This window comes from Bufo gargarizans, chromosome 9 (genome assembly GCF_014858855.1).
Source record: "Bufo gargarizans isolate SCDJY-AF-19 chromosome 9, ASM1485885v1, whole genome shotgun sequence".
In the NCBI taxonomy this organism is placed as follows: Eukaryota; Metazoa; Chordata; class Amphibia; order Anura; family Bufonidae; genus Bufo; species Bufo gargarizans.
The window spans coordinates 138,595,837-138,884,194 of NC_058088.1; the positions used below are offsets into that span (position 1 = coordinate 138,595,837).

At 43.7% G+C, this 288,358-nt stretch overlaps 1 protein-coding gene across 1 annotated transcript; it reads right to left on the reverse strand.

Annotated features, from left to right (window-relative positions):
- Positions 1 to 12,924: 12,924 nt before the first annotated feature.
- LOC122919817 (BTB/POZ domain-containing protein KCTD12-like) lies at positions 12,925 to 220,873 on the reverse strand. The gene is made up of 2 exons (XM_044269006.1): positions 220,810 to 220,873; positions 12,925 to 14,146 (listed from the first exon to the last, which is right to left on the reverse strand). The coding sequence occupies exon 2, from the start codon at positions 14,128 to 14,130 to the stop codon at positions 12,925 to 12,927; it is 1,206 nt and encodes a 401-aa protein (XP_044124941.1). The 5' UTR covers positions 14,131 to 14,146; positions 220,810 to 220,873.
- Positions 220,874 to 288,358: the final 67,485 nt, after the last annotated feature.

The following is a 288,358-nucleotide window of genomic DNA, read 5'->3' on the forward strand; positions in this document are numbered from 1 at the left end:
TGTTTATTTTTTGGCCATATACTACATCAGGGGCAAGCTGCGCCTGTCACCAAGTGCATTTAACCCTCAATGGTGTGGTTGTTTTTTGGCTAAAGCCTACATCAGGGTGAAGCTGTCACACCAAGTGCATTTAACCAGCAATAGTCTGTTTATTTTTTGGCCATATACTACATCAGGGGCAAGCTGCGCCTGTCACCAAGTGCATTTAACCCTCAATGGTGTGGTTGTTTTTTGGCTAAAGCCTACATCAGGGTGAAGCTGTCACACCAAGTGCATTTAACCAGCAATAGTCTGTTTATTTTTTGGCCATATACTACATCAGGGGCAAGCTGCGCCTGTCACCAAGTGCATTTAACCCTCAGTGGTGTGGTTGTTTTTTGGCTAAAGCCTACATCAGGGTGAAGCTATCACACCAAGTGCATTTAACCAGCAATAGTCTGTTTATTTTTTGTCCATATACTACATCAGGGGCAAGCTGCGCCTGTCACCAAGTGCATTTAACCCTCAATGGTGTGGTTGTTTTTTGGCTAAAGCCTACATCAGGGTGAAGCTGTCACACCAAGTGCATTTAACCAGCAATAGTCTGTTTATTTTTTGGCCATATACTACATCAGGGGCAAGCTGCGCCCGTCACCAAGTGCATTTAACCCTCAGTAGTGTGGTTGGTCAAGCTGTCACACCAAGTGCATTAAACCAGCAATAGTCTGTTCATTTTTTGGCCATATACTATATCAGGGGCAAGCTGCGCCTGTCACCAAGTACAATAACCCTCAGTAGTGGGTAGCTATTTTAAATCTATCCCTAAAAGGGTATATAATATTCAAGGTGCACATAGGGTCATTCAGAATAACTTCACACACACGCTACTGTGCATTTCCAAGTCTATTTTCGTCAGTAAATCTATACCTGTTACCCAGCGCCTAAATACTAGGCCTCAAATTTATATCCCGCTAAATCTGTCGTTACTGCTGTACTGTTCTGGCTGGGCAATTTATTTAGTGTTCGTCAAAGCACATTTTTTGTTCTGGGTTGAAATACAATTCCCAATTTAGCAATTTCCTAATTTAGTGGTTTCTGCTGTATCAGAGCTATTTTAAATCTATCCCTAAAAGGGTATATAATATTCAAGGTGCACATAGGGTCATTCAGAATAACTTCACACACACGCTACTGTGCATTTCCAAGTCTAATTTTGTCAGTAAATCTATACCTGTCACCCAGCGCCTAAATACTAGGCCTCAAATTTATATCCCGCTAAATCTGTCGTTACTGGTGTACTGTTCTGGCTGGGCAAGTTATTTAGTGTCCGTCAAAGCACATTTTTTGTTCTGGGTTGAAATACAATTCCCAATTTAGCAATTTCCTAATTTAGTGGTTTCTGCTGTATCAGGCCTACTTTAAATACATCCCTAAAAGGGTATATAATATTCAAAGTGCACATAGGGTCATTCAGAATAACTTCACACACACGCTACTGTGCATTTCCAAGTCTAATTCTGTCCATACCTGTCACCCAGCGCCTAAATACTAGGCCTCAAATTTATATTCAGCTGAATTTGAATACAATACATTGGGCCAAATAATATTTTTGTTGTTGTGGTGAACGATAACAATGAGGAAAACATCTAGTAAGGGACGCGGACGTGGACATGGTCGTGGTGGTGTTAGCGGTCCCTCTGGTGCTGGGAGAGGACGTGGCCATTCTGCCACATCCACACGTCCTAGTGTACCAACTACCTCAGGTCCCAGTAGCCGCCAGAATTTACAGCGATATATGGAGGGGCCCAATGCCGTTCTAAGGATGGTAAGGCCTGAGCAGGTACAGGCATTAGCCAATTGGGTGGCCGACAGTGGATCCAGCACGTTCACATTATCTCCCACCCAGTCTTCTGAGGAACACGCACAGATGGCGCCTGAAAACCAACCCCATCAGTCTGTCACATCACCCCCATGCATATCAGGGAAACTGTCTGAGCCTCAAGTTATGCAGCAGTCTCTTATGCTGTTTGAAGACTCTGCTGGCAGGGTTTCCCAAGGGCATCCACCTAGCCCTTCCCCAGCGGTGGAAGACATAGACTGCACTGACGCACAACCACTTACAAACCGGATTCCAAAAAATTTGGGACACTAAACAAATTGTGAATAAAAACTGAATGCAATGATGTGGAGATGGCAAATGTCAATATTTTATTTGTAATAGAATGTAGATGACAGATCAAACGTTTAATCCGAGTAAATGTATCATTTTAAAGGAAAAATACATTGATTCAAATTTTCACGGTGTCAACAAATCCCCAAAAAGTTGGGACAAGTAGCAATAAGAGGCTGGAAAAAGTAAATTTGAGCATAACGAAGAGCTGGAAGACCAATTAACACTAATTAGGTCAATTGGCAACAGGATTGGGTATAAAAAGAGCTTCTCAGAGTGGCAGTGTCTCTCAGAAGCCAAGATGGGTAGAGGATCACCAATTCCCACAATGTTGCTCAGAAAGATAGTGGAGCAATATCAGAAAGGTGTTACCCAGCGAAAAATTGCAAAGACTTTGCATCTATCATCATCAATTGTGCATAACATCATCCGAAGATTCAAAGAATCTGGAACAATCTCTGTGCGTAAGGGTCAAGGCCGTAAAACCATACTGGATGACTGTGATCTCCGGGCCCTTAAACGACACTGCACCACAAACAGGAATTCTACTGTAAAGAAAATCACAGAATGTGCTCAGGAATACTTCCAGAAACCATTGTCAGTGAACACAATCCACCGTGCCATCCGCCGTTGCCAGCTGAAACTCTACAGTGCAAAGAAGAAGCCCTTTCTAAGCAAGATCCACAAGCTCAGGCGTTTTCACTGGGCCAGGGATCATTTAAAATGGAGTGTGGCAAAATGGAAGACTGTTCTGTGGTCAGATGAGTCACGATTCAAAGTTCTTTTTGGAAATCTGGGACGCCATGTCATCCGGACCAAAGAGGACAAGGACAACTCAAGTTGTTATCAACGCTCAGTTCAGAAGCCTGCATCTCTGATGGTATGGGGTTGCATGAGTGCGTGTGGAATGGGCAGCTTGCATGTCTGGAAAGGCACCATCAATGCAGAAAAATATATTCAGGTTCTAGAACAACATATTCTCCCATCCAGACGTCATCTCTTTCAGGGAAGACCCTGCATTTTTCAACAAGATAATGCCAGACCACATTCCGCATCAATCACAACATCATGGCTGCGTAGGAGAAGGATCCGGGTACTGAAATGGCCAGTCTGCAGTCCAGATCTTTCACTTATAGAGAACATTTGGCGCTTCATAAAGAGGAAGGTGCAACAAAGAAGGCCCAAGACGATTGAACAGTTAGAGGCCTGTATTAGACAAGAATGGGAGAGCATTCCTATTTCTAAACTTGAGAAACTGGTCTCCTCGGTCCCCAGACGTCTGTTGAGTGTTGTAAGAAGAAGGGGAGATGCCACACAGTGGTGAAAATGGCCTTGTCCCAACTTTTTTGGGATTTGTTGACACCATGAAATTCTGATTCAGCATATTTTTCCCTTAAAATTGTACATTTTCTCAGTTTAAACTTTTGTTCCGTGATTTATGTTCTATTCTGTATAAAATATTAGAAGTTGGCACCTCCACATCATTGCATTCAGTTTTTATTGACGATTTGTATAGTGTCCCAACTTTTTGGGAATCCGGTTTGTATGTTTCCTGATGATGAGGACATGGGAATACCACCTCAGCATGTCTCTGATGATGACGAAACACAGGTGCCAACTGCTGCGTCTTTCTGCAGTGTGCAGACTGAACAAGAGGTCAGGGATCAAGACTGGGTGGAAGACGATGCAGGGGACGATGAGGTCCTAGACCCCACATGGAATGAAGGTCGTGCCACTGACTTTTCGGAGGAAGAAGCAGTGGTGAGACCGAGCCAACAGCGTAGCAAAAGAGGGAGCAGTGGGCAAAAGCAGAACACCCTCCGCCAAGAGACTCCGCCTGCTACTGACCGCCGCCATCTTGGACCGGGCACCCCAAAGGCAGCTTCAATGAGTTCCCTGGCATGGCACTTCTTCAAACAATGTGCTGACGACAAGACCCGAGTTTGCACGCTGTGCCTGAAGCAAGGCATTAACGTTCTGAACCTTAGCACAACCTGCATGACCAGGCACCTGAATGCAAAGCATGAACTGCAGTGGAGTAAACACCTTAAAAACAAGGAAGTCACTCAGGCTCCCCCCTGCTACCTCTTCTGCTGCTGCCGCCTCGGCCTCTTCTGCTGCTGCCGCCTCGGCCTCTTCTGCAGCTGCCACCTCGGCCTCTTCCTCCGCCTCTGGAGGAGCGTTGACGAGTGGTTGCTGCCGGTGAGCCTCAAGCCCGGCCTGGTGGTGTGCGATAATGGGCGAAATCTCGTTGCAGCTCTGGGACTAGCCGGTTTGACGCACATCCCTTGCCTGGCGCATGTGCTGAATTTGGTGGTGCAGAAGTTCATTCACAACTACCCCGACATGTCAGAGCTGCTGCATAAAGTGTGGGCCGTCTGTTCGCGCTTCCGGCGTTCACATCCTGCTGCTGCTCGCCTGTCTGCGCTACAGCGTAACTTCGGCCTTCCCGCTCACCGCCTCATATGCGACGTGCCCACCAGGTGGAACTCCACCTTGCACATGCTGGACAGACTGTGCGAGCAGCAGCAGGCCATAGTGGAGTTTCAGCTGCAGCACGCACGGATCAGTCGCACTGCGGAACAGCACCACTTCACAACCAATGACTGGGCCTCCATGCGAGACCTTTGTGCCCTGTTGCGCTGTTTCGAGTACTCCACCAACATGGCCAGTGGCGATGACGCCGTTATCAGCGTTACAATACCACTTCAATGTCTCCTTGAGAAAACACTTAGGGCGATGATGGAAGAGGAGGTGGCCCAGGAGGAGGAGGAGGAGGAAGAGGGGTCATTTTTAGCACTTTCAGGCCAGTCTCTTCGAAGTGACTCAGAGAGAGGTTTTTTGCAACAGCAGAGGCCAGGTACAAATGTGGCCAGCCAGGGCCCACTACTGGAGGACGAGGAGGACGAGGATGAGGAGGAGGTGGAGGAGGATGAGGATGAAGCATGGTCATAGCGGGGTGGCACCCAACGCAGCTCGGGCCCATCACTGGTGCGTGGCTGGGGGGAAAGGCAGGACGATGACGATACGCCTCCCAATGAGGACAGCTTGTCCTTACCCCTGGGCAGCCTGGCACACATGAGCGACTACATGCTGCAGTGCCTGCGCAACGACAGCAGAGTTGCCCACATTTTAACGTGTGCGGACTACTGGGTTGCCACCCTGCTGGATCCACGCTACAAAGACAATGTGCCCACCTTACTTCCTGCACTGGAGCGTGATAGGAAGATGCGCGAGAACAAGCGCACGTTGGTAGACCCGCTACTTAGAGCATTCCCAAATGTCACAGGGGAACAAGTGGAAGCCCAAGGCCAAGGCAGAGGAGGAGCAAGAGGTCGCCAAGGCAGCTGTGTCACGGCCAGCTCCTCTGAGGGCAGGATTAGCATGGCAGAGATGTGGAAAAGTTTTGTCAACACGCCACAGCTAACTGCACCACCACCTGATACGCAACGTGTTAGCAGGAGGCAACATTTCACTAACATGGTGGAACAGTACGTGTGCACACCCCTCCACGTACTGACTAAAGGTTCGGCCCCATTCAACTTCTGGGTCTCTAAATTGTCCACGTGGCCAGAGCTAGCCTTTTATGCCTTGGAGGTGCTGGCCTGCCCGGCGGCCAGCGTTTTCTCTGAACGTGTATTCAGCACGGCAGGGGGCGTCATTACAGACAAACGCAGCCGCCTGGCTACAGCCAACGTGGACAAGCTGACGTTCATAAAAATGAACCAGGCATGGATCCCAGAGGACCTGTCCGTCCCTTGTTAAGATTACCCCTTGTCCCTTGTCCCTTGTCCCTTGTCCAGATTGTACCTCCCCTTAACCATATATTATTGTACTCCAGGGCACTTCCTCATTCAATCCTCTTTTTATTTTCATTTTAACATTATATTGCGAGGCTACCCAAAGTTGAATGAACCTCTCCTCTGTCTGGGTGCCAATGGACTGTTCCAATGTTGGGTGACGTGAAGCCTGATTCTGTGCTATGACATGCAGACTAATTCTCTGCTGACATAAATCCAGATCCTCTGTTACCGGACCTCTCTCCTCTGCCTGGGTGCTGGGCCTAAATATCTGACAATGGACTGTTGCAGTGGTGGCTGATGTGAAGCCTGATTTTCTGCTATGACATGCAGACTAATTCTCTGCTGACATAAATCCAGATCCTCTGTTACGGGACCTCTCTCCTCTGCCTGGGTGCTGGGCCTAAATTTATGAAAATGGACTGTTGTAGTGGCGGTTGACGTAAAGACTGATTCTCTGCTTTGACATGAAGACTGATTCTCTGCTGACATGAAGCCAGATTGTCTGTTACGGGACCTCTCTCCTCTGCATGGGGGCTGGGCCTAAAATTATGAAAATGGACTGTTACAGTGGTGGGTGACGTGAAGCCTGATTCTCTTCTATGACATGAAGACTGATAGTCTGCTGACATGAAGCCAGATTGTCTGTTACGGGACCTCTCTCCTCTGCCTGGGTGCTGGGCCTAAATATCTGACAATGGACTGTTGCATTGGTGGCTGACGTGAAGCCTGACTCTCTGCTATGACATGAAGACTGATTCTCTGCTGAAATGAAGCCAGATTGTCTGTTACGGGACCTCTCTCCTCTGCCTGGGTGCTGGGCCTAAATTTATGAAAATGGACTGTTGCAGTGGTGGGTGACGTGAAGCCTGATTCTCTGCTATGACATGAAGACTGATTCTCTGCTGACATGAAGCCAGATTGGCTGTTACGGGACCTCTCTCCTCTGCCTGGGTGCTGGGCCTAAATTTATGAAAATGGACTGTTGCACTGGTGGGTGACGTGAAGCCTGATTCTCTGCTATGACATGAAGACTGATTCTCTGATGACATGAAGCCAGATTGTCTGTTACGGGACCTCTCTCCTCTGCCTGGGTGCTGGGCCTAAATTTATGAAAATGGACTGTTGCAGTGGTGGGTGACGTGAAGCCTGATTCTCTGCTATGACATGAAGACTGATTCTCTGCTGACATGAAGCCAGATTGTCTGTTACGGGACCTCTCTCCTCTGCCTGGGTGCTGGGCCTAATTTTATGAAAATGGACTGTTGCAGTGGTGGGTGACGTGAAGCCTGATTCTCTGCTATGACATGAAGACTGATTCTCTGCTGACATGAAGCCAGATTGTCTGTTACGGGACCTCTCTCCTCTGCCTGGGTGCTGGGCCTAAATTTATGAAAGTGGACTGTTACAGTGGTGGGTGACGTGAAGCCTGATTCTCTGCTATGACATGAAGGCTGATTCTCTGCTGACATAAAGCCATATTGTCTGTTACGGGACCTCTCTCCTCTGCCTGGGTGCTGGGCCTAAATATCTGAGAATGGACTGTTGCATTGATGGGTGACGTGAAGCCTGATTCTCTGCTATGACATGAAGACTGATTCTCTGCTGACATGAAGCCAGATTGTCTGTTACGGGACCTCTCTCCTCTGCCTGGGTGCTGGGCCTAAATTTATGAAAATGGACTGTTGCAGTGGTGGGTGACGTGAAGCCTGATTCTCTGCTATGACATGAAGACTGATTCTCTGCTGACATGAAGCCAGATTGTCTGTTACGGGACCTCTCTCCTCTGCCTGGGTGCTGGGCCTAAATTTATGAAAATGGACTGTTACAGTGGTGGGTGACGTGAAGCCTGATTATCTGCTATGACATGAAGACTGATTCTCTGCTGACATAAATCCGGATTCTCTGTTACGGGACCTCTCTCCTCTGCCTGGGTGCTGGGCCTAAATATCTGACAATGGACTGTTGCATTGGTGGCTGACGTGAAGCCTGATTCTCTGCTATGATATGAAGACTGATTCTCTGCTGACATGAAGCCAGATTGTCTGTTACGGGATCTCTCTCCTCTGCCTGGGTGCTGGGCCTAAATTTATGAAAATGGACTGTTGCAGTGGTGGGTGACGTGAAGCCTGATTCTCTGCTATGACATGAAGACTGATTCTCTGCTGACATGAAGCCAGATTGTCTGTTACGGGACCTCTCTCCTCTGCCTGGGTGCTGGGCCTAAATTTATGAAAATGGACTGTTGCAGTGGTGGGTGACGTGAAGCCTGATTCTCTGCTATGACATGAAAACTGATTCTCTGCTGACATGAAGCCAGATTGTCTGTTACGGGACCTCTCTCCTCTGCCTGGGTGCTGGGCCTAAATTTATGAAAATGGACTGTTACAGTGGTGGGTGACGTGAAGCCTGATTCTCTGCTATGACATGAAGGCTGATTCTCTGCTGACATAAAGCCATATTGTCTGTTACGGGACCTCTCTCCTCTGCCTGGGTGCTGGGCCTAAATATCTGAGAATGGACTGTTGCATTGGTGGCTGACGTGAAGCCTGATTCTCTGCTATGACATGAAGACTGATTCTCTGCTGACATGAAGCCAGATTGTCTGTTACGGGACCTCTCTCCTCTGCCTGGGTGCTGGGCCTAAATTTATGAAAATAGACTGTTGCAGTGGTGGGTGACGTGAAGCCTGATTCTCTGCTATGACCTGAAGACTGATTCTCTGCTGACATGAAGCCAGATTGTCTGTTACGGGACCTCTCTCCTCTGCCTGGGTGCTGGGCCTAAATTTATGAAAATGGACTGTTACAGTGGTGGGTGACGTGAAGCCTGATTCTCCACTATGACATGAAGACTGATTCTCTGCTGACATAAATCCAGATTCTCTGTTACGGGACCTTTCTCCTCTGCCTGGGTGCTGGGCCTAAATATCTGACAATGGACTGTTGCATTGGTGGCTGACGTGAAGCCTGATTCTCTGCTATGATATGAAGACTGATTCTCTGCTGACATGAAGCCAGATTGTCTGTTACGGGATCTCTCTCCTCTGCCTGGGTGCTGGGCCTAAATTTATGAAAATGGACTGTTGCAGTGGTGGGTGACGTGAAGCTTGATTCTCTGCTATAACATGAGGACTGATTCTCTGCTGACATGAAGCCAGATTCTCTGTTACGGGACCTCTCTCCTCTGCCTGGGTGCTGGGCTTAAATATCTGACAATGGACTGTTTCATTAGTGGCTGACGTGAAGACTGATTCTCTGCTATGACATGAAGACTGATTCTCTGCTGACATGAAGCCAGATTCTCTGTTACGGGACCTCTCTCCTCTGCCTGGGTGCCCGGGCCTAAATATCTGAGAATGGACTTTTCCAGTGGTGGGTGACGTGAAGCCAGATTCTCTGCTATGGGACCTCTCTCCAATTGATTTTGGTTAATTTTTATTTATTTAATTTTTATTTTAATTCATTTCCCTATCCACATTTGTTTGCGGGGGATTTACCTACATGTTGCTGCCTTTTGCAGCCCTCTAGCCCTTTCCTGGGCTTTTTTACAGCCTTTTTAGCGCCGAAAAGTTCGGGTCCCCATTGACTTCAATGGGGTTCGGGTTCGGGACGAAGTTCGGATCGGGTTCGGATCCCGAACCCGAACATTTTCTGGAAGTTCGGCCGAACTTCTCGAACCCGAACATCCAGGTGTCCGCTCAACTCTAGTGTTGATGTCATTAGACCACACCCCTTCTCATTACAGAGATGCACATCACCTAATATGCTTAATTGGTAGTAAGCTTTCGAGCCTATACAGCTTGGAGTAAGACAACATGCATAAAGAGGATGATGTGGTCAAAATACTCATTTGCCTAATAATTCTGCACTCCCTGTATTTTGGTTTTGCCACTTATACACTGCAAAAAGGGCTTTAGAACATATAACTGCACCTCTGAACGGCCAATATATTTTTCTTTTCCAACTAATACACGCCATAAATTGCTTTAGAACATATAACTGCAGCGCTGAACGGCAAATTTAATCTTTCTTTTGTCACTAATATACACCACAAGTGGCTTTAGAACATATAACTGCACCGCTGAACGGCAAATACCTCTTTTTTTGCCACTTATACACGCCACAAAAAGCTTTAGAACATATAAGTGCACCGCTGAACGGCAGATATATTTTACTTTTGCCACTTATACACTGCAAAAAAGGCTTTAAAAAGATAACTGCACCTGTGAATGGCAAATATATTTTTCTTTTCCAACTAATACACCCCACAAAAGGCTTTAGGACATATAACTGCACCTCTGAATGGAAAATATATTTATCTTTTTCCACTTATACACGCCACAAAAGGCTTTAGATCATATAAATACACCTCTGAATGGGAAATATATTTTACTTTTGCAAGTAATGCACCACAAAAAGAGCTTTAGAACATATAACTTCACAGCTGCAAATACATATTTTTTTGCCACTTATACATTGCAAATAGGGCTTTAAAACGTATAACTGCACTGCTGAACGGCAAATATATTTTTCTTTTGCCACTAATGCACGACAAAAATGACTTTAGAACATATTACTGCACCGCTGAACGGCAAATATATTTTTCTTTTGCCTCTAATACGCAACAAAGAGGTGTGTAGTTTTAGCACTTCACCACACAACGGTTAATATGACCTTTTTTTTACTACTAATACAAGACAAAAAATGCTTTAGAATATATAACTGCACCACACAAGGGCAAATAAGACGTAGAAATATTTCCTTGTAATAATCCCTCGCACCAAAAAACACACTGGCTCCTAATTTGTCATTTGCTGTGAGTAACATATATAAGTCATAGCCCCAATGTAAGAATACACAGCTAGATATATTTATTGTTCAATTATGCAATATTTAAAATGCAAATTTTGCAGCTAAGATACACAGAAAAAGGAAGAAATACTAGGACTCACACATTCTGTGTCATTAATCAGTACACGCAACTCATAGATAAACCCAATATACAGCAAATTGAATTCCTCGTATAAGACTTGAGACACTGGAGGAGAAAGGCATCACAGAGACCCCAAACAGTGAAGTATTTACTTCTTCCTAGAGTCAATGTGAGTCTAAGGAAGTATGCCAATATGCCAAAACATTAGTAAAGTGCAAAGTGCATACAAATAAATAATACATCTAAGAGTACTGCATTCAGGTAATACTGACCAGTGTAGTCCTGACCCCGACGAGCGTTTCACTGTTGCTTCCTTAGGGGATCACAATGACTCTAGGAAGGAGTAAGTACTTCACTGTTTGTGGCGCCTTCCTCCGCCAGAGTCTCTGGCGTTATAAAAGGAATGCTGTATATTGGGTTTATCTTTGAGTTGCGTGTACTGATTAATAACACAGAATGTGAGAGTCCTAGTTTTTCTTCCCTTTTCTGTGTATCTTAGCTGCTAAATTTGCATTTTAAATATTGTTGTATATTTGAACAATAAACTTATTTATTTTGTACGACATATCTAGCTTTGTGTTCTTATATTGGGGCTATGATTGTAATAAACCCTGTTAATGACTATAACACCACAATAACAAGAACGGTTTGCTGGAATTACAGAGCTGTATAATGGCAATGTGGATGCCCAGTCAGTGCAGCAAGATGCAAGAGGATTGTTCCCATTACCCTGGCTGTAACCTCCCCTACTGAACCCTGTTTAACATAAATGCTGTGGAATTATTCCTCCCTATTCTTTCCCTACACTTTGAATAATAAGTACACTAGTAAATATCAGAATCCAAAATGGCTGAGTCTATTTATAGTACTGTGACATGGGCTGGCTGCTGATTGGCTGCATGCATGGCATTATGGGTGATCCCGCCTTTCCAGAGTTCCTTGCTCCATGTCCTCAGACATGCAGCAGCTATTTTAGGAAAAAATTTGATTCGTTAGCACGAAGCGTGAGGAAATTCTGTTTTGGCGCGTATCAAATTTTTCCTGTAATTCGGATCGAATTCCACTTCCTGAGCTTCGATTCGCTAATCTCTATATATAATATATTTTTTTCACTATTTTTTTTCCAGTAATGAACACAAGAAAAACAATATATATGTGGCATCATTGTAAATGTACTGACCCAGAGAATGAAGGTAACAGGTCAGTTTTACTGCATAGTTAATGTTGTAGAGAAAAAAAAAAATCGTAAAACTGTGGCAGAATTGCAAGCAATATTAAGTGGTGCTATTAGAAAGTACAACTTGTCTGGCAAAGGACAAACCCTTTACGGCTATGTTAATGGAAAACTCTTAAGGGTTTCTGTCATCAGAAAAATTGTTATGTAGCTGGCTGACATTAGCGATGTGCTAACTGTATGACTTATATCTCCCGGCTGCCGCTCGCCTGCTGCCGTCCTTAACTCACTGTGCCTGCGCCTAATACTAAAATAGACGATGCCGGTGCGGTATTTGCGGGGTACAGAGGAGACCAAGGAGACCAATCACCTTTTCAAGGGTGCGCCAAACGGTGAGAGGACGGAGCCTCTAGGTGCTGCAGCAATGCCCCACTAGCACCTAGATGCTCATTTGCATATTATGAAAGTCATTATTTAGTGCGAACGGCGGCAGGCAGGGAGATATAAGTTATACAGTTATGTTCTGCTGACATTAGCACATTCTGATGACAGAAACCCTTTAAAATGGTTTGGCTCTGGGAAGGCAGGGAAGAAAAATTTTTATGCAAAAACAAAAAATGCTCTGGGACTCTAGTGGTTAAAACAAACATTTTAAATAAAATTAATTTTATTAATTGCTGTTTCTCATTAAAAGATAACATTTGAAATACATGTATGCAATTTGTACAGAACAAAAGGAGGTGATCAATAGGAATGACAGGATTGGCAATACATTCTATCTTCCAATAATATCTTTTAATCAAAGGGCTAGATTCTTCAGCAAAAATTATCTACAGCTAAACACAAAAAATGCAAAAAGTGTGCATCTACATGGCAACGGTAGAGGTTAAGGTGGTTATCCAAAGTCTAACACATGCCCCCCAATGCCCAAGCCTGTCATATAAATTTGACATACCCCACTCCCCGGCACCTGCGTCACTCCTGATCCCCACACAGCCACCGCTGCATCTTCCCGTTGCACAGATCAAAACATCTGGTGATGTGGGGAGCAGCCAATAGCAGGCCCCGATGGGGATCAGCCTCCCTAGCATCACCCAGCAAACTGTATGACAGGCCCGGCCACTGGGGGGGACATGTGTTAGATTTTGGATAACCCCTTTAATAAAGTCTACTTCTACTACAGTATAAGCAAGAAAGTAGAAGGTAAGATTTTTAATTTGGTTGGAACACTTACGGTAGAAAATGTATTCAGTGTAAGATGTCCAGATCTTGTCATCAGTATGATCAAAGGCCGATGTTCCAGCAGAGTTACAGGCCACCATATGAAACCCAGCATCTGCCAGCTTATCAAATGCTTGTTCCAAAAAATTATATTTGAGGTAGTACCTTGAGGTGTATGTTTCAGGAGGTCGATATGGATCTTTACTCTCATTGAGTGTTTCACCGAAAACTTCTTTAGCTAATGAGGTCCTACCACATACCATAATTCTTGACACCCTTCTGAATTTGGCATCTGTTTGACTTTCTCTGACCAATGTGTAAGAGCCATGATAGCCAATGGAGATGAAACCATAGCACTGCTGGTCTGGTAGTGTTGACTGATTCCCAGCAGTTGTTGCAAATGCATTAACAAATGCCTGATTCCTGTCAATTCCAATATTAGTATCAGCATAACTTTGAAATGTCTCATCGCCAATACAGTTTTGTTTACTGACTTTTGCCACTAGAATTTTCACTAACTCTGGAAGTTTAAAGTATTCAGCTTCTCTCTGAAGTCGCCTTCTTTCAGGAAAATGATCAGGGAGAAACAGTTGTTGGTCTCTCAAATAGTCTAATACGTATCGAAAAAGAAATCCATCACGATCTAAGAAAAAACGACCTTTGTTATCCCTGGCCAAAGTCTGGACAGTCTTCTGTGAGAACATCTCCCATAGCAGTGATCCAGGAATGGTAACCAAAGTAAGGTAACGTGTTATATAGACTTGCCCACCAACATTTAATTCTATTATGTCAGGAAAAAGGAGATTTTCATCTGTTTGCTTCAAACAACTTGTATTGTCTGGAAAAGCCATGTGCCTTTTATGCAATCTGTGTTGGGAAACATTTTGAAAAAACGAGTGTTACTGATTTTTATGCATTTGAGAAAACATTCAGTCAACTACATTGAAATAATGAACTTATTTTAAACACTTTCTTCCATAATTAAAAAGAACCAATATACACTTTGACAAAATTGTTGTCACCCTTCCGTTAAAGAAAGAAAAACCCACAATGGTCACTGAAATAACTTGAAACTGACAAAAGTTATAATAAATAAAATTTTACTGAAATCAACTAATAAAAATGAGACATCGCTTTGAATTGTGGTTCAACAGAACCATTAATCAATCAAACTAATGAAACTGATCTGGACAAAAACAAATGACCCTTTACTTAATATTTCATTGCACAACATTTTGAGGCAATCACCGCAATCGTGATTTTTGTAACTCTCGATGAGACTCCTGCACCTGTCCACAGGTATTTTGGCCTACTCCTCCATGAGCAAACTGCATGTTTCAGCTCCTTCCATAGATGTTCAATAGGATTTAGATCAGTGTTTATAGAAAGCCAGTTCAGAAAAGTCAAATGCTTTGCTCTTAGCTATTCTTAGATGTTTTTAGCTGTGTGTTTTGAGTAATTTCCCTGTTGGAGGACCCATGAACTACAACTGAGACCAAGCTTTCTGACACTGGGCAACATATTTTGCTCTAAAATGCCTTGATAGTCTTGAGATTTTATTGTACCTTGCATAGATTCAAGATACCTTGTGCCAGCCTTGTGCAACAAAGCAGCCTCAAAGCATAATTGAGCCTACTCCATGTTTCACAGTAGGTACAATGTTCTTTTCTTTGTACGTTTAATTTTTGTGTCTGTGAACATAGAGCTGATCTTACTTGCCAAAAAGATCCAGTTTTGTCTCATCTGTCCATATAGCTTGTCAATATTTATTTTGGCAAATTTCAGTCTTGCTTTTTTTATGATATGCTTTCAGTAGTGGTTTCCTCCTTGGTCGTCTTCCGTTAAGTCCACTTTGGCTAAGAAAGTAATGGATGGTGCGATCTAACACTGATTTACTTTGACCTTGCAGTTCACTTCAAATCTCTTTGGAAATTATTCTGAGTTCTTTGGTTACCATTTGTATTATCTGTCTTTTCAATTTCTCATCAATTTTCCTCTTGCGGCCACATTCAGGAAGGTTGGCTATAGTCCCATAGACCTTAAACTTCTGAATAATATGTGCAACTGTAGTAACAGGAGAACTGTTTGGAGATGATCTGTAGCAGTGTCCCGCTCCATGTCAGTAGTGGGGCCCTGAAGAATTCTAGATATTTGCAGTACGTCATGTGATAATATCTGTGTATTCCAGTAATTCCTTACAACAGGCTGTTTACATCCTGCACATTCATTACATCCATTCACCCCTAGGTGGTGCTGGCACTATATATATATATATATATATATATATATATGTATATATATATAGGCGATGAAAAATCAGAGCAGCACTCTGATTTTTCATCGCCTCAAAATACCACAGGAGCTGGCACCCGCCATATTTCTCCAAGAGCAAGTATCATTACTTTATCTACATTCATGGATCCGCTGTTACATCAGCCTTCACCAGCTATTTTTTCATACACTGAAGCCGACAGGGACAGAATCGTGGGAGCATGTGAAGGTAATGTGGACTTCCTTTCGGTTCCTTCATTGCTTGATATCAAAAAAAGATATGAACGTGACACTAAAAAATGTCTTACCGTGGAACTACATTCTACCACGTTAGTGGAATATGTTAAAACTAATCGCATACCCAGGGGGATGCGTGTGCAACCAAGATCTTCAATGTACTCCAACGACCCACAATTCCGGTCTAAATATGAGCAAATTTCTAATAAATATTCTTTGGACTTAATGCTTTTGAATATTGAATTCATGCGTAAAGATTTACTTTCTATAACAGCAAGCAAGACCGAGGAAGAGGCTTCATTGAGGGCTATTATGTCCCCACAGGACTTTGATGATTACCACAGCAAGTTCCAATTTCACCTCAATAAACTTAAAAGTGAGATCCAGGAAACCAAGCGAGGTAAATGGCAGAGAGACACAATGGACTATATCACGGGCCATGTCTACAATTGGAATGATAATAACCGACCGAATCCCAATTCAAGTCAAAGAAGTTTAAAAAGAACACAAAGACGCGATGATCCTACTGTCAATAATTCAGCCGCTTTTTTAGAGCCACCACCTGTGCACGCAAAAAAGCCACAAGAAGGGGCGGTCGCAACAGGAATCGATACCGTAAAAACGCGCAGCCAAAAGACACTGACCAAGACCAATGCCTGACGGTGGTAAATATATCTTCCCACGTATTAACAACATCACAATTACAATTACTTGAAAAAGGTTTAAGCTTCTGTCCAGCTAGTATCACTAACTGGTATGAGTTAGAAGCAGATTTGATGTATTTCTTTAGATTGATTAAACTTAAGATCTATTTTCAAGATTCATATGGTTCTACTACACAACCTATGCATGAGTTACGTTTATCTGATTGGGGGTTGAGGGTGAAAAAAGATTTTTCCCCTCAAATATCTTCAAAGGCTTTTGATGTATTTTCTGATGCTGTGCTGGGTGATATACAGGAGTTAAAACACTCAGGACTCTTGGATCACATCCAGCACCCCAATGTATCTAAGCAAGAGCTGCAGGCACTTGAACAGTTAATCCATGACCACTCTCTCACCATCAAGTCTGCGGACAAGGGTGGTGCGATAGTGGTCATGGATACTGCTATGTATTTGACAGAGGCATCTCGCCAGTTATCAGACCCTGCGGTTTATGTTAAACTACAGAGAGATCCTAGATTCGATATACAGCGTGAATTAAAGTTATTGGTTAATACTTACATACAAACAGGTCTCATTGACGAACAATTGAGCGAGTTCCTCCAGATAGAACACCCAGTTACTCCTTTATTTTATTTGTTGCCAAAGATCCACAAAAATCTACAGTGTCCTCCCGGCCGACCCATTGTTTCTGGCCGTGGTTCTGTACTTAGTAATGCTTCAATCTTTTTGGATAAAATCTTGCAATCACATGTTATTACTTCTAAATCTTATCTAAAGGACACTACAGATTTTCTGTCCAAGCTGACAGACGTGACTATGCCGGAGGACGCTATTTTAGCCTCCTTCGACATAGTCAGTCTGTATACTTCGATACAGCATGACTTGGGTTTGTCTGTTGTGGAATTTGCTCTCGCTCAATCTGACTTTACTATTGAGGCACAAACTTTTCTCTTGGCTCTATTACGGTTGATATTGCATAGTAATTATTTCCTTTTTGGCGATGATTACTTTATGCAAGTCCGTGGGACGGCCATGGGGACGAATGTGGCTCCCACGTACGCCAACATGGTCGTCGCCTACTTGGAGGAACAGTACGTCTATGTATCCCACCACTTCAGCCGAGTGCTGAGGTGGTGGAGATACATAGACGATATTTTTGTTATATGGACAGGCACTGTCTCGGATCTACATTTATTTCACAATTTTTTAAATAGTCTGATTCCTGACATACAATTTACCTTAGAATATTCTACCGATACTTTACATTTTTTAGATGTTAATGTTCGATGCATTGGAGGTGCACTAAGCACTGAAATTTATGTTAAACCGACTGACCGCAACACTGCCCTGAGGTTTGACAGTGCTCATCCACGGGCAATGATGCGGTCACTACCATATAGTCAGTTCATCAGAGCCAAACGTATAGTCAGTGATACCTCAATATTAGATAAGACCTTGAAAACTATGACACAGAGTTTCAGACGAAGACAGTACCCAGCTTCTGTACTACAGCAACAATTAACACGTATTGAACACAAAGAAAGGAGAGAATTATTTCAGGGTACCAAAAAAGACCAACAACAGCGAATACCTTTCGTTTCTACATATGGTGAAGTAAGCTCACATGTTAGCAAAATCTTAAATAAACATTGGTCAATTCTTAAAACTGAATATAAAAATATTCCTGAATTTTGCAATAGACCATTGATATCCTATAAAAGAGGCCGTAATTTAAAAGATAAATTAGTCAAGAATGACATAGGTTCACAAAAAACTGTACGTCAGTCCTTTTTGGCCCCTAAAAATAGTGGCAGTTTCCCGTGCCTTCACTGTGTTAATTGCAAATACATGGTGAAGGGACGGGAATTTATACATCCAAATACAGGGGCTAGTTACCCTCTTAAGTTCTATTTGACCTGCGATTCGTGTTTTATAATTTATGTTCTTTGGTGCCCATGCAAATTATTATATGTGGGTGAAACCACCTGTGATTTTAAGTCCCGCTTTAACCAACATCGTTTCTCCATACGAAAAAAGCGCAAGGATTTACCTGTCTCGAACCATTTCGCGGCCCTGGACCATGTTGAGGGAGACCTCAGGTTCATGATCCTTGACCATGTTCCGATGCCGCGAACTGGGGGTGATCGTATCAAGATGCTTAAAAAACGAGAGTCAGAATGGATTTTCAGGCTACAATCTATTAAACCTATGGGCCTGAATGTCGAATATAGACCATGGCTGTTCATTTGACTCTCCTCGGGTCTGTCCCTTATGGTGTATGTGTTGAAAAATTTGTTTTTCTTGTTTTTAATATATTTGGATAATATATTTTTTATTCTCACCTACAGGACCTGCAATTGGAATGGCCTTGCTCAACTGGGAACGGGATGCCTTCTTTTGAATACGCGCATTCTACCTTTCGCTTACTATATATTCATCTATTACTCATGTACATTTATACAATCATAGTGATGAATGTTTTTTTACCTATTAAGGGGTAATTTGCGACGAGCTGAGTGGCAGGGTGTTGGCTGACTCTGCCGCCTCCCCTTTTGTCAGCCGCATACGCCGAATGACAGTGCACTATATATGTGCACGTCATTCGCCGCTTTACCTATAGGTATGCATTCCCGCTAATTATTTCTTTACCTATAACATCTTCTTGATGAATGTATCATTAACTTTGTTTTGCATAATGACGTGTGATGTTGCGTGTCACGTGATGCCGCACGGAGCGATCATGTGAGTCGGCTAGTGTGACATCACGGACATGCGCATTAACACTTCCGGGACGCCGGATCCATGCGCTGTATCTCGTAACTTTGTATCCTCCCACCATTGAGCTCGTCCGCCTCCACGCACGGTCCTGTGAGGTTCACATATTTACAGGTGATGATAATTCACGATTGATTATTACTTTAGCCTTACACTGTAATTTTATGGAATTCCTATACCTGGAAACATTGAATATATCATTTTATGATGTGGACTTTGGTTACCTTCCAGGCTTGTAACTTTGATATATTTATGTAATGCACTTATATCTGTATTTTGTAAATTTTTGTTAATGATCACTTTTGTATGCTGATTTGTTGTGACTGCATAAATACTCACAGTCCTCACAATGCTGTATTGCTTGAGAATGGTCCCAGTGAGTGGACCGAAACGTCGCACAGGTGAATAAAGGGTCCCACTTTTTTCACCAAATGGAGTGCTGCGGTGTCTTTCATTTATTGTATATATATATATATATATATATATATATATATATGTATATATATATATGTGTGTGTGTGTGTGTGTACAGTGCTGCCAGAAATTATTCATACCCCAAGCAAATTTTGACTTAAAGTTACTTTGATTCAACCAGCAAGTAATTTTTTTACGGGAAATTACATAGGTGTCTCCCAAAAGACAATGTACTAGAGGCATTATTGTGGAAAAAAACATTTCTCAGCTTTTATTTACATTTGAGCAAAAAATACAAGATGTTCCGCACTGAGGTGAAAAAGAGTCCAAGAATCACCACCAAGGCCATCCTGGTGAATCTGGGCTCTGCTGGTGGCAATGTCTCAAGGCAGACAATCCAACGGACACTGCACACTGCTGGGTTCCACGGATGCAGACCAAGGAGGACGCCACTTTTCCAGATAAGGCACACAAAAGTTTGCTTGGCCTTTGCAAAAGCTCATCTGGACAAAGAAGAAGACTTCTGGTCTTCTGTGTTGTGGTCAGGTGAAACAAAAATGTAATTGTTTGGTCACAATGATGTTTCCTTCATTTGGCATAAAAAAGAAGAAGCCTTCAACCCAAAGAACACCATCCCCACTGTCAAACATGGTGGTGGGAACCTAATGCTTTGGGGGTGTTTTTCAGCCAATGGACCAGGGAATCTAATCACAGTAAACGAAACCATGAAAAAAGAGAAATACATGAGGATTCTCAACAACAACATCAGTCAGTCCGCAGAGAAACTTGGCCTTGGACATTTCAGCATGACAATGACCCAAAACACATTATCTTTTGTGAGACACCTATGTCATTTCCCGTAAAAAAATTACTTTCTGGTTGAATAAAAGTAACTTTAAGACAAAATTTGCCTGGGGTATGAATAATTATGGGCAGCACTGTATATATACAGTCAGGTCTATAAATATTGGGACATCAACACAATTCTAACATTTTTGGCTCTATACACCACCGCAATGGATTTGACATGAAACGAACAAGATGTGCTTTAACTGCAGACTGTCAGCTTTAATTTGAGGGTATTTACATCCAAATCAGGTGAACGGTGTAGGAATTACAACAGTTTGCATATGTGCCTGCCACTTGTTAAAGGACCAACAGTAATAGGACAATTGGCTTCTCAGCTGTTCCTTGGGCAGGTGTGTGTTATTCCCTCATTATCCCAATTACAATGAGCAGATTAAAGGTCCAGAGTTAATTTCAAGTGTGCTATTTGCATTTGTAATCTGTTGCTGTCAACTCTCAAGTTGAGATCCAAAGAGCTGCCACTATCAGTGAAGCAAGCCATCATTAGGCTGAAAAAACAAAACAAAGCCATCAGAGAGATAGCAAAAACATTAGGCATGGCCAAAACAACTGTTTGGAACATTCTTAAAAGGAAGGAACGCACTGGTGAGCTCAGCAACACCAAAAGACCTGGAAGACAACGGAAAACAACTGTGGTGGATGACCGAAGAATTATTTCCCTGGTAAAGAAAACACCCTTCACCACAGTTGGCCAGATCAAGAACACTCTCCAGGAGGTAGGTGTATGTGTGTCAAAGTCAACAATCAAGGGAAGACTTCACCAGAGTGAATACAGAGGGTTCACCACAAGATGTAAACCATTGGTGAGCCTCAAAAACAGGAAGGCCAGATTAGAGTTTGCCAAACAACATCTAAAAAAGCCTTCACAGTTCTGGAACAACATCCTATAGACAGATGAGACCAAGATCAACTTGTACCAGAGTGATGGGAAGAGTATGGAGAAGGAAAGGAACTGCTCATGATCCTAAGCATACCACCTCATCAGTGAAGCATGGTGGCGGTAGAGTGTCATGGCGGGAGGATGTATGGCTGCCAATGGAACTGGTTCTCTTGTATTTATTGATGATGTGACTGCTGACAAAAGTAGCAGGATAAATTCTGAAGTGTTTCGGGCAAACTTATCTGCTCATATTCAGCCAAATGCTTCAGAACTCATTGGACGGCGCTTCACGGTGCAGATGGACAATGACCCAAAGCATACTGCAAAATCAACCAAAGAGTTTTTTAAGGGAAAGAAGTGGAATGTTATGCAATGGCAATCACCTGACCTAAATCCAATTGAGCATGCATTTCACTTGCTGAAGACAAAACTGAAGGGAAAATGCCCCAAGAACAAGCAGGAACTGAAGACAGTTGCAGTAGAGGCCTGGCAGAGCATCACCAGGGATGAAACCCAGCGTCTGGTGATGTCTATGCATTCCAGATTTCAGGCTGTAATTGACTGCAAAGGATTTGCAACCAAGTATTAAAAAGTGAAAGTTTGACTTATGATTATTATCATGTACCATTACTTTTGGTCCCTTAGCAAGTGGGAGTCATATATGCAAACTGTTGTAATTGACGGTCTGCAGTTAAAGCACGTCTTGTTCGGTTCATTTCAAATCCATTGTGGTGGTGTTTGTAGCCAAAAATTTTAGAATTGTGTTGATGTCCCAATATTTATGGACCTGACTGTATGCGAGTATATGTAAATATATATATATATATATATATATATATATATATATATATATATTAGGGTGTGGTAGTTCAGAGTAGAAGGAGAAGCTGAGTCATAGAGAGCAGAGTTTTGAACAGTGCTGTGTGAAGTGCAGCAAGGGTAGTACATATTTAGCCTGCAGCTAAGAGAGGCTGCCTTCAGATGATGACCCACAAAAGTCAGACGCCATAGCCAGACTGAAGCGGGACAGATAAAAGAAGTGGAAGGCCAAGGCTAGGGCTGTACCTGCTGTACCTGGAAGAGTTGACAATTAACTACCCTTCTGAGTTGTACGCAGACCAATCTTAGGCCTTAATAGAAGGATCCTATTGTGTTATGAGAGAGTATAAAGTGAGCCCAGTGGAGATGAGAGTGTTTTCCTCAGCCTATGGACCCACTAGCAACCTACAGTATGTGAGACAGAGGTTAGCCTTCAGTACCTGTTCACAGTCTACAGTGAATTGCAAGCTATATTTGGAGCCCCATTCTTCTATGGACAGTGTGAAATGTACTGTACACCTGGAAGATAGACAGCCTAAGTGTAAACAGAGTCTATACCTCACAAAGAGCCTGTTACTAGGATTACAGCCAAAGCTAACTGTACGTACATTATATGGATTATAACTTTACCTCTGCCATGTAAATAAATTGCTAAATCTACCTCAAGGCAATTGATTTAGTAGCAAAAGTTCCAGTTATTTAACAGAATGTCTCTTCTTCATTCTACACTTCCTTTGCACCCAAGGGTGCTGGTGTCAGGAACACCAGGGACCCTGCTGTCCTTGCACCTAAAACCATACCACCAAGGGCACCTCAACCACCATCTGGCAGGGGATACTTTATCACCAGAGTGTGCCCCGAAGGAACCCAGTGCTGTGCCTCCTATCACTGCATGCCAGCCCAGGGAGCTGCTAACCATAAGTAACAACTACTACAACCATCGGCCACCACCACACTCACACTCATCGCACCCCTGCAGTCTCGGGCACTGCACTTATAGCTTTTACTTTTAACACGTTTGTCTATCATTTTCTTTCTAATTTCCTGAGGCAACTCTCCTTACATTTACTTGGTCCATGTTCAGTATGTGGTACCCACCATAAAATCAAACAGCACATTAACTACTTTTCATCTTTTAAATAGGCAGACCGGCTGATTATAAGATCGAACACACCTGTGATGCTAATTACAGGACACACATTAGTTTAACATGTTCCTATGGTCAAAATCTTTTCAATCTTTTCTAGGGGCTTTTGTCCAGCTCAGTTTCATTAGTTTGTTTCTTAAAACGATTCTATTAAACCACAATTCAAAAGCAATGTCTGATTTTCAGGATTTTTGTTATTTTAGTTGGTTTTAAGTTATGTCAGTGACCAGTGTGGGTTTTTCTTTATTTAACGGAAAGGTACCAACAATTTTGTCGATGTGCATAAATATCCAAATGGGAATAATACACATCTTCTTAATAACACATGATGAATGTCTTTTTGGCGGGTATTTAAACCATATGGAATAGCAACTACTACCAACATAAGACCTCTGCCTAAAAGATTTTTCCAGGGTTCACTTCTTGATGCCACATCTATTGATGGCACACTGTCAGCACCCCAACTGCCAATAGCTCCCCTAAGTTGCATCCAGGGCACCTCTCTCAGCCAGCAACAATCCTACTCTATATTGATGAGGAGCGAGTATTCCAAAGAAGCTGTTTGCAAATGGATATATGGCTTGGCTATTTAAACTTGCCTTTGCTATTTAGCCTTGTCAAGTTCCAGGACTTATTGAAAACTTTATTTTATCAGTAAAAATCAGTGGCACTTATGAGACAATTCTCTTTCTCTTGGAGATATATCTTTGCATATCAGAAAATACAAAATAGCTGCAGAAGATTGCCTGTACTCTGTAAATAAGTGAATTGTTATAGATGGAAATCCATTTCATATAACTTAAAGGCTTAAAGACTACTGTTGTTACCAAGAACATAGCCATACATTTTGTAACAGTCAGTTTTCTTCACTTAAATTATAGCTCTTATCCTTGCTTGAATGGTCCAAAATGGAATATATATACAGTTGCAAGAAAAAGTATGTGAATCCTTTGGAATGATATGGATTTCTGCACAAATTGGTCATAAAATGTGATCTGATCTTCATCTAAGTCACAACAATAGACAATCACAGTCTGCTTAAACTAATAACACACAAATAATTAAATGTTGTCATGTGTTTATTGAACACACCACGCAAACATTTACAGTGCAGGTGGAAAAAAGTATGTGAACCCTTGGATTTAATAGCAGTAATGAGCAGTTTTGAAAAATTTGATTCTGCAACTTCGCTGAAGTTAGTCAAGAAATTTCATCCGTTCCAAAATTATTTTGTCACAAATCATATATACCCAGGCCACTCTGCCTTAGGGCATGGCCACACGGAGCAGGTGGGATGCGATCATGATGCGGTGAAGAACCGCATGGCCAATTAGACCACAACTGCCTTTCATTTAATAATGGAGACTGCACTGTATAGTCTTCATTGTTAATGGCCACATGGCACTTTTAATGCACCTCTAAATGGGAGATGTTCCTGGTATGGGGTTTGGCTGGTTAGGTGGGGGCACAACATGCACATTATTGCTGTTCTACCCTGCAGGATATTTGACAGTAAACACAGAATATCAATCAACTTTTGCATAACCATTTCTCCAATTTAATTACATATGTTAGTTTATGGCTGATGTATGAATAAGTAAATTATCAGTTGGAAGGAGTAAAGCCAGCAAAAGATGAGGATCGTCATCATTAAGACCTGGTCCCCCTAAAGGGTGCAGACTGGATGGTACTGATTGGCACGCTGGCAGTGGAATCTTATTTGTATTAAATTACATATGTTAGTTTATGGCTGATGTAGTAATAAGTAAATGTAGGAATAAAAAATAAAACTGATGCAGAATAAATCTCCCTGCGCTCTCCCTCTCCAATATTCTTCTATTGATCATTTTTAGCAACACTGTCTCTAACACATGAGTGCTTCTCACATCTCTCACTGTGCTCAGCTCACAGGACAATGGCTAGAACCATGAATGATGAGGGTTTTATAGGGCCGTGACATCACAGGTGATGGTTATCTGCAGATTTGCTGGCTGCACAGCATTATGGGTTCTTACTTTCACTTGTAACACACAGCTTAAATTTTAAGAAAAACTGATTTGTTACCACAAAGCGCAAGGAAATTTGGATTAGTTGCAAATCAAAGTTTTCCTAAACTTTGGACCAAATTCTGCTTTGAATGCTTCGCTTCGCTCAACACTAATTTTTATCTAGCTTAGTTCAGACCAAATTTTTGGACCAACTTTTTAGCACAATGAGGTATTTTTAAACCACACCCGCTTGTCTACTGAGATATAAAAACTGTCTAAAACACTTAATAAATGTGACGCACAGCAAGTGTACCACTATTCTGGTGTATTCTGATTAGTGAATCTGACCCAATGTAACAATCAGTACATAAATGCAGGGTTGGATTAACAATGGTGTACGTGAAGCAAGTTATCCAGTCCCCACAGTAAACCTTAAAACAGTAAGTTACTGGGGTTGGTCCCACCAGGGAATTCATCTGGTTTCTGGGGCATAGTGTTGAGCGCGAATATTTGAATAACAAATATTTTTAGTGAATATCGCAACTTCGAGAATTTGCGAATATTTCGACTATAGTGCTATATCGAGCGCTATATCGAATATTCGTGAATTTTAAACATCTCAAAACATGATCCCTCACTGCCTCTTGATTGTGGGCCAATGACTCATTGGCCCACAAACAAATTAAGCTGGAAGGAATCATTTTTTCATATAAAAAAAATGACGAACATTCAAAATAACGAATATATTCGCTATATTGCTATAACATCGTTTTTTAGAATATTTGTCATATTCTAAAACATGAATATATAGCAATTTAGCGAATATTCGTAAAAAACTAACATTGAGCAATTTAGCTAATATAGTGCCATAAACTTTTTTTAAGAGTCAAATTTTTTTTTAAATCTGACGTTCAGAAGATAATTTTTTTTACAATTATTAGACAAAGAAGATTATACCACTATATTAGCTAAATCGATCAATTCTACATTATTTTTTCAAATATTCGCTATATTGCAAGAAGCAGGGTGGAATCAATCTTGTTATTTCAATTCACGATTTTTACCCGAAAATTGGAAATGTTATGAATGATTGCGTGAGGACACGATCTTATGAGTGACGTAATCGTGTCACGTGACATGTGCCCTGGTTTCGGTTTTGCATTGCTACCAGTGGAGTTTGGTGTTCTTTCAGTATTAAAATCGGCGATCGAAAATGGGGTGAATTCGATTTAAAAAAGAAGTTATTCTCACTTGTAAGTAATATTGTATTTATTACAACACTGTATTTTTATTTCATATTGCATGCATGGCAGAATATTTTCTGTAAATGTATATATGCACAGTTTTTCTGTTTTAACTTTTATAAAAAAAAAAAAATTAAAATCTTATTTGCTAAGTCTTCCGTGTCCTAAGCAAAGGAATTGACGAATACTGTCTCTGAAGAGAGTAACGTTACCATTTTGGGTGAGAAAGGTCATTTTGATTTTGGCTTGGCTTAGTACGCCTGATGAAGAGACTGGTGATGTCTTGAAAGCTCGCTATGTAACATCATTACTTCTATTTTTGTTAGCCATTAAAAGGTATAAAACCTGCAATACTCTTATTTTGTTTCTGTTAATGAGAGCATAGAACAATATTTAGCAACACTCGATCTACGTCTAAATTATTTATATGTAGATTTAGTATTGCTAAATATTCTTGTATGCGAATAAGAACATTGATAAAAAAATTGATTACATTTTTTTCCTCGCCCCCCCCCCCCCCAATAGTAGATACTACTAATTGGTGCACTGAGTATTCTTGTTACTTCGCAGCACTATGTCAGTAGCATGTATGTATGGACAACAGATAAATATCTATCACATGCACATAGCACGTCCGTTTTCCTGCCATGCAATATATACCACACACTATATACCATACACACAATATATATAGATAAAATTTTATCTCCATGAGCTTTTTTTGTCGGACCAAAAGTATTTGCTGGTTCATTTAGTGTTACCCAGGGTGCAATACTGTACTGTACACCCAATACCGTACCGTCATTTAACTAGACAGGTACATCACAGCTTAGCTGGCCAATATCTGATTACTCAGACCTCACATACATATAATCGCAATACAATCCGATCATATATCAGTAACTTTAAATCTAATATTTAGATGGACCCGGAAAAGGCTAAAGAAAGAGGCAATAGTACGGTCTGTCCGGGCCAAATTAAAACTAAAATGCGGGATATGGCACGACCCTAAGGCCATTCAAAAAAAGTACTGCGACCTGAAACGCCTACACCCAGATCGGGTTGAAGATTATAGTAGGCGATTATGCCCAGGTACAATGCTTACATGATTTTTGTATCTCTCTCTACACTGCTTGAGAAAGATCCCAGGAGGTGGATTGAAACGTCGCTGGTCTGGTGAATAAATAGTAGAAAAGTTACAGCCAGCTCACCTTCTTATCCTGTATGGCGGTGCACGGGGCGGACTCAAGCCAGTCCTCGAAGGTAATGCACAAAGTGAAACGAATGCTCCAGCACCAGAACGGACGTAATGAAAATTCCCGATCTTCATTCATCACCGAAATACAGGTGGACACAGCAAACAGTGATACTAACTCCCACTCGATCCCCAAGATCTACGCGTTTCGAACAGTGGTGTTCTTAGTCATGATCTAAGGCATCTGACATGTTGTGGGCTGAAATAAGGTTCACCTCCAGTGTTCCCCCCCTCAAGGAGGGGTCACAAGAGGCAAGGTGAACAGAAAATCAGACCAGTCCATGTGAGACACCTGTATAAACATATTCACCTGTGGCACATATACAAAACATACTTCACAGTGCTACAAAATGTTAATACAAAATATATATAAAAAAATACAAAGTATAAAACCATGTAGTTATTCTCTTCCCAAGTCTTGCATAGTATACAATGTATGGATGATGCCCATAGGAGTTCAACCAAGTTAGAAAATAATTATAGAGATAAAACTAGAAAACATAAAACCAAGAGACCAAAAGGACCGAATTGAATTAACATTTTCATATAGTTCCATTTCGACGATACCCGGGTGCATCTTACTCCACATTTCATTTTCTTATTTTATTTGCATTCATCTTTATTTCAGTTGTAATTTACTATTAGATGATAATATAGTTTGAATATGAATCAAGGATAAACCGGCTGTTCCATCTGCGTCATGTTCATGAATTAATACGAGCCGCAGATAGACGCCAGAACTCCTGTATGAAAAGTAACATGTAGAGCTACGATGCACTCAGGGATCGCCGATCATGCTGTTTGTTCCAGCTGGACCGTATCAGCCCCCTGTTCTGATTCACACCACACCTCCAAAAAATCACTCCATATGAACTGCGGTGTGAACCCAGGAATAAAAACCGGCCCATCGGGGAAGGTAATAAGTTATTTCATTATGATATCGATCCCATAACTCAGCATCAATGAGGTCATATTATATAAGTTGAGACTGACATCTGTAGGTGTCAAACATTTTAAAACATTTTGATGACAGGTGAATACTATATATTCTACCATGATACCCTGTGGCAACTATCTCAGAGTGACAATATCGTTGTATTCTACTTAGTGGTTTTGGCTTTGGCATCTGTCTGAGATGTTATTTCCATATATATCAAAAAATTATTATAAAGGAACCTTGTACAATGCATACCTGTTCTAATACTGGCCCATTATTATATTGTTCAAAAATCCAAGCCCTGACTGGGTCAACTACATTATAAAATAGCTCCGCTGGGTGGATAAATATGATACCTATGTGGATGTCCTAATGATGTTAGTAGTCTAATCTTAAGTTGTAAAAAGAGAGAAGAAAAAGAAAAATACTGCAAAGAATTAAAAATAGCCATATATATGTATCATTTATATAGGGTTATGTATAAAAACCAAATCAATGGTAATGCTGCATGTTAGTATTAATATAGGTACATTAATTCATTTTTGAGATTTAGACCAAGTGGGAATCTGGTATTTAGTCTCCAGATCCAGAATGCTTCTCTAAGAAGGATTTTTTGTTTAATATTCCCACCTCTTTGTGACAGTGTGACACGTTCAAAAGCAAAAGTACTGAAGGTGTCCAAATTGCGATTATGAACATCTATAAAATGATGTGCTGCATTCGAGATACCTGTAGTTGATGGATTCAGGATGTAATTAAGATGTTCACGCAATCTGTCTTTAAATTTTCTACTGGTACATCCCTTGTATATCAGATCACATGACATGCAAGTAATAATATAGATCACTCCTGATGTATTACAGTTAATATAACTTTTAATGGGGAAGGTCTCAGTATGCATGGAGTTATAGAATTATTTTGTATTTTTGGTGACTTTACATGTTTTACATCTTGTACCACCACACTTTGAAAACCCAGTATATTTTAACCAAGTGGGTGGATTTTTGGGATGTGTTGAAGTATACATAGTAACATAGTAACATAGTACATAAGGCCGAAAAAAGACATTTGTCCATCCAGTTCGACCTGTCATCCTGCAAGGTGATCCAGAGGAAGGCAAAAAATACCTGTGAGGTAGAAGCCAATTTTCCTCACTTTAGGGGAATGAAAATTCCTTCCCGACTCCAATCAGGCCGGGGGGATAGTGTTTTTCCCAAGGTGTTAGGCCTCCTAGATACTACCCGACAACCCTCTCTCAAAATTTCCCTCAAAGTGTCATCCTCATACAAAATGGGAAGATGCTTTTGTATAATCTTTTTGATTTCCGAAAATTGTCTACTATACGTAAGTACTATTGTGGGTATAGTATTACTATTTCGGGTGGTGTCGGATATTCATTTATTCTCCCATTAGTAGGGAAATCGTTATCCCCAATGGATAATTCCGTTTTCGTATTTGGTTTGAGGCCTAATAAATTGGCTCTAGATTTATGTTTGGCAATTTTGAGGCCCCTATGGAGCATTCATTGGGGATACCCTCGCATTTTGAGATGTCCCCAGATATTTATACTCTCTTTGTTGAAAGCTCCTTCTGTACTGTAATTTCTTTTAGCTCTTATGAATTCACCAACGGGAATACTTTTTATTGTGTGTAATAGATGATGGCTATTCGCCTTCAGAATAGTATTTCCAGAAACCACCTTGCGGTATGTGTCTGTCAGCACTATCTGACCAGCAACACTAGTCAGTGTCAGATCCAAGAATTGGATAGTTTTAGGATGTTGTACACAGGTGAATCGTAAATTATATGTATTCAAATTTAAATAATAAGTAAAGTCAGGTATGGCAGATACATCGCCTCCCCATATAAGGAGCAAATCATCGATGTATCTGCCATACCAGACAAGACACTCAGAAAATGGGTTGTCAACTCAAAAGACATATTTTTCTTCCCAGAAAGCCATGGCTATGTTGGCCAAAGACGGGGAGAATTTGGCCCCCATAGAAACACCTGAGACCTGAACATAAAAGACTTCATCAAATATAAAGTAATTATGTGTTAAAAGATAAGCAGTAACTTCCAGCACATAATCAATAAATATATCAGAATAACCACTGTATTTGTGTAAATTATATTCCAGTGCTAGGAGGGCATACGAATGGGGGATGGAAGGATACAGTGCTACAACGTCCAGTGTAATCCATGTATATTCATTTGACCATGTACAATTGTACATATATTTTAATACACTTGTGGTATCCCTGATATACCCGGGCGATCTTTTAACTAGAGGCTGCAGCACTGAATCTAACCATTCACTCAGTTTTTCTGTCAGGGATCCAATGCCAGATACTATGGGGCGTAATGGTGGTGGGTTAATCCCCTTATGCATTTTGGGAAGGGCATGAATTATGGGGGTAACAGGATATTCCACATTTAAGAAATAGAATTGTTTTTGAGTTATATGTCCCCTCTCTAAATCCTTGCTCCGAATGAGTACTAATTCTTTTTTGTATGTTACAAGGGGATTATATTTCAGAATATGGTAGGTGGCGGTGTCAGACAAGACCCCCAACATTTGTGAGTGATAGCATGTCTTGTCCAGCACCACCACGGACCCTCCCTTGTCCGCCATTTTATTTAAAAGATCTATGTTATCTTCAAGTTGTTTTAATGCAATTTTCTGTGCTCTATTCAAATTAGAATTTATAGCAGTAGGGACCAAATTCTGTACCTTAAGCAATTCTTTTTCCACTACCTCCTGAAATATATCCATACTCATTGTACGGGATTTAATAGGATAATAATTTTTATTAGGAGTAGCAAAATTGTGATGTATATTTTGGTCATATAATTCCTCATTTTCCACATGTAGGTCCATAAGACAGAGCAAGGATTGTTGTTCTTTGAAAGATAAATTTGTATAAAGGTTGTCCTCTATATGTTTCTCATTATCTGTCATTGTATCTCCATGTGGAAGAGGGAACTCAGAGAAGTATCTTCTCAATGTGAGATTCCTGATGAATCTATTCACTTGCATAATGGTGGAAAACGGGTCAAAATTAGTATTAGGCACAAAGTTTAAACCCAAAGAAAGAACATTTTTTTGATCAGTAGTTAATTCCTGGCTGGACAAGTTGATAACATCCAAAGTCATAGTATTGGCAGAGTGTCCCGCATTCATTTGTTCTGTAAACGAGTCGACATCGGGTGGGGTCTTTTTGTGTTTGCGGCCCCCCCTTCTGTGTCATTTTTGACTGCTTAGACTTGTCCCTGTTGTTTCTATTTTTGTGATAATAAGATGGTTTAGGCTGCTGCAAGTCTCGGGCTCGTGGGTCATTCAGAATCTCCTCCCCCAGTGATTTACAGGATTCAGAGGTTTCAAGTTCCGAATTACTGAAGCTGACTCTGTGTGTTAGATCCTGTTTGATAGATTTTTTGTTTTTTGTAGATTTTTTTGTTGGTATAATTCTTTTTTAGGATCGATTTTGGCGTGCTGTGTGGATTTTCTCTCCTCCCCCATTCATAGACCTGGTTGTTATTATAGTCATAAAGATCCCTTTGGAAATTGCGATGTTTCATCTCCATGATATTATCTTCCATTTCCTTAATGGATGTCATAATTTCTTCTTCTTTTTTGGAGAAGTTTTCACATGTTTTATATTTCTCCAGAGCAATTTTACATGTATCTATTTCCGTGTGTATTTTGGTGAGTTTCTCACCCTCATGCTCTATAATCAAAGACATCAGTTGTAAGGAACAGTCACTTAATAATTTGTTCCAGCTGGAAACAAATGAGTCCGAAAAAATCGTGGTTAGGACCTTTTTTAATCTGAGACCTCGTGGTATCATTTCTTTTTCCACGTATTTTATCAAGGTTGTGTGGTCCCACCATATTTTGGTCTCGTGTGTTAAAAGTTTCTCCAGTTCCTGTAATTGGAATTTCATGCCACTCTCATCGGTTAATATTAATTCATGTATCGAAAAGACTTTCTCCGCTTTAGATTTGCGGTCAGTACATGCAGCAAAAGCCATGTTTGGCTTGTGATATTGTGGGTCGGTATTCACAATGTGCTGTTTGTTTACGGGATAAAAATCAATCCAATTGGATAAATGTCATTCTTATTCAGGATCGTGTGAGCACGAGCGCTTGTTGCAATATGTAGTAGAAAAGTTACAGCCAGCTCACCTTCTTATCCTGATTTTATTTTACACCTTGGAGGTGCCGTGGAATTTTTCCTGCAAATTATTTGAAGGGGGGTCGCCTTCACAGCCGCTGGCACTCCACCCATACTTTATATACAGCTGTGCTGCTCAATCTCTATTTATCTTCTCTACAACACAATGTATATATTCAGTTATGCTGCTAATCGGTACAGATGTAGTAGGGTTAACACAACAACCCCTTAACTCAAATTTCTTAACTCATCACGTAATCTTGAAACAAAAGACATTTTATAAAATATCTTAACACATTTCATTGCATTAAGTTTACATAACACGTCTCATAAAGCATGTGTGTTAACTGTACTACATACGTATTTCATCCCTTTTCAAATGATTACTTAATACCTGGTGTGACATGTACAAAATCTTCCGGTTACATCATACATCTCTACCTCGCTGAGATTGTATATGTATTGTTATTCACACAGCGCTGTACTGATGTATGATGTCACCGGATGATTTCATGCATTTCCCACACACATAAATATATTTATACATGGATTGCAGGTTAAAACTTACCAGGAAAGATTAAAGGACCTTAACATGTATAGCTTGGAAGAAAGACGAGACAGAGGGGATATGATAGAAACTTTTAAATACATAAAGGGAATCAACAAGGTAAAAGAGGAGAGAATATTTAAAAGGAGAAAAACTGCTACAAGAGGACATAGTTTTAAATTAGAGGGGCAAAGGTTTAAAAGTAATAAAAGTATTACTATACTGAGAGAGTAGTGGATGCATGGAACAGCCTTCCTGCAGAAGTGGTAGCTGCAAATACAGGCATAAGGCCATCCTTCATATAAGATAGGGCCAGGGGCTATCCATAGTATTCAGTATATTGGGCAGACTAGATGAGCCAAATGGTTCTTGTGGCGAAACCAACCTCGCCACTGGGTTTTGGAGCGGCCTGTTTAAATCCTCCTGCCTCAGGATCATGGCCCATACTAACTTTTAAACCCCTGAACCTATTCAAGTGAATTTTGGAAAGGTTTGTCCCCAAGTTAAACTGTTTAAATTGATGTAAGTTATATGTATGGACAATGTAAACTCACAAAGTTGTAACAATTTGTAATAAGTGTAACTTGTCAGCTTGGGAGGAATATGCTGGGTGTGTTTCTATTGTCCCATTGTGCCATTGTGTGTTTAAAATGGTGATGTCTGTCCTGTTGTCTCCACATGTGTATTGGCGATTTCCCTTTGTCCTGAGAGATAATTGGATTGCTCCTCGGTTGTCTCCAGGACAGAGAGGAGGAACAGATACAACATATCCCCCATGCATTGTGGGGATATGTTGTATCTGTCCTGTGTCGCAGTCTCCCTTCTGGTCCTCTGGGGGCGTGAACGATTGGTTGCTGTACTTACATTTTATGTGTTGTAATATACTGATTGGTTGTATTTCAAAACCCTGTGGGCAGTACTATGTTTGTTTTTTGTGAATAAAAGAGGCTGTACTTGAAGTAAAGTCAAACAACTGCTTGACCCTCAACACGGAGCCTTGTCTCGTTATTGGGGGGATTCCCTGTATGCTGTTAGAGACTGATTGCCAGGAGTGTAAGCTGATTGTATGCTTTGCCTGTTCGTCTGCTAGCAGCTATTCGCGAGGTTCCAGTATTTTGTATCCACTTCGGGAGTTTGGTGTTCTGCAGTAGCTGAGCCTGTCTCTCAGAAAGGGGCATATCGCCTAAACGGATTTTAACCCCTTGTCTGCTGAAACGGTCCGTTACAGTTCTTATCTGCCAACACATTCTATGTTTCTATTTTTGTTTATATCCACATAAACTGAAAACATGATTCAGTATTCCGGTCAAAGTCCCCGACCATTACATACATCCCCCACATAATTTGCATGGGATTCAAGATACTGTGAAACAACTAAAAATATGCCATATTCTAGGTTCTTCAAAGTAGCCACCTTTTGCTTTTATTACTACTTTGCACACTCTTGCCATTCTCTTGATGAGCTTAAAGAGGTAGTCACCTGAAATGGTTTTCACTTCATAGGTGTGCCCTGTCAGGTTTAATAAGTGGGATTTCTTGCCTTATAAATGGGGTTGGGACCATTAGTTGGGTTGTGGAGAAGTCAGGTGGATACACAGCTGATTGTAACAGTCCTACAGGCTCACCTGAGTCAGAGGACAGCTGGCTGGAGGTAGGAGCGGAGCCCAGTGGCAAGGACCGCAGGCAGGTAGTAGGTGCAGGAAGTCTGGCAGAGGCGTAGTCGGTAGGCAGGCGGTGGGTCAGGGCAGGCGACAGTAAGCGTGGTCAGACAATCCGGATGGCAACGGTCGTAGCAGTTCAGTAGGTAGGGACAAAGCAGAAGAGTAGTCGGTAGGCAGGTGGTGGGTCAGGGCAGGCGGCAGTAAGCGTGGTCAGACAATCCGGATGGCAACGGTGGTAGCAGTTCAGTAGGTAGAGGCAAAGCAGAAGAGTAGTCAGTAGGCAATTCCTGGTCAGCAGTGGACTTCCAGTAGTAGCAAGAGCAGCAGATGAGGAGAAGATTGATCAAGGCTCAGGAGCTCAATGATCAGCAAGCTAGAGTGCAAGGGGCTGGAATTATATAGGGAAGTTCCAGGTGTGGGGAATCAAGGGTGATGAGCAAGGTTTGGCAAGACTGAGGTTACATAACAGGTTTCAGGGAGGAATGTCCAGAGAGGATGGTAGCCTAGTAAGCAGGGCAACTGCCTGGGATGTGGCTGGTCACAGGTTTGAATCCCGACAGTACTCCCCCCCCCTTCCAAGGTGACCTCTGGGCACCGCAGGGGCAGGCTTACCGGGGTGCTGTTGGTGGAACTCTTTTACCAGTCTGGGGGCGTGGACATTTTCTTATGGCTCCCATGAGTTATCCTCGGGAGGGTAACCCTCCCACCCAATTAGGTATTGTAGTCTTCCCCGGTGGATCCTGGAGTCGAGGATCTTTGCGACAACGTATTCTTCTTCACCCTGTACCCTCACGGAGTGGTGGATGGGGCAAGTGGCGGCCTGTGAAGGTGTTCTCCATGTATGGCTTGAGGAGTGAGCAGTGGAAGACAGGGTGCACCCTAATGGATTAGAGAAAAAATGGAGCTCAAAAAGCCAAAGTACTAAATATTGTAAATACTTTATTATATCATAAAAAAGACATCAATAATTAAATACACATAGATGCAGTAGGACAGGGAAACAAAAGAGACAGGGAAAGAAACATCAGCGCCACCCTGGATGGAAAACTCTGATCATAAATCGTAAGCAGTGTAATCAGCAGAAAAATACATAATAATAAACAGAAATACTGTAACATAATAATGCTGCCGATACAAAGTAAGAGAGGTAACAAGGGTGAGTCCCAGAATGTAAGAAAAGGGAAGTGAAGGACCCATACACGGGACCCTAAAAATCCGACTTGCAAGTAGAAACCCTAACAACAGAAATGATCCGTGTGGAACAAGACCGGACGTAGGAGGGAACGGATGGAACTCACCAGTAAATCAGACCAAGAGATGACCTAACCAGGATGGCGCTACCCCAACGCGCGTTTCGACGTGCCTTCGTCAGGGGGTAGCGCCATCATTGCGAATCAAACATTTTAAAATATGTACGAACCAATCGCACTTGCTTGTCCCCAGGTGTGGTGTCTCCAGGCGCGCAATCATTCCGGAAGCAAACCACATCCGGACACCCTGTGGCCGGCGTCAGACCAAAGAACCCGCCCCCCACGTGACCAAGCACATGATCGGGCGGGGATGGTACGTAGACGCACAGGCCAAGGGCACCGGAGGCGGCGCCAGATGATGCGCGCACGCATCACACTAGGGGAAGAGCAACAGACAACCGTCTATTTAGAGTCGACGCCAAAGAACTCAGAGCGCCCCTATCACAGAAAGGGGAAGGGGAGGGGAGGACAATTGAGAAGGGACTATAAACCATTGTGACTGAAGTACTAATATAGGGCAACAAAAAGAATCTGGTGGCTGCAATATATGAGGTGCCATATAATAGCATACCCAAAATAATAGTTAAGATTCAATTAATATACGCATGTATATACAGACATATACAATATACAAACATATACACACATATACAATAATTAATGGGTACAGATAACAACAATTGTAGTACATAAAGTGCAAATGCATGTGTATACATGTCAATTAAGACTAATAAATACATATCCGATAAGCATGATAATATAATCCCATATATATAATGTGCATCAAAAATGCACGTGGATTATAGATATACCAAGATGAAAAAAATAATATATAATGAATAATAATAAAAAAATAAAAAGTGCAAGAACTAAAGAGTGAAAAAGACCTGAATGGACAGAATAAATATTGACATAATGATGGTGCAAAAAAGTAATGAAGGTGAAATAGGACTGTGACATAAGTGCACAGATATAAATTCATAAGAAAAAGAAGAAAAATTAGGAATGGTGAGAAGTAATGCCAAGTGAAGTGCTAGCAATCAATAAGTGAATAGAAAAACCTCAAGATGAGGGGATCAAGGTGGGAATTGCAGAAAAAGCCTGCAGCTATATAAAGTGCTGAGTGCAAGTGAACTTGAATGTGTAGAAATAAAAAGAACCACCGGAAAAAAGAGATCAAAGGGAAAAATGGAGAGGAAAGGGAAAAGGAGGAAGCAAAGAAGGGAGTAGGGAGAAGGAGGGAAGCCTTCATGCGTCGATATATTAATACAAGTATAGCTGTACATTCTTCTGGGCCCAAGGTGTTTTACAGCTATTTCAAGCCCATGAGAGGGACCATTTATAGGAAGGATAATGCATAATAGTACAAGAGAAGAAGTACTAATGAAAACAGTATCTTGCAGATAACTGGCACAAATACAGCTGCATATCCTTGTGGATCCAGGATGTTGCAGATATTCAAGCCCATGGAAGAGGGCCGATGATAGGGGGTCAAAGAATGAGTCAAGCATTGGCATTGATAAAGGAGGTATCCTGTAAATAACTTAAAAAGTGCTGGAGAAAAAACACAAATAAAAAATAGTGAGTCAATAACATATGTTCATAAAAATTACATACAAGCTGTTAAAACAAGATGGAATCCACAATCGTGGACCCAGCGACTACAAGAAAGCGGAGAAGCCCAGATTTTCATTAAGGCCCCTGAGGCGTAACGTCCCCAGGGTCCAAATCCAGCGGCTTTCCCGTTGGGCTAGCCGTTTGGAAGTATTGCCAGCGCGCAAGTCTACTTGGATACAATCAATTCCCCTCACTTTAAGGAGCCTGGGATTACAGGAATGGTATGCCTTGAAGTGTCTAGCGATGGGTTTAGAAACCTCAATTTCCTCCAACTCCTGCGCCTTCAGGATATCCCTCACGTGTTCCCTCACACGGACCCGCAGCTCCCGTGTGGTAAGCCCCACATAAATCATGGGACATGGGCATTGGGCGTAATACACCACGTGAGTGCTGGAACACGTGAGGGAGTGTTTAATCCTGAAGGTCCTAGTGCCCGAGGAATTGGCGAAATCAAGGGAGCGCTCCATGTTTGGACACGCAGCACATCTACCGCATGGTCTAAAACCCATCCTAGGGCCATCCTGTCCGGCAAAGAGTGGGAGAGGGATTGGCTGTAAGTAGCCTCTTACCAAATTATCTCGCAGGGTGTTAGCCCTGCGTGCCGTGACAAGAGGACGTAGGGGCAGTATTTTTTCCAAAATTGGATCAGTGCACAAAATAGGCCAATGCGTGGTCAAACAGGACCTCATGTCATCCCAATGCGAGTGGAAAGTACTAATGAATCGTATTTTGCCGTCCGGTATTCTTTCTTTCTTAGTAGATAGCAATTGGGACTGGCACTGTTTTTTTGCCCTTCGGTAGGCCTTCTTAATGGACCGATGACTGTATCCTCTTCTGCGGAACCGATCCTTAAGGTCACCAGCCTGTTTCTCAAATGTCGTATCATCGGAGCATATCCTACGGATACGCAAGAACTGGCCTACCAGGATTGCCGAGATTGTACTTTTGGGATGGAGAGAGGTAGCATGTAGATATGAGTTTACAGCCGTCTCTTTCCGGAAAACATCCGTCCTGAGTTGGCCACCACTGCCTCTAAACACCGATACATCGAGGAAATCAACCCTTTGTTTGTGGTATGTATACGTCAACCTGATGTTTTTAGAGTTGGTATTTAAGAATTTGAAGAAATCATGAAGCTGTAACTCCGTTCCCTGCCAGATCAAGAAGACGTCCCCTGGAGCTGCAGGAAAAAGGACCTTGATCCCCTCATCTTGAGGTTTTTCTATTCACTTATTGATTGCTAGCACTTCGCTTGGCATTACTTCTCACCATTCCTAATTTTTCTTCTTTTTCTTATGAATTTATATCTGTGCACTTATGTCACAGTCCTATTTCACCTTCATTACTTTTTTGCACCATCATTATGTCAATATTTATTCTGTCCATTCAGGTCTTTTTCACTCTTTAGTTCTTGCACTTTTTATTTTTTTATTATTATTCATTATATATTATTTTTTTCATCTTGGTATATCTATAATCCACGTGCATTTTTGATGCACATTATATATATGGGATTATATTATCATGCTTATCGGATATGTATTTATTAGTCTTAATTGACATGTATACACATGCATTTGCACTTTATGTACTACAATTGTTGTTATCTGTACCCATTAATTTTTGTATATGTGTGTATATGTTTGTATATTGTATATGTCTGTATATACATGCATATATTAATTGAATCTTAACTATTATGAATCTTAACATGGTTTTCCCATTACTAAATATTATTATTGGCACCTCATATATTGCAGCCACCAGATTCTTTTTGTTGCTCTATATTAGTACTTCAGTCACAATGGTTTATAATCCCTTCTCAATTTTCCTCCCCTCCCCTTCCCCTTTCTGTGATAGGGGCGCTCTGAGTCCTTTGGCATCGACTCTAAACAGACGGTTGTCTGTTGCTCCTCCCCTAGTGTGATGCGTGCGCGCATCATCTGGCGCCGCCTCCGGTGCCCTTGGCCTGTGCGTCTACGTACCATCCCCGCCCGATCATGTGCTTGGTCACGTGGGGGGCGGGTTTTTTGGTCTGACGCCGGGCACAGGTTGTCCGGATGTGGTTTGCTTCCGGAATGATTGCGCGCCTGGAGACACCACACCTGGGGACAAGCAAGTGCTGGAATACGATTGGTTCGTACATATTTTAAAATGTTTGACCCGCAGTGATGGCGCTACCCCCTGACGAAGGCACGCCGAAACGCGCGTTGGGGTAGCGCCATCCTGGTTAGGTCATCTCTTGGTCTGATTTACTGGTGAGTTCCATCCGTTCCCTCCTACGTCCGGTCTTGTTCCACACGGATCATTTCTGTTGTTAGGGTTTCTACTTGCAAGTCGGATTTTTAGGGTCCCGTGTATGGGTCCTTCACTTCCCTTTTCTTACATTCTGGGACTCACCCTTGTTACCTCTCTTACTTTGTATCGGCAGCATTATTATGTTACAGTATTTCTGTTTATTATTATGTATTTTTCTGCTGATTACACTGCTTACGATTTATGATCAGAGTTTTCCATCCAGGGTGGCGCTGATGTTTCTTTCCCTGTCTCTTTTGTTTCCCTGTCCTACTGCATCTATGTGTATTTAATTATTGATGTTTTTTTATGATATAATAAAGTATTTACAATATTTAGTACTTTGGCTTTTTGAGCTCCATTCTTTCTCTAATCTGATTTATGCTCGGGAGCTTTGGCCGAGTTATTCCTTTGGGGGTAGCATCTTGGGTAAAACTTTTGGGGGAGCACAGGCCCCCGGACTTTTCTGTCCCCCCTGCTGTTTGATGCCCCTAGGGTCACCCTCTTTTCTTCTGCACCCTAATGGAGTCCGGAAGGTCGAGCCGGAACGTGACCTCGTTGATTTGTGCAGTGATTGGGAACGGACCCATGTATCTTTGGGCCAACTTTTTGGAGGGGACCATCTGAGGTTCCTGGTGGACAGCCACACCTTGTCTTCCACATGGAAGCCCGGGGTGGGTTTGCGACGTCTGTCTGCTCCCTGTTTAAAACGCCTCTGGGCGAGCTGGAGGTTGTCTATAATGTTCTTTTGTGCCTCCTGTAGGGTTGTTAGGCGTTCGGCCACTGCTGGGAGGGTGGAGGCGATGGGCAGGTGGGGAATGAACACCGGGTGCGAGCCTGTGTTAGCAAAGAAGGGGCTGTGCTTGGTTGAGCTGTGCTCAGCATTGTTGTAGGCGAACTCGGCCGCGGGGAGATGGTCAAGCCAGTCATCCTGCAGGTGGGAGCTGAAACAGCGTAGGTACTGCTCTAGGGTCTGATTAGTTCTCTCAGTCTGCCTGTTTGACTGAGGGTGGAAAGCAGAGGACAGGTTCACTTTAACCCCGAGCGCCAGGCAGAAGTTCTTCCAGAACTTTGAGGCAAATTGCACGCCTCGGTCGGAGACCACGTCGTCCGGGATCCCATGCAGCCTGAAGACCTCTCTGAGAATTAGATCGGCCATCTGTTTGGCGGTGGGTATGCCTTTGTAGGGGATGAAATGGGCCATCTTGGTGAGACGGTCGACCACGACCAGGATGGTGTTCATCCCTTTTGAAGGAGGAAGGTCTACCACAAAGTCCATGGAGATCGAGCCCCATGGGCGGGAGGGAATAGGGAGGGGTTGTAACAGACCCACGGGAGAGGAACGAGGAGTCTTATTGCGGGCAGACCGCGCACGAGGAGATGTACCTCTTGATGTCCTCCTTATATGTTGGCCACCAGAAGGAGCGGGAGAGAAGCTCCTGGGTCTTTCTTGTGCCAAAATGGCCGGCCAGCTTGGAGTCATGGTTGAGTTTGAGCACCTTGAGCCGTGCGATTTCTGGTACATATAGTTGTAGGTCCTGATGAAATCAATGACCGTTCTTAAACGTAAGGCTGATATTCCCTGTGGGGTGGGCGAGGAAGGGGTCATTTTCATATCCTTCTTTGATTGTGCCCAGGAGTTCTTTAGAGTAGGTGGCCCCTACGACCCTTGCTACTCTGTGAGGGCTCGGAAAACATTCTGGAGAGGGCGTCAGCCTTGCCGTTTTTTGATCCCGGGCGATAGGTGATGAGAAAGTTGAAGCGGGAAAAGAATAGGCTCCATCTGGCCTGTCTGGATGAGAGTCTCTTAGCGCTGCGGATGAACTCGAGGTTCTTGTGGTCAGTTAGTACGATTATGGGGTTGGTGTCTCCCTCCAGCAGGTGTCTCCACTCAGAGAAGGCATCCTTGATCGCCAGTAGTTCTTTGTTCCCGATGTCATAGTTCTTCTCGGAGGGGGACATCTGGCGGGAGAAATATGCGCACGGGTGTAATAGCATCTTCTCCCCTGTCCGTTGTGACAAAACTGCCCCCACCGCGGAGTCTGATGCATCCACTTCGACTGTAAATGGGAGCTCAGGGTTCGGGTGGATTAGGATTGGGGCAGAAGTGAAGAGGAGTTTCAACTTGGTGAAGGCCTCCTGGGCCTCGGGTGTCCAGGAGAAGGGGACTGCCTTCTTGGTGAGTTGGGTGATTGGTGCTATGACCTTGGAGAAGTTCCTGATAAACTTCCAATAGAAGTTGGCGAAGCCAATGAATCTTTGTATCTCCTTCTCGTTTTTCGGAACGGGCCAGTTCATCACAGCTTGGACCTTCCCCGGGTCCATACTTAGGCCCTCTGGGGAGATGATGTATCCGAGGAACTGAGTGGTGGTTCGCTCAAACTCGCATTTCTCTAGCTTGATATAGAGAGAGTTCTGTCAGAGTCTCTGCAGTACCCTGCGGACGTGTTCGCGGTGCTGCTCGAGGTCTTCAGAGAAGATTAAGATGTCGTCCAGGTAAACGACTACAAACAGATCCAGCATGTCCCTGAGGACGTCGTTAATGAAGTACTGGAAGGTGGCGGGAGCATTGCAGAGTCCGAAAGGCATGACCAGGTACTCGAAATGTCCATAACGTGTCCGGAAGGCGGTCTTCCATTCGTCCCCAGGGCGGATTCGGACGAGGTTGTAGGCCCCTCGAAGGTCGAGTTTAGTGAAGATCTTCGCTGCCCGGAGTCTCTCAAGGAGTTCTGAAATCAGTGGGAGCAGGTACCGTTTTTTTACCGTTATGTTGTTAAGCTTTCTGTAGTCTATGCAGGCACGCAGGGAGGAGTCTTTTTTCTCTACGAAGAAAAAGGGGGCTCCCGCGGGGGAGGTGGAGGGCCGGATGAACCCCTTCCTCAGGTCCTCGTCCAGGTACTCTTTCAGAGCCTTGAGTTCAAACTCTGAGAGGGAGTAGATACTGCCAAAGGGTATTTCGGCCCCGGGCAACAGTTCTATAGGGCAGTCGTAGGGTCGGTGTGGTGGCAGCTTGTCTGTGTTTTTCTTGTCGCAGACATCCTGGAACTTGCGGTATTGAGAGGGTAGCAGATCCTTGACGGATAGTTTTGAGATGGTGGTGTCTTCGGGTGGAAGGACGGGTTTGTGGGAGCAATTTAGCGAGCAGAACTCGGACGGGAATCGTATGCAGCGGGTTTCCCAGTCCACCGAGGGGTTGTGGGTGGCCAACCATGGGATGCCCAAGATCACTGGGAACTTCGGGGAGGCGATCAGAGAGAAGTGGATCTTTTCACGGTGATCTGGTTCTATGAGGAGTTGTAGTTCGGTGGTCTCGTGAGTGGCCGGCCCCGAGGAGAGTGGGGATCCGTCGACGGTTTCCAGGTCAACGGGGGCTGCCTTGATTGTCAGTGGAATATTCTTTTCACGGGTGAAGGTTAGGTCCATGAAGTTGCCTCCCGCCCCGGAGTCTAACATCGCTGAACAGAGGAGTTGTCGCCCCTCAATCTCGATGAAGTGGGATCCATGAGCCGCCGTGTTGTTATTTTCAGGGGCTGCTGGTGGGGTTGGAGTCTGTGGTTGCTCCTTTAGTTTCGTGACGGCAATAGTCTTTCGGATCTTATGAGGACATTTGATGGCAAAATGACCCGGCTCCCCACAGTAGAGGCAGAGGTTTTCGGCCAGCCGTCTCTCCTTCTCAGCTGTGGATAGAGACCTACGTAGAGCGTCGACCTGCATAGGTTCAGTTGCTGACTGGGGGTCGCGCTGGGCGGTGGAAGAGAAGGAGAAAGTGGGTCTGTGGTCCAAGGACCAGAGTCTTCCTTTCTTCCTCTCGGAGAGTCTTTGATCTATCCGGATGCATAACTGAATGAAGTCATCCAGATCGTCCGGGGCCTCAACTCTGGCGAGTTCGTCCTTTATTAATTCGGACAGGCCTCGCCGGAAATGGCTCCTCTGTGCCGCTGGGTTCCAGGTGGTGTCCGTGACCCAACGACGAAACTCAGCGGTGTATTCGGCGACGGAGCGTCTCTCCCTTGCCGCAGACTATGTAGTCGCGCCTCGGCTGTCGTACAGCGGTTGGGGTCGTCGAAGACTTGGCTCATGGCGGTGATGAAGTTGTTTAGGTTGTTCAGGAGCTGACTGTTAGTCTCCACGTATGTTGATGCCCATGCTAATGCTTCATCCGTCAGGAGATTGACCATGAATAGCACCTTCTTTTTCTCGGTGGTGAAGGGGGCCGGGTACATCTGAAAATAGATGCGGCATTGGTTTAGAAACCCCCGATACTGGCGTCTGTCGCCGCCAAATCTTGATGGGAGTGGCATGCGGGTGTCTGCAGCCGTGCCCCGGACGTCCAGGAGTTGCCTCTGTAGTTCAATAATCTCGCTCTGTTGGCTTTGGACTACGACTTGGAGCTTGAAGTTCAGAGACCTGCTTACGCAGAGTGGCCATTGCGGACTCCATAATGAGGCTGATTATTCTGTAACAGTCCTACAGGCTCACCTGAGTCAGAGGACAGCTGGCTGGAGGTAGGAGTGGAGCCCAGTGGCAAGGACCGCAGGCAGGTAGTAGGTGCAGGAAGTCTGGCAGAGGCGTAGTCGGTAGGCAGGCGGTGGGTCAGGGCAGGCGGCAGTAAGCGTGGTCAGACAATTCGGATGGCAATGGTCGTAGCAGTTCAGTAGGTAGGGGCAAAGCAGAAGAGTAGTCGGTAGGCAATTCCTGGTCAGCAGTGGACTTCCAGTAGTAGCAAGAGCAGCAGATGAGGAGAAGCTTGATCAAGGCTCAGGAGCTCAATAATCAGCAAGCTAGAGTGCAAGGGGCTGGACTTATATAGGGAAGTACCAGGTGTGGGGAATCAAGGGTGATGAGCAAAGCTTGGCAAGACTGAGGTTACATAACAGGTTTCAGGGAGGAATGTCCAGAGAGGATGGTAGCCTAGTAAGCAGGGCTACTGCCTGGGATGTGGCTGGTCACGGGTTTGAATCCCGACACTGATAGTCTTACTGAATAGACTGTTAGAATTTGTATTATGGCAAGAAAAAAGCAGCTAAGTAAAGCAAAACGAGTGGCCACCATTACTTTAAGAAATAAAGGTCAGTCAGTCTGAAAAAATTGGGAAAACTTTGAAAGTGTCCCCAAGTGCAGTCACAAAAACCATCAAGCGCTACAAAGAAACTGCCTCACATGCGGACCGCCCCAGGAAAGGAAGACCAAGAGTCACCTCTGCTGCGGAGGATAAATTCATCTGAGTCACCAGCCTTAAGAAATCGCAGGTTAACAGCAGCTCAGATTAGAGACCAGGTCAATGCAGCAGACACATCTCTAGAACAACTGTTAAGAGGAGACTGTGAATCAGGCCTTCATGGTAGAATATCTGCTAGGAAACCACTGCTAAGGACAGGCAATAAGCAGAAGAGACTTGTTTGGGCTAAAGAACACAAGGAATGGACATTAGACCAGTGGAAATCTGTGCTTTGGTCTGATCAATCCAAATTTGAGATCTTTGGTTCCAACCACTGTGTCTTTGTGCGATGCAGAAAAGGTGAACGGATGGACTCTACATGCCTGGTTCCCACCGTGAAGCATGGAGGAGAAGGTGTGATGGTGTGGGGGTGCTTTGCTGGTGATACTGTTGGGGATTTATTCCAAATTGAAAGAAAAGGGAAAAAGTCTGGTACCGTGTTAGCCAATAGAAAAATAGTTTAGTGCTCTCATTAAGAGAAACAAAATAAGAGTATTGCAGGTTTGATACCTTTTAATGGCTAACAAATATAGAAATAATGATGTTACATAACGAGCTTTCGAGACATCACCAGATGCAATTAAAAGGTATCAAACCTGCAATACTCTTATTTTGTTTCTCTTAATGAGAGCACTAAACTATATTTCAAAATTGAAGGCATACTGAACCAGCATGGCTACCACAGCATCTTGCAGCGGCATGCAATTCCATCCGGTTTGCGTTTAGTTGGACCATCATTTATTTTTCAACAGGACAATGACCCCAAACACACCTCCAGGCTGTGTAAGGGCTATTTGACCATGAAGGAGAGTGATGGGGTGCTGCGCCAGATGACCTGGCCTCCACAGTCACCGGACCTGAACCCAATCAAGGTGGTTTGGGGTTCAAGTTCTAAGCATCTCTGGGAACTCCTTCAAGACTGTTGGAAGACCATTTCAAGTGAGTACGTCTTGAAGCTCATCAAGAGAATGCCAAGAGGGTGCAAAGCAGTAATCAAAGCAAAAGGTGGCTACTTGAATGAGAAGGTGTGTCCAAACGTTTGGTCTGTACTGTATATATATATATATATATATATATATATAAAAGGATGTATGTGTGTATGTTCCACAAAAATTAAAAAACGCAGCCATCGATTTCAACAAAACTTGGTATACACATCCCTTGCTACCTGGAAATAAATCTTGCGGGGTTCTCGGCTCTCTACGACATACTGTTCCCGAGATATTCCCAAAAAATGACCTGTATTATCCAATACAAGCCTGCCAGCCTTTCACTTAAATCTTAACTGACTGTTAAAGGGCCAGTCACCATGAAAGTCACTGTTAAAGGAGCAGTCACTTTAAGCCTCCTTCTAATTATAAAGTTACCGTGACAACAAAATCAACAGGGAGGGAGGACGGGTTGGCAGCAGATCTTCAAAATGCGGCTTGGCAGACAGTCTAACGCTGGCAGCCACAAAAAAGTATATATCCAACATAACACCATCCTATAACACTTTATCTAATTTTCAAACTGTTGTTTGGTTTCCCTAAATGTCCATTACCCAGTCACAATACCCTATAGGGCACCTTCCTAACAAATCCCATGTTACCTCTTCCTACCGTGTAACTTAGACTAGTTTTACCCATCTATAAATGACCCTTCAAAATTAAAAAAGGTAAATCCGCTATTGGTATAATTCATAATCCCATGCAGATTCCTCCATAGAGGAATTTCTTGATCTTTACCTTTGTTATGATTTATGAGTTGTTTGTGTAAATTCTTAATATTGGGTCATTATTACAGGTCAACCCATTCCCTTGGTCCGCCACCAAAAAAAAACAAAGGAGGCGCCCATGGAGAAGGATGGAGAAAATGTGGAGGTGCCCATGGAGGCGGAGGGCTAAAATGTGGAGGCGCCCATGGAGGAGGAAGGAGAAAATGTGGAGGCGACTTCCCCCCAAGATGTTAGCGAGACAGAGGCGACTGAGGAGGAGGCCACCTGATTCCGGCCCCGCTCCCAGCTCCAGAAGAGGAGGAAGAGGTGGTCTAAACCCCCCTCCGTGAGGGTAAATATGTGCACACATTACTATAATTTGGTATACATAACATATTCACAAGCATCCCACGATCCCCCCACCACCCTGCATCTCTGGAGCTGTAATGCACATGTGTAATGAATCTTAAAATAGCAGCCCTTAGTTAAATGGCTGCCTGTTTAGCTGAGGTACGTTTATGCCTGGGGGGCAGGGTGTCTGTTGGTCCGTAATAGACTGTCCCTCTGCATCAAGTCATGTCCCGCTGAGGCCTACTCTTAATGGCTGGCCGTGAAGTGGTTGAAAGTGGCAACAATGAGGGGACAACAGAAACTAGTTTAATAGGAAAAAAAAATGTGACATACTCTGTAAACTACCTAAAAACTATTAACTAAGCAAATAAATAACATTATACTCTATCCTAACTATCACTAAGAAAACCAAAATATAATTAACGTAAATATCTATAGTTATCGTATTTAGATATAAATAGTCAGTGTTTAAACGCATACTACAAACAATTCATTAATTGTCTTATACTTAACATAATTGTAATTGTAACCATCATTGAAATTCTTTTTTTTTTTTTTCAGTAGTGAACAAGTGCAAAAAGCACTTTGAAGTGTCACGAGGGTGTCAAGAACAACGCCTGACTCCGTTATACCCGGGGTCAGGAAGTCGCAGCGGTTGGCTGCGCGCTCTAGGTAGAAAGATAGGGCTGTTTCTTTATGGTAGCTTTCTGGGCTTGCTTTGCAACCCTTTTTGGCTCACTCAGGGATCCGTAGCTCCTTCTCCTCAGCTGTTCCTTGTCCAGCACTCCCAACCTCCTTATATTCCCCTCTCCTACTTCTCTGGTTGCCAGATATAGAGCTTCCTGCCTGGACTTCTATACTGACCCACTGGAGCTGTGTTGCTGCGTTCCCTGGTTGTTGTTCCAGAACGTTACCCTCCGGATCCCTGTTGGGCTTTGTGGTCTGCTGTTGTCGCCCACCTGGGATTATATGTTTGTCTGTATTGTCTGTCCTCTCCTTGGTGGTTTCCTCTTAGTATAAGTGGTGCGCACTAGTGATCCCACCGCCCCGTTCACTACCTAGGGCTCATCTTAGGGAAAGCCAGGGTTTAGGCACGTGATCGGCGTACGGGTGAGGAACCCGTCTAGGGACGTCAGGGCAGTCAGGTGCCAGCCGCAAGGTGAGTCAGGGGTCACCACCTTTCCCTCTCCCTTGGGCAGGGCCTTCCCTTTTCCCTCCCTTTCCGTGACGTCGGTCATTACATGAAGATCTGAAAACAGAATACAGTAAAGATATGCTTGAATTGAAAATAACATGTAGCTTGGGAAAGACCTGTGTGTCGAAACGTTGCTGTATTTTTCGGTGTGATTAAACACTAAATTTCGATTGAAGTTCGAGAGTGCCGTGACTTTGAAAATGATGCTTCAGCACGTCAAGAAGAGAGAGAGTGAAATTGAGACAAAGTACCTTCTCAGATTTTAAGAAATGGACGAGCTATTATCGGAGCTTCAAAACATCTGTCAGAGCTTCTCAGATGTCAGGTGGTGACACTAACTCAGCACGACAGTCAGCAGCATGTTCGAAGTGTGCAGCAGGAATTTGTTCCCAAAAATGGGCCCCTACCCGACCAGGACAACACCAAAAAAAAAAAAAAAACACCTCTGACAGCATCATGCTGTAAGTGTGCAGCAGGAATGGGCTAAAAAATTACAGTATTTGACTTTCAACATTTTTGTTTAAATAAATAATTATTTTTTTAAACAACAAGAAAAAGAAGTACACAATTAACTACACGCGACTAGTACTTTCAAGATCGGGCACATCAAGTCTGTGGCAGATAAATATTTTTTATAACATTTTAACAAAAACAATTTCAAGCATTTTAACAATAACAGTCCTTTCTGGCTTATTTTTAATTTTTTTCATGGAATATCTTTCATTATTTGACGGTTCCTCTTATCCATCCTCTGAACCTTCTTTGAAACCCGCCACAGCAGCTTATGAAGAGCCAATTGATCCTTGTCATGCTCCTTCTGGTACTTGGCCATTCATTGATTACTGTATGTTTAAAATAAAAGAAAATATTAATGTAATTTAGTTTAGCAGACAATTAGTGCATTGTGTGGAGTAGGTGTATAAACACTTAAGATTTACATCAAAATCCAGAAGTTACACATGTTTATGGTCATTATAGTGTTTTTTGGATTAGAGATAGTTCGGATACAGTTTAATCTAATTTTTTGGGGTAGTTTATATTTAGTAGCTACTTTAGACACTTACGCCACTTGCACACAACCGTATCCCCTTCGAGACATACGGTCCATGAGCATGCCATATGTGGCATACTACATTCTCCACATGGTTAATATACATTATTGGCATAGTAACCGATGATGCTGCGCGCTCCCGTGTGCACGTTATATGACGTTCCGGGACATATGGCATGCTCATGGACCGTATGTCTCGGAGGGCATACAATCGTGTGCAAGGGGCCTTAGGCTACATGCACACGACTGTTGTGTGTTTTGCATTGCACGTTAGTGGTGTATCTGAAAAACCGTAAGGCTGTCCTGTGCGTTATGCAATTAGAGTAACTGCCCAGACAGTCATTTCAATAACTGCTTATTCTTGTCCGCAAAACGAACAACAATAGGACAGGTAATATTTTTTTCTAGGCACCACATAACGGAGCTATGGATGGGGACATCACACGGATTTCAGACACCATTTTTCGGCACCATGAAATTGAATGGGTCCATATCAAAGCTGTAAAAACTGCGGTTCGGATGCGGACCTAAACAACGGTCGTACGCCTAATGGACAGGTGCATTTCTGTTTCTTTATAGTAAGGTAGTTTATGTTGACCCCCTCATTGTAGGGACATAAACAATTACTAACCGGCCAATTTACTAGTAAGCCACAGCGGGAAGTGACTGGACGCACAGGGACGTACTATTATGTAACAACAAACCCCCGGGCCCCAGGCGAAGTTGCTTGCTAACTGGGGTGCAAAGGCTGCTCAGGTAAACAGTCAGCCATATTAACTAAGGTTGGCTATAGTTTAGATTTCTTACACATGTGCATTTTTGCTTTAGAGTTGAAAGGGGGAATGGGGGGATCATGTGATGCATGTGAGCATCTTATGTATACAGAATTATTTTGATGTGTGCACATATTTACCCTCCTGGAGGGGTTGTAGACCAACTCTCCCTCTTCTTCTTGACCTGGGTCGTTCGATTCTGGTGAATGAGGTCCGGCCTCCTCCGCCTCGACTTCCACCATTGCGCATATATCAGAGGGAGAAGTGCAGACATCAGGGAATAAAGTGCAGACATCGGGGGGAGTGAAGACATTGAGGGGGAACTGCAGACATCAGGAGGGAAGTGGCCCAGACATTTGCAGAGGGTCCAGCCCTGCTCCTCAGACTCAACAGGGTGGGGACGTGCAGACATCAGAGGGGGAAGTGCAGACATCGGGGGGGGGGAACTACAGACATCAGAGGGGGAAGTGCAGACATCAGGGGTGGAACTGCAGACATCAGGGGGAAAAGTGGCCAAGACAGTTACAGAGGGTCCGGTCTGCTCTCCCTCCAAATGCTCCTCCGACACTTCGTCCATCAACACCTGCACCATGTTCAGAACAGGCCTTTTGCGTCTTCTTCGTTTTGTCGATGGCCCTGTAAATAATCACACAATGTTAAGAATTTAGACCAAAAACTCAGAATTCGTAACAAAGTAATAGATCAAGATATTCTGATATGTATTGATCTGGTTGGGATTATGGGGAATTTTCCTCAATTTGGTGTATTGGTGACATGGTGTATTTTCCTCAATTTGTGGTTTTATAATATGACAAAACAAGTGTTATAGATGGATAGAACTAGTCGAAGTTACAAGGTACGATGAGCTAACACAGGGATTTGTTAGGAGGATGTGCTATAGACTGGGCCCTGGAAGATGGTTTCCTGGGCCGCGGCAATCAGGGCCGTCTTTAACGCGGTACTAATGAAGCGCTTCCATTATGGAAGTGCTTCATTAGTACAGGAGGACCAGGAAGCGGTTAAGGATCTGTACTCATCGCTTCCTGGTCCTTGGCTCGGCTATCGACTGTGCAGGGCTGTGCACAGCGTGAGGTCGCTCTGTGACCTCACACTGTGTGCCGCGATACACAGCCGACAGCAGAATGAAGAGGATCCTGATGGTGACCAGGAGCAGGAGAGGTAAGTGTTTTATTTTATTTTATTTGCACTGGGGGCTGACATAAGGGTTGATGGCTGACCTGGGGGCTGACATGGGGGGCTTATGGCTGACATAAGGGCTTATGGCTGACATAGGGGGCTGATGGCTGAAATAAGGGCTTATGGCTGACATGGGGGTCTGATGGCTGACATGGGGGGCTGATGGCTGATATAAGGGCTAATGGCTGACATGGGGGGCTAATAGCTGACATGAGGGGTTGATGGCTGACATGGGGGTCTGATGGCTGATATGGGGGGCTAGTGGCTGACATGGGGCACGGTACCGTATGTATATCTGGTTCATCTCGCCGCGGTTCACCCTGTGTAACGCAAAATGAACCGGTAAAACCTTACATTCAGACTAAGAAAGCTCTTGGTCATAAAATAGAATCTCGATACTGTATATATAATCGCATCTACAAATATTTCAGAATTCGGGATTTACAGAACAATCATTGTGCTGCATGCAATATGTACAAAAACAACATATATGCTTTAAGAGAATATTACTTACAGTTAATATGATGTCTTCATCTTTCTCAAATATGTGTCTGAACTTTGACGTACTTCCAGTAGCCATTGTATTCATTTACTTGTAAAGTTCAACTAGTGATGATGAATGTTTGATGAAGGGTAGTTCACACTGGTCACAGTCACTGGGCGGTTCTAATACTTTAAATTACGTCAGATGCTTTTTTACGCAAGTTTACGTTACCCGCTTTATTTAAATTAGGGAGAGCGATAGTGAATATAATAAATCGAATATTATTCAAAAAAACCATATAAAAATCGAATCACGATTACGATTATTGCACCCGACCGTTGTCGTACTGGTGCTTCTTCCTGCTTGGCCTGCCCGACCGAGGTAATCGTCTAAGCCCGTCTAGCCAAATTTTCGTTTATCAAACTATTAGAGATCGGCTGAATATTGCAATATATTCTTTTTATTGGAATATCCACGAATATTCGAAAAAATGAATATATAGCAATATAGCGAATATATTCGTTATTTAATCAACTTCGGCATACTCCTCTCCGACAAGCGTCCCCGTCAAATGCCTGTGAGTTAGAAAATACCATCAGATCAGAGTTTTCCCTGAGATCGTGAAAACTCAGATCCAATGGTATTTTCTAACCCACAGGCGTTCCCATGGCGACGAATATAAGACGAATATTCAATCGAATATTTGTGAAATAAAGCAAAATCTAATATGGCACCCTCCGCTCATCACTATTAGCAAACCAATAGGAAAGTTGCCTTATACGGTTAAAAAAAATCGCAATACGCAAATAATTAAATCGCATATTAATCTTGATAAATAGAATAATGACGAATATTCGATTTCGACGAATATAAGATGAATATTCAATCGAATATTCATGAAATATCGCAAAATCGAATATGGCACCTCCCGCTCATCACTACTGGGGCATACAACCTGCATTGAGACCGCTTCATACGCGGTGGGTGCAGGTTGTATCATACAGCAGACACCCAGCCTCATTGGCAAGGAATACATATAAAGGAAAGTTGTTTACTGTGTAAACAAAAGAGAGAGGGCGCACCATAGGGTAAAAACGTTCGGAAATTCGGATTAAATCCCAATTTGGGAGGCTCACCTTGCAGGGTTGCGCAATTATAGGCACAACGCTATTGTAGGCATGTGGGAGATGATTTAATCCCCAATATAAAGGTTGGTATGCAGCTACGGATGTAGATGTCCTCGGATAAGCGTGCCTAGGCCCACACGGAGGATTAAAATGGCAGGGAGAAAAGGAACATCCCTTGGCGCAAGGAACCAACCAGAGGAAGACGGTGAATCTTCAAGAGTTTTATTGCAATCACACAACGCGTTTCGGGGAAAGGGTCCCCTTCATCAGGTGAAGAATATTGCATCATGCAATATTCTTCACCTGATGAAGGGGACCCTTTCCCCGAAACGCGTTGTGTGATTGCAATAAAACTCTTGAAGATTCACCGTCTACCTCAGGTTGGTTCCTTGAGCTGAGGGATGTTCCTTTTCTTCCTGTCATTGACAACGAATGGCGATTAAGGTAAATAGGACAAGGGATCAAAGATCTCAGGTTCTAGACCTTTAAGGGGGTAAAAGGTGTCACTGTAAAAATAAAAAATAAAAATTTTAAATTACACCCTTTCCCAATTTTACATATAAAAATATGTAAACAAAAAACATATCTGAACTATTAAAATATTAATAAAAATTTCATGTACGCTGACTGCTGTAATGGAAAAATAATAAAAACACACAATTTGCCATTTTTTGGTCAATTTTTACAACAAAAGAACAGTGAACAAAAAGTCATATGTACCACAAAAAAGGTACCAGTAAAATTAGTCCTCATATAGCTCTGTAGACTGAAATATAAAACGTTATGGCTTTCAGAAAATGGTAATGGAAAAAAAAATGTTGATTTTTTTTCACGTTTTTTTTTAAATAGTAATAAATATTTGAAAATATTCAAGATTTGGTATCACTGTATTTGCATTGAGCTGCAGAATGGAGTAACACAAGAAGAAAGCCCCCCTACCTACCCCTAGTTTTAAACCCAATTCTCCAACCCCAACCGCTCTCCTTCCCTACAGGTCAAAGAGCCTTTCTTTTGCCATCTGCTTTTCCATATTTTTCCAAATCATCTAATACCGATGATATGTCATCAGAAATATCCAGCTCCACCTTTCTCTACATTTTTCTGACTTTTCTCAGATATGGAGACTTTAACAGATGATTTGGAAGTAGTAAAGCCAGCAATAGATGAAGATGGTCATCACTGAGACCTGGGTCCCCTAATGGGAGCATAAAAAAAGAATGATTTCCATATTCTGCTACATACTACTTACATTGTCGAATACATGGAAAAGGAGGGTGTGTAGTACCAGTAACTTTACCAGGGCACATTCAGCTTCTGTGCCATTGGATGTGTACACACTTACAGTTGTCTTTTTGCAATAACCTCTGTCATTGATTGCTGTTAAAACAAGTAATGAGGAGAAGGAGGAGGAGGAGGATCATGAGGAGCAATAGACGACATTGAAGTCCATGGGAAGGAATGACAGCTTCCTTTTGCTGACATTGACGAGCCCTGACTGCTGGAGAGGTGGTGTGGTCAATTGGGAGATACAGTGGTTCCTTTGGAGGACCCAGGCAACTGTCTGTTGGCTATAGTTTACAGTAACTGTACCAGTAACTGATTAACAGAAACTGGTATTGTGTCAGCAGGTGAAGAAGGTGCACATGGTGATTACACTCAACCTGCACTGTCCCTGCAGTCTCCCTATGTGCTCCCTATGTTTTCCCTGCAGTGTCTAAAAACTCTTCCTACAATCTCTCTATACTGTCCCTGCACTTATCCAATACTTTACAATTAAAAGCTTTCTGCAACACTGTCCCTAAGCTCAGCTCACAGTGAAATGGTGGAGAGTGCACGCTATGAGGCTTTTTAAAGGGATGTGACACATCAGAGGGGATGGCTATCTGCTGATCGGTTAGCTGCTTGGCATTATTCGTCATATCACGTTCCAGAGCTTCTTACTTTCTATTTGTAACAAGTGCAGCAGCCATGTTAGAAAAAAAATCTGATTTGTTACCAAGAAGGAAATAAAGCTTCTCTACATATGACATTTTTCCTAAACCTCAGATCAAATTCAACTTAAGTTGCTTTGATTCCCTCAACACTAACACTGAATGTAACCCTATTACCGACCCTAATCCTATTACCGACTCTAACCCTAATACTAGGCCTAAGCCTTATACTGACCCTAGCCCTAATACAGACCACATACAGTTGCAAGAAAAAGTATGTGAACCCTTTGGAATGATATGGATTTCTGCACAAATTGGTCATAAAATGTGATCTGATCTTCATCTAAGTCACAACAATAGACAATCACAGTCTGCTTAAACTAATAACACACAAAGAATTAAATGTTACCATGTTTTTATTGAACACACCACGTAAACATTTACAGTGCAGGTGGAAAAAGTATGTAAACCCCTAGACTAATGACATCTCCAAGAGCTAATTGGAGTGAGGTGTCAGCCAACTGGAGTCCAATCAATGAGATGAGATTGGAGGTGTTGGTTACAGCTGCCCTGCCCTATAAAAAACACTCACCAGTTCTGGGTTTGCTTTTCACAAGAAGCATTGCCTGATGTGAATGATGCCTCACACAAAAGACCTACGATTAAGAATTGTTCACTTGCATAAAGCTGGAAAGGGTTATAAAATATCTCCAAAAGCCTTGCTGTTCATGAGTCCACGGTAAGACAAATTATCTATAAATCGAGAAAGTTCAGCACTGCTACTACTAAAAATCCTATAGTGTCAGATAAAGACTTACAAAAGTCTCTTGCATATGCTAACATCCATGTTAGCGAATATACGATACTTAAAACACTAAACAAGAATGGATTTCACAGGATACCACAGAGGATGCCACTGCTGTCCAAAACATTGCTGCATGTTTACAGTTTGCACAAGAGCACCTGGATGTTCCACAGCAGTACTGGCAAAATATTCTGTGGACAGATGAAACCAAAGTTGAGTTGTTTGGAAGAAACACACAACACTATGTGTGGAGAAAAAGAGGCACAGCACACCAACATCAAAACCTCATCCCAACTGTGAAGTATGGTGGTGGGGGCATCATGGTTTGGGGCTACTTTGCTGCGTCAGGCCCTGGACGGATTGCTATCATCAAAGGAGAAATGAATTCCCAAGTTTATCAAGACATTTTGCAGGAGAACTTAAGGCCATCTGTCCACCAGCTGAAGCTCAACAGAAGATGGGTGTTGCAACAGGACAATGACCCAAAGCATAGAAGTTAATAAACAACAGAATGGCTTAAACAGAAGAAATTCCTGACCTCAACCCGATTGAGATGTTGTGGCATGACCTCAAGAAAGCGAGTCACACCAGACATTCCAAGAATATTGCTGAACTGAAACAGTTCTGTAAAGAAGAATGGTCAAGAATTACAACTCACCATTGTGCACGTCTGATCTGCAACTACAGGAAACGTTTGGTTGTAGTTATTGGTGCCAAAGGAGGTTCAACCAGTTATTAAATCCAAGGGTTCACATACTTTTTCCACCTGCACTGTGAATGTTTACATGGTGTGTTCAATAAAAACATGGTAACATTTAATTCTTTGTGTGTTATTAGTTTAAGCAGACTGTGATTGTCTATTGTTGTGACTAAGATGAATACTAGATCACATTTTATGACCAATTTGTGCAGAAATCCATATCATTCCAAAGGGTTCACATACTTTCTCTTGCAACTGTATATCTATACCCACTGCATCTATTATACCTTGAATCTGACATATTGCATATATAGCAGTGTACTGATACATCAGGTACAAGATATAATACATTCAGTGTGTACAGATATATAGTATCTGTACCCACTGCATCAATCATACCTGACATGTACAGTAGCATTTACAGCAATGTATTGATATGTCAGGTACGAGGTCTAATAGATGAAGTGTGTACAGGTATATAGTATATAGAGTACCTTACTGATATATCTGTACTCACTGCATCTATTATACCGCATACCTTACATATCAGTACACTGTATGTATTATATAATATAATAGATACAGTGGATATGGATATATGGTGTGTACTGATATGTGAGGTACAAGATATCATTTATACCTCATACCTCACATCTCAGAACACTGCTGTATATACTATACATCCTTACATGGGTTGCGCAGAACTTCCATACTCTCGTGTTACTAGCGGCCTTTCTCATTTGGCCGCAGTGGGGAAAATATATTCACTTCATGTATTATACAGTTTAATAGATGTGCTGTCCATAAAAGTAGGATGCCATCTAGTGGCAATTGTTTGTAATTGTCTAATGTTTAATTCCTTTATTTCTCTACCCAAAAGGAAGTGAAAAGCACTCTGGGAAGAAGGAGGACAGTCTCCTCCATATCTGCACAGAAAGAAGTACTTTCTAGTCCCTCCTTTTGGAGGTGTATAGGCGCTAAGCTGCTGGATATGTTTTATTTGTTTTATTACGTGTGAAATTCCACGTGTAATTCAAGAGAAGATCCCGGCAGCCGTCAATTGCTATTCGAAATATTCTTTTATTTTGTCATAATAATATGTCTTATGACACGTTTCTAGCTGCTGCTGCTGGCAGGTTGTTTCTTCACTAGGCGGGTGAAGAAAAGTGCTCATCAGAGACTCTAGACTTAAGTTGCTGCTAATGAAGCTGGTACTTCATCCCACCCACCAGCCATGGCAGTAGAACATGGGTTTAGAGGACCCCCCGTTCAGACCTTCGTGAGGATGGGCAATGGCGCATATAGGCCGCGGCCAACTGACTACATAGATTGTCTTGCTAGTACTTTAGTTTGTCTTCCCTCTCATCTGGAAAAAGGCCTCCATTTTGTAGCGAGGGTCTAACACGGTGAAGAGGCAGTAGTCATCCCTCTGCCGAATGGTGGTAATTCGGCTGTCACTACATAAGAAACTGAGCATGCATCGTACGATTTACGAAAGTGACTTGGAGGGACTCCCTGCCTCTATCTCCACTGCATACTGCCATACTGCATACTCCACTGAGTGGTGTAGGGTGGCCTAAAATATCTTCCTTATCACCCTGTAGCTCCTCCGGCTGCTCCTCCTGCTTCTCTTCTCCTGTCCCCTGTGCAGAACAACCACACATTTCTCTGGATATTGCTTGTGCGTGAATATCCTCCTCCTCCAGTTTAGCCTCCACAGGACTCATGTGGCCGTGAGATGTAGGCTCCGCATCTCCTGTCCCCTGGGTGGCCACATTTAGCAGCATCTGTTCCAGGACATGAAGCAGTGGAATGACATTGTTCATTCTGTAGTACTGGTGACTGACAAATAAAGTGGCCTCTTCAAAGGGCCCGAGCAAACAGCAGGTGTCATGCATGAGCTGCCACTGGCTAACATCGAAGTTACACAGGGGATTACCTCTGTCCACCTGTATCATCAAGAAATCGTTTATGGCCTTTCTATACTCATACAGTCGGTCCAACATATGGAGGGTATACTTCCAACGGGTGGAAACGACGTATATCAGCCGATGTTGGGGAATGCCATTCTGCTACTGCAGCTCAAGGACGGTGTGCTTGGTGGTGTACGAGTGGCTGAAGTGCATGCACAGTTTCCTGGTCATTTTCAGGATGTCTTGCAGTTAAGGATAGGGAAAAATAAGTCCACGATTAGAACAAAGAATTTACCATTTTGAAAAATGCGGACACAATTAAGGTTCCAAGTATTAGAACAAATCAAGAGACCTGGTGACATAAAAAAAACTCCTTTGACTTCCGATTTTGAGTTGGCGAGAGGTGAAAGCAAGGATTTGATTTATTGATGGAGGACGTGGAGCAGTTCCTCCCCTGTGTGACTCCATCAGCCCAGGCAAACTAGGTGCAGAACAGCATGGCATCGCTGTGCCCTGCACATGCTGGAGGAGCACTCTGAATTGTCCCTGAAGACGAGGCTGAGGACACTGTGGAGGATGAGGAGGTGCAACGGGCAGCCCACTGGGGCCCTAAAGGATGCAACGGTTCTGAGTACCCAGGTGTAGGAATGGCGTGGTGTAGGGTGGCCTAAAATATCTCTTAATGTTTTGTATCATGGTGCTCCTACCTGGATACGACTGGAGCCCAGGTGTTGAATCTGAAGCAGCAAATGGTGGGTATAGTTGACGAGATGGAAGGAATAATTGAGTCCAGACCTTGTGATGAAGTTGAATAGCAGCTTTACTTTGGTAAACGTTCATTAGAAAAAAAAAATCTAACTCTGTCTTGGTCCCAGCAGGCTTTAGCATTAAAACTCTGGCAGGCAAACTCAACTCTGCTACATCTGGTGCTCTCTGGCTCTTCTGTATTGACAGGCTGACTGTATGATCCATTCATACGGCTTTTCCTGTATGCTGCAACTTCTCTCTGTAGTCTGTCTCTTAAGTTATACCAGGGTATATTTCCACTGGACCGGGGGTCGAGTGGAGGGGTGGACCATAGGCGCAAAAACGCAACCAGAGTATTTTTAGAAACCAATGTTTTTTTTTTTAATTATTGTTATAGTGACGCTATAGTGGTCACTATAACAATAATAAAAAAAACATTGGTTTCTAAAAATACTCTGGTTGCGTTTTTGCGCCTACGGTCCACCCCTCCACTCGACCCCCGGTCCAGTGGAAATATACCCTATTAATCGACCCAGACGGCGGCTTGGCCCCCGCCAAAGGGGAACGCGGATGGAATCGGCAGCATCAACCAGTGAGACGTAATCACTCCTATCCACCTCCAGTCCAGTTGCGCCAAACAATAGGTGCATCAACAACAGGTGAGCAGTACCACTCTTCCTGTTGCTCTGGAGGCTCAGCTCTTAACTTATGTACCCTATGAGCGCCTTTTTCTCTCCTTGGCCATCTACTTTAAGTTATACTAGGGAACTTTCTTCCTGGCTTCTAAGGCTCTAAGCTTTGGCCTCCATGTCTATCAGAGCCGAGGGTGCTCTGGCTGGCTTGGACACAGCTTGTCTCCAAGCAGGGGATAAGCTAGACTAACTCTCACTAGTCCCCACCCTTCCTGCAGGAAGTGGGACTCGCACACTCCTCAACAGAGGGGGTTAGAATGAAATGGAAAGCTCCATTCTACCTAACTTTAGCTCTGTCGTGTTTGCTAACACCTGCTGGTAAACCAGGCATATTACTAGAGATGAGCGAATCAAAGCTGATGAAGTGGAATTCGATCCGTATTTCAGGAATTATTCGATTTACACCGAATTCGAATTTACTCACTCTTCGTGGTAACGAATCACATTTTTTCCTAAAATGACTGCTGCACATGTGAGGACATGGAGAAAGAAACTCTGGGAAGGCGGGAGCACCCATAATGCCATGCATGCAGTCAATCAGCAGCCAGCACTGTGATGTCACAGCTCTATAAATAGCCTCACTCGTCTTGGATTCTGCCATTTTCCAGTGTACGTAGTGCAGGGAGAGACATCAGCAGACACTAGTGACAGTGCTAGAAAAAGCTTAATTGTGCTAAAAAATAACTATTTACAAGTTCAGGGAAATATTATTGAAGGTGTAGGGAAAGGGTAGGGAGGAATCATTCCACAGCATTTATGTAGAACAGGGTTCAGTAGGGGAGGTTACAGCCTTGGTAATAGGACCAATCCTATTACACCTTGCTGCATTGACAGGGGATCCAAATTGCCATTATGCAGCTATGTAATTCTTGTTATTAGGGTGCAAGTCCTGTTTGATACAGCCATTAACAGGGTTTATTACAAGGAAATATTTCTACGTCTTTTTTGCCCTTATGCGGTGCATTTACAGACTTTTTTGTCGTGTATTAGTAGCAAGTAGTATTTGCTGTTCAGCGGTGCAGTTATCTGTTTTAAAGCCTTTTGAGGCTTGTATAAGTGGAAAAATAATATATTTGCAATTCAGCGGTGCAGTTATATGTTCTAAAGCCATTTGAGGCGTGTATAAGTGGAAAAATAATAAAATATTTGCCATTCAGTAGTGCAGTTAAATGTTCTAAAGCCTTTTGTGGCATGTATTAGTGGCAAAAAGAAAAATATACTTGCCGCACAGCATTGCAGTATTATGTTCTAAAGTCTTTTGTGGTGTGTACAAGTGGAAAAAGAAAAATATATTTGTCGTTCAGCGGTGAAGTTTTATGTTCTAAAGCCTTTTGTGGAGTGTATAAAAGGAAAAATAAAAATATATTTGCCGTTCAGCGGTGCAGTTATATGTTCTAAAGCCTTTTGAGGCATGTATAAGTTGAAAAAGAAAAAATATATTTGCCGTTCAGTAGTGAAGTTATATGCGCTAAAGCCTTTTGTGGTGTATTTGTGGCAAAAAGGTAAACATATTTGCCGTTTAGCGGTGCAGTTACATGTTCTAAAGCCTTTTGTGGCTTGTATAAGTGGAAAAAGAAAAATATATTTGCCGCTCAGCGGTGCAGTTATATGTTCTAAAGCCTTTTGTGGCATGTATAAGTGGAAAAAGAAAAATATATTTGCCGTTTAGTAGTGCAGTTTTATGGTTCTAAAGCCTTTTGTGGCGTGTATTAGTGGCAAATAGAAAAATATAGTTGCCGTTCAGCGGTGCAGTAATTTGTTCCAAAGCCTTTTGTGGTGTGTACAAGTGGAAAAAGAAAAATATATTTGCCGTTCAGCATTGCAGTTATATGTTCTAAAGCCTTTTGTAGAGTATACAAGAGGAAAAAGAAAAATATATTTGCCGTTCAGCAGTGCAGTTATATGTTCTAAAGCCTTTTGCTGTGTATTTGTGGCAAAAAGAAAAACATTTGCTGTTCAGCGGTGCAGTTATATGTTCTAAAGCCTTTTGTGGAATGTATAAGTGGAAAAAGAAAAATATAAAAGATATCAGGGAGGTGATAAATGAGTATCCGCAGATCACATTTAGGAGGGGCAATAGCTTGAGAGACGTTCTTGTCCAGAGCCATTTTACCCTCAGCAGGGAACTCAGAGCCCCTCAGCAGGGAACATGGTTGGATCGCAGACCAGTTGGCAGCTTTATATGCAGTGGCTGTATAGCCTGCACTTTGGTACAGACAGACAAAGCATTTTACAGTTCTAATCTAAAACTAATGTTCCCCATTAGGGACTTTATTAGCTGCAGGACTCAAGGAGTAATGTACAAAATCACCTGCAAGTGTGGTACTGAATACATATGGAAGACCAGGTGGGAACTTCGCAGACGACTGGGCGAGCACCTTGGTGACATTGAGAACAGAAGAGACACCGTGGTGTCCAGACATATTCACAATTGTCACCAGGGTAACCCAAGGTGCATAAAAGCCATGGGAATTGAAAAAGTTGGATGCCCACTGCGTGGTGGGGACTGGGATCACATTTTACTCCAGCACGAAGCTCGCTGGATTTTTACATTACTCACTGTCTCACCCATGGGTCTAAATGAGCAGCTTAACTTCAGCTGCTTTATCTTGATGGACCTCTTGCTCCATTTTTCCCCTCTCCCTGCAGTGCCATTTGATGCCATTCCCTGCTTGGCACACTTATTTTGATGTAGCATGGCTGCCTTGCAGTGTGGGACACATAAGGTGGATTATATTCCTGCCTCGTATCCTCCTCCATCTGGCTCTTTTGGGCCAACATATTCAACTTACTTTAATTATATTTATTTTGCCATAAATTCCATTTACATATAGGGGAGCACGACCGCATATCAGCGGCCACGCATATGACAGAGGCCGGGGATAGCGTCCCGGTCGCCCGGCAACCAAGTAATTCGGATCTCGTGCGAATCAACGAGATCAGACGTGGTGACGTAATTTTACTCACCATTGTCCGCCTAGCGCTCTGCCCTTCAGTCCTGCTAAAACATCCAACTGCGCATGCATGACAAGCAGCGTGATGTAGTAGGGGCGCAACACTAGCCAAGCCTCGTTATGAGACTGGCATTTAAATGGTGGCGAGATTCACCGCCGCCGTGGACTATATCAGGTCTATGCGCCATTGCTCTTTAAGGAGGAAGGGTACTGTTATCTATTGCCCTCTCCCTGTTACTTTGCTACTATGTCCAATTGAAACCCCATCTTGGCTCTGGACAATCTTTTGGTATCAGGGCGGCACGGATTGTATCTACATCCGTGCACCCTAGCTACCAAACAGCCTGCAGCTCCCCTGTGTTTCCCCTGATGAGCTTTTTACTCATCATAAAGTGAAACGTGCATGTAGGGATAAGGCCGGAGAGGGCTTATTAGGGTGCACCAATTCCAAGGTTAGGTTCCTGTAGCACCTGGTCGCGGGGGTCCGTGACTAGATGATCAGGGTTAGTTTAGGACCTTGCAGGGAATTTCAGGGCAAGGTAGCTGGCTTCCCTAACCATTCCTTGTCATCCTTTTTAGCCTCGGATGACTGCTACTATCTACCAACGGCGAGGCCACTGCTGAACAAGAAACGTATCTACTGGAGCAGTAGGACCAATGGTTACACTTTGAGGTGCCACCGAGCACTGTATTATTGCATTTTGAGTACTCTTTCCCACCGAGTGTTATTATCTATCAAGGGCCTTCCTACTGACGATCCATAGATGTATTTTGATTTAGTATCTTAGTATCTTTAATATTGGGACCTATTTTTCTCATTGCATATCAATAAAGGTTAGGATTTAGATTGGCCATCTTCCAATTTTGCTATATAATTTAGGTGGTCTGAATTAGTTCTCTAGTTATCACTTTATTTATATGTTCTAAAGCCCTTTTTGCTGTGTATTAGTGGCAAAAATATATTTGCCATTCAGCGGTGCAGTTATATGTTCTAAAGCCTTTTGTGGCGTGCATTAGTGAAAAAAAAATAAGGGACTATTTGCCATTCAGTGTTGTAGTTATATGTTATAAAGCCTTTTTGTTGTATAACAATGGCAAAAGTAAAATATATTTGCCATTCAGTGGTGCAGTTATATGTTCTAATTTTGTTGTGTATTAGTGGCAAAAGTAAAATATATTTGGCATTTAGCAATGCAGTTATATGTCCTAAAGCCCTTTTTGCCGTGTATTAGTGGCAAAAGTAAAATATATTTGCCATTCACTGGTGCAGTTATATGTTCTAAAGCTCTTTTTGCCGTGTATAAGTAAAAAGAAGAAAAATATATTTGCCATTTTGCTGGCAGTTATACGTTCTAAAGCCCCTTTTTTGTGTATATTAGTAGGGGGAAAAAGGGCTTATTGGCCATTGTGTGGAGAAGTGAGAAAATTACAGACTTTTTTCGGGTGTTTTAAATTATCTTTTTATTTATTTATTTGATCTAACCGTATGTCAGACAAAGAAGTGCCAGGCCCTGCACAGGGGAGTGGCAGAGGCCTAAATGTTTCTTGCAGAGGCACAGGTCGCAGCAGAGTAAAGGGCCATGGCAGCATGGGTCACTTCAAGAAGCATGAGCTCCCAATGTCAGCTAGCGGTCATGTCTTGACCAGCAACCCAGCGGTTCTTGAATGGTTGACTCGATCTTTGACTTCGTCGCAAGTGTCATTAGACACCCCCACCAAAGAGTCGGTGGGTTCGTCAGACACAACCCTTAGTTGGTATGGCCCGGGAGCAGGCCCTGTGCCCTAACCTGTCCTCAACCTGCCTCTGTCCTTTTCTGTTCTCTCAGCCAGGGAAGTATTGTATGCTGTTGGCTCAGCTCCACTATACAGTATGGACGAGCTACTAGAAGACAGTCAGCAGCTACTGGCAAACCAAGATGTGGAGAAGACATCTGCCGCTTCCTCCACTAGGCGGTGTGCATTTTCATACGTATGAAATATTATGTAATGACATTATAACCAAAATGAATGCTCATTGCCTTTAAGAATAAAATCAGCCGGAACCAAAGTTCTAATATGTGGCTGAGAACGCCAAGATGAGTTCATGGCAAGTTCAGTTTGAACGGACATTATATTTTTAAAGTTATTACTAAAGATATGGGTTTGTCTATGGGGAGTACACCAGCTTCCTGAGACATGTCTGTCTGAAGGGAACAAGGTTGTTTTATGGATAAGCCATGACGGGATAAAAATTTATATCCTTGAGGCACACCTGTTGTATGAGGTTTAATTCTTATATTCATAATTATATTATATATATCTCTGTATGGTGTATTTAGTTTACAACATAATCCTTATAATGTGTTATTTATGTGTAACAATGTATTGATTTATATATATGTTATACCATGTATATATAATTTAGAATATATTCTATAGGAAATACAGAGACATTGAAGTAAGTTTCTGTTAATTAGATTTCTGAGAAGAGTTAACATATATTTCAAAAAGATCGGAGAAGACAGTGACTCCAACATGTCCAGGATATCGGTCATTAAAAGTGTCAGGAAAAGACCTTCCTTAATGATGTATATAAAAAAAGGTTAAGAAGGTCCCTTTTTAATACAGCTTTCTATGATCAGGAATAATACTAGACTAAAACCCCCATTTAGACTGAACCCCCACTGGATATGAATAATTGACAACCATAACCAGATAGAAAATAAGATGATTTCCTTTTGAGAAAAAAACTTTCTGCCAAATCTCGATATGTTTGGGACGCATTTAAAGCGGTTATGAGAGGGATTTTTATTAGTAAAATTGCTAATCTAACCAAATGCTTTGTGAGGAAGGAGAAAAAACTAGAGGAAGCAGCTACAGCTGGAATGGCTGGATATGTTGGGTCGAGAACAGAGGATGCCAGAGAGATTATGCAGAGGACAAGTCAGGTCTTCTCTGACTTTCTTCTGGATAAAGCCCAACAAGGGTTATTCTATAGAGGGTGCAAATCTTTCTCAAAGTCAGGATGTCCTGGGAAGATGCTGGCCAGGGTAATAGCTAGCTAAGACCCAAAGAAAGAGATTCGTAGTATTCGTGCTTCGGATGGGACCATTGTTAAAGATCAGGAGGGAATAATTGAAAAATAGATAGAATAGACGGCTCTACCGCTTCGGTAAATGTTAGAGGTGCAAACTGCTTGATCTGACTCACCCAGTCAGGAGCATATAATGACAAAAAGAAAGGGTAAGCAGGCACACTCTATTTGGGTTCTAATAGATACAAACCGGATTCCAAAAAAGTTGGGACACTAAACAAATTGTGAATAAAAACTGAATGCAATGATGTGGAGATGGCAAATGTCAATATTTAATTTGTAATAGAACGTAGATAACAGATCAAATGTTTAATCCGAGTAAATGTATCATTTTAAAGGAAAAATAAGTTGATTCAAATTTTCACGGTGTCAACAAATCCCCAAAAAGTTGGGACAAGTAGCAATAAGAGGCTGGAAAAAATTAATTTGAGCATAACGAAGAGCTGGAAGACCAATTAACACTAATTAGGTCAATTGGCAACATGATTGGGTATAAAAAGAGCTTCTCAGAGTGGCAGTGTCTCTCAGAAGCCAAGATGGGTAGAGGATCACCAATTCCCACAATGTTGCGCAGAAAGATAGTGGAGCAATATCAGAAAGGTGTTACCCAGCGAAAAATTGCAAAGACTTTGCATCTATCATCATCAACTGTGCATAACATCATCCGAAGATTCAGAGAATCTGGAACAATCTCTGTGCGTAAGGGTCAAGGCCGTAAAACCATACTGGATGCCCATGATCTCCGGGCCCTTACACGACACTGCACCACAAACAGGAATGCTACTGTAAAGGAAATCACAGAATGGGCTCAGGAATACTTCCAGAAACCATTGTCAGTGAACACAATCCACCGTGCCATCCGCCGTTGCCAGCTGAAACTCTACAGTGCAAAGAAGAAGCCATTTCTAAGCAATATCCACAAGCTCAGGCGCTTTCATTGGGCCAGGGATCATTTAAAATAGAGTGTGGCAAAATGGAAGACTGTTCTGTGGTCAGACGAGTCCCGAAGTTTTTTTAGGAAATCTGGGACGACATGTCATCCGGACCAAAGAGGACAAGGACAACCCATGTTGTTATCAACGCTCAGTTCAAAAGCCTGCATCTCTGATGGTATGGGGTTGCATGAGTGCGTGTGGCATGGGCAGCTTGCATGTCTGGAAAGGCACCATCAATGCAGAAAAATATATTCAGGTTCTAGAACAACATATGCTCCCATCCAGACGTTATCTCTTTCAGGGAAGACCCTGCATTTTTCAACAAGATAATGCCAGGCCACATTCTGCATCAATCACAACATCATGGCTGCGTAGGAGAAGGATCCGGGTACTGAAATGGCCAGTCTGCAGTCCAGATCTTTCACCTATAGAGAACATTTGGTGCATCATAAAGAGGAAGGTGCAACAAAGAAGGCCCAAGACGATTGAACAGTTAGAGGCCTGTATTAGACAAGAATGGGAGAGCATTCCTATTTCTAAACTTGAGAAACTGGTCTCCTCGGTCCCCAGACGTCTGTTGAGTGTTGTAAGAAGAAGGGGAGATGCCACACAGTGGTGAAAATGGCCTTGTCCCAACTTTTTTGAGATTTGTTGACACCATTAAATTCTGATTCAACATATTTTTCCCTTAAAATGGTACATCTTCTCAGTTTAAACTTTTGTTCCATGATTTATGTTCTATTCTGAATAAAATATTATAAGTTGGCACCTCCACATAATTGCATTCAGTTTTTATTCACGATTTGTATAGTGTCCCAACTTTTTTGGAATCCGGTTTGTATTTATTGATGAATTAATAGTTGTATGATGGGTAATTAGTGTTTAAATATATGTAGTTCAAGGAGTAGTATATAAGTGGGTATTCACCACTCGGTAGTGGGTGCCCTAAAAACCACCAGACGCGCGAACCATGCCCCCAGCGACCTAGGCAACACGAGGGACGCTATCGATCACACAGCCTCCCAGGAATTGCCGACTATTACCAGAGGCAGTGCGGGACGCCGCACCCAGGCACAGAGCTCCGATTCCCTCCACAGCTTGATTTACAACTATTCACACATGCCTACTCTGTTATGTGAAATACATTGAAATATACTGAAATAGCGCAATACTTACCCTGGATTAAGCGGTATCATTCTCTGTTGATGAACTAACCATATCTCTACAAAAGACTATTACATCATTCAGGATACCCTCATCAACTGTATTTATTTTAATAATCTTATCCTTTAAACAGCGGCCACTGTTATATGGAAAACAGTACTTGAAAGACTTTACAGACTCATTTTTTATTCCTGTTTTTTTATTCCAGATTTTGTACCTGACTTTTTTTTATTCTTTATATATAAATTTTTCATGATACATAACCTTGTTTTTAGGGCACCCACTACAGAGTGGGGAATACCCACTTATATACTACTCATTGAACTACATATATTTAAACACTAATTACCCATCATACAACTATTAATTCATCAATAAATATCTATTAGAACCCAAATAGAGTGTGCCTGCTTACCCTTTCTTTTAATAATTGAAAAATGTATAAATTATTTCTGGGAACTATACAAATCAGAGACTGTTCTCTTAGAGGAAATGATGGACTCATATTTGGATTCTATTTCTCTTCCAGTCTTGACAGATAGTCAAAAAGAATGTCTCGAGACGGATCTATCTCTTCAAGAGATAGATGATGCAATTAAAGCCTGTTCAGGGAACTCTTCCCCTGGACTGGATGGACTCTTGTATGAGTTTTATCGTAGGTATAGGGAGGTCATTCTGCCCCACCTGTGGAGAACACTCTCTGATTCAATAAGGGAGGGAGCCCTTCCAGAAACAATGACAGAGGCTGTGATCATAGTGATATTAAAGAAGGGTAAAGACCCCAATGATTTGGGGTCGTATAGACCTATTTCCCTTCTCAATACAGACGTTAAACTTCTGTAAATTTTTTTAGCTATGAGTCTATCTAAGGTTATGACAACAATTATTCATCCAGATCAAAATTGTTTTATGCCTAATAAAGGGACCCATTACAATCTTCATAGTCTTTTTGCCAATTTACAGACATCCGGAGGGCCCACATGCTCTATTTTGTCTATAGATGCCTCTAAAGCCTTTGATAGGGTTGAGTGGGGGTTTCTCTGGAGAGTGCACTATAAGATGGGCTTTGGGCCTAAATTTACCAACATGATTAAACTTCTGTATAGATCTCCTACTGCAAGATTGACTATTCAGTGGGATGCAAAAGTTTGGGCAACCTTGTTAATCGTCATGATTTTCCTGTATAAATCGTTGGTTGTTACGATAAAAAATGTCAGTTAAATATATCATATAGGAGACACACACATTGATATCTGAGAAGTGAAATGATGTTTATTGGATTTACAGAAAGTGTGCTATAATTGTTTAAGCAAAATTAGGCAGGTGCATAAATTTGGGCACTGTTGTCATTTTATTGATTCCAAAACCTTTAGAACTAAATATTGGAACTCAAATTGGCTTGGTAAACTCAGTGACACCTGACCTACATACACAGGTGAATACAATTATGAGAAAGAGTATTTAAGGGGGTCAATTGTAAGTTTCGCTCCTCTTTTAATTTTCTCTGAAGAGTAGCAACATGGGGGTCTCAAAACAACTTTCAAATGACCTGAAGACAAAGATTGTTCACCATCATGGTTTAGGGGAAGGATACAGAAAGCTGTCTCAGATATTTAAGCTGTCTGTTTCCACAGTTTGAGGAAATGGAAGACCATAGGCTCAGTTCAAGTTAAGGCTCGAAGTGGCAGACCAAGAAAAATCTAGGATAGACAGAAGCGACGAATGGTGAGAACAGTCAGAGTCAACCCACAGACCAGCACCAAAGACCTACAACACCATCTTGCTGCAGATGGAGTCACTGTGCATCGTTCAACCATTTGTCACACTTTACACAAGGAGATGCTGTATGCGGGAGTGATGCAGAGGAAGCCTTTTCTCCGCCCACAGCACAAAAAGTGCTGCTTGAGGTGGGCTAAAGCACATTTGGACAAGCCAGCTTCATTTTGGAATAAGGTGCTGTGGACTGATGAAACTAAAATTGAGTTATTTGGCCGTAACAAGGGGCGTTAGGCATGGAGGAAAAAGAACACAGCATTCCAAGAAAAACATATAAAATATGGCGGTGGTTCCATCATGCTGTGGGGCTGTGTGGCCAGTGCAGGGACTGGGAATCTTGTCAAAGTTGAGGGACGCATGGATTCCACTCAGTATCAGCAGATTCTGGAGACCAATGTCCAGGAATCAGTGACAAAGCTTAAGCTGCGCCGGGGCTGGATCTTTCAACAAGACAACAACCCTAAACACTGCTCAAAATCCACTAAGGCATTTATGCAGAGGAACAAGTACAACATTCTGGAATGGCCATCTCAGTCCCCAGACCTGAATGTAATTGAAAATCTGTGGTGTGACTTAAAGAGAGCTGTCCATGCTCGGAAGCCATCAAACCTTAATGAACTAAAGATGTTTTGTAAAGAGGAAAGGTCCAAAATACCTTCAACCAGAATCCAGACTCTCATTGGAACCTACAGGAAGCGTTTAGAGGCTGTAATTTCTGCAAAAGGAGGATCTACTAAATATTGATTTCATTTCTTTTTTGTGGTGCCCAAATTTATACACCTGCCTAATTTTGTTTAACCCTTTCACGTCTGCAATCTGTATATATACGTGATAGCTGCACATACCCCGTGCAGCTACCACGTATATATACGTTCTGGCAGCTCTTTAATCCAAGCGCTGCAAAGCGCTTGGATTAAAGCTTCTGCCCCTGCCCTGTATGCTGTCACGGACAGCATACAGTGCAGTAATGCCGGCAAGGGACCAATCAGAGTGGCCCCTTGCCGGCAATCGATCCGATTGGTTAGTCTGTGCAGACTAACCAATCGGATCGCGGCAGCGTTAAAATGCCGGTTTCTGGCTCTGATCTGCGCTCTGCAGATCAGAGCCTGAAATCGGTAAGGTGTCCTCGTGCCCCCCGATCCTCCAAGCCTTTGGTGCCCCTCTGTGGTCCCCCCCACCTGTGCCCCGCTGACCTGTGCCACCTATGCCACGCCGATCTGTGCCTGCTGCGCAGCTGCGCTGATGTCCTTCCTGCCCTGATGCGGTCCGCCCCTTCCCCGCCCCCTGCATTAATCCTGCATCTTCTGAGGATGCCCCCATTAACATTTTGAAAGTTTCTGAATCCTTTGAGTACTTAGGTATTACAATCTCGTTCCTAGGGTGGAAGATTTTATTCCGCTGAACTTAATTCCATTGATAAATAGCTTAAGGTCAAAAATAACAACATGGCTTTGCTTGATAGAATATCTTTAGTTAAAATGGTGATTCTTCCCCAGCTTCTCTATGTATTTAAGAACTCTCCATTTTGGATAGAGGACAGGTTTTTCACATTAATTGAAAGAATTATTAATGATCTACTTTGGGGGAGGAAACGTGTAAGACTTAAATTAGAGCATTGGTATTCTTCCTTGGAGAGGGGAGGAGTTAATCTCCCTTGCTTCAAGGGATATTTTTTTAGCCACACAGTTCTCTTTTTTTCGAGAGTGGAATGAAAGTCCACTTTGTAAGTACTTAGTGAATAGATCTCCATATGATAATCTTTTTACGCTATTGGAGTCTGACCAACTGACTGACCTCGATAAGGAATTTAAATCTGCCAGGAATCTTTTCATGAAGTCATGGTATTCTATTAGACTTTGGTTTGGAGTCAAGGGCTCAATGGGATGTACCCCTCTTTGGCATAAGAAGCACTTGCAAACTTTAGTTAAATTAGGTAAGGATCTATATTGGCAAAAAAGTAATATTTTGTATGTCTCACAGGTAGTGGGTAGTGGGGATATAATTTCATTCACGGCCTTATGTACTATGTTACTATGTTATTATCACACAGAGAAAAATCACAGAAACTTTTATGGTTTCGTTATTTACAGCTAAGATCGGCACTTTTAAGCATTAAAAAAATAGGCTTTAAATACACACTTCTATTCACTTTAATGATTTGATAGGGAATTTGGAGCAAAGGATGAAGATCTCCCAATTGTATAAAAATTTTATTACACCACGATTTGCAGATATTTGCTCTTCTGGACAGAGGGCTTGAAAAAATTAATGTTTAATGACTCATTTGGATGATCAGGAAAGGGTAGTTCAGGATTTAAAAGTGGTGTCACACAATTTTAATCACGTTGTGGTGCAGTTTAATATTCTACATAGACTTTACATCACACCCACTTGGCTTAAGAGATGTAGTATTAGGAGTGATTCCATCTGTCCTAGGTGTGATATTCCTGATGCAGATTATTTGCATATGTTTTGGTTCTGCGCAGAGCTGAAGCAATATTGGGAGACTATTCATGACTACATAGAGGGAAACCTGAATGTGTGGATTCCTTTTACTGCTGAATGCTGGGCATTAGGCGATCTCGCCAAGGTGGGCTGTCAGCAATATAAAAAAAATGTTCTGTTTAAGATCATGTTCCTGGCTAGACTCCTAGTAGCTCGTTTCTGGTTTGCGCGCGATGCCCCCACTGTGAACACTTGGCTAAACCTGACAATATTAATAAGAGATATGAATATATATTGTATAAGCAAATAAAGAAGGAGATAAAATGGTTTAGAATCTGGGGAGATTGGAATCCCTAGAGCTTCGCCTTTTCTCTCCAGCCTTCCCCACCTCTCCTCTGCTCGGTTATGGAGGGGAGGTGGTGAAGAGAGGACGCATCATAGAAGGGGTGGGGGAGGGAGTAGGTGGGGATTTTGTTTGTAAAAATGTAAAGATTTATATGTTTTTTTGTCTTTTAAAACTGAATGTCAATATTGGATCTTTAAATAAAGTGAATATAAAAAGAAAATAAAGAAGGTCATTTGAACGTATTATTTAGTTTAAAGTTGTGATGTTCATTTGCAGTACCACAGTGCCATCTGGAGGCAGATGGACAATATTATATTATTTTATCATTTGTTTTATGCCATATTAGGAGTTAATATGACATTGTTGTATTATTAGCATGCCTGATTGGAAATCCCTAATCTAAAGGGGATGATTCTTAGATAGGGGGGGGGGGGGGGGAATAATTACTCGTGTGCGGAGCAGCAAGAGAGATCCATAGATCCATTGATCCGTCCATCCATCCATCCGTTCATTCAATCAAGACCAAAAGAAACTCAAAAAGAAAACTTTACCAGAAGAAACTTGGATGATTTTTTGGGATTAGTAGGAAAGTTCTTGAGTACTGGTCCCATCTGAACTCTGTCTACCTTTGACCTGATAATGTATATTTGTGTTTACTGCTCGTGATATTACTAAGATATTTCTCTCAGTATATAGCCAAGAGTTCCCATACTGTGGGAATATTTAGTGTTAGGCGCCTCCATAATGTTGATTATTCTCTTAGCAAAGATGCATATTATTAATAGAAAATCTGACATTATTTGAAAAGAGGACTAAAAACCGAGCTGAATATTTTATCATATTAATATCATATATTTTTGATTGGTCATAGGCTAACAGAGTCAAGGGATAACAGTTATTTTCCTGTATGATCCGTGTTTTATTGTTATAGTCTGTTAAATAGAAGATCCTAAGTTTCTCTTGCTATATGAGTCTGTTTGTTAAAAGTATGACACTGGTTGCCATAAATCACTAAGTCACACTGTGCTGATCAGATAGGGGTGTGTTAGCACCACCATGTGGTACATTTTGGGTGTTATTTTGTAACTTCATCATCTGTTTTGCAATTGTATTGATTTTATATCCTTGTTTTTATAATAAACAATTATATATTTTTGCATATACAATTGTCCCTTTGTTTCACTGCTTGCACAAATCAAATTAAAATACTCGATAAAAGAACTTAAAGGTGATTATGTCCACCTGAAGGACAATATATATATATATATATATATATATATATATATATATAGATATATATATATATTTTTTTTTTATATGAAGATTCTTTTTATATAGAAGATATATTACAGCGGGCAAGTAGTGATGAGGAGCGTAGCGTGGGAGCTGGTGTTGTGAACGGTCAAGCTCCTGATCCAGAGACGGTTGAGGCGTACATTAGTGATGTGCAGACAGTACTCACTGATGATGATTTAGCTGATCGCACTTGGGAGTCGTGTGACGATGGGGCTTCATCATCATTGGGAGACGAGAGTGTCAGCTTGGCTGTGAGGCAGTGGCAGAGCCAGCAAGTCACTAGTGTGGCCGGGAGTCAGCAGGGTTGCAGCAGTGGGAGTTCGGTAGTCAAACGTGCCCACAGGAGCCTACCTGCCCAGGAAGTAGCAGTGCACAGGTTCACAGGGGCATCAGCGGTAGCAGTCAGTCAGTGCATAGTGTTGGTGGTAAAATCACCTACTTGGCAGTGTGGCAGTATTTTGATAACCTGCCGATTCGTGGGTTCACCAAATTTTTCGGGGAAAATTTGGTTACATCCGAATAAATTTGTGGCAAATTATGTAAAAAAAACTGCTATTTCCTGGCTGCTGAGAGCCTTTATAGTAACACTGTGCCTTGTAGTAACTTGCATAGAGAGTCTGCTTGGTAGTGAAATAATACTGTGAGTCCATATGACATGCAGATGACAGATGTCACTCTTAGTATCACGGGAGAGAAGGGATGCAAATGAGCTCTCAACAAGCTCTGCCTCTAATGCCACCAGATGTACAGCAGCTGTCCTATAAGTCAATGTTCAGCTCTTAAAATAAGCCTTGAGACATGACTTGGATATTAAATAAGCCAGCATCTCATCTGCAGACAGCTGTTTCTGGGTGATTGCCCCTCATCAGTGCAGAACAGAGAGTACTGGCTTAACTGGGTGTGAGGCCTGTGTCCGGGTCAGGAGGGAAATAACTCTCCTTAGGGAGAGAGCATTCCAGAGGAGCATCTATGGCCTATAAGTCTCCTCACACTTCTTAGAATCACTGCACACTTCACTCATTAGGGCAGTCATGGGGCCAAAACTGACCAAATTACTCAAGTATGAACTATGTTTGCACCAAGAAGAAGTGCACTCCTTTTACACCGTCATCAGCTGATTTCACATAGATGTCTACAGAATATGTTCTATTAAACGAGTATACAAGTAGAGCGCCCCCGGAAAAAGCGCAGAGGGTGTCAGCATTAAGTTTGTGTTGACATCACTGATTAATTTGCCCTTCCTCTGATCCATTAGAACAATAACGCACAAAAAGTTGATCCTGTCTTTGGAGCATACGCTTTCACTCGGTCAGCATTTGCCCAATAATCTATCAGTATTGATAATACCCCAAAAAAACAAAACAGGAGTGTATGTAAAACAGAGATGACAAAAATTTGCATTGTCTTCTGTGTTTTGTACCCACTCCTGCTTTTGGCTACCAAATCATAAGCCAATTCTGAAGGGACCATACAGGCCTTACAGCTGCTACACAGACAGGATCTGTTGTGCATCTCATTTTTCCTTCCTTCTGACAGATCAGAAGAAAGGTCAAATAAATCATATAAATCATGATGTCAGCCAGGCCTAAAGGCAAAATAGTGGTCCAGTCATGAAGTGGGGAAGGGGGGAACAACATGAGAAGTCCACAGAGTGGACCTATGACAGGGTCTAGAGTTGACAGCAGAATGAGGAGGCCACCGAGTGGCACAATGACAGAGTCTGGAGTTGGCAGCAGTATGGGGAGGTTACCGAGTGGCACAATAGCAGAGTCTGGAGTTGGCATCAGTATGAGGAGGCTATAGAGTGGCAAGGTGACATAGTGTGAAGATGGAGGCAGCATGAGGAGAATACAGAGTGACAAGGTGACATAGTGTGGAGATGGCAGCAGCATCAGGTGACCACAGAGTGGCAAGGTGACATAGTGTGGCTATGGCGTCAGCATCCGGAGACCACAGAGTGGCAAGGTGACATAGTATTGAGATGGCAGCAGCATAAGAAGACCACAGAGTGGCAAGGTGCCATAGTTTGGAGATGGCGACAGCACTAGGAGGCCACAGAGTGGCAAGGTGACAAAGTATGGATCTCTTTGAATTATTCATAGATCTCAACCAATTCATACGTAAACTCACCCGTCACCGTCATTTCACTATTAAGAATCTCTCACGTAAAATAGAGTCTACCTATCCCACTCCCATTGTCCATTCCATTATAAATACCAACAAGACAGATGATCCTTCTGGCTCCCTAATGTTGTATTCAGACATAGGTTTTTCATTGGCTGAAGCGAAATCATCATCAGTGAGTACTGTCTGCACGTCACTGATGTACGCCTCAACCGTCTCTGGATCAGGAGCCTGACCACAAATCTCATCATTGATAAAAAAAGAGAGCAACTACTTCAAAATATTACATCCGTCTTAGGCACGTTTCTACTTTCTACAAATCTTTAGAAAATCCACCAGGGAGACCCATCATATCAGGGGTGGGGTTCTCACCTCCAACCTGTATGATTATGTCGACAGTATCCTACAAAAGTACGTTCTCGTGTTACCCTCTTACCTACGAGACACTTCCCATCTGATCACTACTCTTGACACTTTATTTTGGAAAGAAACTTACAGATGGGTAACACTAGACGTTAGCTCATTGTATAGCAATATATAGTGATGTCCCAAACTATTCGTGACAGAAAATACCTCGCAGATAAAAAAAATTCTATTTAATATTTTTCTGTGACATAATCACATTTGCAAGCCCGTGTGTGTTAGGCCCACACAGACTGTGTTGGGGCCACTGGTTAGTGGCTAGGCCTCCACTCATACCGTTACAGGGTGTCATTCACTCAAATACCTTTCAGATAACAAAAATTCTATCACATTTTTTTCTGTGATATAATCACATTTGCAAATTGCAAGCCCGTGTGCGTCAAGCCCACAGAGACTGTATTGTGGCCACTGGCTAGGCCTCCACTCATACCGTTACAGGGCGTCATTCACTCAAATACCTTGCAGATAAAAAAAAAATTATATTTAAAAATTTTCTGTGATATAATCACATTTGCAAATTGCAAGCCGGTGTGTGAGGCCTACACAGACTGTATTGTGTTCACTGGCTAGTGGCTAGACCTCCACTCATACCGTTACAGGGTGTCATTCACTCAAATACCTTGCAGATAAAAAAATTCTATTAAAAAAATTTCTGTCATATAATCACATTTGCAAATTGCAAGCCCGTGTGTGTCAAGCCCACACAGACTGTATTGTGGCCACTGGCTAGGCCTCCACTTATACCGTTACAGGGTGTCGTTCACTTAAATACCTTGCAGATAAAAAAAATATTTTAAAATGTTTTCTGTGATATAATCACATTTGCAAGCCTATGTGTGTCAGCCCCACACAGACTGTATTGTGGCCACTGGCTAGTGGCTAGGCCTCCACTCATACCGTTACTGGGTGTCATTCACTCAAATACCTTGCAGATAAAAACAATTCTATTAAAATTTCTGTGATATAATCACATTTGCAAATTGCAAGCCCGTGTGTCAGGCCCACACAGACTGTACTGTGCCTACTGCCCACCACTTTTATTGGGTGGCACAGTACCTTGCACGCATAGTAACACTTATCTAAAAAAAATATGTCAGACAGAGGCAGGCCACCCCGCAGGGGCTGTCGTGGTCGTCGTGCTGTGATTTCCACTGGCCCTGGAATAATGCCCAGTGTTCAGAGGCCACGTACCCTGAACTCAAAAAATTTGGAGAAAATAGTTGACTGGCTTACACAGGACACCCAATCTTCAACAGCTTCCGCTAAGAACCTTGACGCACCATCAATCCCAAACCTCTACTCAGTGATTGAAAAGGAAGTCATGGGATCTGTGGCATACAGTGTTGGGGCAAGGGTCCATCTGACCACTAATAACTGGTCTGCAAAACAAGGTCAGGGCACGTATATCACCTACACTGCGCATTGGGTCAACCTGCTGACGGCTGCCAAGCATGGAATGCGTGGCTCTGCAGCGGAGTTGGTGACACCGCCACGACTTGCAGGCAGGCCTACTGCCACCTCCTGTACTCCTCCTACTCCATCCTCTTCCATAACATCCTCGGCTGAGTCCTCTTCTGCTGCGGCGTCTGGCTGCACATCAACTGAATCCCCCCAGCTCCCCAGGGGCTATTCCACATCCCGGATACGACAGTGTCACGCTGTCTTGGGGTTGACTTGCCTGAAAGCAAATAGCCACACCGGACCAGCACTCCTGTCCGCCCTGAACACACAGGTGGATCAGTGGCTGACCCCGCACCACCTGGAGATCAGCAAAGTGTTGTGTGACAATGGAAGCAATTTGTTGGCGGCATTGAATTTGGGCAAGTTGTCACATGTGCCGTGCATGGCACATATGTTGAATCTCATCGTACAGCGCTTTGTGTCTAAGTACCCAGGCTTACAGGACGTCCTCAAGCAGGCCAGGAAGGTGTGTGACCATTTCAGGCGTTCCTACACTGCCATGGTGCACTTTTCAGACATTCAGCGCCGAAACAACATGCCAGTGAGGTGCTTGATTTGCGACAGCCCGACACGCTGGAATTCAACACTCCTAATCTTTGACCGCCTGAACCAACAAGAAAAACCCATCAACGAGTATTTGTATGACCGGGGTGCTAGGACAGCCTCTGCGGAGCTTTGAATTTTTTTTGCCACGTGGGCTTATGAGTCCTTTTGAGGAGGTGACAAACCTAGTCAGTCGCACCGAAATCTCCATCAGCGACCTCATCCCATTTGTTTTCTTCCTGGAGCGTGCCCTGCGAAGAGTGCTGGATCAGGCTGTAGATGAGCGTGAAGAGGAAGAGGAAGAGTTGTGGTCACCATCACCACCAGAAACAGCCTTGTCATCATTGCTTGCCGGACCTGCGACAACGCTGCAAGAGGAGTATGAGGAAGAGGAGTCAGAGGAGGAATGTGGCTTTGAGGAGGAGGGTGCTCGTTGTTGTCACCTATCTGGGACCGTGGTGTTGTACGTGGCTGGGGGGAAGAACAGACCGTCAATGACATCAGTGAGGAGGAGGAACCGGAAATGAGTAGCTCGGCATCCAACCTTGTGCAAATGGGGTCTTTCATGCTGTCATGTCTGTTGAGGTACCCTCGTATAAAAAGGATGAAGGAGAACGACCTATACTGGGTGGCCACGCTACTAGACCACCGGTATAAGCAGAAAGTGGTGGAAATGTTACCAAATTACCGTAAGTCAGAAAGGATGCTGCAGTTCAAAACCTAACTAAAAAATATGCTTTACACAGCTTATAAGGGGGATGTCATAGCAGAACGGGAATCTAACAGGGGAAGAGGTGAAAGTAATCCTCCTCCTACCACGACCACAAGGACAGGACGCTTTACAGATGTGTTGTTGATGGAGGACATGCAGAGCTTTTTCAGTCCTACACATCGCCACAGCCCTTCGGGATCCAGCCTTAGAGAACGACTCGACCAACATTAACGACTCGCCTTAACTGCAGATATTGACACTCTGAGGAGCGATGAACCCCTTGACTGCTGGGTGTGCAGGCTTGACCTGTGGCCTGAACTATCCCAGTTTGCGATAGAACTTCTGGCCTGCCCCGCTTCAAGTGTCCTGTCAGAAAGGACCTTCAGTGCAGCAGGAGGCATTGTCACTGACAAAAGAAGTCGCCTCGGTCAAAAAAGTGTTGATTACCTCACCTTTATTAAGATGAATGAGGCATGGATCCCGAAGGGACTGACAGTGGTGGATATGTTTGACTAACAAAAGGCCTGATGACATGCCTTGTCCTCAAAATGGTCCCCACGCTGCTGTATTTAATGTCTGCATACCGGATGACTTTCGTGAATTCTCCGCCACCAACTAGGGTTCAAGCCGCAATGTTTTAGTCATCTTTCTGCCTGGAAAACATCAATTTTTCCAGCCACTGCTACAGCAGCGGCTGCAACAATACCATAATTGTTGTGGTGAAGGGGCTTGCGTATCACCTCTATGAGTGTGTTGGCAATGTTGCCACACCACAGATAAGGCCGTTGCTTCATTATGATCAGACTAAAAGCGCTCGGCTGGATAATTTTTCATAGAAAAAAACATTTTTAATACATAAAATAAACTATTAAGAGACTTTATTATGATTTTTTATTAGAAATAATGCAGACAATTACAAAATCCCCATCAATTCCAATACAAAGCAAGTACAGAGCTCAGAACAAAATTATTTCAGGATGTCGTTAATTCGACAATGATTAATCAATTCGACACACGTCCCGTGAGAGGAGACGTAACAGGGATTAAACTGATAGGAATAGTACTAGTTAAGACACCACTCATATAGGGTGTCACAGCACATTGCTCCGTGCACGAGCAGTGCCCCAACTTGGGAGTAAGAGGACCGACCAAGCTGCTTTTTCCATCTCCTGGTTCCTAAAATCAATTCAGTTTGGTGTATCACAGTTTGGTCTGTCACTGTGAAGGCAGTCAAAGGTACCCGGTCTACATTTTTTTTCACAAAAGGCAATCCCTGATATGGGACGTAACAGGGATTAAACTGATGAGATTTACTGTCACACCCGATATGAGTGGTATTTTCTGTAGTACTACAGAAAATACCACTCATATCGGGTGTGACAGTAAATTGCACGGTGCAGACGCACTTGGCATGGATTCAAACAAAGGGGAGGGAGCCAGCATTTTTTTAACCATCTCCCCGTTCGAAAAATCAATTCAATTCACCTTTCGGGGACCCTTGGTGTTGTACGTGGCTGGGTGGAGGAAGAAACCTTCAATGACATCAACGGGACATGGCTAGCTTCGTATCTAACCTTGTGCAAATGGGAAGTTTGCTGTTGGGCAAATGGACTGTTTGCGGTTATTTGCGGTGCATTAAAAGGGGAGTTTGGTCTGTCAATGTCTGTGAAACGGGCGTAACCCTTACACTACCTGATCGATACAACATCATACCTGATCGTATACACACAGTGGATGTTTTAAACCACGTTGTTCAAAAAAAATTAGGATTGTTAGGTGATCTATGCCCTTTGTGGAATAAAATCCAACTCTGCGTCAACTATGAAATTTTCCATGGGAGTTTTGCTATGGATCCCCCTCTGGCATGCTACAGTCCAGGTGTTAGTCCCCTTGAAACAACTTTTCCATTACTACTGTGGCTATAAAGAGTCCCTGTGGGTTTTAAAATTCGCCTGCCTATTGAAGTCAATGGCGGTTCGCCCGTTTCGCGAACATTTGCAGAAATTCGCGTTTGCCGCTCGCGAACGGAAAATGTTATGTTCGAGACATCTCTAGCAATATAACTCATTCCGTTGGTATACAAGCAGTTGAAAGTACACTCGCGGCTGACCCCTTGATGCCCCAATCTCAGAGAACCTTTATTTCAAATTCCATACATTTTATTCTCAACCATAATTACTTCATTTTCCAAGACACTGCAGCAATGCAAAGGGACGGCAATGGGCACCAAATTTGTGCCTGTCTAAGCAAATATCTTCATGGGAGCTTTTGAGGCTTCTTGACTCATCCAAACATTAGGTTTTATAAGAGGTATATCGAAGATGTTATCCTCATATGGGAGGGAGATTCTGAAACTCTGTCTTCTTTTGTGAATCACATCAATAATAACACCTGGAACATTACTCTAATGTTAGAACAACATCACTCTAAAGCCACCTTTTTAGATTTGGATCTAGAGATCATCAATAACAACATTACCAGAACACACTTTAAAAAAGTGGACACAAACAGCTACCTTGACTTCAAGAGTTGCCACCACAACAGATGGAAAAATAACATCTCATACAGCCAGATGCGAAGGATCTGCAGAAACTTTCTGATAACAGAGTCCTGAAAGAACAACTCACCATTCTTAAGAAAATGTTTTTAGATAAGGGTTATCCCAAGAAATTAATACAGGAATCAGAGAATAGGGTCCCGAAAGTAAGTCAAAAAGAGAGCTTTAATGGTAAGGAGAGAAAACAGAACAAGTTCACACATGCCAATTTTAATCTCATAACAAGCTGCAACTCCAAACATTCTGAGATCAGAAAGATCCTGAATAAACATTGGACAATTCTCTTAACCCCTTAGGGACACAGCCTTATTTCACATTAAGGACCAGGCCATTTTTTGCAAATCTGACCAGTGTCACTTTAAGTGCTGCTAACTTTAAAACGCTTTTACTTACCTAGGCCGTTCTGAGATTGTTTTTTCGTCACATATTGTACTTCATGACACTAGTAAAATTGGGTCAAAAAAGTTATTTTTCTTTGCATACATAATACCAAATTTATCTCTACTTCTGTAATACATAGTAATACCCCCAAAAATTGTGATGACTTTACATTCCCCATATGTCTACTTCATGTTTGGATCATTTTGGGAATTATATTTTATTTTTTGGGGAAGTTTAGAAGCAAATCTTCAAATTTTTCAGAAATTTTCAAAAACCCAATTTTTAGGGACCAGTACAGGTCTGAAGTCACTTTGCGAGGCTTACATAATAGAAACTGTAAAGGATCTCTTGGTACCCGACCGGGTACCTCACAGTGCCTCCCGAGGACTCCAAGCACTCCACTCGACACCGATACCACCACAGGAACAAGGAACAGGAACAGCTCTTACAAAAGCTAGGGGTTATAGCCAGGGGAGTATAGAGACGAGGCTCTATGTTGAATGTAAAACAGGAACTCTTTATTGAACACACAAGCATTGACTTATACACATTGTCCAACAAGGTTACCACCCACAGGGTTTTGTAAAAACAACCAATACACACGTACAATACAGTAAAACACTCCCACACGATATCCTCCCCTCTGCCTATGATACAATTAACCCACAATGGGTTAATGTAATCATCACAGGCAGGAGAATACACAGTGTCTTCTGCCCTGGAGACAACTGAGAAGTAATTCAATTATCTCTCAGGACAAAGGGAAATTGCCAATACACACGTGGAGACAATAGGACAGACATCACTACTCAAATATACAATGTCCCACCCTTTACAGTACACATAGACATTTAACATCCCAAAATGGCACGAATTAGACCAGAGGTTCAAGTTAGTTAAAGTCCTTTGTGAACAAAGGAAGCCTGGCTGAAGAGAGGGCCCATAATCCTGGGGCAAAAGGCTAGCAAACCGGCCCCTCCAAAACCCAGTGGCAAGGTTAGTTTCGCCACAGAAACCACGCAAAAATGACCCCATTCTAGAAACTGCACCCCTCAAGGTATTCTAAACTGATTTTACAAACTTCGTTAACCCTTTAGGTGTTGCACAAGAGTTATTGGCAAATGGGGATGAAATTTGAGAATTTAATTTTTTTGCCAAATTTTCCATTTTAACCCATTTTTTCCTCTAACAAAGCAAGGGTTAACAGCCAAACAAGACTGCATCTTTATTGCTCTGACTCTGCTGTTTACAGAAACACCCCATATGTGGCCGTAAACTACTGTACGGCCACACAGTAGGGCGTAGAGGGAAAGGTGCGCCATATGGTTTTTGGAAGGCAGATTTTGCTGGACTGGATTATTTACACCATGTCCCATTTGAAGCCCCCTTGATGCACCCCTAGAGTAGAAAGAGAGTAGAAACTCCCTAAAAGTGACGCCATCTAAGAAATTACACCCCTCAAGGTATTCAAAACTGATTTTACAACACAAGAGTTATTGGCAAATGGGGATGACATTTGAGAATGTAATTTTTTTGCCAAATTTTCTATTTTAACCCATTTTTTCACTAACAAAGCAAGGGATAACAGCCAAACAAGACTGTATCTTTATTGCTCTGACTCTGCTGTTTACAGAAACACCCCATATGTGGCCGTAAACTACTGTACGGCCACACAGTAGGGCGTAGAGGGAAAGGTGCGCCATATGGTTTTTGGAAGGCAGATTTAGCTGGACTGGATTATTTACACCGTGTCCCATTTGAAGCCCCTTTGATGCACCCCTAGAGTAGAAACTCCCTAAAAGTGATGCCATCTAAGAAACTACACCCCTCAAGGTATTCAAAACTGATTTTACATACACCGTTACCCTTTAGGTGTTGCACAAGAGTTATTGCCAAATGGGGATGACATTTGAGAATTAAATTTTTTGGGCAAATTTTCAATTTGTAACCCATTTTTTCCACTAACAAAGCAAGGGATAACAGCCAAACAAGACAGTATCTTTATTGCCCTGACTCTGCCATTTACAAAAACCACCCACATGTGGTTGTACAGTACTGTACGGCCACACGGCGGGGCATAGAGGGAACGGAGCGCCGAGTGGTTTTTGGAGGCCTGATTTTTATGGACTGGTTTATTTACATGTCCTGTTTCAACCCTCTGATGCACCCCTGGAGTAGAAACTCCCTAAAAGTGACCCCATTTTGGAAACTACAGGATAAGGTGGCATTTTTTGGGGGACTATTTTTAGGGTACATATGATTTTTGGCTGCTCCAGAATACATTTTTGTGAGGCAAGGTTACCAAAAATTGAAATTCTGAAATTTCATCTCCATTTGCCATTAAATGCTGAGGAACACCTAAAGGGTTAATAAAGTTTGTATAATCAGTTTTGAATAGCTTTAGGGGTGTAGTTTCTTAGATGGGGTCACTTTTAGGGAGTTTTTACTCTAGGGAGCATCAGGGGGGCTTCAAAAGGGACATGGTGTCAATAAAAAAGACCATCAAAATCGGCCTTCCAGAAACCATGTCGGTCCTTTCCTTTTGCAGCCTCCCTTTTACTGATACAGCAGTTTACGACGACAACTGTGGCGTTTCTGTAAACTGCAGTATCAGGGTAATAAATATTAACTTTTGTTTGGTTGTTAACCCTTGCTTTGTTACCGGAAAAAATGGATTGAAATGGAAAAGTGCCAAAAATAGCGGTTTTGGCATATTTTTTTTTTTACCTTGTTAATCTGGGGGTTAGGTCATGGGGTATTTTTATAGAGGAGATTCTTACGGATGCGGCGATAGCTAATAAGTCTATTTTTTTTGTATCTCTAAAGTAATTTTTTAGTTTATTATCTTATGTGGGGGCTCATTTTGTGTGGGATGAGAGGACGGTTTTATTGGGAAATCACTACCAAACATTAGGATTTTTTTACCAAGATACCTTTTCACAACAGTTTAAGAAGAAAATTACATGTATTAAGGAATATGACTTTAAAAAATACCTATATTTATAATCAAGCGGGTATCGGTATGTATATACCAACAGTAGTGTACTACAGTTTCCAAAAATTTCTTTATAGGGGAGTAGTGGCCCCCAAAAGAAAAACATTCATGGTGACGGGATAGACACAAAGGTTCAGGCGGAGGGATATAGGTGTAGTAAAAAAGGGCAGGGCAAAACCACTTACCCTAAATGCCCTATAGACTGCTTAGCCCAGGGTGACCCCCTGATGGTGGAGGTTTCCTGTCCCCGAACCTAATGCTATCTGGTCCCTAGTAAACCCTAATCAGGGAGTGGACACCACCACCACTTTCTAAACCAATACAAGAGCCCCGACGCGTTTCACCTAAAACTTGTCAGGCTCATCAGGGGGTGAATACATTATCAGGATAGACACAATACATATGATACAAAGATGCACTTGTGATACTTAGCTCTACAGCCAGATGTCAACACACAGGTTTTTTGGTTCACCAAGGAAAAAAGAGAGGGACTATCCCACTAGTGATGCCTAGAGAAAATATATGAACAAAACATATCAATAGGAGGCCCATATGCTACAAAGAATGAACAATCACACACAAATATACCAGGGCAAAAAGGTAACCAAGTCCTACTTACAAGCGGGAAGAGGGTGGATTTCCCCCCCAAAAAACAAGTTGTTTGGGCTAAAGCTAACTCTGGCCGTGGTGGCGCCAACTATTTATAAACAGCGCTTCCCCAGATCGAACATCCAGACGTCAGCAACCTCCTTCCGCCGTCCGGACCGCATTCTGGAGTGCAAATCCTCTTATCCAAGTGACTTCCGGCATCGTGAACCGCATAAGGCTTGATGCTGATACCGGAAGTTCTAGGACGTCAGTTCCCAGCTCACTAATGGAACGCATCAGTGGAACGCATGGTCAAACACAGTGTCTCTAAGGAGATGCCGGACAAGAGGATTATAAAACAATGATAAAGGAGGCATCGGAGCCCAAATATAATACAGAGGATCACCCAACTCTATATTTTCTCATAATTAATAGTAGCCCACCATAGTAAGGCCAGAAACATCAAAGGGGGCACCTCACACACACACAAAGGTTTTTCCATTAATAAGAGGTATAGAGAGATAATAAAAAAAGGAGATAGTCACTTATCTCATCTCCCTAATGGCGATATGAAAGGGGGAAGGACACCAAGCTTAACAAAGATAAGGTGACCTGATAATTGTTCACCATGACAACAAGATGCTTCTCAATTAGGCCAGTTAAAGGGCAACATACCAAATATATTCAGATTATTCCTGAAGGAAAGTGCATATTAAACGAACAGGGGATTTTAGATAAAGCATGTAAAATTAAGTCTTTCATTTAAATCAAGTGGAGACTGGGACTGAAAACGATATATCCACGAAGTTTCTTTCTTAAGAATCTTCTTGTCCCAATCACCATTTCTCTCGGGTAGGGGGACCACCTCGAGGACAGAGAAGCGAGCAGAGCCCACATCGCCCATATGGAAGTTGTTGAAATGGTGAGCTACAGGTGTATCTTTTAATTTTTTAATATCATTTATATGCTCACAGACCCTTCTTCGAGATTCTCTTTTCGTCTTGCCAATGTAGTCCATAGGACAATTACATTGGCAAATATATACAACACCTTTAGTTCTTCCGTTTGCAAAATCCCGGATAACAAAGGAGCATTGTGTAGCGGAAGTTACTGTTTTTGAAGTATTGATAAAGTTGCAAGCCTTGCAAGATCCGCATTTGAAGACGCCCAAAGGCTTGCGGTCTAGCCAGGTGCCCTCTTTTTTGAGGCCCTCATAGTGACTGTGAACTAAACGATCGCGCAAGCTCCTTCCTTTCCGGTAGGTGACTTGGGGATATTCCCTGATCACCTGCGTTAGATCCGGGTCCATTGTGAGTACTGGCCAATGTCTTCTCAAGATGGATATCACTTTCTTATTACCAGAGTCGAAGGTGGAGATTAGACGTATCAGACCCTCGTCTGAATTGTCTCTGTGCCTTGGCATCAAAAGGTCCTCCCTTTTCTTCGCCTCTGCAAATTGGAAGGACTCCCTTAAAAGGGTCAAGGGATAACTTCTCTGTAATAGTCTGTTTTTTAGTTTTCTTGATTCAGAGTAAAAATTACCTCCCGAGGAACAGTTCCTGCGAACCCGCAGATACTGTCCCCTAGGGATCCCCCTCTTCACGGCAATGGGATGGTGACTATCCCAGTGAAGGATACTGTTTGTTGCCGTCGGTTTTCGATAAACCGATGTGCTTAGGGTCCCCCCAGTTTTTTTCACTATTACGTTGAGGAACATAATTTGCTCTACCTGAGTCTCAAAGCTGAAGCTCAGCCCAATATCATTTTGGTTTAAGGTGTTGATAAACTTATGAAACGTGGACAAACTTCCATCTCAGATCAGAAACACATTGTTGATGTAACGAGTCGTCGATGTAACGGAGTGGGCTCACTCACAATTTTGCCAAAAAACACAGCCATGAATAAAGAATGGTACCAAAACACCCTCCAACAGCAACTTCTTCCAACAATCCAACAACAGTTTGGTGAAGAACAATGCATTTTTCAGCACAATGGAGTGTCATAAGGCAAAAGTGATAACTAAGTGGCTCGGGGAGCAAAACATTGACATTTTGGGTCCATGGCCTGGAAACTCCCCAGATCTTAATCCCATTGATAACTTGTGGTCAATCCTCAAGAGGCGGGGGGACAAACAAAAACCCACTAATTCTGACAAACTCCAAGAAGTGATTATGAAAGAATTGGTTGCTATCAGTCAGGAATTGGCCCAGAAGTTGATTGAGAGCATGCCCAGTCGAATTGCAGAGGTCCTGAAAAGGAAGGGACAACACTGCAAATACTAACGCTTTGCATAAATGTCATGTAATTGTCGATAAAAGCCTTTGAAACGTATGAAGTGTGTGTAATTATATTTCACTACATCATAGAAACAACTGAAACAAAGATCTAAAAGCAGTTTAGCAGCAAACTTTGTGAAAACTAATATTTGTGTCATTCTCAAAACTTTTGGCCACGACTGTACATGGCAACCTGTACCAAGTAGACCGCAACTTTTTTGTACCATGCCCGGGTTTTGCGCATGGCATTATATGGCTTGAGCACTTGATCAGAGAGATCAACTCCTCCCATATACTGATTGTAGTCAACGATACAATTGGGCTTGAGGACCGTTGCCGGGGTACCTCGCACAGGGACAGGGGTGATGCCTTTACCATGAATTGTGGACAGTACAAGGACATCCCTCTTGTCCTTATACCTGACCAGCAACAGGTTTCCAGTGGTAAGAGCACGGTTCTCACCCCTGGGGATAGGTACCTGGAGGGGGAGGGCAGGGAGGCCGCATAGATTTTTCCGCGCGGTCCCACAAGCGGACGTGGATCTGGCGGCAAGGGACTGGAACAAGGGGATACTAGTATAAAAGTTTTCCATGTAAAGGTGGTAACCCTTATCTAGCAGTGGGTACATAAGGTCCCACACAAGTTTCCCGGTAACACCCAGAGTGGGGGGACATTCTGGGGGTTGAAAACGGGAATCTCGCCCCTCGTATACACAAAACTTGTAAGTGTACCCTGAGGGTACCTCGCCCGCTTGGAGGGCACATACTGGCAGAAAATGAGTCTCCTCTTGAACGCAATAAGAGACTTATCAACCGCGACCTCCCTTCCAGGTACATAGGCCTCCATGAATTTGGCCCCGAAGTGATCGATGACCGGCCGTATCTTATACAGACGGTCATGGGCAGGATCACCTCGGGGGGACATGCTGCATTATCTGAATAATGCAGACATTTCCGGGTGGCCTCAAACCGGGAGCGTGTCATGGCCATACTGTAAAGTGGGGTCTGGTAGAGGACGTCCCTACTCCAGTACAGCCTGACACTGGGTTTCTTGACCAGGCCCATATGCAGCACGAGGCCCCAAAATGTCCTTATCTCGGCTGCACTGACTGCCGTCCAGCCACCGGGCCTGGCCAAAAAGGAGCCCGGGTGTTGAGCAACGAACTGTTGGGCGTACAGGTTTGTCTGCTCCACCATCAGATTTACCACTGGGTCACTGAAAAAAATGACAAAAAAAGTCATATTCAGTGTAGCCCACTGTGGAAATCCGGATTCCTGATTGGCCTACAAAATCAGGAATCACGGGCTCGTATCGCTCTGGGGTACACCAGACAAGTTCACCGGCAGGGTGCTCCGGGGGATTTAACTGGTGGGCCGGAAAACTAGTATGAGCCCCAGAGCTGCTCGTACTAGGGTGGGCCACAGGGTCCCTAAAATAGCGGTCACCTTGTCCACCTGGCGGCGTCTCCGCCGCCTTGGGGGCTCATTATCATTGCTAGATGATGAAGAGGACGCGGATGACAACAGGAAAGTGGGGTCATCCTCGTCCTCACTGAGACTCTCGGAGTCGGAGGCAAGCTGGGCGTTTGCCCCCTCGGCCGAGAACGTCCTGCAGGCCATAGGAGAGTGTGTGTTTGCGTGTGTATGTGCGTGTGTGTAGATCTTTATTTTGTGTGCGTGTGTGTGGGGGCATGGGTGTTCGCGGACTTATCCCTAAAACTAACAGAAAAAAAAAGGGCAAAAAATTTGAAGAAAAAATTCTAAACCGCTGATCAACCGTCCGAAGTTCATCAGCGGTGGGGTGTGCGATGCGCTAACAGTGGCCGGACGTTAAGAGTGTCGGCCACAGTCAGCGTACGCAAAAAAAAAATAAAAAATCCTGCACCCCAAAAAAGTTGGGGGGGGGCAGGGGGGGCAGCACCCCTGGGGGGGGTCTAGGGTCACATAGCTGTGCTGTGAACTTAGGGTGATGCAATCAAAGTTTTTCAAACTAACTTTCCCTTTATTTTCCATGCCTAGCCCAACCTTTCCCTATACTCTCTCTAAGTACCTGCTGTTCAGATGGGGGGTGCTGGTGCACAGATCGGGTCCTGGGGGGCACAGATGGGGTGATGCTGGCACAAATCCACAAGGTGCAGGCAGCGCACCTCTCTCCTCCGGCTCCGGGACACAAAGGAGGAGGAGAGGAGCGCTGGCAACATTTGAATCTGCCGCCAACCCGCCCACCAACAAAGCAGAGGCGATCCTGAGAGGTGATGTCACCATCACCTCTCAGGATCGCAGGATGGTGATTGGTGGGGTAAAATCACACCACCATCACCATCCTGTTCCGGGTTATCGAGTCTTCAGAGACCCGAATAACCCGGAAACGCAGAAAACAGCAGGTCTGAATTGACCTGCTGTTTTCTGCGATCGCCGACATTGGGGGGGTCACAGGACCCCCCGGCACATTTAGCCTAGGTGCCTGCTCAATGATTTGAGCAGGCACTGGGTTCCGATCACTGCCCACCGGGCGCTGGTGATCGGAACCATACCTTAAGTACCAGGACAACATGACGTACCGGTACGTCATGTGTCCTGAAGAGGTTAAAAGACCCCATTATAAGTGCAACGATCCCAAAAATCTCAAACCTCACTTATAAGAAAGCGCGTACTCTGAAAAACATTGTAGCACCTTCGTATCCCAAACTACCTAACGATCCCTTGTCCTTTAGATTTAAAACCAACAAGATCCATCCAAGAGCAGGCTCTTCTAAATGCGGGATCAAAAGGTGTAAATGCTGCGTTATTATCCGTTATTATCAACCTTTGTGCTGAACTAATCAAATTACCACCGCCCAGAGAACCAATTATACTATGCCACGTTATGAATTGCAGTACCTCAAACGTTATGTACCTTTTACAGTGCCCTTGTGATCTTTTGTATTTAGGACGGACCACGCAGTGTCTAAGAGAACAGATAAACAAACACCGTTCAAACATATGACGGAAAGTAGTAACACATAGTGTATCTTGTCATTTTTCACTGCACCACAACAGGGACCCATCCACATGGAGAGTAACGCCCCTTGAATGGATCCCACATTCTTACCAGACATTATGCAGAAAAGAAATGTTCTGGATTTTTAAGCTCAACACACATACTCCCTTTGGTCTCAATGAGTCACTCCAACATATGAATTACTGATACCAGTCTTTCTGAATTTGCCCTGCTCTTATGTGTTTTTCATCTGGTTTTCCCTCAGTGATTTCCTTACATACGAATACAGTTAAAACTGACTTTTCGCAGGCTCCCACTAATAGACATTACATACCTTACCCTCACAATCATTTTATTCATTTATTTTCTATCCATTATATTGTAATTTTTAACACCATTATGAGCACACTACCCCCTATGTATTTGGGTTGATCCCTACATTTTATTAAGATATAAGTGTACCGTTCAGAGTATGGATTGTTGTTTTTTATATGTTTAAATTAATTACATACTGTATTTGTCTTGAGCATTGATACTGATATCACGCGATCAGATATTGTTATTTTATGCCCTTTATTTGATCAATTTTTTTTTATCTTTATTTCCTCTTGTTCTTTCATACATTTTCACTATACGAGTCGGATGACAATAGGATGACTGTATCATCCTATTGTGTCCATTTTAACATCTGTGTATCTATTATTAGCAATAAAATAATTTTATCATCTATGTATTTATTAATATGACCATTATCATAATATTTAAACACAATTCTTGCAGGTATTGCTACATTAAGTTTTTAACTGGTACCCATTTGCATATAGACGTTACCTTATGTGCCCTCTCCCCCACCCCCCTTTTTTTTAATCCACCTTTTCCACGCACCCACAGGCGTTCATTTTATAACAAAAACTTTATGTGTCCCCACCGGGCTGCCATTGTAGTTTCCTGCACTTTAGGCCCCGCCTGTGTATTGTCTCAATTACCCTATGCAGTCTTTTTAATATTTTTTTGATATGTGTTAAGCCATTATTTGTTATTTTTATGTACTATGTGCATTCCACAGTGGAACTCATTACTTCCGGTTTGTTCTGAAACCAGAAGTGATGTAATTTTGGCGGTCATTTGGCATTATTCATGTGTGTATTTATATCTGTGCTACCGGTACCCCGGTTCCTATTATTGGTTTTCTTTCTCCTGATGAAGGGGACTTTTTGCCTTCCCCGAAACGCGTTGAGCCGCAAATCTTTGCAATAAAGCAAATGATGAAGAAGTTGGTGACCCGTGTGCTGTTTATCATCTGTATTGCACGTCCCCCTGTGAAGTGAGTTCACCAGAGTTTCACTCTGGATTGCTTTTAGCTTATTATTCATCACAGTACGTGTTATACGTTTTAAATATAGTATCATCAATGTTTTAATTACACTTTTCATGATTTTCTCCATATCTTGATTTTCTGCTTATCACTACCACTGTATTTCTCTGTACTGTGTGGAGGATTCACCACTCCTCTCGGAGGACTGTGGCTTGGTCCCTTTGGCTACTATTACTCTCCCCACCCTGGTTGCGTAGAGAGTGGCGCTTGCACCCTTGTGTCAAGACCCTGTTTCATCCCAAAAACTGGCTTGTCGTTAGACGCCATGTGTTGACATTTAAGTTCTGACTACCAGGTTTTTACCTACTATCTGTTAGTGTGGATATGGAAGCAGCATCCAGAGACCAAAGAGTGGCAAGGTGACATAGTTTGTAGATGGCAGCAGCAGCTGCATCAGGAGACCACAAAGTGACCCGGTAACAGAGTGGTGTAACGAACCCCATAGTAGTAGCGTCTGGTTCGTCTGGTTTACCCGAACGGAAAAGCATGCAGTGAGTATAGCCCTCCGTTCGGTTGCTTGTTCGGTAGATTCCCAAGGTATATCAGCCAGCAATCTCAGCGGTATCACTCCCACACACATCACAGGTACCCAAACATCAGCCGAAACGTGATGAAGACTCTCTCTTTATTGAACAGAACCTGTATTTATACTGTACCCCCTGGAAGGGGGGGGGCTTCCCAGGGGGAGGCAAGAAACAACCAATAGTACATGCTTTACAGTTTGGTCTCTCCCTTTGTTTGCCTGGAGATAATTAGTCTAGACACTGTATAACTTAACTATCTCCAGACAATAAACCCACGAAAATTGCCCAATACACAAATTACAAGGTACAATTACAGGCCACACAATACGCATATCTTCACATGGCTCCCCCTAAGTCCATGGGCCGGCATATCCGCCTAGACCCTGTCGGGTTGGCTCAGAGATGTCCGAAGAACAAAAGTTTTTATGTGTCCAAGTCTGGTTGACGGGACAATCCATCCGCATTCCCATGTTTTTTGCCTGGCCTGTACTGCATAGTAAAATTGTACGGTTGTAAGGCCAGGCTCCAGCGTAATAGTCTTGGATTGTCCCCTGAGACGCGGTTCAACCATACAAGCGGATTGTGGTCCATCATATAAATAGGGTTGGAGCCTCTTTAAGGCCCACACCAGAGCTAAGCATTCTTTTTCCACAGTGGCGTAGCTGACCTCCCCGGGTAAATTCCTGCTGAGATACACCACTGGGTGCTCCAACCCATCATCCCCCACCTGGCTCAGCACGGCTCACAGCCCATACATGGAGGCATCTGTGTGCACAAGAAAGGTTTTGCTATAGTCTGGTGCTGCCAACACAGGTGCCTTGCTGAGGGCTAACTTTAGTTGCTGGAATGCTTCTGCGCACTCCGGAGACCAGGTTACGAGCTTGGGAAGGGCTTTTTTGGTTAGGTCGGTCAGGGGTTTGGCTAGGGCGCTATATTCTGGGACAAATTTCTGGTAATACCCCGCCGTTCCTAAGAACGCTAATACTTGAGTCTTGGTAGTAGGACGGGGCCAATTAGCAATGGCCTCTACTTTGGCCGGCTCGGGACGCTGCTTACCTGACCTCACTCTATGCCCTAAATATTGGACCTCCGCCATTCCTAGATGACATTTGTCTGGTTTCAATGTTAGTCCGGTGGTCTGGAGACGCTCTAAGACCCTGGCTACGTGTTCTAGATGGGATTCCCATGTGCGACTATAAATGGCAATGTCATCCAAGTACGCACATGCGAAGTCCTGAAACCCCTCCAGAAGTCTGTCAGCCATTCTCTGAAAGGTAGCCGGCGCATTCTTCATTCCAAAGGGCATAACCTTGAATTGGTATAGCCCAAATGGAGTGACGAATGCCGACTTGGGAATGGCTGCTGGCTCCAGAGGGATTTGCCAGTAGCCTTTGCATAAATCTAGAGTGGTTAGGTAATGACCCCCAGCCATCTTATCCAGTAACTCGTCTGTTATAGTGCAGTCGTTGAGCTTCCGGTAGTCTACGCAAAACCGAGTCGTACCGTCTCACTTTGGCACCAGTACTACCGGAGAGGCCCAAGGACTTTGGGATGGCTCTATCACCCCTAGCTGCAGCATCACTTGTATCTCCGCTAACATATTATCTCGAACAGCTACAGGAATACGGTAAGGCTGCTGTCGCAGGGGGGTGTCTCCCTAAGTCTCTACTTGATGTACTGCAGCAGAGGTATACCCCGGTACAGCAGAAAACATCTCCTTGTATCTCTGTAGTAATTGAGAGGCAGCCTGTTTCTCTTCGGGGTTTAACCCCTCGCCTATTTGCACTTGGTCTATAGAGATAGAGTGGTGAGTAAATCTGGCAGGGGTAGGTTTTCACTATCTTCCCCTGCCGGCGCGCACACCGCCGCTATATCCTCTGCCCATTCGTAATATGGTTTTAACATGTTCACATAAAAAAGGCACGTCTGAACCTCTCATCTGAACTCTTGCACACTATGTACGTAGTGTCGCTTAGCTTCTCTACTACCTTAAAAGAGCCTTGCCAAGAGGCCTGTAATTTGTCCTGCTTAACCGGCTTCAGAGCCCAGACTTGCTGACCCATGTCAAAGACCCTATCTCTGGCACCCCTATCGTGCCATCTCTTTTGGCGGTTCTGAGTCGTCTGCAGGTGCTCGCGAACAGATTCGGTGAGCACCTGCAGCCGGTCCCGAAACTCCAGCACATAGTGGACGATAGGTACCCCCTCCTCTCCTGTATTGCCTTCCCAGTGCTCCCGTAAGAGATCCAGGGGTCCTCGGACTCTTCTTCCGTAAAGAAGTTCGAAGGGGAAGAACCCCGTGGATGCCTGGGGCACTTCCCGGTAAGCAAACAGGAGGTGAGGTAGGAATCTTTCCCAGTGAGGATTGGACGCTATCACCCTTTCGTCTGCGGGTGTACTAAACAGGAGTTTCACGCCACAACTTTTCCATAATTGTTGGGTCAGATGGGACGTGAATTGCGTCCCTCTGTCCGATAGAATTTCCCTCGGGAATCCTACTCGGGTGAAGATCCTTACTAGAGCTTCTGCCATGGTTTAGCCTCCGGATACCGAGTAGCAAAATCTACCACCGTGAGGATGTAGCTCTTTCCAGATGTGGCCGATTTGCGGAGCGGCCCTACTAAATCAATGGCTACCCTGCTAAAGGGTTCTTCAATAATAGGGAGGGGGTTTAGTTTAGCCCTCTGGCGATCCCTCCTCCTACCTGTCCGCTGACATATCTCACATGTCCTACAGTATAGTTTAATATCTTGAGAAATTTTTGGCCAAAAGAAGGTCTGCGTTAACCTATCCTTCGTTTTGGTCACTCCTAAATGCCCAGCCAACGGAATATCGTGGCTAAGCTTTAGCAGTTCCGCCCTAAACTTCCGGGGTACTGCTAGTTGCCGTTTAACTACTTGGGTATCTCCCTTCCCAACTCCCCCCGTTATCCTATACAACAGCCCCTTTTCCCAACTAAACCGTTCTCCCCCCTGCTCTTCCATGAGTTTCTCTGCCTCCCTCCTGTAAACTGCTGAAGTGGGATCCCCCCTCTGAGTCTGCTCAAACCCTGCTGGGGTATCCCAAAAGGGAGTAGGGGTCAAGGGGGACGATAGGGACAAATGTCCTACCTGAGGTAGCTCCGGGTGCGCAGGTTCTCCCCTCCGTGCTTGAGTCCTGGTAGTAACAAGTAACCCTTCCATTGGAGATTTGCCAGCCAAATGGGATGTAAGGCAACCCACATCATTCCCCAACAATACTTCGGCCGGCAAAGTTTGCATAATGCCCACATCCATCTGTTTACTGCCGGTGCCCCAATTCAAAAGCACCCTCGCTGTAGGAAGCTTGTGGATAGCTCCCCCTGCTACTCAAACTGCCACAGTGCGGTTGGTGCGGGCAGACGGCCGAATTTTGTGCGGCTTAATGAGTGTTATTGTGGCCCCAGTGTCGCGTAGACCTTCGGCCTCCTCCCCATCTATGGTAACCCACTGTCGGTGATGATTCCGGTGGTCAGTTTCCGCCTGTGCGGTATTGGCCTTGTACAAAATGTTCCACTGTTTTTCACTGGACGCAGGGTTGACATTAGGCTTCTGCTGGTAACAGTGAGCGGTGGCCTTGTAAGGATGTGCGGCTAGTGAGCCCCCTCTGTTTCTGAGTGGACAATGGGGCTTAATATGCACCGGTTGGTTGCACAGAAAACACACTTTGGGTTGATGCCTGGGGTTTGTAGTTGCTTGGTAGGGTACAGGTTTTTGTATTGGGGAAAAAGGGACAAACGGTTTGGAGCTGGCTCGTACCTCTTTGACTTCCAACCGTCTGGTGTCCTGATACTCATCCGCCAATTTTGCTGCTTCTTCTACTGTTTTGGGTTTTTTATCTCTCACCATGACACTAAACTGTGTAAAGTAATTTACACTGATGAGGACAGTATACTACTACAGAGGGATCTGGATAGATTGGAGGCTTGGGCAGATAAGTGGCAGATGAGGTTTAACACTGATAAATGTAAAGTTATGCACATGGGAAGGAAAAATGCAAGTCACCTGTACATACTAAATGGTAAAACACTCTGTAACACTGACATGGAAAATGATCTAGGAATTTTAATAAACAGCAAACTAAGCTGCAAAAACCAGTGTCAGGCAGCTGCTGCCAAGGCCAATAAGATAATGGGTTGCATCAGAAGGGGCATAGATTCCCGTGATAAGAACATAGTCCTACCACTTTACAAATCACTATTCAGACCACACATGGAGTACTGTGTACAGTTCTGGGCTCCTGTAAACAAGGCAGACATAGCAGAGCTGGAGAGGGTCCAGAGAAGGGCATCTAAAGTAATAACTGGATTGGGGCAACTACAGTACCCTGAAAGATTATTAAAATTAGGGCTATTCACTTTAGAAAAAAGCCGACTGAGGGGAGATCTAATTAATATGTATCAATATATCAGGGGTCAGTACAGAGATCTATCCCATCAGCTATTTATTCCCAGGACTGTGACTGTGACGAGGGGACATCCTCTGCATCTGGAGGAAAGAAGGTTTGTACACAAACATAGAAAAGGATTCTTTACGGTAAGAACAGTGAGACTATGGAACTCTCTGCCTGAGGAGGTGGTGATGGTAAGTACAATAAAGGAATTTAAGAGGGGCCTGGATGTATTTCTGGAGCTTAATAATATTACAGGCTATAGCTACTAGAGAGGGGTCGTTGATCCAGTGAGTTATTCTAAATGCCTGATTGGAGCCGGGAAGGAATTTTTTATTCCCCTAAAGTGGGGAAAATTGGCTTCTACCTCACAGGGTTTTTTTTTTTTTTGCCTTCCTCTGGATCAACTTGCAGGATAACAGGCCGAACTGGATGGACAAATGTCTTTTTTCGGCCTTATGTACTATGTTACTATGTTACTATGTTACCAAATGCCTAAGATCCTTCTCCAGATCATCATAGAATTGTTCCAACGTAAGGAGCTGCAAAGCATCCTCCAACGTTGAAGCTTGGGATCCCTGCAGCCAGTTGTGTGCTGCCCTCTTTAACCTGCAGGCCCATTCAGCGAAAGAGTCTTTCCCAGTCTTTTTTAATTCTCAAAATTTCAGGCGATACGCCTCTGGGGTGACGGAAAATCGGGACAACAGTACCTCCTTTATCTTTTGATAATTGCTAATGTCCTCATCCGGTACTGCTCTATAAGCCTCTGACGCCCGCCCAGTTAACTTGCTACTGAGTACTGAGACCCATCTTTCTTCCTCCATTCCCTCTAACATGCATTGGCGTTCAAAGTCTTTTAAAAAGCCGTCAATATCTGCTCCGTTGTCATCAAAATTTTTAAAAGCAGCATGATTTACCTTTTTAGGATATCCATTTGTAAATCCAGGGGAATGTAGCGAGTCTCCTTGCATGGACCCGGTTCTGGATTGCTGCGCTACATGGGCGTCCGCAATCACCAGTACCACTGCCCCTTCCGAGGGATTTGGTCCTAGCAGCCGAATAAACATCTGCAGTTTCTTTTCCAGCTCATCTGGTTTCGTATTTCCTCTCTCCATATTGCTGGCTCCGTCACTCTACATTAGTTCGGCAATTAGTGTAGCTTTCGACTTGTTACTTGCCGCAATGCGTCGCGCTTCCAGCAGGTCTTTTAATGTGGTTCTCTTTAGTAGCTCCGACTGCTGAGCCATTCACTTATTCTCCTGTCCCGAACGTCCCTTCAGGATACGACATTCTCTGCTTGCCACCAATTGTAACGAACCCCGTAGTAGTAGCGTCTGGTTCGTCTGGTTTACTCGAACGGAAAAGCATGCAGTGAGTATAGACCTCCATTCGGTTGTTTGTACAGTAGATTCCCAAGTTATAACAGCCAGCAATCTCAGCGGTATCACTCCCACACACATCACGGGTACCCAAACATCAGCTGAAACATGATGAAGGTTGTAAAAAGACTCTCTTTATTGAACAGAACTTGTATTTATACTGTACCCCCTGAAAGGGGGGGGGGGGATTCCCAGGGGGAGGCAAGAAACAACCAATAGTACATGCTTTACAGTTTGGTCTCTCCCTTTGCATTGTTTTCCCACGAAAATTACCCAATACACAAGTTACATGGTACAATTACAGGCCACACAATACGCATACCTTTACAGGTCTCCCCCTTTGTTTGCCTGGAGATAATTAGCCCAGACACTGTATAACTTAACTATCTCCAAACAATAAACCCACGAAAATTACCCAATACACAAATTACATGGTACAATTACAGGCCACACAATACACATATCTTCACAAGTGGTATACAAATGAAATTGTAGAGCAGAACAAACAGACCTCAACGATCAATCCCGGAATGCACCAGCCATGACAGGACCACAGATCCACAGCAGTCCGAGGGATCACAGCAGCATATCCGGTGTATCTTTTATTGGAAGCCTTGAGTGTGCACAAAAGCAAAATACGACGTTTCGGCTACACAGTAGCCTTTATCAAGCATATATACAATAGAAATAGCAACCTTAAATATTCATAAATAACCACTCCTACATCGCAATCGAGCAAATCACCTACAAGCTTCACCTCCTAAACACATGCGCATAATTAAAAGCAGCCCAAAAAGTAATCATACTGTCTGTGACTCATTATTACCAAATGTGTACCTTATATATATTAAATAGCGTCCGGCCGTGCCGCATGTGTTAGCGCTCCATGTCGGCGTCCCACTGACTGTACTGCGCATGTCAATGACGTCACTGCGCTGCCATCACAGCGCGCTGCTGTCCGACGTCAGAGGAATGCACGTACGTCTCCTGCTCGCTGTGCGGGAACCCGCCCCTTGACGGAGGTTGTACATAGTGTACGTCACCAAGCCAACCCCCGATAACATGACCATCACATGACAAAAACAAGGTCCTGCAAGTTTCATGCAAATATGGTAATCTATTAAACCATGTATATGGGAACCACCAGTAGCCATATATGCACAAATTGGGACAAAACAATGTCTCACCTACAATGTTGGGCCAGGTGCACAAGTCACCACAATGGTCATCAATATAACATAATATATAATAGGGAGAGGGATGACATATTACCTATCTATCAGTGGGCACTGACAGGGAGCACTACCCAGCTGGACTCCAAAGAAGCTCAAATGCAAAAATAAAGATAAATCTAAATGTGTGGAGTGAATGACAATAAAAATAATTACTTGCCATAAAATAACATATAAAAACAGCAATCATACTGAATTGGACAGAAGCATATTCTAACTATCTATACTCTTCATATTAAATTCGATATTGAGACCCTGGGGTTGTAGAGATTGTAATGTAAAAATCCATTTAACTACTTTTTTTCTCAACATATGTTCCCTGTCACCACCCCTCCTAGGAATATCAACAGAGTCTATGACCCGGAATCTCAATTGGTCAACAGAGTGACCACAATCATTGAAATGCTTGGCTACCAGTTTGTCCATCCGTTTTTTCCTTATGGTGCTATTGTGTTTGTTAATGCGCTCCCTGATTTCCATGGTCGTTTCTCCCACATAGACCAGGCTACAGGGGCATGCAATCATGTAAATGCCAAATTTATTTATTGCCACTGTATGGGTGAACAAAGGTGTTGCCTTTAAGCATGTTCCCACAATTACAACAACCCAGACATGGGAAATTCCCTGTCTTTCTGGGTTTCAAGTAACGCTGTCCGGTAACAGAGTGGGGTGGTGGGTGGCAAAACCAGTACCCGCTGATGAAGGTGGATGAAATAAGGAGCACTTGGCATCAGATGTGTGGCATCAGACGGGTTGCAGCATCAAAGTAGTAGCTGATGCAGGTAGCCAGAAGAAACCAGTCTCTTTTATCAAAGTGTTGGTGTGGCACTATGGATGATCTAGTCTGATGCATCAGGAATTGGTGGTTGGAAATCCTGGCTGAGACACGCCTGATTCATCTTGACAAAGGTCAGTCTCTCCACATTTTGGGTGGACAGACGAGTTCTCCTTGGGGTAACGATGGCCCCCGACGCACTAAACACCCGCTTTGATGCCACACTACTGGCCTGACAGGACAGCTTTTCCAGGGCAAACTCTGCTAGTAGCGGCCACAAATCCAGATTCGCTACCCAGTAGTCCAGCTGATATTCAATGTGGGGTGACAGGGTGCTGTACACTGAATACTTATTCCACCACCTGCTGGTTCAGGTTCTGTTCTACGTCTAGCAGCTGCTGGTGAGTAGTTTTTTCACTATGCAGGTGAAGAAAGCTACTCATCAGCGACTCATCAGCTGCTTATGGAGCTGGTACTGCTCCTGCCACCCCACTCCTCCCCAGCAGCCATGGCAGTGGAACGTGAGTGCAGAGGACCCCCAGGTCAGATCTGCCAGAGGATGGACGATGGTGCAGATAGGCAGCGGCCAACTGACTACATCGGATGTCTCTGTAGTAGTTCACTACTAGTAGTAGTAGGGTCCAACAAGGTGGAGAGCCAGAAGTAATCCCTCTGCCAAATGGTGACAATTTGGCTGTCACTATGCAAGCAAGTGAGCATGCATCGGGCCATTTGTACAAGTGACTTAGAAGGACTCTCTACCTCCATCTCCACTGCATACTGTCGCAGAGTGTCCGGGTCCTCTGTCTTATCTTCCTCATCGCCCTGTAGCTCCTCTGGCTGCTCCTGCTCCTCCTGTCCTGTCAGCTGAGTAGAAAAACCACCCATTTGGCTCCAATATCCTCCTCCGCTACTCCTCCTCTTCCAGTTCAGCCCCCACAGGGCTCATGTAGCCGTGAGATTGAGACGCCACGTCTCCGGTCCCCTGACCAGCCATTGTTACCAGCATCTGTTCCAGGACATGAAGCAGTGGAATGACGTTGTTGATTCCTTAGTCCTGGCGACTGACAAATAACGTGGCCACCTCAAAGGGCCTGAGCAAATGGCAGGTGTCATGCATGAGCTGCTACTGGCCGACATCAATGTTACACAGGGGAGTACTCCTATCCACTTGCATCATCAAGAAATCATTGATTGCCTTTCTCTGTTTGTATAGTCGGTCCAACATAAGGAGGGTAGAATTCCAATGGGTGGAAACGTCGCCTATCAGCCTATGTTGGGTGATGCCGTTCTGCCACTGCATCTCATGGAGGGTGTGTTTTGCAGTGTACGAGTGGCTGAAGTGCATGCAAAGATCCTGGCCATTTTAAGGATGTCTTGCAGATGGGTGGAAGACTTAAGGAACCGCTTGACAACCAGATTGAACACGTGTGCCATGCAGGGCGCATGGCTCAGCCTTCCTTGACGCAGCCCCGACACCATGTTCCTCCCGTTGTCGGTCAGCATGGTTCCGATTTTCATTTGTCGCTGAGAAAGCCAGGATTCAATTTCTTGATGAATCACACAGAGCAGTTTCTCCCTTGTGTGACTCTGTTCACCAAGGCAAACCTGGTGCAGAACAGCGTGACACTGCCGAGCCCTGCACATGTGGTATGCTGGAGGGGCACTGTGACTTATCCCTGCTGTGGAGGCTGAGGACATGGTGGAGGATGAGGAGGCAGAGGCGGACATTGTCGTAGGACCAACGGCGTGAGAACGTGGAGGCGGAATGATGTGACCAGGCCAAGTTGCTGGTGTGGCTTTGCTGGAACCACATTTACCCAGTGGGCCGTAAAGGAGATGTATTGTCCCTGACCATAGTTACAGCTACACATTGGCACTGCCGTGCACTTTGGCAGACACTGACAGGCTCAAGGACTGGCCCACCATCTGTTCTACATGTGTGTGCAGGGGTAGTACTGCCTTTTTTTCACAAAGAAATGACAGCTTGGGACTCGTTTTGGCACAAGCCATCAGTTCTCTGAAAAGTGCAGAGTCTAGTTCTTGGAAAGAGAGGGACTGCAGCACCAGCAAATAGGACAGGAGCAAGGTCAGCTTCTGCACCGTTGAATGCATGCACGTATACTGCTATCTCTTGGCAATCGCTTCGGTGATTGATTGCTGACGGAATTACTGACGAGGAGAAGGAGCAGGAGCATCTGGACCAGCAGAAGATGGGATTGACAGACAGCTCCCTTCAGCTGAGGCGGTGGAGCCTTGACTGGATGAAACTGGTTGCATGACACTGGGTGATGTAGCGGTAGCTGCGGCAAGCTGGACCACCACATCAGAGCCACGGTTCTCCCAGGCCACTTTATGGTGACGCTGCATATGTTGATGCAGGGCCGTGGTGACAATATTTGCACCCTGCCCACGCTTCACTTTCTGCCTACATATTCTACATATGGCCATGTTGACCTCCTCTAGCGGCTTCACAAAAAACCGCCACACTGCTGAGTACCTGATTTTACCACTCACAACACAAGCTCCCATACCACTCTCCCATACAACACAAGCTCCCATCATTACCTTTCCGCCTAGTGGTGGATGTCTCCTCCAGATCTTGGCTGGGCAGTAGCTGCTGACTGTCCTCCAGTAGCTATTCCTCGCTGAAAAGTGTAAGAATCTAAATTAAGTGTATATATATATTTCTTGAAGTACTGAAATATGCAACTATACGCTTTCAACAGAAATAACTGCAACAGTGCAGTGCGTATATATATATATATATATATATATTTTTTTTTTATTATTATTATTTATTTCAACAGAAATAAATGCAGAAGTGAACTGAGAATATATGTTTCTTGTTGTGCTGAACTACGCCCCTATGCACTTTCACCAGAAATAACTGCAACAGTGCAGTGCGTATATATATATATATATATATATATATACACTCACCTAAAGAATTATTAGGAACACCTGTTCTATTTCTCATTAATGCAATTATCTAGTCAACCAATCACATGGCAGTTGCTTTAATGCATTTAGGGGGGTGGTCCTGGTCAAGACAATCTCCTGAACTCCAAACTGAATGTCAAAATGGGAAAGAAAGGTGATTTAAACAATTTTGAGCGTGGCATGGTTGTTGGTGCCAGACGGGCCGGTCTGGGTATTTCACAATCTGCTCAGTTACTGGGATTTTCACGCACAACCATTTCTAGGGTTTACAAAGAATGGTGTGAAAAAGGAAACACATCCAGTATGCGGCAGTCCTGTTGGCAAAAATGCCTTGTGGATGCTAGAGGTCAGAGGAGAATGGGCCGACTGATTCAAGCTGATAGAAGAGCAACGTTGACTGAAATAACCACTTGTTACAACCGAGATGCAGCAAAGCATTTGTGAAGCCACAACACGCACAACCTTGAGGCGGATGGGCTACAACAGCAGAAGACCCCACCGGGTACCCCTCATCTCCACTACAAATAGGAAAAAGAGGCTACAATTTGCACAACCTCACCAAAATTGGACTGTTGAAGACTGGAAAAATGTTGCCTGGTCTGATGAGTCTCGATTTCTGTTGAGACATTCAAATGGTAGAGTCCGAATTTGGCGTAAACAGAATGAGAACATGTATCCATCCGCTGATGGCTACTTCCAGCAGGATAATGCACCATGTCACAAAGCTCGAATCATTTCAAATTGGTTTCTTGAACATGACAATGAGTTCACTGTACTAAAATGGCCCCCACAGTCACCAGATCTTAACCCAATAGAGCATCTTTGGGATGTGGTGGAACGGGAGCTTCGTGCCCTGGATGTGCATCCCTCAAATCTCCATCAACTGCAAGATGCTATCCTATCAATATGGGCCAACATTTATAAAGAATGCTATCAGCACCTTGTTGAATCAATGCCACGTAGAATTAAGGCAGTTCTGAAGACAAAAGGGGGTCCAACACCGTATTAGTATGGTGTTCTTAATAATTCTTTAGGTGAGTGTATATACAGTATATAAAACTGAAAAGGGATAGGCAGCACTCCAAGAAGTAAAAAAAAATGCAAAAAACTTTATTTACCCCAGCGGTAAATTAAGTTTTTTGCATTTTTTTACTTCTTGGAGTGCTGCCCATCCTTTTTCTGTTTTGTATTTACCAGATTGGCTTTAATCCACGTTGGGCCAGCTGCACCCACCAGCCTGCATCAGGGACAGTGCTGCCACTGTTTTTCTTTTATATATATATATATATATATATATATATATATAATTTTTTTTTACTGTAATACTTTGCTGTGTATCGGACTCTGTTTTTAGAATGATCAGATTTTGCCTGTTAGCCACCTTCCTCTGACCTCAGACTTCGTTCACGGACCTGGCTTATTGCCGCCTGCCTCTGACCTCGGAATTCATTTACAGCCCTTGCCTCATCTCTGCCTGCCCTGACCCTGGACTTCCTGACCACGTACTTACCCCCAGTGCTTGTACTGATATCTCTGACCCCCTGGTCAGCTGCCACTGACTCGAGGACTGCTCTGGAGTGGCACCTGGCAACTACCCTAACAGCCCAAGCCTATCCTCACCACCAGAGGCTCTAGTGAAGACCAGGTAGTTGCTTAGTCACGCCCCTCCAGAGTATAGCCAGTCAGTGGCACAGTGGGTTCACAACCAATTGCATAACAGTTTGCTCAGGCCATGGATCGCGCTGATCAGAACCCACCAAACGTCACTGAACTGTGCCGGGAGTTGACTCAGGAGAGAGAATGTCAGGTTCAGATTCTGTCCTATCTGCGCAATGTGAACATGCACCTTAATGACCTGTCACCCACTAACCCTGCACCTCCACCTCCCGATGCAACGGCTAACCTGGCACCAGCTCCGTCAATACCCTATGTGACATGTTATAGTCCTCGTCTGTCAGCTCCACCACGTTTTGATGGAGACCCTAAACAGTGCAGGGGATTCATTAATCAGTGCACTCTGCACTATGAGCTGATGCCGCATTTGTTTCTGACCGAGTCAAGGTCGCCTTTTTAATGTCGCTCCTTACAGGATAAGCCCTGGCCTGGATAAAGCCCTGGCCTGGAGATGAGTGACCCAGTCGTTATGAATCTACAGGCCTTCCTAGAGGCTTTCCGTAGGGTTTTTGACGAGCCAGGATGAACCACCTAAGCTGCATCTTCTATACTGCGGTTGCACCAAGGAAGTCAGTCCATGCAGTCCAGTTTGGAACCTCGCCTCTGAATTAGGCTGGAATTATGAGGCTTTAGTGGGGGCTTTTGGGAGGGTCTCTCCGGGAAAATTAAGGATAAACTGGCCGATTGGGATGTTAGATCTACCGTGGACAACCTTATTTCCCTGGCCACATGGATTGATCTGCGCTTCAAGGAGCATGCCAAGGAGGGAGAGTAAACCATATCATCATGTGTCTTCTTTCCAGCAGTCTTCGGTCCCTCAGCCTTCTATGTCAGCGGCTGCGCCACAACCCTTGCAGGGTTACCGAGTCAGGCTGACTGAGCAAGAATGTGGTCACCGTCATACAAGGGGTCATTGCTTCTATTGTGGCAGTGCTGGTCATCTTCTCTATTCCTGTCCTCTGAAGCCGGGAAAACTCCAGAGCCTACGGTCTGTTGTTGAGGCGACCCTAGGTGAAGACAATTCCTCTCCTCAGCTGACTCTGCCAGTAACCTTGTCGTTAAGCGATGTTTAATTTATGGAGATGGCGCTTCAGGATTCCGGAGCAGCAGGAATCTTCCTGCAACAGTGCCTAGTGGATCATCATTAGATACCTGTTCGATGCCTGTTCTGATGGTATCATCCATCGATGGAAAGGCTCTGTCCATATAGTTTATCATGGAACCTGTAAAGTTACAGGTGGGAGCACTTCATTCTGAAGAGATTTTGTTCCTGGTCTTCTCAAGTCTGTCTCATCCTCTCCTCCTGGGACATCTGTGGCTTCGCGTTCATGAACATTTCCTTGACTGGAGGTCCGGAGAGGTGCTTTGTTGGGGACAGTCCTGTCTTGGGAAGTGTCTTTCTTCTGTTCAGACAGCTCAGTCACTTCGGGTACCACCCAATCTCCAGGGTCTGCCCGCAGCCTATCATGCTTATGTCTTTGATAAGAAGGAAGCTGAGACTCTACCTCCTCACAGGCCATATGACTGCCCTATTGACTTGGTTCCGGGCTCCTCACCTCCTTGAGGATGCATCTATCCCCTGTCACCAGTAGAGACTCAATCCATGTCTGCGTATATCAAGGAGAACATCGACAGAGGATTTTTCCGCAAATCTGCCTCTCCAGCTGGTGCAGGTTTCTTCTTTGTGAAGAAGAAAGATGACTCCCTGCATCCATGCATCGACTACAGGGGTCATAACAAGATAACAGTAAGAAATAAGTACCCTCTCCTCCTAATTCCTGAATTGTTTGATCGCCTCAGGGGAGCTAAAGTTTTCTCCAAATTAGACCTACAACCTGATCAGGATTCCCACACGGGGATAAGTGGAAGACCGCATTCAACACACGCGATGGTCACTATGAATACATGGTAATGCCCTTTGAACTAAGCAATGGCCCTGCAGTGTTTCAAAAATTTGTTAACGATATCTTTAGAGACTTGCTATATTCCTCTGTTGTGGTGTACCTAGATGATATCCTTGTTTTTTCTCCAGATTTGGCTACTCACTGGAAGCAGGTTCGTCTGGTTCTAAGAGGTTAAGAGAAAATTGTACGTCAAATTTGAAAAATGTATCTTTGAACAATACTCGCTTCCATTTTTGGGGTACATAATACTGTATCTGATACTGTCTTACAGATGGATCCTGAGAAGCTGTCAGCGATTTTAAAGTAGGAAAAAACAATTACGTCCCACATTTGCGTAGTGGGAAGTAATTGTTTTTTCCTGTGCCAATCATCTTATTGGGGACTCCAGGCATCTCCAACCAGAAGATTCCCTGTGATCCCGTGGCTGCAGACCATCATACCCTGGCGTTCAGACCTAACATACACATTCTCATTAATGTTGTGCCTACTTTTGCACAACCACGTAAGGTGAGCCTTGCTAGTTATCTCCTTACATACTTTTGCACTTAAAGAATTACCCTATGGTGCGCACATCTGTTTTTTTACAGTTTTACCAAGCCTGTTATATCGTACGATTTTAAAGTGGCCTTGTCCTTTTGGTTTAAAGGCAAGTCAACGTTTCCTGGGGTTCGCCAACTACTACAGCCAGTTTGTGCCACACTTCTCTTCTTTGACAGCTCCCATCACAGCCTTCACAAAAGTTGGACTGCGGAGGCTAAATCAGCCTTTCAAGCCATGAGGCAGACCTTCTCTACCGCTCCAGTACTCCATCGTCTTGATGTCAGTAAGCAATTTTCTCTGGAGGTCGATGCATCATCTATTGGAGCTGGGGCAGTGCTTTCACAAAAGTCTCCCTCAGGTAAGATGACAACCTGTGGCTTCTTCTCCAGGGCCTTCTCCGCTCCTGAGCGCAACTACTCGATTGGGGACAGAGAGTTGTTGGCCATCAAGATGGCATTGGAGGAATGGCAATACCTTATAGAGGGAGCCAGTCCTCCTGTGGTGATCTATACCAACCACAAGAACCTCACCTATCTACAGTCTGCACAGAGACTTAATCCTCAACAAGCTAGATGGTCCTTGTTCTATGACTGTTTTGATTTTGTTCTTTACTATGGTGTTGCAAGGTAGAGGGGACATCACGACAGGACATTTCATGCATAATTTTCACAGAGAGGCCCTCTCAGAAGGCAGCCACTAAAGCCTCATTATTCCAGCCCAATTCAGAGGCAAGGGTCCGAAACTGGACTGTGTACTGGAGCACGTTTTGACTTGAAATGAAGTGGCAGAGGTGGTGCGTCTTGGCTCGTCAAACACCCTACGTAAAGCCTCCAGGAAGGCCAGTAGATCGACATAACGACTGGGTCACTCCTATCCCAGAGTGGGAAGGGCCTCTTCTGTAAGGTGCAACATTAAAAAAGTCACCTTGGCTCGGTTGATGAAGTTATGCGGCAACAGTTCAAAGTGCAGAATGCACTGATTAATGAAACCCCTGCACTGTTTAGGGTCTCCATCAAAATGTGGTGGAGCTGACAGACGTGGGCTTGTAGGGAGTTGGCAGAGCATTAATAATTTTATTTTATTTTTTATCTAACACCTCCATTCCACCTCCAGTTGTGTTACTAATCCCTTTATATAATTGTATTTTCATTTACATATGATATCTACTATACATATCTAATGCTATCAGAACCAATCTTCATTATACATTTTGGCAACTGCATAGTTCCTTTTTTATTCATACCATCCATTCCTCCATAATTAGTATCTGTTTGAAAGTCTAATATTTGCCACATAAGCTTGAGCGCTCACACACTGCATTCTACTGTTTCCAATATCACAGTGTATATACTGTTAGAGGAGAAGCCACTGTGCATATACTGTAAACGAAGGAGCAGTGCATGCAGTGTGCAAAGAGAGCGGAGGAGATGCTCTGTATATACTATGATTCAGAAAAGATGCTGTGTATATACTGTGAGTAGAGGAGATGCTGTGTATATACTGTAATCGGAGTAGATTATGTCAATATACTGTGAGCGGCGGATATGCTGTGTATTTACTGTGAACAAAGGAGCTGCGCACGCAGTATATACTGTGAGCGGAAGAGATGCTCTGTATATTTTGTGAGCGGAGGAGATGCTGTGTATTTACTGTGAGCGGAGGAGATACTGTCTACTGTATATACTGTGAGTGGATAAGATTCTGTGTATTTACTGTGAGTGGAGAAGATGCTGTGTATATACTGTGAGCAGAGAAGATGCTATGTATGTAATGTTAGCAGAGGAGATGCTGTGAATATACTGTTAGCTGAGGAGCTGTGCATACAGTATACACAGTGAGCGGAGGAGATGGTGTCTTTATACTGTGAGAGGAGGCTCTGTGCATGCAGTATTTACTGTGAGCGGAGGAGATGCTATGTATATGCTGTGAGCGGAGGAGCTACGCATGCTGAATATTCAGTAAGCGGACGATATGCTATGTATATACTGAGAGAGCAGGAGATGCTGTATATATACTGTGAGTGGAGGAGATGCAGTGTATATCCTGTGAGTGGAGGAAATGCTGTATGTATACTGTGATTCTGTGTACATACTGTGAGCGGAAGAGATGCTCTGTATATACTGTGAGTGAAGGAGCTGTGCATGCAGTGTATACTGTCAGTGGAGGAGATGCTATGTATATACAGTGAACAGAGAAGATGCTGTGTATATACTGTGAGCAGAAGAGATGCTGTGTATATACTGTGAGCGGAGAATATGCTGTGTTTATACTGCGAATGGAGGAGATGCTGTGTACATACTCTGATCAAAGGAGATGCTGTGTACATACTGTAAGCGGAGGACATGCTGTGTATATACTGTGAGTGGAGGAGATGCTAAATACATACTGTGATAAGAGGAGATGTTGTGTATAAACTGTAAGCAGAGGAGATGCTGTGTATATACTGTGAGCTGAGGAGATGCTGTGTATATACTGTGAGTGAAGATGCTGTGTGTATATATTGTGTGCAGAGGACATGCTGTGTATATACTTTGAACGGAGGAGATAATGTGTATATACTGTGAGCGAAGTAGCTGTGCACGCAGTATATACTCTGATGCTGTGTGCAAATTATGAGCAGAGGAGATGCTGTGTATATACTGTGAGCAGAGAAGATGCTATATATACTGTGAGCGGAGGAGATGCTGTGTATATACTGTTAGCAGAGGAGATGCTGTGTATATACTGTTAGCAGAGGAGATGCTGTGTATATACTGTTAGCAGAGGAGATGCTGTGTATATACTGTTAGCAGAGGAGATGCTGTGTATATACTGTTAGCAGAGAAGATGCTGTGTATATACTGTAAGCGGAGGAGATGCTGTGTATATATTGTGAGAGGAGAATATGTTGTGTATACACTATGAGCGGAGTTGATGCTGTGTATATACCATAAGTGGAGAAGATGCTGTGTCAGCGGGGGAGCTGCTGTGAATATACTGTGAGCTGAGGAGCTATGCATACAGTATTACAGTATATACTGTGAGCGGAGGAGATGGTGTGTGTATACTGTAAGCGGAGGAGATGCTGTGTACATATTTGTGAGTGGAGAAGATGCTGTGTATGCACTATAAGCAGAGTTGATGCTGTAAATATACTGTGAGTGGAGAAGATGCTGTGTAAATACTGTGAGCGAAGGAGATGCTGGGTATATATTATTAGTGGAGGAGCTGCTGTGAATATACTGTGAGCTGAGGAGCTGTGCATACAGTATAAACTGTGAGCGGAGGAGATGGTGTGTATATACTGTGAAAGGAGGATCTGTGCATGCAGTATATACTGTGAGCGGAGGAGATGCTGTGTATATATTATTAGTGGAGGAGCTGCTGTGAATATACTGTGAGCTGAGGAGCTGTGCATACAGTATATGCTGTGAGCGGAGGAGATGGTGTGTATATACTGTGAGAAGAGGATCTGTGCATGCAGTATATACTGTGAGCGGAGGAGATGCTGTGTATATATTATTAGTGGAGGAGCTGCTGTGAATATACTGTGAGCTGAGGAGCTGTGCATACAGTATATGCTGTGAGCGGAGGAGATGGTGTGTATATACTGTGAGAAGAGGATCTGTGCATGCAGTATATACTGTGAGCGGAGGAGATGCTATGTACATGTTGTGAGCGGAGGAGTTACGCATGCTGAATATTCAGTTAGCAGACAAGATTCTATGTATATACTGAGAGAGGAGGAGATGCTGTATATATACTGTGAGCGGAGAAGATGCTGTGTTTATACTGCGAATGGAGGAGATGCTGTGTACATACTCTGATCAAAGGAGATGCTGTGTACATACTGTAAGCGGAGGACATGCTGTGTATATACTGTGAGTGGAGGAGATGCTAAATACATACTGTGATAAGAGGAGATGTTGTGTATAAACTGTAAGCAGAGGAGATGCTGTGTATATACTGTGAGCTGAGGAGATGCTGTGTATATACTGTGAGCGAAGATGCTGTGTGTATATATTGTGTGCAGAGGACATGCTGTGTATATACTTTGAACGGAGGAGATAATGTGTATATACTGTGAGCGAAGTAGCTGTGCACGCAGTATATACTCTGATGCTGTGTGCAAATTGTGAGCAGAGGAGATGCTGTGTATATACTGTGAGCAGAGAAGATGCTATATATACTGTGAGCGGAGGAGATGCTGTGTATATACTGTTAGCAGAGGAGATGCTGTGTATATACTGTTAGCAGAGGAGATGCTGTGTATATACTGTTAGCAGAGAAGATGCTGTGTATATACTGTAAGCGGAGGAGATACTGTGTATATATTGTGAGAGGAGAATATGTTGTGTATACACTATGAGCGGAGTTGATGCTGTGTATATACCATAAGTGGAGAAGATGCTGTGTCAGCGGGGGAGCTGCTGTGAATATACTGTGAGCTGAGGAGCTATGCATACAGTATTACAGTATATACTGTGAGCGGAGGAGATGGTGTGTGTATACTGTAAGCGGAGGAGATGCTGTGTACATATTTGTGAGTGGAGAAGATGCTGTGTATGCACTATAATCAGATTTGATGCTGTAAATATACTGTGAGTGGAGAAGATGCTATGTAAATACTGTGAGCGAAGGAGATGCTGTGTATACTGTATATTATTAGTGGAGGAGCTGCTGTGAATATACTGTGAGCTGAGGAGCTGTGCATACAGTATATACTGTAAGCGGAGGAGATGGTGTGTATATACTGTGAGAGGAGGATCTGTGCATGCAATATAGAAATTGGTTTGAGACACTGGCACAGCAGCCTTTTTTAGACAGGACGCCAACACATCATTCACCAAGATTAAAACCCAGACACTCATACTATCACCGGAACACAACAGAAGAGCACAAACCCCACAGAGACACCAGTACAATTTGAGACATCACAATCACCTCAACAGACAGGAAGAATCGCATTACTCACCCCACTACACACGGTCTCGAAGACAGAGAAATTATCAGAGAACTCCACCATCATACAATCAGAGGGAAATTCAGAACCAAGCACACCACAATCACCAAAGAGGAATGGAAAGACACGAAGGGAGAGGAGAAAGAAGGAATCACAGATAGGCACAGTTAGTATAGAACAGGACAATATTATGAATCTAGGTAGCACAGTATTGACACCATCACAAAGTTCCCTGCTGAATAAGGGGCTAAAATTTGCACCGAGTGCACAGTTGAATAAATTTAGCACATACATTGGGATTCAGAAATTCATTAGGAACATCTGCCTCAAAAAATATTTTATAAAAATTTCAACCTCTACAACTTTACAAATAGAGGATGGTTTTAAACACACACTAATCTGTGGAATAAATCAAAGAAATTCCCGAGAAATGAAATAGGCCCAGAGATTGCTAGCTTTCAGAAGAATGTAGAAGTAGATCTTAGAAAAATAAAAGAGAAGAAATTCTACAGAAAAAACCTATTAGGGAAATATCAGCAATCAAGGAGTTACAGAAAAATGACAGCATTACGATCTGCCCCGCCGACAAAGGTGGTGCGATTGTAATCCTTGAGACTGTCAAATACATACAGGAGTGCTCTTGACAACTCTCTGACAGTACCACATACCAGAAACTTGAAGCAGATCCCACGGAAAAGTTTGGTGAGAAATTAATAGAATACTGCCAGACGGGCATCGTATCAGAACAGGAATCCAATTACATTATGGGGATGCCCGGGAGACTCCCGGTCTTTTACTGCCTTCCAAAGGTACATAAGGACATGGAGAGTCCTCCGGGCCGCCCAATAGTGTCAGGTATTGGCTCCTTAACATCTAATCTATCCAGATATGTGAATATGTGGTTACAACCTATGGTAAAAACCACTACATCCTACCTTAGAGATACTACTCAAATTATTGAAGTACTGGAAGAACTGACTGTGGGAGATTACTGGACAATAACTACTCTTGATGTCCAGTCTCTCTGCACAGTGATAGATCATGAATTAGGCAAAAGAGCCATAAAAGCACAATTTGAAAGGAATAGAGAAATGAAGATACAGCAAGCAGACTTTATTTTAGAGGGGATGAAACACATCCTACAGCACAATTATTTTTATTTTGAGAGAAGCTTTTACTTGCAGACGAGAGGAACCGCCATGGGCACCAGGTTTGCCCCCAGCTATGCAAACCTGTTCCTAGCACAGTGGGAACAGGTGGCCATAGATCCATACAGAGGGGGCAACCTGGTGCTCTGGCTGCGCTACGTAGACAACGTCATTTTGATTTGGAAGGGAGATCATAAAACTCTAAATACGTTTGTATCCAAACTAAACAAAAACGATTTAAATTTGGTCTTCACTCAGGGCACCAATACCATAGAAACTGAATTTTTGGACTTTTCAATTACAAAAGTAGGCAATAAATATGTATGCAAGACCTACCAGAAACCTTCTGCTAGGAATGCATTTATTCTACATTCAAGCTGTCATTTGCCAAGCTGGCTATTGCATGTTCCCTTCAGGCAGTTTCACAGGTTGAAACGGAACTGTACCGAAGAGGCACAATTTGAAGTGGAAGCCATGAATCTGAGAGACAAATTTCTGGCAAAACAGTATTCAAATAAAATACTAGAAGGATCATAAGACTTAGTAAGAAGGTTACCTAGGAACTCGCTGCTGACAGTGAAGACAACTCAGAAGAACGAGGTAGACTCTCAATTTAGGATAATTCTTCCGTATACAAGTAGGAGAGTGGAAGAGATAATCAAACGCCACTGGCATCACCTACTGCAGGATAAAACTATAGGTAGAGTAATGCCGCCAAGACCACAAATAACATATACAAAAGCGCCTAATTTAGGTATAAAAGTGGCCCCTTCCATCAAGACGAAACAAAATAAAATATCCGGCCTTAGCGGGTGGATTAACCTAAAGGGTTTCTATAGATGTGGCCAGTGCATCTGCTGCAAAACAACTAAAACTGCAAAAAACACTAAGAAGGCACTCTATACCCAAAATTCTTTCATATGGGAGATAGAGCACTTTTCTAAGTGCAATTCAACCAGTGTGGTCTACCTCGTCCAATGTCCGTGCTCCAGACAATACATTGGACGAACAAAAAGAGCCTTGAGAGTGAGAATATCTGAACATATTTCTAACATCAAGAAAGGATATTTAAAAAACTCACTCTCAAGGCACTTTAAGGAGGTCCACGGACAAGATCCCACAGGGCTGACCTTTGTGGCCCTTGAGAGGATTGACAAACATTGGTGAGGTGGGAACCACATTGAGCGGATGTCAAGAGCGGAATCTAAACAGATTTACGACTTCAGAAGCATGATTCCAGCAGGCTTGAATGCGGAACTAGAGATATTTGGTTTCTTATGAGTTAGGGTGGTGTGCCTTTCATCCAATAGGGGATCACATGTCTGGCCGTTTATCGGTACTATGATCCCCCTTGGTGATAGGCCCACCTCCCCGTTTCCACTTACAACACAACAGACCACTCTGAAAATATAGCGAGTCAATGGGTATAGAAAGACCACGTTGACATTAAAGTTCCACAAATGTGTTTTCTATTTATATAGACCTCAGACAAGACTGCAGCATACTTTCCCTTTTATGACATATGTTATTGAATCTTATTGGGGCTTTTAAATATATCTTCAAGTTTTTTAAATTTTTTAACGTTTAGCAACCTTGTAGCAACTTCTCCTTTATGACATGTATTGATTGCAATGATATGAAGAAAATATATTAAAAACGCAGGTGTTGCTAAAAAACCGCATGTAAAATGCAGCAATACCGCAATGACCGAAAAACATATTCCAGTCCAGGCTTTGAGGAGGACCTGTGGCGGTATAAAAGGACGTGACGTTGCAGCAGGGATATAGCCACCGAGGAAAGGGAGTGAAGTCCCCGAAACGCGCCTGGCGTTATATCCCTGCTTTGATAAGGAATCTGGACACGATTAGGACAATTTAAAATCATCTGCAAACTTGAAGCGCTCCATTTTCTGCTACTGTGAGGAAAATCTCACTTGAATACCGGAACAAAGGCACCAAGTCACGCAATATTTCTGGAGAGATCCCGTGACATACACCAGAGAGCGAGAACAGCGGGAAGCAGCTACAGCCGTGCGATGGAAAGAGGAATGCTGGTTAACAGAACTGCCGGGCACCAACTTTTACCGGTAAATTATATCTCCCCCAGCACCAACCACCAGGTGACATTGCTGCTACTTTCACCAAAAGTTTGAAAGAGGGGCTCTGCTCCACATGGACCAGATTGCGATTTAATGTGGACATTGTATTTCCTTTGGGAGCTTTCACTGTCTGGATGCATATAACATCCAAAATTTAAAGGAACATTGTCCAAGCGTCAGTACAGAATTTATTAACCATATAGGTCATAAAAGGGGGATTTGGGCAACATAACCATACCCAGTTGAAAGGAGTTTCATTTCTTAGACGCTGCTTTATATAGAGGATCTTACCTCAAATATAGGACCTCATCACCAGTGGATTGCTTTTTATACATATTTTTATGGGACATTTGATATGTGATTTTATTAGAGACAATATTCCGTAAATTGGGATCTTTTACAGTGTGAATATATATTTTTTACAGTGTGACCACTCTTGCTGTTTAAATTTCGCAGTTTTATTTTATTGAGATTAAATGCTGTGGATGTAACCTACATAGCGAGTGCCAGTCTTATACGTATTCATGCTGTATATATACTTTGAACGGAGGAGATAATGTGTATATACTGTGAGCGAAGTAGCTGTGCACACAGTATATACTCTGATGCTGTGTACAAATTGTGAGCAGAGGAGATGCTGTGTATATACTGTGAGCAGAGGAGATGCTGTGTATATACTGTGAGAGGAGAATATGTTGTGTATAAACTATGAACGGAGTTGATGCTGTGTATATACCATAAGTGGAGAAGATGCTGTGTCATCAGTGGACCTGCTGTGAATATACTGTTAGCTGAGGAGTTATGCATACAGTATATACTGTGAGCAGAGGAGATGTGTGTGTATATACCGTGAGAGTAGGATCTGTGCATGCAGTATATACTGTGAGCTGAGGAGATGCTCTGTATATGCTGTGAGCAGAGGAGCTATGCATGCAGTATATCCAGTGAGCAGACGAGATGCTGTTTATATACTGTGAGCAGAAGAGATGCTATGTACATACTGTAAGCAGAGGACATGCTGTGTATATACTTCGATAAGGAACGGGACCGGCACTCCTTGCGATGCAATAGTATATTCTTTATTCACCACTCATGAAGAAAGTGGACGCGTGTTTTGGCACATGCAAGTGCCTTTGTCAAACACAATATATATGAGCAGCAAGATATATATATACACAATATATCTTGCTGCTCACATATATTGTGTTTGACAAAGGCACTTGCATGTGCCGAAACGCGTGTCCACTTTCTTCATGAGTGGCAAATAAAGAATATACTATTGCATCGCAAGGAGTGCCGGTCCCGTTCCTTATTGAAGTACCTGGGGCGACGCCCACTGACATATCTCCACGCAGTGCTTCCCGATCATTTACAACAAGTTGCTGTGTACTGTATATACTGTGAGCAGAGGTGTAGTGCCCTATAGCAGGGAGTACTTTGACATTTGTGGACATTTGCCTACCTGCCCTATGCAAAGTTAAAACTTCCTACTTTATTTATCTTGAAAGGATTAACTTATACTGTTTAATACTGTGTACCTGCATTTTATATGTTGTGATATACAGTACAGACCAAAAGTTTGGACACACCTTCTCATTCAAAGAGTTTTCTTTATTTTAATGACTATGAAAATTGTAGATTCACACTGAAGGCATCAAAACTATGAATTAACACATGGGATATACATAACAAAAAAGTGTGAAACAACTGAAAATATGTCATATTTTAGGTTCTTCAAAGTAGCCACCTTTCGCTTTGATTACTGCTTTGCACACTCTTGGCATTCTCTTGATGAGCTTCAAGAGGTAGTCACCTGAAATGGTTTTCACTTCACAGGTGTGCCCTGTCAGGTTTGTGGGATTTCTTGCCGTATAAATGGGGTTGGGACCATCAGTTGCATTGTGGAGAAGTCAGGTGGATACACAGCTGATTGCCCTACTGAATAGACTGTTAGAATTTGTATTATTGCAAGAAAAAGCAGCTAAGTAAAGAAAAACGAGTGGCCATCGTTACTTTAAGAAATGAAGGTCAGTCAGTCCGAAAAATTGGGAAAACTTTGAAAGCGTCCCCAAGTGCAGTCACAAAAACCATCAAGCGCTACAAAGAAACTGGCTCACATGCGGACCGCCCCACGAAAGGAAGACCAAGAGTCACCTCTGCTGCGTAGGATAAGTTTATCCGAGCCACCAGTCTCAGAAATCGCAGGTTAACAGCAGCTCAGATTAGAGACCAGGTCAATACCACGCAGAGTTCTAGCAGCAGACATATCTCTAGAACAACTGTTAAGAGGAGACTGTGTGAATCAGGCCTTCATGATAGAATATCTGCTAGGAAACCACTGCTAAGGACAGGCAACAAGCAGAAGAGACTTTTTTGGGCTAAAGAACAAAAGGAATGGACATTAGACCAGTGGAAATCTGTGCTTTGGTCTGATGAGTCAAAATTTGAGATTTTTGGTTCCAACCACCGTGTCTTTGTGCGACACAGAAAAGGTGAACGGATGGACTCTACATGCCTGGTTTCCACCGTGAAGCATGGAGGAGGAGGTGTGATGGTGTGGGGGTGCTTTGCTAGTGACACTGTTGGGGATTTATTCAAACTTGAAGGCATACTGAACCAGCATGGCTACCACAGCATCTTGCAGCGGCATGCTATTCCATCCGGTTTGCGTTTAGTTGGACCATCATTTATTTTTCAACAGGACAATGACCCTAAACACACCTCCAGGCTGTGTAAGGGCTATTTGACCATGAAGGAGAGTGATGGGGTGCTGCGCCAGATGGCCTGGCCTCCACAGTCACCGGACTTTAACCCAATCGAGATGGTTTGGGGTGAGCTGGACCGCAGAGTGAAGGCAAAAGGGCAAACAAGTGCTAAGCATCTCTGGGAACTCCTTCAAAACTATTGGAAGACCATTTCAAGTGACTACCTCTTGAAGCTCATCAAGAGAATGCCAAGAGTGTGCAAAGCAGTAATCAAAGTGAAAGGTGGCTACTTTGAAGAACCTAGAATATGACATATTTTCAGTTGTTTCACACTTTTTTGTTATGTATATAATTCCACATGTGTTAATTCATAGTTTTGATACCTTCAGTGTGAATCTACAATTTTCATAGTCATGAAAATAAAGAAAACTCTTTGAATGAGAAGGTGTGTCCAAACTTTTGGTCTGTACTGTATATATAAACAAAATACAAAAGGGAAAGGAAACACTTATCTTCAATGAAGCTTTGGTACCACCTGAACTCAGCCGAGAACTAATCTGTCACGGCCACGGTTTTGGCCGTGACTCCTTGGGAGCCGCATACTGTTGTCCGCGGTTTGGGTTGTTGTTTCAACCGCAGCTTGAGGCATGATGCTTCTTGTCTCAGGTGCGGTTGCTGCGGACAACAGGTGTGTGTGCAGTCCCTTTGGTGTCTGTGTGCGTGTATGGATGCACCGATGTTTGTCTGTGTGCACTCTGTGTATTGTGTGGTGTGCACTGACACCTTTCCTGCACTGTGGTTGCCCGTGGCAACGTTTGGTGATGGGTACATGTGGTGACAGTGTCCCGGCCTTTGGCTGACTCCCAGGACACGGTTGCCACCCATGTCGTTGCCAGCGGTAACAACCACAGTGTGGTTGTTGTGTTTGGACACGGTGCCTTTAAGTTGGTGTTTTCCCTTTCCTGTGGTGCTGGAAGGGTTAACTCCCTTCCCAGTGTGTGTTTGTCACTGGGTGTGTCCGACTGTGGGGTGTGGCTTCTTGGCCTATAAAGCCTCACTGATTTCCCAGGTCTGGAGGTTGCTTCAGCCATGCTTTGCTGGAGCAGCCTCCTGTATTTTCTACCTGCGAGTGAGAGCCACCCCTGTGGTCATAACCATTATGTCACATTTAAGTTTATGTCCAGTTATGTGTGATGTCTATTTGATGTTTCCTTGTGATTTTGTGCAGCTATGGATCTGGGTCCCTGTGTGTGGATGTGTTGTGATATTCACCTTGCCAGCACAGGGATCCAGTCAGCAAGGCTGTGGCAGGTAGGTGGAACTCCTTGTTCACCTGCCATATCCATAGATCTGTTTATGTTCCCCCTTTTCCAGCAGCTTGGCCATTGAGACTCCTGCTCCTCCGTGCCTAGGAGGAGTAGGTTGTCTTACCCTGACTCCTAGCTAGGGACCGGACGGAGGGTAAGTCAGGGCTCCTAGGTTCCTGCGCATGGGTCCTCCTACCTTTAAGATCGGCCCATGCAGATAGGGGTTAGGGTCAGGTTAGGGACGCTGTAGGAGGTGACCTGCTCCCTAGCCCGTTGTCCTGGCTGAACAGCCATAACATCATCTGGCATCGCACGTCTGAGGATTTTCCCCCATCCTCAGCCGTGACACAATCACAAGCTAACCACAAGTCCAACAAAAGCTATAAATCGCATAGCATAGTGGGAGAAACAATAATAAATAGAGAAGGTAAAATGTTACAATAGCCACACCTGGGGAAAGAAGGTGTGGCAAGCACCAGAAATAACACAGACGTCATTTGATCCAAAAGAAAAACATCAAATAACGTGTTGCCCGACTCACTGATCTCCTGATCTCCTGCCACCTGTCTCGGTAACATCCGTATGTCTCAGTACTTCCTTGAAAGACGGGGTATTTTATACTGGCACATTATGGGGACATTAGTTCAACTGCGGGCACTAAGAGGGGGTGTAACGGACCATTTCAGCAGACAAGGGGTTAAAATCCGTTTAGGCGATATGCCCCTTTCTGAGAGACAGGCACAGCTACTGCAGAACACCAAACTCCCGAACTGGATACAAAATAGCACTCCAAACTGGAACCTCGTGAATAGCTGCTAGCAGACGAACAGGCAAAGCATACAATCAGCTTACACTCCTGGCAATCAGTCTCTAACAGCATACAGGGAATCCCCCCAATAACGAGACAAGGCTCCGTGTTGAGGGTCAAGCAGTGGTCTGATGTGCTGGCACACCCAGCCTGGTTTTTATTACAGTTGTTGCAAATACAGGTCCGCCCACAGGGTTTTGAAATACAACTAATCAGTATATTACAACACATACAATGTAAGTACAGCAACCAATCGTTCACGCCCCCAGAGGACTAGAAGGGAGACTGCGACACAGGACAGATACAACATATCCCCACAATGCATCATGGTTTCCTCCTCTCTGTCCCGGAGACAACCGAGGAGCAATCCAATTATCTCTCAGGACAAAGGGAAATCGCCAATACACATGTGGAGACAACAGGACAGACATCACCATTTTAAACACACAATGGCACAATGGGACAATAGAAACACACCCAGCATATTCCTCCCAAGCTGACAAGTTACACTTATTATAAATTGTTACAACTTTGTGAGTTTACATTGTCCATACATATAACTTACATCAATTTAAACAGTATAACTTGGGGACAAACCTATCCAAAATTCACTTGAATAGGTTCAGGGGTTTAAAAGTTAGTATGGGCCATAATCCTGAGGCAAGAGGCTTTTAAACAGGCCTCTCCAAAACCCAGTGGTGAGGTTGGTTTCGCCACAGGGGGTATTTATTGTGCTTGTACTTGTACTTTTAAGGAGAGTCATTACTACTAGGGGGCATTTAATACTACTGGGGGCTACGGAGAACATGATTACTTGTATGGGTACCATGGGGGCATTATTACTACTAAATGTGCTCTGGCAGAGAATGATTTCTATTGGTGGGATTTGGTGGAACACTATTACTGTGTGGAACTAGTATTTTCAAAAGGACAGTTTCTGCAGTATAGTATTGGGGAGCACAGTATGAAACTGAAATATTTTAGGTAGAGGGAAGAAAAAAATATAAAAATAAAATAATATGATTGCATATGTGTGCACACCCTTAAACTAATATTTTGTTGAAGCACCTTTAATTTTAGCACATTTTATTACAGCACTCAGTCTTTTTGGGTATGAGTCTATCAGCATGGCACATTTTGACTTGGCAAGATTTGCCCACTCCTCTTTGCAAAAACACTCCAAAGCTGTCAGATTGCGGGGGCATTTCCTGTGCACAGCCCTCTTCAGATGCCATCTGTTCGCATGTTCGGCGAATCGCGAAGGAACAAAGTTCGCCACAAAACGACCGCCGGGCGAACTGCAAGGCCATCTCTAGTGGAAACACTTTGATGGTGTCCGAGGGACACAGTGTAGCGTTAGGGCAACCCCAAACCATGTTGTGTATATACTGTAAGTGAAGCTGCTGTACATGCAGTATATTCTGTGAATGGAGGAGTTGCTGTATAAACACTGTGAGCGGAATAGATGTTGTGTATATACTGTGAACAGAGGAGATGCTTTGTATATACAGTAAGCGGAGCAGATGCTATGTATATACTGTAAGCATAAGACATGCTGTATATATCCTGTGAGCGGAGGAAATGCTGTGTATATACTGAGATCGGAGGACATGCTATGTGTATGCTGTGAGCGGAGGAGCTATGCATGCATTATATACTATGAATGGAGGAGATGCTGTGTGTATACTGTGAGCGAAGCTGCTGTGCATGCAGTATATACTGTGAGCGGAGGAGATGCTGTGTATACATTGTGAGCGAAATAGGTGCTGTGTACATACTGTGATTGGAATAGATGCTGTCTATATACTGTGAGCATCATCGATAGTCCATCATCTATAGTCAAGCGGTCAGATATAACCGAATCTGCTCCAGCCCATTAGATGTCCTTTTCAGATTTACAATATCTGAAAAGGACATTTTTACACCAGGGCTACCATCCTGCTTCAATTGAAGATCAGATCACAAGAGCCACCAAGATCCCCAGAAGTCAACTTCTCCAATACAATGAAAAGAAACAGAACCAGCGCATACCTCTGGTTATGACCTACAACCCACAACTAGAGGTACTGAGGAAAACTGCCAAAAAATTACATTATGTCCTACGTAAGGATGAACGACTAAAAGCAATCTTCCCAGACCCCCCCTTACTAGCTTACCGACAACCTCCAAATCTAAGGAACATTTTGATCAGATCAAGTTCAAGGCCAGGTACCACAGAAAAAGGAACCCATCCCTGTAATATAAGCAGATGCAAAACCTGTTCCCATATAATGACAACAGATAAGATCCGGATACCCAACACACAGCAGGAATATAGGATCCCTGGGACATTCACATGTTCTACATCTAATGTTGTTTATCTGATTCTCTGCACTAAATGTCCTGTTAGAGGCCTCTACGTTGGAGAAACAGGACAGAGACTCAATGCAAGGATGAGGTCCCACCGCCACACAATTAAAGAGAAGAAGCTACACTTTCCTGTGGCTAAGCATTTCTGTAGCCCAGGACACAATGAAGAACATATGAAAGTTCTCATATTAAAAGGTAACTTCAAATCCCAAAAAGCTAGAAGAATTTGGGAATACAAATTTATAACACTGCTTGACACTTTGAATACTGGACTGAATTTATCCCCGGGATTTATGACACACTACAAGATCTGAAGACATAGTCGGGGCACCAGGTCTCTGAGATAACATTAATTTAGAGACCATAAAACTTTCACATCCCTTATCTGTAAGATAATTAAGGACTCATTCTCAAGATCTTTAACCGCTTGCCGCAACTGTAACGCCGAAAGGCGTCATCGCGGCGGCTCTCCCAGGCTACGCTAACGCCGATTGGCGTCATCTCGCGTGAGCCGAGATTTCCTGTGAACGCGCGCACACAGGCGCGCGCGCTCACAGGAACGGAAGGTAAGCGAGTGGATCTCCAGCCTGCCAGCGGCGATCGCTCGCTGGCAGGCTGAAGATCCGAATTTTTTAACCCCTAACAGGTATATTAGACGCTGTTTTCATAACAGCGTCTAATATACCTCCTACCTGGTCCTCTGGTGGTCCCTTTTGTTAGGATCGACCACCAGAGGACTCAGGTAGGTCAGTACAGTCGCACCAAACACTACACTACACCCCCCCCCCCCCGTCACTTATTAACCCCTTATAAACCCCTGATCACCCCATATAAACTCCCTGATCACCCCCCTGTCATTGATCACCGCCCTGTCATTGATCACCCCCCCTGTCAGGCTCCGTTCAGACGTCCGTATGATTTTTACGGATCCACGGATACATGGATCGGATCCGCAAAAAGCATACGGACGTCTGAATGGAGCCTTACAGGGGGGTGATCAATGACAGGCGGGTGATCACCCATATACACTCCCTGATCACCCCCTGTCATTGATCACTTCCCTGTAAGGCTCCATTCAGACGTCCGCATGATTTTTACGGATACATGGATACATGGATCGGATCCGCAAAACACATGCGGACGTCTGAATGGAGCCTTACAGGGGGTGATCAATGACAGGCAGGTGATCACCCATATACACTCCCTGATCACCCCCCTGTCATTGATAACCCCCCTGTAAGGCTCCATTCAGACGTCCGCATGCGTTTTGTTGATCCGATCCATGGATCCGTAAAAAATCATGCGGATGTCTGAATGGAGCCTTACAGGGGGGGTGATCAGTGACAGGGGGGTGATTACCCTGATCACCCCCTGTCATTGATAACCCCCCTGTAAGGCTCCATTCAGACGTCAGCATGCGTTTTGTGGATCCGATCCATGTATCCATGGATCCGTAAAAAATCATGCGGATGTCTGAATGGAGCCTTACAGGGGGGGTGATCAGTGACAGGGGGGTGATCACCCTGATTACCCTGATCACCCCCTGTCATTGATAACCCCCCTGTAAGGCTCCATTCAGACGTCAGCATGCGTTTTGTGGATCCGATCCATGTATCCATGTATCCGTAAAAAATCATGCGGATGTCTGAATGGAGCCTTACAGGGGGGGTGATCAATGACAGGGGGGTGATCAATGACAGGCGGGTGATCACCCATATACACTCCCTGATCACCCCCTGTCACTGATCACCCCCCCTGTAAGGCTCCATTCAGACATCCGCATGATTTTTTACGGATACATGGATCGGATCCACAAAACACATGCGGATGTCTGAATGGAGCCTTACAGGGGGGGTGATCAGTGACAGGGGGGTGATCACCCTGATCACCCCCTGTCATTGATAACCCCCCTGTAAGGCTCCATTCAGACGTCCGCATGCGTTTTGTGGATCCGATCCATGTATCCATGGATCCGTAAAAAATCATGCGGATGTCTGAATGGAGCCTTACAGGGGGGGTGATCAGTGACAGGGGGGTGATCACCCTGATTACCCTGATCACCCCCTGTCATTGATAACCCCCCTGTAAGGCTCCATTCAGACGTCCGCATGCGTTCTGTGGATCCGATACATGTATCCATGGATCCGTAAAAAATCATGCGGATGTCTGAATGGAGCTTTACAGGGGGGGTGATCAGTGACAGGGGGGTGATCACCCTGATTACCCTGATCACCCCCTGTCATTGATAACCCCCCTGTAAGGCTCCATTCAGACGTCCGCATGCGTTTTGTGGATCCGATACATGTATCCATGGATCCGTAAAAAATCATGCGGATGTCTGAATGGAGCCTTACAGGGGGGGTGATCAGTGACAGGGGGGTGATCACCCTGATTACCCTGATCACCCCCTGTCATTGATAACCCCCCTGTAAGGCTCCATTCAGACGTCCGCATGCGTTTTGTGGATCCGATACATGTATCCATGGATCCGTAAAAAATCATGCGGATGTCTGAATGGAGCCTTACAGGGGGGGTGATCAGTGACAGGGGGGTGATCACCCTGATTACCCTGATCACCCCCTGTCATTGATAACCCCCCTGTAAGGCTCCATTCAGACGTCCGCATGCGTTCTGTGGATCCGATACATGTATCCATGGATCCGTAAAAAATCATGCGGATGTCTGAATGGAGCTTTACAGGGGGGGTGATCAGTGACAGGGGGGTGATCACCCTGATTACCCTGATCACCCCCTGTCATTGATAACCCCCCTGTAAGGCTCCATTCAGACGTCCGCATGCGTTCTGTGGATCCGATACATGTATCCATGGATCCGTAAAAAATCATGCGGATGTCTGAATGGAGCCTTACAGGGGGGGTGATCAGTGACAGGGGGGTGATCAGGGAGTCTATATGGGTGATCACCCCCCTGTCATTGATCACCCCCCTGTCATTGATCACCCCCCCCCCCCCTGGTAAGGCTCCATTCAGACATTTTTTTTGGCACAAGTTAGCGGAAATTTTTTGTTTGTTTTTGTTTTTTCTTACAAAGTCTCATATTCCACTAACTTGTGTCAAAAAATAAAATCTCACATGGACGCACCAAACCCCTCACGGAATCCAAATGCGTAAACATTTTTAGACATTTATATTCCAGACTTCTTCTCACGCTTTAGGGCCCCTAAAAAGCCAGGGCAGTATAAATACCCCACATGTGACCCCATTTCGGAAAGAAGACACCCCAAGGTATTCCGTGAGGGGCATATTGAGTCCATGAAAGATTGAAATTTTTGTCCTAAGTTAGCGGAAAGTGAGACTTTGTGAGGAAAAAAACAAAAAAAAATCAATATCCGCTAACTTATGCAAAAAAAAAAAAATTCTAGGAACTCGCCATGCCCCTCATTGAATACCTTGGGGTGTCTTCTTTCCAAAGTGGGGTCACATGTGGGGTATTTATACTGCCCTGGCTTTTTAGGGGCCCGAAAGTGTGAGAAGAAGTCTGGGATCCAAATGTCTAAAAATGCCCTCCTAAAAGGAATTTGGGCCCCTTTGCGCATCTAGGCTGCAAAAAAGTGTCACACATGTGGTATCGCCGTACTCAGGAGAAGTTGGGGAATGTGTTTTGGGGTGTCATTTTACATATACCCATGCTGGGTGAGAAAAATATCTTGGTCAAATGCCAACTTTGTATAAAAAAATGGGAAAAGTTGTCTTTTGCCAAGATATTTCTCTCACCCAGCATGGGTATATGTAAAATGACACCCCAAAACACATTCCCCAACTTCTTCTGAGTACGGCGATACCACATGTGTGACACTTTTTTGCTGCCAAGGTGGGCAAAGGGGCACATATTGCAAAGTGCACCTTTCGGATTTCACCGGCCATTTTTTACACATTTTGATTGCAAAGTACTTCTCACACATTTGGGCCCCTAAATTGCCAGGGCAGTATAACTACGCCACAAGTGACCCCATTTTGGAAAGAAGACACCCCAAGGTATTCCGTGAGGGGCACAGCGAGTTCCTAGAATTTTTTATTTTTTGTCACAAGTTAGCGGAAAATGATGATTTTTCTTTTTTTTTCTTTTTTCCTTACAAAGTCTCATATTCCACTAACTTGCGACAAAAAATAAAAAATTCTAGGAACTCGCCATGCCCCTCACGGAATACCTTGGGGTGTCTTCTTTCCAAAATGGGGTCACTTGTGGCGTAGTTATACTGCCCTGGCAATTTAGGGGCCCAAATGTGTGAGAAGAACTTTGCAATCAAAATGTGTAAAAAATGCCCTGCAAAATCGGAAAGGTGCACTTTGGAATATGTGCCCCTTTGCCCACCTTGGCAGCAAAAAAGTGTGACACATCTGGTATCGCCGTACTCAGGAGAAGTTGGGGAATGTGTTTTGGGGTGTCATTTTACATATACCCATGCTGGGTGACAAAAATATCTTGGTCAAATGCCAACTTTGTATAAAAAAATGGGAAAAGTTGTCTTTTGCCAAGATATTTCTCTCACCCAGCATGGGTATATGTAAAATGATACCCCAAACCACATTCCCCAACTTCTCCTGAGTACGGCGATACCAGATGTGTGACACTTTTTTGATGCCAAGGTGGGCAAAGGGGCACATATTCCAAAGTGCACCTTTCGTATTTCACCGGCCATTTTTTACACATTTTGATTGCAAAGTACTTCTCACACATTTGGGCCCCTAAATTGCCAGGGCAGTATAACTACGCCACAAGTGACCCCATTTTGGAAAGAAGACACCCCAAGGTATTCCGTGAGGGGCATGGCGAGTTCCTAGAATTTTTTATTTTTTGTCGCAAGTTAGTGGAATATGAGACTTTGTAAGGAAAAAAGATAAAAAATAAAAAATCATCATTTTCCGCTAACTTGTGACAAAAAATAAAAAATTCTAGGAACTCGCCATGCCCCTCACGGAATACCTTGGGGTGTCTTCTTTCCAAAATGGGGTCACTTGTGGCGTAGTTATACTGCCCTGGCAATTTAGGGGCCCAAATGTGTGAGAAGTACCTTGCAATCAAAATGTGTAAAAAATGGCCTGCAAAATCTGAAAGGTGCACTTTGGAATATGTGCCCCTTTGCCCACCTTGGCAGCAAAAAAGTGTCACACATGTGGTATCGCCGTACTCAGGAGAAGTTGGGGAATGTGTTTTGGGGTGTCATTTTACATATACCCATGCTGGGTGAGAGAAATATCTTGGCAAAAGACAACTTTTCCCATTTTTTTATACAAAGTTGGCATTTGACCAAGATATTTTTCTCACCCAGCATGGGTATATGTAAAATGACACCCCAAAACACATTCCCCAACTTCTCCTGAGTACGGCGATACCAGATGTGTGACACTTTTTTGCAGCCAAGGTGGGCAAAGGGGCACATATTCCAAAGTGCACCTTTTGGATTTCACCGGTCATTTTTTACACATTTTGATTGCAAAGTTCTTCTCACACATTTGGGCCCCTAAATTGCCAGGGCAGTATAACTACCCCACAAGTGACCCCATTTTGGAAAGAAGACACCCCAAGGTATTCCGTGAGGGGCATGGCAAGTTTTTAGAATTTTTTATTTTTTGTCGCAAGTTAGTGGAATATGAGACTTTGTAAGAAAAAAAAAAAAAAAAAAAAATCATCATCATTTTCCGCTAACTTGTGACAAAAAATAAAAAGTTCTATGAACTCACTATGCCCATCAGCGAATACCTTAGGGTGTCTACTTTCCGAAATGGGGTCATTTGTGGGGGTTTTCTACTGTTTGGGCATTGTAGAACCTCAGGAAACATGACAGGTGCTCAGAAAGTCAGAGCTGTTTCAAAAAGCGGAAATTCACATTTTTGTACCATAGTTTGCAAATGCTATAACTTTTACCCAAACCATTTTTTTTTTGCCCAAACATTTTTTTTTAATCAAAGACATGTAGAACAATAAATTTGGCGAAAAATGTATATATGGATGTCGTTTTTTTTGCAAAATTTTACAGCTGAAAGTGAAAAATGTCATTTTTTTGCAAAAAAATCGTTAGATTTCGATTAATAACAAAAAAAGTAAAAATGTCAGCGGCAATAAAATACCACCAAATGAAAGCTCCATTAGTGAGAAGAAAAGGAGGTAAAATTCATTTGGGTGGTAAGTTGCATGACCGAGCAATAAACCGCTAAAGTTGTGGAGTGCCGATTTGTAAAAAAGGGCCTGGTCACTAGGGGGGTATAAACCTGTGGTCCTTAAGTGGTTAATATGTTGCTCTGTTATGTTTTTGTTTTGTTTGTTTTTTTGTTCAAATGTCCATTCATTCCCCCCATGCCTCTGTTCTTATTGTATATATATTGCTGTTTCTTCATATATTCTTGTAGTACGCCTGATGAAGAGACTGGTGATGTCTCGAAAGCTCGCTATGTAACATCATTACTTCTATTTTTGTTAGCCATTAAAAGGTATCAAACCTGCAATACTCTTATTTTGTTTCTCTTAATGAGAGCACTAAACTATTTTTCTATTGGCTAACATGGTACCAGACTTTTTCCTTTTTCTTTAAACTGTCTTTTACACATGTCTGATGAAAGCATATGATTTGCTGAAACGCACGCGTCACTATGATTGAATATGTGACTGAATAAATCTACAAGAATAATCATCAGCGAGTGTCGGTCTTTATTTGCAAATTATCTACTGGGATCCCTGCCCGCAGACACGTACACCGCTACACCTCTTGAGCAGTGCCGACTTTCTTTGGAACATATTGCTGTGTATATACTGTGAGCGGAGGAGATGCTGTGTATATACTGTGGGCGGAGGAGATGCTGTGTATATATTGTCAGTGGAGGACCTGCTGTGAATATACTGTGAGCGGAGATGCTGTGCATACAATATATACTACGAGTGGACGAGATGCTGTGTATATTCTGTGAACAGATGACAGGTGTCGCTCTTAGAATTACTGCACACTTCACTTATTTGGTCAGTTACAGGGCCAAAACTGACCAAATAACTCAAGTGTGAACTCAGCCTTACAGGTGAATGTTAGCACCAGTCCAAAAAAAAAAAAGATCCTACTATAGCGTGAAAGACCGCACTCCTTTTCTACCGTCATCAGTTGATTCCAGATAGATTTCTACAGAACCTGTTCTATTAAACATTTATGCAAGTAGAGCCCCCTGACAGGGTAAGTAAGTTTGTCTTGACGTCACTAATTATTTTGCCCTTCCTCTGATCCGTCAGAACAATAACCCCCATCCGTTTTCACTCAGTCATCAATTTGTCAGTAATCCATCAGTATTGCTAAAGCCAAAAAAAAAACAGGAGTGGATCAAAAACAGAGATAACAAATATATGGAATATTTGCATGTCTTCTGTGTTTTGTACCCACTCCTGCTTTTGGCTACCAAATCATAAGCCAGTTCTGATGCAAAATAGGGACCATGTCATACAGGCCTTACAGCTGCTACATAGACAGGATCCGTTGTGTGTCCCATTTTTACTTATTTTTTTTATTTTTATTTTTTTAAATTAGTCTTTATTTAATTTTCACACAAGGAACAAATCCACAAAAATCAGGTAAACAGAGATCCACCAGTCCTAATTAATAAGTACAGTTCCTTTTTCTTTCCCTATCTTCTCCCGTTTCCCATCCTACACCCCCCCCCCCCCCTCCACGTGGGGACGTGAGAGAAAAAAAAAAAAAACTAAACACTAAAGTAACCACTTTTCCCACACTTGGTCGAGATTTATTGACCTTTTTATATAGTTCTCCATCACTCGTTCTTCTTTAATTAAATTGTCTACCATTTTTCTCCATTGTCCCACTGTCCGTAGATCTACTTTTATCCATTGCCTAAGTATGAGCAGTCTGGCCTGAAACAGTACTTTATTCAAGACCAGTCGAGTTTTTTTATTTAGTTTCAAATGTTCAGTTGCCCCTAGAATACCAATTATTGGGTCATTGGGCAGCCGGACTTTCAGGAGAAAAAATATGGTTTCCATTATTTCTGTCCAATATCTATGGAGCTTGGGACATCTCCAAAAACAGTGTATTAAATCTGCTCTCTCCTCCCCACATTTTGGACACTTATCTGTTGCTTTCACACCCATTATTTTCAACATCCATGGAGATCGATGTAATCTATGCACTATAAAAAATTGTGAGATCTTATGAGAGCCCCTATCGGAGATTGTAGCATAGTTTCTAAGGGCATCTTTCCAATTTTCTTCTGTAAGGGATCCAAGATCTTTTTCCCATTTTCCTAGAGCTAGCATTGTGATCTTTTTTCTCTTCCCACCCATCAAAAGCCTATATCTCCTTGCTGTTGTTCCTACTCCTTCCCCTACTATAATGAATTTATCCAATCTGTCTGATTTTTCCCTTCTATACCTATCCTCCTGTACCACTGTCCGCAATGCATTCCTAAGTTGGAGGTATTTATACGTATCAGTATGGGGGATCCCAAATTCCAACACCATTGTGTTGAAATCCTTCAACTTGTCTTCCTCAAAGATCTGGTCTAGATATTTCATTCCTTTTTTCTGCCAATCTATATAGTCCCTTATTGTTTCTAATTCTTTTAAATTAACATTTTTCCATATCGGTGTGTATTTCAGAAACCCTTTAATCTCCAATATCTTCTTAATTTCCCCCCATACGTATTCTATTAAGTTTAATATTCTATTCTCTGAGTTTTTTTTACCCAAAAAACCTGACTCCAACACCTCTAAGTGATTCCCTCCCTCTTTCCAACCCCATCTATTTAATTCTTGCCTACCCACTTGAGTGTCTAAACTACCCTTTATATTCCCATATTGAATTATTAAATAATAAAGAAACAAATTAGGAACCGCTAGACCTCCATCCTGCACTGGGAGCTGGAGGACTTCCTTCTTTATCCGAGGAATCGCGCCTTTCCAGATGAGGTCCCCCATTAGTCTTTCTAATAATTTAAAGGTAGTCTGCGATATTCTCACTGGAGCATTTTGCAATATATAGAGTATCTTTGGGAGAAAGACCATTTTTATTAAATTTACCCTACCTTGAATTGACATTGGCAGTTTTTTCCATATATGTATTTTAGTTCTTAATTCTTTAATTAGGGGGAGGACATTTAATTTTTCATATTCTTCTATATTTCCGGAGATTTGTACACCGAGATATTTAAAATTTTCGTGTTTTTTTAAAACCTGCACCCGTGTGTCTCCTAGTAATTGTCTATCTCCCAATAATAACATATGTGATTTCCCCCAGTTTATCTTCAAACCAGAAAAAAACCCAAACTTATCTATTATCTCTATCGCTCTATTAAACTGCTCCCCAGTGTTTTGCAAAAAAAGTAAAATATCGTCCGCATACATCAACAGCTTTTCTTCTCCGCCCGCATATTGAAAACCTTTAAACTCCCTGTCACTTCTTATTATATTTGCCAAAGGTTCAATTGCCATAGCAAATAGCAGTGGGGAGAGAGGGCATCCCTGCCTTGTGCCATGGAATAGGGCAAAAGGCAGGGACAAGCTCCCATCCACCACCACTCTAGCCCTGGGATTTAGATATATTAGCTTAATCCACCCTATGAATCCCTCCCCTATACCGAATCTCCTTAACACTGCCCATAGATAGTCCCATTCAATGCAATCAAATGCCTTTTGGGCATCCAGTGAGAGTATCGCCTTCTCCCCTGTATCCAATCTATTAGCCTCCATATTGAGAAATGTCCTTCTTATATTAGAGTATATTGTTCTTCCCGGTATAAATCCTGTCTGATCTTTTTTTATTATCCCTTTGATAACCTTTGAAAGCCTATTAGCTAAAACTTTTGCCAGAATTTTAACATCCGTATTCAACAAAGATATTGGTCTGTATGAACCGGGATCTGTTTGTTCTTTTCCCTTTTTTGGGATTAGCGTAATACATGCTTCTTTCATAGAGTTCGGTAGGTCACCTAATTTTCGGGCTTCGTCCAGTGTTATCTTTAGTTCTGGTACTAACACCTGGGAGAAGTTTTTATATATTTCAAAGGGAAGCCCATCCCCACCTGGTGCCTTCCCGGCTTTAACCTTCCCCAAAACTAGATTTATTTCTGCTACCGTTATTTCTTTTTCCAGATATTCTTTTTGAGGTTTAGATATCCTATTAAAAACGATATTGTCCAGGTATGAATCTAGCTCTTGTTTTGAGTATTGTACCCTGGACTTATAAAGCTCTATGAAGTATTCCCAAAACACTTTTTTAATGCCTTCGGGTGTAGTAATTAATTTGCCCGTTTTATCTTTAATTGCCCCTATCCATGATTTCTCTTTTTGATTTCGCACTATATTTGCTAATATTTTACCAACCTTTTCACCCTCCGAGGCTAGTTGGATACCTTGAAAGAGCAATTCTTTCCTACCTTTCTCTAGTTGATAAATCTTCATCTTTTCCTGTTCTTCCTCCCAAGCTCTCTTATTAAGTGCGGTAGGGTACCTCATACTTGCCATACCTGCCTCTTGCAGTTTTTTCTCCAATACCTTCCCGTTCTCTCTAGTTCTTTTTTTCCAATGATTTACCTTTTTGAACAATACTCCCCTCAAAAATGCCTTGAAAGTGTCCCAGACCACTAATCTACTGGCGGACCCATTATTTTCCCTAAAGAAGTGTTTTAATTCCTCGATTATGCTCTCTTTATCTGAAAACAATGACAGCCAATGAGAGTTGAACTTAAACATTGGCAGAGCATTGTTCTTATTCAAATCCAATTCGACTGTCATTGCATTATGGTCTGACAAGGCCATGGGTATATATTTTGTCTTAATCCTATTTAGGGACATTAAATTTTTATTTCCAAAAGTCATGTCTATTCTCGACCAAGTTTGGTGTGTTTTTGAGTAACAGGAATATCTAATTTCATATTTTTGACAGATCAGAAGAAGGGTCAATAAATGGTGATGTCATCCTGGCCAAAAATACAAAATAGTGGCCCAGTCATGGAGTAGTGAGGTAGCAACAGTATGAGGAGACCACAAAGCACTGAAAAGGACTATAAGGAAAAAAATGGAATATGTAAAAAACAAATAAAAACTACCAAACTAGAGAACGAGAGATTAATTGTCAAAGAGAGCAAAACTAATCCTAAAATGTTCTTCAATTATATAAATGGTAAAAAGTATAAATCTGAAGGTGTCGGCCCTCTACAGAGCAATGAGGGGGAAGTTGCAGAGAGCGGCGAGCAGAAAGCAAAGCTATTAAAAATTTTTCTCCACTATATTCACTGAGGAAAATAAACTGTCAAATGAAATGCAGAATGTAAAAGTAAATTCCCTTATGAAAGTGACCTGTTTGACCCAGGAAGAAGTGCAACAGCGACTTAAAAAGATTGAAATAGACAAATCTCCAGGACCAGATGGCATACACGCCCGTATCTGATATTTACAGACTCTATACTGACAGGAAGTGTTCCACAGGATTGGTGCATAGCAAATGTGGTGTCAATATTCAAAAAGGGTGAAAAAACAGACCCCGGAAATTATAGGCCGGTAAGTTTAACATCTGTTGTGGGTAAACTGTTTGAAAGTATTCTAAGAGATGCTATATTGGAAGATCTCAATGAAAACAAGCAAATAGCATCATATCAGCATGGTTTCATGAGGGATCGGTCATGTCAAACTAATTTAATCAGTTTCTATGAGGAGGTAAGTTCTAGACTTGACAGTGGTGAATCAATGGATGTCGTATATATCTGGACTTCTCCAAAGCATTTGACACTGTACCACATAAAAGGTTAATATATAAAATGAATGCCCGGACTGGGAGAAAACGTCTGTATGTGGGTAAGTAACTGGCTCAATAATAGAAAACAGAGGGTGGTTATTAATGGTACTCACATTGGGTCACTGTCACTAGCAGAGTACTTCAGGGGTCAGTATTGGGCGCTATTCTCTTCAATATATTTATTAATGATCTTGTAGAAGGCTTGCACAGTAAAATATAATTTTTTGCAGATGACATTAAACTGTGTAAAGTAATTAACACTGAAGAGGACAATCTAAAGCTACAGATGGATCTGGATAAATTAGAGGCAGAGAAGTGGCAGATGAGGTTTAACACTGACAAATGTAAGGTTATGCAAATGGGAAGGAATAATGCAAATCACCCGTACATACTAAATGGTAAAACACTCTGTAACACTGACATGGAAAGGGACCTAAGAATTTTAACAAACAGCAAACTAAGCAGTAAAAACCAGTGTCAGGCTGCTGCTGCAAAGGGCAATAGGATAATGGGTTGCATCAAAAGGGGCATAGATGCCCGTGATTAGAACATAGTCCTACCATTTTACAAATCATTAGTCAGACCACACATGGAGTACTGTGTACAGTTCTGGGCTCCTGTGAACAGGGCAGATATAGCAGAGCTGGAGAGGGTTCAGAGGAGGGCAACTAAAGTAATAACTGGAATGGGGCAACTACAATACCCTGAAAGATTATAAAAATTAGTGTTATTCACTTTAGAAAAAAGATGACTGAGGGGAGATCTAATTACTATGTATAAATATATCAGAGGACAATACAGAGATCTCTCCCATCATCTATTTATCCCCAGGACTGTGACGAGGGGACACCCTCTACGTCTCGAGGAAAGAAGGTTTGTACACAAACATAGAAAAGGATCCTTTACAGTAAGAGCAGTGAGACTATGGAACTCTCTGCCTGAGGAGGTGGTGATGGTGAGTACAATAAAATAATTTAACAGGAGCTTGGAGGAATTTCTGGAGTGTAATAATATTGAAGGCTATTACTACTAGAGAGGGGTCGTTGATCCAGGGAGTTATTCTGATCGCCTGATTGGAGTCGGGAAGGATTTTTTTCCCCATTAAAGTGGGCAAAATCGGTTGGCACCTCACAGGTTTTTTTGCCTTCCTCAGGATAACAGGCCGAACTGGATGGACAAATGTCTTTTTTCGGCTTTATATATTACGTTACTATGTTACAAAGTGGACCAGTGACATAGTGGTGAGCTGACAGCAGCATGAGGTGACCACAGGGTGGTGAGGTGGCACCGCCATGAGGTGAACACAGAGTGGCCCAGTGACATAGTGGTGAGGTGGTGCCAGCATGAGGAGACCAAAGTGTGGCTCAGTGACAGTGTTGAGCTGGCAGCAGCATAAGGAGACCACACTGATGACCAATTGTCCCCCAAACATAAGATTTTCATAAGCGAAGCAATTAGGTTTATCCTGACACACAATGAGTTCATGTTTGAAAATAACATCTACAAACAGCGAAAAGGAACCGCAATGGGGACGCATTTCGCGCCAAGCTTCGCAAATTTGTATATGGGTCGCTTCGAGGAGGAATTCATTTATAACCAACACAAATGGAGAAACAAGATTGCGTTCTATAAACGCTACATCGACGACTTGATCATCATCTGGAAGGGAAATGATGAGGAAGCCGAGACCTTCGTGTCATACCTGAACTCCAACGAGTGGAACCTTAATTTCACGGTTAACAGCTCAACCACCTCAATTGAATATTTGGACCTCCTTTTATACACTGATGATACAACTATCCTGACCAAAACATTTTTTTAAATGGGGGATGGAAACAACTATTTAGATTTCAGAAGCGCACACTATAGTAAGTGGAAAAAGAACATACCCTTCAGCCAATTCAAACGAAATACGCCGGAACTGCTCAACCACAGCTGATTTCACAACACAAAGCAAAATATTAAGATCTAGATTCCAAAATAAAAAATACCCAAACGGGATTATAAATGGGGCATATGAACGTGCAAAGAACCTCACACAAAACGAATGCTTGAGACCAAAACAAAAGGAATAGAGGAATCAAAGAAGTACAGACCTTCGTTCATCACATATAATCATGCCAAACTTAGGAACATTCTAACAAAACATTGGCATATTCTGAAAAATGACCCCTACCTCAGACATAATATTCCGCAAAAAACACAGATTACGTTCAGGAGAGCGAGGACCTTGAAGAATGTATTGCCCCCAGCAAGCTGAAACACAAATAATAGCAACGGAGCGAGGCGCAGCCATAGCGCAGGGCAGACTGACTTAGGGGGAAGACTGTAAGCTAGGAGAGGGTTAAAGTTGCCAGGATTTGCAGGGCAGGGGGTAGTTATGATTTGGTGGGGAGGAGCTGGGATTTCGGCGGGAGGTATATAAGATAGTGAAGGAGGGGCGTCGGGCCAGTTGCAGCCAGAGCCAGCGTGATTTTAGGTGTCATGGCCTCTTTGGATGAGCTGTTGGCATCGGTGCGGGCCACTGTGGAGGTACATGGGATGGAGTTCCTGCAGCAGTCTATTCAGGCTGCCCTGCACCCCCTTTCTCCTCCGGTTGCGTCAGTTCGCACGGTCAGGGCCAGGAGATCTGTCCCCCTGAGCGCTTGAGCCCAGAAGCTACCCCTCGGGTCCGCCGACACATCAGAAGCCCCGCCCGGGACCCTCCGCTGTGGTCTGATGTGTCCGTGGCCAGTCGGGCCCCCAGACGCAGCGGGAGGAATTCAGTATCGCATACCCGGCGTCGGTTTGGGCGCCTGCGCAGGCAGTGGGGGTGTTGGATCAGGGGATGGTGCAAGGGTCGGTTAGAACCGGGAATAGTGTCGCCGCAGGTGGTGTGCAGGCCTCAGGGGCTGGGGCTGGAAGTGATGTGGGGAATGGCATTCGGTTGGCAGACGCAGCAAAAGGGGAAATATATGTGTGTTTTGAGGGACCGCTGGGGGCTCACTTGAAACAGGAAATTAGGGAGAAGATATGGAGGGATGAATATGTTGAAATATTTTCATTGCTTCCTTTGGAGAAATTTAATTTTGATCGGGGTAAGCCGGATGAGAGTAAAAAAGAGAAGGAAGAAAGGAGGCGGTATAGGTTGATCCCACGTACGTTTCAAAATTGGCTTCAGGCCTTTGAGATTTTGGCCAGCGTGGTTGGGGGAAAATCACCTGAACATTGCTCTGCACTGTTCTGCTATATGGATGCGATAGGGGAGGCTCATCGGACCTATGGGGGTGTGGCGTGGCTTAGGTATGATGAGCAGTTCCGGCAGCGGAAGGTGGTCAGGCCTAGCATACGGTGGGATCATAAGGACATTGGTCTCTGGATGCGGTTGATGGCGGCGCCTAGGGGGGGTTCTCAGCCCTTTCGGGGATCGACCGGGGGTCCCTCGGCCTTGGACGTGCAGGGAGGGGGTAGAAAGGGTTGTTGCTGGAAGTATAACGAGGGACATTGCACATTGCAGGTTCCTGTCAGATTGCCGGTACAAGCACGAGTGTTCCGGTTGTGGTGGGTCCCATAGTTGGTCACGATGCTTCAAGCGCGGGAGGGGTAAGGGACCCGAGGCTGTGCAGAAGAGGGGTGACTCTGGTGAGGGTGGAAGAGATGGAGCCTTATTTAAGGAGGTATCCAAATAGGGAGGTTGCTCTGTTGTTGTTGGCGGGGTTTACTGGGGGTTTCGTCATCCCGTGTAGTTCAGTTGGGCCGTGTTTGTCTGCACGGAATTTGTCCTCTGCGTTGCGCCATCCGGGTGTTGTGAGGGAGAAGATTGAGAAGGAGGTTGTAGGCCCCTTTACTGAGTGTTCCTTGCCTGACTTGTGGGTGTCCCCGTTGGGTTTGGTGCCTAAGAAGGAGTCCAATAAGTTTCGGCTCATTCATCATTTTTCCTATCCGCAAGGGGGGTCTGTGAATGATGGGATAGCGGATGAGTTGTGCTCTGTGTCATACACGTCTTTTGATGCAGCGGTGCGGTGGGTTAGGCGTTTTGGGCAGGGCGCCCTGCTTGCTAAGACAGATATCGAGGCTGCTTTTCTGTTGTTGGCCATCCACCCGGATAGATTGCATTTACTGGGCTTTCAATGGGAGGGTTGTTTTTATGTTGATTGTTGTTTGCCGATGGGTTGCGCAATTTCTTGTTCGCTGTTTGAATCATTTAGTTATTTTTTGGAGTGGGTGTTAAAACAGGAGTCGGGCTGGAATTCGGTGCTGCATTATTTGGACGATTTTTTGTTCTTGGGTCCTGCCGAATCCAGGGTGTGTGCTGTGTTGTTACATACGATGGAGCGAGTGGCTGTGCGGTTTGGCATCTCTTTAGCCGAAGGGAAAACGGAGGGGCCTTCCACGGTTATGATGTTTTTGGGGATTGAAATTGACAGTATGGCCATGGAATGTCGGTTACTGGACAACAAGGTGTCTGATTTGTTGGATGAGGTTGTTTTTCTGCGGAGAGCCAAGAAGGTTCAGCTGAAGCGGGTTCAGTCTGTATTGGGAAAATTGAATTTTGCTTGCCGTATTTTGCCGGTGGGATGGGTTTTTGTCTGCGTTTAGCACTGGCTACGGCGGGGGTTGTCGCCCCTTTTCATTACTTGCGGTTACCTGCTGCGGTAAAGGAGGATTTGGCGGTGTGGGAGAATTTCCTCGGGGAGTATAATGGGCGGTCTATGTGGATGGAGGAAGCGATTAGTAGCGTGGATTTGGAGTTGTTTTCGGATGCTGCGAGTTCATGTGGATATGGTGTTTTTTGTCAGGGTCAATGGAGTGCGGGTGCGTGGCCGGTGGAGTGGGAACAGGCTGGTTTCCTTTGCAACTTGGTATTGTTGGAACTTTTCCCCATTGTTTTGGCTACTGAGTTGTGGGGGGGTTGGCTCAGGAATTGGCGGGTTTGTTTCTACTGTGACAACATGGGTGTGGTACAGGCGATTAATAGCCAGACAGCCAATTCTCTGCCTGTGTTGAATCTACTCAGGCATTTGGTGTTGCGGGGGCTGCGATTGAATGCATGTTTTGTTGCGGTACATGTTCCCGGTGTAGATAACTCACACGCTGATTCCCTTTCTCGTTTCCAGTGGGATCGTTTTCGAAGCTTGGCACCGGGTGCCAATGTCCAGGGGTTGCCTTGTCCACAGTGGCTCTGGAGCATGGCCTTGGGGTGTCAGCGGACCTGATTAGGCAGTCGCTCAGTAGAGGTACGTGGTCGGTTTATTCGTCAGTGTGGTTATTGTGGGAGGAATTGATAGAGCGGGTCTGGTGGTTGCAGTTCGGTTGATGAATTTAGGACGCTATTGTTTTTTTTGGGTGGGTTTGTGTTATGCTGAAGGTCTGTCGTTTTCTGTTGCGTCTAAGAGGATAGCGGCGGTAGCCTTTTGGTTGCGCTTGCGGGGACTGGCTGATGTGTCTCGGTGTTTTGTGGTTTGGCACTTTAAAAGGTTACCAGCGGAGAGTGATTCGTAGGGACTCTAGATGGCCGGTTTCTTTTGCTGTATTGCAGATGTTGTGGGAGATGGCTGGGTTGGTTTGTGTGTCGGAATTTGAAGTGCTTTTGTTTAGGGCGGTGTTTTCGCTGGCCTTTTTCGGAGCCTTTTGAATTTTGGAATTGGTATCTGCCAGTCGTACGGGTGGTGGTGGTTTGTTGTGGGAGGATGTAAGGCTGTGGGACGGTGGTTTGCGGTGTGTAATACGCAAGTCGAAAGCTGATCAGGAAGGTAGGGGTGTGGTTTTGTGGCTTAGGCCGTTGGGGGGTGGGGGTCGGTGCTTTGTCCGGTGCGTTGTATGGAGGATTTTTTGGGAGTGCGGCCCGATGGCTCGGGTGCGTTGTTGGTTCACCAGGACGGTTCGCGGTTATCGCGCTTTCAATTTATTTCTGTTTTTAGAAAATGTTTGTTGGCAGCGGGTCTTCCCATCACTGAATATGCTTCTCATTCGTTTTGGATAGGGTCAGGGACTGAGGCTGCCAGGTGGGGGCTTGGGGAGGAGGTTATTAAACGTATTGGGCGTTGGGAGTCGGATTGTTTTCACTCGTATATTCGACCTCATCTGTTATGATTGATTGTGGGTGGGGTCGTTACTAATGGGATGTGTCATGTTGGTGGTATTGATATAATAATTTTATTTTGTTTTAGAGGAGGCACCTTGTCTGGCATGGATTTTCGGGCATTCCTGCGTCCACTGGGGGGCCTTACGCGCAGATGTTAGAAGGAATGGACGCCAGTTGGGTTTCCCGATGGAAGAGTTGCTAATCCGGTGGATTGGTCTGAGGGGGCTCCTTTGGGTGCGGATTTTGCCCGAAATTCACATTAATGCCACTTTAGATCAGCCGCCGGATATATTGGTGCTTCATGTTGGAAGCAACGATTTGGACGTGCGGCGTTCCCGGGATGTGATCCGGATTTGTTGCTTGTATGGTCGGAGGTGGTTGCGAGGCGTTTGCTGGCGGTTTGCCAGGTCGGTGGAGAGGATCAATAAGACCCGGGCGAAGTTGAATAAGGAGGTGGGGCGTTTCGTTCGCAGGCAGGGTGGTATTGTGGTGCGTCATCGGGAGTTGGAGGCGGCGTCGCCTCAATTCTTGAGAGATGATGGTGTACATCTGAATGATGTGGACATGTGGGCTTTAGGTATTCAGGAAGGTTTGGAGACGGCCTTTAAGGTGTGGCAGGACGCCCACAGGTGAGGTGTCACCGGTGGTCGTTGGTGGCTGCTGAAAATAGGATCCTGGGGAGCAATACAATGGTTAAGAGATGCAGGACATGTTGGAGCCTGCATCTCATATGTTTTTTTAATGCCGAGGATGGGGGCCCTGTTTGGGCTACAAGGCCTACAGGGGGGATACTGGTATACTTCAAGGAGTTGGTGCCCTTGGGTCGGTGAGTGCGGCCAAGGGTAAGGCTTGAAGTGCGAGGTGAGGCGGTGAAGGAGGATACGGCTTGTTTGGGTTGCCCTCCATCCTTGTTATGGTGCAGTAGGTGATAATATTGATGGATGTGTCAAAAATGCCTGCTGTTATTATTGTTAATATTATTGTTATTATTATTTATGTTTTATGGTGTATGATGTTGCTTGATATGCGTGGAATTAATAAAGTTGGCTGTCATGGTCATTTTCACCGAGCAAGTAAGTGTTGGTGTGGTTATTTAACAGGGTAGGTTTAGTATCCGGAGGAAATTCTTCCATCCTATTAAGTCAGAGCCCCCTATAAAAATCTATGTGCATTCCGACACTGTAGGCAGTTACAAATGCAATCACACTTTGTGTAAGTGCTGTAATAGTATAACACATTGTAGAAAAGAGTTTAGGAGCAACTTCACAAAAGAAAAGTTTCACATCAAAAGTTTTGTTAACTGCTCCTCATCATATGTAATCTACCTCCTGGAATGTGAGTGTGGACTACAATATGTAGGTCGCACGATACAAACACTCAGAGAACTCCTAAAAAAACATAGTTTAACCACCTCCGGACCGCCTAACGCAGATGTGCGGTCCGGAGGTGGCGGACCTGCGCAGAGTCACGCATATATGCGTCATCTCGCGAGGGCCGGGATTTCCTGTGAACGCGCGCACACAGGCGCGCGCGCTCACAGGAACGGAAGGTAAGCGAGTGGATCTCCAGCCTGCCAGCGGCGATCGCTTGCTGGCAGGCTGGAGATCTGAATTTTTTAACCCCTAACAGGTATATTAGACGCTGTTTTGATAACAGCGTCTAATATACCTCCTACCTGGTCCTCTGGTGGTCCCTTTTGTTAGGATCGACACCAGAGGACACAGGTAGGTCAGTAAAGTCGCACCAAACACTACACTACACTACACCCCCCCCCCCGGTCACTTATTAACCCTTTATGAACCCCTGATCACCCCATATAAACTCCCTGATCACCCCCCTGTCATTGATCACCCCCCTGTCATTGATCACCCCCCTGTCAGGCTCCGTTCAGACGTCCGTATGATTTTTACGGATCCACGGATACATGGATCGGATCTGCAAAACACATGCGGACGTCTGAATGGAGCCTTACAGGGGGTTGATCAATGACAGGCGGGTGATCACCCATATACACTCCCTGATCACCCCCTGTCATTGATCACCCCCCTGTAAGGCTCCATTCAGACGTCCGCATGATTTTTACGGATCCATGGATACATGGATCGGATCCGCAAAACACATGCGGACGTCTGAATGGAGCCTTACAGGGGGTGATCAATGACAGGCGGGTGATCACCCATATACACTCCCTGATCACCCCCTGTCATTGATCACCCCCCTGTAAGGCTCCATTCAGACGTCCGCATGTGTTTTGTGGATCCGATCCATGTATCCATGGATCCGTAAAATTCATGCGGATGTCTGAATGGAGCCTTACAGGGGGGGTGATCAGTGACAGGGGGGTGATCACCCTGATCACCCCCTGTCATTGATAACCCCCCTGTAAGGCTCTATTCAGACGTCCGCATGTGTTTTGTGGATCCGATCCATGTATCCATGGATCCGTAAAAAATCATGCGGATGTCTGAATGGAGCCTTACAGGGGGGATGATTAGTGACAGGGGGGTGATCACCCCCTGTCATTGATCACCCCCCTGTAAGGCTCCATTCAGACGTTCGCATGTGTTTTGTGGATCCGATCCATGTATCCATGGATCCTTAAAAATCATGCGGATGTCTGAATGGAGCCTTACAGGGGGGATGATCAGTGACAGGGAAGTGATCACCCCCTGTCATTGATCACCCCCCTGTAAGGCTCCATTCAGACGTCCGCATGTGTTTTGCGGATCCGATCCATGGATCCGTAAAAATCATACGGACGTCTGAATGGAGCCTTACAGGGGGGTGATCAATGACAGGGGGGTGATCAGGGAGTCTATATGGGTGATCACCCCCCTGTCATTGATCACCCCCCTGTCATTGATCACCCCCCTGTCATTGATCACCCTCCTGGTAAGGCTCCATTCAGACAATTTTTTTGGCACAAGTTAGCGGAAATTTTTTGTTTGTTTTTGTTTTTGTTTTTTCTTACTAAGTCTCATATTCCACTAACTTGTGTCAAAAAATAAAATCTCACATGAACTCGCCATACCCCTCACGGAATCCAAATGCGTAAACATTTTTAGACATTTATATTCCAGACTTCTTCTCATGCTTTAGGGCCCCTAAAAAGCCAGGGCAGTATAAATACCCCACATGTGACCCCATTTCGGAAAGAAGACACCCCAAGGTATTTGCTGAGGGGCATATTGAGTCCATGAAAGATTAACATTTTTGTCCTAAGTTAGCGGAAAGTGAGACTTTGTGAGAAAAAAACAAAAAAAATCAATATCCGCTAACTTATGAAAAAAAATAAAAAATTTCTAGGAACTCGCCAGGCCTCTCATTGAATACCTTGGGGTGTCTTCTTTCCAAAGTGGGGTCACATGTGGGGTATTTATACTGCCCTGGCTTTTTAGGGGCCCGAAAGTGTGAGAAGAAGTCTGGGATCCAAATGTCTAAAAATGCCCTCCTAAAAGGAATTTGAGCCCCTTTGCGCATCTAGGCTGCAAAAAAGTGTCACACATGTGGTATCACCGTACTCAGGAGAAGTTGGGCAATGTGTTTTGGGGTGTCATTTTACATATACCCATGCTAGGTGAGAAAAATATCTTGGTCAAATGCCAACTTTGTATAAAAAAATTGGAAAAGTTATCTTTTGCCAAGATATTTCTCTCACCCAGCATGGTTATATGTAAAATGGCATGCCAAAATACATTCCCCAACTTCTCCTGAGTACGGCGATACCAGATGTGTGACACTTTTTTGCAGCCAAGGTGGGCAAAGGGGCACATATTCCAAAGTGCACCTTTCGGATTTCACCGGTCATTTTTTGCACATTTCGATTGCAAAGTTCTTCTCACACATTTGGACCCCTAAATTGCCAGGGCAGTATAACTACCCCACAAGTGACCGTTCAGAACGGATCCGTCAGCATTATATTGTAAAAAAAATTCTAAGTGTGAAAGTAGCCTCAGACGGATCCGTCCAGACTTTACATTGAAAGTCAACGGGGGACGAATCCATTTGAAAATTGAGCCATAGTGTGTCATATTCCAACGGATCCGTCCCCATTGACTTACATTGTAAGTCTGGACGGATCCGCTTGCCTCCGCACGGCCAGGCAGACACCCGAACGCTGCAAGCAGCGTTCAGGTGTCCACCTGCTGAGCGGAGTGGAGGCTGAACGCTGCCAGACTGATGCATTCTGAGCGGATCCGCGTCCACTCAGAATGCCTTAGGGCTGGGCGGATGCGTTAGGGGCCGCTTGTGAGCCCCTTCAAACGGAGCTCACAAGTGGACACCTGAACGCTAGTGTGAAAGTAGCCTAAGACACGTTTTCCAATAGTGTTGAGGTGGCAGCAGCATGAGGAGACCACAGAGTGTCGAGGTGGCAGCAGCATGAGGAGATCACAAAGTGGTGAGGTGGCAGCAGCATGAGGAGACCACAGAGTGGCCCAGTGACAAAGTGGGAAGGTGGCAGCAGCATGAGGAGACCACAGAGTGGCCCAGTCATAGAGTGGGGAGCTGGCAGCACCATGAGGAAATCACAGAGTGGCCCAGTGACAGAGGGTTGAGGTGAAAGCAGCATAAGGAGACCACAGAGTGGTGAGGTGGCAGCAGCATGAGTAGACCACAGAGTGGCCCAGTGACATAGTGGTAAGGTGGCAGCAGAATGAGTAGACCACAGAGTGGCCCAGTGACATACTGGTGAGGTTGCAGCCGCATGAGGAGACCACAGAGTGGCCTAGTGACAGAGTGGTGAGCTGGCAGCAGCATGAGGAGACCACAGAGTAGCCCAGTGATAGAGTGGTGAGCTGGCAGCACCATGATGAAATAACAGAGTGGTGAGGTGGCAGCAGCATGAGGAGACCACAGTGTGGTGAGGTGGCAGCAGCATGAAGAGACCACAGAGTGGTAAGGTGGCCGCAGCATGAGTAGACCACAGAGTGGCCCAGTGACATAGTGGTGAGGTGGCAGCAGCATGAGGAGACCACAGAGTGGCCTAGTGACAGAGTGGTGAGCTGGAAGCAGCATGAGGAGTACACAGAGTGGCCCAGTGACAGAGGGTTGAGGTGGCAGCAGCATGAGGAGACCACAGAGTGGTAAGGTGGCAGCAGCATGAGGAGACCACAGAGTGGCCAAGTGACTTAGTGGTGAGGTGGCAACAGCATGAGGAGACCACAGAGTGGCCCAGTGACAGAGTGGGGAGGTGGCAGCAGCATGAGGAGACCACAGAGTGGCCCAGTGACAGAGTGGTGAGCTGGCAGCAGAATGAGTAGAACATAGAGTGGCCCAGTGACAGAGAGTTGAGGTGGCAGCAGCTTGAGGAGACCACAGAGTGGTGAGGTGGCAGCTGCATGAGGAGACCACAGAGTGGTGAGGTGGCAGCAGCATGAGGAGACCACAGAGTGGTGATCTGTCATCAGCATGAGGAGACCACAGAGGGGCCCAATGACATAGTGGTGAGGTGGGGGGCACCGTTACCAGCTGAAGATGGCGGGTGGCAGTAGGAGCACCTGGCAGCAGGTGTGTGGCATCAGGAGGGTGGCGGCATCAGAATAGTAGATGAAGCAGGTAGCCAGAAAAAAAAGGTTTCTTTTGACAAAGTTTAAGTGTGGAACCATGGATGATCTAGCCTGATGCATCAGGCATTGGTGTGTTTCCACACACCAATGCCTGATGCATCAGGCTAGATCATCCATGGTTCCACACTTAAACTTTGTCAAAAGAAACCTTTTTTCCATCCTGGCTGATCCCTGCCTGATTCATCTTCATAAAGATCAGTTTCTCCACATTTTTGGTGGCAAGTTCTTCTTAGAGTAACTATGGCCCCCACCGCACTAAACACCCACTCTGATGCCACACTGCTGGCCAGGCAGGGAAGCTTGTCCAGGGCAAACCCAGCCAGTTGCGACCACAAATCAAGTTAGGCTGCCCGGTATTCCAGGGGATCTTTGGTGTGGGGTGGCAGGGTGCACTCCAAGTATGCCACAACCTGCTGGTTCAGGTAGTGCGCTATGTCTATCTGCTGCTGGTGAGTAGTTTCTTCAGTAAGGGGGTGAATAAAAACTGCTCATCAGCGACCCTAGACTTAAGTTGCTGCTGATGGAGCTGGTACTGCTCCTGCCCCTCTACCTCCCCAGCAGCCATGGCAATGAAACGTGAGCGCAGAGGGCCCACCTTCCTGGTCAGACCTGCGAGAATGTCGATGATGGTGCACATAGGCAGCGGCCAACTGACTACATAGGATGTCTCGACAGTAGTTCTGTTTGCCCTTCCTCTCAGCGGGTGTAAAAAGGGCCCCATTTCAGTTAGGGGCTTACATGGTGGAGTGCCAATAGTCATCCTTCTGCCAAAAGGTGACAATTCACTACACAAGAAACTGAGCATGCATTAGGCCATTTGCACAAGTGACTCAGATGGACTCCATCTACAGCTCCACTGCATTGTGAAATTCAAGCGTTATATACAGCAGTCATAACACCAATTTTTGGCAATAACCATCATCTTGTGCCTCTGCCGCAATAGTCAGTGTGCAATTTAAGCTATAAATACAGCTATAATTTTCTGGGTTTTAAAAAACACCCTTTTTGGGCAAAATACACAATTTAACAGCCCTTACTGCATCTGCATGTGTGAAATTGAAGCGTTATATACAGCTGGCATATTCTGTTAGTAAAAATACACCCATTTAGGGAAAAAAAAAAATACATTTTGCAGCCTTTGTTGCATATGTCATTGTGTGATACACCCTTTACATACTGTTGTTCTATTCTGCTATTAGAAAAACACACATTCTGGGCAAAAAAAAAATCAATTTTGCAGGCTGTGCTGCATATTTCATTGTGAGATATACCCTTTAGATACGGTGGTTCTATTCTGCTATTAAAAATAAACACCAATTTTGGGAAAAAATCTTTTATTGCGACCTAGTCTGCATCTGTATGTGTGAGATACCCCCTTTAACTTACTGTGGTTCTATTCTGCTATTAGAAAAACACCAATTTTAGGCAAAAATCTTTAATTGCGGCCTATTCTGCATCTGTACGTGTGAGATATACCCTTTACATACTGTGGTTCTATTCTGCTATTACAAAAATACCCATTTGGGGCAAAAATCTTTAATTGCGACCTAGTCTACATATGTCATTGTGAGATACACCCTTTAGATACTGTGGTTCTATTCTGCTATTAAAAAAACACCCATTTTGGGCAAAAAATCTTTAATTGCGGCCTAGTCTGCATCTGTACGTGTGAGATATACCCTTTAGATACTGTGGTTCTATTCTGCTATTAATAAAACACCCTTTTTTGGCAAAAATATTTAATTGCGGCCTAGTCTGCATCTGTACGTGTGACATACACCCTTTACATACTGTGGTTCTATTCTGCTATTACAAAAATACCCATTTGGGGCAAAAATCTTTAATTGCGGCCTAGTCTACATATGTCATTGTGAGATACACCCTTTAGATACTGTGGTTCTATTCTGCTATTAAAAAAAACACCAATTTTGGGTAAAAAAAATCCTTAATTGCGGCCTAGTATGCATATGTCATTGTGAGATTTACCCTTTAGATACTGTGGTTCTATTCTGCTATTAAAAAAACACCCATTTTGGGCAAAAAATCTTTAATTGCGGCCTAGTAGTCTACATCTGTACGTGAATAAACAAAAAACAGAGCTCCCAGTACCGTTATAAAAATATGATTTTTATTGTGACATGATTAAATTATATATGATATATATAGTAGGCCGTTAAAAAGTAAAGGAGAGAGACAGAAAAAGCTCCATCCTGGCGCTGCACACATCTCAAAAGAATAACAAGCGTATCAAAATGTAATATAATTATCATATGTCTAAATATATAGTAAGTTGTACATATAGGAGATATACAAGATGAGTCTCAATGACAATGGCTGCATGGCTGAGGGACCCCCGGACAAAGGTATGCCGAAACGCGCGTCGGGTTATCGCCATCCTGGTTGGTACAGCACACTGTCACTATTAGGTAAGTTTCTGTTTTTTGGCCGTACTGGCATTGGATATAGATGATTTCTTATACTCGGACATCACTGTAAATACATTACAGTTTATGCACTTTAGCACATGCATGTGGTTCCTAATCCCTCAGCCATGCAGCCATTGTCATTGAGACTCATCTTGTATATCCCCTATATGTGCAACTTACTATATATTTAAACATAGGATAATTATATTACATTTAGATACGCCTGTTATTCTTTTGACATGTGTGTAACTTTTTAATGGCTTACTATATATATCATATATATTTTAATCATGTCAAAATAAAACTCATATTTTTATAACGGTACTGGGAGCTCAGTTTTTTGGTTTATTCATTAGTTATTTTCGGAAGCTGGTGCCAAGTCATTTGTATAGGTGGCCCATGGTTTTGTTCGGTGGACACTTTTCTCCACCCCTACCATTAGGCCATCTTTTGGTCTCTGTACGTGTAAGATACACCCTTTACATACTGTGGTTCTATTCTGCTATTAGAAAAACACCCATTTTGGGAAAAAATCTTTAATTGCGGCCTAGTCTGCATATGTCATTGTAAGATACACCCTTTAGATACTGTGGTTCTATTCTGCTAATAGAAAAACACCCATTTAGGGCAAGATCCTAAATTTGAGAAATATGAGAAGAGCGTCAAATTAGGGACATGGCCCTGGTCGTGGTGCTGCTGGTGGAGCTACTGTTGCAGGGAGAGGACGTGGTCAAACTCTGCCAGCTACACGCATAAGTGAAACACCTTCCTCAGGTGCGAGTAGGTGACAGAACCTGCAGTGGTATTTGGTCGGGCCTAATGCGGCTCTACGAATGGTGAGGCCAGAACAAGTACAGGCGATATTAGATTGGATGGGAGACAATGTAAAGGAACTGGAGGCACTGTTAGCAACCCAGTCTCCTGCTGAAAGATCAGAGTTGGCACCTGCAGCCGATGTCCATCAGTCTTTCGCCTCACCCCCTTGCAAATCAGCCAAGCAGTCTGAGCCCCAAGTCATGCAGCAGTCTCTTCTGCTTTTTGATGACTCTGTTAGCAGAGTTTCCCAGGGCCATCCACATGGCCCTGACCTAGAAGTGGAAGAGATTAAGTGCACCGATGCCCAACCACTTATAATTCAAGATGAGTACATGGGAGGAGGTCTCGGATGATGACGAAATACAGGTGCCAACTGCTGGGGTTTTCGAAAGTGTGCAGACCGACAAGGAGAAAAGGGCTGAATACTGGGTGGAAGATGATGTGGAGGACGATGAGGTCCTCGACTCCACATGGAATCAAGGTCATGCGAGTGACCTGTGTAGTTCGAAGGACGAGGCGGTGGTCGCAAAGAGCCACCAGCACAGCAGAAGAGGGAGCAGGGTGCAAAAGTGGAGTGGCCGTCCCCTAGACAGCTGCTTCTTCCCACAGCAGCAAGGGACCGAGCACACCAAAGCCAGCTCCAAGGAGTTCCCTGGCGTGGCAGTTCTTCAGACAATTTGCTGGCGACAAGACATGAGTGGTTTGCACGCTGTGCAATCAGAGACTGAAGCGAGGCATAAACGTTCTCAACCTGAGCACAACTTGCATGACCAGGCATCTAAGTGCAAAGCACGAGCTGCAGTGGAGTAGACACCTCAAAAACAAACAGAGGATCTGCCAGCAACACCACCATCTGGGTCACCAAGCATCTCCACAATGTCCCACAGAAGCGTTCTGCTCTCCATCTCCCAAACACTGGAGAGGAAGAGGAAGTACCTCTCTACTCACCCGCGATGCCTGGCCCTGAATGCCAGCATTTCAAAATTACTGTCCTTTGAAATCACGTCATTCTGTCTGGTGGAGACGGAGAGTTTTAAAAGCCTTATGGCGGTGGCTGTCCCACAGTACGTCATGCCCAGCCACCACTACTTTTCCAGGCGTGCCATCCCTTCCCTGAACAACCAAGTGGGGGACAAAATCAGGTGTGCACTGCGCAACGCAATCTGTGGCAAGGTGCACCTCACTACGGATACGTGGACCAGTAAGCACGGTCAGGGATGTTGTATCTCCATAACAGCACACTGGGTAAATGCAGTGGCAGCTGGGACTGAGACGGATAGCTGTTTGCCGCATGTCCTTCCACCACCGAGGATTGCAGGGCGCTTCAGTTTGCCTCCTGTTGCTTCCTCCTCCTTCTCTGCTTTCTCATCCTCTACCGACTCCTCATCCGGTCAGCGTATCACCTTCACCACCAACTTCAGCACAGCCAGGGGTAAACGACAGCAGGCAGTTTTAAAACGTATCCTTTTGGAGGACAAACCCTACACCACGCAGGAGCTGTGGGCGGGCCTTGAACAACAGACCGATGAGTGGTTGGTGCCAGTGAGCCTCAAGCACGGCCTGGTGGTGTGTGATAATTGTCGAAATCTCGTAGCAGCTCTGACGGTTTGACAAACATCCCTTGCCTGGTGCATGTGCTGAATTTGATGGTGCAGATATTTCTTAAAAATTACCCCGATATGTCAGAGTTGCTGCATAAAGTGCGGGCTGTCTGTGCACGCTTTTGGTGTTCTCACCCTGCTGCTGCTCGCCTGTCAGCGCTGCAGCATAACTTCGGCCTTCCCGCTTACCGCCTCATATGCGACGTGCCCACAATGTGGGACTCCACCTTGCACATGCTGGCCAGACTGTGCGAGCAGCCGCAGGCGATAGTGGAGTTTCAGATGCAGCACGCACGGGTGAGTCGCTCTGCGGAACAGCACCACTTCACCACCGATGACTGGGCCTCCATGCGACACCTGTGTTCCTTGTTGCACTGTTTTGAGTACTCCACCAACATGGCCAGTGCCGATAAAGCCGTTCTCAGCGTTACTATCCCACTTCTATGCCTCCTTGAAAAAACGCTGCTGGCGATGATGGAAGAGTATGTGGCCCAGGAGGAGGAGGAGGAAGAGGGATCTTTTCATAGGGTTTCTGGCCAGTCATTCACAAGTGGCTCAGAGGGTTGGTTCCTGCACCCACAAACTCCAGGTACACAATTGTCCATCCAGGGCACAGTTCTGGAGGATGACGAGGTGGAGGATGAGGAGATGGGGAGGAACCATGTTCACAGCAGTGTGGCACCCAGACCAGCTCATGGCCATCACTGGTGCATGGCTGGGGGGATACAGAGGACACAGACGATACAACTCCCACAGAGGACAGCTTTTCGTTGCCTCTGGGCAGCCTGGCACACATGAGCAATTACATGCTGCAGTGTCTCCGCAACGACCGCTGAGTTGCCCACATTCTAACTTGTGCTGATTACTGAGTGGCCACACTGCTGGATCCACATTACAAGGACAACATACCGTCCTAAATTCCCTTACTGGAGCGTGTTCATAAGATGCACGATTACAAGTGCACACTGGTAGACGTGCTGCTGTTGGCATTCCCACCTGCTGGCCTGAGCTTGCCCTTTACGCCTTGGAGGTGCTGGCCTGCCCTGCAGCCAGTGAATTGTCTGAACGTGTGTTTAGCACGACTGGAGGGGTTTATCACAGGTTATATTTCCCAATGTTTTGGGGTGTACCCTAATTTAAAAAAATAAAAATAAAATTAAACCCAAAAAAATTGTGTAGGCTACCTCCTCCTTTTTTACAGCCATTTTAGTGCTTAAAAGTTCGGGTCCCCATTGACTTCAATGGAGTTCGGGGTCAAGTTCGGGTCAAGTTCAGGTCCCGAACTCAAACTTTTTAGTGAAGCTCGTCCGAACCCGTCAAACCCGAACATCCAGGTGTCCGCTCAACTGTACACACGAACGTATTTTCTTTCCGTGTCCATTCCGTTTTTTCGGAAGTCACTCAATGTACATTCCATTTTCGTATGTCCGTTCCTCAAAAAAATGGAACATGTCATATTATTGTCCGCATTACAGACATGGATATTACTGTTCTATTATGGGCCAGCTGTTCCATTCCGCATAATACGGAATGCACATAGACGTCATCCGCATTATTGGTGCTGCAATTCTTATTTTGGCTAACAGGTGGCAGACAGCACTAGATATGAGCAATTCTAGTACCCATATCTGTGTACCAGGATCAAACATAATTGTACAAAAAATAAATAAAAAATGAAGCTTCAAACCCTAGATATCAAATAGCAAAAAAGTAAAAACATTCTAAAAATGTAAAAAATAAAATCACCCCCCTTTCCGTAGAATCAAATAAATACATAAATAACAAAAAATATAATCATCACGGGCATCACCGCATCAGAAAATGCCTGTAATGGAAAAAGGGTCAAACTGGCAGATTTACAATTTTTTCATTGCTTCTCTTGTAATAAAATGTGATAAAAAATCACCATACTTCAAAATGGTATCAGTAAAAACTACAGATCATCCTGCAAAAAATGTGCCCCACACAACTCAGTAGATATAACTATAAAGAAAGTTATGGGGGTCAGAATATGGTGATGTAAAAAGGATTTTTTTTTTCAAAGTTTTAATAGATTTTTACACTATTTAGACATTAAAATACCTATACACATGTGGTATTGTTGTAATCGTACTTACCAAGAGAATGAAGGGCATGGGTCAGTTTTGCCACAAAAGGAACACCATAAAGACAAAACCCCTAAAACGGTGGAGGAATTACGTTTCTTTTCCAATTCCAATCCATTTGGAATTTTTTTCCGGCTTCTCACTACATAGTATGCCATATTAAATTGTGGCATTAGAAAGTATAACTTATCCCACAAAAAATAAGCCCTTATATGGATATGTAAATGGGAAATAAAAAAGTTATGGTTCAAGGAAGATAGGAAAGAAAAATGAAAACGCAAAAACAAAAAAAACTTCAGTATCCAAGGGGTTAAGGGACTATATACAGGAGTATGTGACTCTAATTAATATCACAAGTGATAACAATCATGGATTTACCAAGGACAGAAATTGCCAGACCAACCTGATATGTTTTTAAGGTGAGATGAGTAGAAGCCTGGACAGAGGGGCTGCTGTAAATGTAGTGTTTCTGGAATTTGCAAAGGCTTTTGATACTGCCCCTTATAGACGTTTACTATGTAAAATAAGGAATATAGGCTTCAAAAGTATGGTTTGTAACTGGATTGGAAATTGGCTGAAGGACCGTGTCCATACTTGCAATGCTATAACTTGATGTCCCGGCGTGTTTTGTGCACTCTCCACACGGTTGTGTCTGTCTTTGCCAATTTATGCATCTTTTTATTTGTTTTATCGATTTTAACCACCTCAGCTCCCCTTAATGACGAGACCACTTTTTACAATTCTGCACTACACTACTTTTACGGTTTATTGCTCGGTCATACAACTTACCACCCAAATGAATTTTACCTCCTTTTCTTCTCACTAATAGAGCTTTCATTTGGTGGTATTTCATTGGTGCGGACATTTTTACTTTTTTGTTATTAATCAAAATTTACCGAAATTTTTGCAAAAAAATGAAATTTTTTACTTTCAATTGTAAATTTTTAAAAATAAAACTACATTTATATATAAATTTTTCTCTAAATTTATTGTTCTACACGTCTTTGATAAAAAAAAATGCAATAAGTGTATATTTATTGGTTTGCACAAAAGTTATAGCGTTTACAAACTATGGTACAAAAATGTGAATTTCCGCATTTTGAAGCAGCTCTGACTTGAGCACCTGTCATGTTTCCTGAGGATCTACAATGGCCAGACACTAGAAACACCCCACAAATGACCCCATTTCGGAAAGTAGACACCCTAAGGTATTCGCTGATGGGCATAGTGAGTTTATAGTTTTTATTTTTTGTCACAAGTAAGTGGAAAATTAGGATTTTTATTTTTTGGACTTGTGACAAATACGAAATACCTTGGGGTGTCTTCTTTCCAAAATGGGGTCTCTTGTGGGATATTTATACTGCCCTGGCTTTTCAGGGGCCCATTTTTTTTATACAAAGTTGTCATTTGACAGAGATATTCATCTCACCCAGCATGGGTATATGTAAAAAGACACCACAAAACACATTGCCCTACTTCTCGTGAGTACGGCGATACCACGTGTGACACTTTTTTGCAGCCTAGGTGGGCAAAGGGGCCCAAATTCTAAAGAGCACCTTTAGGATTTCACAGGGCATTTTTAACACATTTGGATTTCAAACTACTTCTCACGCATTAGGGCCCCTAAAATGCCAGGGCAGTATAAATACCCCACAAGTGTCCCCATTTTAGAAAGAAAATACCGCAAGGTATTTTGTGATGGGCATAGTGAGTTCATGGAAGTTTTTATTTTTTTTGTCACTTTGTAAGAATTTTTTTTTTATCATTTTCCGCTAACTTGTGCCAAAAAAAACCCAACTATTTATAGGACAAACCTCTCCTTCCCCATGGGACAATGTGCAAAGCGCAAATCGCCCAGAGATGTGGCGAAGTACATTATGCACTTTGTCCCAGGTGAAAGGAGAGGTTTGCAGCAGCTGTGAGTGAAAGAGCCCTAAGAGCCCTGTGTGCCTGTCCTGTGTCACGCAATCCCTATGCTAATAGTGTACTTGTGTGTGGTACTTCCAGAAACACTCCCCTAAGCATAGGGCAGGGTGGTCAGGGCAGTCAGGACAGAAATAGCGGGTGTCACACCTTATTCCACTCCTGCTACAGACACAGCTTCTTTTCCGGTGTGGCGCTTGGGTTGAGGTACCAGCAACGACATTGGGGAAATGTCGCTCGTGTAGACGGCTCACTACACTGGTGGATGGGGCCACGGAACCTTCTGGATACAGGAGGTTCTTGATGATCTCTTCCTGAAATTTGAGGAAGGATCCTTTCCCAGCCTTACTGTAGAGAACAAAACTATTATATACAGCCAATTGAATTAAATATACAGATACCTTCTTATACCAGTGTGTGGTGCGGCGGGACACTAAATAAGGAGCCAACATCTGGTCATTGAAGTCCACCCCTCCCATGAGCAAATTATAGTCGTGGACCGAGAGGGGCTTTTCAATGACACTGGTTGCTCGTTCTATTTGTATTATCGTGTCTGCGTGAATGGAGGAGAGCATGTAAACGTCACGCTTGTCTCTCCATTTCACCGCAAGCAGTTCTTCGTTACGCAAGGCAGCCCTCTCCCCCCTTGCAAGAAGGGTGGTAACGATCCATTGGGGGAAGCCCCGGTGACTAGATCGCGCGGTGCAACAGCAGCCAATCTGTTCTAGAAACAAATGCCTGAAGAGGGGCACACTTGTGTAGAAATTGTCCACATAAAGATGCTACCCCTTGCCAAATAAGGGTGACACCAAGTCCCAGACTGTCTTCCCACTGCTCCCCAGGTAGTCAGGGCAACCGACCGGCTCCAGGGCCTGATCTTTACCCTCATAGACTCGAGATTTGTGCGTATAGCCTGTGGCCTTTTCACAGAGCTTATACACCCCATACCGGGCACGCTTGCTTGGGATGTATTGTTTGAAGCCAAGGCACCCGGTAAAATGTATAAGGGACTCGTCTATGCAGATGTTTTGCTCAGGGGTATACAAATCTGCAAATTTGGTGTTAAGGTGGTCTATGAGGGGCCGGATTTTGTGGAGCCTGTCAAAAGCTGGGTGGCCTCTGGGACGATAGGTGCTGTTGTCACTAAATGCAGGAAATGCAGGATGGCCTCAAATCGTGTCCTGGACATGGCAGCAGAGAACATGGGCATGTGATGAATTGGGTTCGTGGACCAATATGACCGCAATTCATGCTTTTTTGTCAGGACCATGTTGAGGAGAAGGCCCAGAAAAGTTTTAAATTCAGAAACTTGGATGGGTTTCCACCTGAAAGACTGGGCATAAAAGCTTCACGGGTTGGCAGCTATAAATTGAGTGGCATACCGATTTGTTTCTGCCACGACTAAGTCCAAGAGCTCCGCAGTCAAGAACAGCTAAAAAAAAACAAGTGCCGATCCGATCTGAGCTGTCTCAACCCGAACTTCAGACTGGGAGGTGAAAGGGGGAACTACTGGTGTGGATTAAGTTGGGGGCTGCCAATCAGGGTTTGCCAGCACCTCAGGGACTCTAGGGGCTCCATGGGCCTGTCTGTGCGGTGGCTGCGGCGGGGGAACTAATGCACATGCCACCGTACCAGCTTCAACTGCCCTTCTGGTGCTCACCACTTCACCATGTTCTACGTCAGTGCTGGTACCTGTTCCAGGATGGGCTGCGCTGCTGGTGTATGCCTCACCACGTAGCCTGACATCGCCAGCCCCACTCTGCTGCCCTTGAAAATTATTAAATGTATTTAGTCTTGAGAACAGATGTATAAGGGGGACATGATTAACCTATACAAATATATAAATAAGCCATGCAAAAAATATGGTAAAAAACTGTCCCATGTAAAATGCCCTTAAAAGACAAGGGGGCAAGCCTCCAACTGGAGAAGAAAAAGATCAAGCTCCAGAAGCGTCAAAGCTTCTTTACTGTAAAAACTGTGAATCTGTGGAATATACTTCCTCAGGATGTGGTCACAGCAGAAACAGTGGACAGTTTTAAAAAGGGTTTAGATGAATTCTTAAAAGTAAATGACATTAATGCTTATGAAAAGTAGACATGAGCAAATCGAAGCTGATGAAGTGGAATTCGATCCGAATTTTAGCAAAAATTATTCACACTGAATCCGAATTTCCTCACACTTCGGAGTAACAAATCACATTTTTTCCTAATTGGCTGTTGCACGTGTGAGGACATGGAGCAAGTAACTCTGGGAAGGCGGGATCACCCATAATACCATGCATGCAGCAAATCAGCAGCCAGCCCTGTGATGTCACAGCCCTATAAATACCCTCAGCCATCTTGGAATCTGCAATTTACCAGTGTACTTAGAGCAGGGACAGACATCAGCAGGTGCTAGGGACAGTGCTATAAAAAACCTCACTGTGCTAAAAAAAAGATTTACAAATGCAGGGAAAGATTATTCAAGGTGTAGGGAAAGGATAGGGAGGAATCATTCTATAGGCATTTATGTTGAACAGGGTCCAGTAGGGGAGGTGTAACGGATCGTTTCAGCTAACAAGGGGTTAAAATCCATTTAGGGGATATGCCCCTTTCTGAGAGAGAGGCACAGCTACTGCAGAACACCAAACTCCCGAACTGGATACAAAATAGCACTCCAAACTGGAACCTCGCGAATAGCTGCTAGAAGACAAACAGGAAACGCATTCAATCAGCTTACACTCCTGGCAATCAGTCTCTAACAGCATACAGGGAATCCCCCCAATAACGAGACAAGGCTCCATGTTGAGGGTCAAGCAGTGGTCTGACATGCTGGCACACCCAGCCTGATTTTTATTGCAGTTGTTGCAAATACAGGACAGATACAACACATCCCCCCACAATGCATCATGGTTTCCTCCTCTCTGTCCTGGAGACAACTGAGAAGTAATCCAATTATCTCTCAGGACAAAGGGGAAATCACCAATACACATGTAGAGACAAGAGGACAGACATCACCATTTAAACACACAATGGGACAATAGAAACTCACCCACACAAAATCCTTCCCTCTGCCGGTGATGATTATTGAACACATTGGCGAATATAATTATCAAAGGCAGGGAAATACAGTTTTATAAAACATATCACAGGAACCCCAAAACATGCAATAACCCCATAACCAAAATTCACCCACATCCGTTCAGTAGTTTGGAAGATACAGTTTTATGCCAGTTACACCGAAAATATACAAGTTATACAGAAAATAATCACTAATAAATGTGTCCCCTGTTTGGTGGTTTTAAACTACTGAATGATGTCTCTGTGTACCAAATACAGGCAAGATAGCACCGTGTTGAAAAGTCAGAACAGTGTCTGTGAGTTAAAATGGCCACTATCTATTGTTCTCACCATGGGAATAGTAAAATCCAAGCAAGTAAGGCAAGTGATGCAATCCAGGGACAGAGGGCTCAGTCCCAAGTGCCTTAAGACCCAATAACTTAAGGGATCATAATCCCAGGGCAGGAGGCTGGCAAACAGCCCCTCCAAAACACTGTGGCGAGGTTGGTTTTGGCTTGGGTAATAGGTACAATCCTTTTACACCTTTCTGCACTGACTGGGAACCCAAATTGCCATTATACAGCTCTGTAATTACAGCAAACCGTTCTTGTTATTGGGGTGCAAGTGCTGTCTGATAAAGCCATTAACAGGGATTATTACAGGGAAATATTTGTATGTCTTATTTGCCCTTGTGTGAAGCAGTTATATGTTCTAAAGCAATTTTTGGCTTGTATTAGGTGAAAAAAAGGGTTTATTAGCCGTTGTGTGGTGAAGTGCTAAAATGACTGCGCTTTTTTGTATAGATTAGTGGCAAAATAAAAATATATTTGGCGTTCAGTGGTGCAGTTATATGTTCTAAAGCCCATTTTGTCATGTAATAGTGGCGTAATAAAAATATATTTGCCGTTCAGCCTTCCAGTTATATGTTCTAAAGCCTTTTTGTGGCGTGTATACGTTGAAAAATAATCAAAAATCAAGGTAGCTTGACAAAGGCCTCATTGAGAAGGCCGAAATGTTGCTGGGAATAAAGTTTGGGGTCGTTACCCTATCACCAAAAGCTGGAAGTGCTGCCTCTTCATTCGTTGAATATAAGTTGAAAAATATATTTGCCGTTCAGCGGTGCAGTTATATGTTATGTGGACTTCTCATGCTGTTCCCACCCAACAGGTTATGTAGACATCTATGTGGAATCAGATGACGGCTGTGTGAAAGGAGTGAGCTTTTTTGTGGTGCTAACATCGACCTGTAAGGCTGAGTTCATACTTGAGTCATTTGGTCAGTTGTGGCCCGTGACTGCCCAAATAAGTAAAGTGTGCAGTGAATTTAAGAGTGACGCCTGTCATTTGCATGTCGTACTGACTAACAGTATTATTTCACTACCACTGCAGACTTCCTATGCGTGTTACTGCAAGGCACAGTGTTCTAACACCACTATAAAGGCTCTCTGTAGCCATGAAATAGTCGTTTTTTAACAAACTTCTCCGCAAATAAATTGGGCAAATTTTTTTAAAATGCGCTTATCTCTAATGAAAAGTCTCACTTCCTTCTAGGATTCGGATCCCCACCTATACCTTGGTTGAACTTGATGGACTTATGTATTTTTTCAACCATATTAACTATGTACAGATGTAGCAGGGTTAACACACAAACTCAACTCAAATTTCTTAACTCATTGTGTTATCTTGAAACAAAAGCCTTTGAAAAGCAATTGAAGGTGTTTTCTTAATGCATTTAGTTTAAATAACACGTCTCTATGGACTGGTTCTCCGGACTGAGCTACATATTCCAGATGAAGCTGCACCAAAGCTTTGTAAAGTGGTAATATTACATCCCTGCCCCGCAAGTCCATATCTCACTTAGTACATGACAAAAGCCTTACATAGTTACAGATAAAGTCTCTACTACATCTGTAACTATGTAAGGCTTTTGTCATGTACTAAGCGAGCTATGGACTCGCGGGGCAGGGATATAATATTACCACTTTACAAAGCTTTGGTGCGGCCTCATCTGGAATATGTAGCTCAGTTCTGAGAACCAGTCCATAGAAAGGATGCTTTCGATCTGGAAAAAATACAAAGGAGAGCAACTAAACTTATAAAGGGCATTAGTGATATGTTAAAAGAAGAGCAACTGTCTATCCTATCGGAAGTAAAAACCCTGATTCAAGAAGAGATAGAATCATCTCTGGCATCCATAGAAGCAACCAGTCAATCTATGGTCCCTCCTAAAAATACCAGACTTTCTGTCCCTTGCTCCTCTGATCCTGAGGAGTTGGAAGAAGAAGCTTCCTCATACAAACCTTTGGGGGAGGAAGATCTGTTCTCGGAGGGAGAAATAATTGATGAAGTGAGAAAATATTATTTTTCCTCTGAAGATAAGGAGAAATTGTTAAAAGCGGGTAGACCCACGATGGGTATCGAGGATGTACCAAAACCACATTCTGTATAAGATTAAATGTTTGAGGGTTTGAGAATGAAAAAACGATGGCTTTTGCTATCCATGAAAATGTGTGGGACATGAATCTGTACTAATGGTTTGAACCGGAATAGAGGTTGGGGGTTCCTAGAGAATTTAGGAACCACCTTCTTTTTGATCCGTCAGAATCCAAGATCTTTGACAGCACTCCCAAAATAGATGTCCAGGTGGCTAAAGTGATTAAACATACCTCACTTCCCTTTGAGGAATCTTCACCAACTTTGCGACCCTACGGATCGCAAAGCTGATTGCCTTTGAAAAAAGCCAGGGAGACATCTATTTTCTCTATAAAAACAAATATTTCCGCCAACTTGCAGGATGACAGGTCGAACTGGATGGACAGATGTCTTTTTTCGGCCTTACGTACTATGATACTATGTTACTATGTATGTTACTTCAGTGGCTAGATCAATGTGTCCATGGTTTAATGAGTTAGAAGATCACTTAAAAAAAAAAACTCCAAGAGAGGAAATTATGAATTTCATCCCTCTTTTAAAATCCGCTACGGCTTTTTTAGGCTGATATATCGACAGAATCAGTTATGTTTGCAGCCAGAGAGGGAGCACTTTCTAACTCAGCAAGATGAGCTTTATGGGTAAAGTCTTGATCAGGAGATAAAATATCTGTCCAAACTTTGTTCAATAGCTTTGGGCCTGTCCTAGACAAAATTCTAGAAAAAGCAGCAGATAAAAAGAAGGGTTTCCTGGATGAGAGGAATACCAGGAAGTGTTTTTTTTTTTCATCAGCAAAATAACCAGTTTAGATCCTATAGGAAAATTGGAGCGCTGGAGCTATCTAAAAGGGGGCAGAGGAAGAGGATTTTTACTTAATCCCCAAAACAAACAGGCTGATAAGCAATGACGCCAGAGTGCGGCGTCATCATCTTACTCGCCGCTATAGAATGGTGACTGTTGGATTCTCACAGTGCATCTTAATCAGTGCGTTGAGGACCAGCATTTCAGTCACCATTCACCTATTCATGAAGGCTCATATACATGTATTTAAGTACATTTTCTAAGTTTTATTTGGTGACATAGAGGTCCTTCCTCTTTTTTTTTGAAAATTTATTTTATTCGTTCCACCATAAGAGAAAAGCACAGGCATTTGGTACAAGTCCAGTCAATAGGTGTTTCATTTTCCATACAAACAGTGAAAAAACATCCCCCCCAATACCCCCTCCCACCCTCCCTCCCAATAGCGTCACCACATCAATAGTCACCATTATTATTCAGACCTTCTTTCATGACTTCAATTATACCAAATAACATAAAATAAGCAGGTTAGCGCCAGCATATATTGCATTATTCTTCAATTTCCCTGGCCATCCTGATTTTCGAGAGACAATCTCCCCAACGTCCCCTTAAGAACTTCCAAACTGTACCACTCCGTATATTTGAACGTTTGCATGAACCTCTCTATCTCCTCCTGGGCAAAGCTATTTGCAATAAAAGTCCTCCATCTCCCAAAAAAACATTTAGTTTTCTTGTCTTTGTTTAGTTCTGCCTCTGACTTATCCAGATACATGAAATGTATCATCTGTGTTTTCACTTCTTGCAACTGAGGTACCTCTGATTTCAACCACTCCCGCATCAAGCATTGCAAGGATACCACTAATGCTGCATCCACTAAGATGTGAGGGGGAGAGCTCGCATCTCCATGGTCATGAAACAGAAGAACCTCAGGGGCCATTCGTAAAGTATAACCCAGTTTGTCCCTAATCCAACACCTGACCTGTTCCCAAAATTGTTGTACCTGAGGACATAACCAAACGCAGTGTACAAGGTCAGCTTTGTCAAACCCGCATTTCGGACAAGCTACTAAAAAAGCTGAACTCTCAGACCTCCTAGGAAATGTAAAGGCATAAATGGCCGAGTGCATCAATCTAAAGTGTGTTTCCCTCCATACTTCGCACGGCACCGCCTTGCATACTCTAGTCTATCCCTGTAAGACTTGCTCAGCCGTTACCGTGATATTAAGCTTTTTTTCCCATTTTCTGAAAAGGGCTTGCGCGGAAGCTTTGTTACTTGATTCTCGCAGCTCTTGGTATATACAAGAAATGGAAAGCTTGGAGTTTCCACTTCCTAATGTAAACACCAGAGAATCACCTGTACATTCACCGGACACATCTCTCAGTCTATCTCTACAAAAGAGGAACATTTGTTGGAAGAGGAGAGAGAGCATGTGAACTGCCTAGGTCATACTTCTGACAAAGTTCCTCAAAAGTAAGATATCTTTTCTCATGGATGTGAACAATGTCTAGCAAGGTCTTGATGCCTTTTGCTCTCCACACCCCGAACATCTTGTTCGTGTCTCCATGTGGGAATTCCTGATGCCTCCACAGGTGCATAACCTTGGAAGCCAGAAACGTTTTTTTCGCTAACTTGCGCACCTCCTTTCATGCCACCAGGGACCATAATCCCAGGGCAGGAAGCTGGCAAACAGACCCCTCCAAAACACTGTGGCGAGGTTGGTTTCGCCACAGGAGGTTACAGCTTTTTTTTTTTGTTTTTATATCTCTTTATTTTCATCATCTCAAAATTCGTCAACAATAGATTTGATAAAAGTTACATTTTTGAAACATCAAAAAGAAAACATTCCAATCTTTTTCTATGCAAACCCAATTATTTTTACTCCCTAATTACCCACCCTCCTACCACCCTTATAGGGGGGAGGGAGACGTGTAATAAAAAATAAAAAAAAATATATATACTCAATCTAACCAGCCCTAAAGTAACCACCTCTTCCATATTTCATCAACAGTTTTTTCTTTTCTACTATGGCCCTCCATCACCCGTTCTTCTTTAATCAAATCATCGACTGCTTTTCTCCACTGCCGAACTGTTGGAGGATCGACCCCTACCCATTTCTTAAGTATTAAGAGTCTAGCTTGAAATAGAACCTTACTCAGGACCATACGTATATCACTATTTAGACCCAGGTGTTCGGTTGCCCCCAGAATACAAGTCATGGGATCTTCTGATATTTGAACCTTCAAGATTCGGTATATAGTATCTGTTATTTCTGTCCAATATCTGAACAATCTTGGACATCTCCAAAAACAATGTATTAAATCAGCATTCTCTCCCCCACATTTTACACAGTCATCCGAAGCTCTAACAGCCATTCTTTTCAATATCCATGGGGATCTATGCAACCTATGGACTACAAAAAATTGTGAAATCTTATGTGAACCCCTATTTGAGACTCGAGAGTAGTTCTTTAAAGGGATTCTGTCACCTCCCCTAACCCAAAAAACGATTTTAAAGCAGCCATGCAGCACAGCTTACCTTGATTAGGCTGTGCTCTTTTATCTTGTAATCTGTCCAGCAGTTTCTGCAAAAAACGACTTTTATTGATATGCAAATGAGTCCTGAAGGTGCCCAGAGGGGCGTTTTGTTCCCCTTAGTGAGCCCAGTACCGCCCCTCTTACAGTGCCCAGCCCACCTTCCTTGCACTGTCTATCCGCCCCCAGCCTGCCACAGCCTCTCCTCCCCCTCCCTCACGCCGAACGAACTCTCGCACAGGCGCAGTACCCACTGAGGGCTGCGCCTGTGCGATCAGCAGGAGACTGAGGGCAGGAGCTTCATCCTCGTCACTGGGCATGTGCCGAGCACAGTGACGTCCGATGCTCGCTCTTTCTTTCTCCCATTTTTTCCTAGCTAATATTGTAACCCGTTTCTTTTTTCCCTGCATCAATATCTTATATATTTTTGCCATTATTCCTCCCCTTTCACCTACATTAGTAAATTTATGCAATAACTCAGATCTTTCCATCTTATATTTGTCCTCTTGCGTAGCTGACCTCAATGCATTCCTAAGCTGAAAATATTTATATATGTCCTTATGCGGTATACCAAACTCTCTAATCATTGTATTAAAGTCTTTCAATTTACCTTGTTCAAATATCTGGTTATTATAAGTATTTCATCCCATTTTTTTCCCAGTTTATATACATCTTAATCCCCTGCAGTTCCTTAAGGTTAATATTTTTCCTTATAGGTGTGTATTGCAAAAACCCTTTAATCGCTAATATTTTTTTAATTTCCACCCATATGTATTCCAGAGAGTTTAAAACTCTATTTCCTATACTATTTCTCCCCAGTGTACCCGATTCCAACACCTCTAAAAAATTCCATTCTTCTTTCCATCCCAATCTATTTACTACCTGCCTACCCACCAAACCATCTAAACTACTCTTTATTTGACCATATTGTGTGATTATATAATAAAAAAAAACAATTCGGAACTGCTAATCCACCTTCTCTCACAGGGAGCTGGAGTATCTATCTCTTTATTCTGGGAATCTTACCTTTCCAGAGGAAATCTCCCATTAAACTGTCAAGTAGTCTAAAAGTATCCTGCGACAACCTAACTGGGGCATTTTGAAGAACATATATTTTAGGGAGAAAAACCATTTTTATTAAATTTACACGGCCCTGTATTGAAATTGGTAACCTACACCAGACATGTATTTTGGCCCTAAGTTCTTTTATTAGGGGAAGTACATTTAATTTTTCATATTCTTCTATATTTCCCTAAATTTGTATCCCTAAATATTTAAAGTTTCCTTGTTTTCCCAACACCTGTACCTTTAAAAACCCCTGTGGTTGTGCATCTCCCAACATCAACATATATGATTTCCCCCAATTAATATGTAATCCAGAAAAACAACCAAACTTATCTATTATGTCTATAACTCTATTAAACTGATCTCCACTATTATGCATAAATAACAAAATATCGTCTGCGTACATTAACCATTTTTCTTCCCCACCCTCATAGTGAAAGCCTTTAATCTCCCTGTCGTTTCTTATTATACATGCTATAGGTTCAATTGCAATAGCGAATAATAGTGGAGAGAGAGGGCATCCCTGCCTAGTGCCCCGATATAGGGCAAGGGGCAGGGACAAGCTCCCATCCACCATCATTCTAGCCCGAGGATTGTGGTATATTAACTGTATCCATCTTATAAATCCTTCCCCTATACCAACCCTTTTTAACACTGCCCATAAATATTCAATACAGTCGAATGCCTTTTGGGCATCCAATGATAATACAGCTTTCTCCCCCGCTTCTGTTCTATTAGCTTCAATATTTAAATACAGCCTTCTTATGTTTGAGTATATCGTTCTACCAGGTATGAAGCCTGTTTGATCTAGGTTTATTACGCCTTTAACTACCTTTGATAGTCTGTCGGCTAAAACTTTTGCAAAAAATTTTAACATCGGTATTTAAAAGTGATATTGGCCTATATGATCCCGGGTCTAGTTGTTATTTGCCCTTTTTTGGAATTAATGTAATAACTGCCTCTTTCATAGAGTCTGGTAGGTCCCCAATTTTTTTAGCCTCGTCCAATGTTATTTTTAATTCAGGTACTAACACCTGGGAGAAGGTTTTATATATTTCAAAAGGGATCCCCATTTCCCTAGTAGTTTTTTTTCCAGTAGTTCACTTTTTTACAGAGCAATCCTCTTAAATATGCTTTAGCCGTATCCCAAACAATTAACCTACTCGCAGAATAGTTATTCTCCCTAAAAAAAAAATTTAATTCTTCCATTATACTTTCTTTATCTGAAATCATTGGTAACCAATGGGAGTTAAATTTAAACGGTAATGGAGCCTTCTTTTTATTCAAATCTAATTCCATTACCACAGCATTATGGTCTGATAGGGCCATGGGGAGATACTTTATTTTGATCCTATTATAGGACATCAGGTTTTTATTTCCCAATGCCATGTCTATTCTAGACCAGGTTTGGTGTGTTTTGGAATAACAGGAATACATGATTTCATCCGGGTTCTGGAGGCGCCAAACGTCAATCCAGTTCAATTCATGGGCTAATTTATAAAAATCTACTTTTTGTATTCTTCCCCCTCTGCAAGGGGCTCTATCCCTGAGTGGATCCATTACTGCATTATAGTCTCCTATTGCAATCATTATGGATTCCTGTCTATCCAGCATGAATCCATACAGTTGGTATAAAATCTCTGGCTTATACGGTGGAGGGATATAGATGTTTGCGATTACCATTTTAACCCCTTCTATATTACAATATAGAAAGAGGTACCTACCACAGTCATCGACCTCACATGTTAGACACTCAAATTTAATTTTATTGTGAATCAAAATTGAGACCCCTCTTGAATAAGTAGTATATACTGAATGGTAACTTTCCCCTATCCATCTCTTCTGCAACCATCTTAAAGATTCCTTATCCAAATGTGTCTCCTGTAGGCAAATGATGGCTGGAAGGAACCTCTTCATCCACTCAAGGATAGCATACCTCTTTACTCGCTCCCGTAGACCTCTCGTATTCAACGTGACAATCCTAAACATCTAGCAGAGGGGGGAAGGAAAAAAAAACAAAAAAAAAAACCACGTCTCCCTCTCCCTCAACCCACCCACACCCTCCCATCCTAAATAGCCCCCCTCCCTGCTATCCAGCAGTCGGGGCGACTCCATAACTTAGCATACTAGCTCCTTCCCCCTTCGCAACCCCTGGCCTCATAGGCCCTCCCCGTCTGCCCAATCACTAACCTCCTCCGGGGTCTGAAAAAAAACAGTCCTACCTTTATATTCCACCCTTAATTTTGCCAGAAAGAGTAGACTATATTTTAAACCTGCTTCCCTTAATCTTTTCCTAACAGCAATATACTCTTTCCTATGGGCGTTAGTATGTGCAGAATAGTCTGGAAATAGCCTTATCTTTACACCCTGTATCTGGTACTTTTCGGAAGTTCTTGCATCAAATAATATTCTATCACGGTCCCTGCCTAATAGACATTTAACCAGTATCTGTCTAGGAGATTCTCCTGGAATCCTCTTTCTTGTAGGGACCCTATGTGCTCTTTCAATGGCAAACAGTGGAGATAGAGCACCTTCCGTACAATTATCCCTTATCCATCTCTCCATATATTCGGTAGCTTCTACGCGCTCTGGGATCCCTATGCATCTTATATTGGATCTCCTTGATCTGTCTTCTTGACTTATTATTTTTTGTTCCATCCTAGTATTCATTTCCTTTAACAGGACCACCTCTTTCTCCAATTTCTGTACCGAATGTTCCAAAACGGGAACCTTATCCTCCATCTCATGTAAGCGCTGCCTTATTTTCTCCATCTCATCCCGTATTACACTAACGTCCATTTGCACTGCCCCGATCTGGGTCACTATATTCCCCATTACGTTCTCCATCCTCGAGACAGTGCAAAGTATGTCTTTCATCATCTTTGCATCAGTTTCTGTGAATGCAACTACTGTTCCCCTCTCCCCCCCCTCCCCCCACAATCCCACTGTCCTGCACCAAACCATGAGACCCTGTTATAGATGCTGTCCTTGTTTTCCGTAGAGACACTCAAAGTCACCTCTGGCGTTAAGGAAAAAAACACAACATTTTTAGTATCCACTTGTCTGTTAAGTCTTCAACATAAGATACAGTAAAATAAGACGGTAGGTAGAAGTAGTAGTCCGTTAATCCAGGTTTAATCCAGCAGGTGGTTAGGGGTGGAAGTATTAGAAAGGTTAAATGTTAGTAGGGTTGTGCGTTCCTAAGGGGGGGGGGTTCTTCTTAACATTTAAACATAGTCAAGCAAAAGGAATCAGGAATTGTAGCAGCTACCACATTATATCATATACCGCTGGCTAGATAATTCCTCCTCCCCGCTTTTTTTTTTTCCCCCTTCCCTTTCTTCCTTTCTTCTTCTTCTCTTCTCTTTTTTTTTACTTCCCTTCCCTCTCCCCTCTTTCACTTCATCACTTTATTCCACCAATATTAGAAGGACTGCACCAACTTCAGCCGACACTTTCCAGGGTATACATTTTCTAATTTGACCTTTAATTTCAAAGCATACGCTTCTCCCCCATCCGCATCTTCTTCACCCTCACTTTAAGGGTCTCCAACAATGTTTATCAAATTGAACATGGGGGGACACTTATGTCAGCCAACATGACGAATTACCAGACAGATGAAAGTACTTTCTCAATAAGTCCCATAGGAGAGGGTTGCTAGAGCCTCTTTCTGCCGGAGTCTACAGTTACCTCCTGCTCACCGCCAACTGCACACTCCACCCCCAGCAGCCTCCTTCAATCTCAGCAGTCCAGCAACTCACCACACCGGTGGCAGGGAGACAGTGTCAGTAACAGACTGTCAAACAAATCAACGGATCCAGGCACCGACAGGATACAAAGCAGGGCAACAGCAGGAGGCGCCCCCCAGCATGTCACATTACCGGACCGGCATCTCAGCGTCTCGGCGTCTCACATGCCGAGACCCACAGGACAGCAAGACGGGGAGCGCAATGAGCATGCGATCCAAACAGACCGGGCGGCCAGCGTGCCGGGGGAAGCGGGGGGCGGAGCCTAGCGTCACAACTCAGACTCTCTCATGCCTCACAAAATCTGAGGTTACAGCTTGGGTAGTAGGTACAATCCTTTTACACCTTTCTGCACTGACTGAGAACCCAAATTGCCATTATACAGCTCTGTAATTACAGCAAACCGTTCTTGTTATTGGGGTGCAAGTGCTGTCTGATAAAGCCATTAACAGGGATTATTACAAGGAAATATTTGTATGTCTTATTTGCCCTTGTGTGATGCAGTTATATGTTCTAAAGCAATTTTTGGCTTGTATTAGGTGAAAAAAAAAAAGGGTTTATTAGCCGTTGTGTGGTGCTAAAATGACTGCTAAAATGACTGCGCTTTTTTGTATAGATTGATGCCTTTTGCTCTCCACACCCCGAACATCTTGTTCATGTCTCCTTGTGGGAATTCCTGATGCCTCCACAGGTGCATAACCTTGGAAGACAGAAACGTTTTTTTCGCTAACTTGCGCACCTCCTTTCATGCCACCATGGCAGATGATAGTGGAATGTTTGAGGTTCCCCACCATAAATTGTCTCCTCGTATGGAGCATATTGACTAACGGCCATGGGCTGGATAAATGGGTCTCCAATTCAAAATTTGAGAAGTGGCTAGTCCCAGGGGCGTAACTATCAGGGAAGCAGGGGAAGCAGCTGCTTCGGGGCCCTGAGCTTAGAAGGGGCCCGGGAGCAGTAGCAGGGGTGTCAGCAGGTGCATGTACTATGATGTCAACTTCTGGCCTCACAGGCAGCAGGCGGCATATAGTGGAGGACCGCACTGACGATAACAGCAGCTTATGCTGCTACCTTAAAAACTCCCTGGAGCTTCCTTAAGAACTCCCCCCCCCCTCCCCAGTTTTGCTCCTCTTCACTTACTGTCATATTAGCAGCGCAGTAGTGCTCTTTGCTCTGCTGTCAGTGTCGGGACAGAGTGGGGGGGGGGGGGGAGGAGGAGACACCCAGCCATGTGCTCGGGGGATTAGAAACTCCTCTGGATCCTCCACAGCCTGACAAATCCATCTAGCCTGCATAAAAGGCAAGTGTATGTATGTGAAAAGTGTATGTGTGTGTGATTATCTATCATCTATCTCCTATCTATCAAATATACTGTAAATATATATATGTATGTAACAGAACCTAGTTATCTCACCAATGGAGGCATTTGGTGGAAATTTCAATGCATAAAATGCATATGTGAAGAGAAACAGGCCTAAGACTATATACTGAATGTCTGTGTATATTTATACAGTCAGCCCCATTCTAAGGAGGCATAGGGGAAATACACTGCCCAGTGGATGCTATTCCTGTACTTGCTTGAAATTGGTTATGCTATTTTATTCTGTGTATTCAAGTAAGCAAGAGTTCACATCTCCATTTCATTTTCGGTTCTTTTGATCCGTCAGCAGAACAGAAAAAAGAATCCTGTAAACAAATGGATCCTGTTGCATCCGTTATGCACATTTGGCATCCGTTTGAGCCATTTCTACCTGAGATCCGTTTTTTAGACAGAAAGAAAACTCCTGTACGCAGTACTTTTTTCTGTCTGATAGAACAGAACTCAGAAATGGCTCAAACGGATGCCAAATGTGCATAACGGATGCAACAGGATCTATTTGACACATCAGAAGAACGGAAATGTAAACTCTTCCTATTTATATTTGTTTTGAGTACTTTTTTTGCATTTTTCTTGTAGTTATGGTAACAGACCTTTTATTGGCATTGTATAGCTGTAATATTGTGAAAGGCAGGAGCGTACCTATAGTGGAAGCAGGGGGCGCAGCTACTGCGGGGCCCGAACTCAAAAGGGGCCCACCTGAGATGAGGACTAAATTTTAAAAGGGCCCTCACAATAGTATTATATACAGTGACATGATATGCAGTATATGTGTGGGAAACGGACGAAGTCGCAGCTGAGCCTGGTCTGAGTGAGTGATTTTGACTTAGCTGCAGGACTGGGGTTGCATAGGGCGAGGGGGGGGGGGGGGTTTGAAGAAGTTGCCCATGAGGGGGGGGGGGGCATTCAATAATTTGGTGTGGGGCCCAGTCAGTTCTAGTTACGCCACTGGCTAGTCCCATGTATCCAATCCAAGCAATGTCTGAAGAGACACGCCAGGTTGTACATTCTGACATTCAGCACGTTCAACCCACCTTTATCCCTTGGCAACATAAGCTTTGTCAGTGCAATACGTGGTTTCTTCCCTGACCACAGAAACCTGCTGAAAACTGAATTAAGACCCTGGACATCAGAATGACGTAACCATCTGATGGGGTTACAGCAGCTTAGGGAAGCACATCATTTTCAATACATGGCTCCTGCCCGTCAAGGAGAGTGGGAGACCTCTCCACCTGGCAAGGTCATCAGCAATACTTTTAAATAAAGGAGGATAATTCAGACTATAGTGGGACGAAGGGGATTTCCCAATTTTGATGCCCAGGTAAGTGATGTGGGAGTTGATCACCGATATATTCCTAGAAGAATCTTCAATTCCTTCAATTTTAGGGATGTTAGCGGTAGTATCACAGATTTGTCTAGATTAATTTTGAATCCCGAGACCGGTTCAAAAGAATCCAGAAGCTGCAGAACCTTCTCTAGATCATCAACCTGATCCGCCATGAAATATAATATATCATCTGCAAAGAGGGATGAATAGATTTATTTCTGGCCCACTCTTATGCCTCGAAAAATGTCTCCCCCCTCTAGCATGCGAGCCAGCGGTTCAAGTGCTAAATTAAACAATAACGGGGAAAGGGGGCATCCCTGATGTGTACCCCTACATAGTGGAAAGGAGGGGGATAAGAAACCTGGGATTGCTATACGCGCTTTAGGCTCAGTATAGAAGGCTGAAACAAAGGTTCGGATTGGACCACTGAATCGCATCCTATTTAGAATCTCATCCAGCCAATCCCAACGAACATTGTCAAATGCCTTCTCCGCGTCAATCGCCATCAGGGACTGGCGCAGAGAAGAGCACACTTTACCCTGTACAGCAGCCAACACCGCCAGGACCTTCCTAATGCTAGAAACTGCTGACCTGCCCTTAATAAATCCTGATTGAGGAAGTGAAATTAATGTCGGCATAATGTGGGAAGGTCTGTCGGCTATAATCTTTACCCCTATCTTGAGATCTACATTGATCAGAGATATTGGGCGATACGAAGCGGGAAGTAAGGCATCTTTCCCTGGTTTAGGGATCCGCTTAATATATGCTAGATTATCTGTTGCTGACAAGGGAGTACCAGTTAGCATCCCATTAAACACCTCTACTAGCGGACCTTTAATATCATCTCCCAGCATCTTAAAAAATTCCCCTGTGTAACCGTCTGGGCCTGGGGCTTTGTGCAGGTGCAGACCCTTAATGACAGCAAGAACCTCGTTTTCTGATATTAGAGCATTTAAGGGTTCTAGTTCACTATCAGAGAGGGATGGTAATGCCACACATTTAGATAAGAGGATAAGAGAGTCTTGGCCCCTGGATCTTTATATAAATTAATCCCCCAGAATAGAGACTATTTTATCCGGTTTATCATGGACCACTCCTCTAGTGTCAGCTAATTTTAAAATGTGGGATTGACGCCTCAAATTTTTTATGAGATTGGCTAGTAGTTTACCCGACTTATTGCCGCCTCTAAAAAACGTATTCTCTAGGCCAGACATATCACACCTCATCTTTCTCTCGTACCACAGATCATGGTCCTTTTTTGCCAGTTGCCAGACCTTCTTAGATTGTTCAGAAGGAGAGGTCTGGTAAGTGGTTTAGGCGGTGCGTAAAGAGAGACTGAGGACCTGCAGCTGCTGCGTTATCTTCTTTTTAAGTCCCCTCACATAGGCTATAATCCTACCCCTAAGCACAGCCTTGGCAGTGTTCCAAAATAGAGAAGCATTATTTTCACTGGATATATTATCCCCTCTGAACTCCAGATACCAACCCCTAAGAATATCTCTGAAGTTGTCATCATTGTACAAGTAGGAGGGAAATCTTTCGGTTGATATTCTGAGAAGGCTACAGAAATCGGAGCATGATCCGAAATTATCATGTCATGGATGGTTGGTTCTGCTATCCTAGACTTCAGGTTGTCTGATACTAGAAGGTAATCTATCCTGGACCACGATTTATGTGGTGGCGAGTAAAATGTAAATTCCCTACCATCTGGATTCATAGATCTCCAGGCGTCTGAGAGGGCCGTATCTTGCAAAAACAGCTCTAAGACCTTGTCATGCACATAGGTTCATGACGGGTGTTCACTCTTCTTCTATCTTCTGCTGTATTAACTACAGTGTTAAGATCCTCTCCTACTATTCGATTCTTAACATGGTCCTTATTTAACTTAACCCCCAGATCAGCAAAAAATTGTTTGTTATCCGCATTCGGGCCATAGATGTTATACACCCTAAGCTCTTCTGAGTTTATGGCGAGATGTAGGATACACCACCTTCCCTTATCATCAGACTCAATCCCCAGAATATTGTAGGCCAGATTTTTGTGGAAGAGAAACAAAACCCCTGCTTACAATACCCACTATATACTGAGCTTCCACAATAGAGATATTGCACAAAATGAGAAAACAATAAGGCATAACTGAGGTTGCATAGGAAAAATAATTATCTAATTATCACCACCAGAGTCCCGATTTAAAGTCTGTTGATCGCTCCAGAAAGTCCTTCCAGACCTTTAGTATACCTCTCAACTAACTCCAACACTCACACTCCCCCGTTCTGTGTCTGAGGGGGGGTCTGTCCGGAACTATCCTTAAAGCATTCCGCTGGCCACGGGTCACTGGTCCTATCTTTCTATCCAGGGCAATTTCCGCCTCCTGCAGAGAGGTAAAACTTGTACTGGAGCCATCCAATTTGAACACCTTCAATGTATCTGGGTACAACAGGGTAAACCTGATCCCCCCGTGATGAAGCTGCGTGCACAGTGGCGAAAAGGCTTTGCACTTCTTTGCGACTTCCACTGAATAGTCTCCAAACAATAGAATTTTCATTCCCCTTAACATGACAGGTTCTTTTTGTGCTATAAAAGCTCTGAGGAGTGACTCTTTATCAGTGTAGTCCAGATACCTCATTACCACTTGCCGTGGCCGATTATTCTGGCAGTCTTTTTCAGCTCGGGGTGGCCCCACACGATGAGCCCTTTCCACCTTACATTGCCGTGCTATGCCCAGAGCTTGTGGAAGTTCAGTGTCACAGATGCTTGCTAGTTCTCCTGGCGGAATAGTTTCCTGGAGTCCCACCAGCCGCAGGTTGTTAAGCCTTATTTTTTTCTCCAATGTATTCACTGAGGAAAATAAATTGTCAGATGACATGCAGAATGCAAAAATAAATTCCCCATTAAAAGTGTCCTGTCTGACCCAGGAAGAAGTACATCAGCGACTTAAAAAGATTAAAATAGACAAATCGCCGGGACCGGATGACATACACCCCCGTATCCTAAAGGAATTAAGTAATGTCATAGCCAGACCCTTATTTCTGATATTTGCAGACTCTATACTGACAGGGAATGTCCCACAGGATTGGCGCATGGCATATGTGGTGCCAATATTCAAAAAGGGGCCAAAAACAGACCCTGGAAACTATAGGCTGGTAAGTTTAACATCTGTTGTGGGTAAACTGTTTGAAGGTTTTCTGAGAGATGCTATATTAGAGCATCTCAACAGAAATAAGCAAATAACGCCATATCAGCATTGCTTCGTGAGGGATCGGTCATGTCAGACTAATTTAATCAGTTTCTATGAGGAGGTAAGTTCTAGACTTGACAGCGGCAAATCAATGGATGTCGTATATCTGGACTTCTCCAAAGCATTTGACACTGTACCACATAAAAGGTTAGTATATAAAATGAGAATGCTCGGATTGGGAGAAAACATCTGTATGTGGGTAAGTAACTGGCTCAGTGATAGAAAACAGAGGGTGGTTATTAACGGTACACACTCAGATTGGGTCACTGTCACTAGTGGGGTACCTCAGGGGTCAGTATTGGGCCCTATTCTCTTCAATATATTTATTAATGATCTTGTAGAAGGCTTGCATAGTAAAGTATCAATTTTCGCAGATGACACTAAACTGTGTAAAGTAATTTACACTGATGAGGACAGTATAATACTACAGAGGGATCTGGATAGACTGGAGGCTTGGAAAAGAAAAGGATCTAGGAATTTTAATAAACAGCAAACTAAGCTGCAAAAACTAGTGTCAGGCAGCTGCTGCCAAGGCCAACAAGATAATGGGTTGCATCAGAAGGGGCATAGATTCCCGTGATAAGAACATAATCCTACCACTTTACAAATCACTAGTCAGACCACACATGGAGTACTGTGTACAGTTCTGGGCTCCTGTAAACAAGGCAGACATAGCAGAGCTGGAGAAGGTCCAGAGGAGGGCAACTAAAGTAATAACTGGAATGGGGAAACTACAGTACCCTGAAAGATTATCAAAATTAGAGTTATTCACTTTAGAAAAAAGACGACTGAGGGGAGATCTAATTAATATGTATAAATATATCAAGGGTCAGTACAGAGATCTATCCCATCAGCTATTTATCCCCAGGACTGTGACTGTGACGAGGGGACATCCTCTGCGCCTGGAGGAAAGAAGGTTTGTACACAAACATAGAAAAGGATTCTTTACGGTAAGAGCAGTGAGAATATGGAACTCTCTGCCTGAGGAGGTGGTGATGGTGAGTACAATAAAGGAATTCAAGAGAGCCATGGACGTATTTCTGGAGCTTAATAATATTACAGGCTATAGCTACTAGAGAGGGGTCTTCCTCTGGATCAACTTGCGGGATAACAGGCCGAACTGGATGGACAAATGTCTTTTTTCGGCCTTATGTACTATGTACTATGTACATATGTCTCAAAAGGCAGCTGGATGTCTGTTTCTTGTCTCGCACCCGACGCACATAGGCAATATGAGCCGGTTTAATCTCTAGCACTGCGGAGCTCTCGTGCCTGACTCCTTCACATGGCGGCGTGGGAACCGGAAGTCAGCCCTTCCTCTTTTAATGCATATCCAATAAAAGTTTGAAGTTTTACATCCTTCCAACATTTCTCAGTACTGTGAGCACATTTTAAACGTAATACCTTAGTATCTTGTTTTCAGTGAATTTCCTTTGATTTATTTGTAAAATCATACCAGTAAGAGTCAGGATAGGTGTGTGTTATCTCCTCCTAATTTTCATACGCTGTAGAGGAGATAACACACACCTATTCTGACTCTTACTGGTATGATTTTAACTTAGTCTCTGATTATTTCTTTAGGATATTTTGTACTTTACACTGCCATCCTTCATGCGGATCAGGAAAAGGGGAGATAGTGACTTAATACTGAGTGATATATAGAGAGTGTTTGCCCTTATCAGGCTCAGTGTATATCAGGTCTATAGCATCTCCCCTCTCTTGTAACTGCATTTTCCCGAAAAATAATTTGCCCGAAAAGAGCAGATATTGCAACAAACCACTGAGAGCTTCACGTCTCAGCTGAAGGCAAGAAAGCACTATCAGTATCTGCGTGATACATCAGATTTTAAAGAAGACAGTATCCTAGATTTTGGGTCAAAAACTGTATACAAACGGTCACTTTCGCATATTCTCCACATTTAGAGGGAGATTGAGGGGCATGGGAGGCAGAGGTAGAAGATCTCGCCAATGTGGTATTTTTTTAGGGACAGCACCGCACCAACAACGTATGCACACAGGGACAGGAAACATCAAAATGAGAGCCTCAGAGACCTGACATCAAGGAGTTCAAAGCTGAATGAAATGACACCCTCAAACGATCTTCAGATCATCAATCTATCAGATAGATCCCTCAATCCCCTGGAGATACAGGTTTTAAATAAAGGCTTGTAATTTGATCCAACCTGCTCCTTCAGGTTTTTTAAGTGGGCGAGGACCTAACGCTTTTTATAAGGAAGTTGAAATGGAAGAAATTCTTTGTAACACACGACAAACAGCAGTGTGCAGATCTAGGCATTACCTCTGATGAGTTGCAGGATGTATGTCTATTGGTGGATGTAATGTAAGAGGGGGAGAGAGGTTTGGATGAGGGTCCCTTCACTCCCCTAAAACTCCTATCCACTATAAGTCCACTCATTGGGGACAATACACTAATGGACATATTACCCCAAATAACTACTGACCAATTATGTTCGTTGGAAGGTCAGAGAATTGGTCGGCCTAATCTATCTAAGAGAGAGATGGAGGCCGTAAGATACCTTGAATGCGACCCCTCCATCGTTATAAAACCGGCGGACAAGGGGGGTAACATTGCTATAATGGGATGTGAACAATACAGAGCAATGTGCCTCAATATCCTTAAAGATAGCCAATGCTATAGAATCTTGGATTCCATTCCCACTGACATCTTTCAAAAGGAACTGAAAAACATCCTAGTCAGAGCCCGAGAGGATAAGCTCATTGGTCAGGCTGAAATCTCGTACTTACTTCCCAAACATCCTGTGGTCCCTTGCTTTTATAGTCTTCCTAAGATACATAAAGGGCTAACCTCCCTCAAGGGAAGACCGATTGTCTCGGGGATAGGGAGCCTCACAAAAGGTATCAGCACATATGTGGATGAAATCTTGCGACCCTCTGTGTGGACGCTCCTATCCTATATCAGAGACATCATGGATGTGATTAAGAATCTTGAAGGGATTCAAATTGATGACCATATTATGCTAGCCAGCCTAGATGTTGAGGCTCTCTACAGCTCTATACCCCAGGAAAAAGGGTGTGGGGCTGTGGCAGCCTTTTTACAGCAACGTGGCACACATATGTGGTGACATAATGAATTTGTTTTGGAATTGCTGCAATTCACCTTGGAACATAATATATTCCTGTTTGACCGTAGAAACATAGAATGTGTCGGCAGATAAGAACCATTTGGCCCATCTAGTCTGCCCAATATATCTGAATTCTATGAATAGTCCCTGGCCCTATCTTATATGAAGGCTAGCCTTATGCCTATCCCATGCATGCTTAAACTCCTTCACTGTATTTGCAGCTACCACTTCTGCAGGAAGGCTATTCCATGCATCCACTACTCTCTCAGTAAAGTAATACTTCCTAGAGTTTATCACCAGCTCAGGGGGGTGGCCATGGGAAGCCCATGTGCACCAACCTTTGCCAACCTTTACCTGGGCTGGTGGGAACGCGAGGTGGTCTTTGCAGACAATGCCAATAGGTGGGAAGAACACACCAGTCTTTGGCTACGCTTTATAGATGATGTACTGATTATATGGATAGGAAGTCCAGTGGAATTTGAAAGCTTTGTGGAGGATCTTAACAACAACGAGTTTGGTCTACATTTTGCATCAGAAAGCCACAAAAACTAAATTACATTCCTGGATGTGATGATTTTCAAGGACCTTGAGGGCAACCTCAGCACGAGACTATTTCGGAAAGAGACAGCAATGAACAGTCTCCTGCAATGGGAGAGTTGCCACCCGGTGGCCATAAAAATAGGGCAATACTTGAGGCATACGCTGTAATTGCTCTAGGTTGTCGGATTACAGGGTGGTATCTCAGGATATCCAAAACTGTTTAAAAAAGAGGGGTTACCCTGATCAGGTCCTGAAGAACGCATATGAGCACTCACTATCAGTAGATCGCAATTCACTACTCGTAAGAGAGAGAATGAAAATGATAAAATACATATCATCGCTACATTTGATGAAGCACATAAAAAAATAAGGTAAATCCTCACTTGTTACTGGGGCATCCTACAGTCTGACCCAGATGTAGGACATCTTGTAGATGCTACCCCGACTATAACGTACTGCCAAGGCCGCAATTTAAGGGACAGACTAAACGATATCTAAACGATATCTGAAAAGGGGTGGACACTCCAATTGCAGACTGCGATGTAAATTGCCAGCATTCGCCCCATGAGACGCAGGGACACTTTCCCCCCACTTTTGGGGGGAAAAAGTGCGTCTTATGGGGTGAAAAATACGGTACTTCTTTTTCCCCTTAATCCTGTGCCCCTCATCCCTACCTGTATGTGCTTATGCTGCCTTTTTATAGGTATTTACCACTGATTAGTCCCTGTATATCAACGAATGTAGTCATTTATATCGGCACTACGCTGCAGAGGGCAGACATGGTGGGCAGGGACGCTCCTTGTCTTTAAGACACGCCCACCGCCTTCCTGTTTGCTCACAGCGGCTGGCCACACCCCTAGTTGGGGAGGGAAAACCCCCATTTAAACAGCTGTTTGCGGGGGCCGTACCTACGGCCACCCTAGCGCCGATGCCGCCGCCTTGAGACACGAGGCGGTTGGCGTTTTATGTGTTTATCTGTCCTGCTTGCACCCAATGCTCCTGATGAGCCATAGGTGAAACACGTCAAGCAGTAGATAGGGCAGGGATGCTATTACAAGCATATTATGATACACACTAGGGCAACCAGCTGACTCAATATCAAGCAATATCCACTGGTGTGAACCTTCACCAGGGGTAAACAAAGTAAGGAGTATAGACACTCACACCCTCAGTGGCAGCCCTCTTTAGGTCTATGGTATTGTGATTCTGCTCCTTTCCTTTAATTAACCTGATTATTTGTCAACCACTGCCATTTTCTCATACACTTATGATACAATATAGAGAAAGCAGCTGGTTGCTATGGGACCCCATTATACAGCGCTGTGAATTTCATACGCTGTAGAAGTGGGGGGTCCATGTGAATTGAATGAACCTCTAGTGCAGTGTCATCATCTTACTCGCCGCTATAAAATGGTGACTGTTGGATTCTCACAGTGCATCTAAATCAGTGCGGTGAGGACCAGCATTTCAGTCACCATTCACCTATTCATGAAAGCCCATGTATTTAAGTACGTTTTCTAAGTTTTATTTGGTGACATAGTGGTCCTTCCAATTTTAATGCATATTCAATAAAAGCTTGAAGTTTTACTTCCTTCTAATAAAAGGTGATGAGTGGCAGGGGCAATATTCAAATTTGTGATATTTCGTGAATATTTGGGCGAATATTCATCATATATTTGCAAATTCGAGAAACATTATCTCCAACCTTCCACAAAGAGACTATTCCTGGGGGTTCTCCTGAATTCCAGAATTACAGAGCTTCTTCCTCCCTTTGGACAAAATATTCTCCCTGCAGAACAAAATTGGACAGTTTCAAAAAATAAATTCTTGCTCAGTCAGAGACACTACGAGCATAATTGAAAAAAGAGAGGCTCCGGCACCAAGTGTGGACGTAGAAAAAAATCCCAATCTTTATTCAGCAATTTTCATATATACAGCAATCAGTGGCACAGGCTCCCGCTTAATCCCAGGCAATCAACGCGTTTCGGACACTAGTGTCCTTAGTCATGATCTAGGTGTCTTGCATGGTGATCACTGAAATAGGGTCCAGTTCCCACTATCCCGCCCCCAGGAGGAGTTCTGGGGAGGTGGGTTGGGCGCTAAAACAATCAGAACCATGCAAGGCACCTGTGCAAACATTTCTCCCGTGATATAAGAACATATAAATTTGTTTTAGACATACTAGACAGTTAAACAGTTTAAAATCATATGGTTTTGCTATCTAAATACATCAGAGATGTTGGCCCAGGTGTGGTAGAAAAGACATATATGTATATTATTGTCTATGTGGCAGATTTAAAACACATATCTGAACATTTATGGATATATAGGTATATAAATGGATATCCCCAATAAACATAAGATGCGAGGAAACTTAAAAAAGAATTAATGTACCTTTATTAAAGGTAACATGCAGAGAAGCCATGTATCATTTTATTATTTTTCCTGTTTTATATCCTGTTAAACAGACCAATGTTTTTTTACATGGTCATTGGAAACAATTTCCCTTTTTTTTAAATATGTGTTTTTTTTTTCCCCTCCTATCTACAGAGTGTGAGGCCACAATGTGGGGATAGCGTTCTACAATGGTTCCATATTCTATATTATCTGATCCCTTTGTAGTTGTGGTCACGGGTATTGAGTGTGGATATATTCTGCTGCAGATAAATATCTGCGGCAGAGTATGTCTATATGCTTAATGGTGTCCCAACTTAGATATGAATGGGGTGGATACATAAGGAAATATGTTTCGTTAGGCTCACATATTAAAAAATATTATCGGCCAGAATTATGGGTAATTAAGAATAAAATATCCATACCATAAATAACTAAATAAATAATAAATAAATAATAATAATAAAAAATACTGATTATTAGGAAGATGCGTGGAGAACGTGAAAATGAAAGCAGTATACCAATCCAAATGGGAATGGGAAACAAAATAAGATGCCAACAGAAAAATTAAATTAAAATTAAAAATGAACCGAGTACTGAATAATAAGCAGATAAGACCTTATGAGAATAACATCGATTATGTCCAATACCAATAAGGAGATCAGATTTCATATAATCATCCTGTTTATCTCATCCTTTCCTATTTAAAAACTGGGATTATAGTGACAGTATACTCTCTTTAGGAATACTAAGAGGATCGTTTGAAAATGACACCTCCATACAACAAGAAGTAAGAAACACCACGAGGCAGCGCTACTAATTAACCTCATGCTGGTCATGACCCTTTGACTGCCGAATAAGTGCAGACTAGGACATTAATTCACACTAGGCGATTCCTAAGTGTATATGTGAATACAACTTGCCTAAGGCCATGGCTATCTTGATGTGGCTCAATTGGATTGATACAAACAACCATTTAATGGAATATACGCATATACACACTGGCAATTTCATCTGATTGTATTAGTGGACTTGTTCACACTTTGTTTTCTTATTCCTTGTTGTTATATCTATATATTCCTTGGTATTCCGTCCCATTCTTTGCATATATACATTTGTTTCCTCGCATCTTATGTTTATTGGGGATATCCATTTATATACCTATATATCCATAAATGTTCAGATATGTGTTTTAAATCTGCCACATAGACAATAATATACATATATGTCTTTTCTACCACACCTGGGCCAACATCTCTGATGTATTTAGATAGCAAAACCATATGATTTTAAACTGTTTAACTGTCTAGTATGTCTAAAACAAATTTATATGTTCTTATATCACGGGAGAAATGTTTGCACAGGTGCCTTGCATGGTTCTGATTGTTTTAGCGCCCAACCCACCTCCCCAGAACTCCTCCTGGGGGCGGGATAGTGGGAACTGGACCCTATTTCAGTGATCACCATGCAAGACACCTAGATCATGACTAAGGACACTAGTGTCCGAAACGCGTTGATTGCCTGGGATTAAGCGGGAGCCTGTGCCACTGATTGCTGTATATATGAAAATTGCTGAATAAAGATTGGGAATTTTTTCTACGTCCACGCTTGGTGCCGGAGCCTCTCTTTTTTCAATTGAATCTACCACACGGACTGACTTGGGTCCGCCCCGTGCACAGCTGCATTGGACTTGTGAGGTGAGCTGGCTTTTCTTCCTTTGCATACACTATGAGCATACTAGGCCTCATAACCTCTTGGATATGGTCAATATCTTGGAGCCAAGCCCACACCAGAAACTTGCAGAGCGGGATTCTGAAGAGCTTGGACAATAAACAAACCTCCTTAGGCTACTTTCACACTAGCGTTGTTTTAATCCGGCGTTCAATTCCGACACTGGAACTGCCCGCCGGATCCGGAAAAACGTGTGAAAACGGATTACATTTGAATCCTGATCAGGCTTTCGATCACAATGGAAAAATGCATTGGAAAAAACGGATCCGCCATTTATGGACTTTAACTTTTTTTTCACATTTTTCGGGTTTAACATGCAAAAGCCGGATCCGTTTTGACTGAACACACGGGGCCGGATCCGGCGTTAATGCAAGTCAATGGGAAAAAAGCCTGATCAGGCGTTCAGTCAAAGTGTTCAGGCTTTTTGGCCGGAGGTAAAAATACTGCATGCTACGTTTTTCTGAAAAGCCTGATCAGTCAAAAAGACTGAACAGAAGACATCCTGATGCATCCTGAAGGACTGACTCTCCATTCAGAATGCATTAGGATAAAACTGATCAGTTCTTTTCCGGATTTGAGCCCCTAGGACGGAACTCAGCGCCGGAAAAGAAAAACGCTAGTGTGAAAGTACCCTTAGACAAGAGAATCGTTATTCCCAGTTCTGTGAAGCTAGATCTCAATTGGTCGTAGCAAGAAAAGAATCTTGGGAACGAAGTTCCTTGGCAAAAACAACCAGCAATCCAGATTATGACAGATGCAAGCAAATCATGATTGGGTGTGAAAGTGGGTTCTTCTCTCTTTCAGGGAGTTTTCTCAAAAATGATAAGCAACCGTTCTTCAAACTACGAGTTTGGTATAGGCCTCATGCACACAACAGTATTTTTTCACGGTCCGCAAAAACAGGGTCCGTAGGTCTGTGATCCGTGACCGTTTTTTCGTCCGTGAGTCTTCCTTGATTTTTGGAGGATCCACGGACATGAAAAAAAAGTCGTTTTGGTGTCCGCCTGGCCATGCGGAGCAAAACGGATCCGTCCTGAATTACAATGCAAGTCAATGGGGATGGATCCGTTTGACGTTGACACAACATGGTGCAATTGTAAATGGATCCGTCCCCATTGACTTTTAATGTAAAGTCAGGAGTCCCTTTTATACCGTTGGATCAGAGTTTTCTCCAATCCGATGGTATATTTTAACTTGAAGCGTCCCCATCACCATAGGAATGCCTCTATGTTAGAATATACTGTCGGATATGAGCTACATCGTGAAACTCAGATCCGACAGTATATTCTAACACAGAGGCGTTCCCATGGTGATGGGGACGCTTCAGGTTAGAATATACTATAGAACTGTGTACATGATTGCCCCCTGCTGCCTGGCAGGTGCTGCCAGTCAGCAGGGGGCAGACCCCCCCCCCCCTGCTTTTAACTCATTGGTGGCCAGTGCGGTTGCCCCCCCCCTCCCCCCCTTTAATTAACTCATTGGTGGCCAGTGCGGCCGGCCCCCCTCCCCTGTAGTTAACTCATTGGTGGCCAGTGGCCCACCCTCCCTCCCCTGTAGTTAACTCGTTGGTGGCCAGTGGGCCCCTACCTCCCCTGTAGTTAACTCGCTGGTGGCCATTGCCCCCCCCCTCCCTCCCCTGTAGTTAACTAGTTGGTGGCCAGTGGGCCCCCCCCTCCCTCCCCTGTAGTTAACTCGTTGGTGGCCAGTGGGCCCCCCCCCTCCCCCTCCTAATTAAAATCACCCCCCTATCATTGGTGGCAGCGGAGAGTACCGATCGAAGTCCCAGTTTAATCGCTGGGGCTCCGATCGGTAACCATGGCAACCGGGACGCTACTGCAGTCCCGGTTGCCATGGTTACTTAGCAATTTGTAGAAGCATCACACTTACCTGCGAGCTGCGATGTCTGTGTCCGGCCGGGAGCTCCTCCTACTGGTAAGTGACAGGTCTGTGCGGTGCATTGCCTAATGATCTGTCACTTACCAGTAGGAGGAGCTCCCGGCCGGACACAGACATCGCAGCTCGCAGGTAAGTATGATGCTTCTACAAATTGCTAAGTAACCATGGCAACCGGGACTGCAGTAGCATCCCGGTTACCATGATTACCGATCGGAGCCCCAGCGATTAAACTGAGACTCCGATCGGTACTCCCACTGCCACCAATGATAGGGGCCTAGGGGGGAGATTTTAATTAGGAGAGGGAGGGAGGGGAGAGGGCCCACTGGCCACCAATGAGTTAACTACAGGGGAGGGAGGGGGGGGCTGGCTACCAACGAGTTAACTACAGAGGACGGAGGGGGGGCCCACTGGCTACCAATGAGTTAACTACAGGGGAGGGGGGGCCCACGGGCCACCAACGAGTTAACTACAGGGGAGGGAGGGGGGGCCCACTGGTCACCCATGCGTTAACTACAGGGGAGGGAGGGGGGGCTGGCTACCAAGGAGATAACTACAGGGGATGGAGGGGGGCTGGCTACCAACGAGTTAACTACAGGGGAGGGGGGGGCCCACTGGCTACCAATGAGTTAACTACAGGGGAGAGAGAGGGGGGCCCACTGGCCACCAATGAGTTAACTACAGGGGAGGGAGGGGGGGCCGGCCGCACTGGCCACCAATGTGTTAACTACAGGGATGGGGTCTGTCCCTGCTGCCTGGCAGCACCTGCCAGGCAGCAGGGGGCAGTCATGTACACAGTTCTTTTAGTATATTCTAACCTGATGCGTCCCCATCACTATGGGAACGCCTCTGTGTTAGAATATACTGTCGGATCGGAGTTTTCGCAAAGTGAAAACTCAGCTCTGAAAAAGCTTTTATGCAGATGGATCTTCGGATCCGTCTGTATGAAAGTAACCTACGGCCACGGATCACGGACATGGATGCCAATCTTGTGTGCATCCGTGTTCTTTCACGGACCCATTGACTTGAATGGGTCCGTGAACCGTTGTCCTTCAAAAAAATAGGACAGGTCATATTTTTTTGATGGACAGGATACACGGATCACGGTCTCTGCTGCAAAACGGTGCATTTTCCGATTTTTCCACGGACCCATTGAAAGTCAATGGGTCCGCGAAAAAAAATGGAAAACGGCACAACGGCCACCGATGCACACAACGGTCGTGTGCATGAGGCCATACTCTGAAAAAAGCAGCCCACTTTCTAAAGGATAAACATATCAATATCTTCTCACACAACATGCAAAAGACAAAAGAAGATTCTGCTCCGCATATCCTAGCTAATTTTGACAAGGTTCATCGTCAGGTCCGCGAAATTCTGGAAAATCATTGGTCTATTTTCCAGTCGGATCCAGACATCGGATCATCTATATCTGATCGTCCATCGGTTACGTATAGACGTGGCTCCAACCTACATGACCGATTGGTGCACAGCCTTTATACACGTCCTACGCCTGAAACTTGGCTTAAAAATACAGCATAAGGCAACTTCCCCTGTGGTTCTTGCATTATATGTAAGTAAAGCATGAAAGGGGCCTTCTTTACCAGTTCTTGTACTGGAGAGAAATATAATATTCGGTCCTTCATTAGATGTACCTCAGTGGGTCTAGTGTACCTGATCACCTGCAAATGTGGCCTATAATATGTAGGCAAGACCAAGCGTGAGCTTAGGAGGAGAATAGGCGAACACCTATCAGACATCCGCAACGCACGGGACACTAGGGTGTCTCGTCATGTGCGCGAGACACATGATGGTAATCCAGATGTGTTGCGTGTTCAAGGGATTGCTGTGCATAATAGATCCACACATGGCGGAGATGTAGATACACCACTACTCCGCAAAGAAGCAATGCAGATTTTTAAGCTACAAACTATCCAACCAAGAGGCCTGAATGAAGCGATTTCATATGCTTGCTTCATTTAAGCCAGATGCATTATACATCTAAGGATATGTCCACGGATGTTTGCGTTCGTACATATACTGAAGTGTGCTACTGTCCTCCGTTGCTTGTCTCTCCCTAAACTTCTACCTTGTTCACTGTGAATGGCATCAAGCACAGTATACAGGCACGGTGACTGACATGCAGGGAGAATATGGGTGACACAGTGTTAATATCTTGGTTTGTGTTTTCCTTATTATGGTTCTATGATTGATGCATATGTATACTGCTCTGTCACCTGCTATGATCCTCTGTTATATCGACACCGGAGCGAGGCGTTTATGTGACATATATTGAGCCGCAATCTTCGATTCCCCCTATACACTAGCGCTTGTTGCGCTGATAAGGAGGTGTGTGCTGTGACGTGGGTACTGGGCAGATCAGGGGGCGGACGTCAGATGACGCGCCTCTTGATGATTCGCGGAGTGCTAGCACACACCCCCATCATAGGCAGGGCTTATCTGATATCTCCTCGGCGTCTGAGCGTCCGCGTACAGCTATCATAGCGCCGGAGCCTTGACACGCAAAAGTGTGAGGCTATTTCTGCTTTACAGGCTACCTCTATTTATTAAGAGACTCTCGCTCACTGATGATATGTGTCTTATGGTGCCACACTGAAACGCGTTGAGCCGGTGATCTTTATTTAGACACGGCTCTTTAGGCAGGGTGCAGACTGATTGTCACCCAGCGCAACAGCTGACTTGTCAGTGTGTATGCGGTCTGATACCAAGACCCAGTGTGATGCTGCATGAATGGGCAGGCTGGTGTAGGCAACTGAGTGAGCGTCCACATATCTAACTACACTGGGTGGATGCTGTATGCTGGACTGCCTTGGCACCCAGCTTATTACTCACTCAAAGCTGTTCTATAATTCATGCTATGTAGGACTGCTCAAATATATTCTTATATTTGAACCTGTGCCTGGTTCAAATATAAGAACCGTGTCCTGACTCCCTCCCCAGTAATTATTGGCACCATTGTGCTAGCTGGATAGGGATTTAGTCCAGACTTCAGGTTGTGTTGGATATAATTAAACTTCCATACTACATCACTCGAGTCTGGAGCCTGATCACGGAAAGTGATGTACAGTTTATTCACGTTTTTAACCAAAGATTAATAAATACTTTATTATTTTCTTTTAAATACGTTCTTCAGGCAGTGATTATTTTATATATATAGTGAACGTACACAATAGTATTTGTTTGTGTGAGATATGACAAAAGAAGCCTACCTAAATGTCAGGGGTAGGGTTGAGGGAACTCAAACTGTAAAGTTTGGGTTCGTACCGAACTTTTCAGTAAAAGTTTGAGTTCGGGTTCGGTTTTCGGCGAGTTAATGAGCAGCCAATCAACAAGCGTTTAACTTGTGTGCCCTTAGAAGCCATCACAGCCATGCCTACTAATGGCATGGCTGTGATTGGCCTGTGCAGCATGTGACCCAGCCTCTATATAAGCTGGAGTCAGGTAGCGCTGCATGTCACTCTCCTCTTATTAGTGTAGAGATAGGATGCTGCTGCTGTGAGGGAGGGAATAGTAAAGAATGTTTTATCAGAAGTGCTTGTTAACTCAACGATCTACAGCGATTTTGACTTGTGGGTGCAGTGCACAATATTTTTACCCTGCCCTAAGCCCAGTAACACAGGAAAATAACTTTTATCCATCTGTTAGTTAGGTGGGCGTCGGAGGCCATTTTTTGCAAGACCCTATATCTGGGGCCTTTGCTGCATTTGTCACAGTGAAATACAAGCTTGAAATACTGCAATAATATTATGGGTTTAAAAAAACACCAAATTTTGGCAATACCCTACATCTGGGGCCTTTGCTGAATTTGTCACTGTGAAATACAAGCTTGAAAAACTGCAATAATATTCTGGGTTTAAAAAAAACACCAATTTTTGGCAAGACAATACATCTGGGGTCTTTGCTGCATTTCTCACTGTGAAATACAAGCTTGAAATATTGCAATAATATTCTGGGTTTAAAAAAAACACCAATTTTTGGCAATACACTACATCTGGGGCCTTTGCTGCATTTGTCACAGTGAAATACAAGCATTAGATACTTCTGTTATATTCTGTTATTAAAAAAAACACCCATTTTGAGCAAGATACTATATTTGCGGCCTTTGCTGAATTTGTCACAGTGAATCCAGAGGGAAAACAAACCAGGCTGATGTAGTGAGCTTCATTTACATTATAATAAGGAGATATATAATGCAAGTTTGACCGCGACGCGTGGTGGATTAAGCGTGTGGTTGATTAAGTGTGTGGTTGTGTAAGTGTGTAACTTAAGATTAAGTGAGGGAGTATCTGAGAGCTAAATTATTTGTGGACATTGACGGTATTGTGTGCTGTGATAACACTATTTTTTTCCTTCTCCAGGGGTTGCACAGGTGAGTAATTAGGGTGTGGCTGTCTAATTAGGAGACTATAAAAATTCAGCAGTGAGGGAAGCACAGGCTTTTTGAATCCAGAGGTTAAACAAACCAGGCTGTTGTAGTGAGCTTAATTTATATTAATATAAGGCGATATGTAACGCGAGTGTGTGGTTGATTAAGTGTGTGGTTGTGTGTGACTTAAAGGAAACCTGTCATGTGGATATTTGATTATAATCAAATCACCTGTACTTATTAAATGGTAAAACACTCGGTAACACTGACATGGAAAAAGATCTAGGAATTTTAATAAACAGCAAACTAAGCTGCAAAAAACAGTGTCAGGCAGCTGCTGCCAAGGCCAATAAGATAATGGGTTGCATCAAAAGGGGCATAGATGCCCGTGATGAGAACATAGTCCTACCACTTTACAAATCATTAGTCAGACCACACATGGAGTACTGTGTACAGTTCTGGGCTCCAGTGAACAAAGCAGACATAGCAGAGCTGGAGAGGGTCCAGAGGAGGGCAACTAAAGTAATAACTGGAATGGGGCAACTACAGTACCCTGAAAGATTATCAAAATTAGGGTTATTCACTTTAGAAAAAAGACGACTGAGAGGAGATCTAATTAATATGTATAAATATATCAGGGGACAGTACAGAGATCTATCTATTCATTCCCAGGACGGTGACTGTGACGGACATCCTCTGCGTCTGGAGGAAAGAAGGTTTGTACACAAACATAGAAGAGGATTCTTTACGGTAAGAGCAGTGAGACTATGGAACTCTCTGCCTGAGGAGGTTGTGATGGTGAGTACAATAAAGGAATTCAAGAGGGGCCTGGATGTATTTCTGGAGCGTAATGATATTACAGGCTATAGCTACTAGAGAGAGATCATTGATCCAGGGATTTATTCTGATTGCCTGATTGGAGTCGGGAAGGAATTTTTATTCCCCTAAAGTGAGGAAAATTGGCTTCTACCTCACAGTTTTTTTTTTTTTTGCCTTCCTCTGGATCAACTTGCAGGATGACAGGCCGAACTGGATGGACAAATGTCTTTTTCCAGCCTTATGTACTATGTTACTATGTAATTATATACAATCATTAACTACTAAAAAGTACCTTAGATTTATTCACTTACTGGTGTTACAGATGGTTACCTCATAATATACACGCAAAGATGCCGCATGCCGCATGCTAATGAGCTAATTGGAGTCCAGCGTGATGTCATTGAGTCCAGTGTATATTTAATTCAGAGCTATCGCCACTCCCCTTCCCACCTGCTGCTGGTTCATATGGAAACAAACTGTCATTCAGCAGCAGTTGGGCAGGGAGAGTCAGGAGCTCATGAATATTCATGACTCATCATTATCAGCTGGAGCTTTTCAATACAAGATGTTGGCAGATTTACTCGGTCAATTATAGAAAGTGACCCAGCATTGTGCTAAGAGAATCAGTCACTTATTTATGTTGTCCTTAGTTAGGACACCATAAAACTGGTGACAGGTTCCCTTTAAGATTAAGTGACTTTAGATTCAGGGACTTCAGTGGGGGACTGCAATTTGCCAGTTTCTTACTACTACATTATATTCTATTTTAGCTTTTATGGTGTAATCCCCATCTAGTATGTTTTTTACAATTGAGAACGCAGTCCAGTGCACATCTTGAATGATGAATGCAGTCCTGGAACAGCCGTTCGAGGGTGTATATCTTTGTTCAAGATGTGAGCAAATTACCTGTTTGGAATCGCAAATCGAGTCTCTAAACAGGCAAGTTGCAACACTCAGAGGCATTGACAATTTGCAAAAGAGTTTGCTTCTCACCAAGCAAGCACTCTTTGGGGTAGATGGGGGGAAGGTGACAGAGAGGAGGCCGAGGAAAGTGAAGTAGCTAGCTGGGTAACAGTTAGAAAGTGGGGTAGAGGGAAGAGTGCCAGGGAGGCTAGCTCTGATCTGACACACCCCAACAAGTTTGCACATTTGGCAGATGAGGAGGATGTCAGTCCAGGGACGGCACTGCTGCAGCCGGACACTTCCTTTGCCTTTCATGGGACTGTCAGCTCCAGTAAGCAGGAAACCAGGAGGGCAGGGAAGGCCAGACAGATGCTGGTAGTGGGAGACTCCGTTATTAGGGGAACATATAGGGCAATCTGTCACAAAGACCGTGATCGCTGAACAGTGTGCTATCTTCCTGGCGCTAGAGTTCGACATATCACAGATCGGGTTTACAGATTACTGGGAGGGGCTGGAGAAGATCCAGCAGTCATGGTCCATATCAAAACCAATGACAAAGTTAGAGGTAGGCGGAGAGTCCTTAAAAATGATTTCAGGGATTTAGGTCAAAAGCTTAGGGCAGGGACCTCAAAAGGTAGTATTTTCCAAAATACTGCCTGTACCACAGGCCACACAATAAAGGCAGTGGGGGATTAGGGAGATTAACAAGTGGCTCAAGAACTGGTGTAGGAAGGAGGGGTTTAGGTTCCTGGAGAACTGGGCCGACTTCTCTATCGGCTACATGCTCTGTCGTAGGGACGGGCTGCACCTCAATGGGGAAGGGGCAGCTGTGCTGGGGAGAAATATGGCTAGAAGGTTGGAGGAGTGTTTAAACTAGGGACTGGGGGAGGGAAATTACATTATAGGAGGGGAAGATAGTGCAGATAGAGACCGGGGCAAGGTAGTGGGACTGGGGGAGAGGAATCAAAGGAGGGACTAGAACAATTCAGAAGGAAAGGTGTAGGGTAAAGAATATACATAAACCTATCAAATTTAAGTATACTAATGCCAGAAGCCTGACTAATAAAACTGTGGAAATGGAATTAGTCATGTGTGAGAAGAACTATGAAATAGTGGGAATAACTGAGACATGGTTGGATGATAGCTATGACTGGGCAGTTAATGTACAAGGTTACAGTTTGTTTAGAAAAGATTGTCAAAACCAGAGAGGCGGGGTGTGCCTTTATGTAAAGTCCTGTCTAAAGCCCACACTCTGGGAAGATACAAGTGAGGGACATGAACATGTGGAGTCACTGTGGGTAGAGATACATGCAGCTAAAAACAATAATAAATTACTAATAGGAGTTTACTATAAACCACCTAATTTACCAGAGTCCACAGAAAATCTACTACTAAACAAGATAGACAAGGCGGCAAATCATAATGAGGTGGTTATTATGGGGGACTTCAACTAGCCAGATATAGACAACGCACGGTTGCTAGGAGACGATCGGGATGGAGACCCGATTATTATTATTTTCCCTTATAACATGGTTAAAAGGCAAAATAATAGCATTCTGAATACAAAATGCATAATCAAATAGCGCTGGAGGGGTTAAAAAAATAAAAAATTATTTAACTCACAATAGTCCACTTGATCGCGCAGGCCGGCATCTCCTTCTGTCTCCTTTGCTGAACAGGACCTGGGGTGAGTATTTATGACATGAACAGGACCTGTGATGATGTCACTCCGGTCATCACATGTTCCATCACATGATCCTTTACCATGGTAAAAGATCATGTGACTTATCATGTAATGACCGGAGTGACGTCATCACAGGTCCTGTTCATGTAATGAATGCTCACCCCAGGTCCTGTTCAGCAAAGGAGACAGAAGGAGATGCCGGCCTGCGCGATCAAGTGGACTAAGGTGAGTTAAATATTATTATTATTTTTTTAACCCCTCCAGCGCTATTTGACTATGCATTCTGTATTCAGAATGCTATTATTTTCACTTATAACCATGTTATAAGGGAAAATAATACAATCTACAGAACACCAATCCCAAGCCCGAACTTCTATGAACAAGTTCGGGTTTGGGTACCAAACATGCTCATTTTTTTTTCACGCAAGTGCAAAACACATTACAATGTTTTGCACTCGCGTGGAAAAATCGCGGGTGCTCCCGTAACGCACCCGCACATTTTCCCGCAACGCCTGTGTGAAAGAGGCCTAAAGAAAGCAATAAATGACAAAAAGAAAGCATATAAATCACTTGAACAGGAAGGTTGCACAGAAGCACTGAAAAACTATATGGAAAAAAATAGAACATGTAAAAAACAAATAAAAGCGGACAAACTATAGACCGGTAGATTATTTTCCAAAGAGAGTAAAACTAACGCAAAAATGTTCTTCAATTATATAAATGTTAAAAAGTATAAATCTGAAGGTGTCGGCCCTTTAAAGAGTAATGAGGGGGGAGTCACAGAGAGCGGCAAGGAGAAAGCAAAGCTGTTAAAAAAATATTTTCTCCAATGTATTCGTTGAGGAATGTCAGGTGAAATGCTGTATGTAAAAATAAATTCCCCATTAACCTCTTAAAGACAAAGCCTTATTTCACCTTAAGGACCAGGCCATTTTTTGCAAATCTGATTAGTGTCACTTTAAGTGGTGATAACTTTAAAATACTTTGACTTATCCAGGCTATTCTGAGACTGTTTTTTCGTCACATGTTGTACTTCATGACACTGGTAAAAAAAAAATATATATATATATATATATATATTTGGGGAAGTTACAAGGCTTAGAAATTGAGAAGAAAATCTTGAAATTTTTCAGAGATTTGCAAAAAAACACTTTTTAGGGACCAGTCCAGGTCTGAAGTCACTTTGTGATGCTTACATAATAGAAACCAAATAATGTGGGGATAGGCGCTAAAACAAGATAATAATAATTTTATTATATGTTCGGTTAAAATAAGGGGTGTCACCTGTCAGTATAGCAGTCAGCAACTGACTAATACTACGTATGTGAAAATGAAATAATGTCTCCAAACAGTACAACCATCTGGAGCACTACATCCATCTCACAGACTAAACCCACCAACACATAAGGGGGCTCAATACTCCACAGGGTACAGGGTGTGTGACCCAGAGTGGAGACTACTATCCAGGGGATGTCTGGTGCCGGGAAAAACACCAAACAACACTCCTAACAGTGAGAGTCAGCGCGCAGACTCTCACTGAACTAAGATAGTGACGGTGCAGGACTATGGCAGAGTATAAGCCGTCACTCCGAGGATAGTATACGGAGCAAGGATTACCCTGACATATCCCTAATGGCAGCAGCTCAATGCGTTTCTATGCATTAGGAATGCATTTCGTCAGGAGCTATGTGCACCATATGTGAACGGAGCCCAAAGCCTCTGCTGTGATATTAGACCGAGGCAGTGGACGGACAAGTACCAGTAGAATAACCTGCCTATCACCGGATTCCTCTAGTGTGAGGTACGGTGTTATAACTAACAGACTACTGTCCTGCCTGAGCTAGCAACCTCTAGGTTGAGGCGTAGCGTGCTAGTGTGCATACAGATCGGCACTGTAATGGCCGCACAGTGGCCCGCAGAACGCCAAAATGTACAGGGTGAAACCCCGCCCTGCTAGACACGCCTCTGCCTCACAGCCAATCCGGCCAGGAGGCTCGGTCCAAGGTAAACCAATGGCTGAACAGGAGGAGGAACTCAATGGGTCTCAGGGGAAGCGCAGAAGCGCCGCATTTAGATATAAGGGAATTCAAAAGGCGGCTTCATATACTGTCACCGCAGCATGGAAACCTATTCATTGGTATACAGTGGGGTAAGATCACAATAGAGGGATATAAATGAACGAGCAGGCGCATATATTCACATGCATTAGTAGATGAATACGACACAATGCAAAGGATGAACCAGTCTAGTCATCATATAAAGGGAACAAATGAGATCGCATCATTGAGGCCGGATGGTTTGATGGTATTTAAAGAAAAAATCCATCTCGCCTCTTTTTGTAACAAAATGCGATCACAGTCGCCACCCCTGGGCGACAGTTTCACAGAGTCGATCACTTAAAATTTGACCGACAACGTGTCCCCTCTGTGATGATCAAGAACATGGCGTGCAATCGGAGTGTCTTTAAGATTCGTGATGTCAAGAATATTCTCCCCGATCCGTCTTCTTAGCTCTCTGATAGTTTTGCCAACATATTTGATGTTACACACGCACGTCATCAGATAAACAACACCAACCGACTTACAATTATAAAAAGACCTGGTGAAAAAAGTTTTATCTGAGGTACTGTTGGCAAAACTTTTAGACTTGTTAATGAAAGCACAAAATTTACAGGATCCACAAGGAAATGTCCCTGTAAGCGGGTTCCGTAACCATGATTGCGGTCGGGGGCTAGCATATAAGCTATGCGTCAACATGTCCCTCAAATTTTTGCTGGGCCGATATATGACTGAGGGTTTGGATGGAACCATGCACCCAATATCATCTTGCGTCCATTTGTCAATAGTTTGCCCTCACATGTTAGGGATACTATGGATGTGTTGGGACGTTTGGATGGTGTCCAATGTGACAAGGGTACTTTTTTGGCCAGTTTGGACGTGGAGGCGCTCTACAGCTCGATTGGCTCAGTTTCTGTGAGGAGGTAAGTTCTAGACTTGACAGCGGTGAATCAATGGATGTCGTATATCTGGACTTCTCCAAAGCATTTGATACTGTACCGCATAAAAGGTTAGTATATAAAATGAGAATGTTCAGACTGGGAGAAAATGTCTGTATATGGGTAATTACTGGCTGAGTAAAAGAAAACAGAGAGTGGGTATTAATGGTACACACTCAGATTGGGTAACTTTTACTAGTTGGGTACCTCAGGGGTCAGTATTGGGCCCTATTCTCTTCAACATATTTATCAATGATCTTGTAGAAGGCTTCCATAGTAAAGTATCAATTTTCACAGATGACACTAAACTGTGTTAAGTAATTAACACTGAAAAGGACAGTATATGTAAGAGATGTAAAAAAAATAGGCACCTCATAAGAATAAACTAATATCTATAATTTCTAGCTTCAACAATCCACAATTCTGACTGTATTATATTAAATTCATGACATTGCTATTATCCACCAGTAGATGGCAGCAGAGCGAAAGCTTGAATAGCAGAGCTATAAACAGCAAAGGGGAACTGAATAACGCAGATCTTGGTTTATGGGAGGACAGGATTTACTGCTACATTTCCTGTATCTCCATACTTAAGGTTATGTGTTTGTTCATTCCAGGTAAGGGAACACAAATTCAAAGCCATAAATAGGCTAAAATGATGTAAAACACATTCCTATAATCAGCTAAGGCTGCTGGTGATGCAGTGTGAGAATATATAAAATAAGCACAAGTGCTAGTGAAGTACAATGAGGTTTCACATGATACTAATATGTAGTGACTATGATGTCACTCTATGATATTATACTGCACTATTGGTTTACTGTCATGCAGATTAAAGAATCCGAGAGCAACTCTCATGTTAATGGTTTAATATCTCTTATAGGAAAGTTATACCTGTTATTGAGAATGTATTATTGAATATATACAGTAGATGTGTATTAATGTGGGAGGACAGGATTTACTGCTACATTTCCTGTATCCCCATACTGAAGGTTATGTGTTTGTTCATTCCAGAACATGTTTAATTAAATCACTTCTGTCTTAACCCAGCCCGCTCCCTTCGCACTTTGGAATTATTGACCATACTTTCAGCATATGTGCAACATATACTACTACAGAGGGATCTGGCTAGATTGGAGGCTTGGACAGACAAGTGGCAGATGAGGTTTAACACTGATAAATGTAAGGTTATGCACATGGGAAGGAATAATGCAAGTCACCCGTACATACTAAATGGTAAAACACTTGGTAACACTGACATGGTAAAGGATCTAGGAATTTTAATAAACAGCAAACTAAGCTGCCAAAACCAGTGACAGGCAGCTGCTGCCAAAACCAGTGACAGGCAGCTTCTGCCAAGGCTAATAAGATAATGGGTTGCATTAAAAGGGGCATAGGTGCCCGTGATAAGAACATAGTCCTACCATTTTACAAATTTCTAGTCAGACCACACATGGAGTACTGTGTACAGTTCTGGGCTCCTGTAAACAAGGCAGACATAGCAGAGCTGGAGAAGGTCCAGAGGAGGGCATCTAAAGTAATAACTGGAATGGGGCAACTACAGTACCCTGAAAGATTATCAAAATTTGGGTTATTTACTTAAGAAAAAAGATGACTGAGGGGAGATCTAATTACTATGTATAAATATATCAGGGGGCAGTACAGAGATCTAACCCATCATCTATCTATCCCCAGGACTGTGACTGTGACGAGGGGACATCCTCTGCGTATGGAGGAAAGAAGGTTGGTACACAAACATAGAAGAGGATTTTTTACTCTAAGAGCAGTGAGACTATGGAACTCTCTGCCTGAGGAGGTGGTGATGGTGAGTACAATAAAGGAATTTAAGAGGGGCCTGGATGTATTTCTGGAGTGTAATAATATTACAGGCTATAGCTACTAGAGAGGGGTCGTTGATCCAGGGAGTTAGTCTGATTGCCTGATTGGAGTCAGGAAGGAATTTTTTTATTCCCCTAAAGTGGGGAAAATTGTCTTCTACCTCACATATTTTTTTTTTTGTCTTCCTCTGGATCAATTTGCAGGATGAGAAGCCGAACTGGACGGCCTTATGTACTACTGTATGTTACTATGCAAATACAAGCGTTAGATACTGCTGTTAAATTCTGTTATAAAAAAAAACACCCATTTCTGGCCAGATACTACATTTGTCACAGTGAAATACAACCAGTCAATACTGCAGTTACATTGTTAGTTGACAATTTAACATTTTTTTTGACCGTAAAGTAATTGTATAAAAACATTTTTCCTCGTTATGACACCGGCACTGCCTTACTCTCAGTGAACTTAATTGTTGACTATTGGCAGTTACATTTTTTGCCTGACATAAACCATCTGTTAGTTTGGTGGGTGAACGCAAAGAATGAGGAAAGCGACAAATAAGGGACGTGGTGCTGCTGGTGGAGCTCCTGATGCAATGAGAGGACGTGATCGATCTGTGCCAGCTACACGCACAAGTGAAACACCTTACTCAGGTGTGAGAGGATCTGCCAGCAACGCCACCACCTGGGTCACCAAGCATCTCCACAATGTCCCATCTCCCAAACACTGGAGCGGAATAGGAAGTACCCCCCTACCCACCTGCGATCCCTGGCCCTGAATGCCAGCATTTCAAAATTATTGGCCTTTGAAATGCTATCATTCCGTCTGGTGGAGACAGTGGCGTAGGGATCGCCATAGCAACCATAGCAGTGGCTATGGGGCCCTACGCCACTGGGGGCCCATCCCATTTTTTTATTTTTTGATTAACACAGTCACAGTGCACAGTAAAAACACACAGGCAGCCAGGCCAACCGCCCGCCCAGTGTAGTGGGCGGGGCGTGGGGCGGTCCGCGGCTCGGGCCTGGCTAGGGGGAAGGCAAGGAGGAGTAGTCAGGTCAGGACTGGAGGCTGAAGCAGGCGGGCCTGGGACACACTGCCGCACGAGCAGAAGAAGGTAGGTAACTAGAGGGAGGAGGAGGAGGCGGACTCAGGCGGTGAAGGAGGTGGCGCTGGGCCGTGAAGGGGGCTGGGCTGGACCGTGGAGGGAGCGGGACTGGACCGTGGAGGGGCGGGGCTGGGCCAGGCCGTGGAGGGGGGGTTACCTGTTGTGGAGGGACTAGGGAGGGAGAGGGAGTGCTGCTGCACTGGCGCCAGTAAGATTAGCGCTATCTCTATCTGAGTCGCTCCTGACATCAGTGACATTGCTCCGCCTCTCCCCTCCTTAGTTCTTATGATGGACAGTGACCAGCAACAAGACAGCCCGATGTGGGCGGAGCTATAATAGCCCCGCCCCTTTTCTACCCACGATTTCTGCTGCCTGAAGTTGAACCTTTCCTGCCCAGCATGCTGAACACCAGTAGGATTGCCACAACTGCACCAGTGATGTGAGTGGCAGGGGAACTGGGGTTATATTCAGTTTTCCCAGACTGTGCACATGTGACCTGCAGTACAGTAGGAAAGTTGGGTGAATTATATAATGAAATGTCATCCAGCTTCCCTGCTATCCTGCATGGTACAAGTGCAGAGGCATTAGAGTATGGGGGAGAGGCACAGCAGGAAATCTGGGGGTCTATATATGTGTATTGTATATGTGTGCGTCCGTGTATGTGGTGACTGTGTGCATGAATGCATCCATGTATGTGGAGAGTGCGTGTATGAGTGCGTCCATGTAACGGACCCGTTTCAGCAGACGAGGGGTTAAAATCCGTTTAGGCGATATGCCCCTTTCTGAGAGACAGGCACAGCTACTGCAGAACACCAACCTCCCGAACTGGATACAAAATAGCAGTCCAAACTGGAACCTCGCAAATAGCTGCCGGCAGACGAACAGGAAAAGCATACAATCGGCTTACACGCCTGGCAATCAGTCTCCAACAGCATACATGGAATCCCCCCAATAATGAGACAAGGCTCCGTGTTGAGGGTCAAGCAGTGCTCTCTGACTGTACTTCAAGTACAGCCTCTTTTATTCATAAGAAACATACATAGTACTGCCCACAGGGTTTTGAAATCCAACCAATCAATACCTTACACACAATGCAAGTACAGCAACCAATCGTTCCCGCCCCCTAGAGGACCAGAAGGGAGACTGCGACACAGGACAGATACAACATATCCCCACAATGCATCATGGTTTCCTCCTCTCTGTCCCAGAGACAACCGAAGGCAATCCAATTATCTCTCAGGACAAAGAGAGATCACCAATACACATGTGGAGACAACAGGACAGACATCACCATTTAAACACACAATGGCACACCCCCACAGCAAACACAGACATTTAATATATCCCCAGATAGCTCAAGTCTGAGTGCATATCATTAGGTGAATGGCACTCAGAATACACGAATACAATAATATTAGCTATCTGGGTGCCCTCACATAACATACAATTTAACCGAACGCATAATAACTAGAGTTGAGCGGACACCTGGATGTTCGGGTTCGAGAAGTTCGGCCGAACTTCCCGAAAATGTTCGGGTTCGGGATCCGAACCCAATCCGAACTTCGTCCCGAACCCGAACCCCATTGAAGTCAATGGGGACCCAAACTTTTCGGCACTAAAAAGGCTGTAAAACAGCCCAGGAAAGGGCTAGAGGGCTGCAAAAGGCAGCAACATGTAGGTAAATCCCCTGCAAACAAATGTGGATAGGGAAATTAATTAAAATAAAAATTAAATAAATAAAAATTAACCAAAATCAATTGGAGACAGGTCCCATAGCAGAAATCTGGCTTCACGTCAGCAGAGAATCTGGCTTCATATCATAGCAGAGAATCAGGCTTCACGTCAGCCACCAATGCAACAGTCCATTTTCATAAATTTAGGCCCAGCACCCAGGCAGAGGAGAGAGGTCCCGTAACAGACAATCTGGCTTCATGTCAGCAGAGAATCAGTCTTCATGTCATAGCAGAGAATCAGGCTTCACGTCACCCACCACTGTAACAGTCCATTTTCATAAATTTAGGCCCAGCACCCAGGCAGAGGAGAGAGGTCCCGTAACAGACAATCTGGCTTCATGTCAGCAGAGAATCAGTCTTCATATCATAGCAGAGAATCAGGCTTCACGTCAGCCACCAATGCAACAGTCCATTTTCATAAATTTAGGCCCAGCACCCAGGCAGAGGAGAGAGGTCCCGTAACAGACAATCTGGCTTCATGTCAGCAGAGAATCAGTCTTCATATCATAGCAGAGAATCAGGCTTCACGTCAGCCACCAATGCAACAGTCCATTGTCAGATATTTAGGCCCAGCACCAAGGCAGAGGAGAGAGGTCCTGTAACAGAGGATCTGGCTTCATGTCAGCAGAGAATTAGTCTGCATGTCATAGCAGAGAATCAGGCTTCACGTCACCCAACATTGGAACAGTCCATTGGCATATATTTAGGCCCCGGCACCCAGACATAGGAGAGGTTCATTCAACTTTGGGTAGCCTCGCAATATAATGGTAAAATGAAAATAAAAATAGGATTGAATGAGGAAGTGCCCTGGAGTACAATAATATATGGTTAAGGGGAGGTAGTTAATGTCTAATCTGGACAAGGGACGGACAGGTCCTGTGGGATCCATGCCTGGTTCATTTTTATGAACGTCAGCTTGTCCACATTGGCTGTAGACAGGCGGCTGCGTTTGTCTGTAATGACGCCCCCTGCCGTGCTGAATACACGTTCAGACAAAACGCTGGCCGCCGGGCAGGCCAGCGCCTCCAAGGCATATAAGGCTAGCTCTGGCCACGTGGACAATTTAGAGACCCAGAAGTTGAATGGGGCCGAACCATCAGTCACTACGTGGAGGGGTGTGCACACGTACTGTTCCACCATGTTAGTGAAATGTTGCCTCCTGTTAACAAGTTGCGTATCAGGTGGTGGTGCAGTTAGCTGTGGCGTGTTGACAAAACTTTTCCACATCTCTGCCATGCTAACCCTGCCCTCAGAAGAGCTGGCCGTGACACAGCTGCCTTGGCGACCTCTTGCTCCTCCTCTGCCTTGGCCTTGGGCTTCCACTTGTTCCCCTGTGACATTTGGGAATGCTCTAAGTAGCGCGTCTACTAACGTGCGCTTGTACTCGCGCATCTTCCTATCACGCTCCAGTGCAGGAAGTAAGGTGGGCACATTGTCTTTTGTAGCGTGGATCCAGCAGGGTGGCAACCCAGTAGTCCGCACACGTTAAAATGTGGGCAACTCTGCTGTCGTTGCGCAGGCACTGCAGCATGTAGTCCCTCATGTGTGCCAGGCTGCCCAGGGGTAAGGACAAGCTGTCCTCTGTGGGAGGCGTATCGTCATCGTCCTGCCTTTCCCCCCAGCCACGCACCAGTGATGGGCCCGCGCTGGGTGCCACCCCGCTGTGACCATGCTTCATCCTTATCCTCCTCCACCTCCTCGTCCTCCAGTAGTGGGCCCTGGCTGGCCACATTTGTACCTGGCCTCTGCTGTTGCAAAAAACCTCCCTCTGAGTCACTTCGAAGAGACTGGCCTGAAAGTGCTAAAAATGACCCCTCTTCCTCCTCCTCCTCCTCCTCCTCCTCCTGGGACACCTCCTCTTCCATCATCGCCCTAAGTGTTTTCTCAAGGAGACATAGAAGTGGTATTGTAACGCTGATAACGGCGTCATCGCCACTGGCCATGTTGGTGGAGTACTCGAAACAGCGCAACAGGGCACACAGGTCTCGCATGGAGGCCCAGTCATTGGTTGTGAAGTGGTGCTGTTCCACAGTGCGACTGACCCGTGCGTGCTGCAGCTGAAACTCCACTATGGCCTGCTGCTGCTCGCACAGTCTGTCCAGCATGTGCAAGTTGGAGTTCCACCTGGTGGGCACGTTGCATATGAGCCGGTGAGCGGGAAGGCCGAAGTTACGCTGTAGCGCAGACAGGCGAGCAGCGGCAGGATGTGAACGCCGAAAGCGCGAACAGACGGCCCGCACTTTATGCAGCAGCTCTGACATGTTGGGGTAGTTGTGAATGAACTTCTGCACCACCAAATTCAGCACATGCGCCAGGCAAGGGATGTGCGTCAAACCGTTTAGTCCCAGAGCTGCAACGGGATTTCGCCCATTATCGCACACCACCAGGCCGGGCTTGAGGCTCACCGGCAGCAACCACTCGTCCGTCTGTTGTTCTATACCCCATCACAACTCCTGTGCGGTGTGGGGCCTGTCCCCCAAACATATGAGCTTCAGAATGGCCTGCTGACGTTTACCCCGGGCTGTGCTGAAGTTGGTGGTGAAGGTGTGTGGCTGACTAGATGAGCAGGTGGAAGAAGAGGAGGAGGAAGCCGAGAAGGAGGAGGTGGCAACAGGAGGCAAAGAATGTTGCCCTGCGATCCTTGGCGGCGGAAGGACGTGCGCCAAACAGCTCTCCGCCTGGGGCCCAGCTGCCACTACATTTACCCAGTGTGCAGTTAGGGAGATATAGCGTCCCTGGCCGTGCTTACTGGTCCACGTATCTGTGGTTAGGTGGACCTTGCTACAGATGGCGTTGCGCAGTGCACACTTGATTTTATCGGATACTCGGTTGTGCAGGGAAGGCACGGCTCTCTTGGAGAAGTAGTGCCGGCTGGGAACAGCATACTGTGGGACAGCAAGCGACATGAGCTGTTTGAAGCTGTCTGTGTCCACCAGCCTAAATGACAGCATTTCATAGGCCAGTAGTTTAGAAATGCTGACATTCAGGTCCAGGGATCGAGGGTGGCTAGGTGGGAATTTACGCATTCTCTCAAATGTTTGTGAGATGGAAAGCTGAACGCTGCCGTGTGACATGGTTGAGACGCTTGGTGACGGAGGTGGTGGTGGTGTTGGTGTTGGTGGTACATCCCCTGTTTGCTGGGTGGCAGGTGCCAACGTTCCTCCAGAGGTGGAGGAAGAGGCCGAAGCGGCAGCAGCAGAAGAGGCCGAGGCGGCAGCAGCAGAAGAGGTAGCAGGGGGAGCCTGAGCGACTTCCTTGTTTTTAAGGTGTTTACTCCACTGCAGTTCATGCTTTGCATGCAGGTGGCTGATCATGCAGGTTGTTCTAAGGTTCAGAACGTTAATGCCTCGCTTCAGGCTCTGATGGCACAGCGTGCAAACCACTCGGGTCTTGTCGTCAGCACATTGTTTGAAGAAGTGCCATGCCAGGGAACTCCTTGAAGCTGCCTTTGGGGTGCTCGGTCCAAGATGGCGGCGGTCAGTAGCAGGCGGAGTCTCTTGGCGGCGGGTGTTCTGCTTTTGCCCACTGTTCCCTCTTTTGCTACGCTGTTGGCTCGGTCTCACCACTGCCTCTTCCTCCGAACTGTGAAAGTCAGTGGCACAACCTTCATTCCATGTGGGGTCTAGGACCTCATCGTCCCCTGCATCGTCTTCCACCCAGCCTTGATCCCTGACCTCCTGTTCAGTCTGCACACTGCAGAAAGACGCAGCAGTTGGCACCTGTGTTTCGTCATCATCAGAGACTTGCTGAGGTGGTATTCCCATGTCCCCATCATCAGGAAACATAAGTGGTTGTGCGTCAGTGCATTCTATGTCTTCCACCGCTGGGGAAGGGCTAGGTGGATGCCCTTGGGAAACCCTGCCAGCAGAGTCTTCAAACAGCATAAGAGACTGCTGCATAACTTGAGGCTCAGACAGTTTCCCTGATATGCATGGGGGTGATGTGACAGACTGATGGGGTTGGTTTTCAGTCGCCATCTGTGCGCTTTCTGCAGAAGACTGGGTGGGAGATAATGTGAACGTGCTGGATCCACTGTCGGCCACCCAATTGACTAATGCCTGTACCTGCTCAGGCCTTACCATCCTTAGAACGGCATTGGGCCCCACCATATATCGCTGTAAATTCTGGCGGCTACTGGGACCTGAGGTCGTTGGTACACTAGGACGTGTGGATGTGGCAGAACGGCCATGTCCTCTCCCAGCACCAGAGGGTCCACTAACACCACCACAACCATGTCCACGTCCGCGTCCCTTACTAGATGTTTTCCTCATTGTTATCGTTCACCACAACAACAAAAATATTATTTGGCCCAATGTATTGTATTCAAATTCAGCTGAATATAAATTTGAGGCCTAGTATTTAGGCGCTGGGTGACAGGTATAGATTTACTGACAGAATTAGACTTGGAAATGCACAGTAGTGTGTGTGTGAAGTTATTCTGAATGACCCTATGTGCACCTTGAATATTATATACCCTTTTAGGGATGTATTTAAAGTAGGCCTGATACAGCAGAAACCACTAAATTAGGAAATTGCTAAATTGGGAATTGTATTTCAACCCAGAACAAAAAATGTGCTTTGACGGACACTAAATAACTTGCCCAGCCACAACAGTACAGCAGTAACGACAGATTTAGCGGGATATAAATTTGAGGCCTAGTATTTATGCGCTGGGTGACAGGTATAGATTTACTGACAGAATTAGACTTGAAAATGCACAGTAGCGTGTGTGTGAAGTTATTCTGAATGACCCTATGTGCACCTTGAATATTATATACCCTTTTAGGGATAGATTTCAAATAGCTCTGATACAGCAGAAACCACTAAATTAGGAAATTGCTAAATTGGGAATTGTATTTCAACCCAGAACAAAAAATGTGTTTTGACGGACACTAAATAATTTGCCCAGCCAGAACAGTACAGCAGTAACGACAGATTTAGCGGGATATAAATTTGACGCCTAGTATTTAGGCGCTGGGTGACAGGTATAGATTTACTGACAGAATTAGACTTGGAAATGCACAATAGCGTGTGTGAAGTTATTCAGAATGACCCTATCAGCACCTTGATTCTGATATACCCTTTTAGGGATGTATTTAAAGTAGGCCTGATACAGCAGAAACCACTAAATTAGGAAATTGCTAAATTGGGAATTGTATTTCAACCCAGAACAAAAAATGTGCTTTGACAGACACTAAATAACTTGCCCAGCCAGAACAGTACAGCAGTAACGACAGATTTAGCGGGATATAAATTTGAGGCCTAGTATTTAGGCGCTGGGTGACAGGTATAGATTTACTGACAGAATTAGACTTGGAAATGCACAGTAGCGTGTGTGTGAAGTAATTCAGAATGACCCTATGTGCACCTTGATTCTGATATACCCTTTTAGGGATGTATTTAAAGTAGGCCTGATACAGCAGAAACCACTAAATTAGGAAATTGCTAAATTGGGAATTGTATTTCAACCCAGAACAAAAACTGTGCTTTGACGGACACTAAATAACTTGCCCAGCCACAACAGTACAGCAGTAATGACAGATTTAGCTGGATATAAACTTGAGGCCTAGTATTTAGGCGCTGGGTGACAGGTATACGTTTACTGACAGAATTAGACTGGGATATGGCCAAAAAATAACCACACTATTGATGGTTAAATGCACTTGGTGTGACAGCTTGACCAACCACACTACTGAGTGTTAAATGCACTTGGTGACAGGCGCAGCTTGCCCCTGATGTAGTATATGGCCAAAGAATGAACAGACTATTGCTGGTTAAATGCACTTGGTGTGACAGCTTGACCAACCACACTACTGAGGGTTAAAGGCACTTGGTGACAGGCGCAGCTTGCCTCTGATGTAGTATATGGCCAAAAAATAAACAGACTATAGCTGGTTGAATGCACTTGGTGTGACAGCTTCACCCTGATGTAGGCTTTAGCCAAAAAACAACCACACCATTGAGGGTTAAATGCACTTGGTGACAGGCGCAGCTTGCCCCTGATGTAGTATATGGCCAAAAAATAAACAGACTATTGCTGGTTAAATGCACTTGGTGTGACAGCTTCACCCTGATGTAGGCTTTAGCCAAAAAACAACCACACCATTGAGGGTTAAATGCACTTGGTGACAGGCGCAGCTTGCCCCTGATGTAGTATATGGCCAAAAAATAAACAGTCTATTGCTGGTTAAATACACTTGGTGTGACAGCTTCACCCTGATGTAGGCTTTAGCCAAAAAACAACCACACCATTGAGGGTTAAATGCACTTGGTGACAGGCGCAGCTTGCCCCTGATGTAGTATATGGCCAAAAAATAAACAGACTATTGCTGGTTAAATGCACTTGGTGTGACAGCTTCACCCTGATGTAGGTTTTAGCCAAAAAACAACCACACCATTGAGGGTTAAATGCACTTGGTGACAGGCGCAGCTTGCCCCTGATGTAGTATATGGCCAAAATATAAACAGACTATTGCTGGTTAAATGCACTTGGTGTGACAGCTTCACCCTGATGTAGGCTTTAGCCAAAAAACAACCACCGCATTGAGGGTTAAATGCACTTGGTCACAGCTTGTGCTGGCGCACCACAAGACACAAAATGGCCGCCGATCACCCCAGAAAAAAGTTACTGACAAACGGTCTGGGCAGCCTAAAAACAGTGAGCAATTGAGTATCAGCAGCTCAATGATCCACAGCTGCAGATCGATCACTGGATGGAGTCTTTTGGAGGAGTTAATCAGCCTAATCTCGCCCTACTGTCGCAGCTGCAACCTCTCCCTACGCTAATCAGAGCAGAGTGATGGGCGGCGCTATGTGACTCCAGCTTAAATAGAGGCTGGGTCACATGGTGCTCTGGCCAATCACAGCCATGCCAATAGTAGGCATGGCTGTGACGGCCTCTTGGGGCAAGTAGTATGACGCTTGTTGATTGGCTGCTTTGCAGCCTTTCAAAAAGCGCCAAGAAAGCGACGAACACCGAACCCGGACTTTTACAAAAATGTCCGGGTTCGGGTCCGTGTCACGGACACCCCAAAATTCGGTACGAACCCGAACTATACAGTTCGGGTTCGCTCATCCCCACTTGTGACAGTATTAAAGTCCCCACCAAAAACCACCTGCCGGCTTGTAAAAAGGAAAGGCTTAATCCTCATAAAGAGACATTTCCTGTCCCACCTGGACTGGGCCCCGTAGATATTAATCAGGCGCAGTTCCTGTCCCTTCATGAGGATGTCCAAGATCAAACACCTCCCCATTTCTAATTCAATTACCCGTCGGCAGTCTACCGGTGCGGTAAAAAGGACCGCCACTCCGCTATATGGCTCAGCCGCAAGAGACCAGTAGGAGGGCCCTGGTCTCCACTCCCTCTTGGCTTTATAAATCGATGCCAATTCTGGCAGCCTGGTCTCTTGCAAAAACAAAATGTCAGCTTCAACACGGCTGAAAAAATCGAAGGCTGTGAAACAAGCCGCATCCGACTTAATGTTGGCGACATTAATGGTCGCCAGAGTCAGCAGAGCGGGTACCGCCATAAAGAGTAATTAAATTAGATGGCCTTCTTCCCATCCTTCTCCCCCTCCCGGGGCTGCCTTCTAGAGCAGCACAACCTCTCTTGAGGGAGATAGTGGTATCCATCTCTGCCACCACCACCTCCCTCTGCGCACCACTCCTGGCTTTCTCAGTCTCAGGGCCCGGTTTTGCCACCCCTCCTGAGGACCTTGCATCCCCACCAGAAAGGGGCGCGGGGCCCCCTGAAGGCTCTCCCTCCTTCGCCCCCGGCCCCTCACCTTCAACCCCCTCCTCAGCAGAGGAGGCAGAGATCTCATCCAAGATGAGGTACCGGTTGGAGAGCTCCAGAGGGGAGCCGGTTACACCTTCCTTAGCGACTTTGGTCAGGCTAGATCTTTTTTAGTACGCTGTTTCCGTTTACTTTGGGACTCTGCCCCACTACCCTCTGCAGAACTTTCGTAGTGCGAGGACAGAGTCTCTTCAGCCCGGTCCAGTCTCTCAATGGTGGGTGACATGAAGCCTGATTCTCTGCTATGACATGAAGCCTGATTCTCTGCTATGGGACCTCTCTCCTCTGTCTGGGTGCCGGGGCCTAAAAATATCTGACAGTGGCCTGTTCCAGTGTTGGGTGACATGAAGCCTGATTCTCTGCTATGGCATGAAGCCTGATTCTCTGTTATGGGACCTCTCTCCTCTGTCTGGGTGCCGGGGCCTAAACATATCTGACAGTGGCCTGTTCCAGTGGTGGGTGACATGAAGCCTGATTCTCTGCTATGACTTGAAGCCTGATTCTTTGCTATGACATAAAGCCTGATTCTCTGCTATGGGACCTCTGTCTGGGTGCCGGGGCCTAAAAATATCTGACAATGGCCTGTTCCAGTGGTGGGTGATATGAAGCCTGAGTCTCTGCTATGACATGAAGCCTGATTCTCTGCTATGGGACCTCTGTCCACTGTCTGGGTGCCGGGGCCTAAAAATATCTGACAGTGGCCTGTTCCAGTGTTGGGTGACATGAAGCATGATTCCCTGCTATGGCATGAAGCCTGATTCTCTGCTATGGGACCTCTCTCCTCTGTCTGGGTGCCGGGGCCTAAAAATATCTGACAGTGGCCTGTTCCAGTGGTGGGTGACATGAAGCCTGATTCTCTGCTATGACATGAAGCCTGATTCTCTGCTATGACACGAAGCCTGATTCTCTGCTATGGGACCTCTCTCCTCTGTCTGGGTGATGGGGCCTAAAAAAATCTATAATAGTATTAGTGTCACCTTAGTTCGCCCTCCACCCAAAACGCAGTGTTTGCCCGATCAGGCCTGATCGGTCGCCCACACGTGAGTTCGCCCACGCCCGCCCCACCGCAGTGACAAAAAATATATATTTTTTGATCACTGCACACTCACTTAACACGCGCTGCAGCGATAAAAAAATCAGTTTTGATATATTTTATCAACCGCATCGGCCTCCGTACTTCGCTAGCCTGCCATTTGTAAGACAGGCTTGCTTTTTTTCTTGGGTAGTCTCAGGGAATACCCCTAAATTTTGTTGATCAAATGTCAAACAGGGGGTATTCTTCTGAAGAGTCCTACAGGCTTCTGACCCAGTCGGATGAGGAATGGGAACCCTCATCTGATGAATCTAGCGGGTCAGAATATGAACCTGTAGAAAGCAGTGGCACTCTGACCCAAAGTTCGGACGAGGAGGCTGAGGTCTCTGATAGCACCAGGCGTACCCGGCCCCGTGTCGCTAGACCACAGGTTGCGCAGGATCCGCTTCAAGGGCAGCAGAGTGGGGCTGGCGCTGTTGGATTACGTGGTGAGGCATACACCAGCAGCGCAGCCCATCTTGGACCTAGTACCAGCACTGCCGTACAACATGGTGAAGTGGTGAGCACCAGAAGGGCAGTTGAAGCTGGTACGGTGGCACGTGCAGTAGTTACCCCGTCTCAGCCACCGCACAGACAGGCCCGTAGAGCCCCTAGAATCCCTGAGGTGCTGGCAAACCCTGATTGGCAGTCCCCAACTTCAGCCGCACCTGTAGTTCCCCCTTTCACCGCCCAGTCTGGAGTTCGGGTTGAGACAGCTCAGATCGGTTCGGCCCTCGGATTTTTTGAGCTGTTCTTGACTGCGGAGCTCTTAGACTTAGTTGTGGCAGAAACAAATCGGTATGCCACACAATTTATAACCGCCAACCCGGGAAGCTTTTATGCCCAGCTTTTCCGGTGGAAACCAGTCCAAGTTTCCAAAATTAAAATTTTTCTGGGCCTTCTCCTCAACATGGGTCTAACTAAAAAGCATGAATTGCGGTCATATTGGTCCACGAACCCAATTCATTACATGCCCATGTTCTCTGCTGCTATGTCCAGGACACGATTTGAGACCGTCCTGCGTATCCTGCACTTTGGCGACAACAGCACCTCCCGTCCCAGAGGCCACCCAGCTTTTGACCGGCTCCACAAAATTCGGCCCCTCATAGACCATTTCAACAAGAAATTAGCAGATTTGTATACCCCAGAGCAAAACATCTGCATAGACGAGTCCCTTATATATTTTACCGGGCGCCTTGGCTTTAAACAATACATCCCAAGCAAGCGCGCCCGGTATGGGGTCAAATTGTATAAGCTCTGTGAAAGAGCCACAGGCTATACCCACAAATTTCGTGTCTATGAGAGAAAAGATCAGACCCTGGAGCCGGTCGGTTGCCCTGACTACCTGGGGAGCAGTGGGAAGACAGTCTGGGACTTGGTGTCACCCTTATTCGGCAAAGGGTACCATTTTATGTGGACAATTTCTACACAAGTGTGGCCCTCTTCAGGCATTTGTTTCTAGAACAGATTGGCTGCTGTGGCACCGCGCAAACTAGTCACGCGGGCTTCCCCCAATGGCTCGTTACCACCCGTCTTGCAAGGGGGGAGAGGGCTGCCTTGTGTAACCAAGAACTGCTCGCGGTGAAATAGAAAGACAAGCGTGACGTTGACATGCTCTCCTCCATTCACGCAGACACGACAATCCAAATTGAGCGAGCAACCCGTGTCATTGAAAAGCCCCTCTCAGTCCATGACTATAACCTTCACATGGGAGGGGTGGACTTCAATGACCAGATGTTGTCTCCGTATTTAGTGTCCCGCAGAACCAGACGCTGGTATAAGAAGGTGTCTGTATATCTAATTCAATTGGCTCTGTATAATAGTTTTGTTCTCTACAGTAAGGCTGGGAGAACACGATCCTTCCTCAAATTTCAGGAAGAGATCATCAAGAACCTCCTGTACCAAGGAGGTTCCGTGGCCCCATCCACCAGTGTAGTTAGCCGTCTACACGAGCGACATTTCCCCAATGTCGTTGCCATTACCTCAACCCAACCGTCACCCAGAAAAAGATGTCGTGTCTGTAGCAGGAGTGGAATAAGGCGTGACACCCGCTATTTCTGTCCTGACTGCCCTGACCACCCTGCCCTATGCTTAGGGGAGTGTTTCCGGAAGTACCACACACAGGTACACCTAGCATAGGGATCACATCTCACCAGGACAGGCACACAGGGCTATTAGAGCCCATTCACACAGAGCTGCTGCAAACCTCTCTTTTCGCCTGGGACAAAGTGCATAACGCTTTGCGCTTTGCACATTGTCCCATGGGGAAGGAGAGGTTTGTCCTATAGAGGTAAAAAAATAAATAAAAAAATCACCAGTAAGCAAACAGGTTAATGTTCAGTTCAAAAAGTTAAAGTTTATATGTTCTGTTCAAAAGTTAATAAAATTATTGCGTTGCGGCTTGGTTTTTTCTTTTTAATTTTTATTTTTTTACCTTCCAGGTGGACCAACCGATCGACTAGCTGCAGCACTGATGTGCATTCTGACAGAAGCACTGCGCTGCTGTCAGATTACACACAAGTCGGTGTATGCGGCGCTGCAAGACGAGATTTCTCCTCTGCAGTAAAAGATACGTTTGCCGAGGCATATGAGCTGAGGAGGAGGCAGTGTTCCTATGCTTTGGCAAACACTTTGTATATAAAAAAAATCAAAAAAAATCCCAGCAATGATTTATTCATCCACATCGATTGATGTGAATGGAGAAATCTGGTTTGCCAGGGCATACGAGCTAAGTAGGTATGTATGTTGGGTGGAGCTCCTATGTCCTGGCAGATGCCTTTCCCCTCCTTTTTTTTTTTGGGCAGAGATTTTTTCATCCACATTGATCGATGCGAATGAAGAAATCTGTGCCGTTCATTTTTTTCTTTCAGCCCAGAGGCTGAATCTCATTACCTGTATGCTCAATATAAGGAGAATAGCAGAAACTCCTAATGCTGGCCATACATGTAATGATTGCGGAGACCCTCAAATGCCAGGGCAGTACAAACACCCCACAAATGACCCCATTTTGGAAAAAAGACACCCCAAGGTATTCGCTGAGGGGCATTTTGAGTCCATGAAAGATTTAAATTTTTGTCCCAAGTTAGCGGAAAGTGAGACTTTGTGAGAAAAAAATAAAATAATTTCCGCTAACTTATGCCCAAAAAACAAAATTTCTATAAACTCGCCAGGCCCCTCATTGAATACCTTGGGGTGTCTTCTTTGCAAAGTGGGGTCACATGTGGGGTATTTATACTGCCCTGGCTTTTTAGGGGCCCTAAAGAAGTCTGGGGTCCAAATGTCTAAAAATGACCTCCTAAAAGGAATTTGGGCACCTTTGCGCATCTAGGCTGCAAAAAAGTGTCACGCATGTGGTATCGACGTACTCAGGAGAAGTTGGGGAATGTGTTTTGGGGTGTCATTTTACATATACCCATGCTGGGTGAGAGAAATATCTTGGTCAAATGCCAACTTTGTATTAAAAAAATTGGAAAAGTTGTCATTAGCCAAGATATTTATCTCACCCAGCATGGGTATATGTAAAATGACACCCCAAAATACATTCCCCAACTTCTCCTGAGTACGGCGATACCACAAGTGTGACACTTTATTGCAGCCTAGGTGGGCAAAGGGGCACACATTCCAAAGAGCACCTTTCGGATTTCACCGGTCATTTTTTACAGATTTTGATTGCAAACTACTTCTCACGCATATGGGCCCCTAAAATGCCAGGGCAGTATAACTACCCCACAAGTGACCCCATTTTGAAAAGAAGACACCCCAAGGTATTCCGTGAGGGGCATGGCGAGTTCCTAGAATTTTTTATTTTTTGTTGCAAGTTAGTGGAATATGAGACTTTGTAAGGAAAAAAAAATCATCATTTTCCGCTAACTTGTGACAAAAAATAAAAAATTCTAGGAACTCGCCATGCCCCTCACGGTATACCTTGGGGTGTCTTCTTTCTAAAATGGGGTCACTTGTGGGGTAGTTATACTGCCCTGGCATTTTACGGGCCCATATGTGTGAGAAGTAGTTTGCAATAAAAATGTGTAAAAAATGGCCTGTGAAATCCAAAAGGTGCTCTTTGGAATGTGTGCCCCTTTGCCCACCTTGGCTGCAAAAAACTGTCATAGATGTGGTATTGCCGTACTCAGGAGAAGTTGGGGAATGTGTTTTGGGGTGTCATTTTACATAGACCCATGCTGGGTGAGAGAAATATCTTGGCAAAAGACGACTTTTCCCATTTTTTTTATACAAAGTTGGCATTTGACCAAGATATTTATCTCACCCAGCATGTGTATATGTAATATGACACCCCAAAACACATTCCCCAACTTCTCCTGAGTACGGCGATACCAGATGTGTAACACTTTATTGCAGCCTAGGTGGGCAAAGGGGCACACATTCCAAAGAGCACCTTTCGGATTTCACCGGTCATTTTTTACAGATTTTGATTGCAAACTACTTCTCACGCATATGGCCCCCTAAAATGCCAGGGCAGTATAACTACCCCACAAGTGACCCCATTTTGGAAAGAAGACACCCCAAGGTATTCCGTGAGGGGCATGGCGAGTTCCTAGAATTTTTTATTTTTTTGTCGCAAGTTAGTGGAATATGAGACTTTGTAAGGAAATAAAAAATCATCATTTTCCGCTAACTTGTGACAAAAAATAAAAAATTCTAGGAACTCGCCATGCCCCTCACGGAATACCTTGGGGTGTCTTCTTTCCAAAATGGGGTCACTTGTGGGGTAGTTTTACTGCCCTGGCATTTTAGGGGCCGATATGTGTGAGAAGTAGTTTGCAATCAAAATGTGTAAAAAAATGGCCTGTGAAATCCGAAAGGTGCTCTTTGGAATATGTGCCCCTTTGCCCACCTTGGCTTCAAAAGAATTTCACACATGTGGTATCGCCGTACTCAGGAGAAGTTGGGGAATGTGTTTTGGGGTGTCATTTTACATATACCCATGCTCGGTCAGATAAATATCTTGGTCAAATGCCAACTTTGTATAAAAAAATGGGAAAAGTTATCTTTTGCTAAGATATTTCTCTCTACGGCAGGAGGTCAACTCTCTATTTCTCTCTAAGGCAGGAGGTCAACCCAATTGTCTTGGTGATCGGAGACATAGCAACGAAGGAATTGCTCCAAGGCCTGATTGGATCGTTCTGCGGCCCCATTGGACTGAGGGTGGTAGGCCGAGGAGAAAGAGAGATGAATCCCCAACTGGGAGCAAAAGGCGCGCCAGAACCTGGACACAAACTGACTCCCCCGATCCGACACAATCTCCTTGGGCAAACCGTGCAACTGGAAGACCTCCCTGGCAAAAATCGAGGCCAACTCTTGTGCAGAGGGTAACTTCTTGAGAGGAACACAGTGGCACATTTTGGAAAACCGATCCACTATCATGAGAATGACCGTATGGCCTCGGGATGCAGGGAGGTCCACAATGAAATCCATCCCCAGGTGTGACCATGGACGCTCCCCGGTGGCTATGGGTTGCAAAAGGCCCAACGGAAGGTGCCGAGGGGACTTACTCTGGGCACAAACGGAGCATGCCGCTACATATGCGGCGATGTCGGAACATAGAGAAGGCCACCAGAACAGACGTGAAACAGCCCAGGACAGCTGATTCTTTCCAGGATGCCCCGCGGCCTTGGAGTTATGGTAGGTTTGCAACAACCGAGTGCGCAACTCCTCAGGCACAAAACACCTGCCGTTGGGTCTCCCAGAGGGAGCACCAGATTGAGCCGCCAAAATCTGCTCACCCAGGGGAGAGGTCAGGCTGGTGCGAATGGCGGCCAGGATCTGATTCGGAGGTATGACCGAAGTCGGAATCGACTCCTCCCTGGACAGCTCGGAGTACTGCCGTGATAAGGCATCCGCTCTGATGTTCTTGGAACCGGGTAGGTAGTAGACCACGTAATTAAAACGTGACAAGAACAGAGCCCATCTGGCCTGACGTGGTGTCAATCTCTTGGCCTCAGAGAGGTAGGTCAGATTCTTGTGGTCCGTCAGGATGAGAACCGGAACCACCGAGCCCTCGAGCAAGTGCCTCCATTCTTTAAGGGCCTGCACGATGGCCAATAACTCCCTGTCACCAATCTGATAGTTGCACTCCGCGGAAGACAGTTTCCGGGAGTAAAACCCACAAGGAAGCAGAGGACCCTCTGGTGTTCTACGCTGAGACAGGAGGGCGCCTACTCCCGTCTCAGACGCGTCCACCTCGAGGACAAACGGCAACCCAGGGTTGGGATGCGACAGAATCGGAGCCGACACAAAGGCGGACTTTAGAGCCTCAAAAGCTCGGGCGGCCAGACCTGGGGATTACTGCCCTTCCTGGTCAGATCCGTGAGAGGCTTGGCTAGCATGGAAAAGTCCCTGATGAACTTCCGATAATAATTGGCGAAGCCCAAAAAGCGCTGCAGGGCACGAAGACCACTGGGCTGGGGCCACTGTAAGACAGCCGAAACCCTCTCAGGATCCATGGAGAACCCCTCAGCGGAAATGATGTAACCTAAGAAGGTTACCTGGGATCGGTGAAATTCGCATTTCTCAAGCTTACCGAACAGCTTGTTCTCTCGTAACCGTTGCAACACTTGTCTGACATCCAGAATGTGGGCCTCCATGGATTCAGAATATACCAAGATGTCATCCAAATAGACCACCACACACTGCTGCAACAGGTCACGGAAAACATCGTTGATGAATTCCTGGAAGACTGCGGGCGCATTGCACAACCCAAAGGGCATAACCAAGGATTCATAATGACCGGTCCTGGTGTTAAACGCGGTCTTCCACTCATCGCCCGCCTTGATCCTTACCAGGTTATATGCCGCCCTCAGGTCGAGTTTGGTAAAGACCGTGGCCCCTTTGAGGCGATCGAACAGCTCGGAAATCAAGGGTATCGGGTAAGCGTTCTTGATCGTGATGCGATTGAGACCCCTGTAATCGATGCAAGGCCTCAACTCACCGCCCTTCTTTTTCACCAAGAAAAATCCAGCCCCTGCCGGGGACGAGGATTTGCGAATGTGTTCGCGTGAAAGCGCCTCCCTCACGTACTCCTCCATGGCCTCATTCTCCGCTACCGACAGTGGATAGACTTTGCCACGAGGAGGAACGGCACCAGATTGTAACTCTATGGCACAATCGTATGGGCGGTGCGGAGGTAGGGCAACCGCACGCACCTTATCGAATACATCCCGGTACTCCTCGTATTCAGGAGGCAACAGAGAGTCCGAGGAAGTACACAGCAACTTGACAGGCCCATGGATGCAACTAGCCCCACACTGCGGTGACCACGAGAGGATCTCGGCCGATTTCCAATCGAAAGTCGGATTATGCTTCTGGAGCCAGGGGTACCCCAAGACCACCGAGTAGTGTGGAGACGAAATAACCTGGAGACAGACCGACTCTCTGTGAACGGCACCAATGGCCATCCCCACTGGAAGGGTCTCATGAGTCACGTGTGGCGGCAGAAGGGGTCTGCCGTCTATCGCCTCAAGAGCCAGTGGGGAACCTCGAGGCTGCAGAGGAATGGAATTGGCGGCAGCGAACACACTATCAATGAACAAACCACCAGCACCAGAGTTCACCAACGCCTGGGTCGTCACCGAGCCCCCGACCCAGGAGAGGACAACAGTAATCAGTGGTTTGTCAACACGGGAAACCGGGGACGAGGAGACTCCACCCAAGATCTGCCCCCGACAGGATCTCAGGTGCGAGCGTTTCCCGGACGGTTCGGGCATGCCAACCGAAAATGCCCACCGAGACCACAGTACATGCATCGGCCCTCGCGTCTCCGGAGTACCCTCTCCCCCTCGGACAGGCGAGCAAACCCCAGCTGCATGGGTTCACCCCCAGACAAGTCATCCCCAGGAGGCGTGGGAGGAGAGGGAGGCACGGGTGGGACAGCAAACGTAGGCGCCAATCTGTTAGAAGGCCTCCGCAGGCTCTCCTTAAAGGAAGGTCTCTCCCTGAGTCTGGTGTCAATCAAAATCAGGAAAGAAATAAGAGACTCGAGCTCCACTGGTAGGTCCTTAGCTGCAACCTCATCCTTCAAGGCATCCGAGAGACCATGAGAGAAAGCAGCGACCAGAGCCTCATTATTCCAGCCCACCTCTGCTGCCAGGGTACGAAACTCAATGGCGTATTCAGCTACGGATCGTGAACCCTGTCTGATGGACATAAGGAGCTTCGCAGCAGAGGCAGCACGAGCCGGCACATCGAATACCTTCCGAAGAGAAGCAACAAAACCGGAAAACTCGGCAACCACCGGATTGTTGTTCTCCCATAAAGGGCTGGCCCAGGCCAAGGCCTTGTCCGAGAGCAGCGAGATCAAGAAGCCCACCTTTGATCTCTCAGTAGGAAAGGAATGTGGCAGCAACTCGAAGTAAATGCCCACCTGGTTGAGGAAACCTCGGCACTGAGTTGGCTCTCCCCCAAAGCGCTGTGGAAGGGGGGCAGAACCGGTCATACCCCGAAACACCGCAGGCGCAGCAACAGGAGCGGGCCCAGGAGTGACAACCGACCCATCGGCAACGGAAGCTAAATGAGCCGTGCGTTCAAGCAGGGTTTGCAACGCCACAGCGAACCGACCCAACAGGTGATCCTGCTGATCAAGTCTGGCAACCAGCGTAGGTAGCGAAGATGGCCCTGTACCGTCAGAATTCATGGCTTGGTCCTAATGTCATGGAACCATGAACCAGACGTACAACAAGAGAAGAGTGGAAATAAGAAGGCTTTATTGAAAATAAAGCTGTAGGGCAAAAGTCCAAACGGATGGCTAAACCGAAGCAGGGTCTTGCGAAACCAGAGATCAGGAACCAGAAGGGTAGTCAGATGAAGCCTGGATCAGGAACCAGCAGGGTAGTCAGACGAAGCCAGGATCAGGAACCAGCAGGGTAGTCAGACGAAGCCAGGATCAGGAACCAGCAGGGTAGTCAGACGAAGCCAGGATCAGGAACCAGCAGGGTAGTCAGACGAAGCCAGGATCAGGAACCAGAAGCAGCAGCAGTCTTAGAAGCATGTGAGCACAGGAGGATCAAGCAAGGAACTGAAGCCACAGACCTCCTATATATATGAGCTAGGCATCCAGCTCCTCCCAGTGGGAAGGAGGAGCCGCAGGGTGGGAGGCTACAAGAAACCCAGAAACCAAGATGGCCGCCAGCACATGTCAAACGAAGGAGAACAGCAAGGAGGTAAGACCATGACACTAATGCACTGAGCTTGCATAAAATGGTCGCCGCCGCCCTCCTAACTAACAGACTGATAAAAGTTATTTTTCTCTGTTACAGGGCTCAGGGCAGGGTAAAAAGATTGTACACTGAATCCACAGAAATAAATCTATGTAGATCGCTCAGTTAACAAGCACTTCAGATTAAAGATTCTTTCCTATTCTCTCCCTCACAGCAGCAGCATCCTATCCCTACACTAGGCACAGCAGAGTGACGTGCAGCGCTACGTGACTCCAGCTTATATAGAGGCTGGGTCACATGCTGCACTGGCCAATCACAGCCATGCCATTAGTAGGCATGGCTGTGATGGCTTCTAAGGGCACTGAGTTAAACACTTGTTGATTTGCTGCTCTGCAGCCGTTCAAAAAGCGCCAATAAATCACAGAACCTATTTGCTAAAATGTTCGGGTCCGGGGTCCAAAAATCCTAAATTTCGGTACGAACCAGAACTTTACAGTTCGGGTTCGCTCAACCCTAGTGGTGATCTTCAGTTCCAACAGTACAGTACCTAGTATAGTTAGGGAAATACTGTTTAGTTGGTGCTCAGATGATCAGGATTTCTTTTGTGTTTTGCCTGAAATGTAAAGGCCCTTTATTTTTACTCTTGAAACCACAATAAAGTGGAAATTTGTTTGGACTTCATTTTGTGTGTCACTGTCTCTGACTGTCCGCATGCCCGTCAATCCTGCCTCTACCAGAGCATTAAGAAAAGTTGCTGCAGTGGTGCAAATTCGCTGATGGAAATGGACGTGGGACAATATAGATTTTTTATTTTTTTATTTAGAGTAATCGCATGACCATGTAAACAACGTGTTTCAGGGACAAACAGTTCCCCTTCATCAGGTTAGATCCAGAGCATTAGCACACTGTTTAATTGGAGAACCACTTTGTCTCAAAAGCTTGTTATGCAACATCTTTTCCTTCTATTGTTGTTAGCCATTGAAATGTATCATACTTGCAAAACTCGTATTTAGTTTCTGTAAGGCCTCATGCACACGGCCGTTGTTTGGGTCCGCATCCGAGCCGCCATTTTGGCGGCTCGGATGTGGACCCATTCACTTCAATGGGGCCGCAAAAGATGCGGACAGCACTCCGTGTGCTGTCCGCATCCGTGGCTCCGTTCCGCGGCCCCGCAAAAAAATATAATATGTCCTATTCTTGTCCGCGCTTTGCGGACAAGAATAGGCATTTATATTGCCGGCGCCCGTTCTGTACCGCAAATTGCGGAAGGCAACACGGGCGTCTTCCGTTTTTTGCAGATCCGCGGTTTGAGGAGAGCAAAAACGGAACGGTCATGTGCATGAGGCCTTAATGAGAGAGACAAACAATTTTTACTACTGATAAGATTGTACCAGACCTTTTTCTTTTGCCACTATAATTTTTAACCATATTCAAGGCGACACATATTCAAGACGAGTTTAAGTTGTTCTTATCCTGGGGAGAATAGCATAGAGCAGTCCTGACTGTTACACTGGTTCACAAAGAGTTACTTTCTCTTACATATCTACCGTGTATGCAGCAATCAGTTATCTGCCTAGGTATGAGCAATATGCTTTCTACTGAAGGAGAACAGAGGTTTAGTAGGATTAAGGTTTTATTTTTGCATTGGACAGAATAAAACAGGTTAAAGATTAATGTTATGAATGCAAATATCATGCATTTCTGATGTTCCTGTTATCATCAATATAAGAAGTGTTCTCTTATATTTTAGATAACACATAAAAACCATGAGAGTGAATTAGCAGCTATGTCCTAAACTGTCAGCTGTGGAGATTAGCAGAATTGGTTTCCTTTTAATCTCTTCTGATTACTTTAGCAAAGGCTATAAATAGTTAAAGAGGTAGAAGAGGATCAGGAATGCTATGGGCCTGCAAGGAACAAATAATTTTTTTTCCTGCACAATACAAATTATGCAAACATTACTTAAATCAGCAATATTAAATATCTACTATATGTGTGCTAGGTTACTATTTAAATATAATCGTATGTCTTCAATAGGAGTTCTAGAATATGAGGTAGTATAAACATCTATTCAATGGCAATATGTTGAAAAATGGGCAAAACCAGTCTTAAGCAATTTCAGACAGCCTAGAAAGATGCTCCTAGTGGCACACCTGTTTCACAGAGAATATAATAATAATCTAGAAATATTCTAAAAAGAAGTTTCATCTCATATCCGATTACATTTATTATTTCTTACAATTCATAACAGTTGTGATCTGTAAAAAATGTTTATGTCCAATCCTGTCTCTGTTATAAAGTGCAGGATGTATCCATAAACCACTGTAAAGCTGTGTTTCACCTTTCTTCACGTTATTGATTTCAACATTATATAACAGAATACTCAGATATGAAAGGCATCTATTTAAATGCTATTTAAATGCATTGTTCTTATTAAGATGCTTTTAGAACAAGAATAAATAACTAAGATATCAGCTCTCACGGAACATCATGCAAATGGGTAATACCTGTATTATCTTTGTTGTGAAGCCAAAATACAGTGTGCTTAATAGCGTTTCTGCTGTCTCTCGGTTTCTCCTCTTGTCAGTATAGATGGTGCTTTAATGTTGCTAAGCAGTGAGCAGTAGGTCACTCCCCCTTATGTGTGTTTGTGAGTGGATGCCCCTCTGAGGATGTTATTGTAAATGCATGCTTGCCTTATTATAGAAATCATTATTCCTAAAATCCTAGCAATTATACTAAAGTATGCATGTCAGAGGATTAACTGCAGATTATCCTGGCACAGCCTCAGATTTTACAGATCTATAAATGAAGGCTGATATGCAGACTACTATAATCATTTTTTTTTGCAAAAATATAAACATATAATACCAATCTCTTAGCCTAGTTTCACACTAGCGGCAGGGGACTCCAGCAGGCTGTTCCGGCCGATGAACAGCCTGTCGGATCTGTCCTGCCGCTAGTTCACATGTGCCCCCGGACTGCCGCTCTTTCACCTTTTTAGCATTTTTTACATGCATATTTTGTGTCCTCTTATCATGGTATTATTTATAATGGACACTTCATCACTGTCTTTCTCTCCCCCTCTTTCTATTTTTCACTAGGCATCATCTCACATTATACCACCTTTCTGTGATTTATATACAGTCGTGGCCAAAAGTTTTGAGAATTACACAAATATTAGTTTTCACAAAGTTTGCTGCTAAACTGCTTTTAGATCTTTGTTTCAGTTGTTTCTGTGATGTAGTGAAATATAATTACACGCAATTCATACGTTTCAAAGGCTTTTATCGACAATTACATGACATTATGCAAAGAGTCAGTATTTGCAGTGTTGGCCCTTCTTTTTCAGGACCTCTGCAATTCGACTGGGCATGCTCTCAATCAACTTCTGGGACAATTCCTGACTGATAGCAACCCATTCTTTCATAATCACTTCTATGAGTTTGTCAAAATTAGTGGGTTTTTGTTTGTCCACCCACCTCTTGAGGATTGACCACAAGTTCTCAATGGGAGTAAGATCTGGGGAGTTTCCAGGCCATGGACCCAAAATGTCAACGTTTTGGTCCCCGAGCCACTTAGTTATCACTTTTGCCTTATGGCACGGCGCTCCATTGTGCTGGAAAATGCATTGTTCTTCACCAAACTGTTGTTGGATTGTTGGAAGAAGGTGTTTTGGGGCAAAATTGTGAGTGAGCCCACTCCCTTGGATGAGAAGCAACACCACACATGAATGGTCTCAGGATGCTTTACTGTTGGCATGACACTGGACTGATGGTAGCGCTCACCTTTTCTTCTCTGGACAAGCCTTTTTCCAGATGCCCCAAACAATCGGAAAGAGGCTTCAACGGAGAATATGACTTTGCCACAGTCCTCAGCAGTCCATTCACCAAACTTTCTGCAGAAGATCAATCTGTCCCTGATGGGTTTTTTTTGGAGAGAAGTGGCTTCTTTGCTGCCCTTCTTGACACCAGGCCATCTTCCAAAAGTCTTCGCCTCACTGTGCATGCAGATGCGCTCACACCTGCCTGCTGCCATTCCTGAGCAAGCTCTGCACTGGTGGCACTCCGATCCCGCAGCTGAATCCTCCTTAGGAGACGATCCTGGCACTTACTGGACTTTCTTGGACGCCCTGAAGCCTTCTTAACAAGAATTGAACCTCTTTCCTTGAAGTTCTTGATGATCCTATAAATTGTTGATTGAGGTGCAATCTTAGTAGCCACAATATCCTTGCCTGTGAAGCCATTTTTATGCAACGCAATGATGGCTGCACGCATTTCTTTGCAGGTCACCATGGTTAACAATGGAAGAACAATGATTTCAATCATCACCCTCCTTTTAACATGTCAAGTCTGCCATTTTAACCCAATCAGCCTGACATAATTATCTCCAGCCTTGTGCTCGTCAACATTCTCACCTGAGTTAACAAGACGATTACTGAAATGATTTCAGCTGGTCCTTTAATGACAGCAATGAAATGCAGTGGAAAGTTTTTTGGGGGATTAAGTTAATTTTCATGGCAAAGAAGGACTATGCAATTCATCTGATCACTCTTCAAACCATTCTGGAGTATATGCAAATTGCTATTGTAAAAACTTAAGCAGCAACTTTTCCAATTTCCAATATTTATGTAATTCTCAAAACTTTTGGCCACGACTGTACACTCTGTTGTAGATTTGTTCAGTGGAGTTCATGATCATTGTTTAATGAAGTGGTATTGTTCATATATTGTTCCATATATGATCCGTGGAGGCACTGACCTGTGAGACGTATACTCAGCACCACATTATGTAGCGAGATATGATATAGGCCTCATGCACACGGACGTTTTTTTTCACGGTCCGCAAAACGGGGTTCCGTTGGTCCGTGATCCGTGACCGTTTTTCCGTCCGTGGGTCTTCCTTGATTTTTGGAGGATCCACGGACATGAAAAAAAAGTCATTTTGGTGTCCGCCTGGCCGTGCGGAGCCAAACGGATCCGTCCTGAATTACAATGCAAGTCAATGGGGACGGATCCGTTTGATGTTGACACAATATGGTGCCATTTCAAACGGATCCGTCCCCATTGACTTTCAATGTAAAGTCTGGAGTTCTGTTATACCATCGGATTGGAGTTTTCTCCAATCCGATGGTATATTTTAACTTGTAGCGTCCCCATCACCATGGGAACGCCTCTATGTTAGAATATACTGTCGGATATGAGCTACATCGTGAAACTCATTTCCGACAGTATATTCTAACACAGAGGCGTTCCCATGGTGATGGAGACGCTTCAGGTTAGAATATACAAAAAAACTGTACATGACTGCCCCCTGCTGCCTGGCAGGTGCTGCCAGGCAGCAGGGGGCAGACCCCCCCCCCCTGTTTTTAACTCATTGGTGGCCAGTGGGCCCCCCCTCCCCTGTTGTTAACTCGTTGGTGGCCAGTGTGCGCACCCCCCTCCCTCCCTCTATTGTTTTAATACATTGGGGCCAGTGTGCGCGCGCCCCCCAACCCCCCCTCTATTATTTTAATACATTGGGGCCAGTGTGCGCGCGCCCCCCCAACCCCCCCCCCCTCCCTCCCTCTATTGTTTTAATACATTGGGGCCAGTGTGCGCGCGCCCCCCCAACCCCCCCTCCCTCCCTCCCTCTATTGTTTTAATACATTGGGGCCAGTGTGCGCGCGCCCCCCCAACCCCCCTCCCTCCCTCTCTCTATTGTTTTAATACATTGGGGCCAGTGTGCGCACCCCCCCAACCCCCCCCCCCCCCCCCCCCCCCTCCCTCCCTCTATTGTAATCATCATCGGTGGCAGCGGAGTAGAAGATTTTCATACTTACCTGCTTCTTGCTGCTGCGATGTCTGCGTCCGGCCGGGAGCTCCTCCTACTGGTAAGTGACAGCAATGCGCCGCACAGACCTGTCACTTACCAGTAGGAGGAGCTCCCGGCCGGACGCAGACATCGCAGCAGCAAGAAGCAGGTAAGTATGAAAATCTTCTACTCCGCTGCCACCGATGATGATTACAATAGAGGGAGGGAGGGGGGGGGGGGGGTTGGGGGGGTGCGCACACTGGCCCCAATGTATTAAAACAATAGAGGGAGGGAGGGGGGGTTGGGGGGGCGCGCGCACACTGGCCCCAATGTATTAAAACAATAGAGGGAGGGAGGGGGGGTTGGGGGGGCGCGCGCACACTGGCCCCAATGTATTAAAACAATAGAGGGAGGGAGGGAGGGGGGTGCGCACACTGGCCACCAACGAGTTAACAACAGGGGAGGGGGGGGGCCGCACAATGATATTCAAACTGGGGAGGGGGGGGGGGGGGGGGTCTGCCCCCTGCTGCCTGGCAGCCCTGATCTCTTACAGGGGGATATGATGGGGTTAATTGTACTATCATATCCCCCTGTAAGAGATCGGGTGCTGCCAGGCAGCAGGGGGCAGTCTTGTACAAAGTTTGCAGTGTATTCTAACTAGAAGCGTCCCCATCACCATGGGAACGCTTCTGTGTTAGAATATACTGTCGGAAATGAGTTTTCACGAAGTGAAAACTTAGATCAGAAAAAGCTTTTATGCAGACGGATCTTCGGATCCGTCTGTATGAAACTAAAACCTACGGCCACGGATCACGGACACGGATGCCAATCTTGTGTGCATCCGTGTTCTTTCACGGACCCATTGACTTGAATGGGCCCGTGAACCGTTGGCCGTGAAAAAAATAGGACAGGTCATATTTTTTTCACGGCCAGGAAACACGGCTCACGGATGCGGCTGCCAAACGGTGCATTTTCCGATTTTTCCACGGACCCATTGAAAGTCAATGGGTCCGTGAAAAAAAACGGAAAACGGCACAACGGCCACGGATGCACACAACGGTCGTGTGCATGAGGCCATATACACATATTTTATACAGATTAATGTAGATGTTTGAGTTTGATTTATATTATATGATACTATGGGTATTTGAAAAATTGGTTTTTATATTGAATATGGGTATGATAAAGACAATATATGATGTATTTTATTGGATCGTTATGAACTATTGCATACTGTCTCTATATATCACAGTAATACCTGCAGCAATAGCGGCTTCCGTTCAAAGGATGGTTTCTAATGATGTATATATGGTTTCTATGTATGTCTGTGTTGGATTCCCCCGACTGACATGGTGCGTGCGGGGCCGCGCTCTGTGCCTGCCCCGGGGCGTCTCTACGCCGGCTTGGTGTGTCACGTGACTCTGTCATGAGGCCCACCGCATCATCGCGTGATGCCCATGGGCAGGACTACCGAGTTCTGGTGCTCGGTGCGCCCACAGATGCTCAGCTGGGGGCAATCATCATCAGAATACCGATTGGCCAGGGGCTGTTTAAATAGTTATCCCCACAGTGATTGCGTTACCCCCTGACGAAGGTACGCCGAAACGCGCGTCGGGGTAACGCCATCCCAGGCATTCAGGTCGCTGCTATCTTTTGGTGAGTCCATGTTACTTCCATCTTCATTCATGGCTTTTGTTATATAGGCAGGACATGGTTCCAGCGGGCTCATGCAACCACTTGTGGTTGCGGGTTTCTCTGTGTGAAATACCCCCTGGATACTACCTGCCACATCCATATTATTCGGTAACTGCTGTGGTGTTTCCATATTAGGACTCATGTTTATTAATTTCATGCTTATTATTGCTGATGTTACCTATGTTGACATTGTAATGCTGGGATGGTGTTTGTGCTCCCTATCCTCCTTGTTTTATGGTATTTTACTATCCACTGATTTCTGTAATTAATAAAGTATACTATTTTTCACTACTGGATGCCTATGAGCTTTAGTTCCTCTGTTTTCTCCTCCTGTCAGTATAGATGGTGCTTTAATGTTGCTAAGCAATGAGCAGTAGGTCACTCCCCCTTATGTGTGTCTGTGAGTGCATGCCCCTCTGAGGATGTTATTGTAAATGCATGCTTGCTTATAGAAATCATTATTCCTAAAATCCTAGCAATTATACTAAAGTATGCATGTCCGAGGATAAACTGCAGATTATCTGGCACAGCCTCAGATTTTACAGATCTATAAATGAAGGCTGATATACAGATTACTATAATCATATTTTTTTGCAAAAATATAAATATATAATACCAATCTCTTAGCCTAGTCCGTCCTGCCACTAGTCACCATAGACTATAATGGGGGGCGGCGCGGAGTTCCCGGCGGCAGCACGGCAGCACACTCTGAGAGGTGGCTGGACTAAAAGTACTGCATGCAGTACTTTCAGTCCGGCTTCCTCTCGGCGTGCGCTACTTCCGGAACTCTGTCTCCACCCCCATTATAGTCAATCAGGACAGAGTGGCAGTCCGTGGGCACACGTGAACTAGTGGCAGGACGGATCCGACAGGCTGTTCACCCGCAGGAACAGCCTTCCGGAGTCCCCTGCCGCTGGTGTGAAAGTACCCTTAACTGATCAGAATTTTTTTTTATCTGAAAAGTATATTGATCATCATTTTCATTGATAAATAAAAATCCTGTTTCATCACCATACTTCTGCCAGTTAACAGTTGTAAAATGATATGTACTATTACTTTTTTATATATCAAATCTCCAAGGATGAGAACACTAGTCACAAGACACAATTTTTCTATTAAGTAATGGTTATATAAGGGATAAACAGTTTTGTTGAGTGAATAGAAGCATCCAAAGAGGAATTCGATTCGAAGTTTAGTAAAAATTTGATTCGCCTCAAAGCCGAATTTCTTTGCGCTGGTAAGGAACCAGATTATTATTTTTTTTTAAAGGCTACTGCACGTGTTACAAAGCGAAAGTAAAAAGCCAGGGAATGCAATATTACCCATAATGCCATGCAGCTAGCCAATCAGCCATCTCCTGTGATGTCACAGCCCTATAAAAAGCCTCATCATGTGTGGTCTTTGCCATTTCACTGTGCATAGGGAGAGACATAGAAAGCGCTTATGCACCTTGTTGGACAGAAAGCAGAAAGCTTTTAATTGTACAATATTGGATAGGGAGATTGCAGGGATAGTGTAGGGAGATCTTAGTTTTTTTTTAGACACTGTAGAAAGAGCATATAGAGACTACAGTGATGTTGCAGGTTGAGTGTAATCGCCATGTGCCTCTTGTTCACCTGCAGCCACAATCCCAGTTAAGGGCTCTTTCACACCTGCGCTCTTTTCGGGCTCTATGCCGGAAGAATCCTGATCAGTTTTATCCTAATGCATTCTGAATGGAGTGAAATCCGTTCAGGATGCATCAGGATGTCTTCAGTTCCAGAACTGAACGTTTTTTGGCCGGAGAAAATACTGCAGCATGCTGCACTTTTTGCTCCGGCCAAAAATCCTGAAGACTTGCCGCAAGGCCGGATCCGGAATGAATGCCCATTGAAAGGCATTGATCCGGATCCGGCCTTAAGCTAAACGTAGTTTTGGTGCATTGCCGGATCCGACGTTTAGCTTTTTCTGAATGGTTACCATGGCTGCCAAGACGCTAAAGTCCTGGCAGCCATGGTAAAGTGTAGTGGGGAGCAGCATACTTACCGTCCGTGCGGCTCCCGGGGCGCTCCAGATTGACGTCAGGGCGCCCCACGCACATGGATGACGTGATCGCATGGCACGTCATCCATGTGCATGGGGCGCTCTGACGTCACTCTGGAGCGCCCTGGGAGCCGCGCGGACTGTAAGTATACCACTCCCCCCTCCCCGCTCCTACTATGGCAACCAGGACTTGAATAGCGTCCTGGGTGCCATAGTAACACTGAAAGCATTTTGAAGACGGATCCGTCTTCAAATGCTTTCAGTACACTTGCATTTTTCCGGATCCAGCGTGTAATTCTGGCAAGTGGAGTACACGCCGTATCCGGACAACGCAAGTGTGAAAGAGGCCTAATAATAGTTTATATATACAATTACTGTGCCACAGTATTAAAGAGTTGTCTAATATATCACCATTTGCATCTTGTTGTAATCCTGACACATTCACAGTTAATCTCTTATGTTATGTATCGAATTACTGTGATTCATTATTAAAGGGTGGTCTAATATATCGCCGCCTGCATCCTGTTGAACTGTTGACACATTCCCAGTTAATCTCTTATTTTATATATAGAAATACTGTGTTTCAGTATTAAAGGGCAGTCTGCATCCTGCACTGTCTGTGTAGCTACTATTGCTCTGAGATCCGCTCCACAGCTTCCTCTCAGCCCTGGCCACAGTATGCTTGCTGTTTGTTTCTTGTAGCACTTCCCTAAGAGCCAGTGCGCGCCACTTTTTAAGTGGCTCAGCCCCCTTTCCAGATGCCTCAGTGTCAAGGTCCTTGTGTCCTGTTAAGTTCCTAATAACCACTTGTGTTTCTGACTCATGTTGTGTTCCTGGATTCTGCTACCCGTCAGATCCCTGCCTGCTTGCCTTGACTCTCCTGTTGCCGTTCGGAATGCCTAACCTTTACCTATGCCACCTGCCTGCCTTCCTACCATCCATCTAGAAAGGCCTCTGTTAGTGGCTTCCGTAAATGGACTGCCACTTCCCGAACCTGTGCTTTCTGTTATGATGCCCCTTAAGTTGCAAATAGGGGTTCTGCATTCAGAGCTGATCTCCTTCTATGTGTTGCCAGCGTCTGTGAATCCGATTATCCTTTATCTTCCCTGGCTGCATCAGCGCACTCCAGTTCTGGACTGGCACTCCAGTCAGATTCTGCTTTGGGGATCATCCTGCCAGTCCACCTGCTTATCCAAGGTCCGACCTGCTTCCTTGCCTACAGTACATGTAGACTTGCCTGGACATACTCAGCAGTATGCCAGTTTTGCAGATGTCTTCAGTAAGAAAGAGGCCGAGACCCTGCCTCCTCATTGTCCATATGATTGTCCCATTGACCTTCTGCCTGGTGCCACTCCTCCTCGTGGTCGAGTCTACCCACTCTCACTTCCCAAGATCCAAGCGATGTCTGATTGCATCAAAGATAATCTCGAGAGGGGGTTTATCCATAAATTTACTTCACCAACCGGTGCCGGGTTCTTCTTTGTGTAGAAAAAAGATGGATCCTTACGGCCCTGTATCGACTATCGAGGTCTAAATAAGGTCACAGTCAAGAATCAATACCCTCTTCCACTAATCTCCAAACTCTTTGATAGGATCCGGGGAGCTAAAGTCTTCACAAAATTCAACCTGTGCGGCGCATATAACCTTATCCATATTCGAAAGGGCAATGAGTGGAAGACTGCTTTCAACAGTCATGATGGATACTACGAGTATCTCATCATGCCCTTAGGTCTGTGCAATGCTCCCGCGATATTCCAGGAGTTGGTTAACAATATCTTCCGGGACCTGCTCTATGTCTGTGTGATAGTGTACCAGGACGATATACTGATCTATTCTCCAGATTTGACCACTCACCGGAAGCATGTACGTTTAGTTTTACAGAGGTCAACTTTATGCCAAACTCGATAAATGCATCTTTGAAAAATCTACCATACCCTTTCCTCGGATACATTATCTTGTATTCTGATTTGCAGATGGATCCTGAAAAATTGAATGCAGTTATTAACTGGCCCCGCCCACAGGATCTTCGTGCTATACAGCGCTTCCTTGGATTTGCTCATTTCTATCGTCAGTTGATCCCAAATGTTTCATCTCTTACATCTCCAATCTCCGTTCTTACTAAGGGGTGAATGCCAGAGTCTGGACTCCTGAGGTGGAGGCCGACTTCATCCAATTAAATTTGTCCTTTGCTTCTGCCCCTGTTCTGTTTCATCCCAATGTCTCCTGCCAATTCTTTTTAGAAGTGGACGCCTCCTCAATAGGATCCGGTGCTGTTTTACTACAAAAAAGTTCTGAGGGAAAGATGTTTACATGTGGATTTTTCTCCAAGCTCTTTCTCCCTGCTGAGAGGAATTACTGTATAGGAGACAGAGAGCTTCTGGCCATAAAACTTGTCTTGAAACAAGCGTTATCTATTGGAGGGAGCCTAGCATCCAGTAATAATCCTCACCGACCACAAGAACCTTACATATCAGCAGTCTTAACCCACGCCAAGCCAGATGATGTCATGCCCTGCTCAGGTTATGTGCAGAGGTCTGCCAAGCTAGCAGCACATGTGTAGTTTGTTTTGGGTTTGGATTTGAGCTGTATCCGCCTCCTTCCAGGTGTACTGGGTGGGGTCATTTGTATGAGTTTAAATGACTCCCTTTCCCAGTGTCCTGTGTGGGTTATAGCTTCTATCTTACTCTGAGGAAGGAAGGAATTGCTGTTTCTGCTTAGCTACAGATAAGTTGGTTTTGTTTCTCTCTTGTGTTCTGTCTAGGCTGTTAGGGAGACACCTGCTCCCTTCTTGCTTGAGGAAGCAGACTGTCTCTTTTCCCCTTTTCCACTATCTTAGGGGTCTTAGGGTTTCTTCAGTCTTAGGCACGGGGGCACGTTTAGTCCCACCTTCAGGGTCTGAACGTGGGCACAGAAGTCCAGGTAGAGTTGGTAGGGATTTGCTAGGAGGTGACCTTTATCCACAGCTTCTGGCCTAGACACTTGTTTCATGGTTTTCTGTGTTTCTATTGTATCTTGTATCCTACCCAGCGTGACAGGTGGGCACTCTTCTTCTCCCGTTTTTATTTTGAGCTTCACTTTTGCCCGGCCGAGAAGAACATTAAGGTGGATGTTTTGTCTCAGTCATTTGACTTCTGTGACCAGCAGGAGAAGCCCCAGTACATTGTAGATCCTGATCGCTTGATCACAGTGGATCCTGTCCTGGTAAAAGACATCCCTCCCGAGAGGACATTTGTGCTGTCTGCGAAGTGAAAACTTATTCTAGCTTGGGGGCACCACTCCAGGTTGGCTGGTTACCCAGGGATCTGCACGACCACAGAACTTTTGTCTCGCCACTACTGGTGGCCCACTCTGTCTAAGGATATGCGTGATTATATGTCTGCCTGCACCGTCTGTGCTTAGAAAAAAGTTTCCAGGACCCAATCACCCGGGCTGTTGTTACCTCTTCCTATTCCTGATGCCCTGTGGCAACACATTGCCATGGACTTTGTTACAGATATGCCTTCTTCTGCCGGATGTATAGCTATTTAGGATGTGGACCGGTTCTCCAAGATGGCACACTTCGTTCGTTTGGCTGGACTGCCTTCGGCTGCTGAACTTGCTAAACTGTTCGTGAGACATATTCCGTTTGCATGGGCTACATTGGCATATTGTTTCCGATCGTGGAGTCCAGTTTACCTATAAGCTCTGGAGAGCTCTTTGCCGGCTACTTGAAATTGAGCTGGACTTCTCTTCCGGTTATCATTCCCAGACTAACGGGCAAGTAGAGTAGGTCAATCAAATATTAGAGAATTATCTCCGGCATTTTGTTTCAGCCCAATACGAAAACTGGGTACAATTACTACCTTAGGCTGAATTCTCCTATAACAACCACTCTAGTTAATCTACCAAATCCTCTCCATTCTTTGTTGTTTATGGACAACACCCTCCTACTCCTTTCCCTGTTCCTATTTCTTCTGCGCCAGCTGAGGATTCCTCTTATAGGGATTTTTTGAGGATTTAGCATGACACCAAGGACTGCATCAACAAAGCGGTGACTTGCTTGAAAACTAATGCAGACAAGAGAAGAAGAAAACCGCCTCAGTTCTCGTCTGGAGATAAGGTATGGCTTTCCTCTAAAAATATACGCTTAAGGGTTCCCAGTTTCAAGTTTGCTCCTAGGTTCCTTGGACCCTTTGAAGTATTGAGGAGAATCAATAAAGTGGCTTACAAGTTAAGTCTGCCTCTATTTCTGCTTATTCCTAATACCTTTCACGTGTCCTTATTATAACCAGTAGTCTTTAATCGCTTCTCGACGGCTCCTTCCACTCCTACTCCAGTGTCTGAAGATTCTGACGGGATGTTTGAGGTTGGAGACTTCCTGGACATCAAGAAGCGTGGCAAGAAGACCTACTATCTTTTGGACTGGAAGAACTTTGGTCCTGAGGAGAGTTCTTGGGAGCCAGAAGAGAACGTGGACTCGTCGTGGACTCAAGTCTCGTCATGGACTCAAAAAGAGGAAGCTTAAGGGGGGGGGGTACTGTAACAGCGGCTGCTGTGCAGCACTGTTCCCCTGCTTAACGCCGCGGTCCCGGGCTCCGTATTCAGCGGTGATCTGTGGCCGGGGTTTCTCATTCACCTGAGCTCTGTCTGTATAGATACTATTGTTCTGAGATCCGCTCCACAGCTTTCCACCTCAGCCTTGGCCACTGCACTTCTATAAGGGCCGTCGTTCGTCACTTCCCGGGCTTTATGGGTTAGATTGTGTAACCTCGCTGACCAATCCTAGCCCTCCTGTACATATATAAGTGAATCAGCCCCCTTCCCAGATGCTTCAGTGTCAAGGTCCTTGTGTCTTGTTAAGTTCCTGATAACCAATTGTGTTTCTGTGTTCCTGACTCGTATTGTGACTCTCCTGTCGCCGACTCGGATTGCCTGACCTGTGTTGCCTGCCCTGACTTTTGCCTGTCTGACTACGCCTCTGCCTCATCCTTTGGTCCTGCAGTGTTGCTCCTGGTAACGACCCCACCTGCTGACATCGCTTGTACTTCTGGTACCTTTCTCTAGTATCTTCTGGTCCGCCTGGGCCAGCTGCCTCATGTGCCTATCCTCCTCAAGTGGTAGTGGCCTAGTGTTCCCCTCGGGAAAGTCTATCCCCTCCATGAGGGGTAATGTGAAGAATCGAGGGGTTCACTTAGACCACACCATTAGAGGAGAAAGGATACATTTCACAGTGGGTTCACACCCGCTGCTTCATGACAGTGACACAAACCCTGTTATTATCTTATTTGACACTAAACTGTGTAAAGTAATTCACACTGATGAGAACAGTATACTACTACAGAGGGATCTGGATAGATTGGAGGCTTGGGCAGATAAGTGGCAGGTGAGGTTTAACACTGATAAATGTAAAGTTATGCACATGGGAAGGAAAAATCCAAGTCACCCGTACATACTAAATGGTAAAACACTCGGTAACACTGACATGGAAAATGATCTAGGAATTTTAATAAACAGCAAACTAAGCTGCAAAAACCAGGGTCAGGCAGCTGCTGCCAAGGCCAACAAGATAATGGGTTGCATCAGAAGGGGCATAGATGCCCGTGATAAGAACATAGTCCTACCACTTTACAAATCGCTAGTCAGACCACACATGGAGTACTGTGTACAGTTCTGGGCTCCTGTAAACAAGGCAGACATAGCAGAGCTGGAGAAGGTCCAGAGGAGGGCATCTAAAGTAATAACTGGAATGGGGCAACTACAGTACCCTGAAAGATTATCAAAATTAGGGTTATTCACTTTAGAAAAAAGACGACTGAGGGGAGATCTAATTAATATGTATAAATATATCAGGGGTCAGTACAGAGATCTATCCCATCAGCTATTTATCCCCAGGACTGTGACTGTGATGAGGGGACATCCTCTGCGTCTGGAGGAAAGAAGGTTTGTACACAAACATAGAAAAGGATTCTTTACGGTAAGAGCAGTGAGACTCTGGAACTCTCTGCCTGAGGAGGTGGTGATGGTGAGTACAATAAAGGAATTCAAGAGGGGCCTGGACGTATTTCTGGAGCTTAATAATATTACAGGCTATAGCTAGTAGAGAGGGGTCGTTGATCCAGGGAGTTATTCTGATTGCCTGATTGGAGTCGGGAAGGAATTTTTTATTCCCCTAAAGTGAAGAAAATTTGCTTCTACCTCACAGTTTTTTGTTTTTTTTTGCCTTCCTCTGGATCAACTTGCAGGATAACAGGCCGAACTAGATGGACAAATGTCTTTTTTTGGCCTTATGTACTATGTTACTATGTTACTATGATATATCTAATTACTGTGCATCACTATTTAAGGGCGGTCTCAAAATATAGCCTTCTGCATCCTGTTGAACTGTTAACACATTTGCAGTTAATCTCTTTATTTATATATATATATATATATATATATATATATATACAGTCATGTGAAAAAATTAGGACACCCTTTGAAAGCATGTGGTTTTTTGTAACATTTTTAATAAAAGGTTATTTCATCTCCGTTTCAACAATACAGAGAGATTAAAGTAATCCAACTAAACAAAGAAAACTGAAGAAAAGTCTTTTCAAGATCTTCTGTAAATGTCATTCTACAAAAATGCCTATTCTAACTGAGGAAAAAGATAGGACACCCTCACATGTATTCCCTCTTAAATTGGCTCAGATCTCACACAGGTATATCACACCAGGTGCACATAATTAGTAGATCGTTACTCTGCATGTTGAATGAGGCTTGCCCTATTTAAACCTCAGACATTTAGTTTGGTGTGCTCCTGACTGTTGAAGTGAGAGTGAGCACCATGGTGAGAGCAAAAGAGCTGTCAGAGGACTTCAGAAAAAAGATTGTAGCAGCCTATGAGTCTGGGAAGGGATTTAAAAAGATCTCAAAAGATTTTGAAATCAGCCATTCCACTGTCCGGAAGATAGTCTACAAGTGGAGGGCTTTCAAAACAACTGCCAACATGCCCAGGACTGGTCGCCCCAGCAAGTTCACCCCAAGAGCAGACCGCAAGATGCTAAAAGAGGTCTCCAAAAACCCTAAAGTGTCATCTCGAGAACTACAGCAGGCTCTGGCTAATGTTGATGTAGAAGTACATGCCTCTACAATCAGAAAGAGACTGTACAAGTTTAACTTGCATGGGAGGTGTGCAAGGAGGAAACCTTTGCTTTCCAAGAGAAACATTGAGGCCAGACTGACATTTGCCAGAGATAAAGTTGACAAAGACCAGGACTTCTGGAATAATGTTCTTTGGACAGATGAGTCCAAAATTGAATTATTTGGACACAACAGCAGAGGACATGTTTGGCGTAAACCAAACACAGCATTCCAAGAAAAGAACCTCATACCAACTGTGAAGCATGGAGGTGGAAGTGTCATGGTTTGGGGCTGCTTTGCTGCAGCAGGACCTGGTCAGCTCACCATCATAGAATCCACGATGAATTCTACTGTGTATCAGAAGGTGCTTGAAGAACATGTGAGACCATCAGTTAGAAAATTAAAGCTGAAGCGGAACTGGACCATGCAACATGACAATGACCCAAAACATACTAGTAAATCAACCAAAGATTGGCTGAAAAAGAAGAAATGGAGAGTCCTGGAATGGCCAAGTCAAAGTCCAGATTTGAATCCCATTGAGATGCTGTGGGGTGACTTGAAAAGGGCTGTACGTGCAAGAAACCCCTCAAACATCTCACAGCTGAAAAAGTTCTGCATTGAGGAGTGGGGTAAAATTTCCTCAGACCGATGTCGAAGACTGGTAGATGGCTACAAGAACCGTCTCACTGCAGTTATTTCAGCCAAAGGAGGTAACACTCGCTATTAGGGGCAAGGGTGTCCTATCTTTTTCCTCAGTTAGAATAGGCATTTTTGTAGAATGACATTTACAGAAGATCTTGAAAAGACTTTTCTTCAGTTTTCTTTGTTTAGTCGGATTACTTTAATCTCTCTGTATTGTTGAAACGGAGATGAAATAACCTTTTATTAAAAATGTTACAAAAAACCACATGCTTTCAAAGGGTGTCCTAATTTTTTCACATGACTGTATATATATATATATATATATATATATATATAAAATTAAAAAAGGAGGCGCTGTTCCCCTTTTTTTTGATTATGTATATAAAGTAGAGGACTAGGCATCTTAGCACTCCAGCCCACCTGCCTGGTGCTTTTAATCAGAGTTACAATGGAGCTGGACACTCCATTTTAGAGTAGGTCTCATCTGATGAGAAGCCACATTGACATTTGGTAGATGGCCCCAACATATTTTTGATCAATTATACAGTATGCGCTAGGAGCTTCTTCTTCACTTAACCTCCTCAGGACCGCCACATGCAGGATTGCGTCCTGGCGGCGGCCCTATTATTCCCCCTGGAAGCACCGGCGCGTCCTCTCGCGAGGCTCGAGATTTCCTGTGAACGCGCGCACACAGGCGCGCGCGTTCACAGGAACTGCAGGTAAGCGAGTGGATCTACAGCCTGCCAGTGGCGATCGTTCGCTGGCAGGCTGTAGATGCGATTTTTTTAACCCCTAACAGGTATATTAGACGCTGTTTTGATAACAGTATCTAATATACCTGCTACCTGGTCCTCTGGTGGTCCCTTTTGCTTGGATCGACCACCAGAGGACACAGGCAGCTCTTTAATAAGTAGCACCAAGCACCACACTACACTACACCCACCCCTGTCACTTATTAACCCCTGATCACCCCAAATAGACTCCCTGATCACCCCCCTGTCATTGATCACCCCCCTGTCATTGATCACCCCCCTGTAAGGCTCCATTCAGACGTCCGTATGTGTTTTACGGATCTACGGATTCATGGATCGGATCCGCAAAACACATACGGAAGTCTGAATGGAGCCTTACAGGGGGGTGATCAATGACAGGGTGGTGATCACCCCATAAAGACTCCCTGATCACCCCCCTGTCATTGATCACCCCCCCCCCCTGTAAGGCTCCATTCAGACGTCCGTATGTGTTTTATGGATCCACGGATCCATGGATCGGATCCGCAAAACACATACGGACGTCTTAATGGAGCCTTACAGGGGGGTGATCAATGACAGGGTGGTGATCACCCCATATAGACTCCCTGAACACCCCCCTGTCATTGATCACCCCCCTGTAAGGCTCCATTCAGAGGTCTGTATGTGTTTTGTGGATCCACAGATCCATGGATCCGCAAAACACGGACACTGCGGATCCGCAAAACACATATGAATGTCTGAATGGAGCCTTACAGGGGGGGTTATCAATGACAGGGTGGTGATCACCCCATATAGACTCCCTGATCACCCCCCTGTCATTGATCACCCCCCTGTAAGGCTCCATTCAGACATTTTCTTGGCACAAGTTAGCGGAAATCGATTATTTTTTTCTTACAAAGTCTCATATTCCACTAACTTGTGACAAAAAATAAAATCTCACATGAACTCACCATACCCCTCACGGAATCCAAATGCGTAAAATGTTTTAGACATTTAGAATCCAGACTTCTTCTCACGCTTTAGGACCCCTAAAATGCCAGGACAGTATAAATACCCCACATGTGACCCCATTTTGGAAAGAAGACACCCCAAGGTATTTGCTGAGGGGCATATTGAGTCCATGAAAGATTGAACTTTTTGTCACAAGTTAGCGTAAAGGGAGAAAAAAATAATAATTTCCGCTAACTTGTGCAAAAAAAAAAAAAAGTTCTATGAACTCGCCATGCCCCTCACGGAATACCTTGGGGTGTCTTCTTTGCAAAATGGGGTCACATGTGGGGTATTTATACTGCCCTGGTATTTTAGGGGCCCTAAAGCGTGAGAAGAAGTGTGGAATCCAAATGCCTAAAAATGCCCTCCTAAAAGGTACTCATTGGAATTTGGGCCCCTTTGCCCACCTAGGCTGCAAAAAAGTGTCACACATGTAGTATCGCCGTACTCAGAAGAAGTAGGGCAATGTGTTTTGGGGTGTATTTTTACATATACCCATGCTGGGTGAGAGAAATATCTCTCTAAAAGTCAACTTTTCCCATTTATTTATACAAAGTTGTCATTATAGAGAGATATTTATCTCACCCAGCATGGGTATATGTAAAAAGACACCCCAAAACACATTGCCCAACTTCTCCTGAGTACGGTGATACCACATGTGTGACACTTTTTTGCAGCCTAGGTGGGCAAAGGGGCCCAAATTCTAAAGAGCACCTTTAGGATTTTACAGGGCATTTTTAACACATTTGAATTTCAAACTACTTCTCACACATTAGGTCCCCTAAAATGCCAGGGCAGTATAACTACCCCACAAGTGACCCCATTTTGGAAAGAAGACACCCCAAGGTATTTTGTGATGGGCACAGTGAGTTCATGGAAGTTTTTATTTTTTGTCACAAGTTAGTGGAATATGAGACTTTGTAAGGAAAAAAATAAATAAATAAAAAATCATAATTTTCCGCTAACTTGTGGCAAAAAATAAAAAGTTCTATGAACTCACTATGCCCATCAGCGAATACCTTAGGGTGTCTTATTTTATATATAGAAATATTGTGTCTCTGTATTAAAAGGTGGTCTAATATACACTGCCCGTCCATGTCGCCACATCGATTTAACTAAGCAAATAGGTATTGGATAATTACTGCATGGGCGATTATCTTTCAGCTGGCAACAAGTTATTTAACCCCAACTGGTGCAATGAGTTGCTTCTCATTTCTTAAACAACCATGCTGAAAGACACATCTTGTGGTTGTGGAAAAGATATAAGTCTGTTTGCGAAGGGTCAAATCATTGGCATGCATCAAGCAAAGAAAATATCTAAGGAGATTGCAGAAACTACTAAAATTGGGTTAAGAACTGTCCAAAGCATTATTAAAAACTGGAAGGATAATGGGGACCCATTGTATCCAAGGAAGAAATGTGACAAAAATCCTGAATGATCGTGATCGGCAATCACGTAAATGTTTGGTGAAATTAAATCAAAGAAAAGCAACAGTAGAACTCAGGGCTATGTTTAATAGTGAAAGTAAGAGCATCTCCACACGCACAATGCGAAGGGAATTCAATGGATTGGGACTGAACAGTTGTGTAGCCATAATAAAACCACTAATCATTGAGGCAAACCAGAAAAAAAGGCTTCAATTTGCTAGGGAGCATAAAGATTGGACTCTGGAGCAATGAAACAAGGTTATGTGGTCTGATGAGTCAAGATTTACCCTGTTCCAGAGTGATGGGCGCATCAGGGAAAGAAGAGAGGCAGATGAAGTGATGCACCCATCATGCCTAGTGCCTACTGTACAAGCCTGTGGGGGCAGTGCTATGATCTGGGGTCGCTGCAGTTGGTCAGGTCTAGGTTCAGCAACAGTATGTGCTCCAAGAATGAGGTCAGCTGACTACTTGAACATACTGAATGACCAGGTTATTCCATCAATGGATTTTTTCTTCCCTGATGGCATGGCATATTCGAAGATGACAGCCCATGATTCATCAGGCTCAAATTGTGAAAGAGTGGTTCAGGGAGCATGACATCATTGTCACACATGGATTGGCCACCATAGAATCTAGACTTTAACCCCATTGACAATCTTTGGGATGTGCTGGAGAAGGCTTTGCGCAGCAGTCAGACTCTACCATCATCAATGCAAGATCTTGGTGAAAAATGAATGCAACACTGGATGGAAATAAATCTTGTGACATTGCAGAAGCTTATCGAAACAATGCCACAGTAAATGCGTGCCGTAATCAAAGCTCAAGGCGGTCAAACAAAATATTAGAGTGTGTGACCTTTGTTTTTTGAGGCAACTTTTTTTTTTTTGCACAGGCAGTGTACGTATCTCTCTGTGCAGCTGACACAATCCCTGTTGATCTTCTAGTTGCTATATAGAATCACTATGCCTCAGTATTTTAATACTGAGGCATAGTAATTCTATATATCAACTGATGGTGGTGGTGTACTATATCTCTGTCTGCATCTCGCTGAACTGCTGACACTTTTACGGTTAATCTGTTACATTATTAATACAGTTATTGTACACTATGGCCAAGAGACAGTAGCCTGGGCCATCCAAAGAAACTGACAGTGGCAAAAATGTTGCTGTAGCAGGCACAAGTAGCATCAGAAGAAGGGTTGGTGTTAGCAGCAGCTGCAGTAACAGGCCAGAGATGCCACTGTTATCCAGCAATCGTGTTTTGACCAACAATCAATCTGTACTGGAATGTTTTTTTTTTATTCCTTTATTTTTATTATGAATCAAAGAATATTTTCCATACAAATTCATATCCAAATTACTATTACTTTTAAACACAACTCCATAATTGGAGATGAGCGAATCGAAGATGACAAAGTGGAATTCACTACGAATTTCAGGAAAAATTCGATCTGCACCGAATACGAATTTCCTTGCGCTTTGTAGTAACGAATCGGAATCGCATTTTTCCTGAAATGGCTGCTGCACGTGTGAGGACATGGAGAAAGAAAGTCTGGGAAGGCGGGATCACCTATACTGACATGCATGCAGCCAATCAGCAGCCAGCCAGCCCTGTGATTTCACAGCCATATAAATACGGCAGTCATCTTAGATTCTGCCATTCACCAGCATATAGTTGTGGCCAAAAGTTTTGAGAATTACATAAATATTGGAAATTGGAAAAGTTGCTGCTTAAGTTTTTATAATAGCAATTTGCATATACTCCAGAATGTTATGAAGAGTGATCAGATGAATTGCATAGTCCTTCTTTGCCATGAAAATTAACTTAATCCCCAAAAAAACTTTCCACTGCATTTTATTGCTGTCATTAAAGGACCTGCTGAGATCATTTCAGTAATCGTCTTGTTAACTCAGGTGAGAATGTTGACGAGCACAAGGATGGAGATCATTATGTCAGGCTGATTGGGTTAAAATGGCAGACTTGACCTGTTAAAAGGAAGGTGATGCTTGAAATCATTGTTCTTCCATTGTTAACCATGGTGACCTGCCAAGAAATGCGTGCAGCCATCATTGCGTTGCATAAAAATGGCTTCACAGGCAAGGATGTTGTGGCTACTAAGATTGCACCTCAATCAACAATTTATAGGATCATCAAGAACTTCAAGGAAAGAGGTTCAATTCTTGTTAAGAAGGCTTCAGGGCGTCCAAGAAAGTCCAGCAAGCGCCAGTATCGTCTCCTAAAGAGGATTCAGCTGCGGGATCGGAGTGCCACCAGTGCAGAGCTTGCTCAGGGTTGGCAGAAAGCAGTTGTGAGCGCATCTGCACGCACAGTGAGGCAAAGACTTTTGGAAGATGGCCTGGTTGTCACGGCTGATGATGGGGAAAACCCTCAGCCGTGCGATGCCAGAAGATGTAAACCCCTGCTCGGCCAGGACGAGAGAATTATGGAGCAGGTCACCTCCTAACGCATCCCTAATCCGTCCCTAACTCCTAGCTGCATGGGCCGACCTTGGAGGTAGGAGGGCCCATGCTCAGGAACCTCGGATCCCTACTCACCCTCCGACCGGTCCCTGAACTAGGAGTGAAGGGTAAGACGACCTGTTCCTTCTGGACATGGAGGAACAGGAGTCTCACTGGCCAAGCTGCAAGGAATGGGGAACAAATACAACATACAGATATAACAGGCGAACTACAGTAGTTCCAAACATACCTGTCACAGCCACGCTGACTGGAACCCATGCATGACTACTAATGTCCACAGAACACTAAAGGACACAGCACACATATCACACAGGTAACCAGGACATCCGTAGTTGCAATAAACAGATAACAAAGGAAAACATCAACTGAACACCTTGACATAAAACTTAAACTTGTGACCACAAGGGTGGCCCCCACTGGCAGGTGGAATACACAGGAGGCTGCTCCAGCTAACCATGGCTGAAGTACGCCTCAGACACGTGCTAAACACTGAGGCTTTATAGGCCCAAGTAGTCACACCCACACAGACACACCCAGTGTTCACACACACAGAAGGGAATTAACCCTTCCAACACCAGGAAGTGTAGTGAGACCACATAAAAGGAAAATAGACACAAATACTCACTGCAGCTGTTACCGTTGACAACGACATGTGTGGCAGACGTGTCCTGGTAGCCGGCCAAAAGGCCAAGACACTGCCACCACAAGTACATCAAACCAAACGTTGCCACGGGCAGCTACAGTGAAGGGAAAATGTCACAGTGCACACCAAACATAAAACAGAGTGCACACCAGACATTCAGAAGTGCATAACATACACACACACCAAGTGCAACCGCATGCACAACATAGCCAGCTGCCACGATACAGCTCAGGCTGCTATGCTGCCACATAAATACTGTTGCCGGCGGCAACCACAGGTGAGGCAAATACCACAGCCCTCACCTGTGATTGACAACCAAACCAAACCGCTGACAACCGCATGCGGTTCAGGAGTCACGACCATGACCATGGCCGTGACACTGGTGTCAAGAAGGGCAGCAAAGAAGCCACTTCTCTCCAAAAAAAACAACAGGGACAGATTGATCTTCTGCAGAAAATATGGTGAATGGACTGCTGAGGACTGGGGAAAAGTCATATTCTCTGATGAAGCCTCTTTCCGATTGTTTGGGGCATCAGGAAAAAGGCTTGTCCGGAGAAGAAAAGGTGAGCGCTACCATCAGTCCTGTGTCATGCCAACAGTCAAGCATCCTGAGACCATTCATGTGTGGGGTTGCTTCTCATCCAAGGGAGTGGGCTCACTCACAATTTTGCCCAAAAACACAGCCATGAATAAAGAATGGTACCAAAACACCTTCCAACAGCAACTTCTTCCAACAACAGTTTGGTGAAGAACCATGCATTCTCTCGTCCTGGCCGAGCAGGGGTTTACATCTTCTGGCATCGCACGGCTGAGGGTTTTCCCCATCATCAGCCGTGACAACCAGGCCATCTTCCAAAAGTCTTCGCCTCACTGTGCGTGCAGATGCGCTCACAACTGCTTTCTGCCAACCCTGAGCAAGCTCTGCACTGGTGGCACTCCGATCCCGCAGCTGAATCCTCTTTAGGAGACGATACTGGCGCTTGCTGGACTTTCTTGGACGCCCTGAAGCCTTCTTAACAAGAATTGAACCTCTTTCCTTGAAGTTCTTGATGATCCTATAAATTGTTGATTGAGGTGCAATCTTAGTAGCCACAACATCCTTGCCTGTGAAGCCATTTTTATGCAACGCAATGATGGCTGCACGCATTTCTTTGCAGGTCACCAGGACGATGGAGCAAAAGTGATAACTAAGTGGTTTGGGGACCAAAACGTTGACATTTTGGGTCCATGGCCTGGAAACTCCCCAGATCTTAATCCCATTGAGAACTTGTGGTCAATCTTCAAGAGGCGGGTGGACAAACAAAAACCCACTAATTCTGACCAACACCAAGAAGTGATTATGAAAGAATGGGTTGATATCAGTCAGGAATGGTCCCAGAAGTTGATTGATAGCATGCCCAGTCGAATTGCAGAGGTCCTGAAAAAGAAAGGCCAACACTGCAAATACTGACTCTTTGCATAATGTCATGTAATTGTCGATAAAAGCCTTTGAAACGTATGAAGTGCGTGTAATTATATTTCACTACATCACAGAAACAACTGAAACAAAGATCTAAAAGCAGTTTAGCAGCAAACTTTGTAAAAATTAATATTTGTGTCATTCTCAAAACTTTTGGCCACGACTGTACTTAGTGCAGGGAGAGACGTGTCTGCCGGCGCTAGGGACAGTGGTAGAAAAATCATCATTCTGCTAAAAAAAAAAAGATTTACAGGGAAAAATTATTTAAGGTGTAGAGAAAGGATAAGGTGGAATAATTCCACTGCATTTCTGTTAAACAGGGTTCATTCGGGGAGGTGACAGTCTGGGTAATAGGAACATTTCTATTAGACCTTGCAGCACTGACTGGGCACCCAAATTGCCATTATACAGCTCTGTAATTCCTGCAAACCGTTCTTATTAGGGTGCAAGTGCTGTTTGATATAGGCATCAATGTGGGTTATAACAAGGAAATATTTCTATGTCTTATTTGCCCTTGTGCTAGGTGTTTTAGAGGAAAAAGCAAAAAAAAATATTTGCCGCTGAGTGGTGTAGTTATTTCTTGTAAAGCCTTTTGTAACGTGGTAGTGTGAAAAAACAAAAGCAGGTGGCACTGCTGTGTGTCATATATTAATTCACTGGGTCCTCTAACCTCTATTTCTTTTCACAGCACGTGTATGTGGTGCTTAGCACAGAATAATTGCCAATAACAATAAGACGTGGAGAGTAGAGAAAGGGCGGCACTCACCAATGCTGGTTAAAAAAAGTCATTCATCTGGTTAAAACATCAATGGGGGGATATGTACCAAGACAATACACAACTGTGATACCTCTTGGCGCAAACATGACTCCAGTAGATATTATTACAATTTTATTTTTTATTTTTCTAAGTATGGAGCGACAACGCGTTTCGGAGTGGATGTACTCCTTTTTCAAGTCTTTTGGGTCCGTGCTAATGCAGATAGCGTAGCTTCTCACATATGGATGATCCAAGCTGTAAGATCCAAGCAGGTGCAGGCAGCGCGGCCTCTCTATCCTATGAGCGCCTTTCCCCCTTTGTTGCCACATATGCCGGTTAAAACATCAGGGCAGGAGCATATGGTTGCAATGTTCACAGCAAGGATAAGCAGCAACTGCAGTTTTGCGTTAGATTGCGCTTCGTTTGGCCACTCACTTGCTGTGAACACTACAACCATATGTTCCTGCCCTGATGTTTCAACCAGATGAATAAAGGACTTTTTTAACTAGCATTGGTGAGTGCTGCCCTTTCTCTACTCTCCATACCTTTTGTAATGTGTATTTGCTCAAAAAGAAATAATATATTTGCCACTCTGCGGTAGGGTTGTTGCGGGTATTAACCACCTCCGGACCGCCTAACGCAGATGTGCGGTCCGGAGGTGGCAGGGCTGCGCACAGTCACGCAGATGACGCGAGTATGCGCCCGCGCGTGCGCAGTTCGCGCCGGCATTTCATCGAGAGGTATTTCGTCAGCAACCTGCCAGCCAATGATCGTGGCTGGCAGGTTGCTGATTTTTAAAAAATCCAATCAAAGTGCCAGATAGCAGATCATATTTGTAAATATGATCTTTTATATGGCTGCCTGCTCCTCTGCTGGTTCTTTTCGTCTGTTGGATCCAGCAGAGGAGCAGGCTTCACAGTGAGTACACCAAACACTACACTATAGCCCCTGATCACCCCCCTGAACCCCAATTAACCCTTTGATCACCCCTTTGATCACCCCTGTCAATCACAAGTGAAAAGAAAAAAAGTGATCAGTGCAAACTGTCACTTTTTTTTTTCACTGTTATTGACCGTTAGGTTTTACGTATAGTTTAGGTCCCTTGGTTAGGTAGTTAGCGATCAGTTAGCGCCCAGCCCACCGCACCGCAGTCCGTTATTCGCTGATTAGCGTATCGCTAATCAGCATTTGTACTTTTATAGTATCTGGAAGTGATCAAAACTGATCACGGTCAGATCTATAATAGTACTAGTGTCACTTTAGTTCGCCCTCCACCCAAAACGCAGTGTTTGCCCGATCAGGCCTGATCGGTCGCCCACACGTGCGTTCGCCCACACCCGCCCCACCGCAGTGACAAAAAAATTTTTTTTTTTTGATCACTGCACATTCACTTTACACGCACTGCGGCGATAAAAAAATCTGTTTTGATATTTTTTATCAACCGCAGCGGCCTCCGGTACTTCGCTAGCCTCCCCTTTGTAAGACAGGCTTGCTTTTTTTTTTCTTGGGTAGTCTCAGGGAATACCCCTAAATTTAGTTGCCCACATGTCTAACAGGGGGTATTCTTCTGAAGAGGCCTACAGGCTTCTGACCCAGTCGAATGAGGAGTGGGAACCCTCATCTGATGAATCCAGCGGGTCAGAATACGAACCTGTAGAAAGCAGTGGCTCTCTGACCCAAAGTTCGGACGAGGAGGCTGAGGTCCCTGATACCACCAGGCGTACACGGCCCCGTGTCGCTAGACCGCAGGTTGCGCAGGATCCGCTTCAAGAGCAGCAGAGTGGGGCTGGTGCTGTCGGATTACGTGGTGAGGCATACACCAGCAGCCCAGCCCTCCCTGAACCTAGTACCAGCACTGCCGTACAACCTGGTGAAGTAGCGAGCACCAGAAGGGCAGTTGAAGCTGGTACGGTGGCACGTGCAGTAGTGACCCCGTCGCAGCCACCGCAAAGACGTGCCCGTAGAGCCCCTAGAATCCCAGAGGTGCTGGCAAACCCTGATTGGCAGTCCCCAACTTCAGCCGCACCTGTAGTTTTCCCTTTCACTGCCCAGTCTGGAGTTCAGGTTGAGACGGCTCAGATCGGTTCAGCCCTGGGATTTTTTGAGCTGTTCTTGACTGCGGAGCTTTTAGACATAGTTGTGGCCGAAACAAACAGGTATGCCACACAATTTATCACCGCTAACCCGGGAAGCTATTATGCCCAGCCTTTCCGGTGGAAACCAGTCCAAGTTTCCGAACTTAAAACTTTTCTGGGCCTCCTCCTCAACATGGGCCTGACAAAAAAGCATGAATTGCGGTCATATTGGTCCACGAACCCGATTCATCACATGCCCATGTTCTCTGCTGCCATGTCCAGGGCACGTTTTGAGGCCATCCTGCGGTTCCTGCACTTTAGTGACAACACCGCCTCCCGTCCCAGGGGCCACCCTGCTTTTGACCGGCTCCACAAAATTCGGCCCCTCATAGACCATTTCAACCAGAAATTTGCAGATATTTATACCCCAGAGCAAAACATCTGCATAGACGAGTCCCTGATACATTTTACCGGGCGCCTTGGCTTCAAACAATACATCCCAAGCAAGCGCGCCCGGTATGGGGTCAAATTGTATAAGCTCTGTGAAAGGGCCACAGGCTATACCCACAAATTTCGGGTCTATGAGGGAAAAGATCAGACCCTGGAGCCGGTCGGTTGCCCTGACTACCTGGGGAGCAGTGGGAAGACAGTTTGGGACTTGGTGTCACCCTTATTCGGCAAGGGGTACCATCTTTATGTGGCCAATTTTTACACAAGTGTGGCCCTCTTTAGGCATTTTTTCTAGAACGGATTGGCGCCTGTGGTACCGCGCGAACTAGTCACGCGGGCTTCCCCCAACGGCTCGTTACCACCCGTCTTGCAAGGGGGCAGAGGGCCGCACTGTGTAACGAAGAACTGCTCGCGGTGAAATGGAGAGACAAGCGTGACGTTTACATGCTCTCCTCCATTCACGCAGACACGACAATACAAATTGAGCGAGCAACCCGTGTCATTGAAAAGCCCCTCTCAGTCCACGACTATAACCTCCACATGGGAGGGGTCGACTTCAATGACCAGATGTTGTCTCCGTATTTAGTTTCCCGACGCACCAGACGCTGGTATAAGAAGGTGTCTGTATATTTAATTCAATTGGCTCTGTACAATAGTTTTGTTCTCTACAGTAAGGCTGGGAGAACTGGATCCTTCCTCAAATTTCAGGAACAGATCATCGAGAACCTCCTGTATCCAGGAGGTTCCCTGGCCCCAACCACCAGTGTAGTTAGCCGTCTACACGAGCGACATTTCCCCAATGTCGTTCCTAGTACCTCAACCCAACAGTCACCCCGAAAAAGATGTTGTGTCTGTAGCAGGAGTGGAATAAGGCGTGACACCCGCTATTTCTGTCCTGACTGTCCGGACCACCCTGCCCTATGCTTTGGAGAGTGTTTCCGGAAGTACCACTCACAGGTAGGGATCATAGGGATCATCTCACCAGGACAGGCACACAGGGCTATTAGGGCCCATTCACTCACTGCTGCTGCAAACGTCTCCTTTCACATGGGACAAAGTGCATAACGCACTTCGCCACATCTTTGGGCGATTTGCGCTTTGCACATTGACCCATGGGGAAGGAGAGGTTTGTTCTATAAAGGTTAAAAAAAAAAAAAAAAAAAAAAAACACACCAGTAAGCAAACATGTTAATGTTCAGTTAAAAAAGTTAAAGTTACATGTTCTGTTGCAAAGTTAATAAAATTATTGCATTGCGGCCTGGTTTTTTCTTTTTTTTTTTTCTTTTTTTACCTTCCAGGTGGACCAACCGATTGACTAGCTGCAGCACCGATGTGCATTCTGACAGAAGCATTGCGCTGCTGTCAGATTACACGCAAGTCGGTGTATGCGGCGCTGCAAGATGGGATTTTCTCCTCTGCAGTGACAGATACGTTTGCCGAGGCATACGAGCTGAGGAGGAGGCGGCGTTCCTATGCTTTGGCAAGCACTTTGTATATATATTTATAAAAAAATAAAATAAAAATCCCGGCAATGATTTATTCATCCACATCGATTGATGCGAATGGAGAAATCTGGTTTGCCAGGGCATACGAGCTAAGTGGGTATGGATGTAGGGCGGAGCTCCTATGTCCTGGCAGACGCCTTTCCCCTCCATTTTTTTTTTTTGGCAGAGATTTTTTCATCCACATTGATCGATGCGAATGAAGAAATCTGTGCCGTTCATTTTTTTCTTTCAGCCCAGAGGCTGAACGGAAAAAAAAATCTCATTACCTGTATGCTCAATATAAGGAGAATAGCAGAAACTCCTAATGCTGGCCATACATGTAATGATTGCGGAGACCCTCAAATGCCAGGGCAGTACAAATACCCCACAACTGACCCCATTTTGGAAAGAAGACACCCCAAGGTATTTGCTGAGGGGCATATTGAGTCCATGAAAGATTTAAATTTTTGTCCTAAGTTAGCAGAAAGTGAGACTTTGTGAGAAAAAAAAAAATCAATTTCCGCTAACTTATGCAAAAAAAAAAAAAATTCTATGAACTTGCCAGGCCCCTCATTGGATACCTTGGGGTGTCTTCTTTCAAAAGTGGGGTCACATGTGGGGTATTTATACTGCCCTGGCTTTTTAGGGGCCCTAAAGCGTGAGAAGAATTCTGGGATCCAAATGTCTAAAAATGCCCTCCTAAAAGGAATTTGGGCCCCTTTGCGCATCTAGGCTGCAAAAAAGTGTCACACATCTGGTATCGCCGTACTCAGGAGAAGTTGGGCAATGTGTTTTGGGGTGTCATTTTACATATACCCATGCTGGGTGAGAAAAATATCTTGGTCAAATGCCAACTTTGTATAAAAAAATGGGAAAAGTTGTCTTTTGCCAAGATATTTCTCTCACCCAGCATGGGTATATGTAAAATTACACCCCAAAACACATTCCCCAACTTTTCCTGAGTACGGCGATACCAGATGTGTGACACTTTTTTGATGCCAAGGTGGGCAAAGGGGCACATATTCCAAAGTGCACCTTTCGGATTTCACCGGTCATTTTTTACAGATTTTGATTGCAAAGTACTTCTCACACATATGGGCCCCTAAATTGCCAGGGCAGTATAACTACGCCACAAGTGACCCCATTTTGGAAAGAAGACACCCCAAGGTATTCCGTGAGGGGCATGGTGAGTTCCTAGAATTTTTTATTTTTTGTCGCAAGTTAGTGGAATATGAGACTTTGTAAGGAAAAAAGAGGAAAAAAAATCATCATTTTCCGCTAACTTGTGACAAAAAATAAAAAATTCTAGGAACTCGCCATGCCTCTCACAGAATACCTTGGGGTGTCTTCTTTCCAAAATGGGGTCACTTGTGGCGTAGTTATACTGCCCTGGCAATTTAGGGGCCCAAATGTGTGAGAAGTACCTTGCAATCAAAATCTGTAAAAAATGGCCTGCAAAATCTGAAAGGTGCACTTTGGAATATGTGCCCCTTTGCCCACCTTGGCAGCAAAAAAGTGTGACACATCTGGTATCGCCGTACTCAGGAGAAGTTGGGGAATGTGTTTTGGGGTGTCATTTTACATATACCCATGCTGGATGAGAGAAATATCTTGGCAAAAGACAACTTTTCCCATTTTTTTATACAAAGTTGGCATTTGACCAAGATATTTTTCTCACCCAGCATGGGTATATGTAAAATGACACCCCAAAACACATTCCCCAACTTCTCCTGAGTACGGCGATACCAGATGTGTCAAACTTTTTTGCTGCCAAGGTGGGCAAAGGGGCACATATTCCAAAGTGCACCTTTTGGATTTCACCGGTCATTTTTTACACATTTTGATTGCAAAGTTCTTCTCACACATTTGGGCCCCTAAATTGCCAGGGCAGTATAACTACCCCACAAGTGACCCCATTTTGGAAAGAAGACACCCCAAGGTATTCTGTGAGGGGCATGGTGAGTTCCTAGAATTTTTTATTTTTTGTCGCAAGTTAGTGGAATATGAGACTTTTTAAGAAAAAATAAAATAAAAATCATCATCATTTTCCGCTAACTTGTGACAAAAAATAAAAAGTTCTATGAACTCACTATGCCCATCAGCAAATACCTTAGGGTGTCTACTTTCCGAAATGGGGTAATTTGTGGGGGTTTTCTACTGTTTGGGCATTGTAGAACCTCAGGAATCATGACAGGTGCTCAGAAAGTCAGAGCTGTTTCAAAAAGCGGAAATTCACATTTTTGTACCATAGTTTTTAAATGCTATAACTTTTACCCAAACCATTTTTTTTGCCCAAACATTTTTTTTTTATCAAAGACATGTAGAACAATAAATTTAGCGAAAAATTTATATATGGATGTCGTTTTTTTTTGCTAAATTTTACAGCTGAAAGTGAAAAATGTCATTTTTTTGCAAAAAAATCGTTACATTTTGATTAATAACAAAAAAATAGTAAAAATGCCAGCAGCAATGAAATACCACCAAATGAAAGCTCTATTAGTGAGAAGAAAAGGAGGTAAAATTCATTTGTATGGTAAGTTGCATGACCGAGCGATAAACGGTGAAAGGAGTGTAGTGCCGAAGTGTAAAAAGTGCTCTGGTCATGAAGGGGGTTTCACCTAGCGGGGCTGAAGTGGTTAAAATATCGATACCTAATCGATACTTTTGTCCCGGTATCGATACAATACGATACCGGGATTTGACATTAATCGATACTAGTATCAGAGAACAAGAGCACATACGATGTTCTCCTCAGCAGCACTGGGGAGAAAGAGCCAGAGAGGGGTGGAGGAGAGGGGTGGAGGAGGGGCGGGCGCACTGTGCCACCAATGAAAGTTAATGTTTAATACAAATACAGGTGCCAGCAGCAGAATCACATAGCCGCGATCAGCGGCAATTAACCCCTCAGTGGCGGCACCTAAGGGGTTAACTGCCGCTGATCGCAGCTCCCAGCTATGTGATTCTGCTGCCGGCACCCGCCTCCTGTATTAAAGGTTAGACATCATTGGTGGCGCAGTGCGCCTGCCCCCTCTCCACTCCCCAGTATTAAAAACATTGGTGGCACAGTGTTCCCCCAACCCCAGTATTAAAATCATTGGTGGCGCAGTGTGCCCTCCCACCTCAACCCCCCAGTATTAAAATCACTGGTGGCAGTGGCCACAGAGTGGCCCCTCCCCTCCTCCTCATTGGTGTCAGTGGCAGCTTCTGATCAGAGCCCCAACAGTGTAATCCTGGGGCTCCGATTGGTTACCATGGTATCCAGTACACTACTGACGCCCTGGCTGCCGTGGTAACCTCCATGTTGCTGTGTGTACTATGCACAGGGCAGCAGGGAGAGTGTGAAGTCCTATTCAACTTAATAAAGCTCTATCAAGGTGAATAGGACAAGGGATTAAAAAAACAACTGGTTCTAGCTCCTAAGGGGGCTACCGTATTTTTCACCCAATAAGACACACTTTTTTTCTCCCCAAAAGGGTGTCTTATGGGGTGAATATAGGGAAAAATCATGTCCGGCATTACAGAAGTGTACCTTCCGCGTTGCTGCGCTGCGATGATCAAAGGGCTTGCCGAAGGAGCCGGACACACCACGGGAATTCAGTGGCAGGTACCAGACGCCGCTGTGGTGCAGGGACTAGTTGCTTCTGCGGGCTGTCTGTGAACGGGACCGGCCAGCCTCAGCAAGTAAATACCGGCCGGCCCGAATCGCTGTTATGGAGGAGGAAGGGGGAGGAAAGTTCAGAAGCGCAGGAGCAGGGGCGGAGCAGACTTCCCTATCACACTTTCCTGCTCCGCCTCTGTCATCACACTGCCTGCTCCTGGATAAGTGCAGAGTAGTGCCCTGACAGAAAGATTTTTTTAAGGTAACCCTAATGACCCTACTGCTAATAAATTGACCCCCCCAATAAAGTGACCCCCCTAATAAAGACACCCCACTTAATAAAGTGACCCCCTTATTAATATTGAAATATCGGTCTATTTTATTAAAAGTTTTAACACATCTTTTATTTTAAAAAAAAAATTTCCCCTATTTTTACCCTCTAAAACCTAGGTGCGTCTTATGGGCAGGTGCATCTTATAGGGTGAAAAATACGGTAATAGTTATTAAATAAAAAGTAAAAAAAAAGTTTAAAAAAACACCAAATAATTATCAATCAGCGCCTTTCCCAATTTTAAATATAAAATATATAAAAAATAAATAACTAAATATATCACCACGTCCGAAAAGACCAAACTATTAAAATATTGAAAAAATCTTGTGAACGACGAAACAGATTTTTTTTTTATATAAAAACTGTGCGATTTGCCATTTTAAAAAATGCGGAATACACGCGGCTTTTTTGGGTGCTTTATTTTTTTGCGTGGTATTGAATGGTATCGAGTATCGGAATACTTTTTTATGGCATCGAAATCAAATAAAAATGTTGGTATCGCAACAACCCTACTCTGCAGTGCACTCAACTTTGGTGGGGTGTTTTAGCTGAAAAATTAAAAATACATTTGCAGCTCTGCGGTGCAGTTAATTCTTGTTAAGTTTTTTGTTATGTGTATTAGCACAAAAAGAAAAAAATACATTTGCTTTTATGGGGTGTTTTAGCGGAAAAAGAAAAAATACATTTGCCATTCCATGGTGCAGTTATTTCTTGTAAAGCCTTTTGTGACGTGTATTAGCGCAAAAGAAAAATAAATTTGCCACTCTGCGGTGCAGTAATCTGTAGTAGAGGCTTTTGTTGGGTGTTTTAGTGTAAAAATAATAAATACTTTTGACGCTCTGCAGTGCAGTTTTAGCTGAAAAAGAAAAAATATATTTGACGCTCTGCAGTGCACAAATCTGTTCTAAAAGTTTTTGTTGGGTGTTTTAGCGCAAAAAGAAAAAAGTACATTTGCCACTCTGCGGTGCAGGAATCTCTAGTAAAAGCTTTGGTGGGATGTTTTAGTGCAAAAGGAAAAAATACAATTCCCGCTCTGCGGTGCAGTTATTTCTTGTTAAGTCTTTTGTGATATGTATTAGTGCAAAAAATAAATAAATACATTTGTCACTTGGCGGTGCAGTAATCTGTAGTAAAGCTTTGGTGGGGTGATTTACCTGAAAAAGAAAAAATACATTTGCCGCTCTGTGGTGCAGTATTATATAGTAAAAGCTTTTGTGGGATGTTTTAGCGCAAAAAAAAAAAAAGAAAAAATTCCGTTCTGCAGTGCAGTTATTTCTTGTTAAGCGTTTTGCCGCTCTGTGGTGCAGTAATCTTTAGTAAAGTCTTAAGTCTTTTGTGGAGTGTTTTAGTGAAAAAAGAAAAAAATATATTTGCCGCTCAGTGGTATTGATATTTCTTGCAAAGCATTTTGTGAGGTGTATTAGCGCAAAAAGAAAAAATACATTTGCTGCTCTGCGGTGCATTTATTTCTTGTTAAGCTTTTTGTTACGTGTATTAGCACAAGAATAAAAAATATATTTGCTGCTCTGCGGTGCACTTATCTTTTGTACCCCACGTGTATTAGCGCAAAAAGAAAAATACATTTGCGCTCTGCGGTGCAGTTAATTCTTGTTAAGCATTTTGTAACGTGTATTAAAGCAAAAAGAAAAAATACATTTGCTGCTCTGCGGTGCACTTATCTGTGGTAAAGGCTTTTGTGGGGTGTTTTAGCGCAAAAAGAAAAAATACATTTGCTGACCTGCGGTGCAGTTATTTCTTGAACAGCCTTTTGTGAGGTGTATTAGCGCAAAAATAAAAATAAAAATTGAGACTCTGCGGTGCACTTATCTGTAATAAAGGTTTTGGTGGGGTGTTTTAGCACAAGAAGAAAAAATACATTTCCCACTATGCGGTGCAGTAATCTGTAAAGAAAGGCTTTTGTACGGTGTTTTAGAGGAAAAAATATATATATATATATATTTGCCGCTCAGCAGTATAGTTATTTCTTATAAAGCCTTTTGTGAGGTGTATTAGCACAAAAAGAAAAAATACATTTGCCACTCTGCTGTGCACGTATTGTATCTGTAGTAAAGGTTTTGTTAGGCTGTTTTAGTGCAAAAAGAAAAAATACTTTTGAAGCTCTGCGGTGCAGTTATTTCTTGTTAAGCGTTTTGTAACGTGTATTAGCGCAAAAAAGAAAAAATAAAGTTTCTGCTCTGCGGTAGAGCTATTTCTTGTAAAGCCTTTTGTGTTCTGTATTAGCACAAAAATAAAACATGAATTTGCTGCTCTACAGTGCTATTATCTGTAGTAAAGGCTTTGGTGGGGTGTTTTAGTGAAAAAAGGAAAAATATATTTGCCGCTCAGCGGTGTAGTTATTTCTTGTAAAGCCTATTGTGAGGTGTATTAGCACAAAAAGAAAAAACACATTTGCCACTCTACGGTGTAGTTATTTTTTGTTAAGCGTTTTATGACGTGTATTATTGCAGAAAGAAAAAATACATTTGCTGCTCTGTGGTGCACTTATCTTTGGTAAAGGCTTTTGTGGGCTGTTTTAGCGAAAAAATAAAAAATATATTTGCAGCTCAGCGGTGTAGATATTTCTTGCAAAGCCTTTTGTGAGATGTATTAGCACAAAAAGAAAAAATACATTTGCTGCTCTGCGGTGCACTTATCTGTAGTAAATGATTTAGTGGGGTGCACGGCAGAGTGGCAAATGTAATTTTTCTTTTTGCGCTACTACACGTCACAAAAGGTTTTACAAGAAATAACTGCACCGCAGAGTGGCAAATGTAAAAGCTTTGGTGTGATGTTTTAGTGCAAAAAGAAAAGATAAATGTTCTGTTCTGCTGTGCAGTTATTTCTCGTTAAGCCTTTTGTGAAATGTATTAGCGCAAAAAAAAAAAAAAATTGCCACTCTGAGGTTTAGTAATCTGTAGTAAAGGTTTTTGTGGGATGTTTTAGCTGACAAAGAAAAAATACAATTGCTGCTTTGTGGTGCAGTAATCTGCTGTAAAGGTTTTTGTGGGATGTTTTAGCGCAAAAAAAAAACATTTGCCGCTCTGTGGTGCAGTAATCTGTACTAAAGGCTTTTGTGGAGTGTTTTAGTGAAAAAAATATATATATATATTTGCCACTCAGCGGCGCACTTATCTGTAGTAAAGGCTTTTGTGGGGTGTTTTAGCGCAAAAGGAAAAAAATAATATTTGCCGCTCTGCAGTGCAGTTTTTTCCTGTACAGCCTTTTGTGATGTGTATTAGCGCAAAAAGAAAAATTTGATTTGACACTCTGCGGTGCACTTAATTGTAATAACGGTTTTGGTGGGGTGTTTTAGCGAAAAAAGAAAAAATACATTTCCCGCTATGCGGTGCAGTAATCTGTAATAAAGGCTTTGGTTAAGTGTTTTAGCTGAAAAAGAAAAAATAAATTTGCCGCTCTGCGGTGCAGTAATCTGGTATAAAGGCATTTGTAGGGTGTTTTAGCAAAAAATATATTTGCCGCTCAGCGGTGTAGTTATTTCTTATAAAGCCTTTTGTGAGGTGTATTAGCACAAAAAGAAAAAAATACATTTGCCACTCGGCGGTGCAGTTTTTCCGCGTTAAGTCTTTTGTGACGTGTATTAGCGGAAAAATAAAAAATATATTCGCCACTCAGAGGTGTAGTTACAGTATTTCTTGTAAAGCCTTTTGTAAGGTGTATTAGCACAAAAAGAGAAAATACAATTGCCACTCTACTGTGCACTTATTGTATCTGTAATAAAGGTTTTGTTGGGGTGTGTAAGCGCAAAAAGAAAAAAATACTTTTGCCGCTCTGCGGTGCAGTTATTTTTTGTTAAGCCTTTTGTGACGTGTATTAATGCAAAAAGAAAAAATAAATTTGCTCTGTGGTGCAGCTATTTCTTGTAAAGCATTTTGTGACTTGTATTATCACCAAAAATATATATATGCTCCATTCTGCGGTGCAGTTATTTCTTGCAAGAATGAATGAGCCCTCCCCCAGAGCGTTTAGCTTGGGGGAAACATGGGGGCACATACACATAAGGGGTTAATATGAGTTGGTAGGTATTTTGTGCTTTTTCTCTCCCCCCCCTTCCTTTTTTATCTTTTCAGGTAATTTACCTCAGATTAATCTTACCTGGCTAACCGGTTTTAGCTGGATGGAAGTGGTCTTGGGCAAGTGTGACAGGACCCTCCTGATTGGCTGCTGCGGTTGCTGGGGGAGAAATCCGTCTTTTTGATTTGACAGGGAGAAAACGGCGGGAAGCTGGCACCTTTATATTGCGGCATTCCGCTGTATTGAGGTGCCAGTTTAAGAAGACTGTGACCTGCGCTGGACCTGCGGACTGAAGACATGGAGGAGCTTCTGCGGCAGCTGATCCTGAAAGCGGAGTCGGCCGGCGGTGAAGAATGGCTCAGGAGCTGTTTGAGCCAAGCGCCGCCTGTGATGGAGCAGCCGGAAGAAGAGAGCCCAGCAGTGCCGATGCCAGCGGCGGAGGAAGAGGCGGTCGGTCAGCTGATGGAGGGGGAGGTTTCGGCGCTCCCCTGCAAAAGAGCTAGGAAGTCTGGGAGCGCCGTTTCCCCCCCTTCTGAAGCGGTTCGTCGTGGCAGCAGAACGAGGGGAGCGAGTGTGAGCAAGAAGACCCGGACACAGTCAGCCAGGAGAGAAGGGTCCAGAGCGCAGAGCAGCCTGCCTGTGGTGGATCTGAGAGACGACGCCGAGGAGGAGCGCAGGCCGGGGGGCGGAGCTTCCTGGTCATGTGATGCTCCGGCTTCTGTCGTCACACAGGAGAAGCCCAGGGCGGGAATTTCAAATAGAAGCAGTATTATGGGGCAGCTTGTTGAGGGGCTCCCTCTTTCTGAGGTTGAGGTACCTCCAAGCCCCCATAGAAGAATGAAGACAGCCTCTGGTGTGGTCCAGGAGGAGCAGGTGGATGGTGAGAAATTCAATGTGCAGTCTGTGTCTGAGTCCACGCTGTTGTCTGGGCTGGTTAAGCTGCTAGCAGAGTTTGCTGGCAGGCAGGTGCCCCACACAGCGTCTGACGTATGGGTCAAGAACAAGAAGCAGGTTGCTACTAGTAACGCTGCAGGTAGTTCTAGGCCAGTGTTGGAAAAGGGTTTTGGTGTTAATGAAATGTGTATGAAGGAAGCAATGGTGTGTGAGGTATCGCCTCTGGGTTATCATTTAGCGGCTGGTATTAAAGAAAAAATTTGGAGATTGGAGTTTGTGGAAATCATGTCCCTGTTGCCTTCTGCTAGGGAGCATGTGGTACGGGAGAAGAAGGATGATAGAAATGATGAAGAGAGAAAGCGTACGATGCCAAGGTCGTTCAATAATTGTCTGCAGGCCTTTTTTATATATGCTGCGGTCCTTGGCGAAAAGCATCCTGAATTTTGTAGTGGCCTTTTCCAACATCTGGACATTATTCTGGAGGCGTATCGAAATTTTAGTGGTTTGGCATGGTACCAATATGATGAGGTGTTCCGCCAGAAGTTAGCGGTACACCCGTCACTTAAATGGGGAGTTAAAGACATAGGTCTTTGGGTTAATTTAATGTTACCACAGAAAGCGTTTACACCCAGAACTTTGAATACACCTCAGCCTGGTTTGAGGAAAGGGGTATGCTTCGCCTTCAATGAAGCAACCTGTAAGTGGGCGTCTAATTGCCGCTATAAACACGAGTGCTCTTTCTGCGGTGGCACTCATCCTATGCTGAGGTGTTTTAAAAGGGGTTCACAATCCAGTCAGCAGCAGCCTTCCACAAGGGAGCAAGTTTCTTAACTATTTAAATCCATTTTGCTTCAGAGGGTGGGTGTCCCTCATTTTGGGCTAGTAGCACCTGTTCCTGAGTTCCGTCCACAGTGAGCCACCGCCCTACTTTATACAAGTTTCTAAAAGCACCGACCCCAGTGAAGCTTTTAGAAATGCTTCCATGGTTAAGGCAGTACCCTAATCAGACGGCTGCGAAGTTGTTAATTGAAGGTTTTCAATACGGTTTTTTGGTTCCTGAGTTTACAGGTGAGGGCTGCTGCTGGGTAGACAATATGAAGTCTGTTAGTTTATTTAGTGATGTAGTGAGAAGTAAGTTGTTTAAAGAATTAGAGCTAGGTAGAATAGCGGGGCCTTTTGTTAACCCTCCGTTTGTAAATTTCCGTATGTCACCTTTAGGAGTCGTTCCCAAAAAGACTTCTGGGGAATTTAGACTTATACACCATTTGTCATTTCCTGATGAATGTTCGCTTAATGATGAGGTGGATAAGTCTAAGTCCTCTGTTTTTTATGCGTCATTTGATGACGCTTTGGCATTAGTAAGAAAATTTGGGATGGGGGCCTTGCTGGCTAAGGCGGATGTGAAATCAGCCTTTCGCTTGATGCCTGTAAGGCCCTCTGGTTTTAATTCATTAGGATTCCAGTTTGATGATAATTATTTTTTTGATAAATGCATGCCGATGGGGTTCTCTTTATCTTGTTTTTATTTTGAAGCTTTTTCTACATTTATTAATTGGGTTTTACAGTCGTTAGTTCCAAATGGGGGTGTATTGCATTACTTAGATGATTTTTTGTTTGTTGGCGATTGCAGTTCTAGTTTATGTTCGGAGTTGTTGTTTAAATTTTTAAAGGTCTGTGAAGGGTTTGGGATACCAGTAGCAGAAGAGAAGACAGTCTTTCCCTGTACATGTTTAGAATTTTTGGGCATAGTTATAGATACAGTTAATATGGAATTTCGTTTGTCATCAGAAAAGTTAGTTAAGATTAAATTGCAGTTGAGTTTGTTACTGGTTAAAGAGAAATGCACTTTAAGAGAAATGCAGTCGTTGCTAGGGTCATTAAACTTTGCTTGTAGGATTATTCCTATGGGTAGGGTTTTTTCTAAGCGCCTTTACTTTGCGACGCGGGGCCTTAAATCCCCCCGCTCGCATATCAGGTTAACTAGGAGTTTAAAAGAGGATATGGCAATGTGGTTGGAATTTTTAGAAAATTTTAATGGAGCAAATTGTTGGCAGGAGGAGTTTGTGGAGTCAGATGCTCTTGGTTTATTCACAGATGCAGCTGGCAGCTGTGGCTACGGGGCTTATTGGGATGGCAGGTGGTCGGCAGAAACCTGGCCATCTTCTTGGATAGTTAATGGGGTGACTCGCAATATAGTTTTGTTAGAATTTTTTCCGGTGGTAGTATCGATTGTTTTATGGGGTAGTTATTTTAAAAATAGAAGGATATTGGTCAATACGGATAATAAAGGCATAGTTTTTGCAATCAATACTCTCTCATCTAAGTGCGATTTAGTAGTTAAATTGTTGAGGCATTTTGTGCTTTGTTGTTTGAAGCTTAATATTTGGGTTAAGGCGAAGTATGTTCAAGGTAAATGTAATAATTTGGCGGATTCTCTGTCTCGTTTTCAGTTCACCAGATTCCGGGAGCTAGCACCAGGAGCGGAGTTGGAAGGGTCGCCGTGCCCTCAACATCTGTGGGACCTATTGTGGGATTGATATCAGAATCTATCAAACGGTCGGTGGCTAATAAAACATGGGCTGCGTATGCAGCCGCATGGCGGGACTGGGTTTTATTTTCTAATACATTGCCTGATGTGGTAGATGATTTGGATTGTGGTATGTTATTTGTAGCTAGCTTATTTAAAAGGAACTTATCATTTTCATCAGTTGCTAGAACAGTAGCAGGGATTTCCTTTTTTCTGAAGATGGCAGGTAGGAAGCCGTTAGCGGCGTATTTTCCAATTAAACAAATGTTGAATGGTTATCGCAAAAAATTTTCGTGCATGGATAATAGGAGGCCAATCTCAGTCGAGTTATTGGGTAAGTTATATGGAATTTTGTCTGAAATTTGTTTTGATAGCTTTGAGGTTTTGCTTTTCAGGACTAGTTTTATATTAGCATTTTTTGCAGCGTTAAGGATAAGCGAGTTGGTGGCTGCTAGTCGTATAGTATGTTCTGGGTTGAGAATGGAGGAAGTGGTGTTAAAGGCTAGTTTTGTTGAAATTTTGTTGAAACGGTCAAAGACGGATCAATATGGGAGGGGCAGAATTATAAGACTGAACGAATGGGTTGGTTCTTCCTTGTGTCCAGTGGGCATAGTTCGGGCTTGGCTGGAAGTTCGCCCGTCTGGTCCGCCTCCGTTTTTAATTCATAAGGATGGCTTTCCTTTGACTAAATTTCAATTTAATGCAGTGCTTAAAAAATGCCTGGCCGCACTTGGGCTGAGTTCCTTGAAAATTTCATCACATTCCTTTAGAATTGGTGCAGCAACGGAGGCGGCTAGGTTTGGGTTAGATGATGCGGTCATCAAAAGGATAGGTCGTTGGGATTCTGATAGAGCCAAATTGTATGTTAGGCCTGATTTGTTATAACAGACTTAATTATTTTTATATCTTTTCAGGAAGTCAGATAATTGTTTGGATTTTGGGCCATTCATATATATTCTGGGCCCAGAAGAGAGCAGAGAAGAGAACATATACGGAGAACTTATCTTTTGATGGCTCATCCTTGCAGGTTTTTTGGCAGGGTATTAGGGGAATGGGATGGAGCGGTTTTTTACGTGAGGTTCAGAAGTGTTGCACTAGCCGCCCTCATCCGAATATTTTAATTTTTCATGTGGGAGGTAATGACTTGGGCAAAATCAAGACGTGTAGGTTATTATGGGAAATGAAGAGGGACTTGTCGTTATTGAGATGCATGTTGCCAGACACTATTTTGTTTTTTTCTGAAATAGTGCCTCGCTTGGTATGGTCTTTTAAAGAGCAGTCCTTCTGTGAAAAAATGCGTAAAAGAGTTAATAGAGCCATGTGTAAGTTCATGCCCCTACTGGGTGGGTGCTCCTACAGACATATTGATTTGGAAGGATGGGAGACGGGTCTTTTTAGGTTGGACAATGTGCACCTGTCGGAGATTGGTATTGACATTTTTAATTTAGGTTTGCAGGGTGCTATTGAGAAAGGGCTGCAATGCTTGTGGGGGGCCTCGCCTTGTTAGGCGTGGCGTGTGGGATTTATCGCTCAGCTACAGCTGAGTGGATTGTGGTTTTTAAGGGTTAATGGACGGAGTTTTAATGGTTAAATTATTTATTTATTTATTTATGCTAATTGATGGAGTAATAAGTTGATGGTAATTTATTGGTAACCCATAATAAAGCATTGCGGCCTTTTCATCCAACCTTTGAGTTTGTGTTTTGTTATTATAGATAAGTTTGGTTATGTTTAAGGGGAATTAGTGTGTGTAGTGTGCCTCCATGAATGAGCCCTCCCCCAGAGCGTTTAGCTTGGGGGAAACATGGGGGCACATACACATAAGGGGTTAATATGAGTTGGTAGGTATTTTGTGCTGTTTCTCTCCCCCCCCCTTCCTTTTTTATCGTTTCAGGTAATTTACCTCAGATTAATCTTACCTGGCGAACCGGTTTTAGCTGGATGGAAGTGGTCTTGGGCAAGTGTGACAGGACCCTCCTGATTGGCTGCTGCGGTTGCTGGGGGAGAAATCCGTCTTTTTGATTTGACAGGGAGAAAACGGCGGGAAGCTGGCACCTTTATATTGCGGCATTCCGCTGTATTGAGGTGCCAGTTTAAGAAGACTGTGACCTGCGCCCGCCCTCCCTCCCTTGAGCTTAATGTTCTTCGTGTACTGTCGCGTGCTTTATTAGTGGGATTTATCGCTCAGCTACAGCTGAGTGGATTGTGGTTTTTAAGGGTTAATGGACGGAGTTTTAATGGTTAAATTATTTATTTATTTATTTATGCTAATTGATTGAGTAATAAGTTGATGGTAATTTATTGGTAACCCATAATAAAGCATTGCGGCCTTTTCATCCAACCTTTGAGTTTGTGTTTTGTTATTATAGATAAGTTTGGTTATGTTTAAGGGGGATTAGTGTGTGTAGTGTGCCTCCATGCATTTGCTGCTCTGCAGTGCAATTATCTGTGGTGGGGTGTTTTAGCGAAAAAAGGAAAAATATATTTATCACTCAGCGGTGTAGTTACTTCTTGTAAAGCCCTTTGTAACGTGTATAAGCACAAATAGAATGATACATTTGCCACTCTGCAATGCACTTATCTGTCGTAAAGGTTTTACTGTGGTGTATTAGTGAAAATATATATATTTGCTGCTCAGCTGTGTAGTTATTTCTTGTAAAGCCTTTTGAGAGGTGTATTAGCAGAAAAAGAAAAGAATAAATTTCCCACTCTGCAGTGCAGTTATTTCTTCTTAAGTGTTTTGTGCCATGTATTAAAGCAAAAAGAAAAAAATACATTTGCCACTCTGCGGTGTAATCTGTAGTAAAGGCTTTTGTGTTTTGTTTTTGCGAAAAAAGAAAAAATATATTTGACGCTCAGTGATGCAGTTATCTGTAGTATGGGCTTTAGTGGGGTGCACCGCACAGTGGCAAATGTATTTTTCTTTTTTTATGTTATTACACATCACAAAAGGATTTTCAAGAAATAACTGCACTGCAGAACAGCAAATGTAAATGCTTTGGTGGGATGTTTTAGTGCAAAAATAAAAAATAAATTTCCTGCTCTGCAGTGCAGTAATCTGCTGTAAAGGCTTTTGTGGGATGTTTTAGCGCAAAAAGAAAACTAAGTTAGCCGATCTGCGGTGCAGTTATTTCATGTTAAGCGTTTTGTGAGGTGCATTAGCGCAAAAAGAAAAAATAAGTTTGCCGCTCTGTGGTGCAGTAATCTGTAGTAAAGGCTTTGTGGAGTGTTTTAGTGAAAAAATTAAAAAAAATTGCTGCTCAGCGTTATAGTTACTTCTTGCAAAGCCATTTGTGACGTGTATTAGCGCAAAAATAAAAAATACATTTGCCGCTCTGTGATGCAGTAATCTGTAGTAGAGGCTTTTGTGCAGTTATTTATAGTTAAGATCGTTTTGTGACATGTATTAGCTCAAAAAGAAAAAACACATTGGCCACTCTGCGGTGCAGTAAAATGTAGGGATTGTGGGATGTTTTAGCGCAAAAAGAAAAATAAGTTTGGCACTCTGCTCTGCTGTTATTTCTTGTTAAGCGTTTTGTGAGGTGTATTAGCGCAAAAAGAAAAAATACATTTGCCGCTCTGTGCTGCCGTAATCTGTAGTAAAGGCTTTTGTGGAGTGTTTTAGTGAAAAAAGAAAAAATGTATTTGCTGCTCAGCGGTATAGTAATTTCTTGCAAAGCCTTTTGTGAGGTGTATTAGCACAAAAAGAAAAAATACATTTGCCGCTCTACGATGCAGTAATCTGTAGTAAAGGCATTGGTTGGGAGTTTTAGCTGAAAAAGAAAAAAATACATTTGCCGCTCTGCGGAGCAGTTATTTCTTGTTAAGCCTTTTGTGATATGTACTAGCACAAAAATAAAAAAATAATTTGCAGCTCTGCAGTGCATTTATTTCTTGTTAAGCTTTTTGTGATGTGTATTAGCATAAAAAGAAAAAATATATTTGCAACTCTGCGGTGCAGTTATTTCTTGTTAAGCTTTTTATGACGTGTATTAACGCAAAATGAAAAAATACATTTGCCGCTCTAAGATGCACTTATCGGTCGTAAAGGTTTTGCTGGGGTGTTTTTACGAAAATAGAAAAAGTATATTTGCAGCTCAGCAGTGTATTTATTTCTTGTAAAGCCTTTTGCACTAAAACATCCCACCAAAGCTTTTAATTCAGATTCCTGCATTGCAGATGTATTTTTTTCGTTTTGTGCTAATACACGTATTAGCACAAAAAGAAAAAAATACATCTGCAATGCAGGAATCTGTATTAAAAGCTTTGGTGGGATGTTTTAGTGCAAAAAGAAAAAATACAATTCCCGCTCTGCAAGTTATTTCTTGTTAGGCCTTTTGTGTAATAGCGCAAAAAAAAATAAAAAATAAAATAAAATAAAAAATACATTTGCCGGAGTGGCAATACATTTGTGGAGTGTTTTAGCAGTGTATTTATCTCTTGTAAAGCCTTTTGTGAGGTGTATTAGCTCAAAAAGAAAAAATACATTTGACATTCTGCTATGCAGTTATTTCTTGTTAAGCGTTTTGTAACGTGTATTAGCGCAAAAAGAAAAAATACATTTGCTGCTCTGCGGTGCAAAAATCTGTAGTAAAGGCTTTTGTGGGGTGTTTTATCTGAAAATGCAAAAATACATTTGCCGCTCTGCGGTGCACAATTTTGTTGTAAAAGCTTTTGTGGGGTGTTTTAGCGCAAAAAGAAAAAATACATCTGCCACTCTGCAGTGCAATTGTTTCTTGCAAAACCTTTTGTGACATGTAATAGCACAAAAAGAAAAAATACATTTGCCACTCTGCAATGCAGGAATCTGTATTAAAAGCTTTGGTGGGATGTTTTAGTGCAAAAAGAAAAAATACAATTCCCGCTCTGCGAGTTATTTCTTGTTATTTCTTTTGTGTAGTAAAAAAAAAAATACATTTGCCGCTTTCCGGTGCAGTAATCTGTAGTAAAGTCTTTTGTGGAGTATTTTAGCAGTGCAGCTATTTCTTGTTAAGCTTTTTGTGACTTGTATTAGCGCAAAAATTATTTTCTGCTCTGCAGTGCAGCTATTTCTTGTTAAGCCTTTTGTGACGTATATTAGCTAAAAAAAATATATATATGCGCCCCTCTGCGGTGCAGTTATTCCTTGTAAAACTTTTTGTGATATGTATTAGCACAAAAATAAAAAATGCATTTGCTGATCTGCGGTGCACTTATCTGTAATAACGGTTTTAGCGGGGTGTTTTAGCGTAAAAATAAAAATACATTTCCCGCTATGCGGTGCAGTTATTTCTTGTTAAGCCTTTTGTGACGTGTATTAACGCAAAAAGAAAAAAATACTTTTCCCGCTCTGCAGTGCAGTATTTCTTGTAAAGCCTTTTGTGACGTGTATTAGCACAAAAAAAAAAATGCATTTGATGCTCTTCGGTGCAATTATTTGCAGTAAAGAATTTGGTGGGGTGTTTTAGCGAAAAAAGGAAAAATATATTTGTCGCTCAGCGGTGTAGTTACTTCTTGTAAAGCCCTTTGTGACGTGTATAAGCGCAAATAGAATAATACATTTGCCGCTCTGTGATGAAATTATCTGTTGTAATGGTTTTAATGTGGTGTTTTAGCGAAAAAAGAAAAAATATATTTGCTGCTCAGCGGTGTAGTTATTTCTTGTAAAGCCTTTTGTGAGGTGTATTAGCACAAAAATAAAAAATACCTTTGCCACTCTGCGGTGAAGATATTTCTAGTTAAGTGTTTTGTGATATGTATTACTGCAAAAATACATTTGCCACTCCGCGGTGCTGTAATCTGTAGTAAAGGCTTTTGAGGGGGTTTTTTGCGAAAAAATATATTTGCCACTCAGTGGTGTAGTTATTTCTTGCAAATTTTTTTGTTAGATGTATTAGCACAAATAGAAAAAAAATACATTTGCCGCTCTGCGGTGCACTAGTAAAGGCTTTGGTGGGGTGCACCGCACAGTGTCAAATGTATTCTTTCTTTTATCGCTATTATACATCACAAAAGGTTTTACAAAAAATAACTGCACTGCAGAGTGGCAAATGTAAAAGTTTTGTTGGGATGTTTTAGTTCAAAAATAAAATAATAAATTTCCTGCTCTGCTATGCAGTCATTTCTTTTTAAGCCTTTTGTGACGTGTATTAGCGCAAAAAGAAAAAAATACATTTGCAGCTCTGCTGTGCAGTAATCTGTTCTAAAGGCTTTTATTGGATGTTTTAGCGCAAAACGGTGCAGTAATCTGTAGTAAAGCATTTGGGTGTTTGAACTAAATAAGAAAAAACACATTTGTGATGCATTAATCGGTAGTAAAGGCTTTTGTAGGGTGTTTTAGCGAAAAAAGAAAATATATATTTGCCGCTCAGCGGTGTAGTTATTGCTTATAAAGCCTTTTGTGAGGTGTATTAGCACAAAAAGAAAAAATACATTTGCCACTCTTCGGTGCAGTTTTTTATTGTTAAGTCTTTTGTGAAGTGCATTAGCAAAAAAGAAAAAATATATTCGCTGCTCAGGGGTGTAGTTATTTCTTGTAAAGCCTTTTATGAGGTGTATTAGCACAAATAGAAAAAATACATTGCCACTCTGCTGTGCACTTATTGTATCTTTAGTAAAGGTTTAGTTGGGGTGTTTTAGCGCAAAAAGAAAAAATACTTTTGCCGCTCTACTGTGCAGTTATTTCTTGTTAAGCTTTTTGTGACGTGTATTAGCGCAAAAAGAAAAAATACATTTTCTGCTCTGCGGTGCAGCTATTTCTTGTTAAGCATTTTGTGAGGTGTATTAGCGCAAAAAGAAAAAAAGAAAAAAAGAAAAAATACATTTGCCGCACTGTGATGCAGAAATCTGTAGTAAAAGCATTGGTTGGGTCTTTTAGATGAAAGAGAAAAAATACATTTTCCGCTCTGCGGAGCAGTTATTTCTTGTTAAGATTTTTGTGACATGTACTAGCACAAAAAGAAAAAATTAATTTGCTGCTCTGCAGTGCATTTATTTCTTTTTAAGCTTTTTGTGATGTGTATTAGCATAAAAATAAAAAATATATTTGCTGCTCTGTGGTGCACTTATCTGTGGTAAAGGCTTTTGTGGGTGTTTTAGAGCAAAAAGAAAAAAATTCATTTGCAGGTCTGCGGTTCAGTTATTTCTTGTTAAGCTTTTTGTGACGTGTATTAACGCTAAAAGGAAAAATATATTTGCTGCTCTGCGGTGCACAAATCTGCAGTAAAGGCTTTTGTGGGGTGTTTTATCTGAAAAAGCAAAAATATGGCTACAACAAGATCCGCCGTCAACTAAGGAATGGCTATCAGAGGTCCAAAAGATACAAGACTTCGAGAGACTTAAATGGACATTGGCACAGAACCTATCAAAGTATAAGGACATATGGGGAGCGTGGGAAAATTATCTGACTCCAGAGAAATATATACACTTGCTTACTGACCCAAGTTCATGATATTGGATATGTAATAAATGATAGAGAATCTTCAACATATGAACTCTAATCACACTGTTAACGTGTTAGACGACTGGTACTGTCTTATATGTTCTCCCTTGTTTTCTTTCTTTCTGTTCTTTCTTTTTCTCCTTCTATTCCCTTCCCCTCTCCCTTAAACCACAACTTGTCTTTAGTTTGTATATTATTGACTTTTCTTTCCAATATTCAAATCATTATAAGATTTCTTATAAGATATGGTCAATGATTTAAAGCGAGTTTATCTTTGACTAAACAAACTGTACTAATGAAGTGTTTGGAACAATCACACTCCTATTATGATAATCTGATGGAAATGTTGCAAACTCATTGATTCATATTATTGTATGTGTTTTTGATATGTTATTGGATTTTTCTTAAAATAAAGAAAATTTACGAGAAAAAGCAAAAATACATTTGCCGCTCTGCGGTGCACAAATCTGTTGTAAAAGCTTTTGTGGGGTGTTTTAGGGCAAAAAGAAAAAAATACATCTGCCACTCTGTGGTGCAATTGTTTCTTGCAAAACCTTTGGTGACGTGTAATAGCGCAAAAAGACCATGTTATTAATAGTGGCATGCAGCTGTGACAGTGAGGTTTGGATTGTGGACATGGATTATTCTGCCTTCTGCAGTCAGAACCTGGCCCCAGTCAAGAGACTGGGGCCAGGTTCTGACTGCAGAAGGCAGAATAATTCGGCCTTCCTGGCTGACGCAGAGAAAGTAACTCCTCTCCGAAGGAGTTCAGCAGTAATTTTGGGCACAGTCCAAGATTTCATGGATGGGGTACCATCCCTCTCTGATCGTAGATCCGTGCTCACGATAGATGGTGCAGATCCCTGGTCATCCATATCCTGTGACATGTCCATCTACAATGAAACAATATGTTTCTACAATGAAACACTGGTGACTTGCTCCCGGGTGACTGCACCGTGCACATTCTCTGGAATGGACCTTAACTGACTACATGTGACACACCAACCACCAATGACAGATTAGTGAGTCTACCTGAGTGACTTGCCCCCCTGTGCGACCGATGCTCACCTGTTGCCCGTAGGAACGATGTATTCCGCCCCAGAATCGAAAGTTAAAAAGGCCTATTTAACCCCCGCTGATGACTAAATTAAGATCTAAAGGTGTTAGCCCCCGTCTAAAGTCAGTAAAATAAAATAATATTTCTTTTTTTTTTCTATCAGGAGATGGAAAGACGTGATGAACTTAGAAACGAAGCCTGAGGTCATGACAGGACTTATAGCGAGTCTGAGGACGTGACAGACTTAGTAAGGTGCCTGAGGTACGTGACAGGACTTATAGCGAGTCTGAGGACGTGAGAGACTTAGTAAGGTGCCTGATGTATGTGACAGAACTTATATTGAGTCTGAGGATGTGACAGACTTAGTGATGTGCCTGCGGTCGTGAGTGGTAAAACTTCTAACGAGTCTCAGACTTATGGCGTGCCTGGATACAAGAAGCCTGGAGAAGACTGACTGTGAAGGAACTTAACTAGCCTGGGGTTTTATTATTATTATTATTATATATATATATATATATTTTTTTAAAGAGTAGTCAAGGCGGCCACATGGTTCCTACTGCAAACAAATTACCTCCCTATATATATATATATATATATATATATATATACATAATATATTTTTTTTTTATATTTTTTTTTTAACACTGTCATTTTAAATAAATGACAGCATTCAGATGTGTAACCGCTTATAGAGTTTACGTATGGTAACCTAGGAGTACCCATTACCTTGATGAAGTGAAGGTGAAACGTAGCCTATGAAATTAGTCCGACTTAACCGGAGACCATACACTGGACCTAATTGTGACATAATGAAACTTGATTCAGAACGTGCCGTATACCGAACTATGCAGGTAATATGTGGTATCACGTGACAAAACCTCTGTAGACCCTTACCTTAGGGTCCGTTTCAATAACTTGATTAAATAGTACAGACCATTATGAGGGAGAATAATGACGTTGGCCCCCATACTGATCTAAGGTGCAGTAATAACCTGCAGCCACTATGTGTTCTGCTGCCTTGAAAAATGCAGCTCACAGAGACCAGCGCGCAGCAGTCACTGAACCACTTACTTCTCTGAGCGTGGAAGCTCCTGCAGTCTACCCATGAGAGGACTTAAGCTGTGCCGTGATTCGCTGGTGCAAGCGCACCGGACTTACCCCTGAACAAACCTACGTGCCGGCCGAATGTGGCTCAGCTGACCGTTGCTGAGGATGGAGGAGAGACGCCAAAGCTGCCGTGCAGTATGCCGCCGGGATACTGGAAGTCAAAGGTGCGCATGCGCAGATTACAACACCTAAACTAGCCGTCGTGGAGAGGGAGCGTTCCCCCCCTCTGGACTATAAGTAGGTTGATAGGAAGCCTCCCCTCATACAAATATGCCTACAATTGACACTCTGCAATGCAGGAATCTGTAGTAAAAGATTTGATGGTATGTTTTAGTACAAAAAGAGAAAAATACAATTCCCGCTCTGCTTATTTCTTGTAAGGCCTTTTGTGTATCTGTAGTAAAGTCTTTTGTGGAGTGTTTTAGCAAAAAAAGGAAAAAATATATTTGCATCTCAACAGTGTAGTTATTTCTTGTAAAGCATTTTGTGATGAGTATTATCACAAAAAGAAAAAATACATTTGCCGCTCTGCGGTGCAGAAATCTGTTGTAAAGAATTTGTTGGGTGTTTTAGTGAAAAAAGAAAAAATATATTTGCCGCTTAGCGGTGTAGTTATTTCTTGCAAAGCCTTTTGTGACGTGTATTAGCGCAAAAAGAAAAAATACATTTGCCACTCTGTGGTGCAGTTAATTCTTATTAAGCATTTAGTGACGTGTATTAGTGCAAAAAGAAAAAATACATTTGCCACTCTGCGGTGCAGTTATTTCTTGTTAAGCATTTTGTGACGTGTATTAGTGCAAAAAGAAGAAATATATTTGCTTCTCCGCGGTGCACTTATCTGTAGTAAAGGCTTTTGTGGGGTGTTTTAGCGTTAAAAGAAAAAATACATTTGCAGCTCTGCGGTGCAGTTATTTCTTGTACATCCCTTTGTGACGTGTATTAGCGCAAAAATAAAAATTAGATTTGACATTCTGTGGTGCACTTATCTGTAATAAAGATTTTAGTGGGGTGTTTTAGCGCAAAAATAATAAATACATTTGTCGCTCTGCAGTGCAGCTATTTCTTGTTAAGCTTTTTGAGACATGTATTAGCACAAAAAAAAAAAAATATATATATATACATATATATATATATATATATATATATAACAAATGGAAAAATCGGACAGCACTCCAAACGGTTTCTTCGGTAAAGCAAGTAAATTTAATCACCCATGTGGTGGCAGCAAAAAAGCAACGTTTCGGCTCTACATGAGCCTTTCTCAAGCTTGAGAAAGGCTCATGTAGAGCCGAAACGTTGCTTTTTTGCTGCCACCACATGGGTGATTAAATTTACTTGCTTTACCGAAGAAACCGTTTGGAGTGCTGTCCGATTTTTCCATTTGTTCAGTAGTGGGTAAGCGCCAGTTGCCGTGCTCGGACCTTGCACCCGCTTTTGTTTCAGTTGTGGTGCTGCCGGTTGTTTTTTTTCACTATATATATATATATATATATATATATATATATAGAGAGAGAGAGAAGGAAAGTCCGCAGCACTCCTTTAAGTAAAAAAGTGAATTTTATTCACACATGTCAGACAACGTTTCGGTCCTCTCACAGGACCATTTTCAAGTCAAGTGAACAAAAAAGTGCATAGTGCAAAAATAAATACAACTCTACAGCATGACACAATCCATTATCAGCCAATAGAGTACTAGTGCACTCCCATTCCTGGGTGGACTACAATTCATATAATTAACTCCATATATTGCCGTGCATATCAACTTCAGTAGCAGTACATCAGTGTTACATTCAATAGTAATTCATCATAATATGTGTACATAAAGTGTATATAATAAAGTGAACCGTGCAGTTTTTAAAAAAATTCCTTGACTGTATTACCTTGCCTTAAGCCTAGTGGAGAGCCGAGAAAGTTTGTGGAGAAGGTTTGTGGAGAAGGCGTCTCTACATATGTCTGAACACGCCACTCATCCGCGTCCTCTACTCCTTACTGCGCATGTACTCAGCCCTGTTCCGTTCACGCAGCTTCTAATGCTCCTACGTCACCTCTATGGTGGAAGCCAACGCGATGACGTACGGTCGATCACGTCCAGGCGCCGCACACAGACGAGTCTGCGTCAGCGTATGGACAGATCGTTCACGCCCCATCACGAGTACCTATCCACCATCTTTTTTTAGGTAATATTTTCGGGCAAAAGTATCATGCCTCCATACCTCACATATTTTATCTCGTCTCCATCTATATACGGCCCGGCACTGGCAAGAAAAGTCAACATCCATCTATGTCATCAGGCAAATCATTGTAGTTTCCATTTAATTCACTGCATATAGAGAGCAGACAACATCAGGGTATAGGCTATGTAAGCTGGGTATCTAGCTAACCATTCCTCCTGTCACCCTAAATTCTACATTTAACCCTTTGGGTTTTAGGGTATCGAGCCGAAAAATCCACCTAAGTTCAGTTTTTTTTAATTTACTTAATCGATCACCTCCTCTTTCCAATGGTTTAACATGATCTATAATCATAAATTTCAAGTCACTTTCTTTATGATTTTTTTCGGCAAAATGCTTTGATACAGGCAGATCTCTTCTTTTATTCCTAATAGACTGCCTATGGTTATTTAACCTGGTCTTTAGATCGCAAGTGGTTTCACCAACATATAATTTTTTACAAGGGCACCATAGTACATATATCACCCATGACGAATCACAGGTGAGATAATGCACTATATCAAAGGTCTCGCCCGTGTCTGGATGTGCGAACGTCGATCCCTTGACCATGAGTTTACAGTTCACACATCCCAGACACGGGAAAGAGCCCGTGCGCCTTGTTTTGAGGAATGTCTGTCTGGATTGTCCTTTATCTGGTACTTTGGAGTGTACTACCTTATCCCTGATGTTGCCTGCTCTTCTATATGCCATCATCGGCACACTTCTAAATGCAGCAACATTTGGGTGTCCACTACTCAGTAAACTCCAATGTCGCCTTATTATTTTTTCAATTTCAGGACTCAACTCGTTATATGATGATACAAACGGCATTCTGTCATTAGTTCTCCTAGTTTTCTGGGTCAATAACTCATCTCTGGGGATTTTTTTAGCCCTTTCTGCATGTCTTTTCACTAACTTTCTAGGGTATCCCCTGTCTATAAAAGATTGTTCCATATTTTTCATTGCTGTACACATATTCTCATCCTTATCAACAATTCTCCGCACCCGAAGCATTTGGCTAAACGGCAGAGAATCTACCATCCTTCTTGGGTGCCCACTGGTAAAATGCAACAATGTATTCTTATCTGTGGCCTTAATGTTTAAATCCATATGCACCTGTTCATCCTCAATGTATACTTGTGTGTCCAAGTATTGCACCCGGTCAGTCGATGCCGTTAACGTAAACTGGATCTCCCCATCAAGGGAGTTCAAGTATACGTGAAAATCCATCAACTGATCCATGGTGCCATCCCAAATGAGGAAAATGTCATCTATGGGTGAGAAATAAAGATGCCAATGATGACCCTAATTCTAGCCAATCTGGAACTTTTTTAGGCTCACGAGTTGCTATGGGAGACGCCCCACAAGACGGGGAGGGCTCAGACATAGAAGAGCCTGGAAAAACCAGAGCGCAGAGATTAATGAGGACCAACAACTCCAAACAGCTGAATACAAACAAGAAAAAATAGAATCGAATGTGGTGGTCAACATCTCATCCTATACATTGACTGAACATGAATTGAAAGCCCTAAATAAGGGATTGTCCTTTTGCCCACAGGCTAGGCCGGATTGGTTTCAGTTGGAACTGGACTTGTACCGCCTCCTCAGGAATCTCAAACTGAGGGTGTGGTTCGACTCCGGTTCCACTGATGCCATGAAGGTGAATGCTAATGAATCTGGTAATGCTGATGGTCAACTTACTTTGAAACAGTTTGATTTGTACTTAAAAAGTGATTTTGTTCCACTTGTCAATTCACATGCTTTAGAATGCTTCTCTGAAGCGGTCAAAAGAGATGTAGCTATGTTGAGAAAAAATACTCATCCCAGTATATATACGAGGCCAAACATTTCGACACAGGAAATGTCTGCACTGGAGGGATTGTCCAGTAACCCCGATCTCACCATCAAACCCGCAGATAAGGGTGGTGGGATCGTGGTGATGGACACCATTCAGTATGTTAAGGAGATAAGAAGACAATTGAGCGAACCTGGCGTCTACGAGCCATTGGCCAGGGACCCCAGGTTCGACATTGCAAGGAAAATTGATGCACATCTGACTGAGGCGATGCGGAGTGGCATTATTGATGGACAACTTAAGGATTTTTTGGTGGTGAAGTCCCCGGTTACACCCACGATATATGCATTACCAAAGATACATAAAAGGTTGGTTGACCCTCCAGGTCGGCCGATAATTTCGGGTAGGGGCTCTATATTATCCAACATTAATGTATTTCTGGATAAGATACTGAGAGAATATGCTATGGGTGCTAGATCGTACGTTAGGGATACCGGAGACTTCATCACCAAGATTAAAGGGATGCAGGTACCAAGGGGGGCCATCATAGCCTCCTTTGACATAGTGTCGTTGTACACCTCGATTGACCACAACAAAGGCTTGTCGGCTGTGGCGGAGATGTTGGCACATTCGGAGCATCCCGCCCCAGTTCGACAATTTATATTGACATTGTTGGAATTGTCCTTGAGGAACAATTATTTTGTGTTCCAGGGACAATTTTTCTTGCAAAAGATGGGCGCGGCGATGGGCTCTAATGCCGCGCCCACTTATGCAAATATTTTTGTGCGGTCATTTGAGGAGCGTCTCGTCTATGTATCTCCCCACTTCAATCAAGTGTTGTCGTGGTGGAGATACATAGATGACATTTTCCTCATTTGGGATGGCACCATGGATCAGTTGATGGATTTTCACGTATACTTGAACTCCCTTGATGGGGAGATCCAGTTTACGTTAACGGCATCGACTGACCGGGTGCAATACTTGGACACACAAGTATACATTGAGGATGAACAGGTGCATATGGATTTAAACATTAAGGCCACAGATAAGAATACATTGTTGCATTTTACCAGTGGGCACCCAAGAAGGATGGTAGATTCTCTGCCGTTTAGCCAAATGCTTCGGGTGCGGAGAATTGTTGATAAGGATGAGAATATGTGTACAGCAATGAAAAATATGGAACAATCTTTTATAGACAGGGGATACCCTAGAAAGTTAGTGAAAAGACATGCAGAAAGGGCTAAAAAAATCCCCAGAGATGAGTTATTGACCCAGAAAACTAGGAGAACTAATGACAGAATGCCGTTTGTATCATCATATAACGAGTTGAGTCCTGAAATTGAAAAAATAATAAGGCGACATTGGAGTTTACTGAGTAGTGGACACCCAAATGTTGCTGCATTTAGAAGTGTGCCGATGATGGCATATAGAAGAGCAGGCAACATCAGGGATAAGGTAGTACACTCCAAAGTACCAGATAAAGGACAATCCAGACAGACATTCCTCAAAACAAGGCGCACGGGCTCTTTCCCGTGTCTGGGATGTGTGAACTGTAAACTCATGGTCAAGGGATCGACGTTCGCACATCCAGACACGGGCGAGACCTTTGATATAGTGCATTATCTCACCTGTGATTCGTCATGGGTGATATATGTACTATGGTGCCCTTGTAAAAAATTATATGTTGGTGAAACCACTTGCGATCTAAAGACCAGGTTAAATAACCATAGGCAGTCTATTAGGAATAAAAGAAGAGATCTGCCTGTATCAAAGCATTTTGCCGAAAAAAATCATAAAGAAAGTGACTTGAAATTTATGATTATAGATCATGTTAAACCATTGGAAAGAGGAGGTGATCGATTAAGTAAATTAAAAAAAACTGAACTTAGGTGGATTTTTCGGCTCGATACCCTAAAACCCAAAGGGTTAAATGTAGAATTTAGGGTGACAGGAGGAATGGTTAGCTAGATACCCAGCTTACATAGCCTATACCCTGATGTTGTCTGCTCTCTATATGCAGTGAATTAAATGGAAACTACAATGATTTGCCTGATGACATAGATGGATGTTGACTTTTCTTGCCAGTGCCGGGCCGTATATAGATGGAGACGAGATAAAATATGTGAGGTATGGAGGCATGATACTTTTGCCCGAAAATATTACCTAAAAAAAGATGGTGGATAGGTACTCGTGATGGGGCGTGAACGATCTGTCCATACGCTGACGCAGACTCGTCTGTGTGCGGCGCCTGGACGTGATCGACCGTACGTCATCGCGTTGGCTTCCACCATAGAGGTGACGTAGGAGCATTAGAAGCTGCGTGAACGGAACAGGGCTGAGTACATGCGCAGTAAGGAGTAGAGGACGCGGATGAGTGGCGTGTTCAGACATATGTAGAGACGCCTTCTCCACAAACCTTCTCCACAAACTTTCTCGGCTCTCCACTAGGCTTAAGGCAAGGTAATACAGTCAAGGAATTTTTTTAAAAACTGCACGGTTCACTTTATTATATACACTTTATGTACACATATTATGATGAATTACTATTGAATGTAACACTGATGTACTGCTACTGAAGTTGATATGCACGGCAATATATGGAGTTAATTATATGAATTGTAGTCCACCCAGGAATGGGAGTGCACTAGTACTCTATTGGCTGATAATGGATTGTGTCATGCTGTAGAGTTGTATTTATTTTTGCACTATGCACTTTTTTGTTCACTTGACTTGAAAATGGTCCTGTGAGAGGACCGAAACGTTGTCTGACATGTGTGAATAAAATTCACTTTTTTACTTAAAGGAGTGCTGCGGACTTTCCTTCTCTACTGAATTTGTCCCATATCGAGGGACCACCGCGGGCACCTGCATTTATTTCTGCACTAAAGGGAGTGCTGCCTGAATCTTTTTATGGATATATATATATATATATATATATATATATAAAGCCCTTTGTGATGTTATAAGAGCAAAAAGAAAAATACATTTGCCGCTCTGTGGTGCAGAAATCTGTAGTAAAGGCTTTAGTAGGGTGTTTTAGCAAAAAAAGAAAAAACATAATTGCCGCTTAGCGGTGTAGTTATTTCTTGCAAATCTTTTTGTGATGTGTATAAGCTCAAAAAGAAAAATCATATTTGCCACTTTGTGGTGCTGTTATTTCTTGTAAAGCCTTTTGTGACGTGTATTAGCTCAAAAAGGAAAAGTGCATTTGCCATTCTGCTGTGCAGTTATTTCTTGTTAAGCGTTTTGTGACGTCTATTAGTGCAAAAAGAAAAAATACATTTGCCGCTCTCTGGTTCAGTAAGGCCTCTTTCACACGGGCGTCATGTTTTTTGCCCGGATAAGAGGCGGGTGCGTTGCGGGAAAATGCGCGATTTTTCCGCGCGAGTGCAAAACATTGTCATGCGTTTTGCACTTGCGTGAGAAAAATCGCGCATGTTTGGTACCCAGACCCGAACTTCTTCACAGAAGTTCGGGCTTGGGATTGATGTTCTGAAGATTGTATTATTTTCCCTTATAACATGGTTATAAGGGAAAATAATAGCATTCTGACTACAGAATGCTTTGTATAATAGTGCTGGAAGGGTTAAAAATAATAAAAAAGTTAACTCACCTTCTCCTCTTGTTCGCGCAGATTCCACTCTGTTCTTTAGCTGTGGACTGAATGACCTGAGGTGACGTCAGATCACATGCTCCAATCACATGGTCCATCACCATGGTGATGGAGCATGTGATCTGACGTCATCAAAGGTCCTTTAGCCCACAGATAAAGAACAGACCGGCATCTGCGCTAACAAGAGGAGAAGGTGAGTTAACTTTTTTATTATTTTTAACCCCTCCAGCACTATTATACAAAGCATTCTGTATTCAGAATGCTATTATTTTCCCTTATAACCATGTTATAAGGGAAAATAATACAGTGAATAGACTGTCACCTAGAACCCATGCGTGAAAATCGCACCGCATCCGCACTTGCTTGCGGATGCATGCGATTTTCACGCAACCCCATTCATTTATATAGGGCCTGCGTTACGTGAAAAACGCACAAAGAGGAGCATGCTGCGATTTTCACGCAACGCACAAGTGATGCGTGAAAATCACCGCTCGTGTGCACAGTCTCATAGAAATGAATGGGTCAGGATTCAGTGCGGGTGCAATGCGTTCACCGCACGCATCGCACCCGCACGGAAAACTCGCCCGTGTGAAAGGGGCCTAACTCTAGTAAAGGCTTTGGTGGGGTGTTTTAGCTGACAAAAAAAAATACATTTGCCGCTTTGCGGTGCAGAAATCTGTTGTAATGACTTTTGTGGGATGTTTTAGCGCAAAAAGAAATAATATATTTGCTGCTCAGTGGTGTAGTTATTTCTTGTAAATCCTTTTGTGAGGTGTATAAGCACAAAAAGAAAAAATACATTTGCCACTGCTCTGTGCACTTATTGTATCAGTAGAAAAGGCTTTGCCGCTTAGTGATGTAGTTATTTCTTGCAATGCCTTTTGTGACATGTATTAGCGCAAAAAGAAAAAATACACTTGCCGCACTGCGGTGCAGAAATCTGTAGAAAAGTCTTTTGAGGGGTGTTTTAGCGAAAAAAGAAAAAATATATTTGCCACTCAGTGGTGTAGTTATTTTTTGTAAAGTCTTTTGTGAGGTGTATAAGCGCAAAAAGAAAAAATGCATTTGCCACTTTGTGGTGCAGTTATTTCTTGTAGGACGCTTTATGATGTGTGTTAGCGCAAAAATAAAAAATAAATATGCCGCTCTGCGGTGCAGAAATGTGTAGTAAAGGCTTTTTTTGGGTGTTTTAGGGTAAAAAGAAAAAATACTTTTGCCGCTCTGCGGTGCACTTATATCTTTTAACGGTTTTAGTGGGGTGTTTTAGCGCAAAAAGAAAAAATACATTTCCTGCTATGTGGTGCAGTAATCTGTAGTAAAGGCTTCTGTAGGGTGTTTTAGCAAAAAAAGAAAAAATATATTTGCCACGCAGTGGTGTAGTTATTTCTTGAAAAGCCTTTTGTGAGGTGTACTAGCGCAAAAAGAAAAAGTACATTTGCCACTCCGCTGTGCACTTATTGTATCAGTAGAAAAGGCTTTGCCGCTTAGCGGTGTAGTTATTTCTTGCAAAGCCTTTTGTGATGTGTATTAGCGCAAAAATAAAAAATAAATTTGCAGTGTAGTTATTTCTTGTAAAGCCTTTTATGGGGTGCATTAGCGCAAAAAAAAAAATACATTTGCCACTCTGTGGTGCATTTATTTCTTGTGGCGCAAAAAGAAAAAAAACAGTATCTACTCTGCAGTGCAGTAATCTGTAGAAAAGGCTTTTGTGGGGTGTTTTAGTGAAAAAAGTAAAAATATATTTGCCGCACAGCGGTACAGTTATTTCTTGTAAAGACTTTTTTGAGGTTTATTAGCGCAAAAAGAGAAAATACATTTGCCACTCTGCGGCACAGTTATTTCTTGTTAAGCGTTTTATGACAGGTATTAGCGCAAAAAGAAAAAATACATTTGCCTCTCTGTGGTGCAGAAATCTGTAGTAGCAAAAAAATAAAAAATATATTTGGTGCTCAGCGGTGTAGTTATTTCTTTTAAAGCTTTTTGTGAAATTTGTATTAGCTCAAAAAGAAAAAAAAAACATTTCCCAATTTGCTGTGCAGTTATTTCTTGTTAAGCGTTTTGTGACGTGTATTAGCGCAAAAATGAAAAAATACATTTGCCGCTCTGCGGTGCAGAAATCTGTAGAAAACGCTTTTAGCGAAGAAATAAATAATATATTTGCCGTTCAGCGGTGTAGTTATTTCTTGTAAAGCCTTTTGTGAGGTGCATTAGCGCAAAAAGAAAAAATACATTTGCCACTGCGCTGTGCCCTTATTGTATCAGTAGTAAAGGCTTTGCCGCTTAGCGAGCGGTGTAGTTATTTCTTGCAAAGCGTTTTGTGACGTGTATTAGCGCAAAAAGAAAAAATACATTTGCCGCTCTGCGGTTCAGTAATCTGTAGTATAGGCTTTGGTGGGGTGTTTTAGTGAAAAAAGAAAATATATATTTGCGGCTCAGCGCACTGATGTGGTAAAGGCTTTTGTGGGGTGTTTTACCACAAGAAAAAAATAATACAATTTCCGCTCTACAGTGCAGTTATTTTTTGTTAAGCCTTTTGTGACATGTATTAGCACAAAAAATATATATATACATTTGCAACTTGGCGGTGTAGTAATCTATAGTAAATGCTTTGATATGGTGTTTTAGCTGAAAAAGAAAAATATATATTTTCCGCTTTGCGGTGCAGTAATCTGTAGTAAAGTCATTTGTGTAGTGTTTTATCGAAAAAACATATATACATTTGCCACTCTGTGGTGCAGTTATTTCTTTTTAAGCGTTTTGTGACGTGTATTAGAACAAAAAGAAAAAATTCATTTGACGCTCTGCGGTGCAGTAATCTGTAGTAAAGGTGAAAAAAGAAAATATATATTTGCCGCTTAGTGGTGTAGTTATTTCTTGTAAAGCCTTTTGTGAGGTGTATAAGCGCAAAAAGAAAAAAATGCATTTGCCACTTTGTGGTGCAGTTATTTCTTGTAGTGCGTTTTGTGATGTGTATTAGCGCAAAAAGAAAAAATGCATTTGCCGCTCTGCAGTGCAGAAATCTGCAGTGAAGGCTTTTGTTTGGTGTTTTAGTGTACAAAGAAAAAATACTTTTGCTGCTCTGCGGTGCAGTTATTTCTTGCACAACCTTTTGTGACATGTATTAGCGCAAAAAAGAAAAATTTAATTTGACACTCTGCGGTGCACTTATATCTTATAAAGGTTTTAGTGGGGTGTATTAGCGGAAAAAGAAAAAATACATTCCCTTCTATGCGGTGCAGTAATCTGTACTAAAGGCTTTTGTAGGGTGTTTTAGCGAAAAAATAAAACATATATTTGCCACTCAGTGGTGTAGTAATTTCTTGTAAAGCCTTTTGTGAGGTGTATTAGCACAAAAATAAAAAGTACATTTGCCACTGCGCTGTGCACTTATTGTATCAGTAGAAAAGGCTTGCCGCTTAGCAGTGTAGTTCTTTCTTGCAAAGCCTTTTGCAACGTGTATTAGAGCAAAAGGAAAAAATACATTTGCCGCTCTGCGGTGCAGAAATCTGTAGAAAAGGCTTTTATGGGGTGTTTTAGCGAAAAAATAAATAATATATTTGCCGTTCAGCGGTTGTTGTTATTTCTTGTAAAGCCTTTTGTGAGGTGCATTAGCGCAAAAAGAAAAAATACATTTGCCACTCTGTGGTGCATCTATTTCTTGTTAAGCCTTTTGTGACTTGTATTAGCGCAAAAAGAAACAATACAGTATCCACTCTGCAGTGCAGTAATCTGTAGAAATGGCTTTTGTGTGGTGTTTTAGTGAAAAAAGTAAAAATATATTTGCTGCACAGCGGTACAGTTATTTCTTGTAAAGCCTTTTGTGACGTTTATTAGTGCAAAAAGAAAAAATACATTTGACGCTCTGCGGTGCAGTAATCTGTAGTAAAGGCTTTTGTGGGGTGTTTTAGCAAAAAATAAAAAATAAATTTTCTGCCTTGCGGTGCAGCTATTACTTGTTAAGCTTTTTGTGACATGTATTAGCACAAAAAATATATATATCCACCGCTCTGCGGTGCAGATATTTCTTGTCAAACTTTTTGTGATGTGTATTAGCGCAAAAATAAAAAATGCATTTGCTGATCTGCGGTGCACTTATCTGTAGTAAAGGCTTGGGTTGGGTTTTTTGGCAAAAAAAGAAAAAATATTTATTTGCCGCTCAGCGGTGTACTTACTTCTTGTAAATCCCTTTGTGACATGTATAGGAGCAAAAAGAAAAATACATTTGCTGCTCTGCAATGCACTTATCTGTCGTAAAGATTTTGCTGGGGTGTTTTAGCGAAAATAGAAAAAATACATTTGCAGCTTTTGTGATGCGTATAAGCGTAAAAATAAAAAATACATTTGCCACTTTGCGGTGCAGTTATTTCTTGTTAAGCATTTTGTGACGTGTATTAGCGCTAAAAGAAAAAATAAATTTGTTGCTTTGCGGTGCAGAAATCTGTAGTTAAGGCTTTTGTGGGGTGTTTTTGCGAAAAAAGAAAAAATATATTTGCCGCTCAGCGGTATAATTATTTCTCATAAAGTCTTTTGTGAGGTGTATTAGCACAAAAAGAAAATATACATTTGCCACTCTGTGGTGTAGATATTTCTTGTTAAGCCTTTTGTGCCGTGTATTTGCGAAAAAGAAAAAATAAATTTTCCGCTCTGCGGTGCAGTTCTTTCTTGTAAAGCTTTTTGTTATGTGTATTAGCACAAAAAAAAACCATGCATTTGCTGCCCTGCGGTGCACTTATCTGTAGTAAAGATTTTGGTGGGGTTTTTTAGCAAAAAAATATATATATATTTGCCGCTCAGCGGTGTAGTTACTTCTTGTAAAGCCCTTTGTGACGTGTAAAAGAGCAAAAGGAAAAATACATTTGCCGCCCTGCGGTGCACTTAGACTACTTTTACACTTGCGGCAGAGTGATCCGGCAAGCAGTTCCGGATTCGGCAAAACGCACCTTACCAGACATTTTTTCATGCAACGGATCCGTTGTTCCGTCGTCAGAAATTTGCGCCAGATATGTCAAACCGTATAATACCGTAGACTGTTTTTGCCGGATCCATTGAAATAGCGGATCCGTCTATTCCATTTTCTTCCGTTTTTAACGGAAAGAGGGATCCGGTATTCAAATTTTGAGAGATGAAAGAGATGCAATCAGTGATGCAAATACTTCAGTGGCTATAAAAGACAACCAAAGGTCATTTACCACTCAGATCCTCCCTCTGAAGATTGCAAAGATGATGCCGGACCATATTCGTTTTGGATTTCATGTTCTAATTCTGGTTTCACGCTGGAGAAGACATCTTCGAGCCAGATGGTGTCGTAAGAGTTGCTATTGGGTGCATCCAATAACCTCTGCATGAATAAGAAGGGGAGCTTTTGAAACTCTGTTTCCTGAATTGAGGGATTATCCAGAAAAGCTTTTTAATTACTTAGAGATGACCGTAGAAAGTTTTGATGATCTCTTACAACGTGTGTCACCTCACATCCAAAGACAAGACACCACTTTCCACCGTTGTGTTTCCCCAGCAAGGTCAGCAATAGGCGTTCTGCTGGGGAAACACAACGGCGGAAAGTGGTGTCTTGTCTTGTCTTTTTACGCTTATACACATCACAAAAGCTTTTTACGCTTATACACATCACAAAACCAAAAATATCAACCGTAAAAAATGTATACTAAAAATAAATGTATCATTATATAATAATTATTGCAATGTTCTTTACCTTATGGTAAAGAACATTGTAATAATTATTATATAATGATACATTTATTTTTAGTATACATTTTTTACGGTTGATATTTTTGGTTTTAAAGTGATACCATAAATCTTTGTGAAACAAAATTTCCTAAGTTATTCTGGCATCACTGTACAAAGTGCATAATTGGGGCTACAAATGAGGCTCAGCATTAATATTTTGACTTCAACATCTTGTATGGTAAAGTTTTTATCCATATATTGGGCATATATTGTTCGCCATGGAAAGACAGTTTTATCGTTGCATTTTCAAAAAAATTGTTTAGGCCGCAGAAAATTTTGACCGAACAAATGAATGGCCATAAGGTCCCATAGAATTGCATCCGATTGATGTACCTTGTATATTATTTTTTTGAAAAGTATTTTACTAGGATTTACCATATATATATATATATATATATATATATATTTTTTTTAGGTTTCTGGCAAGTGGAGAAAGTTTCATCTCCATTTTCAATTTCGTCTTGGGATATCAACTGTCTCCATAATTGTGAAGGAAACATGCTGTATTTTGTGGAAACAACTGCATGAATTTATCCCACATCCAACTCGACAGCATTGGACAGAAATGGCAGAAAAATTTTGGGACGTTTAGCAGTTTCCAAACTGCACCGGTGCGGTAGACGGGAAACATATTAGGATTATCAAGCACCAAGGAACCGTATCATAGTTTTTCAACTACAAGAAATATTTCTCGATCATCCTAATGGCCATAGCAGATGCCCAATATAGTTTTGTTGCCATCGACGTAGGGGCCTATGTACGCACCAACGATTCAATGTTTTTTAAAAATTCTTATATGGGCCGTAGTCTATATAACGGACAATTTGATTTTCCTCTGCCTCAACCACTGGCAGGTACATATGGCCCATCCATGCCGTTTGTATTGGTTGGTGATGAGGCCTTCCAAATGTGTGGAAATCTTCTGTAACCGTATTCCAGCCGTGGATGAGATTTTAAAAAACACACATTCAACTACAGCTTGACCAAGGCTCGAAGGATGGTTGAATGCACATTCAGGATTTTGGTTGCAAAATGGAGGATCTTCACTAAACCCATTCATATGAAGGTAGAATCGGTCAATGAGGTGGTAAAGTCTGCTGTTGTGTTACACAACTGCCTCCTTAAAAAAGAACCACTAAATTTGGAACAGATACCGGAGGACAGCGAGATGGCAAGCATTCAAAATTTTGGACCGCGGTCAAGTGTAGCGGTTGCACGGATGAGAGACTGTTTTGCAGATTATTTCTGCTCTGATGCAGGAAGGGTGGACTGGCAGGACCGATTTGTATAAACAGTTTGTGATTAATTTGCAAAGAACCATTAAGTTTTGTTTGTTTGCCTGTTTGTTGGTGGTTTCAATGTGGTGTATTGTTATATTTTGGATTTTTTTGTCCAATAAATATTGTTTATCAACGTACCTAATTTTTTTTAGCATATTTATGTCCCCACACTTGAGGAGCGACACATACTTGCATTGCTCCACTGGCACTGGGATATTATGTCCGGCTTGTTATAGACACTAATGTTCAATCTACCCACGCTAGAGGATACATACTTGTGTTGCTCCACTGGCACTGGTAGATTTTGTCAGGCCTGTTATAGAGACTCTTGTTTAATCTCCTCACGCTAGAGGAGCGACACACACTTGTGTCGCTCCACTGGTGCTGGGAAATTTTGTCAGGCCTGTTATAGAGACTCTTGTTCAATATACCCACACTAGAGGAGCGACACACACTTGTGTCGCTCCACTGGCGCTGGTAGATTTGTAAGGCCTGTTATAGAGACTCTTTTTCAATCTCCCATCGCTGGTGGAGGGCAGAACACGATTTGGTCCCCCTCAGTCCTGTTAGTGTGGACATATATGTGTGTGTTATGGCAAGTACGACAGAGGGAGTATGCAATCTGGAGGGGGGGGGCAGAAGAAGGAGTTGACCGAGCAAGAGTAGCGGAAGTGTTGAAACTGGTTTCAGGAAAGAAATGAGGAGGGGAAGGAGAAAAGTGTTGAGCAAAGTGCTGAGGAGGTTGGGAAGGGGGATGAGGAGTTTGGGAAGGGGGGAAGATAGTTTAGGAAGGGGGTTGTTGAGGTTGGGATGGGGGATAGGACATGGATGGGGGATAGGGCATGAACAGGGGAAAGGATGTGGGGCGGTGCTGTACTTGCCACAAGACACTGTCCACCTGTCTTCGGGCCTTAAACAGCTGGTCGGGAGTAAACCGTTCCATCACGGGGAGCAACGATAACCAATAGTGATGCACTGGACCCAACTGCGACGTCAGCACCGCCCCCTTCTGCAGATGTCCAAAGCAGAAACTCTATTGGTAAATCCCATCAAGGACTTATAAACGAGCCTTGTGGAGATCCTTGTAGTCCACCAGACGGCTGCTACCGGTCTTCTGGCGATGTATCAAGGCCTCAAACAGTGGTGCCATTGTGGCCATTGTTGAGTTGCCAGAGGGCACAGGTAGGGGAACATTGAGGTCCCGACCAGCTGTTGGAGTGGGACGAGAGGGACCCGCGGTGGGCGGCTCTTCCGGGACCTCCTCTGGTGCGCCAGCCTCCGGAAGGACTTCACGAGTAGGTTCGGGCGCTCGAGTACTGGTTGATGTGCTTTAACCACTTCAGCCCCGCTAGGTGAAACCCCCTTCATGACCAGAGCACTTTTTACACTTCGGCACTACACTCCTTTCACCGTTTATCGCTCGGTCATGCAACTTACCACCCAAATGAATTTTACCTCCTTTTCTTCTCACTAATAGAGCTTTCATTTGGTGGTATTTTATTGCTGCTGACATTTTTACTTTTTTTGTTATTAATCAAAATGTAACGATTTTTTTGCAAAAAAATGACATTTTTCACTTTCAGCTGTAAAATTTTGCAAAAAAAACGACATCCATATATAAATTTTTCGCCAAATTTATTGTTCTACATGTCTTTGATAAAAAAAAATGTTTGGGCAAAAAAAAAAATGGTTTGGGTAAAAGTTATAGCATTTACAAACTATGGTACAAAAATGTGAATTTCCGCTTTTTGAAACAGCTCTGACTTTCTGAGCACCTGTCATGATTCCTGAGGTTCTACAATGCCCAAACAGTAGAAAACCCCCACAAATTACCCCATTTCGGAAAGTAGACACCCTAAGGTATTCGCTGATGGGCATAGTGAGTTCATAGAACTTTTTATTTTTTGTCACAAGTTAGCGGAAAATGATGATTATTGTTTATTTTTTCTTACAAAGTCTCATATTCCACTAACTTGCGACAAAAAATAAAAAATTCTAGGAACTTGCCATGCCCCTCACGGAATACCTTGGGGTGTCTTCTTTCCAAAATGGGGTCACTTGTGGGGTAGTTATACTGCCCTGGCAATTTAGGGGCCAAAATGTGTGAGAAGAACTTTGCAATCAAAATGTGTAAAAAATGACCGGTGAAATCCAAAAGGTGCACTTTGGAATATGTGCCCCTTTGCCCACCTTGGCAGCAAAAAAGTGTGACACATCTGGTATCGCCGTACTCAGGAGAAGTTGGGGAATGTGTTTTGGGGTGTCATTTTACATATACCCATGCTGGGTGAGAAAAATATCTTGGTCAAATGCCAACTTTGTATAAAAAAATGGGAAAAGTTGTCTTTTGCCAAGATATTTCTCTCACCCAGCATGGGTATATGTAAAATGACACCCCAAAACACATTCCCCAACTTCTCCTGAGTACGGCGATACCAGATGTGTCACACTTTTTTGCTGCCAAGGTGGGCAAAGGGGCACATATTCCAAAGTGCACCTTTCAGATTTTGCAGGCCATTTATTTATTTTTTATTTTTATTTAAAAAATTTTATTTTTCAACATGAAACAGGGGATTACAAGAATCAAGGTATCAAAGCATAGGCATGCAAGCCTTTACATATCTGGGCATTTAAAGAGACAGGTATTATGCAGGTGTATGGGTGATACAGCAAGGATCCCGACAGTACACATAAAGCATTTTATAACGTCCTCTAGGCGACACAGAAAGGTGAGGAACAATGTTATGGGGACAGTTGAAGCATTGCTGGAGGAATGGGTTCTTCTGGACAAGCGGGTCTTTAGCTCGGGAGCCAAGAGGTCAGACAATAGTGTTTACAACTCTCTAGTCCGGGTTTCTGAAGTTCCACCATGGTGACCATTTTTTGAGGAATTCCTTATGGGATCGCTTTTCCCAGGAGGAAAGTTCTTCAAACCTGTGGAGTTGGTCCTTTGTTTGGATCCAATCCTCCAAGGTTGGAGCCAGTAGGTGGGAAGCAATAGGCGGGCAGCTATTAACATTTGCATAAAGAGATATGATGGTTTTACCTTCTGGTCTGCAGTATGAAGGGATAGGAGGGCTAGTTGTGGAGAGGGTAGGACAGTTGACCCACAGATCTTATTAGATGATGCAAAGATCTCCAACCACCACTTGTGTATGTTGGGACAAGACCACCAGATGTGTAGGAAAGTGCCTTTATCCCCACAGTGCCTCCAGCAGGCGCCCGAAGCGGTGTCAGAGTAGAGTGATGTTTTATCGGGCGTGTTATACCATCTGGTTAGAATTTTATAACAGTTTTCCTGAATTCGAACACAGCGTGAGGCACCATGGGGGTAACTAAGGAGACCATGTAAACTATCAAACGAGAAGACTATGTTGAGGTCTTTCTCCCAGCTACTCACGAATGAGGGTTTGGCAAGTAAAGGTGGTAGACGTAACTTGCTATAAATAAGTGAGATTAATTTCTTAGGTGTAGATTTTTGAGATATAATTGAATCGAACCAGACTATGGGTCGAGTTAAGTCTCCTATATTAATGTGTTGTTTCAAGTAAGCTCTTAAATATGCTATGGTAATGATATCGCATGGATGCGGATTTAAGATAGAATTAAGTGCTTGTAGGTCGAGCCATTCTCCCGAGGGGAGAGTCAAAGTGTTTATCTGAATGGGTGAAGATTTAAGAGCCTGGGAGGTTGCGGATTTTAATGGTGAGGGGGCTGTATCAACTATATCTCTTACCGTCAGGAGGGGAGAAGGGAACGGTATGGCGCAGTGTGAAGAGGAGAACCATTTCCAGGCTTCTAATGTAGCCTTTATTAATGGATAGTGGGAAAATTGCCCCAGGAAAACTGCCTGGTTACCAAGCAACAGCGCTTTAGGGGATTTCTGCAGGATATCTAATTCCATGTCAACTAGGAGGGAGGGCGTTGTGGGTCTCAACCAGGCCACTGCTCGAGTCAAGAGGATAGCCCTGCCATAGATTTCGGGATTAGGTAGCCCGATCCCCCCCGTGTGTCTAGGTTTGGTGAGTAAAGAGAATGGGAGTCTCGCTCTCTTGCCGTTCCAGATAAATGACCTAAATTTTTTAAAGACTTGGTCATAGTAATGTTTGGGAACTGGGATAGGTAGCACTTGCTGGAGGTAGGTAAGGCGAGGAAGTATCAGGGAGGTAAGTAGGTTTTTGCGTCCAAACCACGAGAGGGTTGGGTTAGATCTAGCTAAGTTATCAATAGCCTCAAAAATGGATTCCCTGAGAGGGGTATAGTTAAGAGAGAAGAGGTCCTGTATGTTTGGACTCAATTTGACTCCTAGGTAAGTGATTGTTGTTGAGGACCAGTTAAATGGTGAATCTACCATAAGAAGATTCTTTGTGGGGTCGGGAATTCCCATGCACAATACCAGAGATTTGCCAGCATTTATTTTAAAATCGGAGGCTAAGCTAAAACAGTTGAGATAGCTCTGGATCCAAGGTAAGGAAGTTTTGGGGTTCGTGGTCATCATTAGGACGTCATCGGCGAATGCTGCCACTTTTTGTTCCCTGCCTCCCAAACACAGACCTGAAATCTCCCCGTCCAATCGCACGTTAGCAAGAAGCGGTTCGAGTGCCAGGATGAAAAGGAGGGGTGAAAGGGGGCAACCTTGTCTAGTCCCATTGCTTATTGGGAATGGGGCGGACAGATTTC

Excerpts from the sequence above, each read along its gene's own strand:
- LOC122919817 (XM_044269006.1), bottom strand. The coding sequence starts at position 14,130 with ATGGCTTTTCCAGACAATACAAGTTGTTTGAAGCAAACAGATGAAAAT.